This window comes from Giraffa tippelskirchi, chromosome 7 (genome assembly GCF_054371585.1).
Source record: "Giraffa tippelskirchi isolate mGirTip1 chromosome 7, T2T-mGirTip1v1.2.pri, whole genome shotgun sequence".
Classification (NCBI taxonomy): Eukaryota; Metazoa; Chordata; class Mammalia; order Artiodactyla; family Giraffidae; genus Giraffa; species Giraffa tippelskirchi.
The window spans coordinates 37202327-37490684 of NC_137281.1; the positions used below are offsets into that span (position 1 = coordinate 37202327).

At 44.3% G+C, this 288358-nt stretch overlaps 4 protein-coding genes, 1 long non-coding RNA gene and 2 other non-coding genes across 8 annotated transcripts; 1 reads left to right on the plus strand and 6 right to left on the minus strand.

Moving 5' to 3' along the window:
• Window positions 1–1940: 1940 nt before the first annotated feature.
• Window positions 1941–39588, minus strand: SLC6A2 (solute carrier family 6 member 2). Its single transcript, XM_081514211.1, has 14 exons — window positions 39273–39588; window positions 28230–28361; window positions 26992–27229; window positions 19659–19797; window positions 14823–14957; window positions 13201–13304; window positions 11852–11976; window positions 10457–10569; window positions 9081–9209; window positions 6702–6801; window positions 5390–5490; window positions 4767–4934; window positions 2894–2965; window positions 1941–1964 (listed from the first exon to the last, which is right to left on the minus strand). The coding sequence occupies exons 1-14, from the start codon at window positions 39538–39540 to the stop codon at window positions 1941–1943; spliced, it is 1848 nt and encodes a 615-aa protein (XP_081370337.1). The 5' UTR covers window positions 39541–39588.
• Window positions 39589–57305: 17717 nt separating this feature from the next.
• Window positions 57306–78906, minus strand: LOC145514981 (uncharacterized). The gene is made up of 5 exons (XR_014060614.1): window positions 78826–78906; window positions 78257–78462; window positions 77679–77791; window positions 59198–60184; window positions 57306–57755 (listed from the first exon to the last, which is right to left on the minus strand). It is a non-coding gene; the product is annotated as an uncharacterized LOC145514981 (long non-coding RNA).
• Window positions 58520–58592, minus strand: TRNAF-GAA (transfer RNA phenylalanine (anticodon GAA)). Its single transcript has one exon. It is a non-coding gene; the product is annotated as a tRNA-Phe (tRNA).
• Window positions 78907–79759: 853 nt separating the features above from the next.
• LPCAT2 (lysophosphatidylcholine acyltransferase 2) lies at window positions 79760–146997 on the minus strand. Its single transcript, XM_081514212.1, has 14 exons — window positions 146721–146997; window positions 140895–141034; window positions 139228–139445; window positions 137628–137740; window positions 135497–135557; window positions 134572–134630; window positions 133051–133085; window positions 130345–130399; window positions 119890–119972; window positions 116204–116329; window positions 113828–113981; window positions 92503–92601; window positions 85310–85445; window positions 79760–81637 (listed from the first exon to the last, which is right to left on the minus strand). The coding sequence occupies exons 1-14, from the start codon at window positions 146889–146891 to the stop codon at window positions 81453–81455; spliced, it is 1635 nt and encodes a 544-aa protein (XP_081370338.1). The 5' UTR covers window positions 146892–146997; the 3' UTR covers window positions 79760–81452.
• On the minus strand, window positions 99578–100318 carry CAPNS2 (calpain small subunit 2). The gene has a single exon (XM_081505847.1). The coding sequence runs from the start codon at window positions 100316–100318 to the stop codon at window positions 99578–99580; it is 741 nt and encodes a 246-aa protein (XP_081361973.1).
• TRNAV-GAC (transfer RNA valine (anticodon GAC)) lies at window positions 117928–117999 on the plus strand. The gene has a single exon. It is a non-coding gene; the product is annotated as a tRNA-Val (tRNA).
• A 6465-nt stretch (window positions 146998–153462) lies between the features above and the next one.
• On the minus strand, window positions 153463–180581 carry MMP2 (matrix metallopeptidase 2). Of its 2 annotated transcripts, none has more exons than XR_014060615.1 (13): window positions 180240–180581; window positions 177097–177323; window positions 175971–176119; window positions 174773–174901; window positions 174380–174553; window positions 171624–171797; window positions 170569–170742; window positions 168105–168260; window positions 166728–166863; window positions 162576–162716; window positions 160946–161105; window positions 156150–156259; window positions 153463–154375 (listed from the first exon to the last, which is right to left on the minus strand). XR_014060615.1 is itself a non-coding variant. In XM_081514213.1 (13 exons), exons 1-13 carry the CDS (start codon window positions 180393–180395, stop codon window positions 154272–154274), a joined length of 1986 nt encoding a protein of 661 aa, XP_081370339.1. In that variant the 5' UTR covers window positions 180396–180581; the 3' UTR covers window positions 153463–154271. The 2 variants fall into 2 exon arrangements, 1 of the variants encoding a protein (XP_081370339.1); XM_081514213.1 differs by having other exon boundaries at window positions 162580–162716.
• Between the last annotated feature and the right edge of the window lie 107777 nt (window positions 180582–288358).

Consider the following 288358-nt stretch of genomic DNA (forward strand, 5'->3'; position numbering starts at 1 on the left):
ATCCCTTAGTAGCTGAGGAAGCTTGAGCAAGAATGACAGAAATGTTGAACCTTGGTTTTCTTACTTGGGAAATGGGGACAGAGAAGCCAGCCCTACAGAATCTGCTGGGCAGATGGGAGGCAACGTGAATGAAAGTGCTTTATATAAAAAAAAAAGGGTCATACCTAGGGAGGAATTACCCTTCAGAGGCAGATTCAGAGCCACAGGTGGGACCAGATAACCATCAGGCACGGGTCACCCTGCTCTCATTCCCACACCTGTTTATTCCACTCTGTTGGGTGCTTCCAGGCTGTACCTTTTTCAGGGTCTAAGACACCTGCTACTTGGGTTGTCTCAGATTTTTAACTGGACTTTTTTATATGAAAATATCCAAAGTCTCCTGAGTTTCCCACTTTAAAGAATGACATAAGGAGCCTGACTCAACAGAGCTCTGACTCTGAGAGAAAACCATTCCCCTGGCCCCAGCCAGCCCCCAGGTAACCATCTCCCACAGACTCCGCAATTAGTAGGTCAGGCTCAGTGACTGCCGCCCTCTCCCCCTCCCCGCCCCACTTTCCCTAAAGCACCTTTGGGGTATGTGTCACTCTGTACTCCCAGTGAAAATGACGTGGCCTCGTCTTTTCCCCCAAGATTCTGCAACAGGGCCTCTCACAGTCAGAACAAGAACCCACAGGTCTAGATTTCCAAAACAAATTCCAAATAGATGCCACTGACTAACCAAGCTATACATCATCTCTTTGAATGAGCCAAAACTAACCAGCAAGCACCACCAGAGGGCAGTACTCATGAGTGTGTATCAGAAATCAACCCAGAAATTCTTTGCAACAACCAACTTGCTCCATCAGCTCAGAATATGATGAGTGACCTCAACTTGAGTGACCGGGGCGCTATGTCCTGGGTTCCATGCTGCCCTCATGAAGAGAGACAAAGGGAGTTTTCAGGGCCCACTCCCCATCACTCAAGAACCCCTGGTCCACACTGGGTGGGATTCCCACAGAAAGGCTTTGAAGGTATCTGTGAACAACACAGAAACAGATTTCTGTCAGATGGCCTTTGGACACTGACCTGGCTCTGTGAGGACAGCAGAGGATCCTGTAGTGGAGACACGAAGCTGGCCTTGCTGGCTTCCTATCCCGAGTCCCCGAGGAAGGTCCCAGGAGCCACAGGTAGCTCTCTGGGCCTCATGTCCCTAACAGAGCAAGACCTGCGTGTGGCCTCTATAGACTCATCTGGTTCCTATGCAGAAGCCACTTACTATGACACCCACAGCTCTGGGCCCTCTGAGCAACAGAAGCCAGAAGAATGTTCCAGAACACCCACAAATCAAACCCAGGTCAACCGCAGTGAAAACCATGAAGATTTATGCTCATGATTCCCCCAGAGCTTCTATCCACAGACTTCATAACAGCGACAAATATCCCCAAAGCTCCCTGATCAAGGTCCAGCACTGACCAGGACAAACGAGAGAGGTAAGATCTATGTGCCATTCCCTTGCCCCGCAAACTCAGCCTGGCTGCTTATTCGCGTTTTGGTTTTTACGGTGTCTGACCAAAAAAGCAACATCTTCTGTCTGATTTGGTGGACTGAAGATTTCTTCTGTGGCCCAAAGTACCAGCCAGCACAGTAGGGAGTTCTGCCTGAGACACAGACCTCAGCCCCAGCTGGCTTCCACAACCGGGGGAGACTTCCTCGAAACTAAAGAGGTTCAATAGAAGTCATTTTTTCCTGTTCCCTCCTCTCCTCTTCTCCCACAAGGCTTAGCAATCCAAAAGCCCACAGCCCTCAGGCCAGGTGAACAGAAGGTGAAAGAAAACCAGGTCACTAAATCAGTGGTAACTTGGAAAAGAGGAAGAGGGGGTCGGAGAGGAATCCCAAGACAGTGTCCGGGGTGGCCTTTGACCTGAACGTTGGCGCTGCAGGGTTCCTCGTCGGGGCCAGGTTCAGATGGCCAGCCAGTGTTGCAACTGCAGAGAGAGACAGCAAGGCCAGGTTCAGGGCGGGCAGGGACCGAGGGACGAGGGCTGCTGAGAAAGACAGTAGGATACACAGAGGGGGCAGAAAACACAGCTGCTTCCTTCAAAGACTTGGAGAACACCTAGGAGGATTCCCTAATTGTCACATGGGGACTTCCCTGGTGGTCTGTCCAGTGTTAAGAATCCACCTGCCAAAGCAGGGGACATGGGTTTAATCCCTAGTCTGGGAAGATTCCACATGCTGCGGGACAACTATGCCCATGCGCCACGACTACCGAGATCTATAGCCCACATGCTGGAACTGAAGCCCGTGCTCTGCAACAAGAAAAGCCACCGCAATGAGAAACCCGAGTGCCCCAACCAGAGAGCAGCCCCCACTCGCCGCAACTAGAGAAAGCCCGCACAGCAATGAAGACTGAGCACAGCCAAAAATAAATAAAATAAAACAGAAAAAATTAAATTATAACTTTCACCGAGACCCAGAAAGGAGGCTTTGCAAAGTCACACAGTCAGTCTGAAGCAGGGGAGTCACAGGGAAACTCCCCAACCCCCACCCCCACATTTTGAAGGGGAAAAGAGTAGGACTTAGATCACCAAGTTACTGATGTACTTACAGTGCTTCCTTCAAGATAAGCAAGCCTCAACCTAATCTGGGGATACTCCACAGTCACAATTCAAAGAGGGAGAACAGAGCTGAGGAAATTGGGGCATCTGGTACCTCAGGACCAAGGAGCAGACGAGCAGGTGGAAGCTGGTAGTGGCCCCTTTTCCTCCGTTCTTAATATCACAGCCCCAGGGGCTATAGCCCACAGTGTTCTGGGTTTTCTGGCGTGCATGGTGTGTGGTCCTGCCTTAGCACAGCAGGGAGCAGTGGGCCCCCACCCCGCAGCCCCCGCCAGAATGGTCCAAGCTGCACCTACTTGGAACTGCCTGATGTCCCTCTGGGCCACCAGGTGATGCTCGCTCTCTGGAGTTATGCCATAGGCCAGTCTCTGTGAGGATGGAGAAGTGGAGGAGGCCTCAGCTTGGCCCAGGGACACCCTTCCAGCAGCCAGGAGCACACCCCACATCAGGACCACCTGCTGCTTGTCCCTGCAGGCCCACATGGACAGCAGGAGAGGTTTGTACAAGACACTCTCCACCCTGGTTTATGGAGCTGGTCAGTTTGCTTTGAGATATGCATTCGGTGAGTGCTTACTGAGCCAATGACTGCTGTCACACACTGGCCTCAGCCCTGGGGGTCCAGGGCTGAAGGACACCCACACACTCTGCTTTCAGGGAGCTTACAGCTCATGGAAGGGGCTGACACTGAACACACACACAGACAATTTTACAACCACAACCAGAGGCAGTGCTGCAGACAAGCTCAGAGCACAGTGAGAAAACAGGGACAGAACCTCAGTCCTGCCTGGGGACCGGGGCCACCTTCTTAGGAGGCTAGACACAGGGTGGACTCAGGGAATGTGTCTGGAATCAATGTCTGATCACTAGGTGGGGGGACCTCAAAGCGTAAAGAATAAAAACTCAAAGTAGGTCCTGGTTCCACGTCTGGGATGAACTGACTGAACACGGTCCTCCCAGTGGCCCAGAAATTCCCGGACTGTAGGATTTCATGAACAGAAGACATGTCACAAAGGGGTGGGGGTGTTCCTGTACGGCTCACTCTTTTAATGTCCTCCTGTATGTATCTGTCCTTTCAAGAGAACGTGAGCCCAGGGGAGTGTGTCTAGTGCTGAGAATACGGTCTGCCCTGTACAGATTCTCAGTAAGTATGAGTAAAGACAGTGGATAAAGAAGGAATGAAATCAGAGGGACACAAGGAAAAGATTATCAGCATTATTTATAAAGAAAGGGCACTTAACCGAAGAATAGGGTGGACATAATTTCAGTTAAAAGTCTCTGGTTCCCAAATACTGATCCTAAATATATGTATCTGTAATGCACACAGCTCAAAGAAGAAATGTACTTTGGAAATCTCTGGTTAAGCTGATCAGGTATCAGGTTTAGGAAAAAGGCAGGTAAAATCCAAAATACAAGGTCATGGTGAGTATAGATGGGGAGAGTGGGGGACATCTGGGGTCATGACAAATCTTAGGACATGGGACACAGGAGTGGGCACAGTTCATGCAGACTAATTCCTCCTTAGGGGACTGGAGGGCTGAGCTCATCATGATGACAATGGTAGGAACAGAGTGGGAGCACACTACATATGACAGACGACATAGTAGCAGGTATCATGTGGTGGCGATTGACAGTGTGCCAGGCGCTGGGCTAAGCATTCCCTTTCACCTCTCAAGGTCCACATGATTATCCCAGGTTACAAAAGTGGAGCCTGAGGCTTGGGGGTAAATAATATGGTCAACACAGTGGGTCTGTCTGACTCTAGAGTCTGTGTCCTGTGTGTCTCTCTTTTTTAAAAATTTATTGAAGTACAGTTGATTTACAATGCTATGCAAGTTTCTGCTATACAGCAAAGTGACTCAGCTATGTGTGTGTGTGTGTGTGTGTGTGTGTGTGTATATATTCTTTTCTCATATTCTTTTTTTTGTTGTGTGTTTTTTTTTTTTAATTTTTACAATGTTGTGTTGGTTTCCACCATACAACCGTGTGAATCAACCACAATCACACATACATCTCCTCCCTTTCCTCCCTGTCTCTCTCACCCCAGCAGGAATGACTTGGGATGCCCCTTCTCCTGCTGTCCTCACTCTCCCCTGCTGTCCCCCACTCCCCTGCTGTCCCCCACCCTGCCCAGCTGTCCCCTACTCTGCCCTGGGCTGGTCCAGAGCTCACCTCTCGAATGGAGCCCCGGGTGCTGAAGAACTTGTAGACGACGTAGGCGGGCACCAGAACCATGGAGGAGCCCGCGACGCCCCATCCGACCCAGTTGGCCCAGAGTGGGAAGATGTAGTCATCATAAGTAAGTGGCTTGAAATTGATGATACTCACAACCACCACAAACTGGGGGGAAAGGATACAAGGATGAGAGAGAAGAGAGACAAGGAGAGAGAGGGGAGGAGGTGGGAGGGAGGGAGAGATGTAGAGAGGGACCAGAGAGAAGTGAGGACCAGTGCATGAGATGGATGCAGGGGATGGAGACAATAAGGATGGAGGGAAAGAGAGAGAAAGGATTCAAGGAAGGATGGATAACCAAAAGCAGACAAAGAAACAGGAGCAATACAAATAGAAGAAGACTAGAAAGGTGACCCTGGAGCTGCACTGAGGGGCGGCACACACAGCCTCAGCCCCAGACCTGGCTCCAGGCTGGACACCCTGCTCACATGGAAGCCTCTTTGGAATCAACAGGGCAGGCGGAGCCTCCTGAGCAGGTCCCTGCATCCCAACCTCCTCCCCTTAGAAGCAAAGATTCCCACCTCCACCCTCACCCCAGGATGCTCCCACCACACACTACACACCAGGAGGAAGGCAGGGCTGACAAACTTCCAGCAGAGTCTCCAGTATAGGCCGGGCTTGAACCCCATCATCTGTTGGATGTCATTGCTGAACCTGTCCACACCTGCGCACATATAGGACAGGCCTGTCACTGTGGCCCCTACAGAGCCCGGGGCTACCCACTCCCCTCTGCTGCCTCCCTGGAGGGTCTGCCCCCAGGTGGAGAGCAGAAAGCTGGGGCAAGCAGGGGTACCCTGGCTCATAGCAGACCTGGGGATGGGCACTTGGCTGGTTCAGAACAGGTGAGAACACACTCAAGGGTAGCGTCCCCTTGTATGAGTAACCCCAACTGACTTTTCAGAAGGAAAACCAGGACTTGGGGAGGGGACTTGTCCCTGTTACACAGCCAGGGTGGCCTGACCCCAAAGCCCAGCTCTTTCCTCTTGCTTCCTGAATCTTAAAACAATGATGACTGTGGATACAGAGGCTCCCCCAACTTTAATCTGGTAGAAGAGACCAGACTCTTTCTGATGAGCAGAAAAGAGTGAGAACAGGATAAACACATTAATTGTGACACACTGGGGGCTTCCCCTGCGGCACTAGAGGTAAAGAACCCGCCTGCCAGTGCAGGAGACATAAGAGACGCGGGTTCAATCCTTCGTTCAGAAAGATCCCCTGGAGGAAGGCATGACAACCCACTTCAGTATTCTTGCCTGGAGAATCCCACAGACAAAGGAGCCTAGTGGGCTAAAGTCTGTAGGATTGCAACGAGTCGGACACAACTGAAGCGACTTAGCAGGCATGCACGGGGAAAAAGCGAATGACAACACATTTCATTTTCTACCAAGTTCTCCCCGTTCAGCTCCAGAATAAGGTTGCCAGAGAAAATGCAGGACACTCAGTTGCATTTGATTTTCAGAGACAACAATTTAAATTTTAGTTTAAGTAATTTCATGCAGCATTTGGGACATATGCTAAAAAAAATTACCCATTATCTGAAATTCAAGTTTAACAAGGCGTCTTATATCCTGGATTGACCAAATCTGGCAGCCCTACTCTAGAATGAATGGCATGGCTCAGGGAGCAGCAGCTTCCTCCGAATTCCTCTCTTAACAGCTGACACTGATGCCTCTGGGGCCTTTGCCGCCTCTTGTTAAAGGGTGTTCATGCAAAGATGAGTTGAGAGCTAGGACCAATATAAACCACTTACACAACTCTGGGATCAGCCAGTGACAGCCCTGGCGATGGAAAGCCCCTTTGCCTGTCCAGGTGAAAAGTCTCCGGAAGCCCAGGGGGCTGAGGCTTTTCCACACACACTCAGGGCCCAGCACCTACCATAAAACCAGGAGACGCCAATGGCTTCCATGAGCACAGCAAAAAGAATGGAGGTCCCCGCCGCAAACGTGTCCAGCAGAGTCAGCACATATATTCCACCCTGGGGCGTGGACAGAGAGAGCCTGAGGCCCATGGCTAGAAATGGCGATCAACTGTTACATCCATCAAATTGAGCTCTCCCCTGTCTGACTCACTCAGAACCCACCCCTACCCCATACTCAAGTAATGAGGTTTAGGGTGATACTGTCCTGCTGCTACGTATTCTAACAAAGATCTTCTGGGGTCACTGGGTCTGAGGGTGGGGACTTCAGCCAGTAAAAAGCAAGCTGGGGGACCTCTCTGGTGCTCCCAGTGCAGGGGGCCTGGGTTCGAACCCTGGTCAGGGAACTGAATCCTGCATGACACAGCGAAAAGATCTCACATGCCTCAGAAGATCGAAGATCCTACGTGCCACAACGAAGACGCGGTACAGCCAAATAAGTAAATAAATCAGTATTAAGAAAAAAAGCAAGATGGATTTTATCAATGAAAAAGTGTTGCCTGCCATGTAAGTAACATGGCCATGTAAGCCATGATGGCTGATGCTGCAGCCATCAAGCCATCACCTTATAGCTGCCCTGAAGGTGAGCCCTGAGGGAATTCAGGATACAAACAGGATGCCTGCCAAACAGCAACCAACTGCTGCAGTCACCCCGTGGGGCACTCGGCATGAGGAAGTGTGGATACCGGCCCCAGATAGCAGAGGCGTATATTGAAGGAATGATTTCAATGAGCCCAGACTCTTGCATCTTCCTATACACAGAAAAGCACTAAACTCCTTAACTTGAGATGTCTGGTTTTCTTTAACAGCAATCTTTTGATATTCTGACTTCCTTGTTCTTTGTTGCAAGAACTCATATATTCTTGAAGCAGGAGATAGATGGGCTCCAGGTTTGACATTTACAACTGGCCCCCTGTTCACACTTACTGGGGTGATAAAAAGACAGGCTCCAGGCCAGACACTCACTACCAGCCCTGTGTTTACATTTCCTGAAGCAAGAGACTAATGGGCTCTGGGCTACATGTTTAGGACCAAAGGCCTGCCTACATTTTGAGATCCGCACTTCGATATGACAGTAGGAATACGGTGGTTAACTGGACATTGAGTACTTCACTGGCATGAACAGAGAGGGGCTAAACCCTGTTAAGAGATCAAGAGGTCGTAAGTTTTCCATCCTTGGGCCAGGGAGACACTACACATGTGCAAAAGGCTTCTTGGGATAAAAAATGCACGGAATGCCAGACCATAATAATGCCAGACCCCCTCCATATGCCTCTGTGATGAAGTCCATCTTGACTGAGAAATGTGTGCACATCCAGGGAAGGGTCCTGAGGTAAATTAGCCATGTGTGTGTGTGTGGGGGGGGTGGTCAAAGCAAGATGACTGGCCAAGAAGATAAAGACCTGGAAGACTTCCCCTTTAACAACGATTTAAACTTTCCAAAGGTGCGACTCTAGCAACTCTGAGTTCATGCATGCATCTTTCCACATCCACTCTGCTTTTCTAATACATACTTTACTTTCCTCTGTACCTTCTGTCTCCTTGTCTGATTTTTCCTTACAAGGCAGACAAGGACTAGGGACAGAGATTCTAGGCACCGGCACCTATGGTCTAATGGTTAGGATTCCTTGTTTCCACCCAGGCAACCAGGGCTTGTTTCTAGTCAGGGAACTAAGGTCTTGTTTCCAGCCACTGCTTATTGCAAGCTACTGCTTACTGCTGCATGCATCCGAAATCATCCTGGCTCCTCCCTGACCTCGTCAGAACAGCCCCTCAGAGCTATCTGAGATGCTGTGCCAGGCTTAGGGCTTCCTTGGTGTTCAGATGGTAAAGAATCTGTCTGCAGTGCAGGAGACCCTGGTTCGATCCCTGGGTTGTGAAGATACCCTGGAGAAAGGAATGGCTACCTGCTCCAGTATTTCTGCCTGGAGAATTCCAAGGAAAAGAGGAGCCTGGCGGGCAACAGTCCATGGGGTCACAAAGAGTCAGACACAACTGAGCAACTAACACTTTCAGGCTAAGTCCTCAGTTTGATTCACCAAATAAAACCTAATTCTCAACTTTCAGGTTGTGCACTTTTTTTCAGCTGACAGTTTAAAATGGCCCTTTGCTGCCCCCCACCCCCAAATCAATAAGCAGGCTTGCCTGGATCTCCTCAGGCTTAGAGGGGACAGGCGACAATGGGATATAATCCTAGAGGACTGGACCACAGAGTTCAGGATACCAGGTACTGCCATGGTCCCCCTAGTCCTACCCTCTGCTTCAAGTCTGGGAATATCTGGCTGGATTGAAATGCGGCCTCACAAGCCCCATGTGACCCAGAGCCAAGCCCCCCTCACCTTGGTTATGCAAAACAGAGCCAGAAGGAAGGTTCCAAAGGAGACAGCAAACGTGAAGAGTTTCCGGTGTCGCTTCAGAACCTGGAAGTCATCAGCCAGGCCCGTGATGACTGCCTCCATGCCTCCCATCTGGAGGGGACCGGGCAGGGTGGGATGCAGAGTGAATGAAAATTGTGGCCCGCCATGTCAGCAAACAAAGGATGCTCCAGCCATCAGCTCCCAACCAAAGGTACACCCTGAGGGGACTCAGGATGGGAAAAAACAGGATACTGGCCCTAGATGGCTAAGGTACATATTAAAGAAATGATTTCAGTGAGCCCAGACTCTTGCATCTTTCCCTTAAAGAAAAGCACTAAATTTGTTAACTTGAGATGTTTGGTTTTCTTCAGCTAACACTGACCACCTGGTTTTTGTTGCAAAACTCCTTTATTTCCCAGCTCCTACCTTACCTCTTCAGAGCAGCCTCAGAGCAATCTGATAGGCTGCCTCCCAGGCTTGAAGTCCTTAGAAGATTCGCCAAATAGACTATAATTATCAACTTTAAGGCTGTGTAAATTTTTTAAGTCCCTGGTCTCAGGTCCCCGGCTCCCTCGGACCTCCCAGCAGCCCTGGACTCACGCACCCCAACAGATTTCTAGAGAAATCGGCAGGTTCGGCTTTCTCCCTATCCTCTCACCCCACTTCTGCCCTGTTGTCAATCAAGCTCAGAACTCAGAAACCATGTGAGAGGGGACCAAGAGTTAATTCTTATCTCCCCTTTATCAACAGGGACTTGACTCCTGTTCACTCACTCAGCCTGAATGGATGCTGATGAAATACCATGGGAAGAATGGTTGGTGAGAGAACAGGAGTTACAAAACTCTGAATTCAGTTTCCCCATCTGTAAAAGGAGAGTACTAGGCTGGTTTATCCCAGGTCCCTTCTAATATAAATTTCCACAATGCCAAGGGGGTTTCTTCTGGTTCCTGGCAGGTGGCTCAGTGATAAAAAGAAAACCCGCCTGCAAAGGCTGGAGATGCAGGAGATGCAAGAAATGCCAGTTCGACCCCTGGGTCGGGAAGATCCCATGGAGGAGGGCACAGCAATCCACTCCAGTATTCTTGCCTGGAGAATTCCGTGGACAGAGGAACCTGGCAGGCTACAGTCCATGGAGTTGCAAAGAGTTGGACACAAGTGAGCACACATGTCATCAGCATTGCCTTTCTGAGTACTGATTTCTTTGTTTGCATTTAAATAGGGCCTTCTGGAAATAACTACTAATCAGGGGTTTGTATGGGGGAAAACTTGAGACTTAGTAGTGTGTGCGTGTTTTGGGAGGGAGGGTCAGAGTCTAGTGGTGTCTTTGGGCGGATGGTATCCTGAACAAGGTCACTTACCGAGCTGTCAATTCCCAGAGCCAGGAGCATGATGAAGAACACGATGGCCCAGAATGTGGATCCCGAGAGGGTAGAAATGGCTTCTGGGTAGAGGATGAAGACTAGGCCAGCTCCTGGAAGAAACATCAAGGACCTCATCAATGGCTGGGGCTGTGGGTCTGAGCTGCAGATGACAGGGGAGCATTTTGAGACCCAATAAGCCCCAGTCCAGCCCCATCATATTTGGTCAGTCATGTGTGGATAGAGCAAACCAAGGTTCTAAAGATGATGGACAGGGACTTCTCTGGCAGTCCAGTGGTTAAGACGCTGCACTTCCAATGAAAGGGTTGTGGGTTCGATACCTAGTTGGGGAACTAAGAACCCATATGCCATGTGGTGAGGCCAAGAAAGTAAATAAATAAATATGACTGATGAAGCCAGCTCCAAAATAAGGCTGGAAAGAAGGTGGCGTCATCTTAACAAAGCTCTTGAATCATGCATAGGTGAGAAGCTGAGAGGTGCTTGGGAGCCATGGAAAATTTGTTGAAGAAGGAGGCTGGTGACTTGATTTCCCAGGAGTTTGATATCAGTTTCATATCACCAGTATGCCAAGGGTTCGATCCCTGGGTTAGAAAGATCCTCTGGAGAAGGAAATAGCAATCCACTCCAGTATTCTTGCCTGGAGAATTCCATCGACAAAGGAGCCTGGTGGGCTACAGTCCATGGGGTCCCAAAGAGTCAGACACGACTGAGTGGCTAAGCAGGTACACGTGTGTCAAGGAGGTTGACCTTAAACAGCCAAGCCAGAGAGCAGTACCTCTCCTGGACAGCTACAGGCAATGGGTCTCAAACCCCACCTCCTACACCTCGTGAGGGATCCTCTTACTCTCAAAACTTTGTGAGTTTTCATAGTTCATCAGAGGCAACCCCTCCCCAAGTCTCAGCCTCTCTGTGGCCGTAAGAATATGAGAAGGAAAAGAAAAAGAATATGAGAAGCAGTGGGGAAGCATAAGCTCTATTGTAGGACTGGTCAGGGCTCAAATGCTGGCACCATGACTCACTAGCTGGGTGACCTGGAACAACTTTAATAGACTGAATTTCAGCTTTATAATCTTTAAGGTGGGTCTATTAAGACTTGCCTGGAAGCACTGCCAGAACTAAACCAAGATATGTCAAGTGCTTAGCCCAGGGGCTGGTACAGAGTGGGTGCTCCAAAAACCTATCTGGCCTGGCCTGATTCAGAAGATTCTGCCTGGAATTTCTACTGACGGCCTCAAAGAAAGTCCTTCCAGCAGCAGCAGGCAAAGCCTCATGTCCAGCTCCCCTCGGTCCTGCAGCCACAGGAGAACTGCACAGCTGAGGAAGAGGTCAGTTTCTCAGCCCCTTCCTTCTCAGTGGGCAGGACTACCCACCCACCTTCAGTGGCAACATCCTCAATGTTGACCTTGTGTTCATGGGCCATGTAACCAAGGATGGAGAAGATGGCAAACCCGGAGATGAAGCTGGTGACACAGTTGATGGTGCTGGTCAACAGGGCATCCCTGGGGAAAAGCAGTACTGTTAGTTCAAGTTGTCTGACTCTCCACAACCCTGCTCATGGACCATCTATGGAATCCACGGCTTCAAATGCCATCCCCCTCTTCAGTTGGCCTGATGCCACAAAGACCCCAGTGCCCCATCATCCCTGGGTCAGAGCCTGTAGATGTAGGAAATAGGTCAACAACTGCTGGATAAAACACTTTGGTACCAGCAACTGATATCAAACTCTTGTTGGGAGACTGAATCACCAGTCTCCTTCTTCAACAAACTTTCCATGGCTCCCCAGTGCCTCTCAACTTCTCACCCAGGCATTTAAGAGCTTTGCTAAGATGACCTCACTTTCTTCCCAGCCTTCTTTCATGGGACTCTCTAACACACACTCTCTGAGCAAGCCAGTCAACTTGCTGGTTCACAAACATATCACCTCTCCCAGCTCTGCTCATGCTGTTTGTGATCTACCCACTCCATGTCTGCCTATCCCAACCCTAACTCTCTGCCAAGGCTCGCCTCAAATGCACCCTCTATGCTCTCATTGATCCTCTATCAGAGGGCTGATTGCCCCATTTCCTTAGCCTCCCCATAGCCTGTCCCACTGGCATGCATTCATCCTGCTTGGTCTTGTACCAGGGATTCTGTCTTAAGCCTTTGACAGAGAGTGAGGAAGCAGCCCCATCTGTGCCCCTGTCTGAAGCACTGGGCCTGCAGGAGGCAGCATTAAATGCTTACAGAGCCAGCTGATCTAAGCACCGTCTAATGACTCTCCTACCCTGAGTAGACGTCTTATTCTTCCATGTGGTCTTAAGTTCTGACCCTGCCAGGGCCCTCACCCCTCAAGCAACCAGCCTGGATGTTCCGCCCTTGTCTGCCACCCCCCGCCCCAGGCATCAGATGGACAGACAGGCAGTGCTGGCTGCTCTGAAAGCCACACAGCGTCCCTCTGTCACAGCTATGCACTCCCATGACTTCCCAGGGTTAGTGGCCTCAACTATCCAGTTCCTCAGCTTGCACTGTTTAAGAAGTGTCCTGAAGCGACATATGTTCACCAGGATCCCCATAGGCCATGTCAGAGTTCATAGAACATCCAGGATGATCTTTACTCTGCTTCATCTCACAGGGAAAGAAACCCAAGAAGAAAATCTGACTTGTTCCAGACCAGAACCCTCTCTCCCACCCCTGTGAGGGTCCCCAGGATTTAGAGCTTTCTGGAATCCCAGGAAGGATCTTACCTGTAGCAGTTATTGTCAAATTTGTTGTAACTAGCAAATGCAATCAAGACTCCAAATCCAGCCCCCAAGGAAAAGAATATCTGTGTTGCAGCATCAATCCATACCTGAAATGGGCAGATAAAGGCATCACTCTCTGCTCCCAGAGAATTGGACTACCTCACTGCTTCAGATGGGCTGAGAAGCCCCAGGGATGCTCTTAGACCCAGGAGATGAGATCTAGCCAGAGATGGGCAGTCACACAACTCCTGCTCCCCAACAGCCTGTACAAAATCCCTGTGGAGAGAGGCTGGGGTCTCTCTGGCATCATCCAGCCTTGGGTGGTCATGTGTAAGCTCACCCTGGAGGAACTCACTGGCTCAATTTGATATTTTGATTTTCAAAGAAAGTTAAAAACTGAAAGTTAATAAACTAAATGTTCCAGGCTAGAAAGTGGATGTGGCAAGGGCAAAGGGTTAAGACTATCTCAGGTATTATGGAGAGAACAGCTTCAGGAAGGAGTTACGATTCCTAGTAGCTTCTACCAACCCACAGAGAATGAGGAGTCCTTGGTGATCAATGGGGCTTACTTCCCTCATCTGATGGATGACGAAATTGCATGGCTGGAAGCCTGGAGATCTGAGATTCTCCAATTGCTCAGCCTCATGTTCTAGCCCTGGTCAATTTCCTCATCTGTACAATGGGGATAATTTTACCTAGCTCACCAGGACTAAGCCACCATCAGAGCTATGAGACTTCTGTCATCTCCCCACTTTGTAAGCAGAGGGTGTAACAAGAGAAGCCATCTGATGGAGGAAGACAGAGCCGCTCCTTCAGATGGTACTCAGGCTATTTCTACTGTTGGAAAGATTTAAGATAGGTAAACAGTGCAGAACAGATAGAACTCTGACTTGCTTCACAATTTACAAGGCTGATTTGTTTCTTATGCTGTTATTTTTCTGGCAATTACTAAGGAAGCAGGTTTTTCTCTTGGTTATTGGGTTATAACACTGAAGTATGCCTGGACAATGGAAGCTGTGTCCCTCCTAAACCTCTGTTGGTCCTCCCTGCCAGGATATTGTGGGTTCAAAAAGAGTATGGGGACATCTTTGGGAATTCTGAGGGGAACACGTTGAGGTGCTGTCACTGAGGTGTACATGAGGCAGGAGGTTGGAAATCATCTCAGCTGTGATCTGAAGATGCTCAAGGCCCTATGAACCTCCAAGGTGTCTCTGCTCCTGGCCTCACCCCACTGTTTTGGACTCCGCTCAAAATTCACCCCACCTGCATGACAATCTCTGGGCAGGACAGACGGTACCAGAGGCCAGGGTTGGAGACCAGAGTAGAAATAGGTCTGGGGTGTTGGAGTGGGTTAGGGGGCCATGACACTGGGCAGGGATAAGAACCCAGGACAAGATAGTGCTGTCTTTGAAAAGAGGGGGTCTGCAAAAGCTACTTATAGAACCACAGATCCCAGATCCTCAGAGCTGGACAGGCTCACGGATACTGTTGGGTGCAGATGAAACTGGTCTTTGGTCAGATGGAGATGCTGCCACTCAGAGTGGGGAGGATCCATCCCAGGCCACATAGAGCACTGAGAACCCTCCTCACCCTGGCCCAAGGGTGAGTGGTCGTTGGGCACTGACCGTGGCCTCTTTTAGGCGGTAGAAGTCGATGTGCAGGTAGGCGTTGATGCCGTTGGAGGCGCCGGGCAGCGTGATGCCATGGACCAGGAGCACGAACAGCACGAGGTAAGGCAGCGTGGCCGTGATCCACACAACCTGGCAGTGGACAAGCTCGCCGTGAGAGCCTGGCTCTGCTGCCCGCGTGGTGCAGGGCTGGGGTGAGGGAGGTGGTCACACCCTCCCCCCACCTCCTTCCCACAGTGCACATGCTAAAGGCTCCATCACTAGGTCAGACCCGGGGCACTCCAGGACAGAGTGGACAGACCAAGGCTGCACCTAGCAAGAAAGTCAGCACACCGGAGGTGCTGCCACCAAGGAAGCTAAGGGCAGTGAGAATGAAGACTAGGTTCTCGTAGGGGCCAAGACCTCCTCTTCTACAAGCTGCCTGTACTGACCCCCAGGTAGAACTAGGCACCCCCACCTTTATGTCCTCCATTGTCCCTCCTCTCTCTCTGTCTTGTTTACCTTCATTCAAGCATATCCTCCTAAGCTCACTGCCCAAGGAGGAATGTGGTTGGGCAGAAAGTCCCATCCATAGCTGTTCTTTCTTTTGGGCAAATACAATTTAGGGAAAATACAAACTGCCCTGTCCAGAAACCTGTAAGGGAAGAGGCTGTCCCCAGACTAAGAAGAGACACTTGCCCATCTTGCCCAAGATGAAGAAACAGAGAAGTGGGGAGAGGAGAAGTTTGTGTGGCTTCCTCTTTGTTCCTTCTCACCCCTGACTATACATGAGAATACTCTGGGGGGAAGTATAGATTAAAAATGTCAAAGTTCAGACTCCATTGGTCTGGGATAGATCCTGCACTCCATGCTTTAAAAGCTCCCCCTGGCACTTGCCTGGTGGTTCAGCGGCTAAGACTCCATGCTCCCAGTGCAGCATGAGTTCGATCCCTGGTTGGGAAACTAGATCTCACATGCTGCCGTAACTAAGAGTACAAAGCTGCAACTAAGGATCTTGCATGCTGCAATTAAGACTTGGCATAGCCAAATAAATAAATATATATTAAAAAAAAATTTTTTTTTTTTTTTTTAAAAAGCTCTCCCAGGTTTCAGGGAACAAAGACAGATGAGGAACATTTATGAAGCAATTTTCATCTGCTAGCACAGCACCGAGGACCTCTCATCCCATCCTCCCAACTGCCCTGGAGGCTGGCAGGACCATTAATGGGCCTCACTTTGCAGGTGAGGACACTGAAGCTTAGGGGGCATCATTCATTCTGAGGTCAACCAGTAGGGAATGATGGTGTCTGGACTTCAACACAGGTCATCTGACCACAAAGCTGTGTTCTTAACCCTTCATGCTACTGTATGTTTGAACCCCAGGTTCAAGCCTTTTCTGTCCAGACTCCTATGAAACCCTGCCCATCTCTTGGCCTCAGCTTCCCCATTTGTACAAGCACCTGGAGTAGACGGTTTTGGAGAACCTTCTAGGTCAGCATTTAGATGTTCGGTACAGGCTTGTAGTTGCTAAGGTTGGTTCAGCCAAGGACTACGAGTTGGAGGAGGCAGACAGGACTCCAGGGCAGCAAATAGCACTGTGTTTGACACGCTTACCTGACACCCTGGGGGCTAACTGACTCCTGACTCAAACTTCCAACCTCCACCCTGCGGTGGTCAGTGGGCCAGGGTCACAGAGTGTGTGGTCTGCGGTAACCCCGTTCCCTGAATCAGACTGTACCCGCCCCTCGCCATCCCAGGTGCCAGCTGTGAAGTCATGCAACTTGCCAAACAGAGCCTTCACCAGCCAAAACAGAAAGTGTGAACATTTGCAATTCATCCCAGGCCAGCTCTGTGGCTGGGGCAGCCTGCTAAGAGAAGGTCCGTGTCCTGTTCTAGATGTAGTCTGGGAAGAAATAAGCAACACTTGTGGTTTTCTCATGAGCCAAAGTATAAAAACAAAGAGCACACCAGTGTCCTGTGTGAAGCTCCTTATTCTAGAAAGCCCCTCCCCATGGACTGCAGGACCCCTTGCCTGCTCAGCTGCCAGAACACTGGAGGACTTAAGCAAAATGTGGGTGGGGACTTTGGGTGACTTATCTTCATCTGAGGTGGGGCTTCCTAGGGCAACACCTCTGCCCTACCAGGCCCCTCACTACACTCCTCAGGGGAGGGGATGAGTCCTCCTCTGAATGTGCCTTTGTACAAAGGAATGGAGCATGCTCAGCTCCACTCCTTTTCTCTTTAGCATTGGTCCCCTCATAAATAACTCCTGCCTGCTTCAGCCAAGTGCTAAACCAGATGGGGCAGGCTGTACCCCTTCAGAGAAGGCAATAGGAAACTTAATTTGGGGGTGCAAAATTAGAAGTGCATGGTGGCCCCTCACTCAGGCTGGCAGCAGCAGTAAAGCTCATACACCTCCTGCAGCTCTGTTGTCTGCAGAGGCCAGAAGAGCCCTGCTCCCGACCCCCAGGAGAGGCACAAAGAGGCTGGATGAGGCTAGCCTGGGGCTTCTGTGGCTTCGCTTGCAGTTCCTTCTATTGGCAACGCCTTCCTTCTGCTCCATCTCCACCTGCCCTTGTCCTTTGAGTTCTATCCCAGATGCCACCTTCTACATGGTCTTTGCAGACCCTCTCAGTTTGATGAACTTCCTTCTGCCACTATTGCAGCTTTTTGGACCATAAGAACCATGGTACGAAAAACCTTATATATTAAGACACATGGATTGCTATAACTGAATCACAAATTCCACAAGACAGCTCTTACTTTACTACAGGCAATGTACACTGTTATTATCTAGACAATTTCACTTTGAAAAACTGTGGTGACCCCCTAAATTGATTTAATGACAGTTGAAAAACCCAAAGTTTGTATCTCAAAGTGCAATCTGACTACCTGTTGAAAAATTATCTTCAAGGTAAAGAAAGTTAAGTTTTTAAAAAAGCAAGATCTGTAACAATATGTATAGTTTGTGACTATTAGTGTGTTTTGAAATGGGGACACACATGTGTCCCTGGATGGGGATGCAAGAACGAATGTGATTGACCTACACCTGTCTGTAATACTACAATCAATTGAATCTGTCTTATTTACTCTTGCATCACTAGTACTAGCACCAAGCTTGGCACATAGTAGGTATCCATAAATGCTTAAAAAGTTGAAGTGAATTCAAAAGAACACTTAGTGAGGTTCCCCAAACTCATTTACCCACCTACCCTTCTTCCTACCTTCCCTTCTTCCCTCATTAGTTCTTCAATAAATATTTACTGAAGACCTACTATGTGTCAGGCATTGGGATGGTTGTGGTCCAATCCTGGTTCTGCTCTATCTTAGAAATCCTCCAAGCCCTGGTCTTCATTTGGGTTCTTCCTTGGAGCAGATACCATGTCTCCAGCATTCTAGGAGGAAGTTCCACGTCAAGCTCTTCTTGACAAACTTCATTCCCATTCGCTGCTGGTACCTTGCCGCCATCTTTGCTATCTGTGACTTAACCAAGACTCTAGGAGAACCAGAGAGATCCCTGATGCACCCCACTTTCCAAAATCAGTTGCCTAATGAAGCTTCTCATAAATTCAGGCTGCCTGATTGTGATAGGTTGTTGCCTTGTAACTCCCAATGAACACACACTCTGTGTGTCCACATTGACTCTGGGCTTTACCACAAGACTTATTTTGGCCCCTGGGACAATAGCAAGCATTACGTAAAGAGAGACTGGAAGAGCTGCTTGCACATTAGGGTTTGTTTCCTTGGAACATGCTCTTGGAACTCAGCCACTATGCTGTGAGAAGCCTAAGCCACACAGCAAAACTATGTGGAAACAACCCAAGGTGCTCTGGTTGACAGCTCTAGTTGAGCTCCTAACCAGTACCAACTGCCCTCAATGAGTATGTGCCATCTTAAAGGTTCCAGCCCAGTCATGCCCCCAGACATGTAGCCCAAGCAATATCATATGGAGAAAAAGAACCGTCTTGTTGAGCCCAGTCAACTCAAGGAACTATGACAGACAATAAAATGATTGTTATTTTTACATCATGAAATCTTGAGCTCTTTTATTACACAGCAATAACTAACCAAAACACTGGATAGAATATTTCCCAGCTACAGCCTCTGTAATACAGTCAAGCTCTACATAGACCCATGGGATCCAAATGGAGTTGTTGTTCTCATGATGTTTCTCAGGCTCAGAATCAATGTGGGCGATGTCCTGATTATACTCCACCCTGAGGGGCTGGCTATGGGGAGCAGTGTCACCTAAGTCAGAACACCAACTCTGGCAAGCTGTCCTAGGTCATCTGACTCTGTACTCCTCTCCCCAGGAAACCTAAACTCTTGTGAGCACTCAGCACTGTGTCAGAGGATGCCCCAGGATTCATCCAGATATCTTCTAGAGCATTCTCTTTTACTCAAAAATTCAGGGGTGAGAATGATCAATTTTATAGTGAAGGAAATGGTTATATTCGAACCATTCTAGAGAAGGCTGAAACGCTGGCATGCAATTTTAGTTCCCCAGAATTTAAGATTTATCAAATACATGTCAATAGGTTGCTTTGGGCTTTGGGTGTCCTCATTCCCTGGTCTCTGCTATTAGGGAAGCTTTGGTGGGAAAGTGTGAAGAAACCTGATCCACTCGCACCCCCTCACCCTACTGTTGGGGAGCCTGGGGCTTAGGAAAGGGAAGGGATTCATCCGAGGTCTCCAGCAAGCTGGTGGCAGAGCTGGAGTGAAAACTCAGACTTTGTTCTTCTAGCATCACCTCTTCTTTTCACCAACTACCTGAATTATAGGTAGGAAAAAACATTTTTTTTTTTTTTTTTTTTGAGGCCAACCTCCCAACTAAAAGAGAAACAAAGACATTACCTTTCCTGATGTCTTCACTCCTTTCCAGAGGCTAAAAAACAGGACGATGACAACGACGATCAGACAGAGCAAAAGCTGCCACTGGGGCAGGCCAATGTCATGAATCCCACTGCTCTCATGCAGATGCAGGACCCCACGCCTGCCGGGGAAGATGGTATCATCAGGGAGGATGCCCTAGGCCTTGACCACGGGCCAGTCCCTGAAAGTGCACATTGATGGAGATGGGCCCGGGCTGCCTTAGTCCCTGCCCTGCATCACCTGGACCTGCTCTATGCAGTCACAGCCTGTGCCTGGCACTGCCCTGCTCTAGCCAGCAACTTTTCTCGGAAGACGCCCCCACCCAAGGCTGTTTTGTAAACAGTAACAGAAGTTTTCAACATAATAAATATCTCTGCTTGCCAGGTCCTGGAGAGATGGTGGTGAATAAACAGAGGAAAGGTCTCTGTCCTCACAGCGCTCACAGGCTAAAGCAGGGGATATTGGAACATCTGGCAATGTCTGGATATATCTTTGATTGTCACAACTAGGCCAGAAGGCATATAGAGCAGCGGTCTCCAGCCTTTTTGGCACAAGGGAGCAGTTTCATGGAAGACAGTTTTTCCATGAGTTCAAGTGCATCATATTTATTTCGCACTTTATTTCTATTATTATGTCAGCTCTACCTCATATCATCAGGCATTAGATCTCAGAGGTTGGGGACCACTGATCTAGAGGTCAGAGAATGCACAGGACAACAACCCTACAATGCACAGGACAACATAAACATCCAACACGGCACAAAACAGCCTCCAAAATTCCCCTGTTGCTGAGCTTAAGAATCCCTGGCCTGGAGACTAAGAAGTAAACACTTCTCCTATTTTATTCAAACTAAACGTATGTATACCCTCTGCCTTAGCAATTCTACTCCTGGGTATCTGTCCAATAGAAACATATACACATGTTCATCAAAAGACATGGTATAGAATGTTCACAGCGGCAGTGTCCATAACAACCCCAAATTGCAAAATACTCAAATATCTATCAACACTAGACTAGATAAATTATGACATATTCATAAAGTAGAATATTATACAGCAACTAGCTCTGTATGGATGAATCTCACACATATAATTTCACAAGAAAGAAGTCAAAACCGAAAGAGGACTGCTGGGGGCTGGTGACAAGGCTGTGGACGAGGAGGCGATGGCTCCAGCCACACAGAACTCCTGGGTGACAAAAGCTGGTGCAAACATTCCCCGTCTGGAGCTTTTTTCCCCTCTACGGTAAAAGGGCTCTCACGAGGTTTACATTGCAGAATATGAGACAGTGCTAGAACTCAGGAAATGCTCAACACCGATGATCATTGGAACTATCAATCTGATTGAGTCCCACCCTTCAAAGAACAGCAGGCATCAGCAAAGAAGCTGAGGAAGGCCCAGAAAATTCAGCCAAGGGAGTCAGCAGGTCAGTCTCCACAGAGGGGGTGTCTGGTACTTTCTCTGTGGGCCCATGGGAGAGCAGGTGAGTTGAGCCAGGGTGCCTGGGTTATGGTAGGAGTGAGACGGGGAAGGTGAGATATTGACAGGCATACAGAGAAGTCTGCAGTGAGTGAATGAGCAGAGCTGTGTGGCTGATCAAGGGTCACCGAGACCTGTGTTCCCATCCCCAGGACAGCCTTCATCCTGACCGCCCCGGGGCAGGATGTCATGGCCGTAAGCTACTCATCCTGCATCAGCTTCCCCAGCAATGGGTCTCCATGTCTGGTCCCTCCTAATCTTATCTCTTGATCTGCTACCAACACCCCATCCTCATGGCCCAATGTCAAGTCAGATCCATATTCCCTTCCTCCAGGACTGCTGTAAAAACCTCCCCATTCCCCATCATCCCAGTCTCTCCAGTCAGCCCCCTTAAATCCACAGGCTGTGCTCCTGTAGAACCATCTGATCTGTCTCAAGTTGTGTTCTAACCTTGTCACTCTCCTGCCCCCCAATCCTCAGAAGCTCTTTATCATCTAAAACAATGGTTCTCACTGGATGCAAATTTGCCCTTGCCTTCCGCAGACACTTGGCAACATCAGGGGACATTTTTGGTTGTCATAACTGGAGGGCAGGGTGAGTGTTACTGGTATTTAGTGGGCAGAGGCCAGGTATAGGCTAGACATCAAAAATGCACAGGAAAGCCATCCCTCTGCAACATGGAATTATCCAGCCCCAGATGTCAAAAGCATCAAGGTTGTGAAATCCTGGTCAAGAGGATAAAAAAAAACAAAAGCCTTTCAGAATCTGAGGCCTTTCAGAACTGTCCTGTGCCAAGTGCATCCCCCTGCCTTGCCACATCCTGCTTTTGGCTCATGGCCCAATGTCAAGCCAGACCCATATTCCCTTCCTCCAGGACTGCTGTAAAAACCTCCCCATTCCCCATCATCCCAGTCTCTCCAGTCAGCCCCCTTAAATCCACAGGCTGTGCTCCAGACACTTGTCATTCCCCAGTTATGTGAAGCTCTCATTGCTCTGGGCCTTGGAACTATCTGTTCCTTTCTGCCTAGAACACACCTCCTGGCCTAATGTGTCTGCCTGGCAAACTTCTCTCCCTGCTAGTCTCAGCTCTAAAATGATGCCCTAGCTGAGGCCCACTCTCCTGTCCTGAGAAGGAGGGAGAGGAAGAGAGAAAGGGGGGGAAGGAGACAGAGAGGGAGAGAGAAAGGTGGGGGAAAAAGTGAGACAGAGAGAGGAAGGAAGTGAGGGAGGGAGGAAGAGGAAGATGAAGAAGAAGAGAGAAGGAAGAGGAGGAGGAGGAAGTGGAGGAGGAGAATGGGTTGGACGAGGGGAGGGAAGTGAAGAGAGGCTGGGCGTATCTAAAAAGACAGAACTAGAATCAGGTACTGATCCCCTCTGGCTCTTAGTCCTGCTTCTTCCCATTGCTTTACATACAATCAAGTGTTAAATGGTATGAGTAAGCATTTGGCCAATTTGACTGGGAAAAAAAAAAAGGCTCTGAACCAACTGTGCTTGCCCTGAAACATGCTAAAACGACTCCAGCACCCCATCAGATGACTGACATGCCCCCTAACCAGCCCAGTGACCCACATGTGTGTGAGGTCCAATTTAAGGTTTGCAGTGGTTGTCTAGATATTTCATCAGTGCAAAAAGCTTGACTCCAGAGAAAAGTGAATCCAGCCTCCTCCCCACTAGCGGTCCCAAGCGTTGGGGGTTAGGACAAGTAACTTGGGTTTGTTGCAGTGTTCCAGCAGTTTAATGAAAATGAATCATCGTTAAGTATATGATCCAGACTTTCCGAAGTCTGCGGGCCAAATGGGCTCAGATCTCACTTGACGTTTAATCGCGGAGGGTTAGTGCTGGGGTGGAGGGAGAGGTCTTTTCCCCACCAGGAACAGGCAGGGAGTAGAAGTTTTCTATTCCTGGTGCGTGTTCACCAAGGGTGCCCTTTTACAGATAGTTGCAGACCATCAGGGTTTCTTTTTGCCTCGGGCTGTTTGGCTTCAGGCCTGGAGCCTGGGGAGTATTGCAGTTTTGTTCCCTTAAATGATATGTTCAGTTCATCAGCTTAAAACGAGCACAAGACGGTAAGAGAACTGGCCAGCAGGCTCCAAGGAAAGCAAAAAAAAACCCAGCTAACCTCCTCAGGGTTGGCACCGGGTGTCCTACTTGCTGGGTTCCCAAACTGAAAGTGAGTAACTTTTAAAGCAGAAGCATTTAGATAAAAGGGCCACTAAAAACAAATCCCAGAGGCAGCTCATGACTCAGATGAGAAGCACACAAAAGCAGCCTGAAGGTGAGAAAGAGATGCACGAGAAGTGCTCCGATCTACCCACAGACACCTCTGCCCTCCTGGCCCGAATACACCCCACTGGAGACGCTGAAGGGGCAGAGAAGAAGACAGAGGAGAGGCTCATGGATGGAGTGAGAGCCTCCACCCAGGCAGCCTGGATTCAGATCCCTTCCGCCACTTCCCTAAAACCTGAACCACCACATTCTTATCTGTAAAACAGGAGTAATTTCCACCTCCATGAACTGTGAAGACTAAATGGGACGTGGACAGGAGGAGATGCTGATGCCTGGATCACAGTAGATACCAGATTTGGGGTGGAGGTGGGGGCACTTAAAAGGATGGAGGAAGGGAGGGAAGGGGGAGGAGAGGATGGGAAGGGAGCTCTGTAGAGCAAAAAGCTGCTGAAAGTAAGCCTTGGACTCTGCCCTCAACGACATCCCCCAAGAGAATCAGCCCAACGCAAGAGAATATCTTTTTCTACCTTCTCACAGCCAAGCTCGGAGGAAGTTTAAGGCTATAATTAAAGCAACTGGATTCTCAAAACCCAACTCACCTCTCCTTCCTCCAGCAGCAGATCCGCTGGCCATGAAGATGTCAGAGGAGGAATCAAATAATAACCAGGCTAGAGACGAGGCTATCACTTTCCATTTTAATTTATAAGGACAAGGGTTGCCAAAAGCAAAAAGAAAAATCGTGGATTTTCCTCTATCATGAGATGATAAAGGAGAAAGCCCAGAACCAATTACATGTATCAGCAGCACCCTCAGCTCTACCATCCTCTATCATTTCCCAGTCCAAACTGCACTCATAAACTGGGAAGACCTAAAACCTCTGCCCGCAAGCTCTCCAGTGGTTCTGGGATTGTCTGAGGCCACACCCCCTCAGGAGAAGACTAAAGGAGGCCCTAGATTTTCCATGACATGATACTGTAAGCACATCAGGCTGATCCCAGTAAGAATCTCACTCTGTCTGAGATGGGAGAGTGCAGTGGCCAAGACAGGGGCTGTCAACCTTAGCTGAATATTAGAATCGCTGGAGGAACTGTTAATAAAATCCCGCACCACGGTTGCACCTGGACCAATAAAATGAATCTCTGGGCATAGGATCCAGGCATCAGTGTATTTTAAGGCTCTCCAGGTGCTTCCAATGAGCAGCCAGTGTTTAACATAACTGGGCTAAGAGCTTGGACTTTGAAGCCAGACTTCCTAGGTTCAAACTCACTTCAAATGGCACTTCTAAATGCATGGCTGGGACATAATCAAAGCTAGATAAATGTTAGTTTTGATGACGATAATTTGATATCATAATAGCCATTCAAAATGGCTGGAATCCAATATAACACAGAGGTGAAGGCTGCAGGCTCTAGAGTTTCACTGCCTGGGAAGGCAGGGCCTAGGGTGAAGACAGTGAAGATCATGGAACAAAGGGTAAGGAGGAGCTCACTCTCAAGAGTCCAGCAGGTGCCATCTTCCAGGGTCCAAATCTTGGCTCTGCACGGTACTAGCCGTGTGACCATGCGCCAGTGATTTACTGTTGCATCTGCAAAATGAAGCTAATGTTTGCAGCCGAGTCATGTATGGAAGAGTTACAGAAACCTCACTGGGTTGATGTGAGGCTTACATTGATATAATACATACAGAGAAGTTAGCAGAAAGCCTGATGCACGTGGTAAGTGATTAGCTGATGATGTGATGGAGAGGAAGACAAGGATGATGGTATTAACTTAAATAGATGCTCACTAGCGGTTCTTCAGATCCTTTGCAGGCTGTAGAAGGATTTCAAGTTCCATGACACCTGTGGACTCTCTCCTCACCAAGTTTCCAAATCTATATAATTGTGCACTTGGTCCTGAAAGTCCACAGGAAACACAGATGGAGGCAGGTGGATATGCAGGTCCTGAATGCTTAGCAAATTCTCGGCCATGGCTCATGGAGGGTAGTTCCTGGGTCCTGAGAACCCTGACTCCCCTCCCCTGGACTCCAGGAGGCAGCAGACTTCCCAGAGGCTACCTTTAACCACATCAAATCTCCTTGGTCCAACTGCACCGAGATGGCAAAGGTGGGAATGGTCCTAAGGAATCCCATTCTCTGGATAACCCCATTCTCTGGTCTGTGGCTTAGCGAATACACAGGACCAGAGAAGACTGGCCCTGAATTTGTGAACTTGTCTTTTTTCATCCTCTAGACCTGCAGTGTTCAGTTTGGAAACAACTGGCTGTTTAAACGTAAATGAAGAAACTTTCCTGCTTAAGAATCGCCATGCAATGAAGGGGACGTAGGTTCAATCCCTGGTCAGGGAACTCAGGCACCAATTGCCATGGATCAACTAAGCCCACATGCCACAACTACTGAGCCCCAGCGCCACAACTAGAGAATCCACCCACTGCAAAAAAAGATCCTACATGATGCAACTAAGACCTGATACAGCCAAATAAACAAACAAATATTTTAAAATGTAAATGAATGAAAATTAAATAAAATTAAAAATTCAATTTCTCCGTCACACTAGCCATATCTCAACTACTCACTAACCACATGTGGCATGTGGCTACTGCACTGGGCCGTGCAAACACAAGACATTTCTATCATTGTAGGCATTCTCCTGGGCAGCACTGCTCTAGACCAGGAGTCAACAAGCCATACCCCCTGAAACTCGGCTGTGACCCATTGAGCTACAGATGGTTTCTATCTTTTTAAAGGGTAAAATTAAACAAAGAATATGCAAGATAAGTATGTGGCTTGCAAGGCCCAAAATGTAATCTTTTACTGGAAAGTTTTCCAACCACTGCTCTAGACCATGTGTCCCTTGAGAGTGAGGTTTGAGTGGGATTTACCTGTCCTGCCCCACACCTTGTGCCAGGGACTCTCTGCTTATCTGCTAACACTTGTGCAGGGATTGCTAAAATGGGGCTCACCTCCATCCCCTGAGGGATAAAGACAATAGATGCTACATTCTGAAGGGACCACCATGCAAGCTTTCAAAATTAGATGGCTGACAAGTTGACTATCACCAACCTCAAGGACTTGAAAGGATGGAGTAGAGGGTGAGAGGGTTCAAGCAAGCAACAAAATAATGACAGTTATGGGTTAAACCACAGAATAAAATAAACACCAATGAGCTCATACAGACAGAAATGAGTAAATGAATGAATGGATAAATAAGGGAAAAGGGACAACTTCTCCCTTCAATTAATCTAGAGGGAATGATGAGACTAGAAATCACTTTGGACCAACACTATAACAATAATTCTCATTTGTGGGACTTCCCTGGTGGTCCAGCGGCTAAGACTCCGAGCTCCTGCTGCAAAGGGCCCAGGTTCGATTCCTGGTCAGGGAACTAGATCCCACATGCCACAACTAAGAGTTTGCATGCCACAGCTAAATATCCTGTGTACCTAGCCAACGTCAGGCCTGTGGTGGCTGCTGAGCATGCGTTACAAGGACTGACGTGGCCCCTTCCTCTCCAGTAGTTTTCCTTAGTGTTTGGCTCAGGTTCTGCCCAGTACAGGTCTTGATGTGAACAGCACAGGTCTCCATGTGAACAGGACAAGGGGTCAAGGACTTACTCATAAAACTCTGCTGCAGGTGTGAACTTGTACTTGGAGTACTTGGTGTGGTTGCCCAGCACGGAGCTGTTGAGAAGCTTGGGGTCGGTGCAGTTGGGGCTATTCCAGGGGTGGCCGCAGTCGGTCCAGGGCAGGTTTAGGGTGAAGGAAGAGAAGAGGTAGTAGAGGGACCAGGCGATAATGACATTGTAGTAGAAGCCAACGTAGAGGGCGATGAGGATCACAGCGTAGCCAACTCCTGGGTGGGGGCACAGGGAGTCAGGCAGGGGCTTCCCTGGGCCCATTCTCCCTCCCAGAGCCACGTCTCCGGGGAAGCTGGCTCCAACCATTGCACTACGCACCCCTATGCCTGTCTTTTTTCTATAGCAGACCGTCAGAGCCTAAATCCCCCAGGCAGAAGAATGCAGTGAGGGGAGCGGGGTGGGAGATAGTTAGGGAGTTTGGGATCGACATGTACACAGCACTATATTTAAGATGGGTAACCAACAAGGTCCTACTGTACAGCACATAGAACTCTGCTCAATGTTATTGGTAGCCTGGATGACAGGTGAGTTTGGGGGAGAATGGATACATGTATATGTATGGCTGAGCCCCTTCGCTGTCCACCTGAAACTATCACTACATTGTTAACTGGCAATGTTCCAACAGAAAACAAATTGTTTTAAAAAAAATTCCCCAGGCACCCACCATCCCTTTGCCTGAAGGCTCTTTCTTGCCACTGGAGCCCCTTCTGTCCACTCCTCAGGCAGGACAGAAATGCCAGGATTTTACTGCTCCCAGGGAGCAGCCGGGCCAGGTGTTGGAGTACAAGTATCACAGCTCCCTCGCCCCTTGGGTAGAATAACACTGAGACACGATAACATTCTCTCCCAGTGGAATGAAGCCCCTTGCCCAGGGTGGAAAGGTGCATGATTGATTTATCATGTCTGCCATGGGAGCAAGAGGGAGAGTAGCGTTCTGGGTACCTCTAACACTTCCATGAGTATTTTCCAGACAGGAAAACAGACTCCCCCTGGTCACTCAGCTGCACAGCCTGGACTGGAACCCAGATTTCCAGACTTTCTAGGCTAAAGCAATTCCTGACATCTCCAAAGTGCTCCATGTAACTTTGAATGGTGGATGCACTTGACCTCACCAATATTTATAAACTCCACAAGAGAGCTGGTCTACCAAGGATCCCACCTTTGGGGTAGATTCTCCAGGGGCACACAGAAGTCTTTTAAAACAACCTTCTTTACCTTTGAAGAATGGGCAGATCTTCCACACGGTGGCTGCCCCTTCCCGGTTGTACTGGCCCAGAGCCAGCTCCATGTAGAACAGGGGCATCCCAGCGATGATGAGGAATAGGGTATACGGGATCAGGAAGGCACCTGGGGGACACAGAGGCAGAGCATGAGCCCCAGGACCCCTGTCCCCCCTTGGGCCTGCCCCTCAGAGCGTGTGGATCAATGTCAGTCAGAGTTGCAAGGGTCAGCATTCATCTGTCACCTGGCCATTTTTCAAGGGGTGTCTTGTGGTAGGAACACCAGGGCAATTAAACAAATAATCGTAATATAGTGAAAGTTATAGCACCAGTCACAATCATAATCATGAGGTTCTGTGGTCAAATTAGTAAAATCTGGTTCATCAAATCTAAATAGGGGACTTCCCTGGTGGCCCAGTGGCTAAGACTGTGCTCCCGATGCAGGGGACTCGGGTTTGATCCCTGGTCTGGGAATTAAACTGCACATGCAGTAATTAAGACCCAGTGCAGGCAAATAAATAATAAAATTAAAATAAATAAATATTTTTTTAAAAGCTAAATAGGCTTGTTCCTTGCAGAATTCTCCATGCCCTTGATACACAAGCATATGTTGTGACAGGCTATGAGGAAGATCAGCTGCAGTCTTTACCAAACTGATTTCAACACAGAATCCTTTCTTTCATGAATCACCACTCTGGGGAATGCCAATCACCCCAAACTCTTCCTTTTATAGGTAAGGAAATTGAGAGCAGAGAGGGAGAGATATGTAACTGGTGCCCAAAGTTACATATGATTGAGTCAGATCTTTGTTGTTGTTTATTTTTTTATTTATTTGGCTGCACTGCGTCTTAGTTGCAGTATGTGGGATCTAGTTCCCTGACCAGGGATTGAACCCAGGCCACCTGCACTGGGAGCTCGGAGTCTTAGCCACCATTTAAGGTCACCTGGGACTTTCCCAAATATGACCTCACTGGATTGTCCGCAGTCTCATTTTACTTCACAAACATAATCAGAGAGGGTCATTATTTGTGCCCCTGAGCCACCCCCACTCCACACCCTGGGGGCAACTGAAGGCAGAGAAGTCCACTTGGTTTTGTTTGCACTGCTGCTAAGTGACAGAAGCAGGATTCACGTTCATGTCTTCCAACCCATCATGCTTACTCTCTTACTAGCAGCTGAAGGTAAACAAACACTGGAGCAAACAGGCCAGAGGCCCCAGTCTCTGACCAGGAAGATGTCCACCCAGAACACTGCTGAAACCAGAGGGAGCCCTTGGCAAAATGGGCAGCAACAAATCCCTGGGAGAATGCCTGGTGGAATGAGACAAGTCTGAGCTCTAGAGAGAGTTCTCGGTATGTCCGGTAGCCTGAGGTGATCTTAACGGGTTCTGACGCCGTGAGGTGACTCACGGGATATATACCACGTCAGCCTAGGCTGCAAGGGTGATCAAAGCAAAATGCCAGCTTCTTGGCCTGGTGCAGCTGGAGGTGGCCAGGCCAGACCACTCTCCTCCCGCCATTGGCCTTTGGCTGAGATGCCGTAACCTTGGAAACCAAACACTCTCTGACCGCCCACAGTAAGAAGGTGCAGAAACTGGGAAATATTCAACGATGATAATATTAGGAAGATAATATTCCCGGCTGTGATCCAGGCACTGTGCTCCATGCAATGTCTCATTCCATTCTCACAACAACCTTAAAAATATTACTACCTCCAATTTACAGATGTGGAAACTGAGGCTCCAGGCGAGCACAGAATTGTGGCAAAGTTGTGTGCACCCAGGGTTAAACTCACGCAGCTACTCAGACTTTCAGTCTCCACTTTCCTCCCAGGGCTTCTCCTCAGGAAGCCCAGGGCTCTTAGGGACAAAGCATGAAATTCTGGCCCCAGTGCTCTGAGACCCAGTCCTTTTGTAGCAGGAGATGGACCAGTAGGGTGGGCAATAGAGAAGAAACTACTGAAAAATGAAGACCTCCTACGTATCCAGCAGAGCACTGGGCACTGACAGCTGTCATCCTATTTACCCTGCCCAGAAACTGTCTCGGGTAGCAACTGCTATACCCATTTTTCAGAGAAGGAAATTGAGGCTTAGAGAATTTAAGTGACTTATCTAAGTTCACTCAATTGGTCAATGATAGATCTGGGATTTGGACCCTTGTCTGCCTGGTTCCAGAACTCCAGAGTCATTCCCAAAATATTCTGCCAATTTCAGACTATCTCAGCCTAGATGTAGGACATGAGTCTGAATAAAGTCTCAACAGAGGACGTTCTGAAACTGGGACTTTGGGGGCCAGGTGATCCACCTGGTCTATTGGTCATGTTCAACATTTCAGCCCCTGCTTCAGGCTGGATTTCGTCTACTTTATTTTTTTGTGTGGACCATTTTAAAGTCTTTAGATTGAATTTGTTACAGTATTGCTTCTGTTTTAAGTTTTGGTTTTTTGGCTGCAAGGCATGTGGTATCTTAGTTCCTCGAGGATCAGGGATCCCTGATGAGGGGGACTAGGGATTGAACCCGCACCCCTACATTGGAAGGTAAAGTCTTAACCACTGGACGCCAGGGAAGTCCCAAGGCTTAGACTTCTTTGAAATGGCCACATGCCAACCTCTCCCTTCCCCTCTTCATTTCTTACTTTCAATCTCTACCCTTCTCTTTCCCCCCACAGAGAGGGCTAGTCTGGCTTCAGAACACACATCTGTCCACATTGCCGACAGCAATGTTCATGATGCTGACAGAGGTCAGGGTGGTGGTGGTGATGATGACGGAGTTGGTAAAAGTAACAGGTACCATTTATTAAGCCTCCATTATATGCCAAGCCACACATTAAGTTTTTGAATAATTATTCCTTTAAAACCATCCCTGAGAGAGAATTACCACCAATCCCACGTAAAAGATGAGGAAACCAAGGCTTAGAAAGGTCAGTTTGCTTGTCCAAACCAGTAAGTAGGCAGCTTGGCTCCACATAGGGATCTGTCTGCGCCCCTCTTGTGGCCACCTGCCATTGTCCGTGGGAGCCTGGAGCCAGAGAGTAAGGGAAATAGACGTATTAGAGTGCTAACAGGCCTGAAGACTGAAATCAGTGGCCCAAGGAACAAAAGGAAAGAAAAAAGCCAGGAGTCACGCCTCAGATCTTGGCAGCGTGATTTGCTCCTGGCAACTAAAGTTATGCTCTTTTCTATAGCCAGAGGAAAGAAGAGCATTAGCCAATTCACCAGGCATCTCACGTTGGCCAGTTTTCTCAACTCCAAGCCTCTGGGCGGCACTGCCAACAGGTAGGTAAATTGCCCAGTTTGAGATTCATCTCCTCTTGGGCTGGCTGGGAGGCCCAGTGGAGGGACAAGAGGAAAGATGATGGGTCTGCACAAGTCCAGGACTCTTCCAAGTGCATTTGATGTGGGCCAGCCAAAGCTTCAGCTGGCAACAGATAAGAAACACTCAAGAATGATGGAATGGCTGAGTGTGAATGAAAACCAGAAAGCTGTCCAGTGGCCAGTGTCTTATCCTAATAGAAGACATCAACCGGTGAGCTGGTCCAAGCCTCCTTGCTGAAAGATCTGGAGGAAGCCAGGGCAGAGCTGAAGAGTCAGAAAGAGATTTATCAGGGGTGCCTAAAGGTCAGCGGAGGATGCTTCTCCTAGAAACAGCCCTGCAGCAGCTCCTGGGACACTGAGACTGGTTGCACACTTCCTAGAAGGTGCTGCTCTGCAAGGCCCCAAACGTCCCTGCCTCATCTCCCTGTGTGGTGGTGTCAACTGCATCCAGCCTCACACAGGGCTGGAGAGCTGAGAACCTCAGAGGCCACAAGCCCAGAATCCTGGCTTTGGCTGTGCATGTTCTGGGCTGATAGGCACAGAGCTGGAGAAACAGAGGCAGGGTGTACTTCTGAAGGATCTCAGCTCCTGGGGGTCTCCACCATTCACACATACAGATGCACACTTGTACATCTTCACACAAAGACTTCCACACATTAACACACTCACACGAACACAGGAGCAAAAGACTGTCAACTGCAAAAGGGACTCCAACCAGTGGCCTTTGGTAAGAAAAGTATCTGTCTGACACAAACTGCCTGACACTCCATCATTAGAGAGGAACCCTACTGGTCAGAGTGGGGTTCTGGAATCCTCTGTGCAAACACCAGTCCTCAGAAAGAGAAGCCAGTAGTCACTCAGTTTAGAGTGGGGTGTGCTAGAGCAGACCCTGGATGGGTGAGGAGGACCCCAGGACAAGGGGTCCAGCAAGATGTGGGAGGGGACTTAGTAAGACACAGCATGGCCCAGGCCTGGTGGGGAATCAGGAGGAGGTGGAGGGACTGTGATCAGGGAGAGGAGGGTCCCTTGAGACCTTGCTGGATCAGTTTCCCAGTCTGTGAAGGGCAGGATTCCCCAAACTGGCCACGTCCTGATACAGCAAGATGTGAAAACCCACAGAACTGTTCACCTGGTGCCTGAAGCTCAGCTATAGGTTGTCACTGCCTATGGCTTTCACCAGAATTCCCAGAAAACCTTGGTCAGTGCCTAGAGTAGCAGATTTGTCCCCATTTCCCAAATACCCCAAGGGTATAGACAGCAAGGAGAAAGAGAAGGTGAGATTTCAGTAGGAGACATAGCTGCAGCATGCAGCAGGCCTACCCTACTGGCAGGGCCTGGGACAAGTGCGCACGTGGAGATCTACCTTACAATGTCTACATACTAAAGATGACAACTCAGGCTGCAGCTGTTACACATGCCCCTTCATCCTACCTTGACAACTAGACCTTCAGCATGGTTCTATTCATTATAAAGTTCAACTCTGGAACCCTCAGTTCTTGGAGAATTAGTGCTGGAATGTGGAAGCATTGTGGGGGGACCCCACATCCTGATTCTCCCCCACCCCAGCTCCATCCAGAGATGTGTGAGGCCTTTTGCACATTCATGTGGACTCATGTGCCCACAAGTCTAAGCTCTGTCCACAGCCTCTGCAGACAGTGGTCCCTTGGCTTCCCCTTGTCCTGAGTCTGCACACGCCTGTAATCCAGTCCGGGCTGGGGAAGAAGGATCCAGGTAAGGGGACCATGCAGAGATTTCCCTGGCGGTCCAGTGGCTAAGACTCTGCACTTCCAATGCAAGGGCCCTGGGTTCGATCCCTGGCCAGGGAACCAGATCCCACATACCGCAACTAAGCGTTCACATGCTGCAATTAAAGGTCCTGCATGCCTCACGTCTTTACTCTATCCCCTGCCGTTTACTGAGACTAGCCAGCAGCATCCATACACCTCTCTACAGAAGCCCCTGCTGTTCTATGAGGGGATTCTACAAAATGATTCACAAAATGACCAGAACTGACTTTTCTTGGCCCTACAATCTCTCACTAACCCCCCTACTGCCTCATCTTCACTTTGGGTCCTTCCAGCTGACCTCTGGCCTCAGCTCTGAGTGCAGGACAGTCCTAGAGAGGAATGCTCACTCCCCTATAGATTAAACCCCACTTCTCTAAGGAGGTCAGTGGGTGAAATTCAGAGAGCCTGGAGCTGGGCTACCCCTCCCCCTGTGACGATTCTCCCCTGGCTATCAACTTTGCAGGATCTGACTTGATTCTTCCTAATGAAGCTTCTTGAAGATTTTGGTTTCTCATCTCCTCAATTCTGGTCTCTTTCAGAGGAAGCAATTATAGGATGCTTGGGATGGTCTGAACCATATTAGAGAAGAAAATATACCTGCGAAGAACAGAGTGGAACCTCCCCTTCCTGATTTGGGAGCTAATACTACCTCAATAACAGAATATAAAATGACATTAACTTGTAGAATATCTACAATTGACTGTGAACTCCCTAAAGGCAGAGATTGCCTTTTGTTCATCGCTGTATTCCTGGCACAGGATGGGCACTTAGTAAACGGGTTTTTTTTGTTGTTGTTAAATAAATGGATCCCAGCAGTGACTCACACAGAGGCTACAGCTAATACAAGCCCTGGGGCCTTTCTCCACTTGTGCTGTGGCCTCATCCTTACTTAGGCAATTGGGTTTGGGACTGCAGGGCAGGATGTAACATTTATCCTTGTGAAATCCCATCTTGTTTGCAAACGGTCTCTCTAGATCTTTTTGGCCAACTCAGAGCAATGGGCCAATCATGCTGGTAATGTCAGATCATGGTCTCAGCTCCAGCCCCTGATGAACAGCCTCATTCCTGCAAACTTCTTAGCTGGAGGGCCACACCAACTGGCAGCTCATGTGCATCTGAGCTGAATCACCAGCGTCAGGCTTGGGAAATCCAGGATGTAGAAGGCCCCCTGCAGCCAGGCTCAATGTGAGACCACTGAGTTTGCAAACTTCTGCCCTTTGTACCTGCCACCACCTCTTCCTTGGCCTTAAGAACCCCAGATATTTTGACCAAGAGGATTCCCAAAGGTCTGTGGGTACCTGAGAACCTGAGCTCACTTGAGGAAAGAAGGAAAACCTATTTGGGACACAGAACTACATATCTCATGGTACCCCATACAGGAATGTTCATCCCCATTTCTCAGATAGGGAAACAACAACGGGATAAGGTTAGGCCATTAGAAATTCCAGGCCTGGGGCTTCCCTGGTGGTCCAGTGGTTAAGAATCTGCCTGCCAATGTAGGGGACATGGGTTTGATTCCTGGTCTAGGAAGATCCCACATGCTGGGAAACAATTAAGCTTGTGCTCCATAACTCCTGAGCCCTCGCTCTAGAGCAATAACAAAGACCCAGCCCAGCCAAAAACAAGTAAATAAAATAAAAGAAATCCCAAATCCAAGCATGACTCCTTTCCAGTCTTACGGCCCTTCTAACTTCCTCTTAGAGCCAAGTCTGCTCCCTCCAAAATCAGGACCCTGTCCTACTCCTGGATCTAGCCTGGGTCTAGCAGTTCCAGATCCAGGAACCATCAGTAACAACTTCATTTACTGAGCCCCTACTATGTGTCAGACACTGTTGTGAGTCCTTTGCTTGTATTATCTCTAACATCACATCACCCTATGGGAAGATGCAATCAGCCCCCTTTTCTGCACAAGGAAACTGAGGTCCAGAAGTGAGTTGTCCAAGGCCACATTTCCAGGAAATGTCAGGCTCAGGGTCAAGCTCAGGTCTGTCAGAACCTAAAGGACATCTCTTTGACAGCTCAGAGCCATCAGCTGGACACATCTCAAGCTGTCATTTACAAAAGATAATTCACAGTGGTCTCTTTCTTGGCAGGGAGGCAGACACAGGGACCCAATTGATCTGTCCATTCCTCCCTGGAGACCAGCAGGGCCAGGTGCAAGACCACAGGAGGGGAGGATCTTGGAAAGAGCCCTACTGGCATGGCCTCCATGTTCGAGAAGGTTCTGAACAAAGCCTTGGACCTCCTGAGAGGGACTTTCCCGGCCAGCAGCCACCTGTATCCATGCATCTCAGCACTTAGCTTATGGGAAGATGTTCAGACAGGCTGATCTTTCTCAGTTATTCATTCAAAAAAATATTAGCCAGAGGCCTAAACTATTGGTACTTTTATCATTTCAAAACATCCTCCAGTCTGGGCCAGCTGGACTTGGAGGTTACCATGTTAATACTGGCACCAGGAGAGCACACAGCTTGTTAAATAACAGGGTACATGAGACCTGCGTGTGAGTCCCAAACAGTCTAGCTTGGGGACAGCGCTGATCCAGGCCTTAGAGAGGGACGGATCTCCGGGGTCATCCAAGATCACCTTCAGCTTCAGCGGAGCACCTGATCTCAGAGAGGGGGACTTGAGCTTAGAGAGGAGAACTTGAGCTCAGAGAGGGTGACAGAGATGGGATTTGAACTTGGGTCTTTTGACTGCGTCCAGAATCACATTATATCAAGAATCACATGATATCACATGATATCACCTGCCAACCTGCTTGCCCATTTCTGGGGCTGACTTTATAATCACTGGATGAGAACTGACCCACAAGGAGCAGCCAAGAGGTCTCAGCAGAGACAAAGCCCAGAAGAGGCCTGCTGAGCATCCCCTGGAGGAGTGAGGAGTAAGTTAGAACAGGAGCTGCCTCAGACTCTGATATGCAAGGCTGCCCTGCTCCACTGTGCTCCATGGACATTCTAGCCAGAAGTGGAAATTCACTGGTATAACTTCCCCCGGCCCAGAGCCTAGCAGTCAAGGTCTCCATAGCCTGGCCCCAACTTGCCTCTCCACCCTTATCTCTCCTGGCTTGCCCTTCAACCAGTCTGTACTCCTAATCTCAGAGATGATCCCACCTGTATTCTCATACAACTAGAATTCCTCCTCCCTTCCTGAGGCTTGTGTGTGTCCCATCTGTCTGTGCTGCAACCACAGCCCACCTCCTTGGAGTCTTTCCTAAGCAGCCCTTCCCCAGACTCATCCATCTCACACATCATCCTAAAGATGTGAATAAGAAGCAGCAGCTACCTTTACTAAGGCCATACTTCATGCCAGGCCCTCCAGGGGCATTATCACATCGAGTCCTCACAACGGCCCTCTGAGTTGAACATTGTCAGATGAGGAAACCAAAGCTTGGAGAGTCACCCAGTGTTACACAGCTAGAAGCTGGAACCCAGGACTCACAGCCAGGCCTCCTAATCACTAGGTTGCCACCCCCACCGCCACCAGCACAGCTTCCATACTTTGTTAGTTCCTGCTGGTGGGGGTAGGGGGGATTCTGCTGTTCCTGGGTAGGCATTAGGTCTCTGAGGGCTTGGGCCACTTGATTCATTTACTCATTAGTTTGTCAGGCACCTTCTACCACATTCCCTGGATCTAGCCCTTATCTTGGGCATTAGAAATACAGGCATGGGGACTCCCCTGGTGGTCTGGTGGCTGACTGTGCTCCCAATGCAGGGGGCCTGGGTTCGATCCCCAGTTAGGGAACTAGATCCCATAGCTGCAACTAAGATGGGTGCAGCCAAATAAACAAACAAACAAAGCTCAACCATAAGAACTTCCCTGGTGGTCCAGTGGTTAAGACTCCACCTTCCAATGCAGGGGGCCCCAGATTTGATCCCTGGTCAAAGAACTAGATCCCACATGCCACAACTAAGAGTTCGCATGCCGCAACTAAGACCCCATGCAGCCAAATAAATAAAAAGCAATGTGGCTAATATTAACAGAAAAAAAGAAATATAGGCATGAAAAACCACAGTTCCTCCTCTCAATGTGCTCTAGTCTGTTTGGAAGACAGACCCACAAAGAGACAAATGGCCAAACAACCCGGAATGGGTGACGGGCAGGGCTAGCAATTCCAGGAGAGGGAGCGTCTGGTCAATTTCGCCCCCAAATCGGAACGTGTGACAAATGTGCTGTGTCTTGTGCCCTGGGGGCCTGGTACAGATCACCTTGCATACAGCAGGAACTCTCAGTTGGTGGCGATGGCCAAGGGAGCACATGGTGTCATTGAAAACACCAGAATATCCATCTCGCTGACGTGTCCAATTGGCCATGTGGGGTGCTTTTAGTTTCAACAAACACTTAAAAAAGAGAATGACATGGAGCAGCATGACAACGAAGTCCTTAGGTGACCAGAGTGCCCGGCAGGCAGAAGCGGCAGTTAATACATCTAGGTGACCCCTGCGGAGCCTAGCACTGTGTCTCATGCCAAGAGGAACCCAATAAATATTGCTGATTAATGACAGAACCTTCCACTGTCGAGGGTCATGCAGCCTCAGACGGTCATGGAGGACATGCTAGACAATGTGTCCTAGGTTCTCTTAGTCTGTCTTTCATTCTTCATCTCCCTGTCAGCTTACAAAATGACAGAGAATCCGTATTTCCTCCCTCCTTGAGTCTGAAGGACCAGAATGCTTAAACCTAATCAGAAACTCATGAGAAGCTGCAGCAGCCCAATGAGGAAAAGTTCCACCTCTGGATCATCTGTTTCCCATTCCTCACCCAAAACAAGCATCCAGAGTACACACTGAAGCAAAGAGCAGGGGCCCAGACCCTATGGGACAAGGTTATGAGCTTTCCCTCCAGCTCCAAACCCTTACCCTGCCTCCCTCTGACCCCTTGGAGTCCTGAGCCAGAGCCCCTGCCAGGCAGATGGCCCAGTGGATAGAAAAATGTTTCGGCTGTAGTTGGCTCCCCCTTTGCCGACTTCTTCCTCTAGGTCATTTTCCCAGGCTCACTACAGGGTACTCCTGAGCTCATCCCAGCAAGCAGGGGAGGTCTGGGGCCGTTTCAGCAAAAGCTCTCAGGAAGGAGCTAGAGCTAGGCCCCAGTATCCTGCACGCTGGGCCACTTTCCCCAGGACTGGGCTACTTTCCCCAGGACTCTGCTCCCTGAGTGGGCTGAGTTGATAACTAGGCTCTCATCCCAGGCCAGGCAGTATGAGGTCACCTGGCAAGGGAAGGGGAGAGAGCCTGACTGCTGGAGCGACGTTTCCTCCAGGCCCTTCTCCCACTCTTCCCTGCAATGTGGCCAGGACCCCAGGAGGTAGAGGCTTCTTCCTAATCACCCAAGCCTCCTGCCCCAAGGATCAGGCCAGTTCTTGGTAGTGGCTGACACAACCCACCTAGGCTGTGCTCTCTGGTCCCTCCAGCCAAAGGACCATCAACCTGAGCAGTGGAATTCTCTCTGCCACTAGCTTCTCTTTATGTGTCTTTGATCCAAGGGTTTCTGTCCCCAAGAGTGCAGGGCCTCCCAAGTGCCTTCAGGGAACCCAAGTCCTTTACCAAACACAGAGCGCAGAAGTTAGGATTACCCTGTGCGCCTGGTTGTCACATTCTGTGCACTTTCAGCGCCGCGTCAGACCCTTTTCAGAGCTCCACCTCCCTTCCTGCAGACCATCAAAAGGTTCGAGCTCATCACCCAACTTGGTGCTCTGGAGTCTGTCCTTCTACGCATGCGCCCATCACTGTCCAAGTTCATGCCAAGGTCATGCCTCAATTTCCCTCTTCCAAAGGGGATTCCTTTTTCCATGAGCCCTGTTTGGGCTCTTCCTGCGCCCTGGACTTGCCCGTCTGTCTCCTCATCTCCTCCCGTGGGTATCCCCAGCTCCTCTCCTGGCCCCCGTCGCAGACAGGTAGCTTCCCAAGTCAAAACCCCCAGCCCGTCAGGGGGCTCACCGCCTCCATTCTTGTAGCAGAGATAAGGGAAGCGCCACACATTGGCCAGGTCTACGGCGAAGCCGACCACCGACAACAGGAAGTCAATCTTCTTGCCCCAGGTCTCCCGCGGCTGCTCATCGCCGTCGCGGGACGCCAGGAGGCACTGGACGCCGTTGCGCTCTTTCACCACCAAGACTTCTTTGCGCTTCCGCGGGGGCTGCTCCGATCCCGGGCCCGCCCCGCCGTTCTCCGGCTGCACCTGCGGGTTCATCCGCGCCAGAAGCATGGGTGCGGTTGGTGAGAGGGGCGTCAGGAATACTGGGAGCACGCAGAGGCTCTGCTGGGATCAAAGGAAACGATGTGATCATTGGGCCATTCCACCCTGCCTGCGGCCTCCCGGGAGCGCCGGGATACTGTGGTTAGCGCGCGCTGAGCAGACGCAGGGTGCTCAGAGAAGGCGCGCGTCTGTTGGAAAAATTTGGAAGCAGAGGTAGTGGCGAGCCCGACAGGGACGGAACTTATAAGTGGAGACCGCCCCAGCAGCCCTCGGGATCTTTCTTGGGACCCCGAGCGCTTCCCTCATTCGCCCCCTCCCTCTTGCCCTCAAAAGGCGAGGTTTGGACACGCCCAGGCAGAGGTTTCCCGGGGCGGTGACTTGACCTGGTGCAGCTGGCTGCCCCCTACCCTCAGCTCGGGTCTGCGCCACGTCCAACAGCACCAGGAGCCTCCCCGGACACTTATTACCTCTGCCCTTCAAACTCGCTGGCACCCGAGCTCTGCGCATCCCAGCCTGGGCCTCCTTGGCACACCTAGCCCGGTCCCGCGCGCAGGGCGCACTCACGTGTCCGGCAGCAACGGGATCCCTGGTGCCGTGCGCCCTGCCTGCCCACTCGGGACCCGCCTCTCCTCGCCAGGCTGTGGGGCGCAGGCTGGGGCTGGGGTTGGGGCTGGGCTCCGCCGCGTGGCGCTCGGGCGCGGCCGGAGGAGCGCTGAAAGCGCGGAGCGGCCGGCGGGGCGCGGGTCTGCTGGTTCTGACAGTGCTGGGCGGGGGCCGGGCTGGTAATGTAGCCTGCGCCCCAGGTAACGCGCCGATTGCATTAACCCAGCGCCGGGCCCGCTCTGTCTGGAGCCTGTTAGCGCTAATGGAGACTGACAGCGCGGCCGGGGATGGGCAGGGGCGGGGGCGCGGCGCGGGCTCGGCTGACTGCAAGAGCCCCGCTCCTGGCGACTCGCCGGACCCGGGCGCCCACTGCCTTCCCAGCACGCACTGGGACACCAGACTCAGCTCCTGGGGGCAATAGGCTCTGATCTTCGACTATAGGAAGAGAGCGAGACTCTCAGAACTAAGATCTGAGTTTGAGAGGTAACAGGAGAGAACTGGAGAGCGCAGTGGCGGTTCAGTATCAGGTCTGTCATCCGCTGAAGGCCACTTAAACTACCCGGCCAGAGTTTCTCCATCAACAAGATGGGAATGTTCTGTTCAGTGCCTAAGGAGGCACACGGAGGCCTGGTGGGCCATCGGGTGGGTTTTGTTTAGCTTGCTCAGATTGAAGGGTCACAATGGGACACTTACTCCTACATCCGTTTGTTATGGGCAGGCTAGCAAGGCATTTGAGGTTCTGACCCCTATTACATGAGGCTTAGAATTGCTATTCATTCACTTATTTACCCATTCGTGCACCCCTTTGCTCACATATTCCTACATATGCCTGTTAAGTGCCAGACACTGTTCTAGGCTCTTGAGATACATTAGTGGACAACTCTGTCAAAAATCCATGACATGGGACTTCCCTGGCGATCCAGTTGTTAAGACTGCACTGCAGGGGGACTGGTTCGATCCCAGATGGGGAAACTAAGAGGCTTCCCATGCGGCTCAGTGGTAAAGAATCCGCCTGCCAATGCAGGAGACACAGGAGATGTGGGTTCAATCCCTGGGTTGGGAAGATCCCCTGGAGAAGGAAATGAATGGAAACCCACTCCAGTATTCTTGCCTGGGAAATCCCATGGACAGAGGGGCCTGGCAGGCTACAGTCCATAGGACTGTAAACAGTTGGACATGACTGAGGTGACTTAGCATGCAGGAGAGTAGAGCATTTTCATTAAGGCGACCAACATGAGAGATGTCCTCTGTGAAGGATGCAGAGAGAAGAGAAAGGGGAAAAGAGTGGGGAGGTGGATCTGCCCTGGCCTTCTGGAGGCTGATGGTTGGAGGCAGAAGGTCAGGGGAAGGAGGAGGTTTCAGGAGGAAAGCCTGGGACCACACGCACCAGCGATGTTCATCTCCTCTGACCCCTGGACTATTCTGACAAGCCTGTGAGGAAAGTAGGATTGGAACCATCATTCCATTTTGGGGGTCAGGAAACTGCGGCTCACAGGTTGGAAGTGACAGAGTTGAAATGAGAACCCAGGTCTCCTGGCTCTCGGCCCCTGTCTCCTCCACTAGCTTATGCATGGGACACTCAGAATCTCACTAGGAGTCATGCTGCCCTCCTGCCTGCTACCCTGTGTCTCATCCAAGCGATCTTGAGGATCCCACCTTAAAACATGCCTCGAAGCCCCATTCCCACTGCTGAAGCATCCCCACAGAGGGGCCCCAACCTTCGCTTTTCACTGCAGCAGCCTCCTCGTTGGTCACCCCATGTCCAGTATCTTTCCAGCCACATGATATTCACCAGCTGCCAGAGCATTTTCTAAAACTCATCTGATCACCTCACTCTTCTGCCTAAAACTCCTCTGAGAGACAACAACACATCAGTGTGATTTAATTAACCCCCGGATTTGAAGTAATTTTATTTTCTTTTTTATACTTCTCTTTATCTGCCAACTTTTCTACAATGAGCCTTTGATACTTATGCAATCAGAAAAAGGTAACCCATGATTTTTTAAAATCTTCCCGTCTTTCCAAGATAATATCAAAACACCTTCTGCAATATAGACAAGATTTTGCCTGCCTATTTAACCACATCTCTTGCTATTCTAATCTCTCTATATTCATTTAAAATTCCTTTACCATCTCCAAAATGTGCTTTGTTCTTTAGGAACAAGAGAACTCAACTACCAGTGATTCCTTGGATACTTTGTGCCTTTTTACACCTCTGGATTTTAAAAAAGGCTTTCCATCTTCCTCTTGTCTATCTGGAGAACTCCTATTCATCCTTTAAAACCTCAGGTGTCACCTCCACTGTAAAACCTTCCCTGATAAATACCTCCCACAAGAGAGTACATTCCTCCTTTATATTGTTTTGTATATTTATCTAGAACTTTCTCTGCATACTAGGGATAAAGACAATACCTGATATATCCTGTTACATAGCTTACACTCCAGAAATATGTACAAAACAGAACTAGGAGAGATCTCAATCGTTGGTTGGATTTAGTGTCTTTGGCTGGGGCTTTTTTCTCTTGGATTCTACCAGAAACAGAACCTGAAACAAAGAATTGAATTAAAGTAGTTTATTTAGGGGGCTTCCCTGGTAGGTCATATGGTAAAGAATCCACCCGTAATGCAGGAGACCTGGGTTCGATCCCTGGGTTGGGAAGATCCCCTGGAGAAGGGAACAGCTACCCACTCCAGTATTCTGGCCTGGAGAATTCCATGGACAGAGGAGCCTGGCAGGCTACAGTCCATGGGGTCACGAAGAGTTGGACACGACTGAGTGAGGTAATTCTAGAAACAGTGATAGAGGACAGGGGAGGTAAGAAAGAGAAGGAAACCAATAGAGGGGGCCTTAAGAAGCAGTCACAGCTGTGGGCAGCTGGTAGTCAGTCCTGCTGGAAACCTCTGAGCCAGAGGTATCTCAGATCTGTCCCATCCCTGGGCAAGAAAGCTGGAGTATTTCTCCATGAAGACTGCTCCCAGGGTGCTAACTCACCAACATTTACATCCTGCCTGGTGTGTGGGCTAAACAAATTCTTGTTGCCAGAAAAAGGCTCCCGTTAGAGTCCCAGGTTCAGGAAGTAGGAAGCTGGCGGTTGGGTCTATGTTGACAAGAAGAGTAGATTACAAGGGGTGTGGGCAGGCACCGGAGTGTCCCCTACAGAGATGAAGGGAGACACCCCCCCCCAACATGCACATCATTGGAGGGCCTGACAGCAAAACTTGAGGGTTCCACCTTGTGGTTTCATAGACTTCTGGAGACTAGCCTGGGGCTGGGCTGAAGGGGAAAATGTTTCTCTCCATCTCGGGCCCAGACTCCCTGCCTTCAGATCCAAGAGCCATGGGGCCATGTGGCTTCTCTCTGTGCCCTGCCTCCTGCCCCTCCAGGTGGCCTGAGGGCAAGTGGGGGGGCAGACGGCTGGTGCGTTATCAGAGCTAACGTGATCCTTGGGGAGGCGTCACTTCCACTTACCACGACACTTGGTGACACAGGCCATGGGCACAAGGTGATGGCTGATGCTGTTAGCCCAGCTCTGGCCATCTCCCCTCAGACACCAAGACCCCAACACACAAAGGCTGGTCTGTAGGATATTTGGAATCCAAGGGACTCAGTTTTGGAAGTGTCCTGAAGATAGTATCAGAACCTGCACCTCCACTGCACTGATGGGGAAAATGAGGTCAGAGAGGAGAAGTTCCCTGTACATTTCCTCCTTTCCTTCTTTCCTCTCTTTTTTCTTCCTTCCTTCCTTTCTGTTTCTTTCTTTCTGCTTCTTTATTTTGTTTTTCTTTTGATCAGGGGCATTAGACCTATGTCCTGACCACTGACCTGCCCTGGATGATTGTTATAGGTTAAACTGCATCTCCAGACAGCAAAAAAGTGCCCTCAATAAAAGACCCCAGTGACCTGAAGTCAGTCTCCTTCAGGATATCTCCCTCTAGAGCCTCCCAGGTGTCCTCAAGGCTTCCAACCTACTCAGATGGTCAGTCCTTTCACTCTTCTCTATGGAGCTCCTACCCGACCTGGGACCACATCCAGGCACTGGCACTAAAGAGCATCTATCTGTCATTGATGATGGATACATCCATCAACATCGCCTGCCTGGATCCAACTACAGAGCAACATCTCCACGTGGGCAACAAAAGACACCTGGAACCCCTGTGTCAAAGATAGAATTCTTGACCTCCCCTTGTTTACCTGCATACACACCTGCTCTTCCTTGTCTCCGTTATTCCAAGCGATGGCACCTTCTTCCTTGTAGATCCTCAAAGGCCAAAAACCTTAGAGTCCTCTTCCTCATACTCCCACAAGCAATCCTACTGCAAACTCTCTTGGCTATATAAATCGTTCCCATCTCCCCATCTCCACGGTCACCACCCTGCTCCCAACTATGTCATCCCTCACCTGGGTTAGTGCTGTAGGACCTGAATGGCCTCTGTCATTTATCGCTTTACCCCTGAAGCTCTACACAGTCACCAGGAAGACCTTCTAGGAATGAATTCAGATCCTATCCTTCCCTCTCTCCAGTGGCTCCCATCTCATTTGGAATAAAATCTGAAGTCCTTCAGTGGGTGAGATGGATTAACGAGTAAACCATCCTTTTGTGGACTTGGCACTGCAAGCCTGGACAAGCACCTGACCGTCCCCATGGGAGGACAGAGGTGCCGGGGAAGAAGAGAACAGGTGTGCCAGGTGGGGCAGCAGAAAAAGCACAGGGCTGGGTCCTGACTCCTGCTCTACTATATTAGGGCTTTTTGGAGAGGGCAAAGTCCATCAGCAAGATGGGGATGGACAGGAGGAAGAAGAAAGATAGACAAAAGTTATGTCAGGACTGGAACTGGTGAGGGAGAAAGGAATGGAGGTGTTTAAGGCAAAGGGACTCAGTCTCCTGGGAGGAAAGAAGGACATCCCCCGTCTGCATGCTGCTGCTGCTGCTGCTAAGTTGTGTCAGTTGTGTCCGACTCTGTGCGACCCCATAGACGGCAGCCCACCAGGCTCCTCCGTCCATGGGATTTCCCAGGCAAGAGTACTGGAGTGGGTTGCCATTGCTTTCTCCTTCTGCATGAGCCAGCAGATAACATCCTTTGACCCTAAGGTGGTCACGTGAGTTATGATGACAGACAACTCACACCTGGCTCACATCCCTCTCCAAGGCAGAGTGGGGTTGAGGTCAGCTGCTCAGGATGAACCATAATCAGGCTGACACAAGAGTTCTATCCATCCAGGGAATGGACATTAGAGCACGACAGGACCATGAAACCTTCATGCTCAGGTGCACTCTGATAGAAGACCAGACACTCTGATACTCTGATGAATGTAGACTCTTCCAGAAATATGCACACACACACAGCATTTAAAAATCTAGTGTGAAATTTCTCACACATAACAAAAAGTATATAAAACATATGTAAACAGTTTATAGTTTAAATATCAGTAATATGAACATATAAGAACCCACCCTCTGGGGCTCCCCTGGCAGTCCAGTTGTTAAGACTCCACACTTTCATTGTAGGGGTCATGAGTTTGGTTACCGGTCAGGGAACTAAGATCCCACACACTAGAGGATGTGGCCAAAAAGGATAATTAAAAAATTTAAAGATGAATTAAAAAAAAAGAACCTATTCTCTTGGATTAAGAAATAGAACATACCCTACAAACCCTTCTGTGCCCCTCCCCTTACTACTCTCCCCCACTCCAAGGTAACCACTTTCCTTTATTTAGTAAATCATTGTTTCTTTGTTATTCTTCACAGTATTGTCACCTGTGAATCTATTCCTAACAGGACATTCTTTAGTTTTGTCCTTCTTTGAACTTTACATAAAAGGAATCACACTACAGATATTGTTCTGTGACTTCTTTGGCTGAACATCATATTTTTGAGATTCATTCATGATGATAGAGGTAGCTGTAGATCACTCATTTTCATTGTTGTATATATTCATTCTGGGCTTTCTTTGTGGCTCAGATGGTAAAGAATCTGTACAATGCAGGAGACCCGGGTTGGATCCCTGGGTCAGGAACACTTCTGGGGAAGAAAATGGCTACCCATTCCAGTATTCCTGCCTAGAGAATTCCATGGACAGAGAAGCCTGGCAGGCTACTCTCCATGGGGTTGCAAAGAGTAGGACACGACTGAGCGACTAACACTTTCACTTCCTTTTCATGTATTCATTCTATTGTGTGAATTATAACAATCTATGTATTCACTCAACTATTGAAGTGGACTTCAATAGGGACTGTTTCTAGTTTTTTAAATATTTTGAATAATGCTGCCTAGAGTCTTTTGTACAGACAGCTCTGATGCCCATGTGTAGAGTATGTGTTTGTTCAGCTTTATCAAATAAGGTCAACTTTTTTCTAAAGTGGCACCAGCTGAAATTCTGTTGTTTCTTCACTTCCAATTTCTTTACATCCTCACTAACTCTGGGTATTACTTGGCTTTTATTTTTTATCAGTCTTTAAGATGTGATTTTAATGTGCGTTTCCCTGACTTCAAATAACCTGAAGCATCTTTTCACATACGTGTGGGTCATTTGTGTTTTGTTTCCTTCTGTAACATGATGACATGTCATTTGTGCAATTTTGTGTGTGTGGTTTTTTTTTAATTGATTCATATGTGTGTGTGCTAACACATATTGATTCACATGTGTTGCTTCAGTTGTGTCTGACTCTTTGCAACCCTATGGACTGTAGCCTGCCAGGCTCCTCTGTCCATGGGATTCTCTAGGCAAGAATATTGGAGCCGATTGCCATTTCCTTCTCCAGGGGATCTTCCTGACCCAAGGATTGAACCTGGGTCTTTTAGGTCTTCCGCATGGGCAGTCAGGTTCTTTACCACTCACAGTTGTTCTTAATATCTTGTGCACAAATCTTTGTCAATTATGTTGCAAATATCTTGTCTTGGTTGTGTGATAAGTCTTTTTTCTCTATATGGTGATTTTGGTAAACAAGAGGTTATTCATTTTAATGTATTTTATTTTTTTGTTTAATTAATTTATTTGGCTGCATCGGTTCTTAGTTGCGACGCATGGGATCTTCATTGCTGCTTGCGGAATCTCTCTAGCTTCAGTGCATGGGCTTAGTTGTCCTGTGGCATGTGGAAACCTAGTTCCCTGACCAGGGATTGAGCCCACATACCCTGCATTGGAAGGCAATCTTAACCACTGGACCACCAGAGAAGTTCCTATTTTACTGTATTTTAATACAGCAATCTTTTCTTTTGGTTTATGTATTTATTTCAGAAATCTTTCTCTACCCATTATTTTCCTAAACTATATTTTAAAGTTTGATAGTTTTCCCCTTCATATTTTGGAGAAGGAAACAGCAGCCCACTCCAGTATTCTTGCCTGGAGAATCCCATGGACAGAAGACCCTGGTGGGCTACAGTCTATGGGGTTGTGAAGAGTTGGACACGACTGAGTGAGTAAACAACATTAACAACAACCCTTTGTATTTATATCTTTAAACTATGTGAAAGACTAACGCTGAAGCTGAAACTCCAACACGTTGGCCACTTGATGCAAACCGACTCATTTGAAAAGACCCTGATGCTGAGAAAGATTGAAGGCGGGAGGAGAAGGGGACAACAGAAGATGAGGTGGTTGGATGGCATCACTGACTCAATGGACATGAGTTTGAGTACACTCCAGGGGTCAGTGATGAACAGGGAGTCCTAGCATGCTGCAGTCCATGGGGTCGCAAAGAGTCGGACACAACAGAGTGACTGAACTGAACTGATACGGAGTTGATTTCGTATAGGGTATGAGATAGGGATTCCACTTTATTATTTCTCATGTAAATTACTGATAAAATGTCCTGGCCCATTCATTAAGTAGTTATATCTTTTCTGCTCTGATTGGCAGAGAATGGTCACTCACCAACCAAGTCTCCTTGTACAGCTGGGTTTGCTTCTGGCTCTTAATTCTGCTCCATTGGTCTGTTTTCTGTGTCCAAGTAATACCACATTGTCATAATTAACGTTGTTTTCCAAGTACAGACTTTCAGTCATAAGATGACTATGTTCTAGGGCTCAAAATTATGGCATGTTGTTATAGCTAACAACACTATATTGTAAATTTGAAATTTACAGAGAGCAGATTTTATGTATTTTACTGCACACACACAGAAAAGGTGTGAGATGACAGACTTGCTAATTAAGTTAATTATGGTAATCACATTATAATGTATTTGTATATCAAATCACCACATTGTACACTTTAAATATATAAATTTTTTGGTCAATTATATCCCATTAAAGGGCTTCCCTTGTGGTTCAGCTGGTAAAGAATCCACCTGCAATGAGGGAGACCTGGATCGATCCCTGGGTTGGGAAGATCCCCTGGAGAAGGGAACAGCTACCCACTCCAATATTCTGGCCTGGAGAATTCAATGGACTGTGTAGTCCATGGGGTCACAAAGAGTCAGACATGACTGAGCGACTTTCACTTCACTTCATATCCTAATAAAACTGGGAAAAAAGCAAACAGCATTGGTTTATGATAAGTTTTTCTCTCTGATGGGGCATCACCGATTCAATGGACGTGAGTTGGAGAAAACTCCGGGAGATGGTAAAAAACAGGGAAGCCTGGTGTGCTGCAGTCCATGGGGTTGGAAAGAGTTGGACGCAACTGAACAACTGAACAACATCTAATGGGGCAAGATTCTGCAGCTCTTTTTCTTTGGAAGTGTCTTGGCAATGCTCTTCCCCACAAATTTCAGAATCAACTTATTGAGTTCCATGAAAAGTTCCATCAGAATTTCAACCATGATTACATTGAATCTATAGATCAACTTGAGGAAAATTGACTTTTTTTTTTTTTACAGTATTGAGTATTCCTGTTCAAGAAAACATTACTTATCTCTGTGTATTTGTCATTTTTAATATACACAGCATTTTATTTTTATTTTTCTAAATATTTACTTATTTGGCTGCATTAGGTCTTAGTTGCAATGCATGGGCTTACTTGCAGTGGGATCTCAGTTTCCCGACAAGGGATTGAACCCACATCCCTTGTATTGCAAGGCAGATTCTTAACCTCTGAACCACCATGGCAGTCTCTACATGGCATTTTAAATAGAGGTCTAGGGGACTTGCAAACTCTTGCACAGACTCTAACTCGAGACCCCTGACAAGACTGCGTTCTAGTCGCTGTGCTGTTTCCTTTTTCCTCAGGAAACATTTCCCAGTGGTGTCACCAGTGATACATAATACATATGCATACACCTACCTTCCCACCCTCTTCCTACTTGTTTCTCTGGCCTTCTGATACCTATTCCTAGGAAACTTACCAAGTTAAGCTTTTTATGCAATCTGGAGAGACAGAATGGCTAAAAGCATGAACTTGGGAGCCATATTGCATGAATTTTAATCCTGGCTTCTTCCTATCTGTGAAATCTTGGCCAAGTTCTCCTACTTATCTGTGTCTCAGTTTCTTCGTCTGTAAAACAGGTAAGATGATGATGACAGGTAGGACTTAGCTCATAGAATTGTCAAGAGGATTAAATGAATAAATATATGCAAAGCACTTAGAAGAGTGCCTGGGATAGCATGTGTTACTCCTTGCTGTTGTTTCAAAAAGTTTAATGTCTTCACATCCGTGGGAGGCAGGGATCTTCTTTAGAATTTTAAGTTAAGACAACTGACTTCAAATTCCTAGGCTGGGGTGAAGTAGCAAATATGGGTTAGTATAACAATTATGCTTGTGGAATTGGAGTTAAAAAAAAAAATGTTGGGTAGGCTCAAAACCTTGCTTCAGCATTTACCTGCTGGGTGGCTTTGGTTTCTGAGCCTCAATTTCCTCATCTGTAAAGTGGGAATAACACAGCTATTAAATAAAACAATCAATGGCAAAGACTTTGGTAATGCTTTAGGAAGGGACTTATTTAGCAAGGCTCCGTGATGTGTTAATAGTCACGTCCTTGAAGGTCATCTGCTTCTTTCTAGAGTTCTGTGGCCTCTTTGCCACTTTCTCAGCTCACGTTAGTCCAGCAGATTGTTCGAAGAGCAGATTCCTGGGCCTGGCCCCAGAAATTTAGATTCAACAGGTCTGCAGAGGGGACCAGGAACCTGCATGCCGGGTCTGCAGAGGGGACCAGGAATCTGCATGTCTATGGCATGTTTAATTCCTATTTTAAAAATATGCAATTCCAGTATTAGTGATATGTTTCCAAAGCATGGTCCCAGGTTGAGAGTGGCTATAGCAATTCACACTCACTATGTGAGTGCCTTCTTTTGCTAGCACTGGGGCTTCCTTTTACTCTGGCCACACTTGGCAAAAAACATGCAGCCACTTCCTGGCTGAGCCACTTTCTCTTTGGGAGAGATGAACGGGTGCCCTCTAGGGCATGGAAGGAGAAGAGCTGCTTCCTGCTCATTGTCTAAGGTATAGTGATAGAGGTACCAGGAGCAGCCATAGAACCCCCAGAACAGGTGTGGAGGATGGGCAAGGGGATGGAGGTGGGAACTGCACTCTCATCAAGGTGATCTTCATGAGGCTTCAGCACAATGAAACCAAGGGCTGCGGGATCTGCCCCAAGTCTGGGCTGGTCCCACTCTGCTCTTGTGCCTGGGAACCTGAATCTAATAAGTCACTTAGCAAGGGCAGCTCAGGCAGTAGCCACAATCTGTGGACCACACGTAGAAACACCTGCCCACGGCACATCATGTGTGAGGCCTGCCCTCTGCTCCACCTGTCGTTTACTAGCCCTGTTAGCCTGGGCTGACGTGTGCTTCAGTTCTCTATACAATGGGGCTTATCACAGTACTTACCTCATAGGGTAGTTGTAAGGTTTAAATGCATCATGACTGGAAAATCCCATGGATGGAGGAGCCTGATGGGCTGCAGTCCATGGGGTCGCTGAGAGTCAGACATGACTGAGCAACTTCACTTTCACTTTTTACTTTCATGCATTGGAGCAGGAAATGGCAACCCACTCCAGTATTCTTGCCTGGAGAATCCCAGGGACGGGGGAGCCTGGTGGGCTGCCGTCTATGGGGTCGCACAGAGTCGGACACAATTGAAGCGACTTAGCAGCAGCAGCAGCAGACTGAAATTCTTCATGCTGGGCACATACTAAATACCCAATAGACATTTGCAATATATTTGTGAGTCTTTCCATTCATTGAGCGTTTATTGGTTCTAGGTGCACTATGCTAAGAGGACTTCCCAGGTGGCTCAGTGGTAAAGAATCCACCTGCCAGGTTTGATCTCTGGGTGGGGAAGATTCCCTGAAGAAGGGAATGCCAACCCATTCCAGTATTCTTGCTTGGGAAATCTTCTGGACAGAGGAGCCTGGCAGGCTATAGTCCATAAAGTTGCAAAAGAGTCAGACACAACTCAGCAACTAAACAACAGCCATGCTAAGTTTTATTTCATATAATACTCATTGTTATTATCTCCATTTTACAGATTAAAGAATTAATGGTATTAACTATACTTTAATACTTTTTTTAAACTTTTCAAAAAAAAATAATAGAAAAAGTGGTTAAATGCCTTGCCCAGGATCACATGGATAGGATGGGACAAAGGGTGGGATTTGAAACCCAAAACTAGGCTGACTCCAGGGTACATGCTATTAACCACTGTTCTATCCTGGTGGCACAGGGTCTCCCTTTTTGGCCTCCACTTTCTTCATCCACCTCACCTTCTCTCCTGCCCCACTCAAGCCCCCTATTCTAAGCAGGTCTCCTCTCCCTTTTTGTTTGGAAAACTGAAGGCTGAGGCTGATGCAGTTCTGAACCCAGCATTGTCTGTCTGCAGCCACCATCTTCTCTTGCCCCTTCTTCTCAGAGTTGGAGTCCTTCCCTCTCAAGGCTCACCACCTCCTCCTACCCCAATCCCTTATGTCCACCCTACCTGCCACCTCTGAGACCTGCTGCAACTCCATTCTGTTTCTCTTCTATTTTTCTTCTCTCTCATTCCCGCTGTCCCACCCAGGTCTCCTCCATCCAATGGCATCCTCTCTCAGTGCTGTATCATGCTCCTTTCCCTTCCTCCCAGGGAGCTCCCTTGAAGAAGACCCTCCACCCACACATGCCTCCCCCTAACTCCCAAGGTCATTTGGGTAGTGGCAGAACAAGACTTCAGATCCTGACCTCTGACATGTGGTCCAGGGCTCTTCCACATGCCACATCCTTTCCATGGAGCATTTATCAGATTAGGTAGTCTGGGCACACCCTGAAGGGATGAAGCAAGGGACAGGGAAGCTGAGATGAGGAGTGTGGGGAGACATTGAGGTCCTGATGGAGGGAGGTCCAGGCCAGGCAGGATTCTGGATGGTGACAGAGTCTAAGAGAGGTCATCATTAGGCCTTCCCTGCTTATTCCAGAGGATACAGAAACGCACATACTAACTCCCCACTGCACTGCTTTCCTTGTGGTGAGACCAGGTAGCCGGTTCACACCGGCCAGGGACAGATGAGGGCTCTTGAACTGATGTCAGTCCAGATACTCCTGTCCCCACCAAAATAAAATGGGTATTTCTGCTTGTGTGTATGCTGGGAAGTTCGAGGAGAGGCGGTGGTGAAGGGACTTGTAGCCTTCAGGAACTAGGGGGGCAGAGCTGCTGGCCTCACAGGGGGACATGTGGTCAGAAAGGAGAGGCAGCAGTTATACTCTCTGTGACCCAAGAGCAGGACTGAAGCCCATACACACACCTTGCAGGGAGTCAGCCCCCAGCTCACTGGAGCACAGGAGAGGGCTCAGAGGGCTGTATCAGGGGTGGGAGAAGACACCCTCCCAGGTGTGACGGCCTGGTTCCCAGAGACATCCAGGCTGAGACCCGATGTGAGGACAAACCTCACAGTGGGGACTGTTTGCCTGACAGTTTCCCAGGTGCGCACGGGGCTGGGGAAGGGGACCTCGGGAGGAAGGGGACTCTTCCTCAAGGCTTTCCCTATTCTGCTAATCATTTTACTGATAATAATCCCTCCTATTTTTCCTCCCTGTTCCATAGCCCACTCCTAACAAGACCTCACCCTACTCCCCAAACTATTTAGAAGCCAGGATGGCCAGAGCTTAGCAAGAACCTCACTACTCCTTTCTGAAGTGGGTCATGAGATGCTGATGGTTTAGGGCCACACAGGTCCTGCTTTAAATAACATTGACTCACATAGGAAGCGTGACCCCCTTCCTACTATAAGAGGGAAGAACAAACCTGACTCCATATTGGATCTGTTTTTTCTACTTTAACTTTTGTGTTCCATTGCTTTTGCTTCTGTTTAAGAATGTTGCCTATACCCTGAAATATACAGCACAGCCCATTTTCAAGGCTCTGACCTTGAAGGATATAACAGTTTTTCATTCATATAGAGATAAAACAGCGCAGAACACAGAGAACGACATTTGCCTCATTGGAGGTTTATAGGAATGTTGTGACCGGACTTATGTGGACAATGGCAAAAACAAAGGATTCTGACACCAAGAAGTTTACAACAACCAACTATGGCTCCTCCCTCACCTTGCCTTTAAAAATGCTTTGTCAAAACCCTTCAAGGAGTTCTGGGTTTTTTAGGGGAATGAGCCACCTGCTCACCTTGCATGGCACTGCAGTAAGCCTTTCTCTGATCCAAATGCCAACAACACTGGGTCTTTTTAACCCTGACTGTTGAAGGGGCACTTCTCTCTTCTTTGCTGATCCCCGTTTCAACAGAGGGAAATCGGGCTTGGAGTCAGACCCTTTTAGCCTCCCTCCTCCAGAGGCCCCCTTCCCCAGCCTCATGAGCGCCTGGTAAAATGTCAGACAAAAGTCCCCGCCATGTGGTTTGTCCTCACACCAGAGCTCTAGGGCACCAGGGCTCAGCCTGGACCCCTCTGGGAACCAGGCCATCACACCTGGGAGGGTGTCTTCTCCCACCCCTGATACAGCCCTCTAAGCCCTCACCTGTGCTCTGGTGAGCTGGGGGCTGACTCCCTGTAGTACAACTGAATAACAGCATTTGGTCTCCTTGCATATTTGTATATGGCATGTGGTAGTGGTTTTCTAGGACTTCCTGATACCTCAGTTGGTAAAGAATCTGCCTGCAGTGCGGGAGACCTGGATTCAATCCCTGGGTTGGGAGGATCCCCTGGAGAAGGGGAAGGCTACCCACTCTAGTGTTCTGGCCTCGAGAATTCCATGGACTGTATAGTCCATGGGGTTGCAAAGAGTCGGACACGACTGAGCCACTTTCACTTTCTTTCTCTCAATGGTTTTCTATTTCTGATGCTACATAAAGCTTTCCTCACCATTTATGACTTTAACTTAATGATTTTAGACTTATGACATATCTCAGACTTATACAAAACTATAGACAATCCTATAACAAACAGCTAGCTGACTTAAGTAAGAAAAACATTAGATACATGGTCGAAGTCCCTGTGTCTCTCTCCGCAGTTGTATCCCTCTCCCTCCCACCTCCGCTGGCCTGCCACCATCCTTATATAATGTTGATTATTCCCAAGCAGGTATCTATGCTTTTACTAGGTGAATGATAGGTAAGTAGATAGGGAGACAGATGGATGGCTAAAGATAGATATAGGAATATACAACTAAAATGGGCTTTCCAGGTGGCGCTAGTGGTAACGAACCTGCCTGCCAATGCAGGAGATGGAAGAGATGCGGGTTCAATCCCTGGGTGGGGAATATCTGGAGAAGGGTATGGCAACCCACTCCAGTATGCTTGCCTGGAGATGGACAGATGGAGTCTGGCAGGTTACAGTCCATGGGATCACAAAAAGTTGGACATGCCTTGGTGACTGAGCATGCACTCATGCATACCTGTATAATCACCACCCAAGCCATTTAAAAAAATGATTGGCACCCCATAATTCCCCCTATGTTCCCCCCTCAATCAACATCTCCCCCCGCCCCAAAGGGAACCATGACCTTACCCTCTAATGGCATGGATTGGTCTTGCCTGTCTAAACAACAGAAAGGATCGTTTTGCACGTTTAAAGTTTATACAAAAGGCATCATTCTGCAGGAATCTTTCTGCAAATGTTCTTGAGCTTTTTCCATGTTGATACTCGAGCTTCCTTTTTAAAACAAATGCATTTAATTTAGAAGAGTGAGTTGACTTAAAGGAAAACATCAAGGGCACACTGTGACAAGTTGAATGTGGACAGCCAGAGAAACAATGGCTCTAACTCCCCTGCTTTCCCCTTTAACAGATGTGAAAATGAGGCCTGACAGAGTAAGAGCCGTACCCCCAGGTCACTTTGCAAGTTCGGAGCACAACTGGGATGAGAGCCACAGCCCCAAATGTCGGAGGCCAGAGATCTTTTCTACTGTGTCATGCTGGCAAGAACTTCTCCCTTCATCCCAGCCCATGGCAACAGATACCAACACTATTTCCTAGCCAGGAATAGATAGTTCTTCACCTTTAACAGCAGAAAGTGAACTGATTTTGTGAGTTGATTGTTGGAGAATTAAGCCTGGGATTGAGGTGGTGTGGTGTTGGAGGGGAACAAGACAGCTGTCCAGTCTTCAAAGTTATGACAAGCCTTTCACTTGGCAGCCCACCTCGGTGACCTATATTTTAATACGTGCTATTAGATTATTGCTAATGAGACATCTTAGGGATAAAAGAATTATGCTCGCTGGCTGGGCTGTGGTAGAAGTACAATTGAATTAAGGGCTGAAATCGTTTAGGACTCTGCTAGACAACCTGTCCCCCAGGCTGGGCCTGAATGGAGATATTAAGCTTTGAAAATTACACAGGAAAAATAAGTATAATTGATCTAAGGTAACTTCACTCGTCTAAATTAAATAATGTGATTGTTACAGGCAGAAAGGATTGGGATGAGGAGACGGACAGAAAAGGCTCGCTATCTGCAAACAAAGTTATAAGGAAAAGCCGTAGGGAACTGACTTTCCCTGATGAGCTGAGCACCCTCCTGATGGCTCCGAGAGTCCACTTGGGCATCAACAGGAGACAGACCTCATCTGAGCATCACAGACTCTAGTGTGGCAGGGACTCCAGACCAGTCTTTACCATCTCCTACCTAATACCTGGGAGCTTCCTTGGTGGCTCAACGGTAAAGAATCTGCCTGCCAGTGCAGGAGATGCATTCAATCCCTGGGTGGGGAAGATCCCCTGGAGAAGGAAATGGCAATCCACGCCAGTATACTTGCCTGGGAACTCCCATGGACAGAAGAGCCTGGAGTGCTGCGGTCCACGGGGTCACAAAGAGTTGCACACCACTCGGTGACTAAACAATAACGCAATACCCGAGCACTTTTTGCTCTCCTTGGCCCCCAGAGTGAGAAGCTCATGCCCCCTCCAGCCCCCTAGGCAGGCTGTCCAATGTCTGCATTCTGTTAGAAGAGATTTCTCTGCCTGTGGTCAGCCAGTTGCTTTTGTGGAGTCTGTGTCGACCCACATGAGTCCTGCTCTCTGGAACACCAAGGATTGGTGTTCCCAGAACAAGGTCCCACCCCTCCTGAGTCACCTTCACCATACCGCATTGGGTATGCAGTGCCTACCTGAGGTCAGATCTCGAGCGATATACTTCATCTGCATAATTTCAGAAGACCCCGCCCTGTCTCCAAGGAGCTCGTGGGTTGAAGGAGGGAAACTGTATTCCTTGCTCTGACCTAAATATTGCATTCCCCCAACTCTTTCATTGACTCTAGGTTATTTGGGGGCAAGGCTGATCCTGAAATTGTTTACACCATGGCAGATGCTACTATTACAAGCCTGCCAGGCAAGGCAGGTGCTGCCCACCTGTAAGGATGGAGACTTCTCACCTCCTCCATCCACTCCATCCATCCATCACGCCCCCTGGTAGCTCCCTTTACCTCCTCAGCTCCTGTCCCACCCCTGGGCTACACAGAGTTGGCTGCCTGGAAGGTGAGACTGAAGGTTCTCCACCCCCAGTCTGCCCCCCAATATTGCTGTTTCTAATGCATTAAGGCCCATAGTTCATCCTTTTGTTTTAGCTACTACTTCCTTTAAGTTAAAACCCAACTAGCGTATGGAGATACAAGAGGCTTCCTCCCTTTATCCCTTCTCGTTTTCTTCTTCCTTTCTCCTTCCCTCCCTTCCTCTTTCCTCCCTTCCCACAGTATTTCCTGAGCAACTATTACATATCAGGAGAAGTTCTATGAGCCAGGACTGTCATAGTAAAGAAAACAGATGAAGTGTCTCTTAAACTCAAGCAGGGGGAAGGCTAGAAACAAATAAACAAGCAAATAAATCAGCTATCAACAGATATTGTCAAAGCCTTGCAGACAACACTGGAGCACTGGGTTAACTCAGAAAGTCTGGAGAGGGCCCTTTAGTTGGGTGCTCGTGGAAACCCTCTCCAAATGAGAGACCAAAAGGTGAGAGGGACCCAGGATGGCAGGGATCAGGGAGGGGTGACTCAGGTAGAGAAAGCACCTTGTGGGGAGGATTGGAGCAATAAGGCAGGCAGTGCCTCCCAGGGGTGTGGCCAAGGGCCAAGGGAAGGAGGGGAGGTGGGAGATGGCCTGATTTTCCGCTGCCTCTTGGCCACCCAGAGGAGGATGGCATTTACTCAATGTGGTGAGAAAGTCCCTGAGGGCTTTATAGGGTGAGCAGCACAATCAAAGTTGTATTGAAAAGGTCTGTCTGGTCCTTTGTGCAGAGTGGCAGGTAGAGGCCTGGTCAGGAGGTTCCAGAGTCACTGGAAGAGAAGAGAGGACAGTGAGGAAAGGGAATTGGGGCGTTCCTCCCAGGCAGGAGGAGGACGACAGCAGGGGTAGTTGTAACAATGAGTCTAAATTACACCCCAAAAGAACAGTCTGGGGTCACTTTCTGATCTTGAAAAAAATGTAAAGAAATACTGAAAGAGTAAACAGACCTGCTGTCTCTAGTTCCTTACAAAACTGCCTAATCTGCCCAGTCCTCCTGGCAATCCATCTAGGGGTTTCTCTCTGCCTTCAGAGTGGGACAAACAGGTTGCTTGTCCTTGAAACACCCAGAGCAGCAACTGGCTGCTCTCTGGATGGGTCTGTGGACAGGGCAGAACACAGAGCCGGGTTGTTTGTAAGTACATCCCCAAACTTCACCCTGTCAACAAACAGGTGACTTTTAGTGTGTGGAACAGGAGAAATCTCTTCTTCAAAATCCAGTTATTGAGTTGGAGAGGTTCCCATATTAATCTCAAAGATGACCTTTTTTTTTTTTTTTTTAACATGGACACAGGAATCAATGGTCTTGTCTTTTTTTTTTGAAAAGAAAGTGAAAGTCACTCAGTTGTGTCCGACTCTTTGTGACCCCATGGACTATACAGTCCACGGAATTCCCCAGGACAGAATATTGGAGTCGGTAGCCATTCCCTTTTCCAGGGGATCTTCCCACCCCAGGGATTGAACCCAGGTCTCCTGCATTACAGAAGGATTCTTTACCAGCTGAGCCACCAGTGAAGCCCAAAGGGTCAGAAACAGTTGCCAGAACCTGGGATTGAACCAGGGACCTTTAGATCTTCAGACTAACACTCTTCCAACTGAGCTATTTTGGCCATTTGGCTGCTCTGGGTCTTAGTTGCAGCACGTGGGATCTCTTAGTTGCAGAATCTAGTTGGGAATTTTTAGTTGTGGGCTCTAATTCCCCAACCAGAGATCAAACCCGGGCCCCCTGCATTGGGAGTATAGAGTCTTTGCCACTGGACTGTCAGGGAAGTCCCCCGAAGATTATGTTTTTTAAAAGATGATTTTTTTTTAAGTAGAAGCATAAGCTCTAACTTAAGCAATATAAGCTTCTTTTCTATTAATTTAGGAGAGAAAAGGAATTGGCTGTTGTACACTTTAACCTTCCCCGTTGCACCTCGCGTAGGATCCACTCTTTGGGCCTCAGCTTTCCCTTCTGTACAATGGGCACAGTGATTCCCAACGTTTACTTCTGTTCTGACATTCTGTGTCCTCACTAAGGGACAGTGGGGACAGAATGATGAAATGGACTGATCAGCACCATAACTGGGGGTGAAGGAGATTGCTTTGAGCAAATGGTGAGCCTCCAATCTAACTGCATCCTGAGGTGGGGGTTGCAGCTGCTACTGACCAGAAAGGAATTCAGTGAGAGGGAAGGGCCAGCGGCAGGACAGTCTGGCTGTTGTGAATGACTCACCTATCAGTGTGTAATTAAATTTTCCTGGGTCACCTTCCACTCGTCACAGTTCCTGGGCTGAGAGTTCAAAGTCCCGTTTCCAGAGTGGAAAGAGAATTCTGAAGTTTCTGCTTATCTTCTAAAACAAAATCCCAAACAAACAAAAACAAGATCCCAAATAAAGCAGGTTAATTGAACATCACAAACTGTGACTAATAAGTTAAGTCACAGAATTTCAAGGACGGAAAGGACTCCAGAGTTTGTCCACAGCTGTGCTTCTCTCCACCATATTATCTCCAAATGTTGGCCACTGAACGTGTGCTTGGATGCCTCCCATGACGGAGTGCTCACTTCTTCCAAAGGCAAGCGACTCCACCTTTAGACCTCTCCGCTGGCCCTGGGTTTAATGCTTGGGTCCTCACCGAAGAAGCTCCTTCCCCCTCCTTCTGTAACAACCCTGCAGGTGTTTAAGGACAGGTATAACCACTCCCTCTCCACCCCTATCACCACCTTGGGTTTTCTCTTCTCTGAGAAGCATCCAGCCCCAAAACCTTTAAGTGGGTCTTAAGAGGCTGATTCCAAATCACAGCTCTTAGAATTGCCTCTGGAACTGAGTAGCTGCCAGGGACACCGACGATAATTGCTTAAGAGGCCACAGGGACACATTTCTTCCCCTCCCAGTCCTTGACTTTCTCAGGTTTCCTTGATCCGGTTTGTAACGATCTCATCCTGGTGAAATGCAAACATTTGTACTGTTTCACTGCCTCTGAGAGACCTGCCCGGTCTCCACACTGGAGAAGGCCATAACCCTTTGTGCTCACTTGGAAAGGTACCCAAGGGCTCCTGTGGTGCTGGATAGATAGATGTACAGATGGATAGTGGAAGGAGCTACCTCTGGAACAGGGCGTCACCAACCAGCGTATTATGGGCCCAGCTCAAGGTCCCAGTGTTTCACTTGGCCCACCCAGTGCTTACAGATCAGGAAATTTCTCGTAAACATCTAGGTCTCTGCACAGAAAACAAACATCATTACCAAAGGGGAAGTGATGGGGGAGGGATAAATTGGGAGTATAGGCTTAACAGATGCACATTGCCATATATAAAATACATAAACAACAAGAATTTACTTTATAGCGCAGGAACTACAGGGCTTTCCTACTGGCTCAGACAGTAAAGAATCTATCTGCAATACAGGAGACCTGGGTTCAGTCCCTGGATCAGGGAGATCTCCTGTAGAAGGAATGGCAACCCACTCCAGTATTCTTGTCTGGAGAATTCCATGGACAGAGGAACCTGGCGGGGTACAGTCCATGGGGTCACAAAGAGTCAGACACGAACTGAGTGACTTTCACACTCACAGGAACTATATTCAATATTTTGTCAAAAACTATAATGGAAAGAATAGAAATATATATATATATATATTCTGATAACTGAATTATTTTGCTGTAAACCTGAAACTAACACAATATTGCAAATCAACTATACTTCAATTTTAAAAAATCTAAGTCTCTGGCTTCCCATAAAGCATGGCGAATTCTGTCTGGTCACCCTGAGTTTTGAGAGGGCAGGACCTCTCCTGTTCACCCCAGATCCCTTATTTTTTTCTCTCTCTTTTAAAACTCTCTTTTATATTTGTCTGCATTGGGTCTTAGTTGCAGCATGCAGGATCTTTCATTGTGGCACGTAGACTCTCTAGTTGTGGTGCTCAGGCTTCAGTAGTTGTGGCATGTGGGCTTAGCTGCTCCTCAGCATGTAGGATCTTAGCTGCCCAACCAGGGATCAAACCTGCATCCCTTGCATTGCAAGGTGGATTCTTAACCACTGGACCACCAGGGAAGACCTGACCCCTCATTTCTTGACAGCCATACTCACTTCCCTTTCTGTCCAGTCTCAGTCATTTTGAGAATTTGCAACCCTGGCCCTTGGCATTTCCACTTGGTCACCAGCATTGCCACCATGATGTGGCGCTGCCTGGGGAAGAGTTATCGCTTTGCCTCTACAAGGGGCTTCCCATGTGTATCCACCTCCCTGGTCATCACTGGCCTTTTGTCTGCATCCCTTCCTACATGAGTGTTGCCAGGTGTTTCCTGACCAGGTCAGGTGCCTTTGGTCCATCCTCCTGGTCTGGCATGTGAACCTGAGCAGATGTTCTGCTGAATAGGCAGGAGGGATGGGGAAGGAACCGTGGGTTATCAGGGTAATCTAAGCATGAATTAACCAGTTGCCCTGAGAAAATGTGGTCACATGCTTCCCTAGTGGAGGCCTGGGAATCTGCAGGGCTGCTGTGAATCTTGTTCAGCACCATCTTTGGAAACAATTTGCTGTTGTTCTTTAGTCGCTAAGTTGTGTCTGACTCTTCCGCGACCCCATGGACTGTAGCCCACTAAGCTCCTCTGTCTGTGGGATTTCCCAAGCAAGAATACTAGAGAAGGTTGCTATTTCCTTCTCTAGGGGATCTTCCTGATCCAGGGATCAAACCACGTCTCCTGCACTGGCAGGCAGATTCTTTACCACTGAGCCACCAGGGAAGCCCTTGGAAACAATACATTTACCAAAAATGACTGTATGAACTTCCTAGAGCTGCTGTGACAATGTATCACAAGCTGGTGGCTTTGAACAAGCTCTGGAGGCTGGAAGTCTCAAATTGAGGTGTCTTCAGGTACTTCTCCCCATGAAAGCTCCAGGAAAGAATCCTTTTGTGCCTCACAGTTTCCAGTGTTTGAAGGCAATCCTTGGAGTTCCTTGGCTTGGACCTGTGTGGCCCCAGTCTCTGCCTCCACTATCATGTGGTTGTCTTCTCTTTGTGTCTGTATTGGACTAGGGCCCACCCTAACAAACTCATCTTAAATGAATTACATCTACAAAGACCCTCATTCCAAATAACTGCAGATTCTGAGTACTTAGGGTTAGGACTTTAACATGTCTTCTATGCAGGGGGGATACAACTCAACCCACAACACCTACCAAGATCTCTTCCACTTCTAGCCATTGCTGTTTTCCAAGCTGATGACTGAATGATGTCCTCAAAGACAAAGGTAATTGAAATGTTGCCATGAATGACTCAAGACTAACGGTGCTCAACAGCCTACATTGGTCCACCCAGAGGTCCATTAAGGGGAGGTGTGGATGCCAGATGCAGGGTTTCCTCATCTCACTTAATCTGTATGATGCTGTTTTGGCCAGGACACCTGAGCATGCGTGGTGCTAGGTAATGCACCAGCCTATCTGGGAAGTCTGTGGTTTGGTTCCAAAGCTCAGGACCCTGAGATTGTCATGTACTTTCTCCTCCCTGCATGTGTGCATGCTAAGTTGCTTCAGTCATGTGCAACTCTTTGCAACCCTATGAACTGTAGCCCACAAGGCTCCTTTGTCCATGGGATTCCCCAGGCAAGAATACTGGAGTAGGTTGCCCTGCCCTCCTCCAGGAGATCTTCCCGACCCAGGGATCGAACTCATGTCTCTTATGTCTCCTGCAGTGACAGGTGGGTTCTTTACCACTAGTGCCACCTGGGAAGCCCTTTAACATTCTGAGTTGTTTCAGATGGAGCCTGAAAGCTTTCTGGTGGCTTCTCCTGATTGGAATAGGATTAAGGACCCTAGACCTCTGGTGGTATCTGAATTGAAGGTTGGTCTTCTTTATGTGATACAGCCTCGAACCAAATCCATTCAGCTCAGATGACATCATATGATATTTGGATTTTTTCTCTGGTACACCAGTTATAAAAAGAATTAAAATTTGACTCCTATTGGAATGGATTTATTAGTGGATGTTGGGGATAAACAGGAAGCCATTGCTTAGCTTTCCTTTATGATTCAAGGGGAAAATAATAATTGGTTTGATGAAAGCTCTAGAAAGTGAGCTTGATTTTTTTTTTCCTAGTTTGGAGTTCTGGGGTTCATGTCACTAAAGTATCCCTTTTAACAAGATTGAAAAGCATGCTTGTTCTGAGGAAAGGAATTCATACTCAACAGAAGGACATAGTAACACTCAATAGACCTCCACTTTCCCACCCCTACCCCCATCCAAACTACATTAATAGCTGTCCCCCACCCCATCCCCCATCCAAACTGCATTAATAGCTGTGTTTGACCCCACCTGGGATGAATCAGAGAGCGTCCCTTCATTCTACTTCTCTTCAGCTGCTGTTTGGAGGGAGAATGAGCACCCATCTCTCCCATTCTCCCTGGTTCTACCTCTGCCTTTCTCCATGCATCAGCACAGTGGGTGTCCCAGGGCAGGAGGACAACATAGGCAAGATCTCCACTAAGCTCTGAGATCCTTGCGGGGAAAATACCAGATTATATCCACCTGAGTCTCCAGCTTTCCCAAAGCTCAGACCGTAATGTCAGCTCTCAAGGAAATACTTTGTATTTGCATAGGATGTTACACTTTGCAAGGTTTTCTCTTGCTCTCTCTCACCTGCCCTCTCAAAATACAAACCCCCAACTGCTTACTCTTTCTGTCTCCCCTCGCCTCTTTCTCTCTCTCATACACATACAGAGTCTGGTCTGAACTGATTCACAAAATCTCAGTGACTTTATGCAAGTGAAGCAAAAGCCTCTTTTTACAAATAAGGAAACTGAGTCCCAGAGAAGGTAAGAGATATGACAATATGTCAGAAGAAGGGAAGCCCCTCATAGCTCAGTTGGTAAAGAATCCTCCTGCAATGTGGGAGACTCGGGTTCGATTCCTGGGTTGGGAAGATCCCCTGAAGAAGGAAATGGGAACCCACTCCAGTATTCTTGCCTGGAGAATACCATGGGTAGAAGAGCCTGGCAGGCTATAGTCCATGGTATTGCAAGAGTCGGACATGACTTAGCAACTAAACCACCACCATTATAAGTGAGCTCATGGCAGAAAACGAAATTATTCTCCAAAATATCCTCTAGGGGCCAGACAGCTGTAGAACAAGACCCGTGATCTGGTTCCTTCACTTCTGAGCCATTTATGGTTTATGTTTGAATGTTCCCACAACTGTTCTGCATTTGCCAAACTAGCTAGTAATGCCTATGGCACAGGCATTGCAGGGTGATGATGGGAAAGGGGGTAGTTTTGGCAGATTTAAAGGCAGCTCACTAGCTGGTTGAGTTTCTGTTTACACACAGTTTAAACAAAGAGTGAAACTGTCACTGGGGAAAGTGACAGTGCATCTCTTTGGAGATTTCTATGCTTTGTTTCTTCATCAAGAAACTCTGAAGTTGAGAGTATTCAGTTACTTATTCGTCCAGAAATAACATGGCAGAGTTGAGGAAGTCACGCAAGGCCTCTAAATGTGGCAGAATTTGGACGAAGAGGAAATATGATGTGTGAAGATAACATTGACACAGTATGAGAGGGTTGGGGGATTATTGAACAAATGTTGGGTTTTATTGCAGGTTGAATCTATTGTCTGAGGAAACGCTTGTGCTCAAATAAATTTCCTGCATCAGAAATCCATTTTAGCCTCCTAAACATTCCCCTGTTCATTTTGTTTGACAAATCATTTGTTTGCCTCCAGAGTGTGAATCTAAAAGGAAAGTAACCCTGAATAGGATGAAAAGTGATTTCAGCAGTCCCTGCCAATGCTTTTCATAAGGCCTGTGTTTACCTTTCAAAGGAAATTGCTTTTCCCCAACAACGGTGCTGCACACAGAGATTTGGCTTCAATTCTCTCAACTTAGGGGCTTCCCTAGAGGCTCAGAGGTAAAGAATCTGCCTGCCAGTGTAGGAGACACAAGAGATGCGAGTTCAATCCCTGGACTGGGAAGATCCCCTGGAGGAGGACATGGCAACTCACTCTGGTATTCTTGCCTGGAGAATACTATGGACAGAGGAGCCTGGCAGGTTATAGTCCATAGGGTTGCAAAGAGTTGTGTCCGACTGAAGCAACTTAGCATGCATGCATCTCAACTTAATTTGGAGCACCTTCTAGTTTAAAACATTGACAAGCAGGTAACTGAATCTAAGAAACTAAGAAAAATTTGCAAATTTATATTATGAATGTTTTCCATTGAAGAAAACTGTGTGTGTGTGTGTGTGTGCAAAATAAATTTAGAGGGATACTTCAGGCTTTTCTACTATAGAGAAGTTGAATTCCAATTTAGCAATGCTAATTCAAACAACCACTTTGGAAAGAATTTAATCCTTCCTCCAACTCCAGCTCCCCAAATTATCACTCACTTGAACTTTCTCCATCAGACACATTTGCTTCATCTTTCTATCAATTCAGCAAAATGCATCCAGCAACCTGTGAAGCTACCTACTGGGAAAATCAGTCTGGGCTAAAACTTACTAATGTTAAGAGTATGAGAGTATATCATTAAGATTATATGGACATCAACAGGATAACATAGGAATATTAAGAACAAATTTATTGCAACAAATTCAACAACTTAAGTAAAATATATAAATTTCTTGCAAAACACGACTTATATTGACTTCAACAGATGCTAGTGAGAATGCAGGGCCATCAAGGTTTTTATTCATTGCTAAGGGGAATGTAAATTGGTACAGCTATTTTGGGAAAACGTTTCACAGTTTTATGCTTCTAGTGTCAAATTTCAAAACTCTTTGCCTCTCCATAGACCACAAAGATTTTCTCACACATTTTTCTCTGAAAGTTTTATAGTTTTGCATTTTACATTAAATCTGTGATCGTTTTGAATTAGTCTTTGTAGGGGGTGTGAGGTTTAAATTGAATTTCATGTGATAACATGCAAGTAAATTAATTACCTGTCAGAATAAAACTCAAAACTCTGTTTAGGATGTTAGCCAAGTCTAGACATTTGGTAAGGCGGCATCTATAATGTACAGGATAAACTGTACACATTTGTGTACATAAAATTATTTGCATAAAGACATGTAAAGAAGAAGGAAAATATGACCCATTGCTTGGAGAAGAATCAGCCAATGTAAATAGACTCAGGAATGACACAGATGATGAAATAGGAAACAATGACTGTAAAACTACTACTACTATTATAAATATATTCCAGACGATTCAGAAATCTGTGAACATAATGAGGGAACAAACAAGGATTTATCATTAGCCAAGTGGGCTTCCCTGGTGGCTCAGTGGTAAAGAATCCACCTGACAAACAGGAGGTGCGGATTTGATCCCTGGGTTGGGAAGATCTCCTGGAGAAGGCAACTCACTCCAGTATTCTTGCCTGGGAAATCCCGTGGACAGAGAAGACTAGTGGGCCACAGTCTGCGCTTGGTCACTCAACTGTGTCTGACTCTTTGCGACTCCATGGACTGTAGCCCACCAGGCTCCTCTGTCCATGGGGATTCTCCAGGCAAGAATACTGAAGTGACTCCACCAGAAAATTACTAGAGCTAATCAATGAACGTAAAGTTGCAGGATATAAAATTAACACACAGAAATCCCTTGCATTCCTATATACTAACAACGAGAAAACAGAAAGAGAAATGAAGGAAACAATTCCATTCACCATTGCAACAAAAAGAATAAAATACTTAGGAATATATCTACCTAAAGAAACAAAAGACCTGTATATAGAAAACTATAAAACACCGGTGAAAGAAATCAAAGAGGACATAAAAAGATGGAGAAATATACCGTGTTCATGGATCGGAAGACTCAATATAGTGAAAATGAGTATACTACCCAAAGCAATCTATAGATTCAATGCAATCCCTATCAAGCTACCAACGGTATTTTTCAGAAAACTAGAACAAATAATTTCACAATTTGTATGGAAATACAAAAAACCTTGAATAGCCAAAGCAATCTTGAGAAAGAAGAATGGAACTGGAGGAATCAACCTGCCTGACTTCAGGCTCTACTACAAAGCCACAGTCATCAAGACAGTATGGGGAGGCGGTCCTAAGATGGCGGAGGAATAGGATGGGGAGATGACTTTCTCTCCCACAAATTCACCAAAAGAACATTTTGACGCTGAGCAAATTCCACAGAACAACTTGTGAATTCTGGCAGAGGACATCAGACACACAGAAAGACAGGAGGTAGGACAAAATATAAAAGATAAAAAGAGAGACAAAAGAGGTAGGGATGGAGACCCATCCCGGAAGTTCAGTTTAGTTCAGTTCAGTCACTCAGTCGTGTCCGACTCTCTGCGATCCCATGAATTGCAGCACGCCAGGCCTCCCTGTCCATCACCAACTCCTGGAGTCTATCCAAACCCATGTTCATCGAGTCGGTGATGCCATCCAACCATCTCATCCTCTGTCGTCCCCTTCTCTTCCCGCCCCCAATCCTACCCAGCATCAGGGTCTTTTCCAATGAGTCAACCCTTCGCATGAGGTGCCCAAAGTATTGGAGTTTCAGCTCCAACATCAGACCTTCCAATGAACACCCAGGATTGATCTCTTTTAGGATGGATTGATTGGATCTCCTTGCAGTCCAAGGGACTCTCAAGAGTCTTCTCCAACACCACAGTTCAAAAGCATCAATTCTGCGGTGCTCAGCCTTCTTCACCGTCCAACTTTCACATCCATACATGACCACTGGAAAAACCATAGCCTTGACTAGACGGACCTTTGTTGGCAAAGTAATGTCTCTGCTTTTAAATATGCTATCTAGGTTGGCCATAACCTTCCTTTCAAGGAGTAAGCGTCTTTTAATTTCATGGCTGCAGTCACCATCAGCAGTGATTCTGGAGCCCAAAAAAGTAAAGTCTGACACTGTTTCCACTGTTTCCCCATCCATTTCCCATGGAGTGATGGGACCAGATGCCATGATCTTAGTTTTCTGAATGTTGAGCTTTAAGCCAACTTTTTCACTCTCCTCCTTCACCTTCATCAAGAGGCTCTTCAGTTCTTCACTCTCTGCCATAAGGGTGGTGTCATCCGCATATCTGAGGTTATTGATATTTCTCCCGGCAATCTTGATTCCAGCTTATGTTTCTTCCAGTCCAGCATTTCTCATGATGTACTCTGCATATAAGTTAAATAAGCAGGGTGACAATATACAGCCTTGACGCACTCCTTTTCCTATTTGGAACCAGTCTGTTGTTCCATGTCCAGTTCTAACTGTTGCTTCCTGACCTGCATACAGGTTTCTCAAGAGACAGGTCAGATGGTCTGGTATTCCCATCTCTTTCAGAATTTTCCACAGTTTATTGTGATCCACACAGTCAAAGGCTTTGGCATAGTCAATAAAGCAGAAATAGATGTTTTTCTGGAACTCTCTTGCTTTTTCAATGATCCAGTGGATATTGGCAATTTGATCTCTGGTTCCTCTGCCTTTTCTAAAACCAGCTTGAACATCTGGAAGTTCACGGTTCACGTATTGCTGAAGCCTGGCTTGGAGAATTTTGAGCATTACTTTACTAGCATGTGAGATGAGTGCAATTGTGCGGTAGTTTGAGCATTCTTTGGCATTGCCTTTCTTTGGGATTGGAACGAAGACTGACCTTTTGCAGTCCTGTGGCCACTTCTGAGTTTTCCAGATTTGCTGGCATATTGAGTGCAGCACTTTCACAGCATCACCTTTGAGGATTTGAAATAGCTCAACTGGAATTCCATCACCTCCACTAGCTTTGTCTGTAGTGATGCTTTCTAAGGCCCACTTGACTTCACATTCCAGGATGTCTGGCTCTAGGTGAGTGATCACACCATCGTGATTATCTGGGTCGTGAAGATCTTTTTTGTACAGTTCTTCTGTGTATTCTTGCCACCTCTTCTTAATATCTTCTGCTTCTGTTAGGTCCATACCATTTCTGTCCTTTATCGAGCCCATCTTTGCATGAAATGTTCCTTTGGTATCTCTAATTTTCTTGAAGAGATCTCTAGTCTTTCCCAATCTGTTGTTTTCCTCTATTTCTTTGCACTGATCGTTGAGGAAGGCTTTCTTATCTCTCCTTGCTATCCTTTGGAACTCTGCATTGAGATGGGAATATCTTTCCTTTTCTCCTTTGCTTTTTGCTTCTCTTCTCTTCCCAGCTATCTGTAAGGCCTCCTCAGACAGCCATTTTGCTTTTTTGCATTTCTTTTCCGTGGGGATTTTCTTGATCCCTGTCTCCTGTACAATGTCACGAACCTCTGTCCATAGTTCATCAGGCACTCTGTCTATCAGCTCTAGTCCCTTAAATCTATTTGTCACTACCACTGTATACTCATAAGGGATTTGATCTAGGTCATACCTGAATGGTCTAGTGGTTTTCCCTACTTTCTTCAATTTGAGTCTGAATTTGGCAATAAGCAGAAAGGGAGTCTTAAAAAAGAGAGAAGTTTCCAAACACCAGGAAACACTCTCCCCGGTGGGTCTGTGGTGAGCCTTGGAATCGCAAAGGGCAAAATAACCAGGAGGAAAAATAAATAAATAATTAAAACCCGCGGTTTATGTACCTAACAGCAATCCCCAGCGGGCAAGCAGCACAGACGTGCGCATCGCCAACTAGCAAGCGGGGACTGGGCAGGGAGGGGAAGGCTGCATTGCTTTGAGTTAGGACTGAGCCTGAATGCCCTGCGGGCAATATGAGGGAACTATATTGGGACAGCAACCTAGACCATGAGATAGCTTTCCCGTGAAAAGCCTTAACCTAAGACACTGCCAGGCCTGCTCACAGAACAAAGGACTGAGCAGAGTAAACCGGCCGCGGACCAGCCCATCCCCAGCAGGAGACAGGCAGGGGAAAGGCAGGGAGACAGCCAGAGCCGAAAAGGCAGAATCGGGGCCCCAGAGAGGCATTCTATACCAAACTGCAAACAGACCTCGCTGCTAACCAGGACTGCTTGGGACTCTGGAGGGTCGACACCCGCCGAGAGGGTCGCAGCCAGAGATCAGCTCCCCAGGGGAGAGAACGGCACACCTGGGAAACTGTGCCCGTTGTACACCCGGAAAACCGAGCGGCTGGGATGGGGGAAGGCAAAAAGAAGCAGCCCCCGACCGCACTAGCCAAAAACCTGGTCACCAGAGCTGCTCGGACCTGGGAAGGGCACAAAACCCAGGCTCAACCAAGTCTGTGCCTTTGTGAAGTACCCAGGAACCAGAACCTGAGCGGCTTAGACCTGGGAAGTACAGGCAACCCCAGGGGCTGCTTCATACAGTTCCCAGCAGTGCAACCTAGAGCCTGAGCAGTGTAGACTGGGAAAGCACACACGCCGTGAGCGGGGCAAACCCAGTGTGGACAAAACATTGTGAGCACATGCCAGAGAGATTTGTTTGCAGTGTTCCTCCCTCCCTACAGCACAACTGAACACGTGAGACTAAAAAAAAGAAGTGACCACAACCGCCCCCCTTGTGTCAGGGCAGAAATTAGACACTGAAGAGACCAGCAAACAGAAGAAGCTAAAAGAAACAGAAGGAATTGCTTTGGAAGTGACAGATGCAACAGATTAAAACCCTGTAATTAGCACCGACTACATAGGAAGGGGCCTAGAGACCTTGAGAAGTACAAGCTTGACCAAGGAACTATGTGAAAATGAACTGACCCCACACTGTCCATAACAGCTCCAGAGAAAGTCTGAGATATATTTTTATTAGTATCATTTTTTTAATTTTTAAAACTTTTTATTATTATTTTTTTGTTAATTTTTTAAATTTTTATATTATTTTTAAGTCCCCTATTACTCCTTCAATTTTCATTTTTATAACCTACTATTACCTTGCAAAAAAAAAAGACCCTATTTTTATTTATTTTTTTTCTTTAAGACATTATTTTTAAAGTAAACTTCATATATATATATATTTTATAATTTTTGTGACTTTGGTGGGGTTTTTTCTTGTTTTTTCTTTTCTATCTCCTTTTTTAATATGGTATTTTTGAGAACCTAGCCTCTACTCTAGAATTTTAATCTTTGCTTTTTAGTATTTGTTATCAACTTTGTATCTTCAAGAACCCAATCTTCAGCACCCATTTTTACTTGGGAACGAGATCACTGGCTTGATTGCTCTCTCCCCCTTTTAACTCTCCGTTTTCTCCATCAGGTCACCTCCATCTCCCCACTCTCCCTTTTCTTCTCTACCCAACTCTGTGAATCTCTTTGTGTGTTCCAGGCTGTGGAGAACACTTAGAGAACTGATTACTGGCTGGATCTGTCTCTCCCCTTTTGATTCCCCCTTTTCTCCTCCTGGCCACCTCTGTCTCCCTCCTCCCTCTTCTCTTCCCTGTGTAACTCCATGAACATCTCTGAGAGATCCAGACGGTGGAGAGCACATAGGGAAGTGATTACTGGCTAGCTTGCTCTCTCCCCTTTTGATTCCCCTCTTCTCTTCCTGGCCACCTCTATCTCCCTCCTCCCTCTTCTCGTCTCCATGTAACTCTGTGAACCTCTCCAGGTGTTCCTCACTGTGGAGAAACCTTTCATCATTAACCTAGACGTTTTATCATCTGTGCTGTATAGATGGAGAAGTCTTGAGGCTACTGTAAGAATAAGACTGAAAACCAGAGACAGGAGACTTAAGTCCAAATCTTGAGAACACCAGAGAACTCCTGAATCCAGCAAGCGTTAAACGATAGGAGCTCATCAAACGCCTCCATTCCTACACTGAAACCAAGCACCACCCAAGGGCCAACAAGTCCCAGAGTAAGATATACCACGCAAATTCTCCAGCAACACAAGAACATAGCCCTGAGCTTCAACATACAGGCTGCTCAAAGTCACACCAAACCCACTGACATCTCAAAACTCATTTCTGGACACTTCATTGCACTCCAGAGAGAAGAAATCAAGTTCTACCCACCAGAACACCGACACAAGCTTCCCCAACCAGGAAACCTTGACAAGCCACCCGTCTAACCCCACCCACAGTGAGGAACCTCCACAATAAAGAGGAACCACAAACTGCCAGAAAACAGAAAGGCCACCCCAAACACAATGATATAAGCAAGATGAAAAGGCAGAGAAATACCCAGCAGGTAAAGGAACAGGATAAATGCACTCCAAATCAAACAAAAGAGGAAGAGATAGGGAATCTACCTGATAAAGAATTCCGAATAATGATAGTGAAAATGACCCAAAATCTGGAAAACAAATTGGAGTTACAGATAAATAACCTGGAGACAAGGATCGAGAAGATGCAAGAAAGTTTTAACAAGGACTTAGAAGAAATAAAAAAGAGTCATTATATAATTTATAATGCAATGAATGAGATCAAAAACACTCTGGAGGGAACCAACAGTAGAATAATGGAGGCAGAAGATAGGATAAGTGAGATAGAAGATAGAATGATAGAAATAAATGAAACAGAGAGGAAAACAGAAGAAAGAATTAAAAGAAATGAGGACAACCTCAGAGACCTCTGGGACAATGTTAAACACACCAACATATGAATCATAGGAGTCCCAGAAGAAGAAGACAAAAATAAAGACCATGAGAAAATACTCGAGGAGATAATAGTTGAAAACTTCCCCAAAGTGGGGAAGGAAATAATCACCCACGTCCAAGAAACCCAGAGAGTCCCAAACAAGATAAACCCAAGAAGAAATACCCCGACACATAATCAAATTAGCAAAGATCAAACACAAAGAACAAATATTAAAAGCAGCAAGGGAAAAACAACAAATAACACACAAGGGGATTCCCATAAGGATAACAGCTGATCTTTCAACAGAAACTCTTCAGGCCAGAAGGGAATGGCAGGACATACTTAAAGTGATGAAAGAAAATAATCGACAGCCCAGATTACTGTATCCTGCAAGAATCTCATTCAAATATGAAGGAGAAATCAAAAGCTTTACAGACAAGCAAAAGCTCAGAGAATTCAGCACCACCAAACCAGCTCTCCAACAAATGCTAAAGGATCTTCTCTAGACAGGAAACACAGAAAGGGTGTATAATCTCGAACCCAAAACAATAAGGTAAATGGCAACGGGCTCATACTTATCAATAATTACCTTAAATGTAAATGGGTTGAATGCCCCAACCAAAAGACAAAGACTGGCTGAATGGATACAAAAACAAGACCCCTATGTATGTTGCCTACAAGACACCCACCTCGAAACAAGGGACACATACAGACTGAAAGTGAAGGGCTGGAAAAAGATATTTCATGCAAATAGAGACCAAAAGAAAGCAGGAGTAGCAATACTCATATCAGATAAAATAGACTTTAAAACAAAGGCGGTGAAAAGAGACAAAGATGGACACTACATAATGATCAAAGGATCAATACAAGAAGAAGCTATAACAATTATAAATATATATGCACCCAACATAGGAGCACCACAATATGTAAGGCAAATGCTAACAAGTATGAAAGGGGAAATTAACAATGACACAATAATAGTGGGAGACTTTAATACCCCACTCACACCTATGGACAGATCAACTAAACAGAAAATTAACAAGGAAATACAAACTTTAAATGATACAATAGACCAGTTCGACCAAATTGATATCTATAGGTCATTTCACCCCCAAACAATGAATTTCACCTTTTTTGCAAGCGCACACGGAACCTTCTCCAGAATAGATCACATCCTGGGCCATAAATCTAGTCTTGGTAAATTCAAAAAAATTGAAATCATTCCAAGCATCTTTTCTGACCACAATGCAGTAAGATTAGATGTCAATTACAGGAGAAAAACAATTAAAAGCTCCAACATATGGAGGCTAAACAACATACTGCTGAATGACCAACAAATCACAGAAGAAATCAAAAAATGCATAGAAATGAACGAAAATGAAAACACAACAACCCAAAACCTATGGGACACGGTAAAAGCAGTGCTAAGGGGAAGACTCATAGCAATACAGGCTCACCTCAAGAAACAAGAAAAAAGTCAAATAAATAACCTAACTCTACACCTAAAGCAACCAGAAAAGGAAGAAATGAAGAACCCCAGGGTTAGTAGAAGGAAAGAAATCTTAAAAATTAGGGCAGAAATAATGCAAAAGAAACAAAAGAGACCATAGCAAAAATCAACAAAGCCAAAAGCTGGTTCTTTGAGAAGATAAATAAAATTGACAAGCCATTAGCCAGACTCATCAAGAAACAAAGGGAGAAGAATCAAATCAACAAAATTAGAAATGAAAACGGAGAGATCACAACAGACAACACAGAAATACAAAGGATCATAAGAGACTATTATCAGCAACTATATGCAAATAAAATGGACAACTTGGAAGAAATGGATAAATTCTCAGAAAAGTACGACTTCCCAAAGCTGAACCAGGAAGAAATAGAAAATCTCAACAGACCCATCACAAGCACAGAAATTGAAACTGTAATAAGAAATCTTCCAGCAAACAAAAGCCCAGGACCAGATGGCTTCACAGCTGAGTTCTACCAAAAATTTAGAGAAGAGCTAACACCTATCCTACTCAAACTCTTCCAGAAAATTGCACAGGAAGGTAAACTTCCAAACTATGAGGCCACCATCACCCTAATACCAAAACCTGACAAAGATGCTACAAAAAAAGAAAACTACAGGCCAATATCACTGATGAACATAGATGCAAAAATCCTTAACAAAATCCTAGCAAACAGAATCCAACAACATATTAAAAAGATCATACATACCTCAACATAATAAAAGCTATATATGACAAACCCACAGCAAACATTATCCTAAATGGTGAAAAACTGAAAGGATTTCCCCTAAAATCAGGAACAAGACAAGGGTGCCCACTCTCACCACTACTATTCAACATAGTTTTGGAAGTTTTGGCCACAGCAATCAGAGCAGAAAAAGAAATAAAAGGAATCCAGATTGGAAAAGAAGAAGTAAAACTCTCACTGTTTGCAGATGACATGATCCTCTACGTAGAAAACCCTCAAGACTCCACCAGAAAATTACTAGAGCTAATCAATGAATATAGTAAAGTTGCAGGATATAAAATTAACACACAGAAATCCCTTGCATTCCTATACACTAACAACGAGAAAACAGAAAGAGAAATGAAGGAAACAATTCCATTCACCACCACAATGAAAAGAATAAAATACTTAGGAATATATCTACCTAAAGAAACAAAAGACCTATATATAGAAAACTATAAAACACTGGTGAAAGAAATCAAAGAGGACACAAAAAGATGGAGAAATATACCATGTTCATGGATCAGAAGAATCAATGTAGTGAAAATGAGTATACTACCCAAAGCAATCTATAGATTCAATGCAATCCCTATCAAGCTTCCAACAGTATTCTTCAGAGAACTAGAACAAATAATTTCACAATTTGTATGGAAATACAAAAAACCTCAAATAGCCAAAGCAATCTTGAGAAAGAAGAATGGAACTGGAGGAATCAACCTGCCTGACTTCAGGCTCTACTACAAAGCCACAGTCATCAAGACAGTATGGTACTGGCACAAGGACAGAAATATAGATCAATGGAACAAAACGGAAAGCCCAGAGTTAAACCCACACACCTATGGACAACTTATCTTTGACAAAGGCGGCAAGAATATACAATGGAGAAAAGACAATCTCTTTAACAAGTGGTGCTGGGAAAACTGGTCAACCACTTGTAAAAGAATGAAACTAGAACACTTCCTAACACCATACACAAAAATAAACTCAAAATGGATTAAAGATCTAAACGTAAGACCAGAAACTATAAAACTCCTAGAGGAAAACATAGGCAAAACACTCTCTGACATAAACCACAGCAGGATCCTCTATGACCCACCTCCCAGAATGTTGGAAATAAAAGCAAAAATAAACAAATGGGACCTAATTAAAGTTAAAAGCTTTTGCACAACAAAGGAAACTATAAGCAAGGTGAAAAGACAGCCTTCAGAACGGGAGAAAATAATAGCAAACGAAGCAACAGACAAACAATTAATCTCAAAAATATACAAGCAACTCCTGCAGCTCAATTCCAGAAAAATAAATGACCCAATCAAAAAGTGGGCCAAAGAACTAAACAGACACTTCTCCAAAGAAGACATACAGATGGCTAACAAACACATGAAAAGATGCTCAACATCACTCATTATCAGAGAAAGGCAAATCAAAACCACAATGAGGTACCATTTCACACCAGTCAGAATGGCTGCTATCCAAAAGTCTACAAGCAATAAATGCTGGAGAGGGTGTGGAGAAAAGGGAACCCTCTTACACTGTTGGTGGAAATGCAAACTAGTACAGCCACTATGGAGAACAGTGTGGAGATTCCTCAAAAAACTGGAAATAGAACTGCCATATGACCCAGCAATCCCACTGCTGGGCATACACACCGAGGAAACCAGAATTGAAAGAGACACGTGTACCCCAATGTTCATCGCAGCACTGTTTATAATAGCCAGGACATGGAAGCAGCCTAGATGCCCATCAGCAGACGAATGGATAAGGAAGCTGTGGCACATATACACAATGGAATATTACTCAGCCATTAAAAAGAATACATTCGAATCAGTTCTAATGAGGTGGATGAAACTGGAGCCTATTATACAGAGTGAAGTAAGCCAGAAAGAAAAACACCAATACAGAATACTAACACATATATATGGTATTTAGTTAATCGGTAAAGATAACCCTGTATGCGAGACATCAAAAGAGACACAGATAAATAGAACAGTATTATGGACTCTATGGGAGAGGGCGAGGGCGGGATGATATGAGAGAATGACACTGAAGCATGTAAATTATTATATGTGAAACGAATCGCCAGTCCAGGTTCGATGCATGATACAGGGTGCTCCGGGCTGGTGCACCAGGATGGCCTGGAGGGATGGGATGGGGAGGGAGGTGGGAGGGGGGTTCTGGAAGGGGAAAACATGTGCACCCATGGTGGACTCATGTCAATGTATGGCAAAACAAATACAATATTGTAAAGTTAAAAAATAGATAAATAAACTAATTAAAAAAAAAAAAAGAATACTGAAGTGGGTTGCCATGCCCTCCTCAGGCTACAGTCTATGGGGTTGCAAAAGAGTCAGGCACTATGTAGCAACTAAACAACAACAAACTAGCCAAATAGAACCAAACAGGACTTCCCTGGTGGTCCAGTGGTTAAGACTCCACGGTCCCAATGAAGGGGGCATAGGCTTGATCTCTGTCTCAAAACATTTAAAAGAATTGAAAGTTTTATAAAAAGTTATCAGAGGAGGATTTTTTCCGCCATCTAGAACCCAGGCCAGGACAGAAAAAATTTCCTCACAGTCTTTATTTACCAGAAGATGAATTTTTTTAATTCATTCTTTTACTGAGAGTAGCCCTTCAAGATCTTTTTTTTTTTCCCTTCCCCGAGACCTCAGTTCCAAATCCCCACATCATATAAACACCTTTTATCTTCCATAGCCACAAAATACAACCCTCCTGGTTATTAAGATTGCTGAATGCCCCCAGGTCAATGGTAACTCAAGCCTTCACACTGTTCCAGAGTCCAGCTCCCTTTTCATTTTTGACCTCTGAGCATTTCCTTTAGTTTTGTGCATGCTCAGTTACACATTTCAAATATGTTGGTGACATTTTGCTTAACATTCTAGGGGTTTTGAGGCCAGAGGGTTCTCAGATTATCTAGTTTCCATGCTTCTGGAACCTTTAATTTTTTACTTATTTTATGGGTTCAAGTTACATTGGCCTAATCAAAAGTTCCCTCACTTAGAGCCAGGCAGCCTTGGGTTTGAATTTCAACTCACCAGTTATATAACTCTGAGCAAGTGACAAAACTTCTCTGAGACTTATTCTCTACATGAGTTTTAAGTATCATAATCCCAAGTTTTCAAAGTTTGTTGTAAAGATGATCTCTATTCTAAATACAAGGCACAATAAGTGAAAGATACAGTTATCATTATTCATTCTTCAAATACTGAGTGTTCACTATCAGGTATACCCTCCAAGTGCTAGGAATAATAGACAATAAGTACATGAATAATATATAAACATTGTAATATATAAATATATATTTGTTATACATATATATATATAAACAAAACCCCCAGAAGTTTAAGTGCACTAATAAAAAGAGTAAAGGATAAAGCAGGGAGACCAGCAAAGGCAATGCTTCGCAATAGTTAGAATGAAGGTCCTAGATGCTCCACCTCTGGCTTTATCCTCAAGTCCTTCAAACTCTCCTTTATTGAGCATTTACTTTGTTCTGAGAGCAGAGATGTGACTGAAAAGGCCGCTGCAGCAGAGGGACCCATGAGAACTAGAAAATGCACTCTCCACTACTACCCACAAAGGAAAAAGTTTACTGTAGTATCTGGACATTCACCTCGTCTTTGGTTTACAGTAACTGGACTGTTCCTACAGGAAGGCTTCAGGGTATTCAGCTGACCTATCCTGGGCCACAAGAAAGGGTCGGGAGGGTTTCCTTGGCTAGGCTGTGGTTCGCCAATCTTTCTCCTCATCTCAGCCACTGCTTAGAAGGAACCATTCTGAACCACCTCTGCTTCTCTTTAAGAACTAAGTCAAAATTTCCTACAAGGAGGAAAATAAATGGCAGATGCTCAACCTACAAATTTTATAAATCAGGCAGCTTTACTACTTTATATAAATTATTAGAAGCATGACCTTTGGAATCAAGACAAAACTGGGTTTAATTGTAAGCTCTATCATTTAATGAATGACTTAGGGATAGTTCCAAATTTTGTTTAATAAAACTAGGGACAACAATACCTTTGCTTCATTGAGTTTAAATGTGTATTTGCCTGTAAATCACTTAGCATAATGCCTGATACATAGTAAGGACTCCAAATTGGTATTATTACTTACTGTAATAATTAGTAAGTCTATTACTTTCACAAAGGGAAAAATACTCTTAAAAAGATGAAGTCTACTTACCTTTAAAAGATATGAACCTGTAAACTACTACATGAAGTTAGAATTACTCTATGGTATCTAGGATAATAATTCGATTTTTTCCTGTAATAAAATTAGTTTAAAATAAAGTTAACAATTTTAAAATGTTTAGGAAATTTTTCATTTTAGAATTCAGAAAGTATAAATAAGCCCATTATTCTAATAGAGTCGGTGGTGTATCAATTAACTGCCATCAACTAACCACCCTGCATTTGTAACAGTCTGAAAGGGCGAGTTCCTGAGTCTGAGAATCAGATATCCATACTGCCATGCTTCATACAGACAGCACACCATACATCTTCTAAAAGGGGCTCTTTTAAGTCTCCATTAGAGGTAGTAGTACTAGCGATCATATTCAGCCTTGCAAGACTCTAAAAACAGTGGCAGAAGAGAATTAAATATACATAAAGCAAGCAACTTGCTCTGTAAACATTCAGTGAGTCGTTATCCTTCAATAGAACTGTTCTGATTTTATGGTGTATAAGTCTTAGGATCTAGTATTTCTCATTTCAAAGAGTAACTTGGGTCTTTCAAACTATTCTATAAAATCATAGTGCATTTAACTGGTTTAATGAAATTTAATTGCCGAACTTTAAATTCTAAGAGAAGAACCTCTTTGAAGAAAATCTTCGTTTAGATGGCATAAAAACAGAGGCCTAGTTGGTAGTAATACTAACAGTAATGACTTGCGTTATTACATACACTCCATCAGTCAAAAGTCAACTTTAGGAATACTAACTATTGCTGCTTTGGCTAAAATTTGAGACTTTCATTAGAGTAAAATTATGTGTGACATTTCATAAGGCTTAAATGCAAACAAAATTGATTGATCACATTCACAAATATACAAACTTACATTCAAACCATGATATTAAAAGAGTATATTACATTTGAGACAAAAATGGCAAAACCAGAATTTTTAATTGCCAAGAATTTTATGTAGCAAGTTTGTTCAGTAACATAATAAAAGAAGAATATTACATTGGCAGAAGTGGAATTAAAGAACATAAATATTACTCTAAAACAGTAAAACAATGGGATCACTTTCAAGAGCCTCATAGAAAGCTTGTAATTTAAAATGCTACTTTTTCATGATTAATGGGATTAACATGTGACTTTTCCACGATAAAAATCAGGGTACCTGAGTATTACATATAATTCCACGTGATAAACAATATTATAAAGATGAACTTTCCTAATTACTTAAGCAATTGCTTTCAGCTCATTCCATGCTTTGTCTAAATAGCTTAAGATATGTAAAAAGCAAACAATAATACATATATACTTAAGGATGAAACTTTTTAGTAAGCATGCATGACATCTAATAAAATGGCATTTGAGGGAAATTATTGCTTAAATGAAAGGAAAAAAATACATCATTGCTAAATTCCTGCCTGGGGATTAAATTGTGGTCTTGCATTAATAAAGTAGGTTTTTGGATTCCCTAGCTTTTGGTGATACTTTGGAACCTTCCTATTTTTCCTGTTGATATTTCAGGCAAGCTCTCAGACGTTAAATAATCTGTGTGCAATGCAGGAAACCCAAGTTCAATCCTTGGGTCAGGAATATCCCCTAGAGAAGGGAATGGCAACCCACTCCAGTATTCTTGCCTGGAGAATTCCATGGACAGAGGAGCCTTGTGGGCTACAGTCCATGGGGTCACAAGGGCTGGACACAACTGAGTGACTAACACTTTTCACTTTCATTTTCTCAAATTTGAGAGGACACTTAATAAAATTCCCACTTAGATGGTAAAATGTATTAATTCTAATATTATGTAAACAAAGTAAATCTGATTCATTTACTGGGTAAGCACTACATTCTAAACTACCCAACTCAAATGAAACTAAACTCTGTGGCAAACAATTTATTTTCTCATTATGAAATTAATGTTACCTTCAATAAGGCAATTCCCACATAGCCTTTGGCCACAGTTGTTGTCTTTAAAACAAAGTTCTAAATCTGTAGATCTCACGAAAGGGTATGATTTCCTTAGCAGATGGTTACGGAAATCAACAATAGGGATGCATGCTCAAGAGAATATGAGTTTTTAAGGAGTCTTATCTGATTAATAGAGCTCTCCCTTGCAATCCCCCCACATTCAGTGATCCAAGAAACTGAAATACAAATGGAAAAGATGAATCTGTGAAGTTAAATGTATAAAATTATGTAACATTCCTCAGGCTCTTCATTCTTATTTCCAGAATGGGAAGAAATTAGAGTTAACAGAATATAACTTTATTTCTTTAGAGTAAGGTAGATGAAAAGGTGTTTATACTTAAAAAATTTTCAGTGTTGATTAATGCTCCTCAGTAAACAAGGGAGGTCATTTCATTTATTTGGATATGCAAACTAACCTGGAAAATCCATAAAAATACCTTTATTACCAGTAAGCCAATCGGTATAGCAAAATATTGTATAAAAGAAAAGGAATATTGATAAATACATGTGAATAGAAGCCTTTCAATAAAGAAAAATCTATCATTTTTATAAAAAAGCTATCTATTTTAACATCATCCTTACTCAATCATAAGTAAAATACTATCAATACATGCCTTTGAAATTTCAAATAAAAGCCACCGTGGTTTCCTTATTAGAAATATTTGTTTTCAGTCGTCCTTTTTATCTGAGGTACTTTCTTCATGACTTTCAGGGCTGACTTTATTACTTACAACTGATGGAGTTGCTTGGACTTCTTTTGGTAATGAAAACACATGGCACGTCTGGAGATCTAAGTAGGTTGTAAATATCTTAGCATATTCTGGATGCTTTAGGGCAAAACTTTTAAATTCCTCTAAAAGAGTAGAAAAAACCAAAATTCAATAAATTGAGATGAATCTTCTTTTGGCATGATGCAGATTAACATATGATCTTAATAATATAATGATTGCAAAAGTCTATTATTACTCAACCCTTATAAATTGTACAATCGCTTTGGCAGATAGTTTTTTCCATTATCTAGTCAAGTTGAAGATATGCATACTTGATTCTCAGGTAGATAAGCTAGAGGATTTGTGAATATTGTATTCTGGGAGACATGCATGAGAATGTTCACAGCAATGTTATTCCTAATAGGTGAAAAATGGAAACAAATGTTTCCATTTGTTTGTTAACAGTTGAAATGGAGAAATAAATGTTTGTTAACAGTTGAAATGGAGAAATAAATCCTGGCATATTCAGGGAACATAATGCTGTACAGCAATGAAGATGAATGAATAGCTGTGTTGTAACAATGTGGATAAATCTTAAAACCATAATGTCGAATGAAAAAAGCCAAACACACAAGAACACACGTGGTATGAGGCTACTATGCAAAATTCAAAAACTTAGGCAAAACTAAAATATATTTAAAATTTGTACTTTTGTGGTGAAATGCTAAAGCAAAGCAGGCAGATATTCCTTTTTAAGTCAGGTCAGCAGTTCCCTCTTTTAAGACAGAGGAAGGGGTTGTATTTTTGGAAGGGGCACATGGAGGCTTCTAGAGTTACTGAAAAATTCTATTTCTTGACCTGAGTGGTAGTATACAAGTGTTCATTTATAAACCTTCATTATGCTCCATGTTTTTGTTTTATTGTTATATATAATTTTATTATTTCTCTGTAATAAAAAATGTTTAAAAATTTATTCTCCAGGACTTTATATTGTGCTGTGCTGTGCTTAGTCACTCAGGCGTGTCCAACTCTTTGCTACCCCATGGACTGTAGCCCGCCAGGCTTCTCTGTCCATGGGAATCCTCTAGGCAATAATACTGGAGTGGGTTGCCATGCCCTCCTCCAGGGGATCTTCCCAACCCAGGGATTGAACCCAGGTCTCCTGCATTGCAGGCAGGTTCTTTATCAGCTGAGCCACCAGGGAAGCCCAGGACTTTCTATTACTGACCTTTAAAATGATTTTAACCTTTAAAACTGGTAAAGAAATGAACCATGTTGAAAAACTGAGCCCTGCCTGACTTATGATCAGTAAGAACAAGTAGAGTGTACAATATATAATAATCGTTATCACAAGACCCCTGAGTTGTGGGCCTCCTTTCATCTCAGGTGTTTTGATTTGCGACATAAGGTAGAGTATAGAAATTAACTTACTAAATTAACCATCAGAATTTGAACCTTAAGCCCCTAATAGTTTCTGAAATATGATGCTACCCTCAACTTTGAAATTTCTCTCTCCTTTTCTGTTAGGATAGAGAAAGCTTTATTGAACTTATATAGCAAAGGGAGCCTGGTCTTTGAATAAGTTTGCTATTTGACTCTCTAATAAAAGGCTTTTAACCCAATATCCTATTTCTATCCATTAAAAAAAATCCTCCGATAACCAAGTGTCTACTTCATGGCACATTAGAGTACCTAGCAATTCTTGATGATATAAACAGGTCTTAGTGATGAGGAAGTCACCAGATTGAGCCCAGATCATTCTCTGTAATTACAACATTTTGTATTTTGTATTAATAGACTTTATATTTCCAAATCAGGTAAGCTATTAATTATTCTTTCTTAACACCCAAAATAAAGATTTATCTGCATGATTCTATTTCAATGATGGAGGTAAAATGGACGTTAAGTGATTTCTAAGATACATAGGCAGGAGAGTTGATCTACGGAAATCATGAGCTTTAATTGTGCTCTGGTCAAAAGATGAAGGTCTCTGTCTTCTTTGGGGATGCCAGTGGCATTACAGAGTAACTCATTTCTAGAAGTACTATGAACTGGTGATAAGTAGAATTTGGGCATTAATTTTGCTAAAGGAAAACCAAGAATGAAAACTTAAATGATCATATTTAAATAATGTAAATGGTCACATTCATGATAAATTTTTATACCTATTCTTCCATAAAATCATATGTAAATACCTCAACCATTCCTGCAAAAAAAAAAAAGTGGGCTTGTATAACATTGAGAAGAGGAGATATTCTTTGTATTCTAAAAAGAAAAATGTTGAACTCCAAAAAAAACAAAGTAGATTTCTATAAAAAAAAATTAAAATCAACAGGCAAACATATGACTACCTACAAGTAATTCTCCAGTACTAGCTTCCATTGAAATAATAATTCAAAATAGTTTTTCAAAGTGTAGTAGCTTTGAGACTTCTTTGTGGTCCGGTGGTTAAGACTTCGTCTTCCAGTGCCAGGGGTGTGGTTTGATCCCTGATAGGGGAGCTAAGATCCCCCATGCCTTGAGGCCAAAAAAGTCAAAGCATAAAACAGAAGTAATATTGTAACAAATTAAATAAAGACTTTAAAAATGGTCAACATCAAAAAAAAAAATCTTAAAAAGAATACTAAAAAAAAAAAAATTGGTAGCTTGGAGTAATACAGTCTTAATTATGTAATGAAAATGGCCAGAGAATTAGTACACATGAAGTTTATGACTTTTAAGTTTTACATCAGTACATACTTCCCATTTTATCCTTTCTTTTTTTTTAAAATGAACTTAATAGAGTAAGTGCCCTAGGTACTTAATTATCTAAAATAGAAGAAAAGATAGCCAAATGACAGCAATTAAAAACAGAGAGTAAGCATAGTATGTAGTCTAAAGCCCCCATCCAATAAAGTTATCAGGATGAAACTCTTTGAGCACCAGAAGGAAAAAGGCATTCAAGAGGAATCCTCCTCCAGCCCACCAGAGACGACTGGAGAAGATAAGCCACGTCTATGACCACATCAAAGCTCCGCCAAGTTGTGTTTCCCAAGAACATTATGAAATACATGGAAACTGGTGAACCATCCCTTCATCCCTTACAGGACTTATTTTTAAACTTTTGTTTTTATTTAGTTTTATTTGTTTTTATTTTTTGGCCACATCATGTGGTATGAGGGATCTCAGGTCCCCAGTTCAGGGATCAAACCTTGGAAGTGCCGAGTCTTAACTACTGGACTGCCAGGGGAGTCCCAGGGGCACTTATTCTAATGCATGGACTTGAGCCATCAGGAGACAGGCTGGTGGACAGACCTGTCACCTGGCCTCAAGGTCTTCCTCCATGATAGTCCCTCCCTCACAGGGGTGCCATCAACATGATATGAGATAATGAATGTGAAAGCTCACCTAAGCTACTAACAGGAAACATTAATAGATGGTTTAGTTACTGTTATTACTGTTGGTCCCTCAGCCTGTATCCCTCTACTGTGGCTACAACTCTGACATTTTCTGGTGAATGATCTTAGGTAAGTCACTTAGATTCTTTGCATCTTGGTAACATAAGAATAATGAAGAGTATTAATCAAATAGGCCTGCTGTAAAGAATAAATGAATTAATATATATAAAATGTTTGAAGAGTGCTTAGCATATGGTAATTTCCCAATAATTGGCTTCTACCATTACACCACTACCACTATTATTGCTATCATCATCATTGTTACTATTATTTCTAACATTAACATGTTAGAGGAAGGAAATAACACTTGTATGAGGGTCAGTCATAGTCTGGATGCCCTCCTCATACACTGAATCAGCAGCCAAACTGCCTACTCACCATAGGAAACAGAATCCCCTTGGGCTATTTCCTTGAAGAGACCAGAAACATCAAGGTCAGGCACTCCAAGGGAAGCCTGCATGATGGTGGAGAACTCTTCCTCTGTTATGAAGCCATCCTCATCAACATCAAACAGCTGAAGGAAAAAGAAAATAAAGCTTAAGAACGAGCTCCTCCAGAGCAATGGCAGTATGGAATAATCTTGGAAAATAAATTCTTTAGTAATTCAGACATTCACTGTGCCAGGGGCTCGGGATATACGTCCATATGTATGATATCTGATGCCTTCACAATACTTATAGTTTAGTGGTAGAAAGAGATAAAATTAAAATGGGGCTACAACCATAGTAAGCACAGAAGCACATGGGGGTCCTCTGTAGAACAAGATGAATCCTACCTGGAGAGATCAGGGAAGGCTTTATGACATTTGAGTTGGGTCTTAAAACATGAAGAAAACATACAAGGAATATACAAGGACTATACAAGGAATATGCAAGGAATATATAAATATTGGTAGGTGATTGCTTAGGGCTCAAGTCAGGAGAGAGAAAGACAACCAAGAATCAGATCATAGTGTATCATCTAACCCTGCAGGATGATGATGGGAAGGACTGTGGAGTGATCGACTGTGACCTGGGGGAGCTCTCTAAGGAAGAGGGTGGACGATGGATTGGAGGCAGAAGGTTGAAAAGACTTCTGTTGTTGTTCAATCGCTAAGTCATGTCCAACTCTTTGCAACACCATGGACTGCAGCACACCAGGCTTGCCTGTCCTTCAGTATCTCCTGACGTTTGCTCAAACTAATATCCATTGAGTCTAAGAGACAAGAAAAACAGTGAAGAGTCTGGGGTGGAGAAGCATGAAGGGCAGGAAGAGAGAATTTATAAGGAAACAAAGGTGGGATTTGCATTTCAGTTAGAGGTCTGCAGTGATAGAAAACAAGGAGCCAGTGATGGCAAAGGTGTTCTGACTTAAGCAAGGGGTGAAAGCATTATTTTACCCAGAGTGGGGGAACAGGTACCCAATGAGATCAAAGGTTAGACCTGGAGAGGTAAATCTGAATCACAAGTGTCAGTTAAAAGTAAAGTCTAGCACATCAGCACAGGAGAATGATGAGCCTTGAGATATGAATTCAGGCAGGAACTGAAACTATAAGAGTGTTTGAGTTTCTCTGTGGAAAATGCACAAAGTAAGGCAGAGTCCTGGAAACTGTAAGAGTTGAGGTGTGTGCAGGGAAGAGGAACCAGCAAAAATAACAACAATAACGAAAGCAGTCAGAGAGATGGAGAAGCAGAAAGAAAGAGCATGCATCTTGGAAGCTAGGGGAGGTTTTTAGAAAAGAGGAAGAAACTCTGAGTGTGGTAATGGTCAACACAGTAAAATGCCATAGAAAGGCCAAGCAAGGAGCAAAGAGGTTTGCTGGATTTGGCAATTAGGAGATCCTCATGACAGATGGTAATGGGAATCAAGGAATGAATAGATGTGAGGTATGGAGGCACAGGCTCTTCTTTTAAGAAATTATAGAGGGCTACCCTGGTGGTCCAGTGGTTAAGAATCTATCTTGCAATGCCTGGGATACCAGTGGGTAACATAACTCACTTTTACCTATTTGCTCAAACCAGAACACCTCGGCCACCACTGACTCCTTCTTTTCCAGCACTATAGACCTCTAACTGATATGCAAGTTCTGTTTTTGCTTCCTTATAAATTCTCATTTCCTGCCCTTCCTGCTTCTCCACCCCAGACTCTTGTTTTTCCTGTTTGATCCCTGGTCTGGGAAGATCCCACATGCCACAACTACTGAAGCCTGCTTACACTAGAGTCTGTGCTGCACAAGAGAAGCCACCACAATGAGAAGCCCACATGCTGCAACTAGAGAGTAGCTCCTCTTCTCTGCAACTAGAGAAAAGCCTGCTCAGTGACAAAGACCCAGCACAGCTAGAAATAATTAATTTAAAAAGAAGTTATGGAATAAAGGGCAGGAGAGAAATGGGGTAACAACCATGCACAAAAGGAGGCTGCCTACAGGAAGGGAGAGACTGAATATGTTTATAGGCAGAGGGGAAAGGGTGGGATACACTGAAAGTCAAGTTGCAAATGAGGGACAGTTGATATGTCATATTCAAAATCTTCTCCAGGGTATTCACATTTTTTAAATGATATCAACACTGACTCTTTGCAGGCACTGATCCAACATGTTCAAATCCCTTTACACACACATTTAACTCTGATAACAGTCTACCCTAATGAGTGTTATGTAAGGGAAGGGTTGTTATTAGTCATATCTCACAGATAAGAAAGCTGAGGAACATAGAAGCCAGAGAACTTTCCCAAGGTCACAGAGCTTGTCAGTGGTCAAGCTGGTACCCAAAGGCAGGCAGATATCTACAGCTCCTGCTGTTAAGGTATCCACTTCTGACCAAACACACAATCAAACACAGGCATAGGGTAAGGTGTGATAATCGTGAAAAGAACAACAAGCAAATATTGAATAGTGCTTTAATCATCCACTAGGGTGGGAGGAGAAAAACAGAATTTGAAGTTGTGATTTGCTGCCCCCTGATGAGAAGGCATAGACTCCTAGTCCATTTTCTACACTCAGCCCCTGAATGGAGGATAAGACAGCTGGAAAGTACAACGTGCATTAGCATTTGTGGAACATTTCATGCAAAGATGAGCTCGATAAAGGACAGAAATGGTACGGACCTAATAGAAGCAGAAGATATTAAGAAGAGGTGGCAAGAATACACAGAAGAACTGTACAAAAAAGATCGTCATGACCCAGATGATCATGATGGTGTGATCACTCACCTAGAGCCAGACATCCTGGAATGTAAAGTCAAGTGGGCCTTCGAAAGCATCACTATGAACAAAGCTAGTAGAGGTGATGGAATTCCAGTTGAGCTATTTCAAATCCTCAAAGATGATGCTGTGAAAGTGCCGCACTCAATATGCCAGCAAATTTGGAAAACTCAGCAGTGGCCACAGGACTGGAAAACGTCAGTTTTCATTCCAATCCCAAAGAAAGGCAATGCCAAAGAATGCTCAAACTACCGCACAATTGCATTCATCTCACACGCTAGTAAAGTAATGCTCAAAATTCTCCAAGCCAGGCTTCAGCAATACGTGAACCATGAAATTCCAGATGTTCAAGCTGGTTTTAGAAAAGGCAGAGGAGCCAGAGATCAAATTGCCAACATCCGCTGGATCATCGAAAAAGCAAGAGAGTTCCAGAAAAACATCTATTTCTGCTTTATTGACTATGCCAAAGCCTTTGACTGTGTGGATCACAATAAACTGTGGAAAATTCTGAAAGAGATGGGAATACCAGACCATCTGACCTGTCTCTTGAGAAACCTTCACATGAGGTCAGGAAGCAACAGTTCAGGAAGCAACAGTTAGAACTGAACATGGAACAACAGACTGGTTCCAAATAGGAAAAGGAGTATGTCAAGGCTGTATATTGTCACCCTGCTTATTTAACTTGTATGCAGAGTACATCATGAGAAACGCTGAGCTGGATGAAGCACAAGCTGAAATCAAGATTGCTGGGAGAAATACAATAACCTCAGATATGCAGATGACACCACCCTCATGGCAGAAAGTGAAGAAGAACTAAAGAGCCTCTTGATGAAGGTGAAAGAGGAGAGTGAAAAAGTTGGCTTAAAGCTCAACATTCAGAAAACTAAGATCATGGCATCCGGTCCCATCACTTCATGGGAAATAGATGGGGGAACAGTGTCAGACTTTATTTTTTGGGGCTCCAAAATCACTGCAGATGGTGACTGCAGCCATGAAATTAAAAGACGCTTACTCCTTGGGAGGAAAGTTATGACCAACCTAGATAGCATATTTAAAAGCAGAGACATTACTTTGCCAACAAAGGTCCATCTAGTCAAGGCTATGGTTTTTCCAGTGGTCATGTATGGATGTGAGAGTTGGACGGTGAAGAAAGCTGAGTGCCGAAGAATTGATGCTTTTGAACTGAGGTGTTGGAGAAGACTCTTGAGAGTCCCTTGGAGTGCAAGGAGATCCAACCAGTCCATCCTAAAGGAGATCAGTCCTGGGTGTTCATTGGAAGGACTGATGTTGAAGCTGAAACTCCAATACTTTGGCCACCTCATGTGAAGAGTTGACTCATTGGAAAAGACCCTAATGCTGGGAAGGATTGGGGGCAGGAGGAGCAGGGGACGACAGAGGATGAGATGGCTCGATGGCATCACTGACTCGATGGACATGGGTTTGGGCAGACTCCAGGAGTTGGTGATGGACAGGGAGGCCTGGCGTGCTGCGATTCATGGGGTCGCAAAGAGTCGGACACGACTGAGCGACTGAACTGAATTGAGTTGAACTTTCACAAACGGTAGCCCCAGGGCTCTTTATGGGCCTTGGACTTCAGACATGAACAGCCAGGTTGTCACACACCCCATTCTCATAAATTCTAAGTTTTGTGTTAAAGTCTTCCATTCCTAAACAATTCTCACCAACTCATCAAATCGTCTAAATTCCTGCCACATTTGGTGCTTTGATGGCTCTCTCTTCTGTAGAAGTTCCCTTCACATGTCCATCCTGGGACTTTTACTTCCTTCACAGTCATTGTGACAAAGGACATTTTGCCACAACGACCCCATAATACCCCCCCATTTCTCTCAATTCCTCACGTTTCGAATAGTCTCTTTGCTACACAGTTCCCAGATCTCAGGTAAATCCCACCCTCTGGGTTTTGGTAGAAGGTTTAACACCTCAGTTTCCTTGGAGAATGGGGAAGTGCTATCTCCCCAGTGCACAGAATGCTGCAGGACTCTGTATTCATTCAGCCAGTCTGTGTCTTTTGGTTGGAACGTTTAACCCATTTACATTTAAAGTAATTATTGATACATATGTTCCTATTGGTATTTTCCTAATTGTTTTGTTTTTGTTTTTGTAGGTCTTTTCCTTCTCTTGTGTTTCCTTCCTATAGAAGTCCCTATAGCATTTGTTTGTAAAGCTTATTTGGTGGTGCTGAATCCTCTTAACTTTTGCTTGCCTGTAAAGCTTTTGACCTCTCTATCAATTTTTAAATGAGACCCTTGCTGGGTAGAGTAAACTTGGCTCTGAATCAAAACATCCTGTCTTTCCTAGCAAGCCCGTGGTTCAAGACCACCAGGACCCTGCCTGGAATCTGAATGATGAACAGAGTTTGGAGTTTGTCTCTCTGACAGCAGTGCCCAAGGGAGATGTAGAGCAGTTCCCGCAGCTGGGACCTCTGGAGCTCCCTGCTTCAGGGTCTTTCCAGGAGCCTGCTTGTTGTCCTCACAACTGATTCCTCAGCCAGTCTACTGCTAATGACTGAAGAATGCTGACTAATATTCTACCTCTAAAGGTCACCATGGTGATGAAATATGATCAAAGATGGGCAGTTAACTGTGAAGCGTTACTCAAATAAAAGGATGAGAATGGATCCTGTATATGTAAAATGATACTACTAAATGAAAAACATAGAAGCATGCCAAAATCATTTTCAAAAACATCAAACACCCTTGAGAAGGTTAAAAAAATAACCAAAGTAAAGCATGACACTTGCCTTACTGAAAAAAAATAGCTAATTATAGTTTTAGGTTCTCCTTTCCTTTTCCTACCTCTCCCCCCAAAAACCAAGGTCTAGGCTAGAGAAAAATCTCAGGACTTCTTTAAAAACAATAATTACTATGATTAAGGGCCAAATTTTCTATCAGGTCTTTCATTGGTAAGCCCAAAGTGACCACTTGCCCAGCTGAACTTATAATCACACAGACAATCCCAGAACAGGAACAGAAATAACTGGATCGGAATAAGTTAGCTATGTGCATAATTTTAGGTTTTACGATGAATAAGTCTGTAAAAGCCAAAAGTTTTCAACTTGGAAAGCATTCTGGCCCTTTCCTTGTGACCATCTGCTAAGCATCAGCCTCTTAGGTTCTTTATAGACCCAGCAGTTAACTCAGTTGAAAACAATCTGAAATAAAAAGCCAAATTGGGGGCTCTCTGTCAATGACAAAACACATGGAAATTCCTGAGGCTATCCAGGATGGTCTCTAAGACATGAGAAAGGACTCTGGGAGGAAGAGAGTCTTTCTGGATGATAGAGGGGAAGACACTTGTTGAGGACACAGTGGGATATTCTTCTCTGAGAAAATCAGGAAGAAATAAGAGTAGGAAACATACATCGGGAAGGTTCAGGCATAATGGTGGATGAAGCAGAGACTCAAGGGGCTGAAGGATAAAAGAGTCCACATACATGACTTAAAAGGCACATAGTGAGATCAAGCTTTAATTTCACTTGAGAACAGAGCATGTATGATGAGAATATGGAGGGGAATGTCCCATCCAAATACAAGTTAGATGAAGCACCTTTCATCTCTAAAGAATTGAAACACACTTTGGGAATGTATTCTTCCCCTCTTTTTGCACATATAAGTGATAAATGAAATCTGAGTTCTCATCATTTAAACCTCCATTAAGTTCTGCTGGGGATGGGGGACATGGATTTGATTCATTGCCCCCTAACCCCCCATCATGCTATGACAATATATATGATACAACAGGAAAACATACAGGGTGGAAATCTGAGACATCGTCGTAGAGATGAAAGGTGCTTCATCTAGCTTGTATTTGAATGGGATGTTCCTTTCCAAATTCTAATCATACATGCTCTGTTCTCAAGAAAAATCAAAACTTCATCTCACTATGTGTCTTCTGAGTCATGTATGTGGACTCTTATCACTTGATGCCACCACAACAAAATAAACTTCATCAGGAAAAGATTGCTGAAAACATCTCTGACATATAGAGTGAGAAAATAAGGATGGATCAAAACTTTCTGCATGGCAAATTAGAATGACAAGAGACAGGTCGTGTTTATTTATAAACCTCACTTTGAGGCTCCCAAATGGGGAGGCTGAAAAGAAATAATCTTTAAGCTAATTTATTAAATCACTTGCTCTTCAATCTTGATGCTGTTAACTGGGCTGCTTCCAAAGACTTTTTTTGCTTAAACGGATGCTTGTGTTTTCTTTATTCTCAGTAGCGATTGTCTTAATCACATTATTCTCGTGTTCATGTCACAGTAAATCTATAAACACTTGTAATGGATGCACTGATTTTCAAATAATACACTTAGAGTCAACACTTGTTTATGAGACAGACCAAGATGCTTTCAGTGGGGCTGACAGTACCTTAAATGCCACCTGGATGATCTCCTCTGTGTTGGCGGGGTTGCACAAGACAGCCAGCCCAATTACATACTCTCGGAAGTCGATACTGCCATCGTGGTTCTGTGAAAGGATGGAAGAAATCAATTAGCAGGGCCATTGGTTGAGTGACTATTAATCACAAGGCGAAATTCAGGCATGCCATGCAACTCAGCATCATCATGCACTGAGTCTATTTGGAAAAAAGCTCGCACTGAGATAGAACAGCTAGTGAACAGCCCAATTCAGAAGGAAGAAAAATAGATTTGTGTTCAGTGATAAATAAAAACATTTTATCACTGAGGCTCATTAAGAGTGAATCCATGGATATCAGCATGGGGTTTTGAGCTCAGCCTTGATAGGAGTCTCTCTGGGAAGCAGGATGGAAGATTCATTCCTAGGTGAGACCAAAGCCTTCATCCCACCATTGATGGTGGGCATGCCGTGGTGGTCAACACTCAGTGGGTCACAAAGAGACCCTCTACAGGTAGGAAACAGAAGGGAAAGGAAAAGGGCAAATTGAGGCAATAATCACAGCTACGTTCTTTCTTATTTCTAGGCTTGCTGCTGCTGCTGCTGCTAAGTCGCTTCAGTCGTGTCTGACTCTGTGCGACCCCATAGACGGCAGCCCACCAGGCTCCACCATCCCTGGGATTCTCCAGGCAAGAACACTGGAGTGGGTTGCCATTTCCTTCTCCAATGCATGAAAGTGAAAAGTGAAAGTGAAGTCGCTCAGTCGTGTCCGACTCTTAGCGACCCCCTGGACTGCAGCCCACCAGGCCCCTCCGTCCATGGGATTTTCCAGGCAAGAGTACTGGAGTGGGGTGCCATTGCCTTCAGGCTTAATCCGCAATAAAGCAGGAGCAAGTAAGCAAACATGAACAACGGCAAGGGCCCCTTAGAGATAGCAGGCCCTGGAAGATCCTGCACTTCTAAGCCTCTGGAAACTAAAACTAATTCATATGATGTTAATATCTATACACTTCAGCAGGAATTTCATGATGGCAATACAAAAGGATGGGTTGATAATTCTAATCCATGCTGACTGAATGCAAAGTTTTTCCTGAACATGAACTACTCACCTAGATAGGAACACTGAGCTGATGAAATGTGGAGAAAGGAGAGAGCTTAAGGAACAGAGGGGAAAAGAAGAGAGAGGCAAGGAAGAGAGGGAGGGAAGACAGAAGGAAGAGATAAAAGAAGCAAAACTAACAAGAAGGAAAGGGGAAGAGGAGAAAGGAAAAGTGAGACGGAGAGTGGAAGAGAAAGATGGAGGAGGAGAGAGAGGAGTAGGAGGGAGAAAGAAACAGAATAACAAGCACAATAATTATGATCCCAGGTGTGAGATCATTTTGGCAGCAAAATCTTCAAGTGATGAGTTTCCAGATAAGCTATGAACTAGTAATAACAAAGTTAGTGTGCTACTTGATAAGTAAGCAGACATTTGGTACTGATAAGACCATAGTCTTTAACTGTGACTAAGGGTCTACATTTCAACTATTAGGAGTTCCCCTAGGACAAGGGCTGCCTTCCTTCTATGCAGTGTGTTCTCACTTCCTAGCACACACAGGTAGGTGATAAAAACCATGCTACCTTTTTCTCATCCACTCTTACCTACCTACTACTTCTGGTTCACCTTAACACATTCAGGCAGTGTTCTTCACTAGGGTTTCACAGATGAGCTTGAAAGGGAAAGCCTTGAAGCCTCTGAAAGGGTGTGCCCTTTCTATACGTACATTATTTTACGGAAAAATTTTTGTAGCTTCTATGAGTTTTGGTTTTGGCTGTGTCATGGTGGCATGCAGGATCCAGTTCCCTGACCAAGGATTGAACTCATGCCCCCTGCAGTGGAAGCATGGCGTTTTACCCACTGGACCACCAGGGAAGTCCCCCGTCAGCTTCTCAAAGCAACCAAGTCTGTCACCATATTACCTTTATTTTGCTGCAGGGTAGGAACGAAAAAAAGTAATCTACCTTCACTAACCAGCCCACTGGATAAGATAGAAACAGAGGTTTCAAGAGTTCCCTAAAGTAATAGGATTTTTTCCTGAGATTAAAAACTCAGACCTGACTTCCATTTTTGTCTGATTTATTGTTGCTGTTGTTGTTGTTTAGTTGCTAAGTCAGGTCTGACTCTTTTATGACCCCATGAACTGTAGCCTGCCAGGCTCCTCTGCCCATGGGATTTGCCAGGCAAGAATAGTGGAGTGGGATCTCCAGTATTTCCTTCTCTGGGGATCTTTCCGACCCAGGGACTGAACCCATGACTCCTGTATTGGCGGGAGGGTTCTTTACCACTGATACACCTAGGAAGCCCTTTTGTCTGATTACCAGCCTCTAAAAGAGCTACTTTTTTTCCTTTAATCAACTTCATTGAAGTATCATTTACAGTCAATAAAAAGCATCAATTTTCAGGGTACAGTTTGAGGTTCTTTGAACAAATGTAGACACCAGGGTAACCACTACCACAACTGACAGCGACATTTTCATCACCCCAGAAGTTTCAGAGATGGTAGACTTTTAAGGGACATATATTTTCCTTCTTGTGACTCTATTTAATTTTCTTATGTACTATGGAGGGTTGTTGTTCATTAAGCCTTAGAGGTTGAACAGCTTATTGAACTGTGGATATATGCCTAATAAAGGTAAATTTCTTGTGCAATTGGTTTTTCTCCACTAAGAAACAAAGAAGTGTTAAATACAAGTTCTGAAGAATAGATATAAGAATCATCTATGACTATATTCAATATCCTGTGATTAAACCATAATAGAGAAAGATATGAAAAAGAATATATATATATGTATTACTGAATCACTTTGCTATACAGTCGAAATTAACACAACATCGTAAGCCAACTTAATATTTTGATTAAATAAATTTTTAAAAAGAGAATATCTATGGACACTGAAGATACAGCCATAGGTAGTATGGCTACTACCTATGGAAATACTCCTTTGAATTTATTGTGAGGCATCCAATTTTTATTTACACTACTATATCTAATGTTGTAATACAGGTAAAGCATTATAACTTATTTTTCAATGGAACATGAGAAATGTAAAGAACTCTTAATATTACTGCTATTAATATTAATTAGTAATAGTAATATTACTAATTAGTAATAGTAATATTAATATTACTGCTATTCACAAATAAAGGTAATATTCGGGACCCCTGATTTTAATTAACAATTTCATATGAGTGGCTTTGACCAAAAAAAGAATATTAAAGCAGACTCTTGATAATCAATCACATGAGAAATTATATGTGAGTTTTTATCCTAATAATGTGAAGGAAAAAAAGTATTATGGAAATTATTCTGAGATATTTTATTACTGGACTAATAAAATAATACATTTTAAAGTTTCCAAATTCAGAATAACAAAATTTTGAACTGGGGGCGGATCTTGGAAATCATCCAGTCAACTTCTTCATTTTTACTAATAAAAAATTAAGACATAAGTTTTACTTGAGGTAACAACACTCTACTCACTATTGCCATAACGACAATTAACATTTAGGTAATCTGACTCTCATTCAAATTAAAGCAGGTAAATGATAAAATATATTCAAAAACAGATGATTAAAAAGTATAAGTAAAATACACTCCTTTAAATTTTCAAGTTCAAATTAATCCCATGGTAAAAAAAAAAGATTCCTCAAATCTGTGGTGTTTTTTCCTTTAAAAATCAATTGAACTTCTCAGGAAGAGTACTATTATTCAAATTCAGTAAACTCTCACTTATACAGGAGAGTCCGGGAAGAGGTACTGTTTCCCTCAGTATTCTTATTAAGAGCATATTTCTATCCACCTACATAATTATATTATCAGTTGCTAGGAATTAAATTGCTTTAATCCACTTAGCATTAAAAACAGACATTTAAAAAAAGTAATTCTGAAAGCACTACAGGATCAATAGGTGTATTTAATATCAGTGTCCTGCAGGTGCTTGAGAAAATACTTTTTAAGGCCCTACTGTGGGTGAGTTGTGTAGTATTACTGATGAAATTTCTGACTGAAGTTGATATATAAATCAACTTTTAAAAACACATGCACTATTACTCAAAAAATATTTTTAAAGTGAACTTTGAGATGATATACAAACTTTGAATGCTTTTGGGCATTTGCTGTTTTTAGGTACAGAACACACAGTTCTTTTTCCTGCTGTTACAGGTTATTGAATTCAGTGGATTGTATCAAGATTAATGTGTATTCCAAAATCATATGAGATACTTTGAAATTTAAAAGTGTAGATGTATAATGTCACATTTAAACAAAATCATTATTATTTCTACTTACTACATTGGTTGCATTGTTCTTAAAAATTTTTAAATGATAGAGTTATATGAATCAAAGTCCTTCATCTTAGGCTATCAGTAGTCTTCCATGTAGGAAAGGCAAAATTTTAAAAAATTATTAGGTAAACTCTCCCTGTTATATTGAAAATGTGCCTTTAAAGCATCAACTGAAAAAAAAAAAAAAACAACATTGAATGGAAACTAAGAAATCCAATCACTTCTTAAGCTGTTGGTTTGACACAATGCCAAAGGTTGGGTTATTTGGAAAAATCCAGACTTTGGACTAAATTTTCTGGGGTCAACTCTAGTGCCTGGGGTTATCTATACAAGTTTTATACAAATTCATATGAGAATAAAAGAGAAACTTAAGTAATTTCAGAATGTTTTGCCCTGGCATGCAGGAAGAGAATCATAAAAGTAGTAATCCTTTAACGTGAAGAGGAAGAGAAATACTCAGTACCACTCCTAGTGTGAGATAATTGTCTTAACTTTCATAAAACATTTAGAATGAAGTGAGGGGAGAAAAGTGGGCCTACATTTTCTTTTCCCCAACCATCACGTGGAAAGATTAAATTATAAACTTAATATTCTTAGACCTTAAAAGGCACCTTGGCAGCTTTCCCTTTTCCTGGCTACGTTACTACATCCATGCCTAACATATTAGTGGCTTTATTCTAAAATAGGGATCCTGATATTAATGTGTGGTTGCTGGCAGCAGCCTCATTCTTATATAACCACACCTGGTTTAAGTAGCTCCGCAGACCAAGCTTAAATTACAACTCTCTTGAGCAAAGTGGACGTGATCTCTGTGCTTGGCTCAACTCAGAATCACACATATGTGGTATTTAACAAATATTATATGATGGTGATGATGGTGTACACAGAGGCCAAATGCCAACCTCTCTCAATTTCACTGGGGATTTCTAACAGGCAGCTGAGTGTGTTAATAGGCCAATTACACCATTTTAAGAGTTACAACTTCCCTCTAAATGAGTCAGAAAGGAAGGATTTATCTTCGAATTTAGGATGATCTTCCAAAGCAGACTAGGAGAGAGGGAATGAATTAAAAACCAGTGAAGCAGGAGGGGTAGAAACCAATTATATAGCAGGCAGATGAACAGAGCACTTGCAAATGGGCCCTCTCTAGCTGAGTCTACTGGCCAGGGGATTCCAGATTCTGGTTTGCCCCACTATCAACACTTGAATCAAAATGAAGAAAGCCAGGGACTTCCCTGGTGGTCCAGATGTTAAGGCTCCATGATCCCAATGCAGGGTGCTCAGGTTCAATCCCTGCTCAGAGAACTAGACACCACATGCTGCAGCTAAAGATCGTGCATGCTGCAATGAAGATCCCGTGTGCCACAACTACGACCCAGCGCAGCCACATAAATATTGAAAAAAGAAAAAGCCAAACCAATGGGCATTCACAAGGAAGGCACAACTACCTCTGCTTTTTGGGTGGCAGTTTCTCCTTACTCCTGTCTTCATTCTTTTGGACACTGGCAACATTGACTCCTGCGGGGCCTCAGTTTTCAGCTGAGGCTGATATGAAAAAAACAGTAAAACAGCCTAATCTTAAAGCACTGTCAGACAACCTTGGTTGTTCATCAGAATCATTTAAAGCTGGGGAGCTTTAAAAATACTCATCTTTGAGCCCAACCTCTAAAGATTTTTCTTTAACTCGTGTGGAGTGGGACTCAGCTATCACTATTCCTGAAGAGCTCTCCCAGTGATTCTAAGTTGCAGTCAGGGCTGAGAAACACTGCAATAAAGACTCAGCAACATTTATATATATATATATATATAAATATATAATGATTTATATATGTGTACATTTATGTACACATATGATTTGTGTACATTTTCTTGTTTTTTCTTTGTTTATTTTTTTCCCTGTCTGTGGTTTTCAAACAAATGAAAGACTATTCCTTGCTAGGAGGCAGGGCAAGACATGACAAGAGCTGGTTAACATCAGCTGGGCATGCCTGATTTTGTGTGTGAAGTACATGTAAGAGGGATCATTTTGATTCATTAAGGCAATCAGTGACATTTCAACTACAAGTACACCCTTTCATTCCCCAACACTCTCGTCCTCTATAAATATATCAAAACAAAACTTTTACATGTTTATTTTACTGAAGAAATAAGACTAAAGAATTCTAGATTTTAGATAGCTGCTCTACCATTAAAAAAATACTACCTTTATATAAAACTCCCTAATTTCATATTTCTGAGCCTGTTTCTGTGCAATTAAATATGTTTCCAGGAAAGCATATTTTTAATGTAATGGGAAGACCAGATGTGAATTAAGAGAAAAACAGATTTTGAATTTCCCACCTCCTCACCTTTTTGAAGGAAAAATGTACATCTATTGAGAGCTTTCTTGATTTATCCCAGGATTTTTTTCCAAATCTCATTCTTAACAATAACAACAACAAATTCCCTGCTCTTTGGAATTAATTCACCAAACAAGCAACGACCTCTTAAAATGTACTCCATGAGAGCCTGCCATCACATATATAGGTCCATATAAATTCTGAATCTCAAAAAGCCAACATACAAACCACTCAGAACATTTTTCATGAAAAATCTGTTTTAATTAAGCAATAAAGGGCAATGCAAGTTCAGAAATAGGTCCAGTTGTGAAAGAACTCAGCAGGAAATGACAGCTCCAGATGGGGTATCTGCAACCATGCAGAGAGAATGGCTAGGCTTCTAGCAGTCCTATCCTCCAGGGAGGGTCCTGACTTAACGCCCACTTCAGGAATACATGGTCAGCTGCAGCCACTCTTGGATAGAAACCTGAATCAGGCCATCTGCGTCTCTATCCAGGGATTTGAAGGCACGGAACATGGCATCCAGGCGAACCAGGCAGGTGATGAAGTTGTTAAAATCCATACTTCCATCCTCCTCGGCGTATCGGCGGACAATCATTTGGTAAAGTTGCTCATTTAGCTGGAAGCCCGCTGCCTGCAGAGACCCCCGAAGCTGAGAACTTCCCAGAAACCCAGACTGGTCCCTGTCATACTGCTTGTAAACACACTGCCATTTCTTGATGTTGTTCCAGAGATACTTAAATTCTTCAAAGCCCAGCTTCCCAGTCATGTCACTGTCCATGACAGATACAATGCTCCGGCAGGTGTCAAGACTAAAGCCGTCAGACTTCAGATCCTTGTGCTTAGAAAGGACTTTGTTGAGAATATTCATTAGGTCAGTGGCACCCACCTCCATGTCTGGTCCAGCCAGCTGAGCAAACTGTTGCCGAAAACGCCTAACTTCCTCACTTTCATTGGCCTCCACGATGGTGAAATGTTGCTGAGTGGGTGGTGGTTCTGGAGTATACTGAGCAGCCGCAGCTTCACTGATAAAATTCACAATTCCTCCAACTATCCCTCCAATATTCCCTCCTTCTCTTCTCTGACCACCTCCTCCAAGAAGGCCTCCAAGGGCTTGTCCAAGACCTTGATTTGCTCCTTCCAATAAAGCCTTTGCAAGAAACATGCTTTTGGTTTACCCAGCAAGGGCAAAAGCTGCTGAAATCTTGGAGGTGGTATGAGAGATGAAATGGGGTCTAAGTAGCTTACATGTGGAAGAACTGGCTTTTCTGTACCTGCCTGCACTGTACCACACCCTGGGGTGTGATGCTTCACCTCCTACTGAAGTTGCCTGAATTCCACTAGGTCCTAGCACCTGCCATTTTTCAAAGGGCCTCAATAAAATATTCCTAAGTTACAGTATATCTGACAAATTAGAAGAAATCATATTTTAAGTATAATATATAAAACTATAGATTTTTATATGCTGTTAATTATTCTTAGTTCTCTTTCTCAGCAGATGACATGGATTTTCCTAGCTGCTGCTGCTGCTGCTAAGTCGCTTCAATCGTGTCTGACTCTGTGCGATCCCATAGACGGCAGCCCATCAGGCTCTCCCGTCCCTGGGATTCTCCAGGCAAGAACACTGGAGTGGGTTACCATTTCCTTCTCCAATGCATGAAAGTGAAAAGTGAAAGTAAAGTCGTTCAGTCATGTCCGACTCTTAGCGACCCTATGGAGGAGCCTACCCATGGGATTTTCCAGGCAGGAGTACTGGAGTGGGTTGCCATTGCCTTCTCCAAAAGAAAGTAAAGAAAGTAAATGACCTATGGATATCAAGAGTTTCTTCTCTAGGTAATATTTATTGTTAGGGTACAACTGAATAATTCTTGGGCATTAGAAAAATATTTATCTAATTCTCTTCCTTCAACAGATTTGCAATATCTAATGTTCTTAAGAAAAACTTGGAAGGGAGATTTTTAAAATGCGGGGTCCCTAGATTCCATGCTTTAAGATTCTGATTCTGTGCAAATTTGGTGTCGCATTCACGATCTACATTTCTGAAATCTTTTGGAAGTGTAACATTCACATAGAAAACTGTAAAAATCACAAATGTATAGTTCAAAGAACTTCACAGACTGTAAATAACCCATGTTATAATACCCAAATCAAAAAAATAGAACATAAGAGCAGGACCTCTGAAGCTTCTTTGTGTCTCTTTCTAGGTACTCTCCTCTTCCAAGGGTAACCATTATTCTGACCTCTAACACCACAGATTCAAATTCGTACTTGAAATAAATGGAATCATACAGCATATACTTTTTTTGTAACTTGTTTTTAAATTTTAAAAAACTGTGGTAAAATACACATAACACAAAATTTACCATCTTAACAATTTTTAAGTACACAGTTCAGAGGCATTAAGTACATTCACATTGTTGTGCGACCATCATCACCATCCAACTCCAGAAATTTTTTTCATCTTGCAAAATAAACTCTGTCCCCATTAAATATTTCCTTCTCCCCCTAGGCCCTGGCAAGCACCATTCTACTTCATGTTTGTATGAATTTGACTATTTTAGGTATCTCATATAAGTGGAACCATACAGTATCTGTTCTTCTGTGTCTGGCTAATTTCACTTAGCATAATGTCTTCAAGGTTCATCCATGTTGTAGCATGTGTCAGAATTTATTTCCATTTTAAAACTAAATAATATTCTATTGTATGGATATAACACTTTGTTTATTCATTCTTCCACTGATGGATGCTTGGGCTGCTTCCACCTTTGGGCTTTTGTGAATAATGCTGCTATGAACATAGCTGTACAAATATTTCTACAAGTCTTCACTTTCAAATCTTTTGGATATATACCCACAAGCAGAATTGCTGGAGCAAATGGTAAATCTGTTTTTAATTTTTTGAAGGACCACCATACTATTTTCCACAGTGGCTACACTATTTTACATTCCCACCAACAATGTACAAGGGTTCCAATTTTTCCTCAGACTTTTTTTTTTTATCATAGCCTTTCTGATGGATATGAGATGATATCTTACTGTAGTTTTAATTTTCATTTCCCTAATGATTAGTGATGTTGAGTATCTTTTCACATACCTGTTGGTCACTTGTATGCCTTCTTTGGAGAAAAGTCTATTAAAGTCCTTTGCCTATTCTTTGATAGGGTTGTTTGCTTTCTTGTTGCTATTTTATAGTTCTTTGTTCATTCTGGATATTAACTCCTTATCAGTTATATGATTTGCAAATATCTTCTTCCATTCCATGAGCTGTCTTTCTGCTCTGTTGATAGTGTCCTTCAATGCATAGACATTTTAAACTTTTATGTAGTCCAATTTACCTAATTTTTCTTTTATTGCTCACATTTTTGGTGTCATATCCAAAAAATCAACAAGGAATCCAATGTCACAAAGCTTTTCCTCTATGTTTTTGTCTAAGGCAAAACATAATAGTTTTAGCCCTTATGTTTAGGTCTTTGATCCATTTTGAGTTAATTTTTATACATGACATAGGGTAAGAGTCCACTTCATTCCTTTGCATGTGGTTATCTCAGCACCATTTGTTGAAAAGATTATTCTTTCCCCATTGAATGGGCTTGGCGCCCTTGTTGAAAATCATTTGTATGCACACATACGAGTTTATTTCTGGGCTTTCTATGCTATTCCATTGGCTTATATATCTGTGTTTATGCCAGTACCACACTATTTGGATTACTATAGCTTTGTAGTAAGTTCTGAAATCAGGAACTTATTCATGTCTTCTTTAGTTTCTTTCAACAACACTTTGTAGTTTTCAATGTAGAAGCCTTCCACCTTCTTGGTTAAATTTATTCCTAAATATTTTATTCCTTTTAATGCTTTCTTCCTTTCCTTTTCAAATTGTGTATTATTAGTTTACAGAAACACAACTAAGTTTTGTGAGTTGATTTGTATCCTGCAACTTTGCTGAATTAGTTTATTGGTTCTAACGGTTACATGTGTGTGTTGTCTGCAGGGTTTTTTACATATAAGATCATGTATTTTGTGAGCAGAGATAATTCTACTTCTTCCTTTCCAACTCACATTCCTTTCTTTTCTTGCCCAACTGTTTTGGCTATGACTTCCAGTACTATTTGGTATAGATGCAACAAAAAGCAGGCACCTTTTCATGCTCCTAATCTTAGAGAAACCATTTTTAGGCTCTTACCATTGAGTCTGATGTTGGCTGTGGGCTTTTCATACATGATTTTTATTATGTTGAGTTACTTTACTTTTATTCCTAGTTTGCCAAGTGTTTTTATCTGAATGAGACTGAATTTTGTCAAATGCTTTTTCTGTAGCAATTGAGATAACCATGTTTTTCCCTTCATTTTCTGTTAATGTAGTTTATTACATTGACTGATTTTTCCATGTTGAACCACCCTTGCATTCAAGGAATAAATCCCACTTAGTCATGATGTAAAAATCCTCGTAATGTGCTGTTGAATTCTGTTTGCTAATATTTTGTTCAGGATTTTTGCATCAGTATTCATATGGACATTGGTCTTTAGCTTTCTTTTCATGTACTATTGACTCTTGAACAAAATGGGTTTAACTACGTGGGTTCATTTCTACTAGTATTTTTTTCAATATGTATATACTACAATACTACACCATCTGAGGGTGGTTGAAACTGTGGATGTAGAACCATGGATATGTAGGGCTGATTTTAAAGTTATATGCAGATTTTTGACTGCACAAGAGGTTGGTTCCCCTAACCTCTGCATTGTTCAAGGGTCAAAACTAGTATCTTTTTCTGACCTTGGTATCAGGATAATGTTGGCCTCATAGAATGAGTTAGGAAGTATTCCTTCCTCCTCAATTTTTGGAAAGAGTTTGAGGAGGACTGATACTTAATTATTCTTTAAACATTTGGAGGGATCCACAAGTGAAGCCATCTGGTCCTGGGATTTTCTTTGTTGGGAGGTTTTGTAAAAATTATTCATTCAACCTTCTTACTAGTTATAGGTCTGTTCAGATTTTTTATTTCTTTATGATTCAGTCTTGGTAGGTTGTACATTTCTAGGAATTTGTCCACTGCATCTAGGTTATCCAATTTGTTGACATAGTTGCTCACAGTACTCTTTCCTAATACTTTTTGTTTCTGTGAAGTTGGTAGTATTGTCCTCTCTTTTCTGATTTTGTGTGCCTGGTTTTTTGCTCAAAATTACATTTGTGAGATTTGATTTTAAGTTTTTAATACACATATTCAAAAGTCAGTCTATGACAGGTAGTCCCAGACAATACCTTGAGAAACCTCAGCCTTGATACTAGGTAGAGTCAGGGTATTAGTCCTCCAGAAGTCTCTGGAAAGTCTATCAGTAAACTCAGGGGAAAGTAGACAGGGCGTAACTAAATCATTATATCTCTCAGAATTTTGGACCTTAATTTCAATCTGCAAAATGATAATAATAGTATCTCCCTGTCTGCTTTATCATGATTCAATTTCATTTATTATGCTTCAGGACTTAAACTCAATATTTAAAAAAGAAAGATGAATGCATCAGGGTCACTGTGCTCAAAGTTAAGAAGACCCTCAGAAAACTAGGTGTTGTAATTATAATCTGAAGTCTATTTCACATCTATACCATTAATACTAAACTATTACATTTGTATATAATATTTGCATATAATATTCTTTGGTACCTAGGTTTCATATACTTCCTCTGAAAGACACAAAACATTCAAGATAAGGAAAGGAAAACTCAAGAGATGTTAAGCTACTTTGAAAAGGTCATACAGCTAATATATTATCTAAACAGTGGATTATCAAACCACTATGAGTCCCCAAAAGGGGAGCAATAAGTTCTGTTGAGGCAAAGGATAGGAGAATATTTACCTATAGAAAAGATAATGTGTAGGCCTAACTATAGGCTAAGTCAGAGTTTTCCAAATAGACAAGGGATATATATGAAGGGGTGGTATTGTGAAAAGATAGAGGAACTAAAGGATATGCGGAATTCAATAGATGGTGAATAGTTCAACATGATGCGAGTTTATTGCTGGAAATGATGGGAGATAAAGGCTCAATAGGATAGAACGAAATTGGAGAGGACTTTGAACAGCCATCTGACAGAGTCTATCTCACAGACTACTGTGGAAACTCCTAAGCCTCGAATATGAAGTCAAATAGTACTCCGTTATATGAATATATCACATTTTGTTTACTCAATCACCTATTAGTGGATATTTAGGTTTCCTACTTTGGAACTATTATGCATAGTGTTGCTAACAGCATTCATGTGTCACTGTTAACTTTTTAAGTTCAACAACTTAATAACTTTTTAAGTACAAATAGGAGATTAAATGAAAAATTACTTCATAAACTGTACAATTCTTGAATTAAATAATGATTATTCTATCTATGACTAGGGAGAGAACAGTAGCTGGGAAACCCTGCTCTGTGTAGGACATGGGGGCAAGGTCTCCTTCTGCCACACCTAGTGTTTTGTATAAAACTCTGCCAACTAGTTTTATGGCACAGGACTCCAATAACTGGTCTCAAGGGCACCACGAAATAGTCTCTGTAAATACCAAAGGCGAAATGTCTTCCTTTACCACATTGAGGAAGCACCACAAAAGGACTTCTTCCCTTTAGGGGATTACAAGGGGCCATCTGGCCTCAGACAGATTTAAATCCATTCATATAAGCTTCTCTCTGAGGAAATTACATGGGCTTTGTTTTTATAATATTGCAAAATTAACTTGACAGCATCCATTGCCATATAAAATGTGCCTCCTTATGTCCATCTGAAGTGTTTTTTGCTGAAGTTTAAATCCAATTCTTCTCATTTATTTTCTCTGAAGATGGAGAGCATTTGGCTAACAGTTTCTCATAAGCCATCATGGAATAAAAGACTGTTATTAGATTAACAAGCCTTTTCTTCTCTGGACTATTTAATCCCCTACGGCTATTTATTAGACCATTAATAAGAACTTTGGTTGCTGTCTGGGCGAACTCTACTGTCCAGATCGGGAGAGAAAGAGTAGGGGAAGAGGCAACATTCAATGGAAAATTTAACCTCAGTTTGAGGGGGGAAGAGTTATTGAACTTATTGAACCTAAAAAGTCAACAGCGATACTTGAATGCTATTAGCAACACTATTCATGATAGTTCCAAAGTAGCAACAACCTAAATATCCACTAACAGGTGAATGAATAAACAGAAATGTGATATATTTATATAATAGAGAACTATTTGGCAATAAAAAGGGATGAAATTACTGATACATGCAACGACACATATGGACCTCAAAAACTGCCAACACGAGACTGTGTATCGTAGGATTCCATTCATTGAAATGTCCAGAAGAGGCAAATCTATAGAGACAGAAAATCTCTAGTCTTGATTCTATGCTTAAAATAGCTGTATGTAAAATATGCCTCAAGAAAGTTATTTTTAAGAAGTCCAGAGACAGTGTGTAGTAAAAAGAATACTGAACTAGGACTTCTGGTCTCAGTCCTGTGACTAACTAGCTGTGTAGTCTTGAGCATGCAACTTCCTCTCTTGAGCTGGAAGCTTTCCACAAAATGAGGAAGATGGACAATCTCACACTAACCATCCTTTCAGCTCTAGAATTCTGAGTCTAGATCTTCATGTGCTATGAAGTAGCAGCTTCATTCTGGCATTCTGTTTCCTTCTCATGCCTGAGTATTTGTGTACAATATATGAATTTAATTTCATCTTGTTCTTGGGTCTGATTCTACAACTTTTAAAGACATCCTTACTTACTCTTATTTCTGCTTTGACGTACTGCCTGGTTTTCAAAAGTATTTCGACAACCTATCAAGTATGTTGCTCCTCCAGACAGAATTCCAAGGTGGGGGGACTGCAGTGGGTAAAACACAGAAGGACACATGGCTCCCACTTTCAGTGAAGCCTCTCTGTCAAGTGGGGCTTTCACCTCACTGCAACATGATCTGAACCAGACCTTCCTAAATTATTGATGAGAATGTCTTGTTGCATGAAATCAAAAGCCTTTCTAGAGTCTGTATAGATAATATATATTTCTCCTTTATCATGGACTGTCACTCTGTATAGGAGGAAATTAAATTGGTCTGACACAATTTGCTCTTTACAAAGCCCTATTCTTTACCTCCTTACACTCTTGGAGGAGGCCAGCAATTGCTCACTTGCTCCAATAAAAAAGTTAAGCTTTAATCAATGCCCTCTCCTTCCTGTTTCCTCTAACTGTCTCCTCAGTAGATTCGCATTGCGAAGCCAAAAAGAAAGCATATAATTCTCATGCTTGAAAGAATACTTCTATAAAATAGATAACTAACGAGAACCTACTGTATAGCACAGGGAACTCTGCTGGGTGCTCTCTGGTGACTTAAGTGGGAAGGAAATCCATAAAAGAGGGGATATATGTACAGTGATTCACTTTGCTGTACAGCAGAAACTAACACAACATTGTAAAGCAACTGTGTGTGTATATGTGTATGTTCAGTTGTATTCAATTCTTTATGACCCCATGGACTGTAGCCCGCCAGGTTCTTCTGTCCATGGGGTTTTCTAGGCAAGAATACTGGAGTGGGTTGCCATTTCCTCCCCTCTAAGCAATGATAATCCAATAAAAATTCTTAGTACAAAAAAATAAGGATATCTAGAACATTCAGGGAGGGAAAATATTGGGCTAGTCAAATGTTACAGAAAACTCAAATGAATATTTTGGCCCACCCTATATTATGATGGACTACACAGGGGTACTGAGTTACCCTGAGAACTGAAGAGGGAAATGGTTGGTCATATAGGACTGTCCAACTTTCAGGATGACTTGTACAACTGGATAGAAATGTTCATCTAGTCCACTCAGAAAGTTATATCTTCTTCTGTTAATTATATCATATGAGCTTTAGAGTATATTTCATGTAACAAATTCTATCAAGATGAGTTCTTTTCACATGAGTCACGAAATACTAAAGTATATATCAAACCTGAACTGGAAATTTAAAGGGTAGAAGAACCCTACAGCCCTAGGGGAAGGGTAAATTAGGAGCTTTGGATTAACAGATACATACTACTATATGTAAAACAGATAAACAACAAAGTACTACTATATAGCACAGAGAACTATATTTAGTATCTTATAATGACTTATAATGGAAAAGAACCTGAAAAAGAATAGTAAATAAAGCTGAATCACTTTGCTGTACACCAGAAACTAACACAACATTATAAATCAACTGATACTTCAATTAAAAATTAAAGGATAGAAGACTTCACTCTTTGTTGCAACTATTCATCTTTGGCATTGTATAAGAAAGCAGACATGGACAGTATGTAAATAAATGAGCATGGCTGTGTCCCAGTAAAGCTTTATTTATAAAACAAGCATCAGACTGGATCTCATCCATCAAGTGTAGTTTACTGACTGTTACTTTCTATATTTCCTAAACAGATGAAAATAAAATATGCTGGTAAATTTTAAGGACTGGATTGAAGGACTGCAGTCAGGGCTGATGGTGACCACTGTTCCACATCTGATTTAAAGGGGGTCACTCTGGATCTTTATTCTTGCCGTATCTGTCTACTACTTATTGACATCCTCCCCATTTCTAATTAGTGGTATATCATTCATCTACCAAGATGACAGAAACTAATCATTCAACTATAGCCTGGCACAAGTTCAGTCTTTTTACCAAAACCATTATGCACACAAGAGACAACAGGCTAAGAAAATTTAGATATTTCCATTTTGTAAAAAAATGTGAAAAGTATCATGATTTTTCCCACTTCTGCCTTCTAACCAGTACTTAATTCTTCTGGCTTTACTACGTACTTTGTTTAAATATTAGACAGGAAAGATGTGTGTGTACTTTAGCACTTTGACAATCCAGCATTTTTGACTATTATAAACTTTCTGGAGATCTTTTAAGACTATTTCTCATTGTGTGGAATGAATGTGTTTCTTTACCCCAAGTTCTTCCTGTATGCCCTGTTCTTGACATTAGTTCAAGTGTTAAATCATAAGCCAACAATAACAAGCATCCTTGCTTGCCCTTCCCTGTTAGAGAAGGTAGCGTACTGTATTATACAGATTTCCATGCTGCGAGTTAGGAAAGGGTACTTAAGAGGCTTAAGTGACTGGAAATGAACAGAAAAATCTTTCTAAGTGGGGTGGATTAACTACTTTATTCAGTTGTGCAAGTTTTGCTGAAAGTTTAGGACCAAATGTCCCACAGAGTCAAAAACATTTACTCTCTGGATCTTTGCTCAAAAAGTCTGCTAACCGTTGAAATACAGGTTTGCCACCAGTGAACACAAGAGATGTGGGTTCAATCCCTGGGTTGGGAAGATCCCCTGGAGTAGGAAATGATAACCTGCTCCAGAACTCTTGCCCGGAAAAATTCTAAGGACAGTGGAGCCTGGAGGGCTACAGTCCATGCGGTTGCAAAGAATTGGACATGACTGAGCACACATATACATATATATGGTGATGTGTGTCAGGTGGAGCATTACACTGAATGTATCATGAGATGTAGCCTAGACAAGATGTGACTTGTTCCTAGTAAGAGGTAGATAACATGGTATATTGTCAAACTAGCAACAAAGAGACAGCATGCGTCCTAAAACATTTGAGGACTTTGTCTCATGGGTATATAATATACTGCTGGCAGGGCAGTACAGGTTCAGCTCAAGGAAACAGCACTGAAGAATGAATGAAATAAAGTGATGCTGTGTGGACACTATTATAACTGTAAAAATGACTGTGTTATAATCATTTCTGACTTAGCCAGTATTGTTTCTTAGTCCCATTAAGTGCATTTAAATCCCTTCAAGAGTTCTGGCAAAAAATCTAGTCTTGAAAACTGAATTATGAATATAAAAAATGTTGAGAAGCCACTACTTTAAACTATTGTCTCATCTCTCAACTCTAACTCATCTGAACTTTTGACTAATCCAAATCACTCTCTGATCTAGAGAGTTCAGTGTACATTCAGGAAAATAAAGAAGGTGAGTGAAACCTAAAGAGCAAAAGTGTCTTTTTCCTTTTTTTGTCAAAGAGATGAGACTTCTCCTAAGGAAATTATCCCAAACTTCTGAACCATGCCATGCTTTGGATCATGAATGCCACATTTCTGTTGAACCTTTAAATTATCTACCATCACATATCTGACAATCTAAAAGAATGTGTGAGACTATCAGAAGGAACCGGATAGACGGAATTTTTTTTTTTTTTTCCAGGAACCAGACTGAGATGAAAACCGTTAAGAAGTTTTTTGCAGACTAGCCAGGAATGTATGTGGGAAAAAAGAGTAAGGGAACGTGGAGAGATTCTTAGGTCTCTCTACTTCCCCCAAAATACCAACCACAACTGCACAACACTTGGGGAGAGATTGAGAGAAATAAAGAAAAGAGGGGAAAAGGAGGATAGGTTGGGAAAGGCACATGGGAGGCACCCTCTGCCCTGCAAAAATTTATAGCTACTGAAAGAACAGGAGGAACACCCCACCCTCTCTCTTTCCCACCCTTCTTCCTCCCTCACCCCTCATAAACACTGAGTTTAGCAAGATAAGCTACTCAGACAGAAACAAACTATGACATTACTGAACTTCTTTGTCTTTCCTGTGGAACACACACACACACACACACACACACACACACACACACACACATTCCCCAGCTAAATCTCTCAAAGAGAGCCTGGAAGCGGGGATGTGCACAGGGCGTGGCAATGACTGCATAGTTCAGCTTCTCAAAACAAAGCAACTCTTCGCAGGCTCAGACATGCAGGTATGTTAAAAACAAAAAAGGAAAGAGAGAAAGAGAGAGACAGAAAAGAAAGGAAAGAAGGAAAGGAAGAAGGAAAGAAAGGTCAAATGCATTCCTTGTTAATTTTCCAGATTATTTTTTCTACCTTCCAGGGTGCTGGAGAGCAAATGTGTTTAAAAGACCAACTCATGGTCTATATCTAAAGCCAAGTCTACACACTATACAAAGAAGTGAAGAAAACTCACAGAAATAATTGGTATGTGAGCCGACTGAAGGAGTGCATGCAAAATTATGATCGACTACACTGGCCACAAAGGCTTACCAGTCTCCAAACTGCTTGGAGTCAGTTGTATTCTCTAGCTCAGGGTGAGTCACTCTGGCTTACTAGAGCTTATTGTAATCCTTGGTTTACACTCCCTTCCCTACTCCCAAATCTTCCCGTACATCCCAGTGCTATAGAAACAATGAGGCCACTGTCAGGTATCATTAGTCATCAAAAGACAGAACCGGTGTCAACACAATCCTGTTACTGCTGTTACCACACTTCAACACCTGAAAGGTGGGGCAACCTCTATAGAGATTATGTTTAATCTTGATTAAAAATCTTGATTAAAAATCTTGACGAGCATAACATCTGCTGTGCTCTGAACTTCCTTGGTCCCTGTTTCATGTCACTTCCCATTTCCCCATTTCCTGTCCTTATTTGTGTGTCCCTGCTATATTCCTTCTGTCACCAAGTTAATATTTCTAAAAACTTTAAGATTGCTTTTATTGTTCCCAGAGCCATACTGAAAGACACTATATAAATCTCATAGAAACACAAGTAATGGTACAAGTGAAAAGAGCCTTTCTTTTCCCAATTTGCCCTGTTACATCTAGTAATTTATCTCTCCTTTTCCTTAAATCTTCATTACACTTTTTAGCAGCACCATTGCAGTGATACATGACCTTTTCGTGGACAAGGAGATTATTTGTATGCTACAGCAAGCCCGGAAGAGAGGTTTGCACAATCCATACAGAAGAAGGTTGCTTATCTGCCTCATGTTAAAGAATAGTTCATCTGAGAGATCACAGAGTAAGTCATTAGGAACATTAATGAGCTCTGGGTAAGAAGAAAAAAAAGCTCTGTCCTGGTTTCTGTCATCAAGCTATAATTTCTTGCAAAGTATCTTTTCCCAGTAGTAGACAGAGAACTGGGACTTCTGGTGCCAGCCAGGATGGAATGATCCCAGGGCAGCCTATCTCTCCTTCTCACTACAATCACAGACTCTCATTGAAATTCAAAAAACACTACTTCTGGGATTACCCTGGCAGTCCAGTGATTAAGACTGCACACTTCCAATGCAGGGGGCATGGAAAGTTGGGGAATCTGGTTGGGGAATCTAAAGATCCCACATGCCTTGCAGCCAAAATAATAATAATAATGTAAAAAAAAATTTGAAAAAGACTTCCCTTTCCCCTACAGAAGGAGGGGGGAAAAAAGCAAGCACTATCTCTGGTTAAAATATGGCAGCGGGAGACAGTTGAAAAACAACTAGTTAGGCAGTGCAATCATGGAGGCCTAAGGCAAAAGATGAAATTATTAAATTGTTGAAAGGGAAGAACTCTATACAGAATTCTATATATGTACAGCCAAAATATCATTCAGGAATGAATGCAAAATAAAAAGATCACAACCCCAAGTATTTACCCAATCCTAAGTGTTTACCCAAGTGAAAGGAAAGTCTACTTTCACTCAAAAACCTATATGTGAACACTTTGAATAGTTATATTCATAATCACCCCAAGCTGGAAACCAAATGTTCCTCAATTGGGGAACGGATACACCAAGTGTGGTACATCCACACAATAGAATACCACTCAGCAATAAAAGGAGACAAATTACTGATACAGGCAACAATATGGCTGGATCTCAGATGCATTATGCTGAATGAGAGAAGCCAGACCCAAAAGGATATACTAAATGATTCTATTTGTATGGCATCTGGAAAAGGTAAATCTAAAGGGATGGAGTGACTGCCGGCAGTTAAAAGTGAGGGAAGGGCCTGACTACAAAAGCATACCTATAGGGAATTTTTTCCCCAATTATTGTGTATCTTGAATGTGGTGGTAGTTACATGTCTCTATGCATTTGTTAGAACTCACAAAACTATAATCATAAAGTGAGTTTTACTGTAAGTTTTACATATTAAAAAAACAAATTGAAAGAGAGAGAACTTGAAGTCTTGATGCATTTTTCCTAAGGAAATTTTTGACAATTCAGTTATCTAACTCCATGTACATACATATTCATAAGCAGAAAACTGAATCCCCACTATAAGGACAAACAGGCAAGCTTTAATTAAAACCTTTGTTATAAATAAACTAAAATCTATTTGGTCTTCAGATGTTTTGGGGAAAGTCCAGAAACCTTTAGAATAGAATAGTGCCACCAATGTCATTAATGAATAATTTTGACATAAATTTTAAAATTCTTGCTAATTATATAAACCTTTCCAATTTTATACACAAATATGGTTATATGGTGACAATATTTATTTCTGACCTGGTGTTTAAAAGAAACAGAAACTATAGTTGTTTGGGGGGTGGGATGGGAAGGAGGCTCAAGAAGGAGGGGATATATGTATACGTATAGCTGATTCACCACAAACTAACACAACATTTGTAAAGCAACTATACTTCAGTAATAAAATAAAAATAAAAAATAGACACTCATAACTGTTGCCATACACATATTCACAATTATTATTCTATTACTATTATTATTACTACTATTGCTACTACTACTACTATTAAGGGGGAAAAATCGAAATCACGCAATTCAACTCTGGGCTCAGTCTTGTTCTTTAACAGTGATCTAGCAAGTTTTTCTAAAGCTGGCCATACTGATTTATATTCTGCGGGGACTCGTGAAATAAAAATGTTAAAGATTAAACTTTAACCTACCCTGTCAAAGAGGGCAAAAAGTTGTCTCAAGACATCTGAAACAGGCAACTTCAAATACTCTGCAAATTCTTCAATTCCAATTCTTCCTCCTTTTGAGGAACTTGCAATAGCGGCATACTCATCCAAATGCTTTCGAATCCCATCCCAATCCAATCTAAACAAAGAGTTATGAAGACACGGTATTAGCCCTTCACAATCCACATGGACATTTTGTGAGCGCTATTTTATTCATCTGTCTGATGGGAAAATATTTGAAGTGTTAATATCTGTAAAGGAGAATAGAATGAATATTTTAAAGCACATATTGAACATGATTACAAACTTCTAATTTTTTTAAGAGTATTATCACAACTGTAATTATCCCAAGTATCTGAGAGAAAGAAAAGTAACTGGGAAGATGAGCAAGGTGGTAGGATAATAAACGATTCATGAGAAGAAAACAAGGACTCACACTTTAATCTAAATATTACTTAGTAAGTCAACAACACTTACTGAGTTGTTTTAAAAAAAGATATAATTCTTGCTTTCAAGGTGTTTTCCAGCTGATAATGGACTCACATTTCACAAAATGTTGTGATGGGGGATTCATTAGACTATGCACACTTCCTCCAATGTTAGTTATAAAAAAACTTTAAAACACTGGAAAATATACTGTGGCTTATATCACATCCTGTAGAATTAAACAGGTGACTTAACACATACTTCTACATCTAAGTTCATTGACTATCTAAATTTTTCAAATCTATAGGAATAATATAAAAATATAATATCAAAACATTGTTATGTAGAAGATATAAATAGTATTTCCTACATCAATTATAAATAAATTTTTTAAAATTTTATTTATTTATTTATTTTTGGCTGCACTGGGTCTTTCTTGCTATACTCAGGCTTTCTCTGGTTGTGGTGAGGGCGGATGCTATTCTTCGTTGCAGTGCTTCGGCTTCTCATTGTGGTGGCTTCTCTTGTTGGAGAGCATGGGCTCTAAGGCACATGGGCTTCAGTATTTGTGGCTCATGGGCTCCAGAGCTCAGGCTCAGTAGTTATTGCATGTGGGCTAAGGTGCTCCTTGGCATGTGGGATCTATTCCCGGGCCAGAGATCGAACCCGTGTCTCCTGCACTGGCAGGCAGATTCTTAATCACTAGACCACCAGAGAAGCTCCCAAAATATTTTTTTATTTTTGAACTTTAATACAGTAACTGGTTCTGCAGCTCCCTCCAAGGGAGGATGCCAAGGTCTACTGAAGTAATAAATTCTGCAGATCCCTGATGGGCTGAAAACAATGAACTCTAATCAGAGAGGGATGTGGAAGCTACACCTTCATACCACGAAGTGCAAAGGGAATGTTCTAAACATTTTTAAACTAGATCATAAAATCACAAATGAATATTTTGCCTTAAAAAAAATTATGTGCCCAGAAGGAGAAGGTTGATCTAGGGAAGTATTTAAAATGTAATGATGGTCAGAGTTGCTACTCTACAAGTCAATGCCTATTTCACATGAGAAGTTCTGACCACGTCATGCCAGTACCATATAATTGTGCCATCCTTCTTTTTTTTATATGGACCATTTTTATTTATTTATTTATTTTTTTGCCAGAATTTATTTATTTATTTATTTATTTATTTATTTTTTGGCGTTCTGGCGATTTTTTTTTTTTTTATAAATTTATTTATTTTAGTTGGGGGCTAATTACTTTACAATATTGTAATAGTTTTTGCCATACATTGACATGAATCAGCCATGGGTTTACATGTGTTCCCCTTCCTGGACCCCCCACCCACCTCCCTCCCCATCCCATCCCTCTGGGTCATCCCATTGCCCCGGCCCTGAGCATTTGTCTCATGCATCGAACATGGAATGGTGTTCTGTTTCACATATGATAATATACATGTTTCAATGTATATGGACCATTTTTAAAGTTTTCATTGAATTTTTACAATATTGCTTCTGTTTTATGTTTTGATTTTTTGGCTGTGAGGCATATGGGATCTTCGCACCCCAACCAGGGGTGCACTCCAACCCCTGCATTGGAAGGCGAAGTCTTCACCACTGGACAGCCAGGGAAGTCCCTATGCCATACTTCTCATAAGAAGGAGGCAGGACTGACTAACTACTCTGAGACGTTTCTGAGCAGAGAGGCAGATTTGTGCTGACCCATGTTTACTATCTCTTGTTCTCCCACTACTAACAAACATGTCTGAAGTAGCATTTCTTTAAAAAACAAAACTGTATAAACTAAATGGCTTTCCTAATAAACACCATGTAGGTTCTAGAGCTGGGCATTAATGAACCCAGAGAAAATAAACATACAGGATTTCAGATCTCTTTTAGTCACCTTTAGGAAAGTGTGGTGATTTTAAAATACGCTTACTTCAATTTCCGGCTGATTTTGGTAAATTCCACCAACCCAGCTTCCATAGGCAGTGTCAACTGGCCAGCTGAAATCATCAATCTGCAGTCTTCATAGGTGTGATCTGTTACTGGAATTTTCAGAGCTCTATAAAAAAAGCAAACAAATTCAACTTTTTAAAAAAGGTTATGATGTTTCAGTAAGCTTGAATTGGTTAACAAACAGTACATGGAAAAGTATTTACTACCTTTTGAACCAGTGGCTTTGGCTTGCTATTGCCAAAGACACATATTTCTTTACTTCACAGATGTACTGTGGCCCAAGTCAGTTTCCTTATGTCTGTGTGTTTCTGCCAGCGTGCCATTTTTGTGTTTTGACTACAATGATAATAGTAGTTGACTTCAGTCCATGGAAAGTAATGAGAAAACTTAAGCTCAAGACTCTATGGAGTCTTTTACCAGCTGTGGAACTTTTGGCACTTAACCTAAGCCTCATTGTTCTCATCTGTGCATAGGAATAGTCATTTCCTCCACAGGGTTACCGGAGAAGGCAATGGCACCCCACTCCAGTATTCTTGCCTAGAAAATCCCATGGACGGAGGAGCCTGGTAGGCTGCAGTCCATGGGGTCGCTAAGAGTCGGATACGACTGAGCAACTTCACTTTCACTTTTCCCTTTCATGCACTGGAGAAGGAAATGACAACCCACTCCAGTATTCTTGCCTGGAGAATCCCAGGGACGGCAGAGCCTGGTGGGCTGCCGTCTATGGGGTCGCACAGAGTCGGACACGACTGAAGCGACTTAGCAGCAGCAGCAGCAGCCACAGGGTTACTGTGGGCTTTCCTAGTGGCTCAGTGGTAAAGAATCCGCCTACAACGCAGGAGATGGCTGGAGCCATGGGTTTGATCACTGGGTCAAGAAGATCCCCTGGAGAAGGAAATGGCGACCCGCTCCAGTATTCTTGCCTGGAGAATTCCATGGACAGAGGAGCCTGGCAGGCTATAGTCTATGGAGTCACAAAAAAGTTGGACATGACTTAGCAACTAAACAACACAAAGCAACCACAGGGTTATTTTAAGGACCAACTAAGAATGCCTATGGACATACCATTTAAACAGATAAATGACACCTAGATATTGTAAGTGAATAGTTTATACAAATCACTAGTCATCTGTATTTTCTCATCTTTTAAGTTTGAAGATTGTCTTCTTGCTACCCAGCAATCTTCAAAAAATACTAAACAGAACTGATAATAAGATTGTATTTCTTCCAAACCTAAACACCCTCCATCCTCAAAGAGGCACACAACTCCAACTACCTCCCTCCTGCTCAGAGATCTACTAATAGGGAACCAGACTTGGCAAAAATAACAGTAACAAGAACTTGAAAAGACACTTGAGTGACAAGAAGAACACCTGTGCAGTACATAAATTTCCTGCAGATCCCTCTTGGCTAAAGTTTTATTCACACCTATTCAGTGACAATCATAAAATTATGTCATCAGCTGTTATTTGATTTTGCTGAATTGTGGCTAAGAACATTAAATTTTCAATGAATGCAATACGACTAAACATTTTTTTCCTACCTGCAACTAGGCTGTTTTGATTAATAACTATTTGGTGTAAAAAATATGAAGAATTAAAAAACACTTCAGGAATTATAACAGTGAACAGAACAAAACAGTCAAGAACTTGGGCTTTGGAAACATAAAGTATCGATCTGAATCCCAGTCAAGAGACTCTCATTTCCCTGGTGGCTCAGTGGTAAAGAACCTGCCTGACAATGCAGGAGACCCAGGTTCAATCCCTGGGTGGGGAAGTTCCCCTGGAGAAGGAAATGGAAACCCACTCCAGTATTCTTGCCTGGAAAATCCCACGGACAGAGGAGACTGGCAGGCTACAGTCCACGGGCTATAGTCCATGGGGTTGCAGAAGAGTCGAACATGACTTAGCAACGGAGCATGCATGCCAGAGACTCTCACTACCCGCCATGGTCTTGGACAAAACACTGCGCCCTCAGAGCCTCTGTTCCTCACCTGCCTCAGAGCTGCTGTGAAGATTATGTTAAATGACACAAGTAAATGGTCTAGCACAGCGCTTGGTAAATATTTATTGGTGGTCGACCACCATGGCTTACTTTGACTTGGCTCTTTACCATTTCAAATGTATTCAACAAATACTTTCCTACTTGACTCTCATAATAACCAAAAGCATGAGAAAGGCCAAGCAAGGATTAGAACTCCCACTTTTACACATGAGGAAAGGAGTCTTAGAGGGAACTTGTCCAAGCTTGTGCAACTAATTGAGGTCTTTCTTACTCATTTTTTTTTTTTTGGTCACCCCATGCAGCATATGGGATCTTAGTTCCCCAAACAGGAATTGAACCCACACCACCTGTGCTGGAAGCATGGGGTCCTAACTGGTGGACCACCAGGGAAATCTGCTTCCTTATTCTTTATCCAAGGCCCTTCTACCTCCACGCCTTCAAATCCAGGAAAAGGATGCTTAAACAAATCCTTCCTCTGTTTTTAGGCACACACACAAAAAATGTTTTTAGACATTTCAGGAAGTCAAAATATCTCATATAAATTATGTCATTTCCTCATACTTATCTTCCTTCCTAACTTTTGGACATAAGCTAGTATGAAAACACAAGGGAAGACGGAAGAAAACAATATCAAAGCAAATTTTGTAGCTGCTCAAGAAACTAGGTAAATCAACTACATGTTGGGACATAGAGTAACAAAACTTTTTCAGCCAGAAACTTAGACATTTATTTTTTTGAAAATAAAGTTAGTTTCCTGTGAAATATTAATATATATAATAAACGTACTGATATAATATATATAATCTTGTTTATAATGCCAAATTCAGCTATGAAGCTAAATTCAGAGTTCTCATTGCATTTTCACTAAGAGAGTAAATAAGGCTGGCTTATTAGCTCCAAACCCACTGCTGGACATGACTGAGGGAGGTGGTGCTGGGGGAGAGTGTACACACCTGGAGGGCTCTGAGACTGCCTGGGTGGTGGGGACAGTATTGGGTTGGCCAAAAAGTTCATTAGGGTTTTTGAGAAAAAACCAACTCAGTATAACACACTCTTTCATTATAGGAGGAGAGGTAATTTATATAATCAGAAGAGCAATCAGTTAAAACTCCTTTACGTGCAGGAAAACACTTGGCTTATGTTCTGCAGTTTCTAAATCCTAAATTTATAGCCATCCCCTTAGTGAGGGTGACTTTCCCCCTTTTTAGGCATCTAGTGCATTCCCTTGCAGACTTTTTCCTTTTTAGTGCTGTAATCATTTATGCCTTTGAAACACCTGGCCTCAGCAGCTACTTGGAGGCTGGGAGGATAGAAGGTGGATCACGGCACGAACTGCTCAGACCACCTTTTGTCTGATGGTGACAGGCCAGGTTGGGGGAATCCATCCTTTGGAAGTCACTGGCTGGTTTCTTCTGGGTCATGTACCCTTCCTGCTCCCATTCTGGCAGAGGCACGTTTCCAATAGTTTGGGGTTACATCTGGGAAAATATTTATAGATTGTCTTACTGACTACATTCTTGGGCACATTCTTTTTCCTTACCAAAATGAGTTGAGGAATGAGGCTCTCATGAAGAAAAAAACAAAAACTTCAAACAATAGTAAATGTCATTTACCAATAATTTAAAAACTATTTACTGATTACAATCACATATAGATACTTACTCTGCCATTAAATTCCGGATTCTACCGGCAAAAAGGACAGGATCACCTCTTTCTTCATCCCTTGGTACTTGAACAGGCATAAACTGAAAGGCAAATAAACCTTTCCATTACAATTGTGAGGCCTAAGACTTTAAATGCTAAATAAATTAATTTATAAGCTGTCATTATATGAAATCCCCTGCCTTTCTAGCACACAGGTAAAGAACACTGTACTTGGACTCAGGAGATGTGAATTCAGGCTCTGGGTCTTTCTGTATGTTAACTATTATGACCTTTAAGTTTTCTGAACTGTCTCCTCAACTCTAAAAAGAGGGCTATGATCACCCACATCCCTGGTTGTGGTGAGGATGAAATGAGTCAATGTCTGGAATTCTGGAAGCCATAAAGCTGAAACTGCTCAGATCTTACTCTCAAAGCTGCCTTTTCTCCCACCCAGCCTTTGTGTTTGAAAATGTTATTAGGAGTAGCACTTTGTTTTTTGCAGTTTATCTTCTCTATCCATTCCTATATCAGTCATACTTTATCACTTGATCAAACTTTATGTTTTATCATTTCTTCTGCTTGTTTTTTAACCCTATGTGGGCTTTCTATATTTTGTCTAACATCATGTTTTCCTTTATCATTTTAAATTTTACTTTTTTTCTCCATGTGATATTCTGTGATACCTCATTGATACTGTCCTTGTTTTTGGTTATAGTTTTCTAATATTAATAAGGTTTTGGTACTGTATTTAAGTCATTTTACTTTTTTTGAGCACCTACTATGTACCAGGTAAGAAGAACAGGACCCTAACTCCTGCTGTAAAGAAGATACATATTTTAATAGGGTAGACTGATACAACACACACTAACTATCATTACCCCTAATGATAGGGCTTAAAAGCTTAATTAACTTACTTAAAGTTATATAGGTCACATGACTGGGATTCAGCCCAAGGCCTGTCTGTCATATTTTACAACTCTCCTGGAGTATGAGCATGAGAGACAGGAAATGATTAATTTGGTCAAGGGGCTGGGAAAAGCAATCAAAGAGGTTTTACAGAAAAGCTAACACTTGATCTTGACTTTTTGAGGATAAACATGATCTTGTCAATAGCTACTGTTTATCAATTATGAACCAGGCACCATGCTAGGTGTTTAATATATATCATTTTATTTCACTAATCCTTTCAAGTCTAGTCATAAGGAATTGGGGTTCACAAAGATTAAATGAATTGCTCAAGATTTCATGGCTCGTTTCCATTTAAAAAATACTGCTTAGGCACCTGGTATCTTTCAGGTGCTGCACTAAGCCTTGAGAACATGACACGAAAGTTCTGCACTCAAGGAGGTCTTCACGTAGTGGGAGAGAAATGTATGATACAGTGAGCTAAGTCCACCAATAAGAGTTACCATCCTTCAAGCACCTACTGTGTGCTTGGTAGTTTATACAAGGTGTTTTTTTTTTTTTAAATTAACTTGTATTGGAGTGTAGTTGCTTTATAATTGTGTTAGTTTCTACTGTACAGCAAAGCAAATCAGTTATAGGTATACAAATATCCCCTTTTTTTTGGATTTCCTTCCCATTGAGGTCACCACTGAGCACTGAGTAGAGTTCCCCGTGCTATACAGTAGGTTCTCACCTATTTTAAACATGGTATCAATAGTGTATATATCTCAATCCCAGTCTCCTAATTCATCCCATCCTATTTCCGTTCCCCCCAACCCATACGTTTGTTCTCTGTGTCTGTGTCTCTATTTCTGTTTTGCAAGTAAGATCATCTATACCATTTTTCTAGATTCCACATATATGCAATAATATATGATGTTTGTTTTTCTCTTTCTGACTTATTTCACTCTGTATGACAGTCTCTAGGTCCATCCACATCTCTACAAATGACTCAGTTTCGTTCCTTTATATGGCTGAGTAATATTCCATTGTATATATGTACCACATCTTCTTTATCCATTCCTATATAAAGGGTTTTATGTGATGAACTCTTTCAACAATTTCATGAGGCAAATTCTACCCATTTCCCTTTGATAGGTAAAGAATGTGGCTCTGAGAGGTTAAACAATACAGCTAAGGCCACACACAAATGACCAGGTCACAGCTTGAAAGAAAAGTAAAGATTTGTATAAATAACACCACTTTCAGACTCACATAGATCTGTTTTCAAGCCTGTTAATCATATTTAAGAAGCCTACGGGCAATGGTGACTCAGAGATGAAGTTTAAACATGTGAGTCAAATGAACAGGTCCAAGTGTTTGAGCAGTAACTTTGGTGGCAGGGAGTGGATAACCAAAGGGGAAGAGGCTCAGAGCAGGGAGGAGCCCTGGAGACAACTACAATCAACCTGTGAGTGATGGTAATAACATGAGCAGAGGGAGGGAGGATGTAGAGGCCAGAATGGACCCAAGGGACATTTTTAGGATAAAATGGACAGAAATCATAGGATAATGTCATTTTACTTCTCACATTTTTTTTTTTTTTTAACATCCTCTCCAAGAGGACAATGTCACAGTGCGGAGAGAGCATGGGCCTGGGCTGATGCCTTGGCTCTGCTGTGCGAGATCCTGGAAAAGTCATTTGGCCTTTATGGGCCTCAATTACCTCTACTGCCAAAGGAAAAATTTGACTAGATTCCGTCCTTTTCAACTGGACTTCTAAGTCTAGCTTTTCACTTAGTACCCAGTCGTTCTTTAAGCTGGAAAAATAAACTAAGCCACCAGAGGTCCCCACATCACTTACATATCCAGAGCAACAAACAGTCTGCAAATAAATATTTCCAAAAGTTCCCTCCATCCTGTTCAAGTAAAATCTCTTACAGTTGCTTAGGATGAAATCCAAGGGAGAAAACTATGTTAAAAGAGATGTTCACAGAAAAACTAACAAAATAATATGATCAATTAAGGTTTTAAATTGTCAAATAACTATTCATTTTTAAAAAGCCAAATGATCATTTATAATCCACTTGATTGGTGGGTCATAAAAGAACATATTGAAAACCCTAAAAAAATAAATTGCTGTTACACTGCTAACCGAACACAATACGATGAACTATGAGTTAGGTTGCTTTTAGCGCAGGGAGTATTTTCCACAAAAAAAAATTCCACTGAGAGTTCAAAATAATTAACAGTCTGGATTTGACACTCATAGGTCTTGGAGGCCCCCAACCCTTCTGAGAAGCCATTCAGTGGAAATTCTAATAAGTCACTTCTCCTTGGAGAAGACTTTGTCCTCTATATCACATTTCCAATTTGTACAAAGTCATTCAAGGTTCACTGCATTAACATATCTTTTATTTGGAAGGAAGATCAGCCAGAGAGAGGGTAACATGATGGCCATTATCTATTACTGAACCCTAATACACACCTAAATACCCCAGTGGCCCCAGGACCACAAGTTTTCTACCACAAAGTTTCTACCTCTATCTTCTCTTGCTATCCTCAGTATCCACACTGATGGCCTATCTTGATTTCACAGCCCCTTCACCTGGTCGTAGATACTCTTCTCAACTCTGCCTTGGCCATTCTGATCTCCTTCTCTGACAAGGTTTTCCATGAGACTTTCTCATTATCTATCAGTGTTTACTCCTCTCTTAACCTAGTCATGCAAACTCTGAGAACCTGATGGTCTCTCTCAGCACCTATTCATCCCTCTCTATCCACCCCCTCCTGGCAACATCTGTCTGCCTGTCTACACTAGACTTTGGGAGTCAGACACTTCTATATGACCTTTCTGTCACCTAAATCTGCCACTTCTGCCACATGCAGGGTGCTAATCACATGCTCAGTCACCTCTCCTGATCCTGCCTTCCCACTTCAGTTAGAGAGTGATGCTAACTGAGAGATGCTCAGCAAAGGTACAAAACCTCATTGGCTGAGGCTACTACAAATTCATGTTCAAGTCCTTGGAGCTGCTTGAAAAATTATGTAATTTCTCCAGGTGACCACGCTGGCTCCAAATGTAAAAGTACTTTTTTGGGAATTCCCTGGCAGTCCAATGGTTAGGACGCCACACTTCCACTGCAGGGGACATGGGTTTGATGCCTAGTCAGGGAACTAAGATCCCACATGCTGCAATGAGACAAAAAAAAATTTTTACTTGTTTCTTCTATTGAAGATCTTTTATCCTTCTAGTTTGTGCAGGTGGGCCAAAATATGTGATCTTAACACCGAGTCTATTTTTTTTTTATTGTCAATGTGATGGGCGAGGATAAAGTTACTTAAATCGAACCTCACTGCTGCTTGGAAGTCCTCTTATATCCCTCTTTGACCTGCTGCCATCCTATTTTCCTGTTTCAAACATGGTCCTTGTGTCTCAAGTTGCAATTCCACTTTCATTTCAATGATACTTCATTTTCAACTTTAGAAAGAAGACAGTGAAGGAGTTCAGGACATGCCACACTAAATATGCCTCTTAGATATATTGATTATTTTAAGCTGAAGATACTTAAAAACATCAATGGAGGGAGAGACTTTCTCTGAACTCCCCTTATCTGCCTATGACAGATCTTCCAAAAAGAACTCAATTGTCCTAAGTCTCCTCCTAGGGAGTTTCATCATACAGGCAAGACTGACTCTCATTAGAGGGGAGGAGACCAGAAATCAACATCACACTCAGACAAACTTTATCACACACCATCACATCTCCTATCTCTTCTAAGAGCCTACTGTTCTTTCTTAAAAATCATTTCTTCTCCCCTAAGTGGCCTATGGCCTCCCTCCCCTGCTTTTACTATTAATAAGTTATATAATAAGTTATTAATAAGTTATATAAGCTCTCAAATCTCACTTTTTTGGGTATTCACTTTTTATTCCCTGTGATGCCCTTGTAATTTTTCATACCATATGAAAAATTAATAAATCTGTATATATCTTTTCTGCTGTTAATCAGCCTGTTGTCAGTTTATTTCATACACCCAGAAATTGAACCTGGATGGGTAGAGAGAAATCTCTCCTCGCCAACAGCATCCCATGTGAACTTCAATTCACTTTTCCATTGTACCTGAGATAGGCTCCACAGCTCCCTTCCCCTCCTCACTGCAATCTTCCCTCCTCCCTCACCCTATTTACTCTGTACCATTCTGACCCAGATGAGGAGGAGGTCAGAGTCTAACTGGACTGCTTCCCACACTAGCATCCTTTGTTTGTACTTTTGGTCCCAAAAGTACCTCCTCGGGGGCTTTAGACTCCACACAAGATTAAGCCCCAATTCCCCCACACACTGTTTAAGGCTCTCTGTTATCTAGAGCCAGTCTTTTGCATGAATACTCTGAACCAGTAAAGCTGGTTTATTCGTTGTTTAGTGACCACATCCAGCACATTCCTTTCTATTAAATAAATGATGACGAGAGGAAGATTGATTAGTAATGATACTACAATCAATCTTTTCCTCCCCTAAGTAACAGAAAAGGATTTTAACAGGTGAATCTTAAGAAATGTGCAGTTCTTTGAAATAGTGTCATTTACAGAGACGTAGATAGACCTAGAGCTTGTCATACAGAGTGAAGTAAGTCAGAAGAGAAAAACAAACATCATATAATATCACTTACATTTGAGATCTAGAAAAATGGTACAGATGAACTTATTTGCAAAGTTTGCAAAGCAGAAATAGAATCATAACCATTGGACCACCAGGAAGTCCCTTGTGAGAGTCTTGAGCCATGGTGCGCATATACTTAGTGCCTGGTGGGCCTCTGGGATACATTTTCCAGTTACATCCCAACAGTGAGGAATTAACATATTCAAAAGTCATAAAGTAGCTAGGAGTCCCCTGGGTGAAAGGTAGACCCATAAACTTCAAATTACAATTAAAATAAGAATTTGGGCTTCCCAGGTACACAGTGGTAAAGAATCCATCTGCCAGTCAAGGAGAGGCAGGTTTGATCCCTGAGTTGGAAGACTCCCTGGAGAAGGAAATGGCAACTCACTCCAGTATTCTTGCCTGGGAAATCCCATGGACAGTGGAGCCTGGTGGGCTACAGTCCATGGGGTCACAGAAGAGTTGGACATGACTGAGCGACTAAACAACAACAAAAACAAGAATACCCAAATTGAGCTCCACAAATTTCCATCTTCAATTCTTACACCTCAAATCCCTACCTATTCAGCTGTTTTCAACTGGTTGAAAGCTATTTTGAGTGTGAAGTTATTGAACAAAGGATACATGGTTGGCTTTGCAGAAAATATTATCTGAATGGTCTAAGAAGGATGCAAATACTGTAATTGAAAAGAAAGAAAGCAAGCCACGACACAGAAAGGAAATGTGGTAACAATGGTCAGGGCAAAACATGAGGAATTTGCATACCTCTGTTGTAACAGAATTTGACCACTGACATGTGTGCTAGACAAAAGAAAATGCACAGTTCTGTTTGCATTTCCACATCTACTGCCAGATCTTAGCTAAAGAGGGGTAACTTAAGAGGAAGGAACAATATATATACATATATATACATGTGTGTATATATATATATATATATATATATATATATATATATATAAAAACGAGCTTCCCAGGTGGCTCAGTGGTAAAGAATCTGCCTGCAATGCAGGAGACCTGGGTTCGATACCTGGGTCGGGAAGATCCCCTGGAAAAGGAAATGGCAACTCACTCTAGTATTCTTGCCTGGAAAATCTCATAGACAGAGGAGTCTGGCAGGCTATGATCCATGGGCTCGCAAAGAGTCAGACATGACTGAGTGACTTCTCACACACATATGTAGAAACAGTATCTCTGAATTTGCAGAGAAGATAGTATAGCTGTGTTATGTTTGGGTTTTCTTTTTCTCTTTAGATAAAGAAAACAGGGCTAGCTATCTGAGCAGCTATTTAAGAAGGAAGAACTGTGCTCAGAGTACTTAGAAGTAATAAGATATTTCTTTCCAACAAGGTTTCCCAAAATGCTATTCTATGGAACACTGGTTCTAGGAGGTTTCCAGAGAGAAAAGGGGTTCAATGGTCAAACATTTCAAAGGCACTGAGAAGTCTCAGGAAAAGAAATCTGATTCACTTTGCTTCTCCTTGTACTTTCTAAACTTATTAAGATACAGATTAATAAATTTGTATATATCTTTTCTGCTGTTAATCTGCCTGTTGTCAGTTCATTTCATAGACTCAGGAATTGATGGAGAAGGAAATGGCAACTCACTCCAGTGTAATTGCCTAGAGAATCCCAGGGAAGTGGGAGCCTGGTGGGCTGCCGTCTATGGGGTTGCACAGAGTCGGACACAACTGAAGCTACTTAGCAGCAGCAGCGGGAATTGAACCTGTTTCTCTAGAAACATCTAAGTATATTCCAAGATCTAGTGTTTTCCAGTCACACGGAGCGATACTGAGCTGGTTATAAAAGTGGAGAAGTGTGACACGTAATTAATAAACAAGCATTTTCATGGCAGGCAAGCAACCTGCAAGTCTCAAGAAAAATTTCACTGTAGTCAAACTCATCCTGACATAATTTGCACTCCTACAACATTGGCACTATTGACATCTAAATGGCTGAATAACCAAGCTATCCAACAACGTAAAATAGGATTCTTATAATTTAAATTCCACAGTGCTGTCACTTAGAGCACTGGCCCCCACTCAGGACTCTGAATTACATACACAGAGTTAAGGTTTTCATTACAAAAGCTGTGCATGCAATTGGAAAATCTAGGCAAAAATCTGGAGAACCACTATTCTGATCCTCTCTCTTCAGAGGCTACCTAAGGGTATCACCAATGCCAACAAGATTCTGAACTCAAAGGCCCATTATTCCATGTCATCCCTAGAAACTAAGCAGAGTTCTTGGAATCAATCTTCAAAGCCTTAAAAATCTGGTCAGAATTTTCAGAACATTCTAACTACTCCTCCACTCCCCACCTGCCACTGTAACTGAACGTGAAAAAGTGTCCTGTGAACGATGATTCGAGCTGCCTTTATACTCTTCAGCCATAATGGCTCATATAACACAATTTCTTCAGGTTTTCCATGTGCAGACTGATTCTAAAAATGAGAGTTTCTGACTCTGTGTCTCTCTCACAATCTCAGATTTCACAGAACATAATTCTTCAAGAAGCTGGGGGTTTCCACCAGCTACTATAGCTCCTTTGGTCAGGATGTGAAGGCTTATCATGAAACTCGGCAGAGGTCAGCATTCAGTTCAGTTCAGTCGCTCAGTTGTGTCTGACTCTTTGTGACCCCATGGATCGCAGCACGCCAGGCCTCCCTGTCCATCACCAACTCCCAGAGTCCACCCAAACTCAGGTCCATTGAGTCGGTGATGCCATCCAACCATTTCATCCTCTGTCGTCCCCTTCTTCTCCTGCCCTCAATCTTTCCCAGTATGAGGGTCTTTTCAAATGAGTCAGCTCTTCACATCAGGTGGCCAAAGTATTGTAGTTTCAGCTTCAACATCAGTCCTTCCAATGAACACTCAGGACTGATCTCCCTTAGAATGGACTGGTTGGATCTCCCTGCAGTCCAAGGGACTCTCAAGAGTCTTCTCCAACACCACAGTTCAAAAGCATAAATTCTTTGGTGCTCAGCTTTCCTCACAGTCCAACTCTCACAGCCATACATGACTGTTGGAAAAACCATAGCCTTGACTAGATGGATGTTTGTTGACAAAGTGATGTCTCTGCTTTTTAATATGCTGTCTAGGTTGGTTATAACTTTCCTTCCAAGGAGTAAGCATCTTTTAATTTCATGGCTGCAGTCACCATCTGCAGTGATTTTGGAGCCCCCCAAAATAAAGTCTGCCACTGTTTCCCCATCTATTTGCCATGAAGTGATGGGACCGGATGCCATGATCTTAGTTTTCTGAATGTTGAGCTTTAAGCCAACTTTTTCACTCTCCTCTTTCACCTTCATCAAGAGGCTCTTTAGTTCTTCTTCACTTTCTGCCATAAGGGTGGTATCATCTGCATATCTGAGGTTATTGATATTTCTTCCAGCAATCTTGATTCCAGCTTGTGTTTCCTCCAGCCCAGCGTTTCTCATGATGTACTCTGCATATAAGTTAAATAAGCAGAGTGACAATGTACAGCCTTGACATACTCCTTTCTCTATTTGGAACCAGTCTGTTGTTCCATGTCCAGTTCTTTTTTTTTTTTTTTTTTCCATGTCCAGTTCTAACTGTTGCTTCCTGACCTGCATACAAATTTCTCAAGAGGCAGGTCAGGTGGTCTGGTATTCCCATCTCTTTAAGAATTTTCCACAGTTTATTGTGATCCACACAGTCAAAGGCTTTGGCATAGTCAATAAAGCAGAAATAGATGCTTTTCTGGAGTTCTCTTGCTTTTTCTATGATCCAGCGGATGTTGGCAATTTGATCTCTGGTTCCTCTGCCTTTTCTAAAACCAGGTTGAACATCTGGAAGTTCACGGTTCATGTATTGCTGAAGCCTGGCTTGGAGAATTTTGAGCATTACTTTGCTAGCGTGTGAGATGAGTGCAGTTGTGCAGTAGTTTCAGCATTCTTTGGGATTGCCTTTCTTTGGGATTGGAATGAAAACTGACCTTTTCCAGTCCTGTGGCCATTGCTGAGTTTTGCAAATTTTCTGGCATATTGAGTACAGCACTTTCACAGCATCATCTTTTAGGATTTGAAATAGCTCAACTGGAATTCCATCACCTCCACTAGCTTTATTCATAGTGATGCTTCGTAACGCCCACTTGACTTCTCATTCCAGGATATCTGGCTCTAAATGAGTGATCACACCGTCATGATTATCTGGATCGTGAAGATCTTTTTTGTATAGTTCTTCTGTGTATTCTTGCCACCTCTTAATATCTTCTGTTTCTGTTAGGTCCATACCATTTCTGTCCTTTATTGAGCCCATCTTTGCATGAAATGTTCCCTTGGTAGCTCTAATTTTCTTGAAGAAATCTCTAGTCTTTCCATTCTATTATTTTCCTCTATTTCTTTGCACTGATTACTGAGGAAGGCTTTCTTATCTCTCCTTGCTATTCTTTGGAACTCTGCATTCAAATGGGTATATCTTTCCTTTTCTCCTTCGCTTTTCACTTCTCTTCTTTTCACAGCTATTTGTAAGGCCTCCTCAGACAGCCATTTTGCTTTTTTGCATTTCTTTTTCTTGAAGATGGTCTTGATCCCTGTCTCTTGTATAATGTCACGAACCTCTGTCCACAGTTCATCAGGCACTCTGTCTATCAGATCTAGTCCCTTAAATCTATTTGTCAGCATTAAAAGGAATAAAAAGATAGGAGTGAGTGATGCAAATATGGCCAACCAGGGTGGTGACATGTTGGAAATTCCCAGAAGCTAGGAAGTTGTGCTTCCTAACGCAAGTTTAAGGGCTAGCTCTGCCAGCTTGGGTTTAGATACACAATTTGCAAAAGAACAGGGCTTATTTTCAAGGTGGCAAACTTAACTTCTAATCTTTCTACATCTGATCTCTCCAGACTGAAAATTCACTATGATAAGAAAGGCCAAACCACAAGTTGCAAGGCTACATTTTGAACCACTTACCTCAACTTCCACCCTTGTGAAGGGCTGGCACCAAGTAAGCACACAAAGTTGAATGCTGAGGAGAAAAGAGAGAAGGCCATTTTTATATGGTAACACAAGTACTATCTAATATTGCTCAACAATCCTTTCTTGACAAACAAGCAACCCTTGTCACTCTTTGTGTGTATTCTGCATTTATAAATGCCACTCTGCTGCTATACCACTTTTTGGGCTTAGAGAACTATTCTTTTTAAAATATTTTTAATGTTTTATTATACATTCTTTTTAATATTCTTTTCCATTATGGTTTATCATGTGCTCAGTTGCTCTGTCATGTCTGACTGTTTGCAACCCCACGGATTGTAGCCCAACAGGCTCCTCTGTCTTGGGATTTCCCAAAAATACTGGAGTGGATTGCCATTTCCTTCTCCAGGGGATATTCCTGACCCAAGGATTGAACCTGTGTCTTACATCTCCTACATTGGCAGGCAAATTCTTTACTACTGTGCCACCTGGGAAGCCCCCATGGTTTATCGTAGGATATTTTTTTAATTGGAGGACAGAGAACTACTCTTGATATTCAAAAGTTAAATTGCGAAACACAATACCAAATAATGTATTTGTGGGTCAGAGCCACAGCTCAGCAGAATGAACCCCAAATTTGAAGTCTCCTTGACAACTAAGACTCCTAGGCCTAGAGAAAACTACTCACAGTCACATTTTAAGATATAGTAATTTGTCTATAGAAAAACTCCTGAGTAGAATATTATGTTACTACATTTTTTTTAATAGTGAAAAAAAAAATGTGGGCCCATAAAAATAAAACCACATTGTCTCTCATTAAGTAAACTGTTCTTTAATGATTAAAAGAGAGCTTTGGAATTCAATGATTTGAATATTGATTTGAAAATTCTGAACACTATTTTTAAAAAAATGAAACCACGCACAACATCTCTTTGAATTCGACTTGTCCACACTACAGACAAACCAAACAGCATTTCTTATGGAATTCTCAAGGACAATTGGGGAAACTGACTTAGACATAATAGACACAGTGCTAAATATAATATGATGGAGATGAGAAGATAAGGTAAAAACGGGAGGTTACCACACATGAGTGTGATGTTGTGACCTAAGATAAAAAAGTTGTTTCTTTAGAAGATCTTGTGTTTGTTTACAAATCCTAAGATATCTTTAACTCTGAAAATATTTTTTTCCTCTCTTTCTTAGTTGTATTCTCTCTCTTATTTTTCCTCCTGTCACATACTTCTCAGATTAGAAGCCTAGATTAAATACTCAACCACTCTATTTACCCCCAATCTCCTATTTGACCTTCATTTCCACTAGTCCCGCTGCAAAACCAAAAAAAGTCACAATGAACCCAAAGTCACTATCTCTAAGAGGACTTAACTTGTAAAGGCCCTGAGGATGACATACCTCAGGAAATATAAATATGTTACCCCTCAATTTTCAGGTATTTTTTTTCTAAAATGTCCTCATACTATTTGTTTCTGAAAACCAGGAATTTGAAATTAGTAATGACAGGAAAGGTATTCTAGCCAAGGGAATAAATAGATATCCTTTACAGTTTATGTGCCCTATTTTTAGTGTTATTTACTTAACTTTAACTACCAAGGACTGAAACATAACAGGAATATAAATGTCTCACAAGTATCAGTATTTATTAACACATGTAATCAGCCCATCTATTCTGATTTAAATGTATTATTTCAAAGCAATTTACACACACAGAAAAATGGAGAACATAAGTTTGTAGTGAAAAAAATCTAATTTTCATAAGTTATTTGGATTGTCTACAATGTATTTGAAGGCAAAGTATGATTTCTTTTAAATATTTCCAAGCGATGGTCACCTATCCATCAATAATTTGAGCTCTGTGTGTAACAATATCAAAAGGCATTACTGCATAAGCTCTGGAAAAGCCCTCAAACCCAAAATGTAAACAGGTTGTCTTTTTTTATTTTGGGGAAGGCTTATCATTTTATTTTTCTCTTCTGCAGCCCAAAGCCAGCCAGGTTCCTTGAGGTGAACACTGAGGGATGTCAATGTTGTCTGCGCAGGTAAAAGGACCAAAGGAGGCACCTTAATAGGGAGGGGAACTAAACAAAAGAACTTCTTGAGAGAAAGTAAGATTCTATGTATTCTGCTCTTTTTAAAAGATCTATTTCACTTCAGCTTGCTTAACAGTGAAACTGTATTCCTCTCTTCTCTTAACTGTTTACAGAAACTGCTGATTTCCCAGCCTCTCAAAACCCAAGAGTGGAAGTAAAAACTTGCTTAGCTATTTCCTCAACTCAAATCAGACACATCACAACTATTTCAGGCCATATGACTAAACTGCTCTGGACTGTTCAAACTAATGAAGTGAAAAAAAGATGGAGACACCAGATAACGTTAAATTTGCAATGAGAATGAAACTACAAAATTTAAGCTAAAGAGGATGCAAGTGAGATCACTGGAATGTTTCTTAAGAATTGGTAAACACTTGAGACGCATTAGAACTGACAACTAGAATTCTGCACATGGGAGACACTGGGGTTTAATGGGCAAGATAGTTATGCTCTCTACAGAAACATCAGTTATTTAAGGCTCTGATGAGAAATCTTTACTTCCATTAAAAAAAGGCTTAAAAAAACAGAACAAATTCTTTCTCTTTCTTCACTTAAATAAAATTTATATAAATGAATAATAATGTAAGCAACTTACAATGTATATCCTTGCCACGTCCAAGTCACAGTATCCTAGAATAACAATAGTATTTAAACTATTACAGAAAAAATATCAAATAAAACCAAAAATTTTATTTTGATATTGGTCTTCATATACTTCCTTTTTGAATTAAAAACAATATGTTGAAAAATAAAACAAGCACTAAACAATAGTGAAGTGATCTATCAATTCTTGGATTATATACCTACATGGCAAAGATCTGTCTGTCATCCATATGTAACCACGTATCTTTTTATGGAATTAAGTTGCTCTGAATTAAAAAAAAAAAAACTATTGTGTATGCTTAACTATTGTCCTAATATAAACATATCTGGATAATTAATTGGCTTACAAAAACCAGAATACGTCAGTTCTCAAAAAGAAGTTTATATGGGAGAAGAGACTATAGTAGTGAAATAGTACAGAGTGAAAGAATTTGGATAAACGACAAATGCAAATCCACAGGCAGAAGTATACTGAGTAAAAATTTGATAAATTTTAATTTTTTAACTAAATGTGTGCAAAGCTGAGAAATCAACCACTGATAGGAAGTTGATCAAGAACTCAATCTTAAATAACATAGATCACGAATAATTACATCCTGCCTTTTTATGTAAATTCTGTAGTAAAGAAAGTTCCTCTCAGAAACAAAACATTCCTCTCCCTGCCAAAAAATGACTTTCTTTAGGAAAATGATGACACAACCAATATCCAGAAGACAACAATGCATCTTGCTGGAGCAAAGACTATTTCCTGAGCCCACATGGACTTTCTGTAGAATGTGAAGTTCTTTGCAGCTATTTTCTTATTTAAGCTACTTGCCAAGTGTCACAGCTACTAAGTACTGAGTGTCATTGAACACCAAGCCTCTTCCAAATTTATCCTGCTACTTCAATCCTTCTCCACCAGTAATAACCATTGAATCAGGAGAAGTTTTTCCTTTCAAGCTTAATGAAAAATCACAACTTTGTGAGAGCTTTTTCAAATCCAATCTAAGAGACCCTGGAGCTGAGACTTACTCATACCATCACAGGGACAATAGGGCCGAAGCTAAAGAGATATCTTCCTGTAGCTTAGTAATAGAAAAAGCAGTATCAAAAATTGGTATCAACCAATTTGTGCCTACCTCGCAAGTGTTTTTTAAGAAAGTATCTTTTTTTTTAAGGTTGTAAACCAGGCTTCAGACTTTTAAAAAGAAAGTTTTATTGAATTTGTTACAATATTACTTCTGTAATTTATGTTCTGGTTTTTTGGCCATGAGGCATGTGGGATCTTAGCTCCTCAACCAGGGATCCAACCTTCACCCCAACACCAGAAGGTGAAGTCCTAACCCCTGGACCACCAGGGAACTCCCCAGTCTCACAAATTTTTAAAAACTAAGTGTGGCAAGGAGAATGAGACTGCCCATCTGTCCCCACCATTTATCTATTCATCAATTTATTCAGACAAAAGGAGTCCTAGAGAATTTGTGCTGTTCGGAATGGTAAGATTCTTCTCATAGTAAAATATGATGCTTACCAGCTTGTTTGGGTATCTGAGGAGAATTGGCTGCACTGGAACTCCTGGAATGAAGGCTCCTATAACCACATAGTGAAATTTTATAACATGCTCTTTATATGAATACAAGTTTTACAGTGAATTAAAAAATTAATAATAAATGATGTAAATATACTAAATGTTTTAAGAGTACACATAAACTATTGGCTGAATGTTGGTAAATTCCTAATATTAGCCAAAATGAAAGCTTTTAAAATTTAGAAATATGTAAGCAAAATATTAAATGTTATGCCTAAGTCACTTAAAATATTATTTTTATCTCAATTTGTTTTCATTTTCCAAATACCTATTATTCAACAAGATTTTTTTTTTTAAGAGGAAAAGAGAAAATAAGGAGAAGAAAATCTAGATGAAACTAAGTGCTGAACCACTAACTACCACACTTGCTAGAGTGAGTTCTGACTTTGGTCCTGAGCATTCTAACAGCCAGTACAAAAACATTTAAAAATGTTAGTAATTACTGTGAAATGACATATGAAATTATAAATTGCTATAAAATTCACAACCCCATAATATTTTAAAAAGGCATGAACCTCAGAAGGAATTGAAAGCATTATAATGATAATTGAAATACATTTTCTAACTCGATGACACGGACCCCAAGTGTCTATGGGAGTTGTTCTTGGAGGAAAAGAAAAATCTGCTAGTGGTTTCTGCTCAAACACACACACACACATACACACACAACATTCCAAAGAAGAAGGCATTATGATACCAAAAGAGAAAGTAAAAGAGTGAGTTGTGGATTCACATGATTAAAAACATTTTATCAGAAAATAAGAAATGCTCCAAGCAAGCTGATGAGTTATTTTGTATATTTATTATTAGATCATTTGAGAAATCATTCATATTATTTTGTCACAATACATAATTTAATTGATCTCACCTGGTTTAAAAGTAATCAAACAGGACCGATTAGTACAAGTACCTTCTGGGAAAACTAGTATCTTGGGAGAAAAGAAATAGGTTTAATATTTCAGTCTAAGTAACAGATTACCTCTTTACTTGCTTTCTTATGACTTCACAGTTGCCATTTTTTATAAAGCAAAAATAAAATAAAAGGCTAGCACTTGAATCCAGTGAAACCTAGAATCAGATTGTTCAGTTTTGCTCTAAAAGAAGTATAGTCTGATCATTAAGATAACCTGAAAATGAATTTAAGTTTTGAAGAGAGAATATACACGGTAAATGTTTCTTAGTGATGATATCAATGATCTGAAAAGGTTTCAAAGAAGCTGTAGACCCTGAATCCTGGTCAAAGTTGCATTCATTTTACGCAATATTAAATTCTTTCTTCTACTGGTATACACCTTTAACTAAATCATTTGCTACTTGTTTCAATTTTCCCATTAAATGATATTCCCTCTTACAACACACAGTTTCAGGTTGTACTGAGAAAAAAGGAGGAAATACCAACAATATGCTTTATGCTTACTTGAATTTGTTGACATACGGAATACACTTTAATATTCTTTTCTGAGGAGGTGTTTTTAGCTTTTAATATGTTATGATTTCCACACAAAAACTATGCACTACAGTTCCCCACTAACTGAATAAAACAGCAGGTTAACTTTTCTGAAGCTTTTGGAATTTAGCAATGAGTAAACTGCTAAGCACATAAACAAAATCCCTGTACTTACAGCATTTAGTAATGGGTATTTTATAATAATTAAAGTAATTAGTAAGCTAAACTGCCATAATAATAAGTTATTTGTAAAATAAAAATTGTGAATAGGTGTGATTCCATTCTCCAACTTAAAAAAAAACAAAACAGGTTTCCTATTCCAATTGCATACAATAGCAAATATAATTCATGCAGTGGATATTCTATAGCTATACCATGAAGAATAAATTAATATAGAGTAAATCATGAACTCTCAAGAACTAGAATGGGCATTAAACATCATATAGCATCTCTAACACTTGAATTCTTTTTACAATATCCCCCTCAAGTGGTTGCCTAGCCAATGCCTGAACATTGCAGTAAGAGGTTCCAAATCAGACCATTCTAATTCTGGACAGGAAGTTCCTTGAAATGAGCAAAGCGAACTAAAGTCTTGTTAACTTTCACCCACCAGTCCTAGATAAATTCCTTGGAGCCAAAGAGCAAAATCAAACCCTTATTCCAAATGTCATTTCTTCCCAGTCACTCTTTAAATCATTCCTCACATGCCTTGGTTTCTAAAACCTCCTGGTTGATCATATGCCTCTTGGTACTTTAATATCTAAACACTACCACGAGTACCCAGATCACCTCAGGACCATAAGTTCTGCTAGAGATCACTTGTTTTCACCTGGACAAAGGCAGAGGGGTACTTATCAGAATCACCCATGAGGCTCTATTTATGCAATAAATGTTGCTCCTTCCACACCTTCAAAAAGCATTCCAGGGACTTCCTTGGTGGCCCGGTAGTTAATAATCTGTCTTCCAATGCAGGGGAGGTGGGTTCAATCCCTGGGCAGGGAACTATGATCCCACATGCTGCAGGGTAACTAAGACCAGACACAGCCAAAAATAAACAAACTTAAAAAAAAAAAAAAAAGCATTCCAGGGGAAGGAGGAGATGGGATGGTAAAATGTAGAAAAGTTCTACAGGTGATTCTGATATGCCCCCTGAACTGAAAAGCACTATCTAAATATACTTCAGATAATCTTAAGATATTAATCACTTTCAAAATATACCCACCCACCATATTTTTGAGTATAACTGAGCTTTAGTATCTCATCTTTAAAATGATAAATAAATTCAGAGGTAGAGAATTACTTTTTATGACATAAAGTAAAAACCAGTTCAAAGAGTCTGTAGAATAAAAAAGAATGATACATTTAATTCTAGGAGTATCTCATGCAGAAGAGGACTTCTTAATCCTTACTCATTTATTCTGCTTTTATTATGCTAAAGACAACTAGCATAAGGTGTCCCCTGATATTGTTATCTGTGGATCCAAACGAATATATACAAGTGTACAAAAAATAAACTCTCAATATATTTAAATAAATATCTACTGTGTTTTACCTGGGGCCATTCCCCTCCTGATGTGGCCCGCCTTATTATTTCATTTATTGTGTTTTTTCGAGAATCTGGATCTACACGGGACACCAACACTGGCTGCAAGGCCCGCAATATTCCTTTAAAACAGATGAAAAGTCATAAGTCATTTTTTGGGCTACAGCTACTATAGAAATGATACCACATCATAAAACAAATTGCATGGAAAATTAAAAAGATAGCAAATCAAGGAGAATAACTTAAAAAACCCTCTAACTCAAATTTGTTAGAACTTATTAATAGATTCTGGCTTCGAAAGGACAGGTGGCTATTTATACCTAAAAATATTTCATTGATTTGACAGAAGTTAGCAACAGGAATATGGGAAAAAAACAAATGCAATTTTCTCCCTAAAAGACTTCTTTCTCAATTTACATTAAACATTTGCAATATGCCATAAGATTGTCTTGTTTTATTTTGGGAATATTCCTGCAATAATATTGCAGCCATAGTACATGTGGGTAGGGAGCAATTGCTATTTATCTTAACAAAAATTTTCAGTGCAATCGTCTTTTTAAGTAGGTAGCTTCCTGGCACAATAAACCTCACTTCACCAAAAATCTATTGCTAAACAACTTTGGGGGAAGATGTCATGTTACACAAAACAAGGTGGTTATCTTTAAAAAAAAAAAGAAAGAGAGTGTGTGTGTCTTTCTTAGCTGAATGACAAAGCTGTAAGAACTACTATCATTTTCTCTAGAGTACCAAGACAGCATTAGGCAATTTTCAAGCCTACCCTCTCACCACCTGATGCTTGGCAATAGCCTTGGGACAACTGGAAGCAGTTACTTAGAGACTAATCCCCCAGGGAGAGAGCAAAGCATCTGGTGGGAAAAAACATTTCACTTGTTTCATTATTTTTATGGCAGAAAGCATTTATTGTTCTACATCATAATTTTCAAAGAGTTACACATTTGTCCCTCATGGAGATTTGGGGGCAATAATGAAGAAAACAGAGTTAGGAGAAAAGAATTTTATCAGCCTAATACCCTGAAGAGAAATTGACTGAAATACTATGTAACTGGTGCTTTTTACAAATTCTTCAATTAAATTCTCTCTCAAAAAAATTTACCATATTTTGTATTGAAAAACTGTTCTTTTTGGCTTATATTTAGGAGCAGGAAGAGGTGATGGTGCAGCGGCAGAGGTAAGGTTTAAAAAGAATGATAGGGGACTTCCCTGGTGATCTGGTGGTTAAGACTGTGTGCATTCCCTGCAGGGGCTGCCAGTCTGATCCCTGGTAGGGGAACTAAGATCCCACTTGCTGCACAGCACGGCCAAAAAGTAAATGAAATAAATAAATAAATATTTAAAAGAGTTATATCTGAAAGGTTTAAAAATTTAAAAAAATAAAAAGAATGATGAGGTATAGGTAGGGAGGTCTTTAATCTTTTTTCATAAATTCATTCTTTTGATACAGTACCTCATTAAAAGCAATGAAATATGTTTGAAGTGGTTTATTATTTTTAAGTCTTTAAAAAACGAATCAGTAAACTATACAGGATTTTCTAAATTTAAAGCATGAACATGAAAATATTTTATCTCTGCTGTCTTACAGAGTACTTACTGCCAATCAGAGGCACCTGCACATTCTCATTTCGAGATACTATAGAAGGTAATCCAGCTGCAACACAGGCAATTCCATCAAAGAATGTTGAGTGAGGAGCAACGACAAAAATTGGTGCTTCCAACGGAGTAGCAATCTTTCCTTTCACAGTAACTACAAACCCCATTGAGAAGAACATGGCATGGCCTAGAAACTTCAAGGCTGGCTGAGTAATTTTCCTTTGGAAATAAATATAAAAATGGACATAATTAGCTTTGCCAACTGCAGCTAACAGCAGGGTTTTACTCTAAAGCACAAAGCAAAAACCAAAACATGTCAGCTCTTCATTTTAAAATATCAGCTAGAAAAAACCACTAACACTTCAGTGGAGCTCTTTCTGTCAGGCACTGTTCTAAGTACTTTATGCATATTACTTTCTTTAATCCCTAGCCCAATTTTATGAAATAGAGAGCATTTATCATTATTCCCACTTTACAGATGAGAAAACTGAGGCCCAGAGAAGTAATTTTACCAAGGCCACATGGCTAAGTGGCTCCATTATTCTGTGACTATGAAGTAATAAGAATGAATTTTCAACATGTACCCCCACTGAGAAATTCAAATCAGTCTTGTCCTTCATATGAGTCACCTTAGATATCTATATTTGTATAACAAAGATGCTACTACCTCCAAAAACACTTTTAGAACTAGCATGCTGAAACAGTCCTCAGAGTTATTTTAAAAATAAAATTTTAAAAGTAAGCCTTATTACTTACATTATTATTATAGCCCTTAAAAATCATGAAGAATCTTAAGAAGTAAATTTATTATCTCACTTCCCTGGAACAAAGATGCACTTAATTCTGGTTACTGATTTGTTTACTATTTAAAAAGAATCTGTCATTAAAAATTAGTTAAATCAAATTGTGCCAGGAATCCTGTTGGACACATAAGACAAGTAAGATCCAGTCTCTGTCTTTGATAAACTCAACTGAGTAGAAAAACAAAAACACAGTCCTAGAAGTGCAAACACATGATGGACATCTCAGTATGTGAATAAGCATATAGCTTTTCATGAAAAAAATGTGCTCCCGTAAGACAACTAACAGGAGCTTTAAAAAATGAGCTTTCTATTGAATTCTCTCAACATTCACATAATAATACTGTGAGGAGCTATTAACTAACTCCCAAGGAAGTTTCTCTAGCTTTTATTTCATGGTGAGGAGAAGCGAGACACAGAAAGCCCAAGTACTTTTCAGGAGGGCACAGGGAAAGGATTGCTCTCTCCTTGCTCTGTAGTTTAAGGGCTGAGATCTTTATTTATTTAAAGATAAAGAGCTCACCCCGTCACAGAACTTCCAGACCTCCTGTTTTTGATTTATAGTGAGGTAGGCTCTAACAAGGTCCAATCCCTGGGTTGGAAAGATCCCCTGGAGGAGGGCATGGCAACCCCCTCCAATATTCTTGCCTGGAGAATCCCCACGGACAGAGGAGCCTGGAGGGCTACAGTCCATGGGGCTGTGAAGGGTCGGACACGACTGAGCGACTAAGCACAACACAGCACAGCCTCCAACGACTGCATTCCAAAATATCCTGTATTCAGAGCCACGACTGTTGACCACTGCCTAAACTTCGATAAATTCTTCTAATCTTGATTCGCCTAATATTTAGACGTAGTTACTTCTTACCTCTTCCAACCAGCTATTGGGTGGGTCAGCTTTTCAGGAGAGCATGCTGTTGAAATTGCAGCCAGCGGCCATGCCAGTAATAAAATTAATGCAACCAATAGGGCACGAATTGGAAGCAGGATAATTCCAAGGAAGAAAATCTGAAAGTCAAAGTTGATTTAAAAAAAAAATAGATGACATTATTTTAATGCTGTAGTTATCAAACAGATACATGTAAAAGGAAAATCTTACGCTATTCAAGCTTTCACTCAAAGATGAATTGAGCATTACCCTGCACCAGGCAACAATCCAAGCACAAAGAAAAAAAGACATTTATCTGACCTCACAAAGTCTACTATGTAGCAAAAGAAATAGGGGAGAAAACCAGTGAATGTGATTAGGGATTGCTGGGGAAACAAAGAGAAGGTATGTTGGGTTAGTGGTAGTGCAGGATTAGTCGTTGTGGCACATGGGCTTAGTCGCCCCGCAGCACATGGAATCTTCCCAGACCAGGAATTGAATGCCCTGTCACCAGCATTGCAAGGTGGATTCTTAACCACTGGAAGTCCAGTTGTATCATTTTAAAATGTCACAGGTAGTGTATGAGAATTCCAGTCACTGTATATCCTTGCTGACATTTGGTGTTTGAAATCACTTTAAAAAATCAATTTTATGAAGGCATAATTTACATAAAATACAATGCACCTATTTTAAATATGAGCTTTTCAAATGTATAGCCCTATGCAGACATCACCATAATCAAGATACATATCATTTCCATCACTCAAAAAAGTTCCCTTGTGTTTCTTTGCAGTCAATATATCCTTAGTGTATGGCAACCACTGACAGTCTTTCATTATGGTTTTTGCCTGTTGCATATTTTCATATAAATGAAACCACATGGTATGTACTCTTTTATGTCTAGCTTCTTTCACTTCATATTTTTGAGATTCAACCATGTTGTCATATGTATCAGTAATATAGTCGTTTTCATTGCAGAGTAATATTCCATTGTATGAATATACTGCAATTAATTTACCCATTAATCTGTTCAGGGACATTTAGCCTATTATAAGTTCTTAGCTATTATGAGTAAACATCAATTTTTGAGTCTCATACATGTTCATTCATGGGGGCTGCTGCTGCTGCTGCTAAATTGCTTCAGTTGTGTCCAACTCTGTTCAACCCCATAGATGGCAGCCCACCAGGCTCCCCTAGCCCTGGATTCTCCAGGCAAGAACACTGGAGTGGGTTGCCATTTCCTCCTCCGATGTGTGAAAGTGAAGTCACTCAGTCACGTCTGACCCTTCCTCAACCCCAGGGACTGTAGCCTACCAGGCTCCTCCGTCTATGGGATTTTCCAGGCAAGAGGACTGCAGTGGGGCGCCATTTCCTTCTCCAATTCATGGAGGGGGAGGGTGGTGGTGAAATTGTCAGGCCAGTATGTGCTTAAAGAACATGCCAAATTGTTTTCCAAAGTGGTTGTGTCATTTTATACCTCCACCAGTGAAGCATGAAAGTTCCTGTTGCTTCACATCCTCATCAATTTTCAGTGTTGTCAGTCTCTGTAGCCATCCTGGTGGGTGTAAAATGATATCTCATTGTGGTTTCCTTAATGAACAATGATGCTGAGCAAATATTTTCATGTGTTTATTGGTCATCCCTTTAACCTATCTGTTCAAGTCTTTAGTCCATTTTCATTGGGTTGTTAGTCCTTTTCCGATCAAAATTTAGGAGGTCTTCATATATTCTGTTTACAAGCCCCTTTTTTTAATAAATGTATTGAAAATATTTTATCCTATTCCATGGTTTGCTTTTTCATTTTCTTATTGGTATCTTTCAATGAAAAGTGTTTTAATTCTGAAGAAGACTAATTTATCAATTTAGTTCTCTTCTGCATCCTTTCTAAGAAATCTTTACCTATCTCAAGATCATGAAGATATTTTATATCTTCTTCTTCTTCTAGATGATATATGGATTTTGCCTTTATATTCAAGTCTATGATCCATCTTAAATTACTTTCTATGTAGTGTACAGTAGGGATCAAGTTTCATTTTTATCCACAGATTTATCTAGTAAATACCAGCTCCCCCGCCCCTCCTTTGTTTGGCTGCGAGGCCTGTGGGATCTTAGTTTCTGGACCAGGTATCAAAGCTGTGTCCCTTGCAGGGAAGTGCACAGTCTTAACCAGTGGACAGCCAGTGAAGTGCCACCCCCAGAACCAATTTTGAAAAGACTCCACATTCCCCAATAAATTTTTTGTCCACTTTGTCAAAAAATCAATTGAACATACATGTAGGCTCTCTATTCTGTTCTGTTGATCTATTCATCTGTACGTTTGTCAATTCCCTACTCTTAATTGCTGTAGTCTTGTAGTAAGTCTTGAAATCTGGTAGTGTATGTCCTCCAACTTTTTCTTTTTCAAACTTTTTTTGGGGTAATCTAGGTCCTTAGTATTTCCACATAAACTTCAGAATTAATCTGTAAGTTTCTACACAAAAAGCCTGTTGGAATTTTTGTTGAGCTTTCAATGAACCTATAGATCAATTTGGGAGGAATTACCATCTTAATAATGTTGATTCTTCCAACTTACAAACATGGTATACCTCTTTATTTTATGTAAATCTTCATTAATTTCTTACAATAGTGTTTTGTTGTTTTCACTGTAGTGGTCTTGAATCTGCCTGCAATACAGGAGACCCTGGTTCAATTCCTGGGCTGGGAAGATCTGCTGGAGAAGAGATAGGCTACACACTTCAGTATTCTTGGGCTTCCCTGATGGCTCAGCTGGTAAAGAATCTGCCAGCAATGTGGGAGTCCTGGGTTTGATCCCTGGGTTGGGAAGATCCTCTGGAGAAGGGAACAGCTACCCACTCCAGTATTCTGGCCTGGAGAATTCCACGGACTGTATAGTCCATGGGGTCTCAAAGAGTTGGACATGACTGAACGACTTTCACTTATTGCTATTATGAGATTATTTAATTTCATTTTTCAGTTGCTGCTGGTATACAGAAAAAGTTGATTTAAAATTTTAATCTTTAAACATTATTAAGATGACAAAACCAATTTTGAATAACTGTCAGATTAAGAGGATTATCCATCATATTTTCTTTTGGTAGTAAGTCATTTCTGTAGGAAGGCCTTCTTTTGATTGTGATTATTTTCCTCTCTTTCTTCATAGCACTTACTAAGACACGGAATTATATATATTTCTATACTTGCTTGTTTAACTTTTTCAGTGAAATACAGGCTTAAGATAGGCAGAGTCCTTATTTCTCTTGTTCATTATATCTCTATCTCCAGAGAGTAACATTGTGCCTGGCATATGGTAGGCATCCAACAAATATTTTTGGTATGGTAGATGACCCAGAGTTACAATCAACACTCGTTTTAATTTCATATTTTATTGAGGAAAGAAAAGCTAGGCTAATTTTTTCCATGCCACTAATGTAACAGACCCTTAAACAGTCAAAGAGAGAGGAGGCGCAGTAAAGCTAAGCCCTATGAGATGCAAAAGTGACAACAGTCCTTAAACAAGATATTGATCATCATTTAAGATTAAATTTAGCCTGAATTCATCATATTGAGTCATCCTGAAATGCAAGTATATCAATCTTTTAAACGGGATAATACAGACAACATTGTTTTTCAATCGTGTCTATTTAAATTTTCCTTTACCCAGACTGTTCAAGCCATTGAAACTACTTTGGAATCTCTGTCTACATGCATTTTAACTTATTAAAAAATATTGAGACTATATTCATTTCTATCCAATCCAAGTGGTAAGTTTTAAGTACAGCATACAATTTGTAGATAACAAATAACATTGATAACTATCAAGATCAGCAAACAATACCAGTTCTTTCACATATTATCTCACTTAATTTTAACCCTCCTTTGATGTATTATTATTCCAATTTAATAGATAAGGAAAGTGAAGTTCAGAGAGGTCAAGTGACTTGGCCAGTTATACAACTTATAAATGACAGTGCCTGAGCAGGTTTTCTAAGACTAGTGATCGTTCCATTATATCACAGTTCTTATAGAGTTACTTGGAAGTGCTCTCTAAATGGTTGCAGGCATTCTATTTAAAAAAAAGAAAAAAACAAAAACTCAAAAACTTAGTAATCCAGGTACAATGTACATACTTACAAACATGCCACTTTAAGCCTCTCTCCAATAGATGAAGCCAAAGAGATGGACATACTTTCATTTAAGTATAACTGATTTGATGAACTCAGGCCAAAAGGAATTCTGAATGAGAGTCAATGAATTTATTAAGTGTTTCTGAGTGACTTTCACTTTCAGAAATTTTAAGATATCGTGGGAATATCAATCCATTTTAAGACACGAAGATCAAGTTTTTAAACATTTAGTTTCTTTACAAAGAGGTATTGCTACATTCATTATCTTCCTCTTCCTTTCTCATACCTTCAGACACCCATCAACCATTACTGTAACCACCACCCCACACTGCTTAGCCCAGCACTTAACCTGTCTCTGCCAAAGAGGACAATGGTCTCAGTGCAGATAAGCATGCTGTGCAAAAATTACACTATTTCAAATCCAAAGTAAATAAATATGTAAGATGGACAGGAAACATTAAAACTATTTTTTTTTCCCACGCAGAACACATAAGACAAATGTAGCTTGCATAGTCTATCTTGTTCTCTGATCACTAACTTCACCAAAGAGGAAGTCCAAAGAGTGTAACTGCTAATGGTAAAAGCAGTGCCTTACAAGAAAAAGGAAAGGACAGGAACTTCCTTTTTGTATAGAGTCCTTTTTTAACAACGAGAGAAAGTCTCTCGTCTTTGAATCTATGAGAAGTGTTTGGGTGAACACTGATTCAGGACCAAAAACTCTTGAATACCTTAAGCGGACCCATATTATGCCTTTTCTTAGGTTGTGATTTCCCACCCTTGATGCAACGGCTCAGCCCAAACATCCCACCTTTCTTCTGGTTCTAATTCCAGACCTGGGTTCTCTGCCCTCTCCCTCATCCCCAAAGGACTCCTTTCCTTCCCCCAGACAAAACAACAACAAAAACCTCCCCAAACCCACTCTCCTGCAGTACGATGAGCTCCCACTACACTTCTACCCACTCAGGTTGAAGTTCTTCTCCCAGAGCCCTTCCCTCTTCTCACCACGGAATGTTTCCTCTGCCACAGGCCTGCTCAGCCTCCTTCTGTTTAGCACCTTCTCCCAAGACCCACATGCTCTTTGCATCTTTTCTTCTTACACACACACCCAGACCTCCAAGCATCCTCCAAGGGTTCTAAATTCTCAGCGCAGCATCTCTGCCCCCTGCAGAATCCTGGCCCCTTCAGAAGTCCTCCCCTCTCAGATCTACATCCCTTTCTTCCTCCAGCCTGGCTTCCCAGACTCACTCCCCTCAGTTACTTCCCCTTTACACCCACACTGCCCTTTAAAAACAGCCTCCCCTGAAGGACCCATGACCCCCCATCAAACTGCCTCCTCCCTCAGATCCACACCCCAGCCCTGCATCGGTCTCCTCTGTCAGGCGTCCCTCGCCTGGACTGTCTCCCCTGTCAGGCGTCCCTCGCCTGGACTCTCTCCCCTGTCAGACGTCCCTCGCCTGGACTGCCTCCTCCCTCAGACCCACTCCCCTCACTTGGACCTGCCTCCGCTGTCAAACTCCTGTCCCTCACCTGAATCTGCTTTGCCTGTCAGTCTCTAGTCACTGCCCTGAATTTTCCTCAGACTCACATCCGTCACCTGGGTTTGCCTCCCCTGTCAGACGTCCCTCACCCGGATCTGCCCTCCTCTCTCTAACTCATGCCCCTCACTTGAATCTACTTCTCCTGTCAGACCCCCGCCTCGCACCTGGATGCGCCTCGCCACGCCCAGCCGCGTCTGCTGCACGAAGGGATTGGGCACAGGTGGCGGGAAGAAGGACGCCTGGCGGGGCACCATGGGCGGCCGCAGCCCCGCGTTCCCGACGCCAGCTCCCGGCACAGTGGACGCCACGGCCGCCGCGTCAGCGCACCGGTTCATGGCCGACCCTGGCGTCTGACTAGAGCGAAGCGACCCACGAAGAGCGCGCGAGTGGGCACCGCCGCCAAGACTCAGTGGGAACCGCTTAGGAGTCCAAGGCTTCTGCGCAGGCGCCAAAGTTACCTAGCCGCCCTCCGCTCTCGCCCCGCCCCTCTGGCTCCGAACACGCCCAGATTCTGGCCCCACCCCCCCACCTCAAGCACAGCCCCACCCTTTTAGGTGTCTGGCCCTTCCTTTTGGGATTAATAGCTCCGGCCCCTTGGAGGTGAATGTTCTTTCCTTCAAAGCGACGCACCGGCAAGAGAGACAGTTTAGACTGTTCTGGGCTCCAACATCAGGCCAACCTGGCTTAACTTTCGCTTTTACTGACTCTTTGGCCAAATCATTGTCTCCATGAACCTTTGTTGCCCCATTCGTAATACTGAGATAAACAGAACCTGAATCCAGAGAGCAACTCTTGCGCTGTTCCATTAAGAGGTTTCATTATCCAGGGTGGATCTGATTTCTGGTGGTGCATGTTTTGCTTTTGCTTAAACCAGTTTGAGTGTCATGTTTATCAGTTACAGCTGAAAGAGTCCTGACTAATACAGAAACTGGTGCCAGGAGTGGACTGTCTTCCAGTCAAAATATGGACTGACAACGTGAAGTTAGATTTCCCAAGGAAAATTGAGCTGCAATTACTAGAAAAATACAAAACCACCATTGCCCTCTGAACTGCATGTGGAACCTGGTTTCAAAAAAAGAAAAGTGACTTGGAGACTATCTATTTGTCTCCAAGTGGCGACTTGGAGACTCTTTGTCTCCACTTTACCAGTCTTTAGTCGCATCAGAGTCTGAAAAGAAATAAAAAGCATTATCAGAAGGTCCACCAATGGAGCTTCCACCAGGCTGGCTTCAGGAGAAGGCAGGACATAGGGACAGCTAATCCATGGAAGAAGGGAAGCATTCTGATGTCCCTAAGCAAACACTCATCAGGCAAAAATGAAATCAGGTGGCATGATCAAGGTATGAAAAGTGACTCTTGAGAATTGGAAGTGGTTTATGGCAAGTTTCAAGGAATCAGCTGAAATATGTATCACCTTAGAAACAAACATCCTGCCTGTAGCACTTCACTGTCAGAACCAGAGAGATGGTGTGGTCTCCTGAAAAAAGAGCACAGACTTGGAAATCCCAAAACCCAAAAGCAAGGTTGAGGTCCAGGGTTAACTCACCACAGACCAGTGACAAAAATCACTCCCCTTATTGAGCCTTTGTTTTCATCTATATTACTTCCCTAGTAGCTCAGATGGTTAAGCGTCTGCCTACAATATGGGAGACCTGGGTTCAATCCCTGGGTTGGGAAGATCTCTTGGAGAAGGAAATGGCAACCCACTCCAGTATTCTTGCCTGGAAAATCCCATGGACGGAGGAACCTGGTGGGCTACAGTCCATGGGGTCACAAAGAGTCGGACACGACTGAGCGACTTCACTTCACTTTCATCTATATAATGGAGACAACAGAGTTCAGGAGTCCCTAAATTCTGCCTCCTGAGAATTCTGTATACAGGTCAAGTAGCAACAGTTAGAACTGGACAAGGAACAACAGACTGTTTCCAAACCAGAAAAGGAGTACATCAAGGCTGTATATTGTCACCCTGCTTATTCAACTTATATGCAGAGTACATCATGCGAAATGCCAGGCTGGATGAAGCACAAGCTGGAATCAAGATTGCCGGGAGAAATATCAATAACCTCAGATACACAGATGACACCACCCTTATGGCAGAAAGCAAAGAAGAACTGAAAAGCCTCCTGATGAGAGTGAAAAAGTTGGTTTAAAACTCAACATTCAGAAAACTGAGATCATGGCATCCGGTCCCATCACTTCATGGCAAATAGATGGGGAAACAATGGAAACAGTGACAGACTATTTCTTGGACTCCAAAATCACTGCAGATGGTGACTGCAGCCCTGAAATTAAAAGACGCTTGCTCCTTGGAAGAAAAGCTATGACCAACCTAGACAGCAAATTAAAAAGCAGATATTACTTTACCAACAAAGGTCTGTCTAGTCAAAGCTATTTGGTTTTTCCAGTAGTCATGTATCGATGTGAGAGTTGGACTATAAAGAAAGCTGAGCGCTGAAGAATTGATGCTTTTGAACTGTGGTGTTGGAAAAGACTCTTGAGAGTCCCTTGGACTGCCGACTCGATGGACATGAGTGTGAGTAGGCTCTGGGAGTTGGTGATGGACAGGGAAGCCTGGAGTGCTACAGTCCATGCGGTCGCAAAGAGTCAGACATGACTGAGTGACTGAACTGATCTGAAACTAAAAATGAAATGAAGGGGAAAAAAGCATACCTATTGCCAAAAATCTGCTCCAGATTAGCTCCCCTGTATTAGAATTGTCTCCATAGGAGCTTTATATTTATTTTTAAATTTTATTGGACTATAGTTGATTAAGATGAGTGCCAAAGAATTGATGCTTTTGAACTATGGTGTTGGAGGAAACTCTTGAGAGTCCCTTGGACTGCAAGGAGATCCAACCAGTCAATCTTAAAGGAAATCAACCCTCAATATTCATTGGAAGGACTGATGCTGAAGCTGAAGTTCCAATACTTTGGCCACCTGATGCAAAGAACTGACTCATTGGAAAAGACCCTGATGCTGGGAAAGATTGAAGGCAGGAGGAGAATGGTACGACAGAGGAAGAGATGGTTCAATTGTATCACCAACTCAATGGACATGAGTTTGAGCAAGCTCCGGGAGTTGGTGATGGACAGGGAAGCCTTGCATGCTGCAGTCCATGGGATCACATAGAGTCAGACTGAGTGACTGAACTGAATTGATTTACAATGTTGTGTTTGTTTCAGGTACACAGCAAAATGATTCAGTTATACATATACATATATTTATTCTTTTTCAGGTTCTTTTCTCATACAGGTTATCACAGAATATTGAGCAGACTTCCCTGTGCTATATAGTAGATCCTTGTTGGTTTTCTATCTTATATATAGAAGTATGTATATGTTAATCCCAAGCTCCTGATTTCTCTCTCCCCACATTTCCCCTTTGGTAACTGTAAGTTTGTGTTCAATATCTGTAAGTCTGCATATGAATCTTTTTAGATCTCACAAAATTATTTTAAGATAATAAACCAAGTGATGATTAAAACAGGGAATTATTCCCTGGTGGTCCAGTGGCTGGGACTCTGAGCTCTCAATGTCGAAGGCCCAGGTTCAGTCCCTGGTTGGGGAACTAGGGTCCCACAGTCCACGCACCACAGAATAAACAAACAAAACAAACAGAAAAAAACAAGTGATGACTAAAACAGGAAAAGAAAGAACTGTCATGCTGTAAGGACATGCATTATCTTGGTATCTGTAGGTGAATTTCTTTAATATATTATTATGAAGAATCGAAAAACACAGCAAAACAATTTCACAGTTTTCCTATCAAGAGGTAGAGTCTTTCCCCATCCCTAGAATCTGGACTGACTTCAAAACTTGTTCTGACCAGTAAAATGTGGCAGAAGTGATACCATGTGAGTTTTAGAGCCTGGGCCACAAGGGGCCTTATAATTTCTGCTCTCAAACTCTTGCCACTACTTAGGGAAGCTCAGGCCAACCTGCTGAATGACAAGAGCTCATAGCGAGGGAGAGGGCCAGTGAGCAGCCAACACCAAGAAAGTGAGAGAGGAGCTTCTCCGGTGGCTCAGTGGTAAAGAATCCACCTGCTGATGCAGGCGACACAGCTTCAATCCCTGGTCCCAGAGGATCACACATGCCATGGAACAACGGAGCCCATGTGCTACAACTAATGAGCCTGTGACCTACAGCCTGGGAAGCACAACTACTGAGCCTGCAAATCACAATTACTGAGCCTATGTACTGCAACAACTGAAGCCTGCATGCCCTAGAACCCGAGCACCACAACTAGAGCGTAGGCCCCCCTCACAACTAGAGAAAAGCCCATGCAGCAACCAAGACCCAGAACAGCCAAAAATAAAATAAATTAAAACTATTTTAAAAAGAAAGAAAGAAAGTGAGGGAGGCCTCCTTGAACCCTGGGCTTCCTTTGTGGCTCAGCTGGTAAACAATCCACCTGCAATGCAGGAGACCTGGGTTTGATCCCTGGGCTGGCAAGATCCCCTGGAGAAGGGAAAGGCTACCCACTCCAGTTTCTGGCCTAGAGAATTCCATGGACTGTATAGTCCATGGGGTTGCAAAGAGTCGGACACAACTGAGCAACTTTCACTTTTTCACTATCCCGAAGAAGTTCAAGGGCCTAGCTGGACCTTTCGCTGGTAGGGGTTAGGGGAAGATATTCCCAGGACCTGAGACCAGTTCATCAAGCCCTGAGTGGCTGAGAGGTAGATGGAGTTGGTGAATGACATGTTTATCAATCAACTGCTCAGAGTAGGCTGAAGGCATGATGAGACTCTGACTCTGGGCCCTGGGACGGCTGCTCCTTCCACGGTATTCACTGTAGAAATCTCAGAATCTTCCTACCCTACCAGATGGACGTAGCCTTTAGCTACTCGTGTGACTTCTCTGAGCCTGCAAACTCATCTCAGAATGGGAAGATTCATTCCTACCCTGAATGGATTGTGGCAATAAGTAAAATAATGCCTGTGTAGTGTTCATAGAAATGCATGCAAGAAATGGCATCTTTCAGGTATTATACGTGGAGCAGCTGGATTTTCTCAATATAAAAAAGAATCTTAATAACAATGTATTGCAGCCATGATATAAACTGTCCCTAGGGCTTCCCTGGTGGCTCTCCGGTAAAGAATCTGCTTGCATGCAGATTCTCCTGCAATGCAGGAGACCCAGGTTTGATCCCTGGGTCGAGAAGATCCCTTGGAGAAGAGAATGGCAACCCATTCCAGTATTCTTGCCTGGAAAATCCCATGGTCAGAGGAGCCTGGCAGGATAGAGTCCATGCGGTTGCAAAGAGCATCTAACAGTATAAGCTGTCCCAGTCTTGGGGTCTTCAGGTAGAGGCTGGCAGACCTGTGTGGCCCTTCAGCACAGAAGGAAGTCTCTCCAGAGTCCTTAAGGACCTGAGTAATTGGACAGGCCACAGGAGAAAAGAGGACTCCACTGAGGTCACCTCCAGAGACCTGTCCATTCCTCATCCCCTCCCCACCAGCCCCACCATGAGAGGAAGTAATAGACTGTTGGAACCAGGAAAGGTCTCTGAAATAACCCCAGGCCTTATGTTCTGTTAGCAGCTCTAGGGGAGGCCTCCCTGATAGCTCAACTGGTAAAGAATTTGCCTGCAATGCAGGAGACCCTGGTTCTATTGCTAGGTGGGGAAATTCTCCTGGAGAAGGGATGGGTTACTCACTCCAGTATTCTTGGGCTTCCCTGGTGGCTCAGACGATAAGGAACCCACCTGCAAAGCAGGAGACCTGGGTTTGATCCCTGGGTTGGGAAGATCCCCTAGAGGAAGGCATGGCAATCTACTCCAGAATTCTTGCCTGGAGAATCCCATGAACAGAGGAGCCTGGCAGGCTACAGTCCATAGGATTGTGAAGAGTTGGACATGACTGAATGACTAAGCACAGCACAGCTCAACAGCTCTAGAATTTCCATATAGGAGGGGATTAAGGATGGGCAGTGTGCTGGAAAGGAAGGGTAAGGAGCTTACCCATCAATAGAAGATGTGTTTAGAATGCACACACATTTCTCCCCTGCTATGTCACTTCAGTCGTGTCCGACTCTGTGCGACCCCACAGACGGCAGCCCACCAGGCACCCCACCAGGCACCCCTGTCCCCGGGATTCTCCAGGCAAGAACACTGGAGTGGGTTGCCATTTCCTTCTCCAATGCATGAAAGGGAAAAGTGAAAGTGAAGTCGCTCAGTCGTGTCCGACCCTTAGCGAACCCATGGACTGCAGCCTACCAGGCTCTTCTTTCCATAGGATTTTCCAGGCAAGAGTACCGGAGTGGGTTGCCATTTCCTTCTCCACATTTCTCCCCTAGCTGTGCCTATTAGAGAGTTTGGCGGGGGGGGAGGTGGAGGGTAATGCTGCTGATGGAGATACTTGGTTTCCGACTAAAGCTTCTTCTCTAGGTCGTCTTTGGCCTTGACTCAGGATGTTATACAGTATCTATGATACCCTCGGAAAATCACTTTTCTCCAAGCTTTAGTTTCCTTATCAATCAAAGTTGACTGATAATAGCCTCCCTTTTTTAGGTTGCTGTAATCTAAATGAAGTGATGCATGCGAAGGGTCTGGCACCTAGTAAGCATTGTATTAATGGAAGGGGTGTTAAATTCACTACTATTAGTATTAGAATTTATGTTATTGTCAAGGCAGAAACTGAGACTCAAGAAGAAAGGAAACCTTAAACAAGACCCTGCAATTAAATAACAGAAACACTTCTGCGGCTCTTTCCATGGGACCGAGGGACTCCAGCTCACCCACCCGGAGTCTCTTGCTGATTACTTTGGCAGCTGTGACCTTTCCAGCAGATGTCACCTATGCCCTGCAGGGAGCAGAGATTTAGACTTTCTAAGTTTCCTCTTTGAGCTGGGGCTGGGGCTGGCCCTCTCTAGGCTCTGCTAAAACAGCCAGCAAAACACAGCCACTCAATTAGTGTCTTTATTCGTACTCATTGATTTTTCCCACGGGGAAACTGTTGAAGGGACAGGAGGGGAGGGCTGGGTGGGGGGAGCCATGGCTTGGTTTTCCTCCATCCAGTGAAGGAAGTGACAGAGGAGGGACATAACTAAAGAGAGTGACCAAGGAGACCCATCACTACGTGGACTGAGATGCATTGTGCAGTGACTTCAGACAACCTGAGTCCTTCTGTCAGGAAATGCAATGTCAAAGTGGAAAAGAAAAAAAAAAGATCCAAAGAAAAGAACAAAGTGCATACAAAGCAAACTGCTAATGTAGGGACAGTTCTAAGGCAGCCAGCAGGGAGAAGGCCAGATGTCTGGGGTGGTCACCCGACCATGCCCTTCTCCCACTGCCCCATGCCAGGCCAGGCTGTCGGGCCACCAGTGCCCTCTCGACATAGTCTCTGTTGGCTCCAAGGGTGCTGTAAAGTCGCAGAAGGTTGTGGAAGGAGGAGAGCCTGAAGCGTGGCAGCACCAAGGCAGCCCAAGGCATGGCTGCATTGAGAATCTCAAGGCATCTCTTCGGGGGTGGCTCTGGAGGGCCGGTGAGATATGGAGGGGGAGGGACACCCAGGAGGGGTACAATCAGCACCTTTACTTGAGCACAGGGCAGAGCCACTCTAGGGTTTCTTAAATTACCAGGTGGGGGTGAGAATGCTGATTAATTACAGAACTGAGGGCTGCCACGCCCACCCGGGTCCTTCCCTGGTGCTCAGGGCCCGGTGTGCAGCAGGTGATGGAGGGGCAGGCCCTGTGGGAGGCGGAGCCAGCTCAGCAGCCCAGCCAATCGGATTTGATGCTTCCGAACTTCACGCTCTTCAGACTTTGGTTCTCCAACTTCAGGTAATAGGCGTCCTTGAAGAAGTAGCTGTGACCTGGAATGAGAAAGGGAAGAGCCTGTGACCAGCCCATTCTCAGACATTATAGCACAGAGAAGGTTCCTGAGAACTTTACAAGTCTGCCTGTCATAGGGAAGATGTTTTTAGTTTTTAAGGGTGTTTTTTTTTTTTGATGTGGACCATTGCTAAAAGTCTTTCTTGAACTTGTTACAAAACTGCTTCTGTTTTAGGTTTTGGTTTTTTGGCCAGGAGACATGTAGGATCTTAGCTCCCCGACCAGGGATTGAACTTGTACCCCCTGCATTGGAAGGCGAAGTTTTAACCACTGGACTCCCAGGGAGGTCCCTAGGAAGAAACTTTTAAATCACAGAAGATCCCTCTGAGGCTGGAGGAAGGAATTAAGCTCTCTGAGTCCCTGTTTCTTCATCTTTGAGATGTGGATAAAGATACCACCTCTTAGGGGTTATGGTGCTGATAAAATGAGATGATATATGCTATTATTAATATAAATAATAGTACTGTGCTGAGCACAAGCACCAAGCTGGGCACTTTGCATTCCTAGAGGTGGCAAACCAAGAGACTCTATCCCTATCAGATGGCCCACATATGGGTTTTATTTAGTCCACACAAGTTTTCTGTTTTGTTTTGAATAATCTGGAAATTTCATATGAAAATATGGATTTCTCATTTCTTTTTAAAAGAGACAGAATATCTAATAACACTACTCCCCTTTTCTCTCTTTTTTTCGGAGGCTGAACCAGGTGGCATGTGGGATCTTAGTTCCCCACCCAGGGATCGAACCTGCATCCCCCTGCAGTGGAAGCGTGGATTCTTAACTACTGGATTGCCGTCCCTGCTCCTCTTTTCTTGCAGGGCAGAGATCATCAGAAACAGAGAAGCAGCTGTCCCCAGGAAACAAGCCATGTACTCTCTGATGCTCCACAGACCACATCACTCCCTGCTGTCTGCCTTGCCTGCTTCACTCATTAATGCACCAGCTTGGCCCCTCAGGGTTTTGGAATTTCTTACTCCTGACACATATGATCTCATTTTCTTCCTTTCAAACCCCTGGCATACAGGAGGTGCTCAACAGATGTTTCTTTCTGAAGATAATCCTTAACCTGACACCTGGCTGTACCCTGCTTTTTCTTGGACATGTGAGAGGTTTAGTCAGGGCCATGTGCTTAACATGTGATAGGAGCTCAAAAAGCATCTTTGTGAAATTTCATTGAAATCTCCTCTAAAAAGCCAAACTGGACTCATTTCCAGGGCCCTAGAGACCTCCCAGAAGCCTCCTCAGGAATCTGGTTTCCAAACTCCAAATTCTAGCCCTTGCTGGTTTGGTTGTTTTATGCAGCAAAGGAATAGGGACAAATGGGCTATCTTTGCCACCTCAGCATCAGGGCCTGACAAAGTTGGTCCTGTCTCAAATGGAGCCATCCTTCTGCTAACGGGAGGCAGTCACAAGGCCTCCTGTGGAACCCAAAAGGGCCTGGATCAAACCCCAGAATGAATCCAGGGCACCAAGCCCAGGTTTCTCGCCCCCGGCAGGCCTCCCCTCCTCCCTGCTCTCTGGCTCCAAGCTCCGCAGCTGTGAGGGGCCTTTCTGGGTCTTACTGCCTGGAGCCGGCTGAGTGAGCAGAGGTCAGGGGTCTGGATGCCTTCCCAGTGCTGGGCTGAAGGGGCTGGTTTGTTTTCCTGGGGCGCCGCCTGCCTCCCCACACAATGAGGGAGTGTGTGCTTGCGAGGAGTGGGGCCCTGGCTGGGGGCAGGGAGTCCTAGAAAGCGGCCAGAGGCCTGGGCAGCTCACCCCCGCCCTGCAGGTCCACCACAGCATCCAGGTTATCAGGGATGGCGTTCCAGGCATCGGCGATGAGCTTGGGGAAGCCGGGATCCATTTTCTTCTTCACCTCATTGTATCTGCAAGGAAAATGGCCATGGTGAAACAGTGGGCCTCCCTCAAGGCCAGCCCTTCCCCAGCGTGACCGGAGGGTCCAGTTGATGGCTCCTGGGTGAGCCTGGGAGGCCAGCTCTAACCCTTCAGGGAGGCCCCTGACTGGAGCTGAGGGGCAGGGAGTCAAACCTGGGTAAATCCTAATTCCATTAGGTGACTTGGGACAGTCCCGTAAAAACAATCTTATAATTACTGCTAACGTTTAAACAGTGTGTTACTCACCTCCCATATACTTTCTCAGTCAATCCTTATGGCAATCCTATGACAGTTACTACCATAATACTCATTTTATATACCAGAGGCTTAAAAAGGGGACCCAGTTTCTAAGTGGGAGTCCAACTCAGGCCTATCTGGCTACAGGGTGGCAAATTGTTTTCTGAGCCTCAGTTTTATCATCTGTTAGATGGGCTATATTTAATGTATTGATATTTAATTATCATATATATGAAATGGAATAACACATGCAAAATGCCTATCACAGTATCTGAGAAATGTTAGTTCCCTTAGAAACTCTGATCTCTGCTGCAGTACAAAGAGCACTGGACTGGGAGCCCAGAGACAAGGTCTTGCCCATCACTGATAGGCTTGAAAAAATGCTGCTGCTTCATCTGTCAAGTGAGTTGACAATCCACATCTTGGGCAATGATCTCGGCTGGGACATGAGGTTACAGTACAAGGTGGTGCATCAGCCCAAGCCCTGTGAGTCACAGAGCAACTTCCTGTCATCTCAGTCCCAACAGCAGCTCCCAGGGCAAGTCGTTATCTGGGGCTCTGCCTTTAATTTGTGTAAATACCTGGAGTATTAGTTGGCATATTCTTTTCCTGGCTAGCAACATCTGTCTTTTTCACTTTAATTTTGGGAGAACTTTTAAAAGGCTGGGGTCATTTTGATTCCACTGCTTCTCCACTTATACTCCATCTATTTATTATTCTGCAAATATTTAATGGCCTCCCACTACGTAGCTGTGGATATTGTAATAAACAAGATAAAGTCTTGCCCTCATGGTGCTAATTTTCTAGTTAGATCTGTGTTTGAATCCCATTCTGGTGACAGCCCAGTACCAGCCTCATAGCTGACTCTTTTCTTCCCCACAGCCAGCTTGACTACCTCCAATCCCAGATGCCAAAAACAGCTTCCCCTATGAGCCCCCTTCTACAGGAATCTTCCCCCTCTGCCCATCACCCTCAGAATGGCCAGAAATGCCTTCCTTAATCCCATCTCTGTCATGAACCTAACATGCTTCCTTGTGACCTGAGGTACCAAAACCAAGTTTCCCAGCTTGGGAAAATGCCAGCATCCCATCCACATCCCCTCTAGCTACATTCTCTGGAGTGACAATGGCTCGGAGCTGTGTGCCCTTGAACTTGCCCTCATTTCTTTCTCACTCTACCCACATAAGGCAGGGAGGGCAAGAATCAACTGAGGCTCAGAGAAGGGAACCAATTTGCTTCTAAGTTCTTTTCCTCCAGGAAGAATACAGCATGGAGGTATCGGAAGATGCTGGCTCTGAACAGGACCACGTGTCTTCACTCTCTGTCCCGAGAGCTTCCTCCTACATGTTTCCTGCTCGCTGGGACACTTTTTGAAAGGTTTCTCTGTGACCCTCTGACCTTCTCCTCTCTGGCTGTAGAACTGTAGTGTAGAGTAGGTGTTACAAACACAGACATTTGTGTCCAAGATTTTTCAAAGGTATATCCTTGAGGCCATCTGGAGAACGCAGCTAATAATAGTGGCTACCTTTAGTGAGAAATACAGGTGAAATGCATAGCCCCGGGATGTGGTACAGGGCCCATCATGAGAACCATCACTATTTTATTTGTACATGTTTATATCCCTTCCCTTCATGATATTGTAAGTTCCACCAGGCAGAGAGCAACTATTTCTTATCCTTTTTTTAAAAAAAGTTCTGTGCTATATTCATTTTTTTGCCACGTGGGATTTTAGTTCCCCGACCAGGGATCGAACTCATGCCCCCTGCATTGGGAGCACCGAGTCTTAACCAGTGGGCCACCAGGGAAGTCCCAGAGAGAGCCTATTGCTTGACCACTATCTTCCAGCACCAAGGTAAATGCCTGGCACATAGGAGATACTGAATGCATTTTTCTGGGTTTAGTGAAAGCTTCTAGAAGCAAGGGTTGAGTACTCCCTGGGATTGCTTAAGCTGGAAGCAGCTCCTTGTCTTGTATCATTCTGGAGCAATTTCTCCTTTTCCAGAAAGGAGGCCTGGGCCTCTATAGAGTCTACCAGGACCAGTGTCTCGGGCTCATTAACTACCTCTCCTGGGAAAAAGATTTGTCTCCTTTAGAAACCCCACCCAGAACCTCCAATAGATGTTTCAGTTCTGCTGCTTTTAAGGAAGATTTACAGAGCTTTCCCTGTGGAACAGGCTGTCCATCCCAGATCTAGGCTTTGGCAGGTAGGCTTGCTATTGAAAAGGACGAGAAAGCAGATAACTCTGCCCAAAACCCAGCAAGGTGCCAGCACAGCCTGAGCATCAGTGTGTGTGTGTGTGTGTGTGTGTGTGTGTGTGTGTGTGTGCACGCGCGCATGCACACATATACTCATGATTACACACGGACACATCTGTTCCCATATGTTGACATTCACAGTGTGTGCTGCAGGATGATTATAAATGTCCTTTCAGAGGGAGAAGGTGAGGGTGGGACATTCTGGGAGAATAGCATTGAAACATGTATATTATCATATGTGAAACAGAACACCATTCCATGTTCGATGCATGAGACAAGGGCTCAGGGCCGGGGCAATGGGATGACCCAGAGGGATGGGATGGGGAGGGAGGTGGGAGGGGGGTCCAGGAAGGGGAACACATGTAAACGCATGGCTGATTCATGTCAATGTATGGCAAAAACTATTACAATATTGTAAAGTAATTAGCCCCCAACTAAAATAAATAAATTTATAAAAAATATAAAATAAAATAAAATAAATGAAAAAAAAAATAAAATAAATAAATGTCCTTTCAACACTGTGATTCAAAGACACTAGGGCTCTCTGATTCTATGATTTGGGGATGCAGAGCGACTGTTGTGCCGAGATGCCTTTCCACACAGTACGTGCGTGTGCCCGGGAGTGTCCCGGAGCCTGTGGGCGGAGCACTGTGGTTTCCTGGCTATTTCCTTTCCTGAGGCTTGAGATATCAATCAGCTTAAGTTGCTAAGTATCTTAGCAATATGTCTGGAATTCCACCCTGACATGGCAGCCGGGGACATAAACAGCTTCTGAATGCAGGGCAACTGGGGGCGGGTGGTGGGGAGGAGGGGGGAGGACAGCGGACTCTGGAGGGAAGCAGGATTGTTCCAGGGGTGGCAAAGGTTCAGATGCAGGCACAGGAGGAACGTGAGAATGCTACGAGGCAAAGAGGAAGACCACCCCTTCTCCACTGATCCAATAACCCCGAGGGTACAGTGCCGGGGGCCCAGGGTTAGACGGCAAAAGCAGTTAAAATCCTATAATCTGCGTAATCGGCGGCCAACACACTTGCCTATAAATAACTTAGACAAGTTAGTTCATCTCTTTGGACCTCAGTTTCCTCATCTAGGAAATGGGAAGATTTATAATGAAACTCCTGAGATCCAGGGTGCCTCTCACTAAACTTTCCTGGGTATTGGACTCCCTGGTCCTCAGCCCTGACCGTGGTCTCTTAGAATCAGACCCTTCCCTTTATTTTTAAAATTATTTTTAAAAAAATTTATTTATTTGGCTGCCTCGGGTCTTAGTTGCAGCGTGCAGGATCTTTTTCAGTCTCAGCAGGCTAGATTTTTAGTTGCAGCATGCGAACTCTTAGTCATGGCTGTAGGATCTAGTTCCCTGACCAGAGATTGAATCTGGGGCCCCTGCATTGGGAGCACCGAGTCTTAGCCACTGGACCCACCAGGGAAGTCCCTAGACCCTTCCCTTAGATGAGCTGGGGCAGAGAGCTACATGTTTCCAAACTGGCTTCCTGCCAGCCTGCACCCACAGCCAGGGGGCCTGTGGAAGCTGGGCCAGAGGGTGCTGCTGCTTCCAGTGAGGCCAGATTTGGATGTTGGCTCCTGTGGGTACCCATCTCAGTTTTCATCCTGTGTTTGCCCTCTGCCATCCTGCCTCCACCACTCCCATCTCTTGGGACCCCACTACCTCAGGTACAGTGTAGAAAAGTGGAGAATAGCATGTTCTCTGGGAGCCAGAATTCCAGGGTTCAAATCTCAGCCTGCCACTACTTGGCTATGTGACGTTAAGCCAGGTACTTAAACTCTCTGAACCCATATCCTCACCTGTAAAATGGGAATAATAATAATACCCACCTCATACATAGGATCAGAGTAGCAGCTATTATCTTTATTTTTATTACTCCCTTCTTCAGTGAGTCACCCTAAAACATAAGACTCCAGACCACACAGTCATGAGCCCAATCCAAAGACTTCTGCCGGGAAAGGAGGCCCTAACCAGAACTGTACCAGTAACGTGCCCAAGAATGGTTCGCCCTTTGGTGAATTCTCAGAGGGCCCGAAGCCCTGGCAGATTAGAGACCAGAGAGGGGGCATCCACAGCCCACCAGCCTCTGAACTCAACCCAAGAGGCTCAAAGCCAGTGTCTCCTCTCTGTCGACACAGCCGGCGGAGCTGCCCTCCTTCACACTGCCCTCCCTTACCTCCAGAACTTGTCTCCCGCGAAGATGTACGTCTTCTTGTTCTTGCTCCAGTTAAAGGCAGCATCCACTTTCTGGACATCAGGGGGGAGCCCCAGGCTGGTCAGCGGCTTGGGGTACCCTCGCTCCAGGGTACTCGCTGAATAGACCCAGTATTCGTTCCCTGGGGTGGAAGCAGAGGGTGAGTTGGTGGCAGGTGCTCAAGGCTGTTCCTCCCACCACCAATCTGCCAGCGACCCCACTGTGGCCTTTCTCAATGGCAACACGAATTCTGCTCACTTCTGGATTCAGTGCCCAGAATCGGGGCCTCCATATAAGGCTTCGCAAATTGGTCATGGAAGGTCCCTGGCCAAGGTGAGCGGGAATGATTCCCACCCTGGCTTCACTCATCAAGCCAGAGATTCTAAGTGCCATGATTGCCGTGAAGAGGCACCTTTTTCTAATTTGCACAAAGGTGCCCTGTGAGCTAGCAGCTGCCCTGATCACTCTGGGATTGAGGAGCTGGGGAGTCTGCTGGTGAGCACGCACCCACAGTGCTGTCTGAGCCTTCAGCGTCAAGGAAGCTGTCCCTATGTCCCCATCTCAGCCTTCACCCCCCTAACCACCACAGCCCTTCCTGCGTCCCCTCCTACCAACCTGTTTTTCTGTCTCCCCTCCTGGCTCATGAGCTCCTTGAGAGCAGGGGTTGCAGCCCTGGCACATGGAAGGTGCTCGAATAAAGAGTAAAGGAACAAGGTTTCCCAAATGTTACCCATATGGCTCTGCTGTTGTTGTTCAGTTGCTAAGTCACAGTCAACTCTTTTGCGATCTCATGGACTGTAGCCTGCCAGGCTGATCTGTCCATGGGATTTCCCAGCAAGAATACTGGAGTGGGTTGCCATTTCCTTCTCCAGGGGATCTTCTCAACCCAGGGATTAAACCTGTGTCTCCTGAATTGGCAGGTGGATTCTTTACCACTGAGCCACTTGGGAAGCCCATATGACCCTAACTCAATTTTTACCACTTATAGAGACACCTCACCGGCCTCCCTGGTAGCTCAGTGGTAAAGAACATGCCTGCCAACGCAATGCAGGAGACGCAGATTTGATCCCTGGGTCGGGAAGATCCCCTGGAGAAGGAAATAGCAATCCACTCTTGCTTGGGAAATCCCATAGAGGAGTCTGGCAGGCTACATACAGTCCACGGGGTTGGAAAGAGTCAGACAGAACTTACCAACTAAACAACAAGAGTCTCCTCGTACTACTACTTAACTCAACATTCTGCTTTCAAGGAATTCATTTTGAAGCTTATAGAAATAAGTGTAAACGTTAAAAATAAAAACAAATCAGTGTTTAAAAAATTCTAACTAAAACTATCATTTGCCGAAGGCACTAGCTTTAGGAAGGTATTAAAGGTAGTAGCACTGAAGTGTCACTATCCTCTGGAAAAGGAATCAGAAAGATTGAAAAATAAGTAAAAGGTTACTGAAATGTTCGTTCTGTGAGCCAGTGCTGGTTGATGCTGGATGTCTGAACCAATCTCCCAGATGATGGTTGAAAGAGTGGATATGTAACTGAGAGGGAGAACCCACTGGTGTACAGGAATCGTGGTGCAGCGGCCCCTGGAGCCAAGGGCCAAGAAGCTCCCCTCCCACAGACCTGCAAAGAACACAGCCTTCTCCTCCTGTGGGTCTTCATACACAGCATCGATCTTTTCCGGTAGCTCAGGCCAGAATGTGGCTACCAGCAGGGGCCCTGTGGGCTTGTCACGTGGTGTCACTGTTCGCCAGATGAACCTGGGTGGGGGAAGGGGACACAGGAAACCACACCTTCAGTCCTTCTGTAGCTGTAACCACACATGCCTCCCCAAGCCCACTCAGAAACATCCCAGGATAATTCCTTGGCTGGGCTGGGGAGAGGCAAGATCAAAGGAAGGGTGGAGAAGGACTGGAGAATGAGCAGAGTCCCCTCAGCAAGACGCCAGAGCAGAGAAGCAACCACTTTGCGCCCCTTCCTGCTCCCTCCTCCAGGAAGCCTTCCCTAACTACCTCTCTCTTCATACTGTGCTCTCCCCGCTCTGAGTCTCTCAAAACTGGCAACACCAAGTTCCTGTAACAGTAGTTTGATTGTTTAGTTTTTTTTTTTAAGTGTTTTATCTTTCCTGCCAGATTAGAAGTCAATTGAGGCAGGAGCTGATGGCACACAAAAGCATTTCCCAAATTGAAATGATGGATTCATGCATTTCAGCAGGAGCAATAAAGTGTGTGTGCATGTTCAGTTGCTCAGTCGTATCTGACTCTTTGCAATCCCATGGACTGTAGCCTGCCAGGCACCTCTGTCCATGGAATTTTCCAGGCAAGAATACTGGAGCAGGTTGCCATTTCCTCCTCCAGGAGTAATAAAGAGCCATCATTTATTGAGGGCCTACTAAGCACTTCATGTGGCTTGTAAAATGTCAACCTTACAATATTATAAAATAATATGCACTCTTGGTGGTCTACCCAGCACCTATTATTTATTTCCCTGTAATCCTTCCTCACAAAATACCCATACTTATGGTCCTTCCTTTCCTATAGATGGATCCAGTCCCCATTCTGATGAGTTCAAGCTACCAGTTCTCAAAGCGAGATCTCCAGACCAACACACGGAACTCATTTGAAATGCAAATTATTGGGCTCCACTTAGGACCCATGAATCATACCCTCTGGGCTTGGGGCCCAGTAATCCGTGACTTAAGAAGCTTTCCAGCGGATTCTAATGCATGCCAATGTTTGAGGACCACTGATCTAATCCTATCAGACCTTAGCATTCCCCCTCAACTGTTATCGATTCAGCAGTGGCCGTATGTCCTATGTTGGCACAATAAGATTGAAGACATACACTTGTATTTCACTTCTGGAGATCTCTCTCTCTCTGTCTCTCTTCTGCTGCATGTGGGCAAGTAAGTTTACAGCCACAATTGCCATTGGCAGTCATCGTGTGACCCCAAGGGACCTTAGAACAAAGTCAATGCCAAGGACGGTAGTGGACAAAGAAATCACGGAATCCGTGACCCTCTTTCTGCCCCTGGAAGCAGCCCTAACCCTGGACTTTGTACCACATGGGAATAATTTCTTTCCATTGTTTAAACTGGTTTGAGGTGGGATTCTATTACTTGTGACCAAAACATCCTGATACAGGAAAGTACCACGATCCTTACTTGGCAAATGATGCTCAGAGAGGTGGTGGAGTTGCCAGGATTCAAATCCAGATCTCCAAAGTCTGAGTTGAATTATCCTTCAATACTGCCCTTCTAGTCCCCCACAATGTCCAGCACCAATTTCTGCATATGGTCAGTGTTTAAACACTGGTCAATTAAAGGAGCCCATTAAACACTCATCAACTTCCTTTTGAAAGTGCCGTGAGATGTGTCAGACCAGGAATGGCTCTGACCTGGGCCTGGGCATCCCACCCTCTCCCACCTCTGTACTCAGACCCCCTGCTGCAGTCAAGGCCTCCTTAGGGAGAAGTGCTGCAGATAAGGGTGGTGCTGGAGCGTAGGTGCCCTGGGCTCACCTCTTCCCCATCCCCGAAATGAGGGCTGCAGGACACACTGAGATCTGTTGTTACATGTCCTGGTTTGGGCATTCGTGGACTGATGGACCTGACTTCTCATTGCATCATGGGTCTCATCTTTCTCTGGATTCTTGCCCTCTATCTCCCTACTGGCATCTGCCCCACTCCTCCCACCCCGCCATCCAGCACCTAGCCCAGTGCCTGGAGCAGAGGACCCCCTTCACAAGAATTTTTGGAACATCTTCAGCCTCACCACGCCCTCCTGGGATAAGCCAGTAACTTTCGCATCTCTCCAGTTTTGCTCTTGCAATTCCCTTGTCTCAACCACGCTCCCACCCTGCCAGCCCCATCACGTCCACCTGCATTTGCTTCTCCTCTAATGTTCCCACTTGGGTATCACTTCACCTGTGGAGCCTTCCTGGACTCAGATGTGTCCACAAAGTGTTGTGCTAATATCTCTGCAGTCACATCTCTTTCATTCTGCCATGACGGTCCTCTCTGCCTCTGTTTCCTAAACCAGACGAGTGGCGCTCAAACTTTAATGTGCATCAGAATCATTGGGGATTTTTTTTTTCTTCTCTTTTTGGCTGTGCCTTGCAGCTTGTGGGATCTTAGTTCCCTGACAAGGGGATGAACTCTTGCCCTTGGCAGTGAAAGCACAGAGTCCTAACCACTGTACCACCAGGGAATTCTCATGGGGAAATTTTTTTAAATGCACATGCCTGGGACCCATTCCCAGAGATCCTATTCCTGCCCAAGGGTGGGGGTAGAAACTTTTAACCCTCACACTGTAAGTGGTTTTTGTTGGGGAGATTCACTGACCTTTTTTTGAGAACACTAATCTAGGCATTGGGTTTTCCTGGTGGCTCAGCGGTAAAGAACCCACCTGCCAATGCAGGAGACGTGGGTTCAATCCCTGGGTGGGGCAGATCCCCTGGAGAAGGAAATGGCAACCTACTGTAGTATTCTTGCCTTGGAAATGCCATGGACAGAGGAACCTGGTGAGTTATGGTCCATGGGGTAGCAAAAGAGTCAGACACAACTTAGTAACTAAAACAACAATCCAAGCACTAAGCAGCCCCTCTGCCCACAGCACAAAACACCTCACCCCCAGATCCCAAAGCTTAGCATGGGATTTGGCACAGTAGAAGCCAAGTAATTATTTGCCAATAAGAACAGCTAGTATGATTGAATACACTTTGTCTGTGTTAGGCGTTGTTCTAAGCACTAAGCTCATCTAATCCTTAAAACAGCCCTATGAGATAGGTTGGACTGTTAATCCCATTTTAGAGATGAGTAATTTGAGGTAAAAAGAAGATACACAATCAACTTGCCTATAATCATGCAACAGGTTAGTAGCAGGTCCAGGATTCTAACCTAAGCAATCTGGCTCCAGAACCATTCTCTCAACTATTATGCTCTATGGATGGACAGATGATGAAGGACTTGATGATGCACATGAATACATAACGATGATGGATGGACAGGTAATGGATGGATGGGTGGATATTGGATGATAGATGCATGATGGATAGGTAGAAGAATGGAAGGAAGGATGGATGGATGCTTTAATGTAGTTGTAGATTTGTTGCCTGCCTCTAGGACAGCTGGGTGAATCACAGCCCTGGTGGATTGAGTGGGGGCCTTTATTTATAGCCTGAAGGACACCACCTCTCTGCCCTGTGGTGACTTGTTCCCCATACATAGAACATTTGAGGTCAAGGCCATTCCAGGAGAAGGTCTATGGTACATGGAATCATTGTTCCTAATTCTTCCCTCCATCCCTGTTTTAGAAATCTACATCCATGTGTGATGTCACATGGCTGTGCAATACCACCCCCAAGAGTAGGTGATGGGCTTGGCCATGTGATTCTCTTCACTGAGAATACTTCAGTGAAGTATTCTCAAGTATGCTCAGAGTGGAGGCCTTAAATGTATTTGTGTGGTCTGATCTGGCCTCTTGTTCTCCTGCCATCTGTCACGAGTAGCCACTAACCCCAGGAGAAGGAATGACATGCAGACCATCCCTGCATGCTGCAGACTGAAGCCGAGACACCGAGGAGACCCACAGGCTAGGAGACAGCACAGGAAGTGCCTGTTGTGGCAGCACCAAAATCTGTCGGACATGCAGCAAAAATGGGTCTCACACTGGCCATTCTGTGAAGCCCCCAGTGGGGTCCTTGAGCAAGAGATGGGGGCATGAGCATAATGGAGACAGGGCAGAGGGCAAGGAAGCCAGCTCCTACACTCACCGGTCCTTGAAGAAGAAGATCTCCCCACGGATCTGAGAGATGCCGTCGAAGACGATATCTTGTTTGCAGAGCTCAGGAGTGATGGGGCCCAGGGTTGGGGTGGGGCCGGTGCCAGTATCAATGTCAGGGGAGGCCCCTGGGGGAAGACACCCAACCTCAGGCTCTCCCCAGCCCCAGGGGTTCTCCCCCACAGGCTGAGCCCCGAGACCGGCCCACCCAACCTGCTAACGGTCAGAAGAATAATATTCTGGCCTCGGTGTCAGCCCAGGGAAGCCAGGGGGATGAGGCCTGGATTTGGAAAGGAGACTGAACAGAAACCAGAATCCTGTGGTTCTTCACCTTGTACGAACGTTCTTCCCCAACATTCCCCGAATCAGTCCTCTCTATATCCCTAGGAGGTAGGCATCGGCTTTACTCCCATTTTACAGATGAGGCAACTGAAGCCCAGACAAGTTTTGTATATGACCTGCCCAAGGATTTAAACCCAAAGCCCAGGTTCCTGAGCCCACAAGAGAGTCAGAGTGGTCAGAGGGGAGATTGTGTGGCCAGCACTGGGGGTGTGACAGGCACCTCCTTCACTCCTGAGGGTAACCAGCTACAGTTTAGAGGTGAGGAAACTAAGTCCAGAGAGGTAAAGACCGGCTCCATCCCTTGAAGCTGGTGAGTGGCAGAGGCGATGCTCGAGCCCGGAGCCACTCACTCGACTGCAGTTCTTTCCCAAGTCCTATGCTCCCCACACTTTGTCACTCCAGAACCATTTTCACGATTTCAGCCTTGTATAAGTACCACCAGGACTATTATACGTTGATGTATTTTAAAAAATGGAATCACTTTGTAGACTCTGGTCTCATTGTAAGCATTAATATACATAAATCAATGGTTCCAGGTACTAGCTGTACTGATCCTATTACACGTTAAAATAAAAGAATTGCTTGGAGAACTAGAAGCTTTGCACTTCTGTATCATTAAGGTCATTCCAGGTGCTGGGAATTTCTATCCTGTATTTAGCTATTAATACTTCTCCTGGATTCTAAACCTCACTTGGATGCGTAAACCTCGTTGACCTTGGGGCCAGAAGGTTACCTTTCTCAGACCTCAGCTGACTCACCTAGAAAACAGAGAGTCCATTTCTGCCCCACCTGCCTTGCAGCATGGCTCTGGGGAGCCAAGCGAGGCTCAGATACTGGTGTTATTTGGAAAGGAAAGGGCTGTGCAAGGGACCGCTTGGAGTGATGCTGCAATATCCCCAGACCAGGTTAACACTCTGCCCTTGTCTCCTGCAGTCCCAGACCTAGCTGGTTCCACCCACTGGCACCCCACCCCCAGCAACACGACCTCCCCAAACCCCTGCCCCAGGGACCCCAAGCTGAGGCTTACCATACAGTTCTTGGATGCCCTGGACGTCATCATGGGACAGGCGGAAGTTCTTAGTATAGGTATAAATGGGTGCCATCAAGGCTCCAGGGTCCTGTGAGTGCTCCAGCCCCATTGCATGGCCAAACTCATGGGCTGCCACCAGGAACAGGCTGTACCCTGAGGGCCGTAGGGAGGGGAAGGGGGCAGAGGGACAGGGAGAGAGATAAGAGAGAAAGTCAGACCAGGGGATTTCCCTGGTGGTCCAGTAGTTAAGACTCTGGGCTTCCAACATGGGGGGCAGGGGTTTGATCCCTGATCGGGGAACTAAAATACTACATGTGACTCGTTGCAGCCAAAAAAAAAAGTAGTAGTAGTCAGGCCTGGCTCCGACAATGGTGACATTTGAGGACATTTCCATGGTATGGTTCAGAGCATGGAAGTGGCACATATTGATGTTTTCTTCTTCCGAGAATTCTGGGGTTAACAGACCGTACCTTTTACTTTTAATTAGAGTCAATCCAGGACCCCTCATCCCTTTCCATGTGGACTGCACATGTGCTATAGAGGGGAGCACACAGCATTGGCAAATCCTTTACTTAAAGGCCCATTTGTTTAAAAATCCCATTTCCTGGCTCTTCGTTTTCTCTATAAAGAACAAGGGCAAAACCTGCTCTGCAGAGTCTCCAAAGAGGAAACCCTTGGGCCCACCATTTCTTCCCCAGGGGAAGCAGTAAAAAGATGCTCACTTGGAGTGGTTGCCCAGGCTCAAGCCAGACAGTGGGCAAACCCTATCGTTGCACTCGATTGTGTGTTGAATTGCATCCCTGCAAAGACACGTTCAGGTCCTAACCTCACATACCTGTGGCTGTGACTTTATTTGGAAATATTGTCTTTGCAGATAAATTAAGCTACAAGTTAAAATGAAGCCATACTGCAGGAGAGTGGCCCCTTAATCCAGTGTGACCCACGTCCTTAGAAAATACCTAGAGACGTACACTGCCAAATAACAACAGAGACAGAGATGGGAGTGACACAGTCTCTAGTGAAAACATGGCCCTACCCACACCTTGGTTTTAGACTTCAAGATGACTCCAGAAGTACAAGGGAATAAGTTTCTGTTGTTTTAAGCCATCTGGTTATGGTGGCCCTAGGACACTAATATGGGTTTCCCTGGTGGCTCAGTGGTAAAGAATCCACCTGCCGATTCGGGAGATGCGGATTTGATCCCTGGGTGGGGAAGATCCCCTGGAGAAGGAAATGGCAACCCACTCCAGTATCCTTGCCTGAGATATCCCATGGACAGAGGAGCCTGGCAGGCTACAGTTCATGAGGTCACAAAAGAGTCAGACACAACTTAGCGACTACACAACAGCAAGAGGACACTCATACACTGCCCCCTCCCCCCAACCGAGTATACTGTACGTGCTCTGGAGCCTTAAACCACTCCGGCAGGTGGAGAACCCCACCTTTAGATAGAGGCTGGAGCAGAGCAGGTAAAATCAGAGTAAGTCTTAGCATGGCACTTGGGGGAGGATAAGAAAAACTCCCTTGGCCAGCCTCTGTCAGCTGGCATTCTCCAAGTTCCATCTCAGTGAGAGTAAAAAAGAAGAAAAGTAACTTAAAAAGAGGCTGCCCTAATACTGGGTGGCCCGAGCCCAGCATTCTCACCTGGTCACCTGGGGCCTTGAACCCAGTGACACTGGGCCTTGCAGCCTAGAGTTACTCCCCGGTGCCCCCAAGCATCCTGTTCACTGCAGTGACCACACAGGAAGGTCACAGCCTGTCTCCTGGTCACTCTTTCACTCAAGCCTGTGAGCCTTGGAGGGCAGAGAGCTGTCCCTGGCAGCTGTGTTTTCAGCACCCAGTACTGACAAGGACCCCTCCATTCACAACCTGGCAAAGGATGGAGCCCATGGGGCAGGGAGGGCTGTGAGGGCTTCCCCATTCTGCGTGGAGGGTAGGGAGAGCAAGGATGAGGCACCTATTGTATTCCTCTTTTCTGCCCACCCAGCTCCCTGAAGGCAGCTCTCTGCTGGAGTGGGAATGTCTCGCAGGAGAATCATCTCTCTGGAGCAGGGTTCCCTGCATGCAGCACTGGCATGTTTGGGGGTGTGACAGACCCACCTGGAGGCGTATAGAGGTGGGAGGGGAAAGCAGCATCTGCTGGGGAAAACTGACTCCCACCCAGGAATTGGGAACTGGGATGGATCGTGTCTTATTTTGGAGGCCACCTCTTTGCCTAGAGAAGCGGGGCTAAGCAGGGAAGCGGTCCCCATCAGGAACGGCAGCATCACTGCTGAGTGGGAGGGTCCGCAGTAGAGATACCGGTAGGTGCCATAGGCACCTTCCTATGCCGCGGTAGGTGGGAGTCTAGGGGGCGGTGCCTATGGCTGAGGTGGGTGGGGACTCTGGACGGTTTCCCCGCCCATACATGGGCGGGACCGGACGTGCGGCTTCTCTGCCCTAAAGCCAGGGCTCCTCATACCTTGGTCGGGGCAGAAGCCCCACTTGCGGTCATCATCGTAGTTGGAGGTGGTCGCACACCACAACTTCCCATCACTGCGGCCAGCGCTGGTGCAGCTCTCGTGCTTGTTGCCCAGGAAGGTGAAGGGGAATACACACGGGGCACCTTCCGAGTTCCCGCCCACAGTGGACATGGCTGTGGGATCAGGGACATGGGTCAGCGGAAGGCAGGGGGTCTGAGGCCACCACCAGGAGCAACGACAGGACGTGGACATTAACAAACCAGACTTACTGAGTGCTCGATCAGTCCGGGCCACTGAGTCAGGGGCTTTATACACATCTCACATCCTGGCCCCCCCTTAAACAACCCTGTGTGGTAGGGACCCTAGGTTACCTCCTATTGCATAGATGGGAAGACTGGCGCTCAGAGAGATTAAGTAACTTGCCTAGGTAGTGCTGCTAAGAAGTGGCAGGGCTGGGATGCAAACCCAGGCAGCCAGACTCCAGAGCTTTTTAAATTAGCTTTCCATGGGTGGGGCCATGGGGCGGGCGCCAGAGGGAGCCGGGCAGAGCTGACGGTGCTAACACCCCTTCCAAGACCAGGAGCTCCATCACACATAGTCCAGTGGGAGACTTACCTGTGTCCTCTGCAGAAAGCAGGGAATTGGCAAATATCTGTTGAAGAAAGGGAGGAAGGAAGGAAGGGAGGGAGGAAGGGAGGGAGGGAGGGAAGGAAGGAGTTCTTACCGAAAAACAAAGCTCAAAAGAGAAACAGACTAAGACAAAGAGAGGCAAGGAAGAGAGACTCTGAGATGAGGAAGAGGAAGAGACAAAGACCAGGGAGGCTGGGAGAGTGCAGGTCATTCTGAGGGAGTCCTGGGCGGGCCCGAACTTAGGCATCAGCATCCAATTCAGCTGAACTGGCGGTGGGTGCCCAACGTCTGTCCTGACTTTGGTGTCCGTGCTGGGCCAGCCGCTGAACATCCTGCCTAGCACCCCCTTGTTCTGGGGAAACGGGGTGGGGAGGGCGCTCTCATGGGTGTGCTAGCAGAGGGTGGGGAGAGGCACAACACCCACCAGTCTCTGGGCAGAAGCCGTACTTCTTGTCACGGTCGTAGTCCTCGGTGGTACCACACCAGCGGTAGCCGTCCGTACGGCCCTCCGTGGTGCAGCTGTCGTAAGACGTGCCCTGGAAGCGGAACGGGAACTTGCAGGGCTGTCCGTCGGCGTTGCCGCCCATGGTGAACAGGGCTGGGGTGCAGGAGAGAGGGGGAGGGTGCGAATGTGAGGGAGACCAACCTGAGCATCCACTGGGCACCTGTGTGGATGCAGAGCTGGCTGCCCACCTGCTCACTGACACCAGGGAAGTTGTAGCAATGGTAAAATATTAAAAAAAAAATCTATACCGGTTGGTAAACTGTTGCTTCTCTGAACTTCTGGGGGTAAATATTCCTTCCTTCCTTGCCAGCCCCATCCTTTTCCTTGGACCTGATGGATCACCCCCCTCTGCCCCAGCAATAAAATAGTTAACCCCTGGCACATAGTGGGGGCCTCCAGAGCCCTACCCCAGCCCCAGGGTCACCGTCTATTCTGCCTGGTGGATGCCTGCATCCCTGCAGATTGCTAAATGTATCATCCAAGGTGGGCAGGAGGGCACCGTCTCTCCATTTGACTGAGAGGGAAACTGAGGTTTGAAGAAAGCTGGCTCTAGAACTACTCATGGTCACCTAAATGGATGAGGGTTGTAACTGAGAACTATGAAACACACTGATCTCCATCTCTCCCTTCCTCACTCTGTCATTCACGCTTGCGCACACAGAGAAAACTTCACCTCCTTTCAACCCCAGGCATTTTCCCAGATGCTGTGGTCCCTGCAGGAGGGAGAGGAGAGGGAGGCCGAGAGGGGGAGGTGGTATCTTTGCGAACCTTTTAATACACACCCCAGGCTCCCACTCTGACCGCTCCAAGACATGGGCCATGACTGGAGGGTTCAGGGGAGACAGTGGGATTAAGAGTCTGGGCTTGTCTGTCTTGGGTTCTCCCCCTGCTGCCCCGCACCCTCATCCACCCAAAGCTACAGAATGGTGTGTCTTTGGATTTGCCAACTAGCAAAACCACAAGTGCGTAACAAGGACCATCTGTGAACAACGGTGCCAGAGGTGACCTCACCAGCCCCCGTTAACTCCACCATGGCCAGAATCAAGCCCAGTCCCTGGCCACCCCCACAAGTCTCAGGGCCCCTTACCCTCAATGCTCCCCTCTCCCCAACCCAGTGACTTTCTCCTGGAACGCCAGAAACAAGAGGACTGATGGAGAAGACAAGTTGCCTTGGTGGCCTCGAAATGGGAAAGGCAGAGTGTTAACCTCGATGGAGACCAGTCTCCACTTTTGGCCTCCCATCAGCGGCATTTCTACCACCCAGGAAGCCCCCATCTCCTCCCAAAGGGATGGAGAGAAGCAGACACTGACTCAGCAGTCAGGAGGGGCTGAGTAACCAGAACCTCTGCCCCAAGACCCAAACACGTGCATGTCGTGCGTACTTACATCTGGCTAAGGACCAAGCCAAAATGGTTAATGTCCAGAGCAGAGAAAAACCCTTCCTCAACTTATGAATTACAGCTGTTTCCCTTCTATTATCAAGACATTCTGTTCTAAACACAGGGGTTGACACATGGGAGGTTCATGCCATCCAAATCCCTACTGGGGAATGCAAGATACATCAAGTATTTTTGGTTTTAAATATTTCTGACTTATTAACGGCCAATGCCTTGAACTCTTACTTAATAAAAAGTATTGCATGAGTTTTGGGTACTAAAAGCGTAAACAGGAACACATTTAACTAGCTCTTTGTTTCTTTCCTTCTGTCAACAGGGCTGGTACTTAGGGTTCAGTAGCGATAAAGTCAGAAAGATTCACAAACGTGTAAAATTACAGCTAAGAAGACAGAGGTATCTATAGAGCAAGGACTCTTTATCGACTAGTAAAGAAAGAAGTATTTTAAAAGGTTTTGGACTTTCTCACATTTTCTCCACATCTTCTCAGCTTTCAAACTCCTGAATCATTAAACATGATGATTTGATAAGAGTATAAGGTTATATATGCTGTCCTTTCATGATTTCTGATTATGAAGTATGTCAAGGATAAATTAAAAAGAATTGAGTGTGTATGTCAATTCCCTCACCCTTTAAAAAGTTTTTCCCTCTACATTGTTTCAAAATATCTAAAGCTTATGTCTCAAGCACTGACAAAAACACACACGTAAATACTAGGTCAAATCTAATGCCTTTGCCAAGACCCAGAGATGCAGCCACAAGCAAAGATAGATGGAGACCAAGAAAGGCAGATGGAACAGCCCCCAGACACAGACACACAGAGTCAGCATCAGAAACAGAAGCAATGGCTGAAATCCCTCAGGTTGGTGTCCCCAAGCCAGGTTGGGTACCGGCCTCAGTACCAATCCCATTGATAGGCTCCTGATTCATCCCAAGGCTCTCCTCAACCCTTGAACCTCCAATTCTGCTAGAGGGTAGAAAGTAGTTCTCAAGAGACCCATTGGGCATTTAAATCATTCTAAGTTCATGTATGTTAGAAAAAATAATTAGCACATCAAACTGATGAGTTCGAAAATATTGCTAATGGTGAAACTTAAAAGAGGAATCGATTTAATGAAAGTATTAAGTGAATAATGGAACAGGTGAGAAGGGCACAGTGATGGCTCAAATTGGTATGTGGGGGCTGAAGGAAGTTGAGGGGACACTGGTTGATTGGCAGTGCCAGGCCTGGGGGGTGTGGAGGCTGGGAGGGTCAAGGCCTGAAGCCAGGAGGACACTCACCTTCGTGGGGGCAGAAGCCATACTTGCCGTCCTTGTCAAAGTTGTACGTGGTGGAGCACCAGAGGAAGCCATCGCTGCGGCCCGTGTCTGTACAGCTGGTGTACTCCTTGCCATTGAACAGGAAGGGGAACTTGCAGTATTCCCCGTCAGCATTCCCGTACTTCACACGGACCACTGAGGAGCCACACAGGGTGGAGGGTGAATCTCTCTAGGCCTTTCTTTGGAGGCCAGGACTGTGACTCATCGGGGTGTGTGACCTCCCTCCCCCTCCCATCTGAGCAGATGGAGGGGTCTACAGTTGCCAGAGAAGCCACAGTCTTCGTTGCTAGGTGACAGGGAGGCATGCAGAAAATCGGTGAGGCGGCTCAGGCATGTAGATGGTCATATTCTTACCTTGTCCTTCTCCTAGGGTCCACAGCTCATCGTCGTCGAAGTGGGAATCTCCCCCAACTCCAGGGCCCGGGGCGAAGGCATGAGCCAGGAGCCCATCTTTGCCATCAAAAGGGTACCCATCTCCATGCTCTGAAACACATTGGATCTCAGCTTCTAGCTACCCCACTGGGGGCTGAACCCCAGCCACATCTCATCTATGGTCGGGGCCCTTCAGCCCATCTACCCTCTGTCCCCTTCCCTCACCCTGTTGGGTTATCCAGGACTGAGGACACAGTGAGCCAGTAGTGTTGCTGACTTGACTGTCAGCATCCTGTGGTCTACACTACTCCCTCAAGTCTACACAGCCCTCAGAATCTCTACCACCAACCTTCATCGTCTACACTGCTGCCGATGACACTACACCTCCCCACATACCTACACTGCCACACCGGTCTCCTTGCCACCACCTTCCTTGTCTCCAGGGTCTATACCAACTACCTTCACATCCCCTCTTAGCCATATCACCTCTCTTCAAGTCATATTATTCCCATTGGCCACAATACTAAGCCTCATAACCACTTTGCCACCCAGGGCCGTACCATCTAACCACATACCTGCACTGTCTCCTGTGCTACTTCCCCTTATTACATTCCACTCACAATGTCTACACTGCTTACCCTCGGGTCTACACTACTGTGTTCCCACCCCAACCCACATGGTGCCCTAGACCCCGGCGTCCATTCTGCTTACTCTCAAGTCTACACTGGTCCATTGTATCTGACCCACTTTCATATCTAGAGTTCCTCAGTGTCTACGAGTGTCATCCAACAGAACTTCTTGCCGTGATGGGAATGTTCTTTGTCCAACTTAATAGACTCATGTGACTACTGGGCACTTGAAATTTGTGTGACCAAGAAACTGAATTTTAAATTTTATTAATTGTAACTAATTTAAGAGTAAGGGACCTTGAGGATCCAGGGGCTACCATATTGGACAGTGTGGGAAGACCATTTGCTTTCAGTTTCACACCACCTCAAGGGAGTCAGATCATCCACTTCCCATCAATGTGGCTTTCCAGTGTCTGCTCCAGTCTACACCACTCTAGTGTCTGCATCTTTTGCCCTCCTAGCTAAGCTGGAAAGGAGACCCCCCGTGCCTCTCTAATATCCAGATTGCCCCCGTCTCTACACTGATCCCCCTGCACCCCTCCTCTGCCTACCCCAGCGGCCGAAGTTGATCATGATGTCAGCCTCTCCATCATGGATCCGAGAAAACCGTAGCGGGGTCACATCGCTCCAGACTTGGAAGGCACGAGCGAAGGCATCATCCACTGTCTGGGGGTCCAGATCAGGCGTGTAGCCAATGATCCTGGAGGTGAAAAAAGTGTATGTGAGTGTATGCAGGTGTGCAAAGGCATGTGAATATGCCTAGGCCTACAAGTGTGTATGTATGTGCGCAAGGGTGGGTATATGTGATTGTGTGTGAGTGTGCAACGGTGTGTGTGTGTGCACAGGTGTGTGAATGTGTGCATACATGTGACAGGTATGTCTGCATGAGTGTGTGCATGAGTGTGGATGCACATGCAGGCATGTGTGTACATGTTAAGTAGAGCTTCCTGGGAGAAGAGCCCACCAGAGTGCCTTGAAGTCCTTCGGAGCCTTAGATCAACCCACATGGATAGGAAAGTAAACAGGGCATTCCGGGACCCAGCAGAGGCAGAGATGTCATCCCTGGAGTGCAGCACGGGCCCTACAGAACAGAGCTCTCAGCCCAGTTAACAACCAGTTACCACTCTATACCATAAAACCCAATTATCAATAGCAACCAATCATCAAGTTCTCATTACCCACCCCAATAACCTCATTTAATAATGACAATGACTAGCACTGATTATGGGCTTCTGTGGTGGCTCAGATGGTAAAGAATCTGCCTGCAATGCAAGAGACCCAAGTTTGATCCCTGGTGTGGGAAGATCCTCTAGAGAAGGGAATGGCTACCCCCTCTCAGTATGTGCTGGACACTGTGAAACCCCTTTATACATGCAGTCGACTTCCCAACCAACCCATAAATAAGGTTTTGTTTTAAGTCTGTTTTGTAGAGTGGAAAGCCAAGGGTCAGAGCACTGAAAAGGAAGTAGTTCAACGCCCCACAGCCAGGAAGGGTGAGATTCAAGCCCTGGTCCGTTTGACTCCATTTCTAAGAACTTTGTACGCAAACTCCTTAAGATGCCAAGTCCACCCAAGATCCCTCCTGGGTCCCCGGAGTGGGGAGAAGACAACACCCAACGAGACACAGTGTCCCTTGGACCAGGGCCTGCCCTGCCTCCCACAGCCCTGCCTTGGCACCTGTATGTGATCTTGTTCTTGTCCCACTTGGGCTTTCGGGGGAAGAAGTTGTAGTTGGCCACGTCGGGGTTGCCGCAGCGTGGCTTCCGCATGGTCTCAATGGTGTTCTGGTCCAGTTCACCTGTCTGGGGTAACCCGAAGAACTTCTGCATCTTCTTCAGGGTGTCCTTCAGCACAAATAAGTTACAGCTCTCCTTGGGGCAGCCGTAGAAGGTGTTTAGGTATTGCTGGAAGAAATAAGGACCCCAGCACAAACAGCCATGTTAGGATGGTATCAGTTCAGTTCAGTTCAGTATTGGCCAAAAGAATCAGGGACCCCAGGGCACTGGGGAGAGTCCCAGGTTCCCAAACTGCTAGCTAAGTGACATACACGCTCCCAGATGGCCCCACACTCCTATTAGCTGAGTGACATACAAACTGTAGAGAGCGTGGTTTGGGAGTACATGTTGGGTGCCCACTATATGCCCAGGTACTGATGTCAGCATGTGTTAATTCATTTGATGCTCACTGTAGGGACTTCCCTGGTAACCCAATGGATAAGACTCCTTGCTTCCACTGCAGGGGGCATGGGTTTGATCCCTGGTCCAGGAACTAAGATCCCCCCAACGCTGTGCAGTGTGGCAAAACAAAACAAAACTGCTCATAGCCTCTATCATGTAGACATTATGACTATCTCCATCACACAGAAGAGGAAACTAAAGCACAGAGAGGTTAAGAAACTTGCCCAAGGTCACCAGCTCTCAAATGGCAGAACTGAATTGGGACCCAAGTAACTGGCTTCAGAGCCCAGGCTTAGAACTGTTACCTTTCCACCACCTCTCTTTACCTCCATCATCTCTTTTAATCCACCAAAATGCTGATGACATAGGGATTATTTCCCTCACTTTTCTTATAAGGGCTGTGTGCCCCAGGCTCTTGCAGGAGACAGACCTGGGTTCAAATCCTGAATCTGCCATTTCCCTAAAGAAAACAGCCCTGTCCCTCCGGGACTGTGGAGCTGGCTCAGCCCAAATGGAGGCCAAAACCAACAGTCCCTTGCAGGGGGTCAGAGACCAATCAGTTCATCTATTTATTTGACAAATACTTTTTGACACCTACCAGGTGCCAAGCCCAGTGTTAGGGCCAGGGGTCAAGTGGTGAGCATGACAGATGTTTCTAGTCTCAGTTTCTAGAGTTCAAAGCCCAGTATAGGGAGGCTGACGGATCAAAAATAAATGAAAAATTAAATATGTGATAGGAATGGTGGGGAGAGCCAGGAGACCTTATTAATGGGGCCCTAACCTTGTTTAGGAGGGTAGTTAGGAAAGAGGAAAGAAAGGGTATAATAATAATATTAATAATAAATGATAATAATAACATACAATGACTAACACTTATTGAGTGCTTTCCATGTCCCAGGTACCCTTCAAAGTGTCTAAGATTACCTCTCCTTCATTTTCCTTTATTTGTTTTTTGTGGTCATGCCATGAGGCACACAAGATCTTGGTTCTTCCACCTGGGATCCAACCCGTGCCCACTGCAGTGTAAACATAAAGTCCTAATCACTGGACCACTAGAGAATTTCCTAAGATTATCTCTCCTTTAACTCCAAGACAGGTACCCTTATTACCCTCAGTTTACAGGAGAAGCTTGGAGAGGTCACTTGCCCAAGATTTACTAGGCCAGGTAGTTAGTGCACTCCCCTGATTTCAAGTCAGGTGGTCTAAGTTTGGCTTCTCACAACCCCCACTGCATGCCTTTGGGCAACATGGACCTCCATAGGTTGTAGAAGGTGTGGGGATCCAGGTAGCTTTGTGACTGATGCTCCAAAGCTTCACCTTCACCCCCAACCACAGCCCCATCATTATGCAGACCAGCTCCATTTGTCCACAAAAGGCAGAGACGTGGATGCTGGAAAAGGGGCAGGGGTGGTGTCATAGCTTGAGAAGGAGTTCCCCGGGTGATCAGGTGGCCAAGGCTGTGACCATCCTGTCCTAGACAGTTTGGGGAGAATAAGGGCTTTCTAAGGTGGTTGACTTAGCGACTGAACAACAACAACAACAAAAGGTGGTTGAAGCAATTAACAGGGCAGATGTGCGCTGGAAGGAGCGTGTTGAGGGGTCCAGACCCAGCCCGAGGTGCTTACAGGGGGAGGGGGAGTGCCCTTCCGCTGCCCCCATCCCTGCTGTGCAACCTCTTGGCCAGGATGCCCCTCGCTCCAGGCGCGCGCTCTTGCGCGCGCTCACAAAACATCTGAGCCGCAGCTCGGAACCCGGCCAGGAGGGAGGGCTCCCTGGCTGCTCTCCCACCCGAGCCGGGCTCAGTCCGCCCCCGCCCCACGCGCCGGGGCCCTCGTGCTTCCCCTCCCTCCGCCCTGCTGGCCAGCTCTCCCCCTCCGTCGTCCGACTCCTTTGGAGAAGTTCGAGGAAACTTTCTGAGGTCCAACCCTTGACCCTCGTTGACCATCTTGTTCATTGAGCCACTGAGAAAAGATGCGCTGGTCGTTTCCCATCGGCCCCAAATACTTCCCAAAAGGACCCCCGAGAGGTTGGTCCAAGGGCCCCCCTCCAGATGTGTGCAGAAGGTTCCCGTTCATTGGCCAAAGTTCTGCTGTGCCCGGAGCTCCCACCCTCACGTGTGCAAAGCTTTATCCAAATTGTGTGTCAAAGGCTACCTCTTCCCTAAGTCCCACAGGGGTTTCAAGGATCCTCTACTGTTTGCAAAAGAGACCCCTTCAGGCTTTTTGCCAAAGTCCTCCCAGGACGCTGGCCAACTGGCTTTGTCAGCCAGCCCCCCAGATGTGTCCAAGAGTTGTTTACAAAGCCGCCCCCCTGTTGCTAAATCCCAGATCCTGGACAATGTCCTTGTTATTTGCAAAAGGGGCCCATTCCAGCGGTTTGCCATAGCACCTCGGTTCCCGATCCTGCTGGTGGCGCGCCCCCGCTCTGGGTCCTGAGAGTTGCCAAGCGGTTTATCAAAGGCCTTCTCCTCATACCACAGCTCCACCAGCCCCCCTTCGGCGGTCCAAAGACCACCCCGCGCGGTTTACTGAAGCCCCTCCCCCACGCTGTAAGCCCACCGTGGGGGTGGGGGGAGGGGAGGCCCTTCCTCCCGCTCCAAAGTTTCTCTAAACTTGGTTGGATGAGGCTAGCGTTGCGACTCACCACAGCCAACTCTTTGTCCGTTTTGGGGGCGACATCGCCAGGAAATTTGATGATGGGCGACGGCGCGGCGGCGGCGCGGCCCAACAGGCAGCCCAGGACGCAGAGCGCCCGCAGAGGGGCGGCCAGCGCGCCCCGGGACACTCGCGCCTCGGTCATTGCGCTCCCGGGCCCCGCGCGTCGCCCGGGGGTGGCTGGCTCGGTGCGTGTGGCCGCGTCGCCGCCTGGCTGGCGCCTGCTCCCCCGCGCGTCGCTGCGCTCCGAGGGGCTATTCGACTCGGTCTCCTCGGCTTTGCCCGGCTCAGCAGCGCATGGCCCGGCCCCCAGCCTGCTCCGCCGCCGCCTGCTCTCGCCCCGTCCTGGCAAAGCCTTTTTATGTTTAAAGCTCCAGATGCGTAGCCTCCAGCCACCGCCGGAGGAAGTCTGGATGCAGCGGAAACAAGGGAGGGCGGCCGCCAGATGTGGCCGGCTGGGCCGGGAGGACGCTGGCAGGGCTGCGGCGGGTGGGGGGGTGGCGCTCGGGCCCGCCCCTCTCCGCCCCATTCCCCCTCTTGCCCTCCTCCTCTTCTCTCCTTTCTTTTCCTTTCTCCGCCTCCTCTCCCCTCAGCTAGCTGCTTTGGGCCTCTGTGAGCACCATCACTGCGCGACCTCCCAACCTCTATACTCCCCATGGGGGCGCAAAACCTAAGGACCCCCGCGGAGAAACAGCCGGCGCGACCACTCTAGACTCTCGACGTCCTAAGCCTGGGGAGCAAGACGGCCTGCACTCCCGGGGGGTGGGTCAGAGATGGAGAGGGACGGTCAAAAAGATGATCAGCCGCACCTACAGATCATCAGAGAAAGAGCATTTAGATCATTAGAGATGGAAGAAGAGAGATGAGAGAGATGGAAAGAGGTACAGAGATGGAAACAAAGTGAAGGGTCCCTCCGTCCTCCCCTCCTCCCCTCCTTTCCTTCCTTCTCGTCCCTCCTCTTCCTTCTGTCTTCCCCTCTTTTCCTTCCTTCTGTGAATGTTTAAGCATTTACTTGGCCTCAGACATAATGCTAGGTGCTAGATATCCACTCGGAAACCCAGCAGTCCTGGTCCCTGTCCCTGAGGAACATCCCCTTCCTCTCTCAGGAAGAATTCACTAGGTGCTAAGCTGTGATGGGAATCGCCAGCAGGTGTGGGAATACCTGACCTCAGTCCCTAAACTAGTATGGGTGGTCAGGGAAGGCTTCCTGGAAGAAGTGACTTCTGGGCTGGGATCTGAAGACAGGGAAGTGTTAGGTAGGGGCTGGTGGTGGGAGGGATAGTGCGGAATGGTCTGTGCTGTGCTTAGTCGCTCAGTCGTGTCCGACCCTTTTCTACCCTATGGACTGTAACCTGCCAGGCTCATCTGTCCATGGGGATTCTCCAGGTAAGAAAATTGGAGTGAGTTGCCATGCCCTCCTCCAGGAGATCTTCATGGTCTAAGGAACATCATTTACAAAGGTCCAGAGATGAAGGACAGCAAGTTCCCTCTGTCTGGAAATTGGGGGTGAGGTTGGGGAGGGGGACTGAGGGACAGCAGGGACCAATGTGAGGAGCAACATCATGGGCTGAAAGGGTCAGTGACAATCTGCCTGTGAGGGTGTCGGAAGTCAGGGTGATGAATCTCGTCTTTATTGTAAGATCCAGAAAAGCCTCTGCAGCTTGAGTCTCAGTGGGTTTCAGACAAGTACAGGCTTGTCTGACAGGCATGCCCTGCTGGCCGGTCAGAAGTCAGTCTGTAAGGAATCCCTTGGGAGGGACTTCACCCCACAGGAGGGAGCCTGGCCCATCGTCCTGACCCAGAGAGAAGCCTTGCCTGTTTTGGGGAGGGTGAGTCTGAGGTCAGTGGGGGAGGGGGATTGCCTCTGGGCTTAGCCCCATTTGGCTCTGGTCCACATCCTCTGGATTACCAGAGAGCCAAGTTGGAGAGCAGAGAGCTGGGAGTGAAAATGGAAAAAGTTGTCTCACTAAAGCAGGGTTTACAAACTCGTGGCCTGTGGGCTGAATCCCGCCTGAACAGCATTTTGAAACTTGGGAAGCTTCATGTAAAAATCTGACTTTCTGGTTTTCTTTCAGAAATTCTCCAAAGCTGGCAATAGTGGGTGCCAGTTTCCACATAGGAATGAGAGCTGAAGCCAAACAGCGGCTGCCTTCCTTAGATGAGGGATGGGCTTTGGTTTGCCACAGTCCGTACCATTCTCTATTGCCTCACATGTGACTCAGCCCAGTCTTGCTCATTTACATCACTTGCCCTGTTTGAGGTTTAATGTTTTTCCCCAAAACCTTTGTAAGATGTTGGGTACTTCTGGCACAGGGCAGCTTTGACTACACCTCTTCACAACCTGTGCAGTTTTGGCATTCCAAGGGCCCAGTGTAGGTGCTTGGTACCCATTTATTTTGTGGAAAGTTTTCCTTTCAGTTTCAGGCTTGAAGGATTCATTAACAAAAGAAACCACTTGTCACACACAATAAACAATTTCAATACTTATTAGAGGATTCTTTAACTTAATTTCAATATGCAATCATTAAAAGAAAAGAGAAATAGAAACAATACATATACATCAACAAACTGGGCCAACCAACATCCAGACTTAAACAGTGTGCTGGGAAGTCCTGAGTAACTGCAATCTGGAGTCCCCAATGGGAAAAGGTCACAGGCAGTGTGTCCATTCCACAGGTGAGACATCAAATTGTTTTTTTGGGGGTTCCTGCTTATAATCCCAGGCTGAAAACTGATATCATCATCAGTTTGTGTCCCCAAATGCAGCTCTGGTTTGACTTTCACCTTTTTACAATGCTGTTTGTTTCACCTTGTGAGTCATAGGATTTTGTTAGACTCCAGACGTTTGGCCAGATCCTCAGGGGCTCAAGGATTCCAAGATCTACTCTCTTTCTTATCTAAAGTGCCGCCTGACTTCCTGTGCTTGAAGGAAGGTACAGAATCCAGGCAGTGTCCAGGGAGGTCTGAAACAAGGTCGGAGGCTTGTTCTCCTGCTTCTGAAGCCTGCAAAAGACTTCTTCCATTTTAATTTCCCTAAAAGTCAACCTCGGGATTATTTAGGTTGAAGAGCATAGGAATAAGGCAAAATAATACGAGCCATCTTCTTAATTCTATAAGTCAAGTAACAATTGCAGATATTCAACAGAAATAAAGTGACCAAAGACACAAGTAATGGGTTAAACAATACAGAGAAGAATTTTTGAGCAGTAGAGGATTTGGTAAAGAAAAAGTTTCAACATAAATGAGAAGTATGCTTTCATACATCAACTCTTACTTCCATTATCTTATTGGCAGCAATAGTGGTTACGATAGAACATTCTATCAAGGCACAATTACAGTTATCTATGAAATTTTGTAACTCTTTAGTTCCTTGCAAAATTTTACATAAAGATTCTAAGGAGAATCTAATATTAGGAAAGTAGGGAATAACATCTGAGTCCTTAATAAAAAGTTCTCATAGGAGGAAAATAATAGGTGGTCCCTTTTCAACATAAATGATCAACATGTGTTAGGCTTCTGGAAAAAGGGGTTCCTAACTGATACATAGAAGTAGTTTCTACATCATTGGTTACAATACATATAAACTGAGGGGCTATTTCAAAAACATATTAAAGGATTTAGGGAAGATAGTCCATTCACAATAGTTGATGGAGTCCTCCAATAAGCATGGTTCCTCAAATGTGAGAAGTTGGTCCACATAGCAGTCCCTAGGTAGCTTTGTCACAGTCTTATCAGTAAGTGGGTACAGTTACTAAAGTAACACATGAAGTTGGCACATAATACTTATATTCAAGGCTTGAGCTGTATCTTTAGCAGTGCTGTGTAATCTAGAAAACAGGTAAATTTTGTCCACAGAAAGTCAAAGTTAAGAAAGGACAGACCTTGTTGGCAGGGCAGGAGAAATTATCCTGAGTTCCGGTCTGGCTCATGTTTCTCCAACCTGAAGATTCCCCAATAGCTTCCTTCATATTTTTCTTTTAATTGTAGCCTATCCTTGAAGGTTGAGGCGTGAATGACAATCCTCATTACAGGCTTAGCTGGAGAATAGTCTGTATGTTGCTTTTTCTTCCAGATGGCCAAATTTCTGGTGTGCCCACAGAGTCAAACCTTTTAAGTCACTGGAATCTGGATAGACTTCTACTGCTTGGATTCAGGGTTGTTCCTCTCTAATAGAGTTATACCATCGTCCTATAGAATTTGGAACCCTGTGAGCATCTACATGAAAGACTGAAACGTTAGTAGTTTTAACAAAATTCCAAATGTCAGACCATAATTCTCCCCATAGCTCTTTGGAGTCAGTTACTCTTTACCTATAGGGGAAGTCAGGTGGCTCATCCATTGGCTACCGACCAAGAATCTGTGCATATATGGCATTCAGTTAGATTTTCTTGCTATAATACCTGATAAACAGCATATAACTTGGCAAATTGGCTACTTTTACCTTCCCCAGTAGTTGTCAGTGATTTAATAGTGACCAGATTATATGTCATCACTTTATAATAGTGAGTGGATCCTATATATTTAGCTGATCCATCACTAAACCCCTTAATTAGAGCCTATTGCTTGAGCCCTTTTGTAAGACTTTCAGAAATTCTTTCATATAATGCCATGAGCCCATGTGGCCCAGGTTTGGCTTGGTCCTGAATGTATCATTTCCATTTTATCATGCTGGATTCCTGGGCTTGCCCAATCCTGTGGGTTTTGGGTGAACTTTGTACCCATTGAATGATTGGCACTTGAGGTCTTATTACAGTACTATCTATAGTCAATTGTTTCGTATCAATCAAAGCCCAGTCAGAAGCCAACAACAGTTTTTCAAAGGGAGTGTAATTTGTCATAGCTTTTCTTCCAAGGAGAAAACGTCTTTTAATTTCATGGCTGCAGTCACTGTCTGCAGTGATTTTGGAGCCCAAGAAAAGCAAATCTGTCACTGCTTCCACTTTTCCCCCTTCTGTTCATCATGAATGATGGGACCGTATGCCATGATCTTAGTTTTTTGAATGTTGAGTTTTAAGCCAGCTTTTTCATTCTCCTTTCACCTTCATTAAGACGCCCTTTAGTTCTCTCCCACTTTCTGCCATTACAGTGGTATATCACCTGCATATATAAGATTGTTGGTATTTTTCCTGGCAATCTTGATTCAGCTTGTGATTCATCCAGCCCCACATTTCCCATGATGTACTCCACATAGAAATTAAATAAACAAGGTGGCAATGTACAGCCTTGTCATTCTCCTTTCCAAATTTTGAACCAGTCTGTTGTTCCATGTCTGGTTATAACTGTTGTTTCTTGACCTGCATATAGGTTTCTCAGGAGACAGATAACATGGTCTGGTATTCCCATCTCTCTAAGAATGTTCCACAGTTTGTTGTGAATGGAATATTGTGTTGAGAAATGGAGTATTTCCTGCCATATCAGTAAACTAGAATGTTATAGGCATCAGCAATTGCAGCCCTCCAATGGGAAAGATTGAAGGCGGGAGGAGAAGGGGACGACAGAGAATAAGATGGTTGCATGGCATCACTGACTCAACAGACAAGAGTTTGATTAAACTCTGGGAGCTGGTGATGGACAGGGAAGCCTGGCGTGCTGCAGTCCCTGGGGTAAGAGTCAGACACGACTGAGCGACTGAACTGAACTGAACTGAACTGAATGTGAGCCTATGAGCCCTAAGGGAGCGCAGGAAGAAGAATACCTGCTATCTAAAAACCATCAGGGGCTTCCCTGGTGGCTTAGCTGGTAAATAATCTGCCTGCAGTGCAGGAGACCTGGGTTCGATCTCTGGGTTGGGAAGATCCCCTGGAGAAGGAAATGGCAACCCTCTCCAGTATTCTTGACTGGGAAATCTCAGGGACAGAGGAGCCTGACAGGCTACAGCTCATGGGGTCACAAAGCGTTGGACATGACTGAGTGACGAACAATTTCAGTTTTCAGCAACTATCAGACTACAGCCATTCCCTATGGTGAGCCCTGAGGAAAAGAAGCTCAGGATGGGAAAACACGGGATACTGGCCCCGGATAGCTGAAATGCATATGAAAGGAATAAATTAAGTGAGCCCAGACTCTTGCATCTTCCCATGCATAGAAAAGAGCTAAATTCCTCAAGTTGGGATATCTGATTTTCTTTAATTAACAATAATCTTTTGATGCTCAGACTGCATGCCCTTTGTTGGAAAACTTCTGTATAACCCGGCTCTTCCCCTCACTTCCTGGGAGCAGTTCTCTCAGGGTTACTTGAGACCCTGTCTCTTGGGCTTGAAGTCCTGAAAGTTCCCACCCAATGAAATATAACTCTCATCTTTTAGGTTGTGAGTATTTTTTAAGTCAGTACATGTAACACTTTAAGATAGTAACTAGAATTATGACTGATAACATTTTATCAGGACGTGTCAGAGACTTATGAATTCTATTTAATTTCTAAAACAGCTGTATTAGTAATATTTGCCATACAATATAACCTGTGAAGATTTATTACTTATTTGACAGTATTTCCTATGTACCTTTGACTTCCCTGCTGGTTGTGATGGCAAAAAATCTGCTGCCAAGCAGGATACCCAGGTTCAACCCATGAGTCAGGAAGAGCCCCTGGAGAAGGGAATGGCTACTCACACCAGTATTCTTGACAGGAGAATTCCATGGATAGAGGAACCTGGGGAGCTACAGTCCATGGGGTTGCAAAGAGTCAGACATGACTGAGTGACTAACACTTTGACTTCTTTTCCATGTACTTTTAACATACCAAATGAACCTAATTAGTTTAATATCTTTCTTTGGGTTGCCTCAAGGGCCCTCTGAAGCACCCTCAAAATTAGCTAGAGGTCAAAAGGGTTTCAGTGCTTCCCTGGTAGCTGAGACAGTAAAGAATCTGCCTGAAATGAAGATGCTGATTCGACCCCTGGGTTGGGAAGGTCCCCTGGAGAAGGAAATGGCAACCCACTCCAGTATTCTTGCCTGGAGAATCCATGAATAGAGGAGCCTGGCAGGCTACAGTCCATGGGGTCACCAAGAGTTGGACACGACTGAGTGACTAAGCAGGGAAACAGACAAAAGAGCTTCATTAGAGTTAGATTTTAGTAAGTTCTGTCAAAAATACCAAAGAGTTTAGATTACTCAGTTAGATAAAATCATAGGTCACTATGAAACAATAGTTATTCATTCAGCCAAAGTAACAATAAAAGATTTCAAAGGTAAATATAGAACAGATCACTTAAGAGGAAAAGAAACTTAAAATCTGTTATCAAAGGCAGTTCAACGTCCCAAGAACATGGTACACTTGTACCATGCCTAGAACTCTTTTCTCGGGGTCTGCTTTCCACAAAACTTTCTTACCACTTTCTGTATCCATAACTGTATTTTCTCATTCAAAAACAGACACCTGTAAGTCTCATCTACTTCCTTTTCCCTTAACAAAATGCAATTCCATTCCTCCTACCTTCTTTACTAAAAACACATGTTCTACTTTCCTTAAGCAACCATGAACTGTCCTTTATATTAGCATTCTATAGGTTGGTAAACATAAATACCAGTGCTAATTTCTAAAAAAAATATTTACTTGCTTATAGAGGAGATCTCAGGATGGTACCTAACATATTCATTATGTCAACCACAAATTGGCACTTGCCATGGCGGCTTGCTATCTACCTCTACAAGGATTTCTACCTCTACAAGGATTAAATCAAGTGCCACTGCAGCTGCTGACATTCAACACTCCCTGAAGGAGTTCAAGGTGGAGAGCAGAAATGAGGCACTCTGTGCTCTGGGAAAACTGGTAGGACAGGTCTTAAGTCAGTTAGATATTCTCAGGAGCTAATTTTTATGAGCCCAATTCTTCTATCTCCTCACATCTAGAAAAGCACTAAAATTGTTCATGGTGATGATTGTTTCTCATGAATAGCAGAAGCTTCATGAGACCAGCAGAAACTTTCTACAAAAAATATGTACCTGAATGCTTGTACTCCCCCCTTTACCAAAATCACATATACACTGTCCTTTCCCCCCACCTCTTTGAAACAGTTTCTCAGAGCTCTCCAGGGTCCTGTCTCCCAGGCTGCAGTCTTCATATTGCCCCCAATAAAACTTAACTCAGAAATCTCACCTTGCACATTTTTTTTTCAGGCAACAATTAACAGTCCAAAATATCTTTAGTTTCTCTGTGGGAGGAAGCCAGTGTTTTGTAATTAAGATTTTAGCATCTTATTTTATTTAGAAATGGCCTAATTATTTAATAAACTTCCATCACATTGAGCTACTTTGTAAAGTGGACTCAATATCTGACTCAAATGTAGAATATGTTGTCTCCAGAAACCAAATAGCCTTATATATTTTTAAGTCTCCTTTTTTCCTGGGGAGTTTTAAAATTCCATTTTCTTTTGTTTAGCTTTACGCAAAACCTCTCTAGGGCTTCCCAGTCGGTGCTAGTGGTAAAGAACCCACCTGCCATTGCAGGAGATGTAAGAGACATGGGTTCAATCCCTGGGTAGGGAAGATCCCCTCGAGAATGGCATGGCAACCCACTCCAGTATTTTTGCCTGGAGAATCCCCATGGACAGAGGAGCCTGGTGGGCTGTAGACCATGGGGTGGCAAAGAGTCGGACACGACTGGAGCAACTTAGCACTCTTGCAAAGCCTATATCCTTTAGCCCATTGTATTCCTAAACACTTTACAGTCTAAGCAGATCCTTGAATTTTGGAGGGATTAATCTCCCATCCCAAGCATCGGGGTCCCAGTCTCCTTCTGCTTTAGCTATCGCCAGATGAACTTTCCTCTTGTTCATCTGCTAATATCGAAAGTGCTGCTTTTGCTATTTAACTTATACAACCTTTATAGCAGCTTTTCTGGCTACTGACTGAAAGTGGAGATTTGATCAGCTAAAATGTAATTTTGACATTGTAACATGGAGAGTTGTCCTTGTAAACTGCATAACTCTTTATCCAATTTTAATTTCTCTTCAACCAATTTTAATTTGGCTTTGTGTACCTTATAGGTAGGCAGAGAGGAGGATCCAGCCTCTCCGTACATTTTTGTCCTTTCTCAATTGGCATGAGCCACAAACAGTAAGTTCTAAAGCTTCAGTCTGCTTTAATTTGGGGTCTCCGTTCTCATACAATCCAGTGGATATGCCCCATTCAGTAGCTAACGAGCAGTAAGACAAATCTTCCCATCCAGGAATAAAATCTTCATTAATCTTAACCTCTTTCTTCTTAAAGAGTGGCATTTTGTTTCATGAATCCTGCTCATGTCGCCAATTTATGTTTTGCTAAAAGTTTTTCTTTTGTTTCAGGTTCAAAGGATTTGTTAACAAAAGAAACCACTTATTACACACAATTTCAATATTTAATAGAGGATTCTTTAACTTAATTTCAATATACAATCATTAAAAGGAGAAATAGAAGCAACAGAGAAGCGTAACAGCATATACATCAACAAATTGGGCCGACCAACATCCAAACTTAAATAGCATGCTCGGAAGTCCTGACTAATAGCTATCTGGAGTCCCAAATGGGAAAAGGTCCCAGGCAGTGTGTCCACTCCATGGGTGAGACTTCAAATTGCTGTTTTGGAGGTTCTCACTTTTAATACCAGGCTGAAAACTGATATCATCATCAGTTTGTGCCCCCAAATGCAGCTCTGGTTTGACTCTCACATTGTCACAATGCTGTTTGTTTCACCTTGTGAGTCATCGGATTTCGTTAGACCCCAGAGGTTTAGCCATACTATCAGGGGCTCAAGGATTCCAAGACTCACTCCCTTCCTTATCTAAAGTGCTGCCTGACTTCCTGTGCTTGCGGGCAGGCACAGGATCCCGGGAGTGTTCAGGCTGGTCAGTCAGAAGCAAGGTCAGAGGACTGCTCTCCTGCTTCTGAAGTCTGAACAAGACTTCTTCCATTTTAATTTCCCTAACACCATTTAGAGATGCTGAAAGCTGCAGAGCAGGTGTTCATGGCGACCAGCAGGGCCGTGGTGGTGCCCAGCAGTGATTAAGGCCCAGGGGACTAGGGGAGCATAGGAAATATCTAGTGGTAATGAACTTGCTGGTGAGCACATGCCATACATTCCTGGACCCCTGTGCATCTGTTTAGCTGTCTCTGCCTTGGCGACTTGCTATGATCACCCTGGGAGCTGTGGTAACCCTGAGAGCCCCATGGTGATGTGGCAGAACCACAAAATGAAAGCAACCAGTCTCACCACTGCAGACTTAGTAAGTGGAAAAACAAACTTCGACATAAAAAACCACTGAGATCTGGGGATATGATCGTTACTGCAGCATCTTTTAGCCAATCTTAACATGTATAAATGCTGTCCCCCGCCCCCCGGACTTCCCTGGTGGTCCAGTGACTAAGACTCCACACTCTTAGTGCAGGGGTCCTGGGTTTGATCCCTGTTCAGGGAACTAGATCTTACATGATGCAACTAAGAGGATGCAAGCTGCAATGAAGATTGAAAATCCTGTGTGCGAAGAACAGGCACAGCCAAATAAATAAGCCCTTAAAAAATTGTGTTCCCCCCAAAAGATGTGTTCTACTCCTAACCTCCAGTACTTGAAAATGTACCTTCACTGGGAAAGAGAGTCTTTGTAGAAATCACCAAGTTTAGATGGGGTCATACTGGATTAAGGTGGGCCGTCATCCAATGACTGGTGTTCTTAGCAGACATTTGCACACAGAAACAGACATGTGACCATGGAGGTACAATCTAAAATGACACAGCTGGAAGACCAAGACTCCCAAGGACTGACAGGAGCCCTTAGAAGTTGTGAGAGGCGAGGAAACATTTTTCTCTAGAGCCTTTGCAGAGGGCATGGTTCTGACAACACCCTCATTGTGAACTTCTAGCTTCTAATAGAATAGATAATTCTATTATCTAGAATTATGATAGAATAAATTTCTGATTAAAAAAATAAAATTTTTTAAAAATTTATTTGGCTGTGCCAGATCTGAGCTGCAGCGCGTGGGATCTAGTTCCCTGACCAGGGATTGACCCTGGCCCCCTGCATTGGAGCACAGAGTCTTAGCCACTGGCCACCAGAGAAGTCCCAATTTCTGGCATTTTAAACCACTCAGTTTATGCTACTTTGTTACAGAAGCATTGGGAAATTTATACAGGTCTCAATTAGGTGACAGGCTTCCCTGGTGGCTCAGCAGTAAAGAATCTGCCTACCAATGCAGGAGATGCAGGTTCGATCCCTGAGTCAGGAAGATTCCCTGAAGAAGGAAATGGCAACCCACTTCAGTATTCTTGCCTGGGAAATCTCATGGACAGAGGAGCCTGATGGACAGTTTATGGAGTTGCAAAAAGTCAGACACGACTTAGCAACTAAACAACAATGATTAGGTAACACCAGGATATGGCATCGATTTCTGCCATTCGTTCATTTATGCATTCATTCAGGAAAACTTTAATGAACACTGTTTCAGGTGCTGGAGTATGCCAGCATTGAGATGAAGTCTGTATCACTGAAGGGGGAAAACAAGGATGTGAGATATTTAACGTAAGAAGACCGGACCCGGGGGGAGATAGTGGCCATATGTTGTTTATTCTTTCCCAAGACCCTGTCCTCCTGCTTTTGGTAGCTGCCTCTCCCCTTCATTTTCCTTTGGGGAACTTCCTCTCCCCAGTTCTTGGTCTATGAGGTTCAGTGGATGTGACCTGGTTCCTGGTTCCTGACTCCATGTGACCCAGGCCTGGCTAAAAAGTGAATTAAGTATTACTGGTTAGATGATGATTTAGAGGGAGGCTTATGAGTTCATTGGAGCCCATGAAAATTAATTCTGGGACTTTCATTGGAGGTACTTGGGATGCAGCTACACTTTGGGCTATAAACGGTGTGATGCAAAAGTGAGATGCCCTTAGGGACCAAGGCTTCCTAAGGCTGCAGCTACACCAAAGAGAACAGACACAGCGATGCTGAGCGCCTGGTGGCATCCGCAGAACTCCTGGACCCAGCCCTGCTGGAAGCCTGAGTATCCTGAGCTTTTGCATTTGTGAATCAATATATTCTACCCCACTGCCCCCAACTCCTAAATTTGCATGTGGTTTGTTATTTTGCTGAAGCCTGTTTGGGTTGAGTTTCTGTCACTTGCAACCTGAGATTCCTGACTGATAGTGAAAGACTTAGCTGAGAAGTCAGATCCTCCACCCGAGGTCACAGACCTCCCTCATTTTGTCTCTGCCTCTGGTGCCAGAGACATCTGAGAAGCAGACGTGGAGAAATACGAGTGTGCCAACACACTCAATCCTAGAGGAGCATAGTGGCCGCTCCCTGGGGCCAGGGAAACCCTTGGGACCCCAACCACAGGCCAGGTCTACGGATTCCAGGCCACGTCCTCTCCACACAGTCAGGAGCCCAGGAGGGACCAGTTGGCACTCTCGGAGGAGGATAATTCAAGGAGAGCTTAGTGAGGAAGGCATTAAATACAAACCGTGTGGGTGGAGTGTGGGGAGAGGGGCAGTGGGCCAGAAGCAAGATTGGGACCGATCGGGCCCAGGTTGACAGAATGGTGCAGTTAGGGGAGAGCAGGTGCCTTCAACGAAAGGACAGTCCCCCCACCCCATCCCCTAAAAAAAAAAAAAAAAAAAAACCCCACACAAAACCTCCGGGGGAGGGATCCTGGAATAAACACCCTCCTTCGTCCTCCTTCTTCCTAATCTTCTTTGCTGGGCTCCGCAGGCGCGGGGGGAGCCGGGCGGGAGATGGAGCGCCACCTGGAGGAGAAAACGGGAAGCTGACCCGCCCGCCCGCCATCTCCCCCTGCCCCGCTTTATCTGCAGCCACGCTGGCTTTCTCTCCGTTCCTGAAAGATTGGCAACCCCCTGGTGGCGCCGGTAGATCTTCTTTCAGGAAAGAACACGCTGTTCAGTGGCAAAGAGTGCAGGGAGCTGACCGCCTACAGCAGCAGGAATCGGCCTCAGCTTTTGAGCCTACGCCGTGCTCATTCGGTCAAGCCTCAGAGGGTCCCCACGCACACAGGGTACCTGGGCTTCCGAGCTTCCGGCTGGGGCCACCTGACCTTTTCGGAGGAGCTGTCGTGGAAGCTGAGACTCTCTGGCCCATCCTGCTTCCCCACTCTTTTTCGTTCTCTGGCCTTATCTTCCCAAACTCCCTGGACTCCCCATCCCAGAACGTATTCCCCAGAGGACCCAGCTGAAACATGTCTATCCTCTGGGCCTGAGCGAATCTCATCCAGTTAGATCGCAGCTCAAATGTTGCCTCCCCCGGGAAGCCTTCCTTGACTGACCATCCCTGGAAAGGATCCACCTCCCTGTGTTATTTCCTTCGTGGCAGCTACAGCTGTCTTGAAACCATCTTGTTAATTTTCATTTCTTGTTTGATTCTTGACTCCTGCAAGAATATCAGAATGTCAGCTGTGGCCCCAGTACTCAAACAGCAGAACAGCATTTGCATATAGGAGTTACTCGATTCATATTTGTCAAATAAATGGTCGAATAAATTAATGACTCTCCCTAGATGTGGGGGGATGGCAGGGTAGGCTCAGTAAGCAAAGGTGGGAATGGTGCAGTGGTCCCTGGAGCATAAGGAAAGGCCAGAATAAGCACCCAGGGGCTCTGACCTGGGTTAACTAGGAGTCATTTTGGATAACTCAAAGCTCTGGGGCTTCTCTTGTGCTGTAAAGTCACAGGTGCCATCCTAGGTCTTCCCTTCTATGCCACGTGGAGGTCAAGTAGGAACAGATGGCTTTTGGAGACGCTCAGGGCAGAGTTGTTCATTTGGAACCAACAGTAGGAGAAACTCAGAGTAGACTTCAGGTAGGACTTACCAAGAGTGACTCAAAGGAATGAGGCCTTAAAGGGTCCATAGGTTAGGCTGAGACAGTGGCTTCTCTAAGGGACCTCAGGGAGACAGAGGACAGGTGAAACTCTCTTTTGCCTCACCTGGACTAGTTGGGTGGACACAAAAACCTTCAGACAGCAAAATGACCCTGACTAGGCTGCCTGGAAAATCCCATGGATGGAGGAGCCTGGTAGGCTACAGTCCATGAGGTCACGAAGAGTCGGACACGACTGAGCGACTTCACTTTCACTTTTCCCTTTCATGCACTGGAGAAGGAAATAGCAACCCACTCCAGTATTCTTGCCTGGAGAATCCCAGGGACAGTAGAGCCTGGTGGGCTGCTGTCTATGGGGTCGCACGGAATCGGACACGACTGAAGCGACTTAGCAGTAGCAGGCTAGGAAGGACAAGTGGGCTATTGGCTTCCATCCTTGCCACCCCATCTTGCCCACTGGCCCTCCATTTCCTCTCCATCATACCCATATGGGATCTCTGAGCCCCTGGGTCACTGCCTGTCCTGAGGTTGTGCCCCCGCCCACTCCCTCCTCCCCACACCGCCACGTTTGTTTTTGTCCAGATGTGTGGCTACTGGCTGTGATCATCAGGATAGAATGTGGTACCGGCACAGCCCTTGTTTGTGCCTGCTCCATCCCCTTTCTCCATTCTTGTTAATGGCACACTGGGTTCTCCTTGGGAAACCACACCTTTCTCCCACATGGCCCAGGCCTGGCCAGTGGGAGCATCCAGCCCTTAGGATACAGGGGCCACTTGCTGGCTTCTATCCAAGGGGTAAAACTGGTCTCACAGTGGAGGCGGGAGCAGAAGATGCACGAAGGAACACTGTTTGAGACTCTGGATCCAGCTTTACCTGAAACCATCGCGCCTGGGCTTTCTGCTTGAGGAACACTTTTAGACTTCATCTGATTTGGGTAGCAGTTCCATCACTGTACCTAAAAGTGTGCAGGTGAATCCACCTGGTTCCTGGAGAAGGCTCATAACTGAGGTGCTTCTGCCGCCACAGGGATGTTCGGTGGATGAGACTGTGACAGTGTCAGGTTTTCTGTTTGCATGTCAGCAAGCTGGGCAGAGAACCCTGCCTTCCTCAGTTCCTGGGGGTCAGATCTTCCTGTGCAGGCACCACGCTGTGGAAGAGACGGGGGAATTCATATCCTGCCTGTGGGCTCCAGGGCATCCGTGAGGAAGGTCCTGCATTCCCGCCACTGCTTGAATGGCTCTGAGAAGCACGGGTTATGGTGGGAAGGTAGATGGAAACCAGGTAGTGAGCTCCCTGTCATTGGATGTGTTCAGACAGGCTGCCCGCCACCCCCCATCCCCCCGTCAGAGAGGTTGCAGAGAGGACTCTTGAGTGATGACCTCTGCTATGAACACAATGTTTATGCATTTGAGCTGTCCATTCATTTGTCATCAGCCACCTTTCCAAGTTGGCTGTCCTATAGGGTGGAAGGGCACACTGGTCTGGGAAAGGGGAGGCCCAGATTGAAGCACATAGTCTGAGGTTATGGGGCTTACACGGGCATGCTGGGCCCCCCAGATGAGAGGCAGGTGTAATCAAGGGGAAAAAAAGAGAAAAGAAGTAAGAGGCTGTTAACTAAAGATGAACCAGAGTGTCAGATCTGGATGGATCCTAGAGAGGGTCTGATTACACCTCTCAGTTTAATGGAAGTCACTGCTGGAAAGGAGCCTCAGGCACTGGGCCGGGTCTTCTATGGACGTTGAATTCTCATGGTGCTCCTCTGACACAGGTCGTGTGCTTAGCGTCTTTGATTTATAGTTGAGGAAATGAGGCAGAGAGAGATGGACATTGCTAAGGTCATTGCACGTAGTATCAGCACTGGGATACCCATTGGGGCTCCCTGACACCAGAGCCCTTGCACTCAACCAGCATGCTACACAGACATCTTGGAGAGATGGGGAAACTGAGGCACACCGGAAGGTTTGCTGGGGTCACACAAGGGAAGGAAAATGAGCCACCTGCAGGGGTTCAATATGATCCAAGGACTGAGGCAAGCACCTTCTCAGAGGTCACTGTGCTTAGTCCTCTCACTGAACTCGTGACCAGGCTACAAATATGACGGGAAAGGGGCTCCTCCAGTGGCTCAGCAGTAAAGAATCCACTTGTAATGCAGGAACTACAGGAAACGCAGGTTTGATCCCTCCAATCTGAAAAATCCCCTGGAGGAGGGCATGGTAACCCACTCCAGTATTCTTGCCTGGAGAATCCCATGGACAGAGGAACCTGGCGGGCTACAGTCTATCAGGTTGCAAAGAATTGGACATGACTGAAACTTACAGATAGCTGGGAAGAGAAGCGAAAAGCAAAGGAGAAAAGGAAAGATATTCCCATCTGAACGCAGAGTTCCAAAGAATAGCAAGGAGAGATAAGAAAGCCTTCCTCAGCGATCAGTGCAAAGAAATAGAGGAAAACAACAGATTGGGAAAGACTAGAGATCTCTTCAAGAAAATTAGAGATACCAAAGGAACATTTCATGCAAAGATGGGCTCGATAAAGGACAGAAATGGTATGGACCTAATAGAAGCAGAAGATATTAAGAAGAGGTGGCAAGAATACACAGAAGAACTGTACAAAAAAGATCTTCACGACCCAGATAATCACGATGGTGTGATCACTCACCTAGAGCCAGACATCCTGGAATGTGAAGTCAAGTGGGCCTTAGAAAGCATCACTACAAACAAAGCTAGTGGAGGTGATGGAATTCCAGTTGAGCTATTTCAAATCCTCAAAGGTGATGCTGTGAAAGTGCTGCACTCAATATGCCAGCAAATCTGGAAAACTCAGAAGTGGCCACAGGACTGCAAAAGGTCAGTCTTTGTTCCAATCCCAAAGAAAGGCAATGCCAAAGAATGCTCAAACTACTGCACAGTTGCACTCATCTCACATGCTAGTCAAGTAATGCTCAAAATTCTCCAAGCCAGGCTTCAGCAATACGTGAACCGTGAACTTCCAGATGTTCAAGCTGGTTTCAGAAAAGGCAGAGGAACCAGAGATCAAATTGCCAATATCCGCTGGATCATTGAAAAAGCAAGAGAGTTCCAGAAAAACATCTATTTCTGCTTTATTGACTATGCCAAAGCCTTTGACTGTATGGATCACAATAAACTGTGGAAAATTCTGAAAGAGATGGGAATACCAGACCATCTGACCTGTCTCTTGAGAAACCTGTATGCAGGTCAGGAAGCAACAGTTAGAACTGGACATGAAACAACAGACTAGTTCCAAATAGGAAAAGGAGTCCATCAAGGCTGTATATTGTCACCCTGCTTATTTAACTTATATGCAGAGTACATCATGAGAAATGCTGGGCTGGAAGAAACACAAGCTCGAATCAAGATTGCTGGGAGAAATATCAATAACCTCAGATATGCGGATGACACCACCCTTATGGCAGAGAGTGAAGAAGAACTAAAGAGCCTCTTAATGAAGGTGAAGGAGGAGAGTGAAAAAGTTGGCTTAAAGCTCAACGTTCAGAAAACTAAGATCATGGCATCTGGACCCATCACTCCATGGGAAATAGATGGGGAAACAGTGGAAACAGTGTCAGACTTTATTTTTTGGGGCTCCAGAATCACTGCTGATGGTGACTGCAGCCATGAAATTAAAAGACGCTTACTCCTTGGAAGGAAGGTTATGGCCAACCTAGATAGCATATTTAAAAGCAGAGACGTTACTTTGCCAACAAAGGTCCGTCTAGTCAAGGCTATGGATTTACCAGTGGTCATGTATGGATGTGAGAGTTGGACGGTGAAGAAAGCTGAGCGCCGCAGAATTGATGCTTTTGAACTGTGGTGTTGGAGAAGACTCTTGAGAGTCCCTTGGACTGCAAGGAGATCCAATCAATCCATCCTAAAAGAGATCAATCCTGGGTGTTCATTGGAAGGTCTGATGTTGAAGCTGAAACTCCAATACTTTGGGCACCTCATGCGAAGGGTTGACTCATTGGAAAAGACCCTAATGCTGGATAGGATTGGGGACGGGAGGAGAAGGGGACGACAGAGGATGAGATGGTTGGATGGCATCACCGACTCAATGGACATGGGTTTGGGTAGACTCCGGGAGTTGGTGATGGACAGAGAGGCCTGGCGTGCTGCAATTCATGGGGTCGCAAAGGGTCGGACACGACTGAGCGACTGAACTGAACTGAAGCAACTTAGCATGCATGCAGGTGTGCAGGCATAAGTGAGTCCAGAGAAGGTAAGTAACTTGACCAAGGACACACAGCATGGAAGGGTAAGGCTGGAACCTGAGTCTATTATTCTTTCTCCTGCAGCAGCTGCTCCTCCCTCAGCTCAGCAGTCCAACCAACCCCACAGTCTTCCACTCATCCCAGCACCTCTGTGGCCATACCTCCCCCTGCCCTCTGCTACCCTCAGCTCACTGGTTTCGCCCTTGCTCAGGGGTCTTTTCCAAATGCCCTCACTCCATGACTCCACTTGCAGAGCTCGCCCCCAGGGAGCCCTCCTTGACTCAGAGTCCTTGTCCTGTAACCACAGTCCAGTGCTGACTATGACTTACTGACTCTGTGACTCTAGATGTCTTCACCTCAGGGAGGCACATTCTCTTTATTTGCCCAGTATTCATAATAGTCATCTCTCAGGACTGGGTTGAGGGTATGTTAGTGTTTATGAAACACTCAACAGGGTGTGTGGGATGCATGAAGTAGGTACTTAATAATTGAGCACTTTCTATAATAATTGTGTTCCCTGCAGAGCTCATCAAGTAGGCCTGTGTGTGTGTATCTGTTCAAGTGATTAAAAGTCTTTGTTGAGCACCTACTGAATGCAAGTCCTTTATACTGTGACAAGTGCCAAGACCACTGGCAGATGGAGTTTTCTGATGGAACAAGGGATTGGGAAGCCCATCACTCTGAAATAGAAATAGGTCTCCCCTGGCCTCAGACCTCCTTCTTGAGGCTAAAACCCACCTCAGCAGGGAAGCATATCTGTACCCCTCAGGCCACTGTGTTGTAAAGGCCAGGTTACACTGTACTCAACCCCACAGCTCGGAGGAGCGGCTCCTTCTGCAGACAGGCTGCGCCATCTGGTGGCTACTCTTGGTGGAGCAGCCCCAGTCGCGGAGCCCGCTGAGTCAGACCATTATCTGGGCTTGTGGCTCTATCTAGTGGCTTTAATGTACAATCACACTCAGCTTCAACCTCAGAATCACCTGCGTGAATGTGTGCTAAGTGGCTTCAGTTGTGTCCGACTCTCTACGATCTGACCTTATAGACTGTAATCCGCCAGGCTCCACTGTCCATGGAATTCTCTCGGCAAGAATACAGAATGGGTTGCCATGCCCTCCTCCAGAGGATCTTCCCCACCCAGGGACTGAAACCGCGTCTCACTATGTCTCCTGCATTGGCGGGCAGATTCTTTACCACTAGTCCTGGGAAGAACCAGAATCACCTGAGGAAGTTCGTTAAACGTTCTAGGACCCCATTGTAGAACTAATGAACCAGATTTTGGGGGTGGAGTGCATGCTAAGAACCTGCATTTTAGGCACAATTCCTAGTGATTCTAAACTCTAGGATTTGAGAAACAGAACTGCAAAGGAACTTCTACTGATATATCTGTACCTGCTCCCACGTGTTCAGGAATAAAATCATCAACCCACTCCACATCTGAGAATCTCATTTTTGTGTTTAAAGGGGGAGAAAACCGAGGTCCAGAAAGTAGCAGTCGCTTATCCACGACTACCCAGTGAGCCAGCAGACAACTTCCCTCCCAGCTCTAGGGCCCAGGGGTGAGCAGGAAGAAAGCACAGGATTTGTCGCCTGCACTTTGCATGAAGGGCTCTGCACAGGTGAGCTGGAGCACTGTAGCTGGATCTCCTGGCTTCTGGTCCTGGGAGCTGCAGTGTGTTTGTCTGTCTGTCTGATCATTACTATAACTGTTTTGCTTGTCTGTTCTTCATGCTGGTTGCCATAAGGATGGGATTGGACGCTGATCTGTCAATCAATAATAAGGACACAGAAGGTCTAGAATAGTAACAACTTGCATTATGATATCGTTAGTCTCTGTCCTAAGCACTTTCTATGCATGAGTTCATCTGATCCTACAAACAAGCTCCTGGGAATATATTATTATGGTTATTCCTTTCCTCAGGGGGAGATCCCCTTAGAAAGAGGATACCTAGCAAAGTTAGCAAGCATTGCCTTGGGCAATCTGCTCTGGGCTCATGTTTTTAGCCAGTGGCCACCCGGTGCCCCGCAGCAGGTAAGGTTTGGCTTCTGCATCCTTGATGACATCACCGTCTTCTCTCTGATCATCTTTGGCCAAGCCAGCTTCTCTGTTTGGATCTCTTTGTCTCTACTTGTTTGTTTCCCTGGTAAATGTTTATTAAAGCCCCTGCGCTGGACACTGGATATACAGCAGTAACTAACTACAGTCATTGCTCTCATGGTGCGTACCTTCCAGTGGAGGGAGATAGACAATAGAAAGTAGATAAATCAATAAACTAATAATCAAGGTCATGTCTGGTGGTTGGAAGACATGTGAAGCCGGATCAAGATGATCTGATGGGGAAACCTGAGAATGGGTGGTCAGGGAGGGGCTTTTCAGAGATGCTGATGTAAGGTCTGAGTCCTGAAGAAGGTAAAGGAACCAGACATGTGCAGACCCAGGGGTAGAGTGTTCCAGGCAGAGAGGATGGCAGGTGCAAAGGCCCTGTGGTGGGAGCAGGCTGATTGTATTTGAAGAACAAAAGGGCCACTGTGACTGGAGCAGAGTGAGGGAAGGACATGCAGGACATTTGTGGGTTTGATCCTCAAGCATCTGCCCTCCTTCCTTGGGGGGCACTTCTCTCCTTCCACAAAGACAGTGCTGCTGGGGAACTTCTCTTTTGCTGAGTGCCTTCCCTCTTCAGAAGGCGTGTGGGTCCTTGGTGCCTTTACGGGCCAGGACCTTCCTCTGGGTACCCTGCCAGGGTGGGCTTGTGATCTGGGTTTAGCCAATGGGACCTCCAGAAAATCATGAACAAAATATGTATAAACAGAACACCGGGAGCCCAAGCATGCCAGGTCTGGGGCCCCATGGACCTGGTGTTCCCAACCTGGCACCTGCCCTAGATGTCTAACTTTTGCCTCTATGCCTGTGTTATCATTCCAATTAATGCCCATTTATTTAAGTTGGGCTTCCCTGGTGGTTCAGAGAGCCTAAAGAATCTGCCCACAATGTGAGAGACCTGGGTTTGATCCCTGGGTTGGGAAGATCCCCTGGAGAAGGGAATGGCTACCCACACCAGTATTCTTGCCTGGAGGATTCCATGGACAGAGGAGCCTGGCAGGTTCCTTGGGGTCGCAATGAGTCGGACACAACTGAGCAACTAACACTTTCACTTTAAGTTAGTCAGAATTGATTTCTGTTGCTTGCACCCAGTAACCTTAGTGATGCAATGTAGGAATAAAGGAAGATAAAGTTGGGGCCAGATCGCACTGTTCAGCCAGGCTAAGGAATTGGATAGTGTTCTAATGATACGGGAACCCTGTGGATTCTTCTGGCACTGCCCTCTCGAGATCTCTTGATTATGTGTAGGTGCCTTCTTACCTGCAAGGATGACCTTTCATCTGCCTGTCCCTTTTCCAGAATATCTCCCTTCCCCACCCAAGCCAGGCCTCTACCCCCTCTATAATTAGCAAGCAACTGTCCCCAGGCAAGGAACAGAAGGCCACTGGCTTTGAGCTTGAGTTGATCTGTTCCCTATAAGGTCCCTCCACGGCTCAGATAAATGCCTCTAAGACTTTATCCTGGCCACTCGCCAGTGGAAAAAAAATAAGTCAAGTGAGGAGGAAGGAGAAATGGACAATCAGAATACCCTACATATTGTAGGACGCAGGGAGGAGGCTCGGGCAGGGGCCGGGGTGCCTGAGGCTTAGTTGAGGCCTCAGAGTGCCTCCTGCCCTTGAATTCCAAAGCATCAGGAACCAATCACTGTATCAAACAGCCAGCTGGTGACCCCAATCCTCCTGCCCCAGCTGTAAGCTCTTGGCTATTGTTTTTCTAAGAATTCCGTCAATCCCCTTTCCTGAAAGTACCACCTCATCCTTCCCCCTCAGGTCAGTGAAACCTTCAAAGAGGAAAATCCACAGCTCAGCTTTCGACTGCTGCCCCCAGCTGTAAAGCCCAGAGACCTGCAAACTCCCATCGCCGGCTGGGGTCCCAGCCGTGATGCCCAAACCAGGCTCCAAGTCTGGAACTTTCTCCATGTCCCGCCCGCACTCTCATCAAACTCAGGTGGTCATTGGCCCTCCCCACTCAGTGACCAGCCCTGAGGGGTTGGCGGGGAGGCTCCTACCCACTCCTTCACCCGATGGAGGCCCACCGTCACAGAATTGGAGAGGGACTAACTGCAGAACGGCAGGCCACTAGGGGGGATCTCGGGAAGACGGGAAAAGGACAGGGTGTTTCCCAAGTGCACCCGTGTGCAGTGCCTGATCTCCTGAGGGCATATTTCTAGCCAAGCACATCACCCCCAGCTGTGCAGAGTAGGGCTAAGGGAGGCTGGTCTCCTTTCTGAGCCTCTGTTGTTATTTAGTCGCTCAGCCGTGACTGACTCTTTTCAACCTCATGGACTATAGCCCACTGGGCTCCTCTGTTTGTGGGATTTCCCAGGCAAGAATAGAAGAGTAGGTTGCTATTTCCTATACCAGGGGATCTTCCTGGCTCAGGGATCGAACCTGCGTCTCCTGCGTTGGCAGGCGGGTTCTTTACTACTGAGGCATCAGGGAGGTTCATAGCTGAGTATTAAAGCCTCTTCCCAGTGCCTATCCAAACCTACTTCCTGCCCCTAACTCCACTCCCCTCCTCTCATTTACACCCTAAGCCCTCATCACACAAGTGTTTGCAAACACAGGACACTTAATTTGTGCACCTCAGAACCTGTTTCCTCTAGAGGCTGTTCCTTCTGCCGGGAATGCTTTTCCTCTGCCCGGAGCAACGTATCTTGTCTTCCAGGGTCTGACTCAATGTCATGGGTGTCGTTGATCCTTTTAGGCCTCTCCAAAGCCCCCCGCCCCATCCCGACCCACAGGATTAATTCCTCTTCCCTTCCTGTGTCCTGGAGAATGCTATAAACACAGCCCGCCCACCTCTGCTTACTGCCACTGGGCCACGCCCACTGCCCTCCCCTCTTTCTCTCCAGTGAGCCTGTGAGTCCCACATGGGAGAGAAATGGAGACCCTGGGTTGATCACAGAGGCTTGGGGGCCAGACAGACCTCTGGTCAAGTCCTGGCTCTATTGCTCAGGAGCTCAGTTACTTGGGTATCAGTTACTTGGTGATCTCTCCAAGCCTGAGTTTCCCTATCAGTAAGATAAATTTATAGTGTTGCAACCTCAGGGGGGTTTTCTGAGTCTTTATTGAGATAACACACAGAAGATACTCAGTATGGTATCTGGAATATAGTAGACACCCCAAAAATGTTTGTTGCGGAAACACATGTGGTCCAGTCCTGAGTTCTTTGAAGACCTTGTACCTCCCACCCCACCATTCCCACCAACATCCATGAGACCGTCTCCATTTCTTCCCTGACAACATTATTTCTGTTCTTTGAACTCCATCAACTTCTCAATCACTTTGCAAGAATGGGAATTATGGAGGCAGAATATGCCCACCAAGTCCTGGAAATTATTGCCATTCAGGGATCAGAAGACGAAGATTAGTTGCCTCTGTCTCACAAACAAATTAACCGGAGTGGCAGCTTTTGGTGCCAAATACGATTCTTGTCGAAAGGATTAGACGTAGCAAATCCGGCTAGAATATACTGTGATCGTGTGTGCGTGCATGGGTTTTTTTTAAAAGCAAAGCTGCAATAATCGTACATTTACAACTAATAAATTGGGTCCTTTAATTCCTCTGCAATAAGCCTTTGAAATATAATCTGTCATTTCAGACTTACAGAACATGACTTTTCATAATTATAATTCTCCAGCACACATGACTACTTATAATTAAATTCACTTTTAAGAAATCCAAGGCTTTTTTGTGTGTGTGGATTATCTGTTTGTACGATGTCATAATGGTAAAATGAATGTGTAATCTGTTGAATAAATTTGATTAGTTCTGATATAAAAAACACACTCTGCTATCGATCAAAAGCTGGAAAGATAAGATGATGAACAAAATATACACTATTTCTCAGCAACAGGCTCAAACAAAGGCAGAACAAACCCAAGCATGTCTTCCCATTCCTGTGTCCCTTTAGGGCTGCATAACCCCATAAAAGAAGAATGTTTGAAACAGAGTTGAAAAAACACAAATGTTAAATTATGGCCAGATTATCTGCTGAAGATCCATAAATTCTGAAAGGCAGTTGAATAAAAGCCCCAGGCTGGATTCAGAAAACAGACCTGAAAGGGCCCCAAATCAGCGAGTACGTGCAAGAGACAGACAGACCCACAACCTCAGACACAAAGGAAAAGATCAGCAGATAAAGAAAATGGGAAACTTGAACTCAGAGAAACAGACACAGAGTGAGCAGGCATTCATGGTCTAAAGGTTCCATCTTAAGCTTTTAATAAAGAAGAACCTAGAAGCTATGTTGTAGTTTTGCAGCTCTCGACATAAACAGGTTAAGGTTTCATTCTTCAGCTGAAGGCTGAGGTTGGATGCACCTTTGGAAGGGTTTATTTCCTCCTTGTGCTTCTGGAGGAGTAAAGGCTGCCTCGGGGACAGGAGTTTCAGTAAGCACAGGACAGTTTTCCCCATCAATGAAAGCGTCCTCCCAGCTTGATTCCTCTTCCTGAGGCCCGGGAGATCCTGCCAAGTGACAGTTTTCCCTGAGAGATGCTACTTGAACGAGAGCCAATATTCAGTATGCACCTGGCTGCCTTTGAGAGGAGGGGCTCCTTGGGAGAAGAGCCCACTGAGAATGCCTTGAGGTCCCAGGGAGTCTCAGACCGGCCCATGTCTTCAGCCCTGTCCCAGGAGGCTCCTCTCTGCTTCCAGGCAGGCGTGTATGGAGGCAGCTCTTGTCCATGGTCCAGGAGGATCACAGGCAGGAAGTCGCGGCATATTCAGGCAGGAGAGCCTATTCAGACCGGCCCACCAAACTGAGGTGATGTCAGGACCAAGGTTAGTGTTGACCTTGGGCCGGAAATGAAATTAAGAACCAGACCAGAAGTGGTCACAGGTGACAACTTCAAGTCTCAAAGAAGATACTCCAGCTTGTGCTGTGGGAAAGGAGAGGCCTGAAGAAGGGATGGCATGAGCCCAAAGTCACATGGAACTTAAGAGCCAAGATAGGTCTAAAGACCTTGACTTTTGATCTTTGGTCCATGCTTAAAACACACACACGCAAACAATATTATTTAAAAACTATATCTGGCTGCCTCCCTCTCTTAGGTCAAGGTAAGACCAGAATAGGGCTGGAGATGAGATTGGACTTGAGATTAGACTCGTTTCTATTTCTATCACATGTTCTTGTGCCTGGAGGCATTAACGACTATTCAGTGGATGGGTGGATGGATGCACATGGATGGATATGTGAATAGATAAATGAATAAATGGATGGATGGGGGAATAAATGGGTAGATGGATAGATGAATAGAAAAACGGATGGATGGATAGATGGGCAGATGGATGGATGGATGGATGGATATTGAAATTGAAGAAGGGACAAAACTGAGGCCTCATAATAGCCTCCCAGGACTGAAAGCCAAAGTTCATCCATGCATATGTTTTATTTTGATGATAGAAGTAACCCACACAAGGGCTTTAAATATTTAAAATTTAAAATATTTAAATATTAACTAACCAATATAAAATCAGGAGGTTTCAAATTTTAAAAGTATAGATATCTAGATTTGAAAAAACTCAGAAGACATAGTGACATCCAGCTTGAATTCCACATGTAAACAATTTTGAAGCTGAGTAGCAGCTGCCCTATTTGTGTATGTGGGCTCAGTTGCTTCAGTTCAGTCTGACTCTTCGCAACCCTATGGACTGCAGTCCACAGGCTCCTCTGGCCATGGGATTCTCCAGGCAGGCATACTGGAGTGGGTTGCCATGCCCTCCTCCAGGGGATCTTCCTGACCTGGGGATCCAACTCAGGTCTGCTTGCATCTCCTGCATTGCAGGCAGATTCTTGACCCACTGAGCCACCTGGAAAGCCCTCCCGTATCTGAGGGGAGGGTAATTTTGAGTTGACCGCAATCTCCACCACTCCCTACTACCCTGCACCTCCCCCACACCCTCAGTTATGTCCCTTGTCTGGCCCCATAGGTATCTGCATTTTCAACTCCCGAGTTAAAAGCATCCCTGGGTCACCCCTGTCTCCCTTGGTTCACCCATGCTGCCCGGGTCAGTCTGAGGCTGACTTTCTCATCTTCCTTCCCCTCGCTCTTCCACCCCACCCCTCACTCTCTAGTTCTGGGCTCTGTAGCCAGGTGATGCTCACCCCTGCCTTCTAACTCCCCTGCCTGCTAACTCGGGCAGCTCAAGAGACAGGGAAGCCTCAAATAGGCACCTGTGGCCTACCTCCCTCCAGTCTCCCAAGGTGGTGGTACAGGGTCTGGACAAGAGTTCCCCTGTAGCAGAGAAGAAGGATTGGCCGAGTGGACAAGCCGGCAAGGCTCGAGGGAAGGGAAGAGCCAACCATCGGGAAGTGAAAAGGGAATGATTTCTGAAAATGTCCCCCATGCACTTTTGTACTTCATTGACATTTTAATTAAGACTGGAGCACCCTTTGGGGAGCTCTGCTCTGAAGTTGAAATCACTTTAACATGCTGCCCTGGTATAAAGTTGATGATGAATGGAGGCCTGGGGTTCTCATATGTTTCATGGTGCTTAGCGATTCCTTTTCACAATGCATTATGATGTTAAGACGGTTTATGAGTTTCTATTGGCTAAGTGCGGCCATATCAAATTATAATTTTGCTCAGTGGATTTTGCTGTAAGAAGATTAAAGGGCACCCAGGCCTTCCCCAGTGGAAAGGAGGTCCTTGGTTCACCTTAAGCTCAAGGCAGGCCCCAGGAATTAAAATTGTTGCTGTAAAGGGTGAGACGGATTCTGGTGTGTGTGTGTGTATGTGTGGCGGGGTGGATAGTGGTGTGATAGTAACTGTAGAATCACAGCGTTAACATCATGTTTCTGAAGCTGTCCTCACATGAGTACCTCCTCAACCCACATGTTATAAATTTTTGTTTACAAAACTCACTGTAAAAAAACAATTTTATATCTTTATTTTTGGCCATGCTGAGCCTTCGTTGCTGCTCGGGCTTTTCTTGAGCTGTTGAGAGTGGGGGCTACTCTCTAGTTACAGTGTGCAGGCTTCCCATTGTGGTGGCTTTTCTGGTTGTGGAGCATGGATTCTAAAGTGTGGGCTTCACGAGTTGTGGCTCCCGGGCTCTAGAGCACAGGCTCTGGAGTTGTGCATGGACATAGTTGCTCTGTGGCACGTGGGATCTTCCTGGACCAGGGATCGAACCCATGTCTCCTGCACTGGCAGGTGGATTCTTTACCACTGAACCACCGGGGAAGCCCCATAACTCTGCGCTTTTATTCTCATTTTGGTATTCAAGTTTTCTTCTTTCAGTGACTGAAGCTTGAGCACAATCAGAGAGGTTCATGATAGGAAGTATTTGGACCAAGCCATTCATAGCATCAGTGTGATGTGTCTCTCTGATGGGTGGATGTTTACAGCCCTTGTTCGGTACCAACATCATTTTGTCTCTGTCTCCTAAATTTTGTGCAAAATGACTCTTGTAAGCATAGTGAGTGATATTATCAGTCTGAGATAGTTATCTAACCTCCAAACAATGAAATAAATGAAGAAAGCTGAAATAGAAGTTTGAAAATTTCAAACCGAGGTTTGAAAATTTCAAATAAGTGAGGAAAAGATGGTTTCTTTAATAAATGTCGTAGGAATAACTGGTTCCTGCTGGCTTGGTGGTAAAGAATCCGCCTGCTAAGCAGGAGACCTGGGTTCAATCCCTGGGTCTGGAAGACCCTCTGGAGGAGGAAATTGCAACCCATGCCAGTATTCTTGCCTGGAAAATCCCATGGACAGAGGAGCCAGGTGGGCTGTAGTCCCAGGGTTTGCAGAGACAGGTAGGACTTAGCGACTGAACAGCAGCAGCAGCATCTGGAAAAAGTGTAAAGTGGATCCTACCTCACAAATTACACCAAAATAAATTCCAAATCAATCAATATTTTGTACATTCAATAAAACCAAGAAGAACTGGGAGAAAATATGGGGAAACTAAAATAATCTCAGAATGAGTAGGTGTTTTTAAAATATGACTGAAACACCAGAATCCATAAAAGAAAATATTGATCAATTTCCTACAAAGAAAAAAATTTTTAACGCTGCATAACAATGACAATAGCAACAACAAAAACATTAAAAAGCAATTTATTTTAAAAATTTTTGGCTGTGCTGTGTGGCATGTGGGATTTTCGTTCCCAACCAGGGATTAAACCTGAGCCCCCTGCTTTAGAAGCACAGAGTCTTAACCACTGGACCGCCAGAAAAGTCCCCTAAAAAGCAATTTAAACATGGAAAACTGTAATTTGTATTAGGCAAAGTTGGATTTACTGAATATATAAAGAATCTCTATAAATCAATATGAAAAAATCAAACAACTGAACAGATAAATGTTATAAGATTATGAACAGGTAAGAAAAACAAGATCCTCTTTTTCATTGATTAGATGGGCAAATATGACACTTTGATAATATATTGTTTTGGGGGGATTCTGGAGAAATGAGTGGTTTCACTGATGTATGATTTATCTTCTCTGGATGGACTCATGAGAAACTAAAGTCATTGTTCCTAAGGGGAAAAACGGGTGGCTACATGATGAATGTGAGAGAGACTATTTTATTTTATTTTTTGGCCTCACCATGTGGCGTGAGGGACCTCGGTCCCCCATCCAGGGATCAAACCTGCGACCCCTGCATTGGAAGCAAGGAGTCCTAACCACTGGACCACCAGGGAAGTCTTGAGAGAGAGTCTTTTAATACTTAGATTTTTTTTTCCAGTGTATGCATGTATTACCTACTATTATAGATCATGATGCTATACATTTGCATGTATGTGCTGTACTGTTGCTCGGTCGTGTCTGACTCTTTGCAACCCCATGGACTGTAACCCACCAGGCTTCTATGTATATGCGATTCTCCAGGCAAGAATACTGGAGTGGATTGCCATTCTCTTCTCCAGAAGATTCCCAACCCCAGATCAAACCCTGGTCTCCTGCATACATCTACATGCTGCTGCTGCTGCTGCTAAGTCGCGTCAGTCGTGTCCGACTCTGTGCGACCCCATAGATGGCAGCCCACCAGGCTCTGCCGTCCCTGGGATTCTCCAGGCAAGAACACTGGAGTGGGTTTCCACTTCCTTCTCCAATGCATGAAAGTGAAAAGCAAAAGTGAAGTCGCTCAGTCATGTCTGACTCTTCACGACCCCATGGACTGCAGCCCACCAGGCTCCTCCGTCCATGGGATTTTCCAGGCAAGAGTACTGGAGTGGGGTGCCATTGCCTTCTGCATGCACATACTGCTAGCTAATTTTCCATGAATGGTTGCTAATATAGATTTTAACTCAAGAATAAGCATTTTGGAACCAATGGTACTTTAACAAGCAGTGTTCTCTCTTCTCCCTCCTCCTCTGCCCTCCAAACCCTTCACAATCTCAGGTCAAGAGGACTGACACATAGTACGTGCCTGAGTGCTTAGTCGCTCAGTTGTATCCAACTCTTTTCAACCCCATGGACTGTAGCTCACTAGGCTTCTCTGTCCGTGGGATTTTCTAGGCAAGAATACTGGAGTGGGTTGCCATTTCCTCCTCCAGGGGATCTTTCCAACCCAGGGATTGAACCCAGGTCTCTTGTGCCTTCTGCATTGGCAGGCTGGTTCTTTACCACTAGCGCCACCTAGGAAGGAACTTGGTAAATGGGAAATGAATGAATGAAGATGACTTCTCTGAAGATGGAGTGAAATGAACCACTTCCTTCCTACTTCAAGAATAGGACCTGAATACTCATTCTCCCCCGTTTCCAAAAGAGGAAAACTGGGTAGAATCAAATGACAGGCCACCTGGGTCAAAGGATGGCAGGAGGAAGTCGTCAGGTCCAGCTGTACCACTGTGGACAAGTTACTTAAACTCTTTGAGTCTCTGTTTCCTGGTCAGTAAAATGGACATGATAATAACAACCTCCTAGGTGATCAGTAAGTGTAAACTGAACTGAACAGAGTTTTTATTAGCAAAGGTTAAGAGAAACTCCTGATCACAGTTGAGATAAATAATGGTGGGGGACAGGAAAAATGGCCAATGTGATGGCTCTGGAGTGGGAGATGATAAAAAAGATAGTAGAAAGATTGGAGGAAGATAGGAAGCAGCTTATTTGATACATGGCTTAAAAATTTGTGGCCCAGGGACCTTTTGATTCTTTGATGTGTAGTTGACTCAAGAGGCTGCTCTGGTGGTCCAGATACTAAGAAGTGAAACTGGGACAGAATCTGAGTCTCAGTGCGGTTAAGAGGCTGCACTCCCAGTGTAGGGGTCACAGGTTGGATCCTTGGCCAGGGAACTAAGACTCTGCATACTGCCAGATGTGGCCAAAAGGATAAAAAATAAAGTTGGCTCAAGACAGGGGTTATGTGTGACCTACGAGTGTTTGTAACTTTGTCGTCTGTTAGATCCATCTGTTTATTTCTATCTCTATATCTCTGTATTTCTTTCATTTTTTTTTGTATTTCTTTTTTTAAAAAAATTATTTACTTATTAATTTTCGGCTGTGCTGGGTCTTTGTTGCTGCATGGCCTTTTCTCTAGTTGCAGCCAGTGGGGGTTACTCTTTAGTTGTGGTGCATGGGCTTCTTATTGCGGTGCCTTCTCTTCTTTCAGAGCATGGGCTCTAGGGTGCTCAGACTTCAGTAGTTTCGGCTCCCGGGCTCTAGAGCACAGGCTCAGTAGTGTGGTGCATGGGCTTAGTTGCTCTGTGGCATGTGGGATCTTCCCTGATCAGAGATTGAATGTGGGTCTCTTGCATTAGCAGGCAGGTTCTTTACCACTGAGCCACCAAGGAAGTCCTAGATCTCTGTATTTATGACAGAATGAGTATGTGTGGATGTGCTGCGTGAATATACATGTGTGTTCCGTAGAAAAACATCTGAACTGGACTCAGATTCTATCCCAATTCTGCTAAATAAATGTTTCTTTGGGTGGAAGGGTCTGTTTTTTTCATTTGTAAATGGAGATAATTTTCCCTCCTGATTTTATTCCTTGAGTTTTTTTTCTTTTTCATTGAAGTATAGTTGATTTACAAAACTGTGTTAGTTTCAGGTATACAGCAAAGTGATTCAGATATATGTATATATACACATATACAGGGCTTCTTTGGTAGCTTAACTGGTAAAGAATCTGCCTGCAAAGCAGGAGACCCTGGTTTGATTCCTGGGTTGGGAAGATCCCCTGGAGAAGGGATAGGCTATTCACGCCAGTATTTTTGGGCTTCCCTGGTGGCTCAGACGGTGAAGAATCCACTTGCGATGCAGGATATCTGGGTTCAATCCCTGGGTTGGGAAGATCCCCTGGAGGAGGGCATAGCAACACACTCCAATATTCTTGCCTGGAGAATCCCCATGGACAGAGGAGCCTGGCAGGGCACAGTCCATGGGGTCACAAAGTGTCAGACACAACTGAGCGACTAAGCATACAACATATACATATATTTCTTTTCCGTTCTTTCCCATTATAGTTTATTATAACATATTGAATATAGCTCCCCATGCTATATGGTAAGTTCTTGTTATTTATTTTTTTTAAGAATGAGGTGATGGAGGGAAAAGTGGAAAGAGTTACACACATGACTAATTATTAGGGTTTTAATGCCTTTGGCTGAATTCAGGCTTTGGTTTCCATTCAAAATGCCAACTCCTTGGTCTTTTTGCTGTGATATTAATATTCCTTCTGTGCTTCATCCTTTGCGCCTCAGGGTAAATGAATTGATTTGGCCAAGGAGAGTGTGGGTGAGAATAAGTAATAGGAGAAATAAGAATAACAACAGCAACAGCAATATCTGCTTCCCACGTGGCTCAGATAGTAAAGAATCCACCTACCAATGCTCCTGCAGGAGACACAGGAGACACGACTTCAATCCTGTGATATTTGTCAAGGAGGACGTCAAGGCTGTATATTGTCACCTTGCTTATTTAACTTATATGCAGAGTACATCATGCAAAATGCCAGACTGGATGAAGCACAAGCTGGAATGAAGATTGCCAGGAGAAATATCAATAACCTCAGATATGCAGATGACACCACCCTTATGGCAGAAAGTGAAGAGGAACTGAACAACCTCTTGATGAAAGTGAAAGAGGATAGTGAAAAAGCTGGCTTAAAACTCAACTTTCAAAAAACTAAGATCATGGCATCTGGTCCCATCACTTCATGGAAAAAAGATGGGGAAACAATGGAAACAGTGACAGACTTTATTTTCTTGGGCTCCAAAATCACAGCAGATGGTGACTGTAGCCATGAAATTAAAAGATGCTTGCTCCTTGGAAGAAAAGCTATGACAAACCTAGACAGCATATTAAAAAGCAGACATTACTTTGCCAACAAAGGTCCGTATAGTCAAAGCTATGGTTTTTCCAGTAATAACGTATGGATGTGAGAGTTGGACCATAAAGAAGGCTGAGCGTCGAAGAATTGATGTTTTTGAACTGTGGTGTTGGAGAAGACTCTTGAGAGTCCCTTGGACAACAAGGAGATCAAACCAGTTAATCCTAAAGGAAATCAGTCTTGAATATTCATTGGAAGGACTGATGCTGAAGCTGAAACTCCAATACTTTGGTTACCTGATGCGAAGAGCTGACTCCTTGGAAAAGACCCTAATGCTGGGAAAGATTGAGGGCAAGAGGAGAAGGGAATGACAGAGGATGAGATGGTTGGATGGAATTACCGACTCAATGGACACGAGTTTGAGCAAGCTTCGGGAGATGGTGAAGGACAGGGAAGCCTGTTGTGCTGCAGTCCATGTGGACGCAAAGAGTCAGACATGACTGAGTGACTGAACAACATCAACAATATCCTGTGTTAACTCTGTGCTGGTCTCAGTAGCGACTTGTCATGAGCTGTGAGAGGTACAAGAGAAGAAAAGATAAATTGTGGGTCCTTCAGAACAAACATGGGCTTCCCTGGTGGCTCAGACTCTAAATAATCTGCCTATAATGCAGGAGACATAGGTTTGATTCCTGGGTTGGGAAGATGTCCTGGAGAAGAGAACAGTTACCCACTCCAGTATTCTTGCCTGGGAAATCCCATGGACGGAGGAGCCTGGCAGGCTACAGTCTATGGGATCAAAAAGAGTTGGATCTGACTGAGTGACTAACACTTTCATTTTCGGTGACCTCTACTTAAAACCAGGAAAGTCAAAAGTGTTAGTTGCTCAGTTGTGTTTGACACTTTGTGACCTCATGGGCTGTAGCCCGCCAGGCTCCTCTGTCCATGGGATTCTCCAGGCACAAATACTGGAGTGGGTTGCCATTCCCTTCTCCAAAGGATCTTCCCCACTGAGGGATTGAACCCAGGTCTCCTGCATTGCAATGGGATTCTTTACTGTCTGAGCCACCAGGGAACCCCAGGAAGCTTTCACATAAAACTCCGTATTTCCAACGTGTTTGAAGAGGTGAAAAGAGGAAATTTACTGGCAGTCTAGGATTAGGACTCTGTGCTTTCAGTGTGGAGGGCCCAGGTTTGATCCGTGGTTGGGGGAACTATGATCCTGGAAGCCTTGCAGTGTGGCAAAAAAAAAAAAAATTAAAGAAGAGGTGGAAGGGCCAGCCTTTCCCCACAATGCCACTGGCATGCACCCCTGGGGTGACTCTGAGCTGTCCTCCCCCTTTGAAAGGGGCCTGCCCTCTGCCTTCTGGCCGGGTCCTCACCTCACTGCTGTAGGAGCCACAGCCCGAGATCAGCCAAGGATACAGAAGATTCAGACAATCCTCTTTCAATAGAGCGGTGGTGGGGCCCTTGGCAGCCCACGGTGTCCTAAGGTCACTCCTGGGAACCTCTGTCTCCCTCAGGCACACTGCTTGTCACCCCCGTGGAGCTGTAGAATACTAACAGCGGCTGCTACTTGTGGACCATCTCCCCTACCCTCCAGCGTCAGCTCACATCACTGTCTCGATAGCCCTGGGCGAGGGTCACACTGTCCACTTAGAGATGAAAAGACAGAGGGATCAACACACTCTGTGCCTCACCCAACACCACGCCCTTAGGAAGTGCCGAGGCCAGACCTGAGAACGTCCCTTGACCATCGTCTACGCGTCAGTCCGCAGAGGTGACTGGGGCAGGGGACCCCCCGACCTGGTCCAGGTTTGAAAGAAGGGAGATGGGAGGAGAACTAAGGGAGTCAGAGACAGGAAAGCACCGAATGAGAATCAATGAAGGATGGGAGGAGCTTTCCGATTGTTTGGTTCAATGCTCTTGTGTTCTCCATGGAGGAAATGGGGGAGGTGGCGGCTTCAATGACACCCAGTAGGTTTGGAACAGAGGACCGGGTCATCCTAGTCATAGTAGGGGCCTGAGTCTGGAACCTACTACCTCCACTCTGGACTTTGCCATTTAATAGCCCCCTCCCTGATAGCTCAGTTGGTAAAGAATCCGCCTGCAATGCAGGAGACCCTGGTTCAATTCCTGGGTCAGGAAAATTCACTGGAAAAGGGATAGGCTACCCACTCCAGTATTCTTGGGCTTCCCTTTTGGCTCAGCTGGTAAAGAATCCACGTGCAATGCGGGAGACCTGGGTTCAATCCCTGGGTTGGGAAGATCCCCTGGAGAAGGGAAAGGCTACCCACTTCAGTATTCTGGCCTGGAGAATTCCATGGACTGTATAGCCAATAGGGTTGCAGAAAGTCGGAGACAACTGAACGACTTTCACTTTCACTTTCCGTCTGCAGCATCTTTAAACTTGCTTGACTAGAAGGAGGGGAATGTCCATCTGTCTGTCCATCCATCCATGCCTGGGTCTTTGTTCTTTGGCCCCTCTCCTCCAGAGCCCGGGGGGTGATCTTTCCACATGACAGGTTCCCTCTTTGGACTTTGAGAAGTAAAAACCCAGCCGCCACTGCTGTGCACCCATACTTGAGCCTGGAGGAATGTTAAAATTCAGCTGGAGAGGTGCCTAGTGCAACAGAAGCCTAGATTTAAAAAAAAAAAAAAAAAAAAGGATTTCAGGCAAGAGGAAAAAATAAAGAAACAAGACTTAAAATGTCCTGTGAAATGGAGAGCATCGGGCCCCCCGGCGCAAACGTCTGCGGGAGATGGCTCCTTTAGAAAGCGGTGAGTTTTGTGTGAGCACAGATGCATTTTGTTTTCCTAGGAGGAATCAATGATTAAATTATCAGAAACCAAGCTCAAAACCAGGCTGCCTGCATCTTCCCCCAGCTGTCCCTAGTGTCTCCTGCTTATGAGGTGCCGGCTTTATCTCGGAAGCTTTAGTTTAAATGCCCAACATATCTTATTAATGAAAGTAATAAGCTGTTGTTTATATATGTCATAATAGGGAATATGACTATTTAATATAAATCTGACATTTAAATTCCGCTTAGTTCTGAGATGTGGACGATATCAAGGCATAACTCTTTACCCTGGAGTAAAAACTCCCTGGGTCTGCATTTTCCAGCATTGAAGTTTTCAAAGTAATCAGGTTCCTTTTCTTTTTTTTTTTTCCAGAGGAACCAAATTGTGAAGACATCTGTTCTGTTATTAATTTCACATAAATCTTAAGCTCCTCAAGGCCAGAAATGAAGCTTCATTCACGTCGAATTAATGAAACATGATTGTAAGTCCCTTGCATGGAAATGCTGTCACACAATTCTGAGCTGCTTAGCGCACTGAGTAATCTCAGAAACTGCCAGGGGACAGCCACGTGAAATCCGCCCTCCCCTCCCGCCGCCACCCAAAAACAATATCTGAAAATATCACAACACTAACTATATCCTGGAAGATTAATAGCAGATGAAAATTTCTGGGAAATGAATCAGCCTTTCTCGGTAAAGGATACAAATATCCTGGGCAAAAGCAGATTGCACTGTGTAAGAGCTCTTTGGATACAGTTTAATAACTGTGCCTGGAGAGGCCCTAAGGTATGCCTGAAAGGAGGAGGGGTGTCCTGAGATGCCTTGCAGTGAGGTCTTTGGAGAGCTTGTTAGAGACATGGTTCAAATCTAGGTGGCATAGGTTTGAGATGGGAAACCTGGACATGATATATGTGTGGGTATGAGACTGCATGTGTTTATGTGTGTGTATATATGAGTGTGAATGAGTGGATGAACATATGTATGTGTGTGTGGATGCAATGAAGTTTGTGCAGGTGTGTATGAAAATGTGTGCACTGTTTGTTTTTGTGAGTGTGCATGAAAGTATTGTGTGGGTGTCTGTGTATATGAATGTGGGTGAGTTTGGGTGTCAGAGTGTGTATAATTTTGTGCGTGCATGGGTCCACACGTTTGGTGTAAGGGTGAGGGTATGCGTATACAGAACATGTCTGTATGAGTTGGCATGTGTGTTGTATGCGTGAGCATAAATGGTGCACGTGAGTGCCTGGAGAGAGCATGTATGTGTGTAGGTGTGTGAGTTTGCACAAGTGTGTACATAGGAAACCTCTCTGGATGGATATGAATCCATCGGTTAGGAGACCCATCTCAGTAGCTCTGCACCATCTTGCACCCGCCTGAGTTCTTCTTGAAAGGAACTTGCTTCAGGGTTTTGCATGTGTGGGGCATGATTTTTTGTGAAATAACTGAGATTTGCCAGCAGAAAGATTGTCTGGAGGGAGATAGGGAAGGGGGAGCCTGAGATTTCTTAATCAAACTCCTTCCAAGAGTTATTTTTGGTCTTCCGTCGAGCTGGGACCCAAAAAAAGAATCTGCATATGATATTTACATCTCAAATCTTCAGAGCCTCATTAGCTTTGATATTTATTTATTTATTTATTTGCAAAAAAGGAATTTAAATCAAACAGAGAGGCTCCAAAGCAAAAACCTTTGAATGCAGGGCAAAATTAATTAAAACAGGCAGCCGATGGGTAGAGTGGAATACAATAGAACTCGGAGAAAAGAAAATGAAAACTAATTAGACTCAGATGGGAAAAAAATCCTTCCTTGTTTTAGTGGTCATCTATTGGTAATGAACTGATATTGGAAGTAAAAGTCAGAATTTGAAACCCTGTTTTTCTAGAAGTTTCCCTAAGGCTCTGATCTTCCAAACTAAGCCAATCAAATGACTGGAGGTCATGTTTATTATGTTTTGGAGCTAACAGTCTAGTCTGTATCAGCAACCGTCCCCCAAATAGCAAGTAGGTGGAATAAAGAGATAACCAAATGCAAGGGATGTTGAACTCCCAAGAGTTAGCGTTAACCCAAGTAGTGGAACCAATTTGTGTATATGAGCAGATACAGTCCCAGCTACATTTTTGCCTCTGGATAGTTTGAGGCGTTGTTTCACCATTCAGGCTTTGTAGATCTGTGAAAAACATTTCCATCTACCCAGTGGAAAAACCCCTTGACCAACAGTATAAGAAAGACTTTTAGCTTTGTTTAGCATAAGACTGAATCAAGGGGTCCCGCTTTCTTGTCGGGAGTTCTTTTGAATGAAATGATCAGTTAGTCTTTATGCATTTTGTCCTTCTGTATTATGCAACAGCACAAGCCTACAACTGTCACAGGGGGACAATTCCATGCATAGCCAGCCTGTCACAAAGTTTTAAAGTTGGCTACATGTGTCTTTGGCAAGTCCTAGGTCCCCTTTCATGCACTGGAGAAGGAAATGGCAACCCACTCCAGTATTCTTGCCTGGAGAATCGTAGGGACGGCGGAGCCTGGTGAACTGCGGTTTATGGGGTCGCACAGAGTCGGACATGACTGAAGCGACTTAGCAGTAGCAGTAGGTCCCCTTTCAGCTTCCTTTAGAATCTCCTTTCTACACCCGCCTCCCTCTTCAAATCCAGTGCTTAAGTCTCTCTGGATGACCCTGGGTCGTTTCCAGTTAAAGAGAGTGGGCTTTGAGGAACACCGTGATAAGCCATAGTTCAATTTTAAAAAATGGTGAAAATGCTAATGGGGAAATTCTAGGCTTTGTGGTAACTGGATGAAAGGGATATTTTTGAACTAAAAAAATCTTTCCAATGATTCCTCAAAACAATTCTCCTCCAATGCATAGAGATGGCCTTGTTCAGATAAGTCAGTAAATAAAACCAGATCTCAGTTTTCCTCTGTGTAAAGTGGAAGGAATTGAATTGGAACTTAAAGAGTGATCTTTAAGATTTCTTAAAACCAGTATAATTAGTGACTCTAGCACACACACACATGTGTATACATACATATAAATATAAGTACATATATTACACATACATATAAATATATACACACGAGAGAATACCTTTTCTGTGTATAAAGAAAATCAAGGCTCTCCCTTATAAGTAGTATATGGATTCATTCATTCATTCTCTCATTCATTCATGCACGTCTGTCACCCATGGCTGAGGTCTTATTTCCCATAGTTCTTCTATATCATTTCATTTAATCCTTGCAGCAACCTTTTGAGCTGGATATCCCATGGACAGAGGAGCCTGGTGGGGCTGCAAAGAGTCAGACACCACTGAGTGACTGAGAACACACACATGCACATTCCTCACAGGAGTAATAGTTAATCTATTTAACTATCAGTACACTACAGCATACTGTTCATGGGGTTCTCAAGGAAAGAATACTGAAGTGGTTTGCTACTCCCTTCTCCAGTGCACTTTTTGTCAGAACTCTCCACCATGACTTGTCCATCTTGGGTGGCCCTACACAGCATGGTTCATAGTTTCACTGAGTTAGACAAGGCTGTGATCCAAGTGATCAGTTTGGTCAGTTTTCTGTAATTGTGGTTTCCATTCTGTCTGCAGGAAATCAATGCTGAATCTTCACTGGAAGGACTGATGCTGAAACTGAAGCTCCAATACTTTGGTCAACTGATGTGAAGAACTGACTCCTTAGAAAAGACCCTGATGCTGGAAAAGATTGAAGGCAGGAGGAGAAGGGAACAGCAGAGGATGAGATGGATGGATGGCATCACTGAGTCAATGGACATGAGTTTGAGCAAGCTCAGGGAGTTGGTGATGGACAGGGAAGCCTGTTGTGCTGCAGTCCATGGAGTTGCAAAGAGTCAGACATGACTGAGTGACTGAACTCAACTGACTGACACTACAATATGGGCCAATCAGAAAGGACACCAAGCGAAGCCCTTGTCTGTGCCAGCTACTCATTGCAAGATGAGAAAAGGTGAAGGTCTGGGGGAGGTGCAGGAAGCCAGGATGGCTGGCAAGATGGAGAGGGGGCTTGTGTTAGTTACTCAGTCATGTCCAACTCTTCGAGACCCCATGGACCATAGCCCACCAGGCTCCTCTGTCCATGGAATTCTCCAGACAAGAATAATGGAGTGGGAAGTCATTCCTAGGGAGGAATTGCCTGTAATGCAGGAGACCCAGTTTCGATCTCTGGGTCGGGAAGATCCCCTGGAGAAGGGAATGGCTACTCACTCCAGTATTCTTGCCTGGAGAACCCCCATGGACAGAGGAGCCTGGCAGACTGCAGTCAGTGGGGTCACAAGGAGTTGGACATGACTGAGCGACTAAGCACACACATGCCACTAGGGAAGCCCTATTTATCACCTGGCCTGGGGAGGGTTTCATTTTTAAATGAGCAGGACAAGCTGGACTACAAACCATATCTGGATATGGCCGAACATCATCCATGATATTCAACCTCCAAATTCTGCTGAGGACAACAATGAAGCTCTGGGAGGTCAAGTAACCTTCTCAAGGACAACCCACTAGGCAGTGACAGACCTGAGCTGGAAGCCACTTTAAGTCTTTAAGACCCCAAAGTTCCACACCCTTAACCACCGTGCTTACTGCTAAGATGTCTGTAAGCTGAATTCAGTTAAGTCCCAGGCTGGCCCAGAGTTTCTTTCCCAAGATCCCAAGGAGACATTGCAGGATCCAGTTTGAGTTAAGGTAGAGCTGCCAGATTTAGCAAATAAAAAATACAGGATGCTCAGTTAAATTTGACTTTCAGATAAACAACCATAATATTTTTGCATATTTTAGCATATTGCACAGCACAGAGTTATAATAAAAGATTATTCATCATTGATCTGAAATTCAAATTTAACTGGACATCTTGTATTTTATCTGGCAAATCTAAGTGGTGGGTGAGGGAATATGCCAAGACATTTCAATTCAGAAAGATTTTCTTTTCTAGGCACTCCCTTCTCGGAGGCTGCTAGGTCTCAGTGCAGTAGGAATCCTTCTAACCTCACCCCTTGTACCTTCTTGATTCTGAAGTCAAAACGCTAGGCCACAGGGTCATCTAAGCTATAACTCTGCCTCTTCTGGTCCTCTCTCCACACAAAAAGGCAGAACCCACGGCACAGTGGCTTGGCTTTGAAGCCTGGGAACACAGTCCACCAGGCGTGTCCTCCTCTCTGAAGCACATGGAAACTATTCCCTTCCAGAAGGTCTTCATGGTTAGTCTGCTGCGAGTCTCGGTGTTTCAGCTGCAGTTATAATTTCTGTAGCACCCACCCCCCCCATGCCCCAACTCAGATGGTATTTATTAGAATACATTGCTTTTGAAAAGAAAACTGCATCTGAATTAAAGGTTGGCGATCCAAAGCCTGTTTACAGATGAGAGAAATTAAACAACTACCATGAACAGGGCCGTGAGTCTCCTGTTGGTTAAAACCCATCTGCGTGCTGAGGCTCTCCCACGTTTCAGGCCATCCCCGCATCTTCATCAGATGCTGTGTGTATGACAAATAGAAATAAACCACAAGGCTAAAGAGGGCAGGTTTCAGAGCAAAAATGGGCTTGTCTTCTATTTTAATCATTCCCCTTCATAGGCTGCAGCCCAAACACAGCGCCTGGGGTGGGGGTGGGGTGGGGTGGGGTGTGGTTATTGAAGGTTGTTTGTGCTGGGTCTTCCTTGCTGCATGAGCTTTCTCTAGTTGCAGCGAGCAGGGCTACACTCTAGTTGCAGTGCATGGGCTTCTCATTGTGGTGGCATCTCAGGCTCCATGGGTGCGTGGGTTTCAGTTGTTGCAGCACGTGGGCTCAGTAGTTGTAATTCAGGAGCTCAGTTGCTCTGCAGCATGTGGAATCTTCCCAGACCAGGGATCAAACCTGTGTCTCCTGCATTGGCAGGCAGATTCTTTACGAGTGAACCACCTGGGAAGCCCAGGGAAGGTTGTTTGATGTCCAGAAATTGGCCCCACTGTGCCCCCCAATGGATTGGAAACTGACCCACTGGTGTGGATAGTGGTTTCTGAGATTAGGTGGAGGCTGGAAGAATCTGGCCTTTGTCTCACTTCTGAACCAAGATGGACTTAAGCTGGTGGAGAATAAAAACACCCCTTCTCTGGGGGGCTTCTTAACGTGAGTTCCATGGAGCAGAAGCTGCCTGATGGATTCCTGGGGGAGAATTCAGGGAGTCTGAAACTTAGATGGGAAAAATGTATATATCCATGCCCTCCTTCAGGGGATCTTCCCGGCCCAGGGATCGAACCCAAGTCTCCTGCATTGCAGGCAGATTCTTTACCATCTGAGCCATCAGGGAAGCCCGTATACACACACACACACACACACACACACACATTTATTTTTTTCTAACTTCTAATCGAAAGTTAGCATTTCCTCCAATTCTGAATGTAGGTAACAAATCATGACTGTATTGGCACTGCATGTAGCTTCTGTCATCAACAGAAATCACAGATATTTAATATCATATTATAGTTGCTCCAGGATATCTTAAAATGGACTCATTACTATCTTGAAATTATAATAACTGTTAGATCCACTTCTATATCTTGTTATTTGAAGGTTAATAAAACCACATGAATTCTTATATCTTTAAACTTATTTGAATAGCTGTCCTTTAATATGATTTTTTCTTTGTAATCCTATTTTAAAATTTTATGCCTTTAAACACATTATCTGTAAGAAACCTCGAAGACTTCGCATTAAGTGAAATAAGCCAGTCACAAAAGGACAAACCCTGTATGATTCTACCTATCTAAGATACCCAGAGGAGTTGACTTCATAGAGACAGAAAGTAGAATGCTGGTTGCCAGGTGCTGGAGGGAGGGGGAACGGAGCGCTAGCGTTTGATGGGTACAGAGCTTCAGTTTGGGTAGATGGAAAAAAGGTCTGGAGATGGCTGGTGGAGATGGTAGCACAATATTGTGAATATACTTAATGAGACTGAACTGTATACTTAACCCTGGATAGAGTAACACAGAAACATACATTAGCATATATAAAACAGCCAGCTAGTGGGAATTTGTTGTGTGATGCAGGGAGCTCAAACCCCGTGCTCTGTGACAACCTAGAGGGGTGAGATGGGGTGGGAGGTGGGAACGAGGTACAAAAGGGAGGGCATGAATGTATACCTATGGCTGATTCATACTGATGTATGGTGGAAACCAATACAATACTGTAAAGCAATTATCCTTCAGTTAAAAATGAATAAATTAAAAAGCTGGATAGAATGGTGAATTTTATGTGATGTAATTTATCACAATTTTTAAAAAGCCATGGAAACAATACAGATATTTTCAAATCACATACAAAAAAAAAGACACTGCTCTGTAAAAGGGTTCATGGTACTTACTAGGCTAAGATACCCTGATTTGAGGGGAACTGCCCTTTCTCATCCCTGTGTATCTTCCCCAGTCTGCTTTACTTGGAGGAACCTTCCTCCCTCTTTAGGGCTCAATTCAAAGGCCGCTGGCCTTGCGGCTGCTCTACTGTCCCCAGGGCTCACCTGGGGATAAATTCTTCTGTTCCTCTAAACATCCTTCTAGCATCCCAGGTGGACCCTGCTGCCTACCAAGAGCCTGAGGCTTTGCTCTCTGCTTAAGCTAGGGTTTTTTGGCAAGTGTCAGAGAAGTGTTCAAGCCGTGTTAGTACCAAACTGAGACTTCCTCCTTGGTGCAATGAGGAAACTTGCTTTCTGTGTCAATATCACTTCATGCTTTGTCCACATACATCTTGAGGTAACTCCCCACATTTTGTGATTTACATCATCTTAATGAATCTACAGATCCTAGGAGGTTTGTACTATCAGGAATAGCATTTTACAGATGAGGAGCCAAGACTCAGAAAGGTGAACTGGTTTAACTCCAGAGGATTTTTTTGTTTGTTTGTTTGCATTGATCATTGTTCTGTAGTGGTGTTCCCTAGGAGAAGCCCAGGGCTTCATTAGATGAAGATCACTTCTCATCAGAGAATCTGATTTTGAAACAAACAGAGAAAAATGATGGACGAAACAAGGAAGGGTTGCCAGATCCTCAGAGTGGGAAGGATCACCTAGTTTGTCTTCCCTGTTTTAAATGAGGACACACGGGGCGGGCATGGGGAAGAGCTGAGCCCGTGCTGCCTGAGCCCTAGAGCCCTGGCACCAGCTCAAGTGCTGGTCCAGGTTCTATCCTCACCCATGTTCTATGAACTATGGTTACTTCTTCAATCTGAGTCCTGGTGATGGAGGGAATGGGAGAGAGGGTCTGGATCTGGGCCATGTCCTGATTCTCAGAATCCGTGTCTTACCTCTTGGGTTGATGCCTAAACCACAGTCACCATCACTGTGTGAACCGGTTGATGTAGATTTTCTCAATGATTCCACACTTGCATCACTCGTGGCTCCCTTTATGGTGCTGGTGGTTTAGTCATTAAGTCGTGTCTGACTCTTGCGACTCCCTGGACTGCAGCCCGCCAGGCTCCTCTGTCCACGGGATTTTTCAGGCAAGAATACTGGAGTGAGTTGCCATTTCCTTCTCCAGGGGATCTTTCTAACCCACAGATAGAACCCACGTCTCATGAATTGCAGACTGTCTACTGCATCGCAGGTGGATTCTTTACCGCTGAGCCTCTGGGGAAGCCCAGCTCCCTTTAAAACTTTGGCCATATTTGAATGTCATTGAATCTTATCTACCTAGTGCTTTTTCCCTCTCTTTAATGGATCTGTTTTTATTAAAACTTAAATCCATTTACTTACAAAGCAAAATTTATACCACCAGTGTAAATAGAAAACCAATAATCATATAAATTACTCTGATCAAAAACATTTCTTAAATTCTACTCCGGTATTGCTGCCTAAAATAGATTTAGCGCCTGAAGTCCTCTCTGTCTCTGTTAAAGCACAAAGAAAACACAGGTCAGGTGTTAAAGGCACACTCGCATCAAATGGAGATTTTCTTGATATTATTAGGAGGGTTGAAAGGGAGTTTATAAGGACATAATGTACTAATTATGCAAATCATGATATTTACTGTCTTATCTGAGCATCACCTAAAATCATTTTGGGCATCATCTGGGGGCTCTGTACATCTCCAAATACTCAGTTCCTCCTCAAGGCGACCCTAAGCTACTAGTTAGTACTAGCAGTAGTTAGTCAGCTAGTATGAGTTAGTACTACTAGTGGTTAACACTAGTATGAGTTAGTACTACTAGTACTTAGTACTAGAACTAGTTAGTACTACCCCATTTGATGGAGACTGGCTGATTGGCTGACCTGAGCTGGCACAACCAGCAGGGGCACCTCTGCTCTCTTTGATTCTTCAGCTAGGGCTCCTCTCCCCCCGACTGCCTGACCACAGTGGTGTTTTGTTCCGAGGCTACATCCCCCCAGGAAAAGAGCATTTTGCAACGCCCTGTGGCTCCTCAGGAGCTGCCAAGGCCAGGTGTCCATCCAAGCACAACCTGCACTGTATGGGGGCCTGTGGAGAGACAGAGTGCTGGCTGGCAGGCCTCTGTACTCAAGCCAGCAACGTGCATAGGCCTCCTCAGACTTAGTGCATGAGGATGACACTGATGCTGGGAAGGACGAAAGGACAGCAGGGGAGCAAGATGAAGGCAAGGGACAGAGAGGAGGAGAGGCGCTTCAGGGTCTTCATCTGGAGAATCAGGCTGAGAAAACCTGCTTCAAGTCTGCCCTCTGTGGCTGTGAGTCTGTTTCGTATATAAGTTTCTTTGCGTCATATTTTAGATGCCATGTATAGGTGATATCATACGGTGTTTGTCTTTCTCTGTCTGAGTTACTTCACTTAGTGTGATCATTTCTAGGTCCATTCATGTTGCTGCAAATGGCATTATTTCATTCTTTTTTAATGGCTGAGTAGTATTCCATTGTATATATGTACCATATCTTCTCTATCTGTAATGGAAAAGAGTACGGAAAAGAATATATATGTATAACTGAGTCACTTTGCTGTACAGCACAAATTAACACAGCATTGTAAATCAAGTATACTTCAATAAAATAAATTTAAAAAACCCTATTTCATAGGATGGGTGATTGTGGGGAGGATTTGAGCACACAGTAGGTGCTTCACTCTCCCTCTTCCCTCCCTCCCTCCCACTCCCCTCCTCTTCTCTCTTCTCTGCTGTCCTATCTCTTTTGTGTGTGTGTGTGTGTGTGTTTGTGTACTTAGTCGCTCAGTCACGTCCGACTCTTTGCAGCTCCATGAACTGCAGCCCTCCAGGCTCCTCTGTCCATGGGATTCTCCAGACAAGAATACTGGAGTGGGTTGCCATGCTCTCCTCCAGGGGATCTTCCCAACCCAGGGATCAAACCCAGGTCTCCCGCATCGCAGGCGGATTCTTTACCGTCTGAGCCACCAAGGAAAACCAAGAACACTGGAGTAGGTAGTCTATCCTTTCTCCAGGGGAATTTTCCCAACCCAGGAATCAACCTGGGGTCTCCTGCATTGCAGGCGAATTCTTTACCAGCTGAGCTACCAGGGAGGCCCCCATCTCTCATGGGTACACACAAACACGCACGGATATTGTTTTAAGTGAAAATAGTTTGGAGCCAAGGTCTGCACTGACAAGAATAAATGTGACATGTGGGACAAGAAAGACACTGGCAGATAGAGCCCCTTGAGTTTCAGAACAGTCTTATCAGAAGGTGGAATAAGGGGTCCCAAAGAGGTACCCTCCAAAGTGAACCAAGAAGTCCCTCACAGCCAACAGCCTGTATTGTCACAATTGGAACCTCATGCTTTTGAGTTTGGCTCCAGCCTCTCTCCTGTGGGTTCCCTGGAGAAATGCTAGAGCGGACACATAAAGCAGAAATGGATATGTCAGGTGCCTTCTTTCAAAAGAGACCCTGGGAAAGAGGGGGCTATTAATGGAAGGAAAGGGCAAAGCCAGGATCCACCCCAAGGGGGTGTCTCTTCCTCACTCTGCACTGCGGGGTCCTGGGGCTTCGCACAAGCCGAGGAGGGGTGGGGCTGTGGACGCCCAAGGATTGAAAAAGGGCACAGGGCACCATTTTCAGGGTGCAGGGTGCGTGCTTGCCGGTCAGTTTCCTCCATTCCGATTTCTTATCTTCTGCGGGCGGAAAGGCGAGGCTGATGTGAAGGAGCGATTACACCCAGACCAGGCCTGCTTCTCATCGCTGGCAAACCACTTCCTCGGGCTCCCTTGAGCTCCGCACATCTGGTAGCTTGGTGGGCTTTTTCTCAGGACCAGGGAAAACACAAACACAGCGGCGCGGGTGTGCACGCTATGTAAATAGAGCCGAGGTGTGCCGAGAAGGGGCAGCGGGGGCGCCGGGGATCAGAGGTTCTCAGTTGCTCTGTGTGCTTTAGTAAGCCTGTCTCCTCCACCGGGGCCTCCGTTTCCTGGACTGTGAACTTGGGGAGGCAAGAGGAGGCAAGCCGATGTCTCAGAATTCTTGTGCTTAAAATTAAAACAACAAATGATATGGACGCTGCTCTCAAATAAAAATACAGATACACAGGAAGGCAGAGAGAAATACCGGTGACTTTTACTGCTGGTACTGTAACCCCATCACTCTGCTGCTGCTAAGTCGCTTCAGTCGTGTCAGACTCTGTGCGACCCCATAGATGGAAGCCCATCAGGCTCCCCCGTCCCTGGGATTCTCCAGGCAAGAACACTGGAGTGGGTTGCCATTTCCTTCTCCAATGCATGAAAGTGAAAAGTTAAAGTGAAGTCGCTCAGTCGTGCCTGACTCCTAGCGACCCCATGGACTGCAGCCTACCAGGCTCCTCCGTCCATGGGATTTTCCAGGCAAGAGTACTGGAGTGAGGTGCCATTGCCTTCTCCACCCCATCACTCTAGGGCCAAATAAATACCTAGACAATAAGAAAAATCCAACTCCACCATGGAATTTTAATTATCAGCCAAAGAGAGGGAGTCATACTGACTTAAGGGCTGTGTTACCGATCTATCTATCTATCTTCCCAGGTTCAATCCCTGGGTCTCCTGACCTGCGGGCAGATTCTTTACCCTCTGAACCACAAGGGAAGCCCCAATCTATCTATTATCTATTTATCTATTTATTTTGGCCTCATGGCATGTAAGGTCTTAGTTCCTGGACTAGGGATTCAACCTGCATTGCAAGCTCAGAGCCTTAACCCCTCAGAGTCTTAACCCCAGACTGCCAGGGAAGTCCCAAGGGCTGTATTTCTTTCTTTCTTTCTTTCTTTTGCTTAGAAATAATGAGCTTAACCTGAACCCAGACATCAGAGTTCAGGCACAGGAGGCCTTCTTTCTTTTGCACTATATGGTATTTTTAAAAAATGGAGCAAATTTTTTTTTTTTGAGCAAACATTTTAATAATAAGATTTCCCATGAAAATCCCAATAACTGACCTCTCTAGAAAAGTCAACAGATCTGGGACCATCAGCTGGAATCAGGCCTGCCTGTCAAGGCCATAGTCTGCTCATCCTCATCCCTGCTAGGTGATACTATTTTCTCTTGTCATCTGCCAGGCCACGACGTTGGAGTTAGTGACTTTGTTGTTAGTGACTTTGTTTTCTAAGTGGAGTGTCTGAATCCTGGAGGTAGAAAGGGAGACACTCCTGTTGGAAGTGTTATCTTCTTGCCTGGTGGCTGATACGGGTGCAGCCCAGAGGATGTTCTGCTCTAATCTGTTGGGCTCACCTGCCTCAGGTAACCCAGAACAGGCCTAGAGCAGTCCCCTCCCCCATGTTGGCTGTGAACAGCGCCTGGGGACACATGGCTGTCCGAGCCTTTAGGGAGCATGGTGGCCCCGCCCCTCAGAAGCAAGTATCACCCTGCCTGCGCAGGGCTGGGCTCCATGTGCGTCCCAGAAACGTCCCAACCTCCCATGTGATCTGGGTTTCCTGCTCAACCTTGCGGCACCTACTGCCAACTCGTGGCTTTCATGTCTTCTGCCCCCGGGCCTTTTTCCAACATGTGAAATGCTTTCTCTTTTTTTCTGTGGGTGGGTCTTCACGCTTGCTGAAAGGTTTTGGAGGATTGAGGCTTTAGCAAAAAAAAAAAAAGTGACTTCCTGGGTTGAGGGTTTTGCAAAAATGAATTTTCCCTCCTTGCCTTTCAAGATCCCTCCTGCCTTGTCTGTCTTAACTCTCCAGGTCTGTCCCCGGCTTGCCGTGCCTCAGTGGGGGCTGGAGGGCGATGATGGGGGTTGAGAGTCAGAGAAGGCATCCAGAGGAGGGACTCCTTGGCCATGGCTGTGAGTCTACTGCTAAACACGGCAGGAGAGTCACTAAAGAGAAGAGCCTGCATCAGAGTTTCCAGGTAGGAAAGCGCCAGGCACATTCTGTGGAATGTTTGGTGGGCAGGAACGGAAGGCACCTGTGGGCATCTATTTTAGGGGATTTTGGACTGAGGGATGGTGAGGGAGGAAAAGAAGCAAGGCTTCGAGTGCCAAGGGCTGTGGATGCCATGCCATGCTATAACCGATGAAGGTTTAAAGCCACAGAGCGATGCAGTCAGATCTGAGTTTTGGAAATGTCAATGGACTGACTGGAAGAGAGACAAGAAAAGAAGAAAGAAAACAAGTGCCCACACAGGAGACAGTGGTTGAAATAGATGATGGTGGTGCCCTGATGGCAGGCTTTAGGTGAGGACATGCACTTGATTGGAAGGACAGGTCTCTGGATCATGCATGGAGGAGAAGGAAGAGGGATGAAGTGGAGGTGATCCCAACGTGCTTCACCTGAGTTCCTGGACATCATGACTCCAGTAAGGGGAGCAGCTCAATGGAAAACACAGTGAGTCTGGTTCAACACTTAAATAAGTAATTTGTATATAAAACAAAAGATGCATTTTTGGATTTGTGGTACCAATCTGCACATTCTCCAAATTATTTATGGGTGTGCATGTGTGATTTTTGAACTCATGAAACATTCATGCTGTGGTGGCATACACAGCACTTTGGTATCAAGGAAAAGTCCTTTCCTTTCCATCCTTGCTGCCGGGAGCATCACTTCAGCCTTCTAAGCCTGGCTGAAATGTCATCTCTTCCAGGCAGAACTCCTCCCAGGTTCTGATTTCATAGCCGTCCCCATCCCATGGATCTAGAGTTCACTGTCCCTGTCTCTCTCCCAGTGATAAGCATATTGATTTAATCTTTAAATCTTCCATCTGGCACAGTGTTAAATATATAGAAATTGTCACTAAAAGTTGAAGAAGGAATCCGTGATATTTTTATATCCTTCTTACAGCTTTAGATTCAAGGCACAAAGAAATGCAGCCATCGGTCCCAGACCAGACAGATATCTTAGACCAGATCCTCAGGGACTTTTCTTCAGCTTTGACCTTTCCCTCCTGACTCACATTCATGTCTTATACTCAAACACGTATCTGCCCCATGCAGTTATTTAGAAGTTAGAGCCCATGTGGAAATTGGGAATTTTCACACTAGGTTTGAATTTTTTGTTTCTTTGGATAAGTCAGAAGAGCTGGAGACATTGAACATGATCCTTTTCTGATTTTCCACACTCCCCACCATTCCCCAAGTTTCCCTGAACACTAGGGAGGGAAGACAATTGATATGTAGTATTGTGCGTGTATTGTTGTTGTTTTCCTGCATAGGGGAACACTATTATATAGTCATGGCTTTAACAGATGTGCATGTAAAATGAAACTGGAGTGGGCCTTGTGTTTGGAGAGGATGATTGAGGTCATATTTTTTGGTGGAAGTAATGGCTGTTCCTATGTGCTATATTTAATATGCAAATGATCCTGTTTCCCTCACTTTCACCATAACTCCTATGCCCAAGGATCCAGGCATCAAGGCCGCTCCCACAGAGGCAGTTGGACATAGTGGTTAGGAGCACGGCTTTCTGGGTGACCTTGGGCAACTTCCTCAGAGTCTCTCTGCCTCTGTTTTCTCATCTGCAGAATGGGGTGATGATAATAATCATACTTCCTGGAGGTGGTTGTGAGGATTGAATGAGGCAAAAAGTGTAAAGAGCTCAGAAGAGGGGACTTTCCTGGTGGTCCAGTGGTTGGAACTTTGCCTTCTAATGCAGGGGTTGCAGGTTCGATCCCCGGTTAGGGAGCTAAGATCCTACATGCCTCCCGACCAAAAAATAAAACAGAAGCAATATTGTATCAAATTCAATAAAGGCTTTAAAAAAAATTGTCCACATCAAAAAAATCTTTAAAAAAAGCTCAGAAGAGCCCCTGATACCTAGCAACTCCACAGAGGAAAGAAGAGATTTTTGTCACTATGGTGCATGGCAATATATTGGTATTCATTTCCTAGTTAATTGACTTGGTAAACATCTATTGGTAGATGATCTTGAAAAGTGGCGGACTATAAATTTTAAAGGTTTCTTGATCTAGGTCTGTAACACAGTGGTTCTCAATCATGATGTACACGGACTCATCTGGAGAACTCTGGAATAGTGCTGATTCTGGGGGTCCCCACCCAAGACCGAACAGCAGATGCCTAGGAGCAGAATCCATGGCCCCCAAAGTAATGATGAACCATGTCAAGTTGTGGTCTGGATGGGGCGCTGTCCTCAAGTCAGAGCCAGGTTGACCTTGACAGTGGGTACTTCCTTAAATTTTGCACCCTGGCGCCTCATTTGCTTCAATTAATCCCTGCTTTGCCTCAGACCTCTAGAACAGAAACTCCATGAGGGCAATGTTTTTGTTTATTTTTTTGGTCTATTTTTTCCCTTGTTCTATCCCCAGTAACTGCAAAAGCAGTGAATACATAGTATGCCCTCAGTAAAAATTTATCAAGAGAACAGATGAATGAATGATTCAGCAGCCTAAAGTTGAGGCTACGGCTGCCCCTTTGCTGGAGACAGCTGCATTTGCTCTCTACAAGCCAGAGGGGTGCAGCTCAGATGGTCAGTGTTCTAGAGGGAACTTTGGAGGTCAGTTGGGACACTTTTTCCCAAGTCAGAGGCATTTGGTTTCATCATCAAGGTGTCTGCCTTTCCTGCATCCCTCTTGAGCTCTTATTTCTTTACATCAATTCATGTTTATTTATCTATATTTTTCTGACAAAGAAACCTTAAAAAATTAGTTCTGTAAAGGAAAAATTACTTATACTTGCCATAAACAGGTAACTGTAAACATAATGAAAAAAGAAAGAATCACGTTATTAACTTTAGCTGAAAACTATTGCCTGTGGAGGCATGGGAACCTGAATCATCCTCTTACTATGATAGCGGGAGGTCTAAGAACATAAGAGAGGTGTTAAAGACATACTAGTTTTGGACTGGAAACTTTCGATTGGAGGGAATCAGAAAGCTTGAAAGAGAGGTCAAAAGTGATATGTTTTCCCCTCTGTGCATTGGCATGATTTAATGCCATATTCATATTTATCCTCTGATCCCATCCATATGGTACCCAAGCTTCATTGTATCCATCCCACTGGGGAAATCCTCAGCTAGTCCAGCCTTCTCATTTTACAACACTTCAGCTCAAAGAGGAGAAGGTTTCACCCAATGTTTCATTCATTTTTTCATCCATGTGTTCATTTGACTTTTGTCTGCAAGTCACCTCTAATATGCCTGGCACCATGACCCAGGCAGGCCAAGTCTCAGTCACCATGGAGCTACCATCCCAGGGGGAGAGGGGACTGTATCCCAGATCCCCTGATTCCTTGTCTAGTGCTCCTCTCCTGCCCCTTCTCATTCACCTGAAGGTGTTTTCATAATTTCCATCCATACCCTGCTTTCACAGATGACTTGGGCCCTTAGTGTTGCCTTAAACATCTTTTCATTTTAATAAAGCAGCTAGGGCTTTCCTGGAGGCCCAGTGATTAAGAATTTGCCTTTCGAAGCAGAGGACACAAGTTCGATCCCTCATCTGGAAGGATCCCACATGCTGCAGAGAAACTAAGCCCATGTGCCACAACTACAGAGGCTGTGCTCTGGAGCCCAGGAGCTGCAACTACTGAAGCCTGCTTACCCTTGAGCCCATGCTCCGCAACGAGAAGCCACGGCAATGAGAAGCCTGCATACTGCAACTAGGGAGTAACCCTCACTCACTGCGACTGGAGAAAACCTGTGTGCAGCAATGAAGACCAAGCACAGCCAAGAAAATTAAACTAAAAAACAAAGGCAGATACATTTTCCCTCCATCTAAGGCTCTTCATCCCTGCAACACACATTTGGAGAACGCTGCTAATTTCGGCGTCTGGCTTCCAGACCCAGACGTCAAAACAACTACCTTTCATCTCAGGTTTGTAACACAGAAAACCTTCAATATTAGGAACAGATAGCCTCGAAGGTGGGTTCATATCTCTCAGCAAGATTGCTGTAACGTAACTCTCCCGCGCCCGATCAAGGCTTTCTCTCTGCCTCGTAGGTATTTTAATACAAATGTTCCTTTCATTTGACTGATTGAAGGTCTCCAACCTGCAATAAATGAAACATCTGATCCCCTTGAATCCAAATCACTTTTTCTTTGATTTTCTTTTACTTCTATTTCTTCGTCCTTTGTTCTACAGCTCGAATCAAATTTCCTTTTAGAAATTGAAAGAATGTGTGTGGGGTTTTCCTGCCTTTAAAAAAATAAAAAAAAAACCCAGGCTCTAGTGAAACTGCTGGCTCATGGACTAGAATATTAAGATCGAATTCAATGGCTGCCTGTCTCCAACAATGTGAACTGCGGGTTGTTATCCCCTCTACACCCCGCTCCCGCCCCAGTTTGGGGCAACAGTCATCTGCATTAGCCTCTGTGTGGAAGTTACCAAAGCTGACTTCCTGAGTAACCCCTAGGCTTGGGAGAAAATATGACCGAAGATTTTTTTTGCCTGCTCAAAGAGCTTAGTTATCCATGCACAAAGGCTTACGTATTGGCATTTGGCTATGGAGGTGAGCATGTAATTGCATTTATAGTGACTTTTCCCATCCGTAGTAATGGGCTCCCAGTTTCAGGCCAAGCAGGCTCGTACTTAGGTATATTAGCACCTGGAGACCTACACCTTCCAACTTTGCTGGCAACGTGGACAACACTGACAAGTACAAGTTCAGGCAGCTGCCGAATCCAGGTTACTCTGGTATCATTTTCAAGGAACAGTTAGGCTCAGTCTGACTCTACTTTCACAAAAGGCCCACGTGGCCATTTTAGGACGAATGTATGAGGGTATTATCTGAAAGGCTTCAGGCTTTAAAATCAAACAGCCCTAGGCTGGACGTCTGGCTACATCACAGTGTAACATGTGGTCCTCAGACAAGTCAACTAACTTCTCTGAGCCTTTAGTTCCACCATCTATAAAATAATGACAATAGATATTATGATTGCGATATTACAATTTTTAAAAAGTTGTGTCATAAGGATTCAGCTAAGAAAAGAGATCTTACTTCATTCTCCTCTCTCTGGAAAGAAAAGGCCATTGTGATTTCTTGTTTGGATGTATTTTTTCCATGTTTCCTAAATAATTTTGGTGGTCAATGTGGTGAATTAAGGCAGGAAGTTGTCTCAATGAGAAAAGACCTTTGATCTTCAGTTGGTACCTTGGAATGGCCCAGAGTTACTAGTGTTGCAAAATAAACCCAAGGTGATTTAGATTGAAGTTACCTACCCATCTCATTGTAATAAAAAGTTTGAGAGAATGAGAAAGAGGGAGAAAGAGAGGTTGACTGGTGCTTCCCTAAATGCCAACATGACAGGCACATGTTCCAAGTTGAACCACAGATACCTGAGTTGGAGATGAAGGGGTATTTATAGACCTGGAGTCCTGGCTGGTGCAATTGACTATGCAAGCTATGGCAGCATCCTGGCCCTAGGCTTTCAGTAACCCCAGCTCAGGTGAATGGAGGAGGCTTTGGTGTCCCCATCTGGAAGGCTCTAGGTCAGGCTGATTCCCCTGTTGATGCATTTCCAGGAGCTCAGCCCAGGGCTGTGTTGGGAGAGTGTGTGTAAGCTCTTTAACGCATCCTGTTGCTAGTTTTAAAGGGTCTCGCCATCCTTAAAGCTCTCTCAACCACCCTCCTCTCTCTCTCCCTTCTTCGCCTCCTTTCTTTGTTTTTCATCTCTGGCTGTGTTTCAAGCATGATTGGAAACCTGCTGGTGTGAGTTTGCATGGAGGAGGTGAAGGCGTCTCCTATCCTTCTGCTTGGTGCTCACAGGAAGGCAAACATCAAAAGGCCCTGCGCCTGCTCCCCACGTGGCCCCGATCTTCCTGTATAATGTGGAGAGGAAATCGGGGCCTTCGTGCTTCCCTTGCTCAGATCGTATCAATTCAGTTTTCCCCTTCACCTCATTTGTAGTTGGAGTGGTCCTTGCAAGCAGGGCTGCTGCGGGTGAGGTGGAAGGTCAGGATGGAGAGAGGAAATGGGCTGGATGCTGAGGCTGGTAAAGACTCCTGGAGATTTTGGAACTGAGGGTGGAATGGAGGGAAAGCTGAGGGTAAACCTCTGGCCCAGGGATGGAGAGAGGCTGCGGTGTTAATCCCAAGTGTCCCCAGTCTCCCTGGAACTCGGATATTTTGTGTTCTGAATCCATAAAAGAAGGAGCTGGGACCAGATGAATGATAACCACTACTCTTCAGCTATGACTTTGTAATTCTGCACCTGGTTCTGTCCCTTAAAATGTAACCTTGGCCACCTCACTTAATCTCCAGGCCTCTTTTTTTTCACTTGTAATTTTTTTAAAATTTATTTTTAATTGGAGGATAATTACTTTACAAAATTGTGTTCGTTTCTGCCGTACTACAAAGTGAATTAGCCATAAGTATACATATGTCCCCCTCTCTTGGAAGAAAAGCTCCTTGGAAGAAAAGCTCCTTGGAAGAAAAGCTCTGACCAACCTAGACAGCATATTAAAAAGCAGAGACATTACGTTTCCAACAAAGGTCTATCTAGTTAAAACTATGGTTTTCCCAGTAGTCATGTATGGATGTGAGAGTTGGACTATAAAGAAAGCTGAGCACCAAAGAATTGATGCTTCTGAACTGTGGTGTTGGAGAAGACTCTTGAGAGTCCCTTGGACTGCAAGGAGATCAAACCAGTCCATCCTAAAGGAGATCAGTCCTGAATATTCATTGGAAGGACTGATGCTGAAGCTGAAACTTTGGCCACCTGATATGAAGAACTGACTCATTGGAAAAGACTCTGATGCTTGGAAAGATTGAAGGCAGGAGGAGAAGGGGATGACAGAGGATGAGATGGTTGGATGGCATCACTGACTCAATGGACATGAGTTTGAACAAGCCCCGAGAGTTGGTGATGGACAGGGACGCCTGGCATGCTACAGTCCATAGGGTCACAAAGAGTCGGACACGACTGAGTGACTGAAATGAACTGTCCCCTCTCTCTTGAACCTCACTCCCATCCCCCATCCCACCCCTCTAGGTTGTCACAGAGCACCAGATTTAGCTCCCTGTGCTATACAGCAGCTTTCCACTAGCTACCTGTTTTACATATGGTAATGTATATGTTTCAATGCTATTCTCTCAATTCATCCCACCTTTTTAAAATATACTTATTTATTTGGCCATGTCGGATCTTAGTTTCCTTGCAGTGTGTGAACTCTCTAGTTGTGACATGCAGACTTAGTTGCTCCACAGCATGTGGGATCTTAGTTCCCCAACCAGGGATGGAATCTGCATTCTCTGTGTTGCAAGGCGGATTCTTAACCACTGAACCATCAGAGAAGGCCCTCTAGGGACCCTTTAAATCATCTCTATGCTGAAGTCTTTGAGGTGACTGAACAAGATAATATCCATGCCGGTGCTTAGCTGGCGCTTGGAGTAAAACGGGAGCCCAATGTATTAAATATGCATCTCTTCTCTATGACTCCTTTGTCCACATGGGGAGCGCCCAGGGAATTCTTAATTTGGTATATTTGTTCTCTTAACATTTTAAGATTTGTGGGCCATGTATGGTTTCTGTTGCACATTCTCTCCCGCCCCACCCCCTCACCAACTCTTTAAAAATGTAAAAACCTGTCCTAGCTCACAGGCTGTACAAAAACATGTAGCAAACTGGAGCTGGCCTGTGAGCCATACTTTGCCAACCTTTGCCCTAGAGATTGATAAGTCTCAAATGCCAGCTTAGTCACTTACTAGCTGTGTGACACTGGACAAGTGATCTAGCCTCTCTGATCATCATTTTCTCTATCTCTCAAAAAGGGCTTGTAACTACTCTTCTCACAATAGTACTGTAAGAAAGATGTGAACAGATAACAGCACTTAGCAGAATATCTGGTATACAGTTAGCACTTAATAGTGGTTTATTATTACTATTAATTTGCAACTGGGAATTTAGAGCCTGCTTGGATGAGAGCTTGGTTGGGCATAGAAGTTCTTTTTTTTTCCACAGGGTCAAAGGAGAAAGGGTCTTTGAGGACAAAGCCCAGGGCATCTCTGGGCCCAAGATGCATGAATGAATTCCTTCCTTCCTTCACTCACTCACCCACAAACCTTTATGAGGGTCTACAACATGCCAGATGCTATAATAAGAACTGGGGACATGGCAGAGTACAAAAGAGACAACATTACTGCCCACAAGAAGTTCATATTCTAGTGGAGGGAGAGAGATGATATACATGCAATGAGAGAAGGCCTCAAGGGGAAGGTATTCTATGAACAGAGACCTGAATGAAAGGATGGAAGGAGTCAGTCACATGAATGTTGGGGGAAAGAGAATTCCAGTCACAAGGAGCAGGGTGTGCAAAGGCCCTGAGGCTGGAATATAGTTTTCCTGTAACAGAAACACAGTGGGAGTCAGAACACCAGGAACAGGTGATGAGGCCAGAGTTAAGTGTCCTAGAGGGAGATGGTGAAACAGATATCTGAGGAGGAGGCTGGGGAAGAGTTGCAGACCATGTAGGCCTTGTAGTCTTCATGTCCAAGGATGCTGGGGAGAAAGCCAGAATAATCTTTGCTTACTCCCTCTGCGGTTACTTCTTTCATCCAATTCATATCCACGCAGCTCCCACTCGGCCAGTTATTCTCCCCTCTGTGTTATCACACACCGCCCTCTGTGCTCTCAAGGAACTCAGAACCAAGTGGGGAGCCATTCATTCAGTAAATACTCCAATATAAGACCACTTCCCTGAAGGATGATGGGAGTAAGAGGCTCTAAGGGAGACTGAGCTAGCCTGGCAATCAGGGAAGACTGCCTGAGGAAGGCAGAGTGGAGAGGAGAGCTGGGCATTTGGGAGGTGGCAGCTTGGTTCCTTCTAGGAGCTCAGAAAGGCCAATGAGGCTGGAGGTTGGAGAGTGAGGGGGAGAATGGCAGGCATGTGCACCAATCCATCAGGTTTGGGATTTGTGCCCCCAGATAAAGCGTTACCAGGGTGCTAGCAGAAGGTGAAAGCCTTGGCAGTCCCCACTACTGGGATCTGCCAGAACAGGCACCCTGAAGGTAAGGAACATGGCTTAGTTCCCTCCTCAGCACTTGGTTCCTGACCTGGTCAACAGCAGGTGCAGGGTTAGTGTGATGTTGAGGGTCCCTCCCAGCCAGTCTTCCCTGAGAGGGTCAGGATAGAACTCAACAACATAGAGACTTGGCCAACGTGGAGGGCCATCCAATTTCAGTTTGGAAGTGATGAGAATAAGGCTTAACGCATCTGGGGGGCGGTGGTGGTTCTTTAATGAGCAATGAAAATGTAGCCATGACTTTACCCATCAATTTTTCAAGATCACTTTTTTGTGGGGGTGGGGATTATACCACACAGCATGTGGGATCTTAGTTCCTTGACATGGTATTGAACCCCTGACCCCTGCAGTGGAAGTTTAGAGTCTTAATGGCTGGACCACTAGGGAATTTCTTCTCAAGGTGAGTTCTGACTGCCTTAGCTCCCCGCCTCCTTCCACACCTTGCCTCCAGCCTTTCTCCCTAATGATCCCTCCATCCCCTCGAAGAGCCTGTTTCCACAGTTCACTTGGGAAGGACCCTCCAAGCTCTTTCCCACCTGAAGTCTCTGCATGTCCTGTCCCTTGTGTTGTGGGTGCCTGCCCCCTCCACCCCACTCCACCTTGATGATTCCATCTTGTCCTTCAGCACCACTCACCACCTGCTCAGATAACCTTCCCAGAGCCCCCGGCCTGAGCTATTCATCCCCACAGCATCCTGTGCTTGTCCTGTGTGTCCGGTCCTGAATCCCTTATTCTTGTCCTTTTCCTCTCCCTCTTAGTGGTTTGTGGTCCCCTTTTCCTGGAACTGGGCCAGCACAGAGATGTGTTCAGTGACCAGCTACTGAATGAATGGATGAATGGATGGGTTTATGTCGTCTTAGGGCTGGATGAGCCACCAACAACCTCATTCTTCCAAGAGTGCTTCAGAAAGAAGAGATTTTGCTTGACACTCCCTAGGCATATCTGCATTTTATGAGATGAAATAAAGCTTGGGCTAAAGGAATGCACCTCTTGTAATGGAGAAAATATTTTAAAAATATTAAATGCCTGTGGTTTTCATCCAACTCCTCTATAAATAATGTTGTCCACAGCCATTTCCCCCGTGGCTGCTCCAATGAAGGGTGAATGTCACCTTGGGAATGACTATGCTATGAAGGAGGAAATGCCCAGGCTGGACAAGAAGAGGAAGTAGAAAGCCCCTTCTTGACAGGTGAGAGGTGAGAGGAAATTGAAGGGCACGGTTGTGTAGGGGATGTGAGCGTAGGGCCACCGGGGTTCTGACTGCCCTTCTTAGGGAGGAAATGCTGGGACCACAGCCTCTACATATGCAACAGCTCGAATGTCGGTCCAAGTGGGATAGATCACTGGGAGACTTTGGTTCTGGGAGCAAAGCGGACACCAGCGTGCCAGCAAGTACTCGGAAGACACAGAGTAAGACGTCTCCTCTCTTCCAAAGTCACAAACACGGAGACTAGACAGGACTATTTTAACTCAGTGGAGATGCTTCAAACTGAGGAAACAAAGTGGCCTTTAAGTAGCAAGTTTATTCATTCCTGAACCCACCATTATATCCCCAGTGGCAAGAAGCTTGGGGAAATGAGAAGATCAATTATACAAAATAAAGCTGCTATATTTTCTGTATACATCTAAGTAGTAGTATGTCTGAAATTGTGATCCCCCTGCTTCCCCACCTTGTAATGGTAAAGCCTTGCTATTGTGTAGCCGCTAAGTTGTGTTTGCCTCTTTTGTGACCCCATGGACTACAGCCCACTAGACTCCTCTGTCTATGGAATTTTCCAGGCAAGAATACTGGAATGAGTTGCTATTTCCTCCTCCAGGGCATCTTCCTGACCTAGGGATTGAACCTGGATCTCCTGCATTGTAGGTAGATCCTTTACCCATGCACCCATGGGAAGAGCCAATCTACCCATGTGAAGATTGGCTGGCCTTAATATTACACATAAAAATATGTTTGCCTGTTGGCACCATTCTAGCCACCCAACAATTCTAAGCCTGCTTTCTTCTGATTTTCCATGATGTCTTTTGCCTCCTCATCTTCTTCAATTTCTTTTGCAGTGAAGATGCAGCACAGATTCTAACAGCAAATATAAAGTGGGAATCATGGAGCTGAGCTGGACACTTTCCTAGTCTCCCAGCTCAGCTTCTCAAGACCCAGACACTTATCTGAGACGCTGATGCACAGGAGACACCAATGGCCATGGGTGTGTGTGTCTGCATCCCTCCACCCTTCCTTATGTCCAGGATGGGCTGTCTCAACCTCACCTGTCCATGTACAGATGCTGGGGCCTTGGCTCCATTCAACCAGTTCCCTCTTGGGTTCTGTACACTTAGGCTCTCTAAATGAGTACCCTGACTCCATCATTCTCTTACATTCTCTTGCCCACAGATCCCACTGCTAAATTAATACCTGGTCTTTCAGTTCCTGGCTTATCCTCTGGTTGACTTCAATTACTCTCTGCTCCTACTAGAAGTTAAATATTCTTGTCATAACTTGACCCCTTTGAAAATGCCTGATGGTCATGTCATAAAACAATGGCAAGGCAGTTAAATTGAATCCTTTCTTAAAAAGTGCATCCTCACATCTGATGCAGAATAATAATGCCTCACACTCACAAGGGAATGTCTCATCTTCAAAGCACTCTGCTACCATTAAAGGCCACATTTGCTGAAGACAGATTCCCTTTCTTTTGTGTCACATTGTATCATCTCAGATTGAATTTACAGAGGACAAGGAACAGGGGATCCCCTAAAGTGCTTCATTGTGCTTGAAAACAGTCTGAAAAATAAGCCCTGAGAGACCTCAAGATAATTGTCCTTTCCATCCCAAATCCTCCCAAATGTGTCCCAGTCATGTCTTCTTCTTATATCCTTTTTTGGGGGGGCAAGATGGGTCATGTTATGCTGCAGTAACAAACAATCCCTTGATTGCAAAGGCTTGAGATGTTGGAGGCTTCTTTGGTGGTCCAGTGGTTAGGTCTCTGGGCTTCCACTGAAGCAGGCGAGATTCCTGGCCAGGGGAATAACATCTTGCATGCCCCGTGGCATGGTCAAAAAAGAAAAAAAAATATCAGAAGTTGATTTCTGACTCATGCTACATATCCAGTGGATCATCTGGTGTTTGCTCCATTTCTCCTTTGCACAAGAGACTGGAGATATATGTGTGGCCAGCATTTGAAACGTTGATAAATGTCATTCAAAGGCAAAGAGCAAGTGTGGGCAATCACACATTAACTGGCTCTTTAAAGCTTCCACCTGAATTGGCACGTGTCACCTCTGGTCACAGTTCATTGGCAAGCAAGTCATATGGCCACATCGGTCATAAGTCCGAGTCCTATCACAGCCTCCTAAATCTTTCTCTTGAACCGAATCACTTACCTTCTCCATTTCTTCTGTCACCACTAGCCTCTCCCCTTGCCTAGACATCTGCTGGAGCCCCGATCTGATTTCCCTGAATTTACTCTTGTATCTTTCTCCCCGATCTGCTGTCCGTACTCCAATCTGAGTGAATTTGTCAGTAGGCAAATTTTATTTCATTGCCCTTACCTCAAGTTAAACCCTTTCATTGGCTTTCCATGGCTCTTAAAACACAACCCCTCTCCTCTCAAGGACTTCCCTGATGGTCCAGTGGTTAAGACTCCCCAACTTCCACTGCAGGGGGCATGGATTTGATACCTCGTGGAGGAACTAAGATCTCACAGGCCACACACAAAAAAGGACACCTACATTTAAAAAAACAAAACAAAACCCAAAACACAGAGCCCCCTCCCAGTCCCCACCAACCTCATCTCAAGTGACACTGTTTACTCCCCTTCTAAGGTCTTGGATCACAGGATCTTTGCCTTTGCCATTCTCTCCATTAGGAGAGATCCATCCCCCTTCCTCCAGGTAATACCTTATCATCCCTCATCTCCTAGTCAGCCATGCCTTCTCCAGAAGTCTCTTTGTTGACCCTTGGTGAGTCTGCTATGAGTCTCTCTTATACAATGCTCCCTGCAGCCAGAACTGTATTTGTATGTACGACTGAACTCTAAGATCCTTGAGGGCTTGGGCCTTGTTTTTTGATTTTTTAAAAAAAATATTTATTTATTTAGCTTATTTGGCTGTGCCAGGTCTTATTGCAGTAGGTGGGATCTTTAATTGCAGCATTCGAACTCTTATTTGCTGCATGTGGGATCTAGTTTCCCGACCAGGGACAGAACCCAAGCCCCCTGCATTGGGAGCATGGAGTCTTAGCCACTGGACCACCGGGGAAGTCCTCTTATTTTATTTTAGTTCAGCTATATATTCCCACAGCCTAATAGCATAGTGCTTTGTACTCCAGTAATATTGATTGATTGAATGCATGAATTTTTCTCCATTTGTTCTCTCATTTCTGTTTGCCCAAATATCCAGTTCAGGTCAAAGACAAATTCTTTGGTGTACCTTTCTTGTGATGTTTATGTTATGCTTCCTTAGTCTACAATCATTGTGAATTTGTCTTTCTTTCTCCCCTGGGGCCTAGGGCCTTCAGAGCCTTGATGGTCATAGACACTTAGCATACGGTAGTTAAATTGATCTGAAGTGGCTAAACTCACCCTTTCTGGTTTTGATGCAGAAGGAAGTCTGCATGGCATTCCTGTCATACCTTGTGGGGTCTGGCTCTGCCCATCTCCCTGACGTCATCCTCACCTCCTCCTCTTCACCCCATTCATCCCTCTCTAAAGGATGCTTGAGCTCCAGGGCTTTGCAAAATTGTCTCCCTCAGTTAACTCAGGTAATGACTCAAATCTCTCCAAAAAAGCCTTTCCAATCAAAAATGGCATACCCTTTTTCTATTTTTAGATCATTCTCTGCTTTCTTTCTTTTTTTAAAATTATTTTATTTTTGACTGTGCTGGCTTTTTTCTAGTTGCAGAAGAGCAGGGCAGCTCTTCATTGTGGTGTTCGGTCTTCTCATTGTGGTGGCTTCTCTTGTGGAGCACGGGCTCTAGGGTGCCCAAGCTGCTGTAGCTGTGGCTCCTGGGCTCTAGACCACAGGCTCCATGGTTGTGACGCATGCGCTTAGTTGCTCCTTGGCCTGTAGAATCTTCCTGTAGAGATTGAACCGTGTCTTCTGTATCGGCAGGCAGATTCTTTGCCACTGAGCCACCAGGGAAGCCTCCATTCTCTACTTTCTAAATTGTTTATTGTAGATTTTATAAGGGCATGTTATATATTTATTTTCTGACCCTTTATTGGGATGTATAGTCCATGAGGATAGGAACCACTGCTTATTATAGCATCTTGGGGCTCAGTGAACACCTGTGAATGAATGAGAGGTTAATAATTATATCAATTAACTGGCTAGTTTTGTCTTTGGGGGAAATAATTAAGAGAATTAACTTGATCGCTTGATATTTTGGTTATAGTGTAACAGGATATTTTTCCAGTTGTTCCAGTAAGAATATTCAGGATTGTTTTCCAAATTTCAACCTATTTCTCTTTCCACTTTTGTCTTTCTTTCTGACTCTGACTTTCATTTTCTCAACCAGTATAAGTCATATACATATAGACACATACCTCTCCTCAGAACAACTTTATTAGATCATTAGTTGAGGTGATGGAAAGTTGACGCTCTTTAATTTTGTTCTTCATGTGTTGTAGATTTCAAAGCAATTAAGTTCATCCCCCCAAAAAACAAAGTATGAATTTTGCAGTTTTCTGGGAATTATTGGAACCAGGTCTTCAACATGAGATATGAGTCTATAAATATTTTCAATCCTCTAAGCAGTAATTACATTTTGGTGCTGATTCACACCTAAGTGTTTTCATATTTCCACCACATGCATGCTGGAATGTACATATTTTTCTTTTTTCTTTTTTCAGAAAAGCGTATAAAATACAAATCTTTCTACTTCAAAGTGGCAGCAGAGGAGTTAGGGTTCTAAATATTCTCTGATTTGGAATGGTGTTCCACTAGCATGAAACCAACATTTCATCAAAGTGGTTTGCTTCAATCAGGGTTGTACTGGTGAGATATGAATTATAAATCACATCTTCTGTTTTACATGGGAAACGGGAGCTCTGAGGTGGATCGTGCTTGAACAGATGGACTCGAGGTGGTTTCATGTCTTCTGCTACTTATGTTTTGCTTCTAATGTCATTTTCAAAGATTTCATCACTAACTTCAGAGGCGCCCAGGCAAGGAACTTTCAACAACTAAATATGGGTTTTGGCAAAGGTTCCAGCTGCCAGACAAGGCAGGGTGGCCTGGCATGCCTGGGCAACACAGACCAGAGGCACGGACACAGGGAAGGGGGAACAGAAGGGCACAGAGAAAGGCCATCCCCCCACTGGGCTCTCAGCTCCCCTCAGACAGGGAGCTTCAGGGAAGGACTGTAGAACGGGCTTTGAGGTCCAAGTTTACCTGTATCCTGTTGATTACACTGGGTTCTTGTTTTCCAGCTATTCAGTATGCAGAATTAGGAATAGGAAGAGTTTGGACTGGATTGGGGCCGATATGCTGTGATTCTGCTGTCTAAAGTGTTAAATGTTAAAATACTATTTGTTAAAAAGCCCCCTCTTGACTTCCTTGGTAGTCCAGTGATAAAGAATTCGCCTGCCAATGCAGAGTTCAACCCCTGGTCTGGGAAGATCCCTCATACCAGGGGGACACTAAGCCCGTGTGCCACAACTACTGAAGCCTGTGCTCCTTGAGCCTGTGCTCCGAATCAAGAAAAGCCACTCAATGTCCATCTAGTCGGTGATGCCATCCAACTATCTCATCCTCTGTTGCCCCCTTCTCCTTCTGCCTTCAATCTTTCCCAGCATCAGTCTCTTTTCCAATGAGTCAGCTCTTCACAACAGGTGGCCAAAGTATTGGAGCTTCAGCTTCAGCATCAGTCTTTCCAATGAATATTCAGGGTTGATTTCCTTTAGGATTGACTGGTTTGATCTCTTTGCTGTTCAAGGGACTCTCTAGAGTCTTCTCCAGCACCACATTTTGAAAGCATCAATTCTTCAGCGCCCAGCCTTCTTTATGGTCCAACTCTCACATCCTTACGTGTGCTAAGTCACTTCAGTCGTGTCTGACTCTTTGCAACATGGACTGTAGCCCACCAGGCTCCTCTGTCCATGGGATTCTTCAGGCAAGAATACTGGAATGGGTTGTCATGACTTCTCCAGGGGATCTTCCTGACCTAGAGATCTAACTGGCATCTCTTACGTCTCCTGCATGGGCAGGTTGGTTCTTTACCACTATCACTACCTGGGAAGCTCACATCCTTGCATGACTACAGGAAAAACCGTATCTTTGACTATATGGACCTTTGTTGGCAAAATGATATCTCTGCTCTTTAATATGCTGTCTAGGTTTGTCATAACTTTGCTTCCAAGGAGCAGGTGTATTTTAATTTCATAGCTGCAGTCACCATCCACAGTGATTTTGGAGCCCCAAAAGATAAAATCTGTCACTGCTTCTACTTTTTCTCCTTCTATTTGCCATGAAGTGATAAGATCGGAGGCCATGATCTTAGTTTTTTTGAATATTGAATTTTAAGCCAGGCTTTTCACTATATTAACACTTTTATGTGGAATCTGAAAAACTTGGTACAGATGATCTTGTTTACAAAGCAGAAATAGAGACACAGATGTAGAGAACAAATATAAGGGGGCAAGGGGATAAGGGATGAATTGGGAGATTGGGATTAACATATACACATTATTGACACTATGTATAAAGTAGATAACTGATGAGAACCTACTGTGTAGCAGCACAGGGAACTCAGTGCTCTGTGGTGACCTAAATGGGAAGGAAATCCAAAAAAGAAGGGATATATATGTATATGTTATTAATTATTAATTCATTATAATTAATATATAATTATTTTATATATAATTAAATATATATAATTATATATTAATATATGTCCATTAATATATATATATATATATATATATATATATAGCTGGTTCACTTTGCTGTACAGTAGAAACTAACACAACTTTGTAAAGCAATTATACTCCAATAAAAATTAAAAAAAAAAGAGTGAGTACTTGATTTACTACATTCCTTTCCCACTCCTGCAGAAATGCAGAAGCTTCTGTCCAGCCTTGTTCTCTGTGAAATTAGGAGGAGTAGAGCCCCCTGCTGACCAGTGAAGTCAACTCCCTGTTTTAACCATTCTGAGATGCTTGTTTTTGCAGCATTGGTCCAACCCTCCTGACTGATATTCATCCTTTATTCACTTTTCTAGCTCCTGGACCCAGGATAATACCTGACATATTATGGGCCCTCAATAATTATTTGCCAGATTAATAAATGAATGAAGACAGAGTCCTGACCGTCCAAAGGGAGCAGTTGTCATGTAGATTGACTGAGTAGGAAGGAGGTGAGAGTGGGGATGGAGATGATGCTAAGGATGAGTTGGCTGTAGAAGTAGATTGTCTCATTCCCAAACTGGAATGCTGGTACCTGTCCAATCCTGTCTCCTTGATAGGCTTAAAGTTTAAAGTACAGCTCTTTGGATACTGACTTTAGCAGTGCCTTGGTAGTTAAAATTTAAAAAGGCAGAAAAAAGAATTAACACTTGTCTGCTGAGATAAAATAAGACAGAGGAATCAGCAGGTGGTGAGTAATCTACTTTCCTCCCCCGTTCCTTTTTTCTCATGGCTTAACTGATTAATTAGTTTAAAAATTGAATCCATTTACAAAATTATATTAGTTTCAGGTGTACAGCTTAGTGATTCAGTATTTTTACAGATTCTACTCCATTAAAATGTATTACATGATAATGGCCATGATTCCCTGTGCTGTACAGTATAGCCTTGTAATTTGTCTATTTTATACATAGTAGTTTGCATTTTTCAATCCCATACTCTTGCCTTGCCCCTCCCCCTTCCCTCTTTCCACTGGTAAGCACTAGTTTGCTTTTTTTTAATCTGTGAGTCTCTTTCTGTTTTGCATATACATTTGTTTGTTTTATTTTTTAGATTCTACGTACAAGTGATATAATACTGTATTTGTCTTTTTCTGTCTGCCTTATTTCACTAAGCATGATATTCTTTAGGTTTACCCATCTTAGGGCTTCATTTATTTATTTGTTATAATTTTTATTTAGTTACTTTTGGCTGCCTTGGGTCTCTGTCGCTGTGTGCAGGCTCTCTCTAGCTGTGGTGTGTGGGGGTCACTCTCTGGTCATGGCGCTCAGGCTTCTCCTTGCGGTGGCTTCTCTTGTTGCGAGCAGGGGCTCTAGGTACACGGCTTTAGTCGTTGCGGCTCCTGGACTCGAGAGCACCGGTTGAGTAGTTGTGGCGCTCGGGCTTAGCTGCTCTGAGGCATATGGGATCTTCCCAGACTAGGGATAGAACCAGTGTCCCCTGCATTGTCAGGCAGACTCATAACCACTGGACCATCAGGGAAGCCCTCAGGGCTTAATTTAGATGGTGCCCATTGCCCTTATCTATTCGCTGGTTTCTCCTACCATTCAGATATGGGTGTCAGCTCCTGGGTTAGGTAACAGACAGATACAGTGTGATCTATTCTCTTAGAAACTCACAGTTGCACATAGGGAGGAAGACCCAAGGTAACTGCTGTCACCCTCAAGCCCAAGATGCATTGGGGGACCCCACCCAGCACCTACTGGAGGTAGCTACACCTTTTGCTCTAAAATCCTTGGAACTTTGATTCCTTACTTTCCCCAAGTCCTTTAAATTGCTGCTCCATCCTTGACCAGCACAGCAGCTTTTTTTGGAGGGAGGGAAGGTGAGTCGTATTCTTATTTGCAAGATGGGGAAGCAGAGGCATTGAGGGAGTAAGACATGCAGTCAAGGTCAGTGTCAGAGCTGAGGTGGGGACTTTGAGGTCAGGATTTCTAGAGTCCAAGGACACCAACCCCTCATTGCTATGCAAAGAAACCAGTCTGAGTGATAAGAGCAGACTCTGCATGATTTTAATACCTCTAGACCATGACATTTTTGCCCCTTGTCTTATGTTCCTGGATATGTTCCAGTGTCTCCTGGTTTATAGTCTATGTGAACTTGAATAGAATTTGTATCCTACTGTTGTGTGAAAATGGTATAACTCTTAATTATGTTGAATTGGTTCATGGTGCTTTTCAGGTCTACTATATCCTACTTTTCTATATATTCATTCCATTAATTTTTGAGGGTCTGATATTGAAACTTTGACAAAAAATCATAATTTATCTACTGAAGAATAATTGTAATATATAGTGGAACTATATGCAAATTTGTTCTGTATTTTCCAAGCCTCTTATAACTGTGTTTTCATACTTCCATAATTAAAAAAAGAAAAGAAAGAAAGAAACCAGCCTGGCACAGACCAATGGCTTCCTCCAGGTCACACGGTGAATCAGTATCAAAATTAAGACTGTATCTGATTCTCTGTGTCTGCAAGATTCCAGGGTGTGTCTTGCTAAGCCACACAGCCTTTTAAAAAACCAGGTTCATGTTGATTGGTTTTGCTTCAGATCAAAACCAATTAGATACAAGAGTCAGAAACATTAGGCAGACGACTGCCTTCTCAAGACACCTCAAGACCCTGCTCACCCTGACATGTGTGGATGAAACAGACCTGATTCTGGCCCGCATGCTGAGCAGACGTCCTAACAGCCTGGCATGCCGGTTGCACAGAATCAATGTTGTCAGTGTTTGTGCAAGCGTCTCTTAACGCCAGAAGCCAAGGAGGCAGGTGGATAAATTTGCAGTGGCGGGGGGAAGGAAAACAAGCCTACCAGGTATCTGTTACTCAGAGAGAGATGAAAGAGAAATCAGCAGGCCTTTTTCAAAGCTGAAAAACAGCCTGCATCACGCGGATGGCCAGCCAGCTGGGCGACAGGAAGTTCTTCCACTGTGGTTGACCAACTGGACCAGGGAAACTTCTCTGGGCTGTTTGTGTTAATAGGTTGTTAATGATTGATGCAAGGGCCTTTTATGTCACCTAATGAAAGGCAGAAACAAGGGGCCTGACTTTAGAGTTGATGACTAGACCAGCACTTGTTCTGTGCAAAGGCAGAATTTTGAAACATTTATGTTGGCTGAGCTTGAACTGGGCTACACAACAGCTCGTTGGAGGAATGAAACGATCTTGTCTGGTGTTCGCCTTCCTTTGTTCTTTCACTCAGACATTAAAAATACAGCAGGCTAAAAGGAGAAAATAAATTTCAAAGATCCTGCTAGATGTCAGGCGCAAAGAGGAGGCGAGATGTGGGGTGAGTTTGCTAAACAGATAAAGCAAGTGAGTAGGGGTGTGGAGTAGATTCTTTGGATACAGAGACTTAACTCTGTCCTGGCTCCTTTTAGCCCCCTTGGGGTATTTCTTAAGCATGGATCCAGTGGGCTTGCCTGATGGCTCAGCAGTCAAGAATCCATCTGCAATTCAGGAGATGTGGGTTCAAACTCTGGGTCAGGAAGATCCCCTGGAGAAGGAAATGGCAATCTATTCTATTCTTGCCTGGGAAATCACATGGACAGAGAAGCCTGGTGGACCCGACCTAGAGAAATCGGGTTGCAAAAAGTCGGACGTGACTTAGCAACTTAACAACAACAGCAACAAGTGCACCTGCCACCCTATTTCCTGGGTTAGGTTTTTTTACAGAGCACTCTAGTGTGCTCTAGTGAAATAGCTATTTTCTGTGTTCTTGGCTCTGAGGATGGTGTGGCTTGGATACTCAAAAACAATAAACTTACTTATTGATGTATAGTATAAATACAGAAAAGTTTTCTGGAAATCACAGATGTGCACCCTTCTGTATATACGTGTTCACTCGTTGAATACACCCATGTAACCTCCACTTGCATCAATAAACAAAACATTAGTTTGGACGCATTGTCTCCAGTGAACCAAAATGATTTTTTTGGAACTCTCTTCCCATTGCAGATCAGATTTTCATATATTTGATAAATAACTAGGGTGATCATATAATTTATCTTCCCAACTGGGAAAACTTTGGGAGCAAAAATGTACCATGGGCATAAACTGGAATTGTCCTGGCTATTGTAAATAGGGCTGCAATGAACATTGGGGTACATGTGTCTTTTGAGGAAGGAGGCTCAAGAGTGAGGGGATAGCTGTATAATTAAGGCTGATTCACCTTGTTGGATGGCAGAGACCAAGACGACATTATAAGGCAATTTTCTTCCAACTGAAACACAAACAACAATAAAATGGAATTGTCCCAGGAAGTGGGAAATGTCTGTTCACCATATCAATCACAATGGTTCACGTTTATGGAGCACTGTGTTCTCGAGTCTCCACTTGGTACTGCAGTGCTCTAGCCTCTTTCCGCCCTTCTTTTCCTGCTCTGTGATCCAGGAATCGGACTCTTGTGTGCTGCATCCCTGTGTTTCATTGCTCTTTGGCTTCAGCCAATGGTAAGGCCAGCAGGAAATCGTAAGTTGGGAGGAGAGAGAAGGAGTACTTTTCCCCTCCCTTTACTGGCGCTGCATCTCGGGCCATGGCTTCCCCCTTCCATGGTTACAGCTCCTGCCGGGGGGGCCCTCGTCCAAGCCCCAGATGCTCTGGCCTCCAGTAGCACATTTTCCTCCCCTTGTCTTTCAGCACTAAGAGATGGAACAGTTTTTCTCTACTGCTCGTCTTTAGGTGCCTCAGTATCCAACCCTGGTCCCCACACCTGCCCACAGCTTTGTGAGTAATTCCTTCATCGCAGCTTTCTTGTTGGAACCCTCCCAAGTGAATTCTGTTTCTTACCAGGATTCTGACTTACACTACTGCTTGCTATGAGCTGCCACTTTACCCACATCAGTTTAGGATGCCTTTACAATAGTCCAGAAAGTAGTGACCATTGTTGTCCCCATTTCGTAGATCAGGAAACTGAGAACAGAGATTTAAAATCATTTACCAAGACATACAGGTAGAAAGCTGTGGAACTGAGTCTTACAGGAGTGACTGGAATCTAGCGATAGTGGTATGGGTCTTGCTCAGAATGGCCTTCAAATTGATGACTTTGAGGCCTCTGATCACATCCTGTAATGTCCAGGCAGCTCCCAGCAGTTCAGTGCAAAGCTCAAAATTCAGAGAAGAGACTCAGATAAGAAAAAGACTCAGACTGGCTTTCATTAGACAGATAAAGCATCGACTATCTACATTCTTGTCTTTTTGAACTATTGCTTTAATATTGTAAAGCAGTAAGGTCACCTGAACTGCAGCATGGGCACCTCCTGGGAATCTGTTAAAAATGCAAAATTCCAGGCCCCACCCCAGACCTACTGGATTGGATAATCTGTAGTGGGGCCCAGCAACCTATATTTTAAGAAAATCTCCCCACCCCGCTGGGGATTCTGATACTCTGGCCTTTGAGGTCCTTAGCTTCCTGCCTGAAGCTTGGCATTGTCTGGCTATCAGAGTTCCTTGAAATTTCCCAGATTCTTTCTTTGTCTGATGGGATTGAGAATAAATGAGAAGATGACATGAAAACCCCAGAACCCCTGTCTTCCTGCTTCCCCTGTGGACTCCATCTCTATTTGTGCAGCTGTCGAAATCATTGAAGCAGTTGTTCATGAATATTTCAGGGCCTCTGACAAATCCCAAGTCTGATTAACAGAACACAGAGGGAGGAACCCCAGAAATGGCTGTTTTTACAGGCCGTTGCAATAGAGCTAGTTATTTATTCACTGAATCCTTGCGGGGCCCCCAAATCTGGAAGGAGGAGTCCTTGGTCAACACAGGGCCCATGTCTGATGAGGGGTAGAGGTTATGGCTGACCTTCTCTGAGAAGTTTCTAGAGAAACAGTGATGGCAACATTCTCAACACTGTGATTTAAGTGGGGCTACATTACTCGGTGATAAGTAACAGAAACTGAATTAAAGGAGAAACAAAAGAAGTCTATTAGAAGATATATCAGTTAGGGTTCAGTCTAAGAAACAGAACCAGTAGAAGATATAATTAAGAGGTTTATTGCAAGGAACCGGCTAACTAGGCAAGTCCTAAATCCGTATGATAGGCTATCAGGAAGGCAGGCTGGAACTCTCAGGCATGGGCTGGAGATGTGGTCCATAGGCAGAATTTCTTCTCTGCTAGAAAGCCTCTATCCTGTTCTTCAAGCCATTTGTCTGATTGAATTAGTTGTGCCCAGATTATCTAGAATAATTTCCCTTTGGAAAGTCAACTGATTAGGGACCTCAATCACATCTACAGAATTCTTGCATTGTAGCACTGACATTAGTATTTGATTAAGTAACTGGAGACTATAGCCTAGCCACATGGACACATAAAACTGACCATCAGAGAAAAGCATGGAGTTGTTCTAAGAATAAAGGAAAAGCCACACTAAAAGAATCAAGGACTCTTCTAAAATTCAGGTAGCATGGAGTGCTTCTTCAGGGAACCATACTAAGGAAAACTGTTCCAAACAGTTTTGACCTCATATGATTTCTCTCCCAGTCATGATTCTTGGATTAATGTGATATCTTCAATTCAGTTTCCCCATTCACTCCATACATTTGCTCTCTCTCACAGGGAGAACACTGGGTACCAACAATATTGATGTATTGACTCATCTGCCCTTTCCTACAATATACACAAAATTGTTTGGATTTACCACACAGATACTCCTATGGATAAAAGATGCTTTATATAAAGTTCAAGATTTCTTTATACTTTTTTTCTTCTTAGACTACATCCCACTATATGTTAACCATTGGGATATTATGTTCAGAAGTTGCTACAAGTACTTTTGTGTGGGCGTGTGGTTATATTATCATTGTGATAGATAGTTTAGTTAATTCACTTCTGTTTGATTTCAGTGTTAGGGTTTACTTTCCAGACACTTTCAAATTTAACTCTGTTCTTTTAAGATAGTCACAAGGTTCAAACGTCAGAACCTTATTTAAAAGGGTGTATTCACTAAATTCTCCTTCCCATCCCCTCTCTTTTGCCCTTTTCCAGCCCATCATGATAGGAAACCATTTTCATTCATTTCTGGTTTATCTTTCCTCAGTTTCTTTTTACAAGAATACAATATATATATAAATACTATGTTCAAATTTAATATTTTATAATATATATTTTAATATAATATTTTACATATATATAACATATAATTTAACATATAATATTTTAATATGTAATACATATTCAAATACACTATTTTTTAATATATATTACAAAAATACTCTCTATATATTTCCCATTTACTCATGTTTCTTACACAAAAGCTAGCATATTATATACATTAAATTTTTTTTAAATGTGGTAAAAAATACATACCCAAAACTTACCATCTTAGCTGTCTTAAGTGTATAGTTCAGTACTTTAAATTATATTCACATTGATGTGCAATGAAACTTTAGAGCTTTTTCATCTTACCAAACTAAAACTCTATACCCATTCATTTCCCTCTCCTTTCAGCCCTTGGTAACCACCATATTAATCATTTCTATAAAACAGACTAGCAGTCCTATTGAGCCAAAGGAGGGGAGACCAGTGAAGGTGATTGGCTTTCAGCATCTCAGTTGTCACAGCAACAGGCAGAGAGGAAATATCATTATGGTGCAGATGAAGAAACAGAGGCTTTGGGCTCTAGTAGGGGAATCAGACCCAAAAGAAGGAAATAAATGAAAAAAAGTGGCTAGTGGTCATAAAAGCCATGAGAAGAGATAAAATGGACTGAGAGGGGAATTGGGGGAGAATCTAAGGAGGTGCCTGTTCAAAAGAAAGAGAAAGAGCTGGCAAAGAGGAGAATGGAATGGGAGGGGATCATATGGGGTGGTGGGAACAGCATGTTCAAAGGCCCTGAGGCAGGAACATGTGGGCTATGCTGGAGAAAACCCAGCGAGAGAGTTTGGGTTTTACTCTAAGCAGCTCCTTCTGTTCATCTCCCGTTTCTCATGCATATGCATGTGTGATGTTAGCTCCAGTTCAGCTGTTTTGTTCTTCGGAGTAGAATGTGGAACCATTTCTTAATTGCTCTATATTTAGCTTTGTTTAAAAATCTATAATTTAAAAACCACCAAGGGCTGGGCTGGTAATTCAGCTTCCATGGTCCATTTACTCGTTGGCCTTTGCTTCTGAGCCAGCCCACCAAGGTGACAGCGTGTGCCAATCACGATGGAAGTATTTGTTAGCAGAACATCTGCTCCCTGAGAGCTGGTCCGGATCTAGTTGCCAAACCCCAGAACTAATCTCAGGACCCCTTAGTTTAGTTTCCTGCAAAGGGGGGCTGGAGAGGGACAGCAGAACAGCTGGGACCTGGTGGAAGGGGTGGGAAACAGCATCACATGTCCAGGATCAATTCATGTCTGGGTTGTGCTATTTATTCTTTATTTTTTTGGCCTTGCCAGTGACATGTGGAATCTTAATTCCCTGTTGTTGTTTAATTGCTCAGTCGTGTCCGACTCTTTGTGACCCCATGGATTGTAGCCTGCCAGGCTCCTCTCTCCATAGGATTATCCAAGCAAGAATACTGGAGGGGGTAGCTGTTCCCTTCTTCAGGAGATCTCCCAGATCCAGATGTCGAACCCAGGTCTCCTGCATTGCAAGCGGATTCTTTCACTGTCTGAGCCACCAAGGAAGCCCCATAGTTTTATTGTCTACATTTATATAATGGCGAGTAAATAAGAGCCTACTTTAGTGTGACTGAAGTTCTGAGCTACACAAAAAAGATGTTAGCATTGAACGAGTGATAAATAATGTATTAAAAAGCAATTATTTCTTTTTTCCTTCTAATGGCTGGTAGCTTGCATATTTCCCCTTGAATGTATCTATTTCCTACACGATAGCTCTCAAAAAATAATAATAAAGCTGGCCTTTCTAAATAAGAATATTGATTATGGAGGATGCTTTGTCAGGTTCGCAGGGGCTGCAAAGTGTGTAGAAAGGTTATGCTGGTCAACACTGTACAAGGTGGGTGGTTATCTATTCACATAAGACTGTCCCAGAACAATCCAGAAAGAGAAGCCTCAAAGACACACTTGAAAGGTGACACTAAGAGTGGAGTGCATCAGCCAACTTGCAAGGGACACCATCACCCTGTTTCCCTAATTACAGGCCTGTTGCAAGTCTGAAGAGAGAGCTCTCTGTATAAAACACTTGAATGCAAATCAACACTGGGGCCTGCAACACCCCCTTCTCTTCCCCTGCTCTGCCTGATGGAGATGCTTCTGTACTTCAGCAGAACCTGGAGGCGGGAATGACATTTCACATCACTAACGAACCCGCAGCCGGGCTTCTTGGACTCTCATCTCCTCTGCCCGCATTGCCCCAGTCCCTGTCCAGCCAGCTTGGGGACAATGGAGTAGTCGCTGCTGTGCTGAGTGACAGGCTTTTGGCCTCCAATCAGCCAAGCAATGATTTGAAACAGAAAGAGGCAGTCTTGAGATTTGAATCCAGGACTTGCTACCTCCAACGCCCATGTTCTTTCCACTAAGAAAATCCCATAGACTTCCAATTGTTTAGGAAAAATAAGATATGCCAGTAGCCTGGTATTCAAAGTCTCAGTTTCCCTGACCCTTCTTATGTCGGCCAGCATCTCAAATCTGGCATGGACAGTCTCTGCACTTTTCATTTCTGGAATGCTCTTTGAACTACCTTGCAAATACTCTTTATCTGGAATCCTTGCTCTTCATCTCTCCTCTCTTATGCTGCTCATGGCTTAACACAGGCTCTCGGAAGCCTGCTGTCTCTTCTCCATTGTGAAGTATACAACCTGGTCCTATGCTTGACCTTCTGCTTATCTGAATTACTTCATCCCCATACATCACAGAGCACATTTATAGCAATATCCCATTCTCCCTATAGTTCTTGATCAACTCTTGGCCTAGAAGAAGTGGGTTGGTTCTAGCCCCAGTTTCATTATTTGTAAACTCCATGATTTTCATTGGAAGGACTGATGCTGAAGCTGAAGTTCCAATACTTTGACCACCTGATGTGAAGAGCCAACTTACTGGAAAAGACCTTGGTGCTGGGAAAGATTGAGGGCAGGAGGAGGAGGGGACAACAAAGCATGGGATGGTTGGATGGCATCACTGACTCAATGAACGTGAGTGTGAGCAAACTCAGGGAGATGGTGAAGGACAGGGAAGCCTGGTGCGCTGTAGTCCATGGGGTCGCAAAGAGTTGGATGCAACTGAGTGACTAAACAATAAAACTCGGTGATGTTTGGCAAGTGATAATTACTTTTCAGCCTCACTTTTCTTATTTTGATGGAGTTAACAATCCATGGTCTATTAACAGAGTTCTTAGAGGTGGGGACAGAGACAATAAGATAAGAAATTGGAAACCACATTTTAAACTTGTCAAGTAAGTGTATTGTTATAAATATTACATGTTTTGCATTTTCCTCCATCACATTTCACCCAGCAAATGTTCCTGTGAAAAGGAGGTCAGAGAAAGTATTTTCCCAATTTTTATAGATGGGAAAACAGGAACCTATGAAGGCTGAAGGACTGATTTAAAGGGGAAGCAGAAATAGAAACAGATCCCTGAGAGGGTCTTTAACTTCCTGACTTCTGGCCTTTTTGTTAGATCACAGGTTTCTTTAAGAGCCCTCCTGTTCTTATTCTCAGAGAAATAACACTTTTAATAACTCAAATTTGGAAAGCTTTTAGTGAGTGTGTACTTTGCATCAGAAAGACATTCAAAGGTTTGGACTGGCTTAGGGAGCCTTCGTTAGTCAGTTTCAGCCGGAGAAACTGAGCTGCAGGAAGAAGTTAGAGAGGAGCCAGGAATGGTCAGTGGTCTCCTGCACCACTTACCAGCCAGGTGACATTGGGCATGTTGGTCACCTGCTTTTTATCTCGGTTTCCTCATCTGTTAAAGAGTATCTCTGAAATCTTACTTATAAACTGCTCAGAGCAATGGCTCAATTACTACTATCATTCATTTGCACAAGTATTTGGTAAATGCCTACAGGTACTAGACATTGTTTTAGGCACCGGGCATATGGCGGTCATCAGAACAAAGTCCCTTCCTTCACGGGGCTTTCTGGTCACAATGGCAGGCAAAAAAAGAAAAAAAAAAATCAATGAATACAAAGATTTTTAAGTCATTAGTTAGCTTCTCTTACTGTCATTTTTTATAGATTATTACATTTTTCATTTGATTTTATTGGCAGAGAATGTGAACATTTACTGGGTCATTGACTCTAGACTTGTAAAGACTTATCCTGATTTTATATCAGTGTTTCATTGCTGATTACTCACTGGAAAATAGCCACCCAAGAGACAATTCTACTGTAGCCTGGAACTATTATAAAACCAGTTTAGGTCTGTGATACTAAATGGTATAAACTCAGGGTGTGCTTAAATTAGGGCTTACTAACTAGAGTCCCTTGGACTGCAAGGAGATCCAATCAATCCATCCTAAAGGAGATCAATCCTGGGTGTTCATTGGAAGGACTGATGTTGAAGCTGAGACTCCAATACTTTGGCCACCTCATGTGAAGAGTTGACTCATTGGAAAAGACCCTAATGCTGGGTAGGATTGGGGGCAGGAGGAGAAGGGGACGGCGGAGGATGAGATGGCATCACTGACTCGACGGACATGGGTTTGGGTAAACTCCGGGAGTTGGTGATGGACAGGGAGGCCTGGTGTGCTGCAATTCATGGGGTCGCAAACAATCGGACATGACTGAGCGATTGAACTGAACTGAACTTAAATTACTGCTGAGGTCAGGTAAGTCATATACAAAGGGGCAGCTAGTGGGAATTGAGACCGAGAGACTGCTGCCGTGAGGAGAAGTGGACACAATGCAGCTGGATCTTCTGATTTTGAGATGGGGCAATTCAGAAATTTTTCTGTGAACTTTCCTTATTTTTATTTAGTGGCAACACATTCACCTTTAAAATGAAACCCTTGAGTTGGGCCAAGTGTGAATTAAACAAAATCCTGGAGGTCAAGTTCAGACTGAGAACTACCAGTTTGCAAAGATCTTTGATTTACATCATTGTGTATGATTTTCAACTTTGTCCTAAACCACCTGGCCTTTTGAAGACACTGCAATTTCCTTCCTTTTGTCAGCCTCTTTCCCCAGGGTTATCTGTGGCAGCTGTCCCTATAAATAGATTTTCTGTGCCAGACCATTGCACCGCCCCGGAGAGGCTGGTGAGCTTCGGTAGTGGAATCCGCTCCATGGCAGCCTGGTTTTTAGCAGGTCTTAGAATCCATCTGTGGAGAAGGCAATGGCACCCCACTCCAGTACTCTTGCCTGGAAAATCCCATGGATGGAGGAGCCTGGTAGGCCACAGTCCATGGGGTCGCTGAGTCGGACACGACTGAGCGACTTCACTTTCACTTTTCCCTTTCATGCACTGGAGAAGGAAATGGCAACCCACTCCAGTATTCTTGCCTGGAGAATCCCAGGGACGTCGGAGCCCGGTGGCTGCCGTCTATGGGGTCGCACAGAGTCGGACACGACTGAAGCGACTTAGCAGCAGCAGCAGCAGCAGCAGCAGAGTCCATCTGAGACTTCCCAGGTGGCACTGCTGCTGCTGCTAAGTCGCTTCAGTCGTGTCTGACTCTGTGCGACCCCATAGACGGCAGCCCACCAGGCTCCCCAGTCCCTGGGATTCTCCAGGCAAGAAGACTGGAGTGGGTTGCCATTTCCTTCTCCAATGCATAAAAGTGAAAAGTGAAAGTGAAGTTGCCCAGTCGTGTCCGACTCTTAGCGACCCCAAGGACTGCAGCCTCCCAGGTGGCACTAGTGGTAAAGAACTCGCCTGCCAATGCAGAAGACATAAGAGCAGCAGGTTCGATCCCTGGGTCGGGAAGATACTCCAGAGGAGGGCTTGGCAACTCACTCCAGTATTCTTGTCTGGAGAATCCCATGGACAGAGGAGCCTGGTAGGCTACACTCTATGGGGTTGCAAAGAGTTGGACACAACTGAGGTGACTTAGCACAGCACAGAATCCATCTGAGTGTGGGGGAAAGAACCCAGTCCTACTTTCCTAACTTTAATAATCACTGACTCTTTGTACTTTCCATCTTTCTGGTGATGTTTGTTTTCTTTGCTTATTAATATTTCCCACAGAAGAATGCTTAGATCCAAGAGGGAGCAAGCATGGGGCATGTGTACAGACACATTCATGGTCCTTCTGGCCTAATGCAGATGAAACCAAACCCCTGGGGCCTCTTCTGCTTACCCCAGACATCCAGGAGACTTTAGCTCTTTGTTTTCCAAAGATTACAGGATTACAGTTACTGGTCACCCAGTCACAGAATACAATCAGCCGCATGGCTGAGCTGGGCTTAATTCTGTGCCAATGGTGAGTGACTGGCAGAGAATTTGGGGACAGGCCTCTATAGGAGTGTAAGTGAGTCTTTATTCCTGCGGTCTCAGAGCTTGGGAAGGCAACTTTGAATCATAACAAGCTTTTCAAGGCTTTGGACTCTGGCCTTGGCTAAATGGAATTTGGAGGTGATGAGTTTTAATTTTGACTCGTGTTTCGAAGCAGCCATTTCAGCAAACCCACAAAACACACTCAACTTCTGTGAGAGTGGTTCTGAAAGTTTGAGTGTGCATCAGAATCACCTGGAGGGCTTGGAAACACGGGTTTCTGGCCCCTCTTTCAGCTTTTTATTCAAAAGGTCTAGGATAGAACCCAAGAAACCTGCATTTCTGGCAAATGTTGAGGTGATGCTAAGGGTGTTGGTGCAGGGATCACACTTGGAGAACCAGGACCCTAAGGAATTGGCAAACAGGTGTCTAAACAATCAGGAAATTCTTCTCTCTCAAAGTTCTGCTGGTCTCACTGTTTAGAGGCTGCCAGTCCTAGTGGAAATCGAGTCGAGAAATCTGGGTTCCAGCTCTGACACTGTGTTATTAGTTCTGTAGCCTTGGGCAAGACATTTACCTTCTTTGAATCTGTTTTCCCCCCTGGAAACTGAAAATATTAATTCCAGCCATGCTTTCTTCACAGGGGCATGGGGAGATGCCAATGACCTTGGGGGTGCATATGCTCAAGACCCTTCATGCAGGTGTGAGGAACTCTTACTGACAGTGTGGGACCTTCGGGATTATTAGTTTTACAGTCTGTCCTTGCTTTTCACTCTGGGGAGTCCTCAGTTGTAAGACTATTTTAGAGTGAAGGACCTTCCGAATTTAAAATGTTATTTTCATGAAGAATGAATCCTTTCTGAGAGAAAACACTGTAACTTCTTTCCTCTTCAAGAACACCTTCCAACCTGAGAAATGGGTCCTCTTAGTGGAATGGGCGAAACCCTCAAAATAACGGCAATTTATGGATGTTCTAAACAGATAGTGTTCCTGTTCATGTTGGGGATTCATTTTAAAGATTAGGAAGTAAGTGTTAGTCGCTCAGTTGTCTCTGACTCTTTGCGACCCCATGGACTGTAGCCGCCAGGCTCCTCTGTCCATGGGATTTCCCGGACAAGAATACTGGAATGGGTTGCCATTTCCTTCTCCAGGGGATCTTCCAAACCCAGGGATTGAATCTGGGTCTCCTGTATTGCAGGCAGATTCTTTACCATCTACGCCATCAGGGAAGCCCCAAAGCCATGTCTGAAGAGAATGGGAGATGGGATATGCAGAAACCAATGCAATATTGTAAAGCAATTATCCTCCCATTTAAAAAAGAAGAAAAAGAAAAAAAAAAGATTGCTAACTTGAAAAATAATTCAGAATCAAGGAAGAGCTTAAACAGGCCAAGATAATACAACCTGGGGCTGAGAGATAAGATGAACATCCCACTTTCCCCACTCCTTAGCACGAAATCCCAGTATCTTCCAAAGAAAGACTAGAGAGAGCTTGTGATGCCGTTTTAAGCTTTGATCCAGTTTGTTCCTTAACTGGCCAATAGAGTGTGCCTATGGGCTATCCAAAAGAAATCTAGAGCCAAATGGATTATAAGTTTAATGCCACCTCTCAGCTCTCTGCTGTGAAGTGGGCAATATCATTAAAGCCAAGAGGAAGAATGTGAGATGACCCCTGCTCTGTGTCCCCATGCCACCACCAGTCCTACATCCATGTTAGCTGCTCCTTGAAGCTGCTCCCTGAAGGATTGGTGGGGTAGGGACTTCCCTGGTGGTCCAGCAGTTAGGACTTCCAATGCGGTGGGTGCAGATTTGATCCCTGGTTGGAGAGCTAAGATTCCACATGCCTTGTGGCCAAAAAAACAAAACATAAAGCAAAAGCAATATTGTGACAAATTCAGTAAGTCACCTGAGTTCTAGTAAAGGAATTACAGAACTAAAAGTCGAAGTTGGAAGGGCTTTAAGATCATCCAAATTCCCAGGTGGCACTAGTGATAAGGAACTCACCTGTCAGTGCAGGAGACATGAGAGACGAGGGTTTGATCCCTGGATTGGGAAGATCCCTTGGAGGAGGGCATGGCAACCCACTTCAGTATTCTTGCCTGGAAAATCCCATGGATAAAGGAGCCTGGTGGGCTACAGTCCATGGGGTCGACAGAGTTGAACACGACAGAAGCAACTAAGCACAGCACGCACACAGCCTATCTACCCATTCAGTGAGTACCCATCAGGAGACAGAATTCCCCTCTGCTGCTGGAATACCTTCTATGACAGAGAACTCACTGCTTTCAGGGCCAGCTCATTACTTTCTCCCATAGCTGGGAGCATTAGAAAATCAGTGTTTTCTTTCTGTATTCCTGTGGCTTCCTATTTTTATCCTTGGGGACATGAGATTAAATCCCAGTCTTTCCTTTAATTGCCGTTCCTGTGGATATTTGAGGTCATCTGTCATGTTTTCTATAAATTTTTTTTTTTGCCTACAACAAGCATCTCTTTATGCCTCCTGTGATTCAGTGTCCAGGCTTCTTACCACCCAAACACTCTGCCCACATTTACCTGAATCCCTTTTGAATGTATGATGCCTCAAACTGAATGCAGTCTTCCTGTGTCTAATTTGTTCTCAAGACTTAGTATCTATTAATTCATCCTAAGATCATATAGCATGGAAGAGGGCATGGCACCCCACTCCAGTATTCTTGCCTGGAGAATTCCATGGACAGAGGAGCCTGGCAAAAACAGTCCATGGGGTCGCGCAGAGTGAGACATAACTGAAGTGACTTTGCACGCACACATGCAAGATCATATTGATTGCATTCAGAATAAACCATTCAGTGTTCCTTTGGTTGTAAATGATGAAAATTAAATTCTAACTAGCTTAAGTAAAAGTGGGAATTTAATAGAGATGAATAGGTCCAGGGGCTCAAGCAACAGTTGTCTGAGTTAAGTATCTCTGTAAGTATTTTCTCAGCTTTGCAATTGCTGGCTCCATGGCTAGGAAAGATAAATGCCTGCTGTGCTCTCTTAGTCTGTTTGGGCTGTTATAACAAAATGCCACAGGCCAGGCAGTTCATAAACAACTTCTCACTGTTCTGAAGGCTTTAAGTCCTTCATCAGAGTGCCAGCATGCTTGGGTGAGGGGATCTCTTCCAGGTCACAGACTTCCCATTGTGTCCTCATATGGTGGAAGGGGCTAGGGATCTCTCAGGAGTCTCTTTATAGAATGTTAATCCCATTCATCAGGGCTCCACCATCATGGCTTAAACATCTCCCAAAGGCCTCACCTCCTAATACCACCATCTGTCAGGGTTTGGTTTCCAACAAGGAATTTTGGGAGAACGCATTCAGACCACAGCATAGACCAGGTTTAAATGTTCAAAGTTCCCAGTACATGGGAATAAAAGAGAGTGGGCCTCTGTGTTAGTCTGCAAGAGCTGCCATCGCGAAGTCCCACAAACGGAGTGGTTTAAACAACAGAAATTGTCTCCCAGTTCTGAAGACTAGAAGTCTGAGATCAAAATGTCGCCAGGGTTGTTTTTCTTCTCAGAGCTATGAGAAGAATCTGCTCCATGTCTCTCCCCTAGCTTCTGCTGGTTTGCTGGAAGCATTTGGTGCTCTCTGGCTTTGTAAAAGCATCACCCCAACCTCTTCATCTTTACATGGCCCTCCCCTATGTGTAAGCCTGTGTCTGAATTTCCTCTTTTCATAAAGATGCTCATCACAGTGTATTAGGAGTCCCACTGACTCCAGTAAGACTTCACTGTAACTAATCACATCTGCAATGATCCTATGGCCCAATAACATCAGATTGTCAGGTATTTAAAGTTAGGACTTCACCATACATATTTTGGGGAGGAAACACAGCTCAAACCATAACAGCTTCTTTCACAATAATACTGCCAAGAACACCCAAGGCTGCATTTCATGGGTTCTAGTGAAGCAAACACCCATCCCTGAACTGATTAATCCCAGTAATTCTGGGACAGAGACACGTCTTCTCCTGGAACCCCTGGTGAAGTCAACATAACCCAAACCACAGGGACTGGGAGTAGGGGAGGAGAGGGTCTCGAGGTAAATGAAGGTGCCCATAGAAGAGGCAGTAATGGATGTTGCACTCACAAAACCTAGACATTTACTACACAAGGGAAACTGAGCAAATCAGAACCCCGGGTCCAGCACTTGGGCAACAGCTGAGGCTATAGAAATAGGCCACTCCAAGAATGCACTTGACTCCCTTTAAAAACAAATGGTGTGTGTGTTGTCATGAATCAAGCCGGAAAGTTGGGCTGCCAAACATTGCAGTTCTTATGAGGCCTCACGGAAGCTGCTTCAGCTCTTGGTAGTTTTGTGTTTTGCATTCATTTCTTTTCATATCGGAAGATTAAAACAATAGCTTCTGGTTATCATCCCACATATTATTGATTAAAATCCTTGCCCGAAGACCTTCCATCTCACTTTTCAGCATGGCATGATTTACTTTTCTTTTTACTCCCTGTAACAAATGATTAATGCTGATCTCCTGAGTCCCGGTGAGATGAAGCTGGGTGTCAGGTACGATTTGTCAGCTTGGAAGTATAGATTATTTTATGTTTCTCGAACTTTGTGGCCAAGGGAACACAGCTCTTGATGGTTAAATCCATCCACACTTTCCCCCTGGGCTATGAAATGCCAGAAACATTAAATAGCCCACTTAATACATAACCTCATTCTGTATGCTTGACTATTTTGTTTTTAATTTTTCTTCTCTTTCCCGGCTGCTCACATGAAATGGGATCAAAGAAAAAAATTATCCTCACTGGATTTTGTTAAAATATTAATAGGTTAGGGTTGACTGGCTAAATTGAATATCTTTGCTGATCTCACTTGCATGTTTAACTTGTGCTTAGGAAAATATGTTTCCTAGGTGATAACCTTTTATGTACCAGCCTGACTTCATTGAAATGCATAGAGATAAAAATATGTCACGCTCAGCGGCTGTGCTATTCTTGTGTGGCACTGTGATTATTCAGATGGTAATTGACCCCCACCTGTAGACAGCTCCGATTCTGTAGTCAATCATTTCATTTGATGTTAAAATATGTGAAAGTACAATTATATAATTTACATTACAAATCATGCTGAATGCCAGGGGTCTCTGAACCGCTGACAAACGCAAAGAAATCAGGGTTGGGGGAGAGGCCTCTGGTCAATAAATGAAGTGAATTACACCAGGCGAAGGGTTCACTTTTCTTATTTGTGTCCATAACAAGAGCTTTTGTGCATGTGTCATTGAAAGAGTAGCCATGGCCTTCTCTCTGAAACCATAAATGGCAACATTTCAGATGCCTTTCTAAGGATGTCTCCCCTTTCTCTGGCAAAGAATCACTCCTCCCATTAGTTAGAGAAGTGAGGGCTTGTCCAGGCCAAAAGGGAAAGCAGAGAATCTAATAAAGGGAAGAGGGCGTCAGGTCTGGGAGGTTGCAGTGCTTACTTGATGCCAAACCCAACACAGGTGTGAGTGGTAGACGTAAATTACACTTGCTCATTTCCAAACTTCAGATCTCGACCATCAAACTTGAAGCATATTAATATTAATTATTGAGTCAAAGTTATTATTTATCTAATATTCAATATGTTCTTTGGCATTGGGATAAATGTTTTAGATACATTATCTAGATAACACTTCCAACCTCATCATATGATTTGGGTCTGCAATCAGTCTCCTTTTCAGATGAAGAGTGGGCACAGAGGGGTTACCGGGCTTGCCCAGGGCCACTTAGATAGAAAGTAAAAAGCGAGTGGTGGCGGAGCCTGGGCTGGTGACCACCCTCCTCTTCTGGATCGGGCATCAAATGTTTATGGTGGCCATATAGGACAGGAAAGGGGCATAGGACACAGTTTCTGCCTCAGTGGAGCTTTTGGGAAAGAAGGCAGGTTGGGGTGGGAGTGGGCATCCTTGGTAAGTGTGGTCCAGGTAGAGAACTCACCAGTGAGAAGGTTCCGATGGAGATGGACTAGGCACTGATGTGCGGGGCAGGGCAGTCACCAGTCCTGCTTCCACTCTCGTAGATCGGGGAGGCCGCATGATTACGTCTTCTGTGGATGCGTAATATTTCCTGCATTGGAGCCATCCAAAGGCACACTCTTGCTCTTCCTTCTACCACGTTCCAAAGCAGCTGGGCTGAGGGGTCCCCAGGGACTCTGGCTTCCAGAGTGGGTGCATACTGGTCCGTTGCACAGGAGTGAAAAAGCTTCACTGCCCACAGAGTGATTTTGGGCACCAAGAGCTGGGTTGGTTTCTGATGTGGACACCTGATCCTTGAAATGTGCTGGGAATCCTGCCCTATTGGCTACAAACAGCAGGTCTCCTGCCAGTGCCTCTCACAGGGGTGGGAGCCAGCCACATCCCCCAGCAGCCCTCGGGAAGAACACATCCCGGACGGCATCACCTGGAGCAGATGCCGGTCATCAGACATCAATTGCTTCCATGATGCTTATATTCCACCCTCCCATCCCTTAGTCACTTAGCATAATCGTTGAGAGCCTAGCCTGGAGAAAGATGCCTGGGTTCCAATCCTGGCTCTGTCATCTGCTGGCTGGGAGCCCTGCATAAGTTAACCTCTATGTGCCTCCGTTTCCCTATCTATAAGTGAAGTGAAAAATAGTACCCGCCTTATAGAGTTGTTCTGAGTTAAAATGCCAAGCACTTAGAACAATGCCTGATACACAGTAAGAGAATACGTGCGTGCATGCTAAGTCGCTTCAGTCGTGTCTGACTCTTTGCAACCCCATGGACTGTAGCCCGCCAGGCTTCTCTGTCCATGGCAAGAATACTGGAGTGGGTTGCCATGCCCGCCTCCAGGGAATCTTCCTGACCCAGGGATTGAACCCAAGTCTCCTGCATCTCCTGCATTGGCAGAAGTATTCTTTATCACTAGTGCCACCTGGGAACTCCAAATGTTAAAATTTCTTTTGTTCTTAAATAAAGATTATCTTTTTTGCCCGACTGTATATGTGAGCTAAATATATTTCTAATAAATTTAAAACATACACATAACTACAAAATATTATTTAAAATCTGTTTATGGACTCCCAGTGGTCTGGTCAATGTACTTTGTGAATCCCCAAAGATTCAAGTTCAAAACCCTGGGCCTGGCATTCTAAGTCCCACCCAGAATTGTCCCCCGCTCACCTTTGTATCACTGTCTTCCCCAACAACTCACTATACACCTTGTGCTCTGTCGCTTTTTATACTTAAACAGCACCAAGTTATTTCATTATTTTATCAAGAGGCAATATAGTTTAATGGTTAAGCACTCAACTCTGGTGTAGATGACGGGTCTGAATTCCAGCTCTGGGCCATCTTTACTGAGTAATGTCCATTACTCATCCTGTGCCCCAGCTTGTACATCTGTAAAATGGGAATATAAATAGACTCTACCTACTTAGAGAGATTCGGAGAATTAAATGAGTTAATTCAAGAAAACACTTAGTACAGGGTGCGGCTAAAGTGACTGCGCATGGAATGTGAGCTAAGCTAGTTGTTGGTATTTTGGTCCCATTTTAATGTTACATAGGGGCCCTTAAGCTTGCATGATGAATGGCCCGAAGAATGAAGCCTGGACTTCTTTACCCAGGTTCTGGGGCAAGTATCTGAGGAGTTTGAGGCCCTTTCTCCTCAACTGAAAACTGCTCAGCTAGGGGTGGGGGGAGCTGACCTGGGAATGAGCCGGCCATTCCTCCATTCAATCAGAAACCCCAGCAACAGAAATCACCCACTTGGTGAACGAGCCAGACATCCTGGCCAGGGAAAATTTCCCAGGCACTTTCTGGTGGTTCATTTTGAAAGTGAATTGAGACATTATTTTTAATTAAAGTGGCAATTCGCCCTCATGAGTTTTCCATCCCTTGACGCTCAAATGGTGGCCTCTGTTTTGTCCCCTCCTTGCCTTCTCTTCCTCCTTTTAATTTTAAGCCCATCAGAAGGCCAGTTTACTAAATTGGTTTTAATGGAAATTTAGCCAACACGAATAATAATGAAATGTAAAATTATTCCTTAGCTGATGAACAGCCAGTGGCTTTGGGGTTAATCATTTGCTTCTGGTGTCAGCTTATTTATATTGAAATAGAATTGTAACAGGATTCCAAGCTAAAACTGTTTCATCTTCTTGATCATCACTTACCTTAGGGTTTATTCTTTATCATTTGTCATTGTTTAGTAATCACTCTCACTTTGGACCTACTTGTGAATTAATTAATTACCTAGTTAAACTTTTTTTCTTTAAAAGAAATTGTGTCTTATTTTACCTTAGCAATATGTTTTTATTCCAAAGCTCTCCATACACATGGAAACATCTTCTTCATTGATTTTTACATCAACTGATCATCTTGACCAGCCAGGAATCAGCGAGTTCTCCGTTTATCAGCCATGTCTGACCCCCTGTGTCCTCCAGACAGAGCTCGAAGGGGCAGGCAGCAGAGACACCGTCCATTTCTAGAAATTAATTTTCCTTCTCTAGGACTCAGTGATCCCATTTAAAAAGGTGAGGTTTGATCACTAGATCAATGCTTTTTAAACCTGTGGAGGTTATTCTGAAGTTACTGCTGTGGGATATTGATGCCCTGGGGATCAGGTACTCACTTGGAAGAGAACTGTTCATTCAAGAAGTTCTCTCTTTTAAAGATAGATTTTTCTAAGTGAGTTTTTATTTGGAAAAACTAAAAGAGAGGGAGTTGAGGATTACACTGTCTAAATAAAAAAAAAGTTTAGACTAGGGATCGGGTTTAGGGTCCCCAAATTTGGCTACATCAAAATCACTCAAGCTCTTGAAGTACAACCAAAGCACAGGCAATAAAAGAAAAAAATAGAAAAACTGGACTATCAAGCTTAAATATTTCTATGCATCAAGACACCATCAACAGAGTGAAGCAGAAGCCTATGGAATAGGACTGCAGATAATATAGCTGATAAAGGATTTTTTATTTGAGTAAAATTGCTTTACAATGTAGTGTTAGTTTCTGCTGTACAATGAAGCAAATGAGTCATATGTAAAGATATATCTCCCTCTTGGACCTCCCTCCCACCCACCCCCTATCCCACCCATCTAGGTCATCATAGAGCATTGGCTGAGCTTCCTGTGCCTTATAACAGGTTCCCACTAGCTATCTACTTTACACATTGTAGTGTGTGTGTGTGTGTGTGTGTGTGTGTGTATGCTACTCTACCAATTTGTCCCACCCTCTTCTCCCCCCCGTGTAGCCACATGTCCATTCTCTACCTGATAAAGGATTAATATCCAGAATATACAAAGAACTCTCACAACTCAACAACAAAAAATGAACATTGATTCAAAAATGGACAAAAAAACTTGAATAGATATTTCTCCAAAGCAGATATACAACTGGTTAAAGCAGCACATGGAAAGATGCTCACCATCCCTAATTGCTGGGGAAATATAAATCTAAACTATAGTGAGATGCCACTTCACACCTACCTACCTAGCTCTAAGGATGACTATGAAGATTAAATGACACAACACATGGGAAGTATTTGGCACAGTGATACTTCAATAAATTATTACTATATCAGTTAGCTCTCCAGACACATATTGAGCACCTGCTGTGTGCCAAGTAAGATATGAGGTGCTTTATGAAATATGAACCATGATATAACAATGACTTTGCAAGAGGGTTGAGAAAAAAGTTAAATGATACTAAAAACTTAAAATGTTTAAGTTGGTTTCTGATGACAGGTATTTGTATCAGGCTGTCCTTCATTTTTTCTCATTTAGAAAAGGCAGAATATTAAAAACAAAGCAAACAAAACAACCTTAGTTTTCAATCTTTAAGGCTGTCTTGTTTCTAAAATGCCTGGATGTGAAGTTAGCACCTGCCATTCTGGATGAGGCCAGCTCCCATTACACCATCTGGAATTCACTAGAAGGTCAAATCAAGGTACTTTACCCAGGCCCTTCCTGCAAAGCAGAATTAGGTTAGACCATCCCAGCAGAAGTCTGGACCAGCCCAGCAAAGCTGCCAAGTGTTATGAGCTGTAATGCCACAACCTGAAGGCGCCTTTGGTGTCTGGTTCACACATTGCGTCCTCTAGCTGGGCACTCTGAGACCCAGAACGAGGAAGGGCCACTGCATCACTCAGGCCTTAGGGCATGGAAGAGGGTGCGCATGGGACATTCAAACTGTCTGTTGGTCCGTCTTGTACTGTCTGCTAGTGAGCATTTATTTCCCTGTGGGGCCTCTGTCTCCCCCATCACTTGACCTTCCACCCAAGCCTTGTTACAGCTTACTTTTCCTTAGCCCTGTTCCTTTTAACTGTTAAAAATGATTAAAGAAGACTATGTGGGTGATACAAACTTGAATACTCCATGAAGCCAACATTTTCTGTCCCCAAGGGTCCAGAGAACTGCAGAATGGGGTGGGAGGCACGGAGCTTTCATTGGGTAAAGAATAAGGAACAATGAAGAGACAGAAAATGGACAAGGAACAAGTAAGTAAGTATAGGGCCCAGAGCTGGCGTCTGGGGACTGGCTGATTGGACAGCCTGCGTTTCAGGAGAGTCATTTACAGGAACACGGAAGTTGTCTGAGTTTCAGTTTGCTGACCTTGCACCCTGGGCAGGAGAAGCTCCACATTGAGTCTAGGAAGTTATTTCAACACAACCCTTGCTCTTTCAGCATCACAGTGAAGGGTGAACTGTTTGCAGCACCGTGGTAGACCGGTTGGAAGAATTTCTCAGGCTGGGGACCTGTGATTTCTCAAGTGGACCCAAGTAGGGAGCCTCTGCCTTCTCCCACAATGCACTGCTTCAAACATGGCGGTCCCTGAGTCTGTCAACGCCTGTGGAACTGGACGGTCCAAAGATGCTCAAGTGAGTTAACCAAACTTACCAGGTTCAGGATTCCCCGCTGTCCAAAAAAGGTTCATGAAACCTTTCATAAGCTGAAATAGTGTCAAGTGAAGAAACAATACTCCGTGACACATCTTGCAAACAGATGCATAAAATCAATCGAGATAAAGCACAGATACTCACAGACGTAGTTCAAAGCCATGGTGGCCTGATGCTGTGATGCTGAGAGTACTGCCTGAGAAAGACCCTGGTGGAACCACTCTCACTGCTCCAGGTGCTTCCATACTGGCTTCTGCAAAACAAACACTGAACGTTATTTTCCCATTTTTGTCTTTTTTTCCTAAAGGCAAAAACTCTCTTTGGATTTCTTTCAGTTAGTGAAGCAGGTACTAACGCAGGTCTTTCCTAAAAGTGAAGAGGTTTTAAGTGAACTTTCAAATAGTGGAGGATACCTGTACTCAGGACCCCTGAGTCTGCTTTCATAAAGGGTGGAACCCCTGAGCCCTTCCTTTGGGAATTCCAATTCAGTGGATTCCAAATGGAAACTGGGAATCTGAATGTTTAACAGCATCCAGGTGATGTTAGGATCTATCCAGTTAAGTCATTATTTCCTGCCTTTCCTTCCTCCATGGAGCTTGCAGATAAGAAAATTGAGTCTCAGAGATAAGAAATAATATTTTCAAGTGTGGAAAAAAGAGTTCTAGAGGCTACTTACCTTTTTAAAAATAATTTATCTTTGTCCTCAAAAGCCTGGAGGAGGAAGACCCTAAAAGGATAACCGTTCCTTTGTTGTTCACAACCTTGACCGTGGAGCAGCTCTTTCTCGTCTCACCTTCAGGATAATCATTGTCATCTTCCTTTGGCAATGACTTCAGAGTCACCCCACCCGTGAGTCCTCTATAGAAACATCCCCGTGTCAGTTCACAGAGAGGAGTCACAATGTGCCCTGGAACATCTCTCTCCTAAAATTATAAAAGAAAAACATCAGCCTCTAAATATATCAACCACGATGAGCCTTCTATTTTTGATCCATTGTTGTACAGCTTGAGATCCCCAGCTATTAGCGTGCTAAGCTTGGCCGAAATTAGACCAGAGATATTAAAAGCAATTAATGTTCTTTCCTTTCATTTTATTTATTTATTTTTCAGTTTCACAAGGCAATTACTTAAGAGGCTTTCAGGAGAAATCCTGAGCATCATTTTCAATCAGCAGAATGAAAACGTCGCCTTTTGTGATTTGGCAAATAAACGACAGGGAGAAATGACGCCCTTCTATGTCGCTGTGTACTATTCATTAAAGGCTAATTGCTGTGGTCTCTAAATGAAATACGGCAAACTGTTCCACCTCTGTGCCAGTTTGTTTAAAATCTGCAAAAGCTTTATTATTAACACTGTTTAATTATGAGAATGTCAGCCTTAGAGAATTCCAAACCCACACTTTCCCTTCATCATTAGTAACAGGCCAAAAATGAAACACTTTCAACAATGAAGGGTTCATATTTCAAGCTTATACAGTAGCTGCTAAAAGGCTATACTCAGAAAATCAATTTTATTAAAGTCCTTCCAGCACTAAAGGGACTTGCATGCAACTAAGCAATTTTAAAAACATGTCCAGGAGTCGCGACTTTTTGATTCATGTTTTTAGTGGGGTGGTTTTGGACTGTTTTCAATATTGTCTCCTAACAGTGGGGTCAGAAGTGATTTGGGGAAGGGCTGAGCAAGGCAAAGGGAACATGATCTCACAATTTCTCCTTGCCTCTATTTCCATCAGACACGGGGATCTACGGACCAGGCAATTCAGAGAGAGGGGTGACAACCTGCAAGATTGGGAATGGGAGAGGAAGGGCAGCAGGGAAGGAGACAATGCTTTGCTCTTTTACTTTTTTTTTAGTTCATTATTATTATTATTGTTCATTTTAAACTCAGGGAAATAAGATTATCTACGGATCTAACTCACAGATGTACCAGCTTAGGCCCTGAAGTCTGCATGAGCACTCCGCAGTTTTCTGACTTTCACTAACCCTCCCTGTACCATGCTTTGCTCAAACTCCTCATTTGGCAATTCAATGGCCATCTTTCTACAATCATCTACACTATTTACTTCTATCATGGAACTTCTCTCTTGGTGATTTCTGTGTCTTATCTCTTCAAAAAGGTCTTAAGTGTTTTGAAAGAAGAGACCAAGATCCCATCTCTTGGAACTCTTTCCCGAACTCTTGCTTTCCTCTTTAATGCCTTCCTCTCCAGCTGTCTATGTCTCTTCTCCCCAGTCTTTTGGCCAACTCTTTGCTGTGGTGTGGCAGTGTCACCAGCATCTAGAGCAGTGCTTGGCACGTGGCAGGAATCAACATCCGTGGGCTGGAGCCGTTGGTGTATTAATAATCAAGGGCTGCATCTCTGTGATTCCTAGATAGTGCTTTTGTTTGGGGGGAGGTACACAATGATTTCTTTCAGTATTACCATTTTAACATTTTAATATCATCGAGTATTTCAGTATTATTGTCTGGGGACTAATTGGCCAGGTAACGTGGGAACAAATGTACAGGCCCCCAAATAGGACAACCTGAGTCTGAATCCTGGTGATGTCTATTCTAAGCCGTGGCATCTTCCCCAAGTGGACTCCAGACCACTTTAAGGCAAGAACTGGGCCCTTCTGCTTCCCAGTTTCTCTGCCATTAGAAAAACGGCAAAGAACCTGGGCTTTATTATCACACAGAGCTCCATTACAATAGGGATTTTGTTCTGTTCTTCTATGACCTTGGGCTTATTATCTAACTCTTGATTTCCTTAGGTATAAAATGTACACAGGAATGTCTAGTTCCCAGGATTGTTCTAAGGGTTAAATGAGATGATGCTTGTGCAGCATTAGTGATGGATTTGGTACATTATAAGCCTGATAAATGGGAGGACTTTGATGACAAAAAACAAGCACCATGGCTATTGTTTGTTTGGTTGTGCGGGGAAAGTTTTCAGTGTGAAAGCGTATTGGAGAAGCCAGGATATTTGAGCTTATTCCCAAGTCTTTGTGGCTGTAGGCAAGGCCGTCCACATCTCAGTTTTATCATTTTTGAAATGGGTACAGTCGTGTTTGCCCTGTTTGCATCCCAGTGTTGTTCTGTGTCTAAAATGAAAGACTAGGTCTCAAAGCAATGGCACTATACACAATTACTCAGCTTCTATCTAAAATAAGTATTTCTTCAGGGTTTAATCCTGGCCCAGTACCTACCACTGTGATGAGGACAGGTATCATGTAAACTCTCTCTTCCAGGATAAGGTAAGGGTGTTAGTTGCTCAGTCACGTTCGACTATTTGCAACCCCATGAACTGTAGCCCACCAGGCTCCTCTGTCCATGGAATTCTCCAGGCAAGTATACTGGAGCAGGTAGCCATTCCCTTCTCCAGGGGATCTTCTCCATCCAGGGACTGAATCCAGGTCTCCTGCATTGCAGGCAGATTCTTTACTTTCTGAATCACCAGGGAAGGCTGAGGTAGGGGTTACCATTTATTGAGCTCTTGCTATAGAGCTGGCACTCTTCCCAATACTTTGCAGATTAACTCATTTTATCCTCACAACAAACCACTAGGACAGTGTTAGTTCCTTCTTCTTTTATAGCTGAGGATACTGAAGCTCAGAGAGGAGAGGTGATTTGCCCAAAGTCACACAGCTTTGGGCACAGTGGCACACAGTGGCAGAGATGAGAGTCAAATCCAAGCCGTCCAGCTCTTTTCTACAAGCTATCTGTTCTTAGATGGGTTGCTTCCTTTCTCTGGGTCTTTGGTTTCCCTTTCTCCAGATGAGTGAATAATTTTGGCCTGATGTTCCTTGGATCCTTGGAGGACTCAGGGTCAGAGGGAAGGAGTGGAAAAGGGAGTTTTAGCAGTAAGAGTGGGGGGAGGCCATGAGCAGCAAGACTCTATTTTAATTAAAATAGAAGGCTTCCCTGGTGGTCCAGTGGCTAAGAATCCCCCTGCCAAAGCAGGGGTCAAGAGTTCAGTCTCTGGTCCAGGAAGATCCCACATGCCCCAGGGCAACTAAGCCAGAGAGCTGCAAGTACTGAGCTCCCAGGTCAAGGCTACTGAAGGCCGAGCACTGCAACTAGAGAGTAGCGCCACTCACTGCAACTAGAGAAAGCCTGAGTGTAGTGACAAAGACCCAGCACAGCCATGAACAAAGAAAAACAGAAAAATATTTTTCAAATTATTAATATGTTCATACACAGCTCCCTTCCTTGTGTGGGTATTTACAACAATCCTCTCCAGTTGAAGGTCAGATAAAAAGCTCCTTATCATCTAGTCTAATTCTTGTATTATTTTAGTTCTACATTTATGTCTTTAATTGAACTGGAATTCATTTGAGCAGGGAGAGTGAGGTGAGGCTTTAACCTTGTATTTTCTAAACAGTTGATCGATTTCCCTGGCACAATTTCATTAAATCATTATTAATTTCCTAACTTATTGGAAATACCTCTTTTATCATACAAATAAATATGTACATTTGAGTTTGTTTCCAAACTTTCTCTTAATCTACCGACGTCTGTCTACTCATGTTCCAAGGCCACAATGGCTGTTGCTGGTTGATTAAAATAAATCCATACACAATGACTGCACATTAATAATATTTAAAAACCAAGAACTTTGGATGTGAGGTCAAAGACGACACAGACCCATTACCATTAGGACTTTACAGCTGGGCAGACTTCCATCAGACTAGTGCAGTGGTTTATCAAGACTCTGATTGGAAACACTGTTGGCCAATTAGTCATTTGATATATTGTCTGCATGGTTGGTGGGAAGTCTTGGCCACGATCATTGAGCATTTGTAAAAAGTTGAGGGCAAACTTCTTGGTCAGGTGAAGTACAGAGAATACGGTGAACTTTCCATGTTTCCTACAGCTTGCAGAGGCATTTAGAGGTGATTTTCCATATTCACTCAATGTCAGCTACAATGTCAGCTACACATTTGGGCAGAGGAAGCCACTTCAGTATGTGGAGACACCCACTCCGTGCAGGGGAAATGTCCAGGGAGAAGCTGTCTGGCTCTCTGGCTCACGTCAGTGCTCTGTTCATCCACCCCACATCAGGTATGTGTTGGGAAGCACTGGGATCACCTTTAGAGTGAGAAGTAATGCTGTGTGAAGGGTCATCATTTACTTTTTTACCTTTTAAAAAATATTTATTTATTCAGTTTATTTATTTTGGTTGTGCTGGGTCTTAGTTGTGGCACGTGGGATCATGCATCTTATTTACAATATGTGAACTGTGCTAGTGGTCAAGAATCTCCCTGCCAATGCAAGAGACATAAGAGACATGGGTTGGATACCTGGGTTGGGAAGATCCCTTGGAGGAAGGCATGGCCACCCACTCCAGTGTTCTTGCCTGAAGAATCCCATGGATAGAGGAGCCAGGTGGGCTACAGTCCATGGGGTCACAAAGAATTGGTCACAACTAAGTGACAGCAGGCAGACATGTATGAACTTTTAATTGCTGTGTGTGGGCTCTAGTTCCCTCAGCTGGTATCGAACCAGGGTTCCCTGCATTGGGAATGGAGAGTCTTAGGCACTGGACCACCAGGGAAGTCCAACCATTTACTTTTAAATAACTTTGGTTGAGTCTCTAATCTCTCTGACTCTTCATTTCTTGTTTTGTAAAGTGGAGATAATGGTTCCTGCCATCTTATATAGCTGTGAAGATCAAATAAGATGATACATATGAAAACATGATACTCTTGTAGTCTTTAAGGAACTAAACATTGATAGCTATGACTACTACACTTGGATCATGACTTTAATAGATGAATTATTTAAGACCAGCTATTTTTCTTTCATGGTTGATTTGGAAAAAAGTCAGATTGCTCAATAGTCTCTAAAAATTTAAGTGAGGGTTACAGAATCCTTTAAACTCCAACAATGAGGAATGTGTCCAGCAAAAGCCATTTGTTGGAGAGCCATACAGTTAGTTTAATTTCTGTTATAAGATTTTTTCCTTACTGAAACAAAAAAGAGCAATAGAGAAACTTTATAGAAATGCCCATCTTATTTTTTTGTTTTGTTTTTGAATATTTGGGACTCTTGGTAAATTCTCAAATGCAAGCATACAGAAATGCAATGACTGACAAGGAGCTGGTTTGTTGCACTGGATGGAAATCCATGGAGGCATTGGGTGCCTTTTCATCACTCCAAGATCTGAGGTTATGGAATGTCATGAACTAATTATTTCTTCTCATTATCTTCTACTTCTTCCGTTCTCTTTTGAACCCAGTTCCATCAGGCTCCTCTCCACTGAGAAAGCTCTTCTTTCATGTTGCTAAATCTCATGGTCAAGTCTCATGCTTCATCTTATTCAACTGATCAACCGTGTTGGACGTAGTTGATCACTCTGTCCTTCAGGAAAATCAAATCCTTACAATGGCCATAAATAATCTCCTTCCCCAATTTCATTTCCCATTTCCCCCCTCACTTATCCTGCTCTAGCCAGATTTGCCTTTTTGTTGTTCATGTCTCAGGACTTTGGCACTTTCTGTTCCCACTGCCTGGACTGTTCTTCCATCAGATGGCTGCGTGATCTATATCCTTTCTTCCTTCTGGTCTCTGCTCAGATGTCATCCAATCAGTGAGGTCATCTCTGCTCACCACTTACATAATAATAAATCCACCTCGCTTGCCTTTGCCATCTTCTCTGTCTTGTTTTATTTTTTCTTTCTTGAGCTTATCATTACCTATTTGTGCAGGCACATAGTTGATGCTTATGAATACTGTTGAATGAATGAATGAACGAATGAATGAGGGCTGGGATACAGAAATTCTTATGAAAGTAGTCTCTGTCCAGTGGGCTTCTTCCTTCTGGGATGGAGGGATATCTACTGGCCCTCAGTCCTTGGAGCTCCACATAGGAGGGGTTTGCTGTGTCCCCCAAGTCTCCTAGCAGCAGGGAAGGAGGATAAAGCTTTGCCCAAACTTCTGAGGTCCAGATCTGGGTGATGGGCCAGGCTGGGTGGGAAGGATTCAGGGTGTTGTGGGCACGGCAGGCATTTGGAGTCTTGAAAATGAGACAGAGCTGCTTCACAAGGGAGACCAAAAGCTAAGTCGGCTCCCACCATAATCTGCCGCGTTTGCTGTCCTAGGTTTCAGAGGATTTGTCTGGACTGATTTCCTCCAGGGAAACAGTAATGTGTGTCAGCAATTACTCTTTCAAGTCGAAACACTATCTTTATCACAGGGCACTCAGGCGCTTGCTCCGAGGGCTGGAGGACAGGGAGAGGGGAGATAAGGGAGCCAAATGGCTTCAGGAGGACTCCTTAGTCCTGCGGCAGGGATGAGGGTGGGGGTGGGCACCTTCCCCACCCCAGCCGCCTGGAGGGACACCCAGACAGGGCAGCTTGCTTGAGACTTCAGAACACCCCAGAGCTGGAGCTCAGGCAAAGAGAGCCAAGCCACACAGGGCTGGTTTTACGCTTTTAGTTCTGAGATAGCGATCGTGGGGGAAAATTCTCTGCGTTTGTGGAATCATAAATTTTTTAAAGTCTCTTGGCTCCACTTTTAAATTTAGTGCCTGAATAAAATGTTGGCTCAAGCTCCATATTCGATTATTAAAAGTCATACTCAGGCCTGCGACACAAGTATTTACACATCTTCCTGCTCATCTGAAGACCCACATATCAAAATATGGCTCCCATCAGAGTGTGGTTTCCTGGGAAGAGAGGCTCTGGAGAACTGAGTGCCACATTTGTTAAATGAGGGAGTTGGACTAGAAAGCCCTTAAAACTCTTTTTGTTCTAACATTTGCAAGTATCCTCGGCTATGCTTTCACCAAATTCGTTGTTTTTCCCCTTGATTTTTAAAGAACAACATGAATGCATATGTTTTTGTGTGCGTGTGTGCATGTGTGTGTGTGTGTGTGTGTGTGTGTGTAAATTAATCAAAGAAAGTTCTAGAAGGATACAGACTAAGTTGCTAACAGCAATTATATCTAGAGAGGGAACCAGGACGGGAAGGGATAGAAATCAAAGGAGACTTTATAGATAACGTTTCATTTTTTTCAAGGAATATGTCTTCACATATTCAATTATTTGCTATAGATAGTCCAGAAGCCATGGAAAAGTATAAAATTGAAAATAAAAATTTATCATATCTCTCAGACCCCAGAGATAACACTGTTGATATTTTGGCATTTTTGCTTTAGGAAAAGTTTCCTAATTACTAGATCCACTCATACCAGGTGTTCCCATCAGGGTCACAAGGATATAGCTTTTAAAGACAGGCCTTTGCTTTAGTTTCATTGCCAAAAGGATGATGCATCTTTTCCTCTAAATAAAAATCAATAATAAAATACCCTGAGGAGTGAGATATGGAAAATGTCCATTTTGGCCCATTTGAAAAACATCTGTACATTTTATTTTTGGTGGATTATGGATCATAAGGGTCCCAGGCATGGTACATATTTACCCAAATGAGGGAGAGGGGAAAAGTCACTAACAGAAGAAAGAGAGATGAAAGATGCTGAGATAAGGGGAAAGTCTCTCATTTCTTTTTTAAAGGTAGTTTACTAAAAAATCACTTCCTCCCAATGGTTGTATTAGACCTACAGAAAGGTCATAAAAACACCTATAGTTCAGGTATGGCTGACACGGCAAAATAAATAGATTCCATTAAAAAGAAGGAGCCTATAAACAGCTAATCTGTATTTTGGAAAATTTTTTTGCCTGACCTTTTAAAATGGAGTTGAAAAATAGCAACAAAGTATGCATGTGCACACGTGCACAGATGTGCACACACACTTTAAAAACATCAAAATGGAAAAACAAACACGAGTAACTGGGAAAAGATTTTTAAAATATTAACTGATTCTCAGAATAATGCCTCAAATATGAATGTGAATATGCAGAATAATGATAATCTATAATAATAAAAAATAGCAAAAGCCCAAAAGACACAATAAGGCCACATGTGTTAAGACACATTCCACCACTTGGCAGAATAAACAATTACAGCTTCCATTTTAGAAAAACGGGTTGAGGGGAGGAGAGAGAACAGCAGTGGATCAAGAATCCCATATTTAGTAGGAACTGACCAAGACTTAGCCATTGGGGCCTTCTGACACCCAAGTAAGGCAAACCCTGGGACAGTGCCCAGATATCTTCTCTGCCCCACAATCTGCCCAGCCTTCAACTCTGGGTTCCTGGGAGCTAAGTTCCTTTTGGGGGAGCCCCCTGAAGCGTGTGTGTGTTGGGTAACAGAAATAGGTAAGGATTTGGGGTTGGGTGGAGAAGGCAATTTTTCTGTTTCCTTGCTTTGTGCATTGAATCTGTCATTTTAATCATGTCCATACCAACTGTACCCTCATAACCGTGATTTTCCTGCTAGAAAGCTGGGTCGCAAAAGAGGAAAATCTGATTCAAACACCAACCTCTGCATCCAGAAAACAGATTCATCGTGGCTCAGGGTTAGTGGGAACATCAAGGGTCTATAGTTCAACTTGCACACGATCCTTGCATCTCTCCCATGACATCCTGTTAGACACTCTCCTCTTATACATCCCCAGGGGAAGGGAAATCCCTGCCTCCTCACATCTGAGAATCAGTAACTTCTCTTCATATTGAGTTAAAACCCAGCTCTAAAAGTCCTTCATCCAATGGTCTATGCTGCGGGGTGTCCATGACAACAGGCTGTCGCATCTTCTTGGAGTTCTCCTCTGCGTTCTTCAACTCTTCCTCAAATGTGTTCCCAGGTCCCTGTCCTAGGAGCTCATTAGGCTACCAATGTCCCCCACCCCATCCACCCACACACTAAACTCATCTGGGTTTGGGTTCATGGGTATCTACGATTAAGTTGTTCAAGGCAGAGATCCAGTTGATGGACTGGTATTACTGACGAGTCCTTCCACAGTCAGTGATAGAAACCCAACTCAAAAGGGCTTATGTTGGGGGACTTGCCGGTGGTCTACCGGTTGAGAATCTGACTGCGAATGCAGAGCACATGGGTTCAATCCCTGATCTGGGAAGATCCCACATGAGGCAGGATAACTAAGCCCAAGCCCTGCAACCACAGAGGTGCCACAACTACTGAACACTCACATTCTAGAGCTCATGCTCTGCAACTAGAGAAATTCTGCACACTGCAACGAAGACCCAGTGCAGCCAAAAAAAAAAAAAAAAGAAGGGGTTTATGTTAACTAGGGAGTTGATTGGCGCACACCACTGAAAATAACAGGTGTGGCTTCATCTGTGGGCTCTCTAATCGTCGTCTGTCCCCTCGACTTCTCTCTATGGGTTCCCAGGGTGGCAAGCTGGCTGCCAGCAGCCCCAGCCTTTCAGAGTTCTGAGCCCTGAAGCTTTGGCCCTGAGTTCTGGGCTTGGCTCTCATCGGCCTGAATTGAATCGTGTGTCCAACCCTACACAGAAAGCTGAGACCACAAGTATGGCGCTGCTCAGATTGACTAACTGTGAGACAAATCCATGGCACTGGCATTGGAGTCAACTTCTCTTCAAATACATGAACTGAGAAAGGGATTTGCCAGAGAGAAATGGGAGTCCTGTCACTAGAAGGAGGGAGAGTACAGCTAGGGGCGTCAGTTTCCATCATATCAACTAAAGACAGGATGTGTCTCCTGGTCAGAGGTCACTGATGGGGACGATGAAGAGATCCTCGAAGAGTTAAGGAAGAGCCATGGTGGGTTAACCAAGCAGGTCAGGTCAGTGCTTTGTAAGCACAGATGCAGTCAGCTTCCCCCCTGGGCTTTTGATAAAAGCTTTTCCTCACAAAGTCCTTAGCTTTAGCACCATCTTTCACAGCTTTCAGGTTGTTGCCACATTGTTCAGAAGAAAAGTTGATTTTCACACTTAAATTAGGTTGTTTAAAAAAAGCCAGTAGCTACCCTTACCCGCCCTGCCCCGCCCCCCCCCCCCCACACTTTGTTCAAAGACAATATCCCTTATCTGGAACTCACGGGAAATTTTGTGTGCTAATTGTATATCCCAGGGCATAGAGAAGGAGGTGTTCAAGTGGAGATATCTCTCCAGGCCCTAAAGAGGGTCTTTACTGGAAGGAGGATGGGTGCTGGGACTGCAAGGGGTGCTAGAGAGAGCTCCAGTGGTCATCAAAGTGGACCCCTCCTGGAGCGACTCTCAACCCACATGGGTGACAGATTGGGGAACAGGAATGAACAGGAATGAGATTGTTTAGTCACCAATGACTGCATAGCAGATTCAGATAAACATCACACCAAACTCATGTTCTTCCAACATTTTGGTTACTATACTAAAAGGCTACAAGCAAAACACGGGAGAAATATTTCAGTTAATAATGTGCCAAAACATTAGCATCCCAATTACACAACATCCTCTTACAAATTGGTTCGACCAAGATGTAGTAGTTCTACTAAGACAGATGCCCAAGTAGAAAAATAATTAATAGACTTAACCAGGCAGTTCCTGGGCTTCCCCGGTGGCTCAGCTGTAAAGAATCCGCCTGCAATGCAAGAGCCCCAGGAGACATAGGTTTGATCCCTGGGTCAGGAAGACACCCCTGGCAGAGGGCATGGCAACCTGCTTCAGCATTCTTGGCTGGAGAATCCCATGGACAGAGGGCCCTTGCAGGCTACAGTCCATAGGGTTGCAAAGGGTCGGATACAACTGAGTGACTGAGCGAGGCAGTTCCTAAATGAATCAGTACAGAGGAAAATTCAACCTTCATAACTTTCTAGCAATTGAGGAATTGAAAACAACAACGTGCAATATTTTGGGCCTATCTAAAAGGTAAAGGTATTTAAAGAGATGCCACCCAGGGTTGGTGGAGATGCGGACATAAACTCCTGCACCTTTACTTAGTAGCATGTCAAGTGATCCAACTTTTTTGGAGGGCACTTTGGAAATTTCTATCAAAGCTTGAAAAATATGCATGCCCTGTGACCCAGCAAGTCAACTTTTAGGGATTCTCCTGGAGAAATGATCATAAATATTTATAAAAATTTATGTATAAGAATAATTACTGAAGGCTTATTTGCAATAGCACAAAGTTGATGAAACTGAATTTCCAATAATTGGAGGTTGGTTAAAAGAGCAATGAAAACAATATTTTTGGAAGAATTTGATGACATTGGAAATGTTTATTATATATCTGAAATTAATGAGTAAAGTATGACATAGTGTGGGCTTCCCTGGTGGCTCAGTTGTAAAGAAACTGCCTGTAATGCAGGCGATGCAGGAGATCAATTCCTGGGTCCAAAAGATCCCCTGAAGGATGGCATGGCAACCCACCCCGGTGTTCTTGCCTGGAAAATCCCATGAATGGAGGAGTTTGGTGGGCTACAGTCCATGGGGTCACAAAGAGTCAGACAGGACTGAAATGATTGAGCATGCACTCACGCACATGAAAGAGTGTATACATTGTATATACTATGTGTAACATATATATGCACTTCTGAGTCATATATATTATGTAGGTTTGGAAGGAAGACTGGAAGGATAATCCCCAGAATGTTCATTATGGTTATCTCTAGCTTTGGGATAATGGGTGATTTTTCTGGTGTGTATATTTCTATATTTTCTATCATTAAAAAAAAATATTGACAATGGCTACTCTAGTATTTATTGAGGACTTAATTACATGCCATGCATTGTGATAAACTTTTTATAGATAAACTTATCACGCAACTATCTTGTAAGATAGGTACTATAATTATACCCACTTTACAGATGAGGAAACTAAAGCGGTGTGCCCACCCAAAACCCATGTTCCTCTTCTGATCTTTGCCCTGGAAACCCCAGAGTCTGGGTTCCCTGCTAAAAGGGCACCGTCATAGGTGGGCCTACAAAGCAGGCCCAGGGAGGAAAGGGAGAGAAGTTTCTGCCTCCTGTTCAGGTCTTCCTTTGTTAGTTAATACTCACTCATATATGTGTGTTCTGAACTGATTTCCCCTGCCCTTCTTTATCCTAAAAGGAGGAAGTGGGGTACACTGGAAGGAGCACTATGTAGAATTCTAGTCCTGGTTTGCCTGTGTGACCTTGGGCAAGTCACTGCCCCTCTCTGGGCCTCAGAGTTTCCAGCTGGGATTAGACTTGTTGCTCTGATGCTGTATGACTCGACTCACTAAAGAGGATCTCTAAATAACTCAGGGGAATTATTGAGAGCTGGAGTCAAGGAGTCTTCTTTCTTCAGGCCCCAAATCAGAATATCTAGGCCCCAAGTTCTTGGAGCTGTCCAAGGCACAGGTGAGTCATCCGAGGCACAGATGAAGAAATCCATTTGTTCATTTGTTCATGCCTGTAATGAGTTCCTATGTACTGCTGCTGCTGCTGCTAAGTCGCTTCAGTCGTGTCTGACTCTGTGCGACCCTATGGACAGCAGCCCACCAGACTCCTCTGTCCACAGGATTCTCCAGGCAAGAGCACTGGAGTGGGTTGCCATTTCCTTCTCCATCCTATGTACTACATTCACATATACATTCTTTTTGTTTTGTTTTCACCTGCATATATTTTTTTTAATTATGTATTTATTTTAATTGGAGGATAATTACTTTACAATATTGTGATGGTTTTGCCATACATCAACATGAATCAACCACAGGCATACATGTGTCCCTTTCCTCTTGAACCCCACTTCCGCCTCTCTCCTCACCCAATCCCTCCAGATTGTCACAGAGCACTGACTTTGGGTACCCTGCATCATACATCAGACTCCCACTGGCTATCTGTTTTACATATGGTAATGTGTATGTTTCAATGCTATTATTCTTATTCAATACTCACTCTACTTGGGCCTCTATTTGGGTGGATATTGAATGACTCATGACAGATTTTTTTTTAATCTATAACTTTTCCAATATAATTTTTTTAAGTTTATTTGTTGTTTTTTCATTTTTACTCAGTTCAAGAAGTTTTCTGGTTTTATTTATTTATTTATTTATTGCCTCACAGCATCTTAGTTCCCTGACCAGGGACTGAACTGTCATTCCCTGCAGTGGGAACAGGAGTTTTAACCACTGCACCTTTAGGAAAGTCCCATGACTGACCTATTGATTTCTGGAGAGAAATACATTTTTTTATAGCTTCATCGACTATGGGATGAGAGAAATCAAAACAAGGTATTGTAGGAGTTCTCTTTGAACCCTCCTGGAGAGTTTAGTTTCAGCATCAGCTCTTATTTTATTTGCCATCATCTACCAACTCGCTGAGCATAAGTGAGGTCTGCAGGTAGCACCCAGAATAAGTGGGCTTTCACAGTCTGTGTCCTCACCTAAATCCTGACCCATTTTCAGTTCCGTGTACCTTGATGAGGTGGCTGCTGTGGGTAGGTATTGCCTATAAGCGCTGGATCAGAGGTGAGAAACCTGGAAAGAAGGGCTCCTGTGAATATGCACAGTTCTGTGCAAGTGAAGTGTCATGTCAGTTTCATGGTTTCAGTGACCCCAATTCAAATCCTCACCTGGGGTCCACAGATCCCATGTGACGAAGCCCTGCCCACTTCTCCAATCTCACCCCTGACTCCACCCTCTACAGTCCTCAGGTCCAGTGCCCTGGCCTCCTTTGGCCTGCAGAAATACACCCTGGGAACTTTGCCATTTCTGTCCCTTCTGCATTGAATGCTCTTCCCCTGGATTTTTGGATGCCTAGCTTCTTCTGGAGTTGGCATTCAGGTGTCCCCCAAAAGGCAAGGGCCTGGTTTGTTTACAGAGAATCTCCAGCACCTAAAATAGAGATTGGCACATTTATATCCATAAATATTTGGTACATGAATAATTCTTCCAGTAGCCATCCCTGAGGTCTGCCTGGAGGAGGGAGCATGTGAGCTGGGCCCCAGATACCAAGCAGCTCACTGGGCCTCCCTTCCTCTGGCCTGTTTCACATTTTTTCCTTCCATACACACGCTCTTTCCCAGGATGACCTCATCTATGCGTGTGCTCGATTTCAGCTACTATCTTTGCTCAGGCCTCTCACCGCGACGCCGGTTCACCGTCCCTCCCTTCCCCTCTCTTTGTCTGTTCTCAGCTGTCCTATTTCTGGCGCTTAATTACAGTCCTGCTATGCAGACAATGACGATGCCATCATTCTCAAAAGATGATTGTGTCTGCTCGCTCTTTTGTCCCCAAGCAGAAAGACGGCAAGACTGTCCGGGTCATAAAAATGAGTGCAGTGTTAGTTAGAAATCATTTCAAAAAGCACTTGTGCGACGCTGTCTGTCACCACTGTGCTCATGAGGCTCGCTCAAAAGGCACAGAGAGCTTCTGAGCGGCTCTGTGCAGGATGTCTTATTAAAGTAATTACAATTTTTAGACCAGAACTCTTTTTTTCTTTCAGAAGTTTGAAAAACAGGTTTGGTTTTGTTTTCGTTGTTTGTTTGTTTGCTTGTTTGTTTTTGGTTTAAAGGACAGGAACTAGCTTTCTTCCAGCAGGAGTAAATTTAGTTACTAAATAGTTTGGGTGGGAAACATGCTCTTGGGTTCAAGTCCAATTTAGGTCTTGGCACACAGAGCTGTTCCCTGCACTGGACACAACAGGCAAGGGGCCAGAGCCTCAACGTTTTCAAGGACCTTCGAAAATCCTTGTGACCTGGCGGGGCAGGGGGTGGAATCAGTGGCTGCCAAAGGAAAACAGAATCCTATCTGCTGAAAATGAATAAATAATGTTATACACAAAACTAGAAACTTCTTTCCCGTTTTGTATAGCAAAAAAAAAAAAAAAAAGTTACATCTAGGGTGGGATTTGACTGTGTATTTGATATAACACAGGAAGGAGCAAAGCAAAATAGACAGGTCCAGTCTGTGGAAACTTCTCAAAGCCTTGCTGCTAAATAGGATCACCATTCTCTGTCTCTCCACCTCCCCAGTAGACAGTTGAATGCTCGGGGGAGAAAGCTTTTGTTTTTACTCCTTTATCATAAATCGGTGAGCTTCAGTGGCAAGAGGAAGGTTTAAGAATTAAAACGATGAAAACTTCTGAAATCTTTCCAATAGGACGGTAATTGTGGTAATAATCCCCTTTGTTATAGAAGCTACTGTATTATGCATGACCTTGACTTCTATTATGTACTGTTGCCTTTAACTCAGAATCTATAACTCAGGGGACTATTAATTATCTCTCACCATAAGTGTCAGTCCGAATGGGGGACTTTCTGGAGAAGTAAATGCCACATCAGTATGAAGTGGAGCCCCTCGGTTGCTTGACGGTTGTTATCGGTGATTAGGGCTCAGCAGCCCATGGTCAGAGCCAGGAGATTATTCCTGCCTAGCTTCCCTTGCCACCTCAAACTTTTCTCATCACTGTGCCCTCTATCTGTGATTTACCCCAGCTTGAAAAACAAAATAAGTTTACATACACGGTTTAAACACTCCTACTTTTTCATCAACCACATCCCTGGGGTGTGCTCTGCTGCTAAAAGTTGTATAAAAATAAAACACTGTTTTCAAATATTTCCTTCCTTGGGGTATTTTTTCTCTGCCAATTTATGGTTTGTCCCGTGGAATTTTGTATTCTCATCCTCCACCATTTATGATCCTTGGGATAGAGAACGCGAATGAAGCTTTATATCTAGTTCAATAAATGTTGGCTCTGCTATGTTGGGGGAGACACAAAGAAGAGAGTTTTTAAAATGAGCTAGAAATCAAGCAAAAAGAGGGCATTTCCTTTGCCATCTTTTTCTTAAAAGGGCGAGCCCGAGCCAATCTTCTGAGTACTCGGCATCCGTTGGAAATTTTATCCTTCGATTTCAATCTTTGGTTACAGCCAAGGAACTATTCCGAGAAGTTCTCAGCAGTCTTGACTAACCCCAGAGCAAAATTTCCATTTTCCCCCCGCTAATGCCCTAATTGAATTTAGGGGGTCGGTTATGTCTTGCATAGGCATCTCCCCCACATCAATGGCATACATTCAAAAAGAGTCTTATGGAGTGGATCAGATAAATATGGGCTGCAAATGTGCTGATTTACCCCAGCTTGTAAAACAAAACAATTTACGTATACAATTTAAACATTCTTTCTAGTTTTTCATAAACCACATCCCTTGGGTGTATAATTGAGATTTCCTTGCCACCCAGAAGATAGCAAGATAGTCCGCTGGGCTTTGTTCCTCTTCTGCAGGAGGGCGGCTGGAGCTGTGAGTTGCTTCTCAGAAAGGAGCTGCCGGCAGCTGCAGATTGGAGGTTGTCAGATGCTGGACGCAGCCGGCGACGCTAGGGAGCAGACTGACACAAGGATTGTGGGTGTGCTGCAGACGCCCCGTCTGAAGAGGCAGAGCCGCTGCAAAGAAAAGCGTTGTCTGTTTCCTTCTTTATTTTGGTTCTGTCTGTTGCCACAGAGTGGGAGAGAAAGAGAAGGAGGGCATGTTTCATGCTCAGAGGCTCCTGCCAGCTTGAGCCAAACTGATCAGAGTCCTCACATAAAATTCAAGCTGGGGAGGAGAAAGAGGAGCAGGCGTAGGGGATATTTTTGTCACCTGGATCTCTCATGGTTGAGTCCTAGAGGATGGGGTGTAGGTCTTCCCACAGGTAAGGCTGTGGCCTGTCCTAAGACCTGAAATATACATCTATGACCAAGGGATGTGGGCACCTTTCTCCTAACTGATGTCAGAATAACCTTAGCAAGCTGGCTCATTCCAATCGCCCGTCAGGAGAGGAATGAATGAGTGAAAAAAAAAAAAAATCACAAGTCAGAATATCAAAAGAGATGACTTAGGGTGCCAAGTGGGAAAAGCCAGAGGTAGAATTTCACAAGCACATCTAGTGATACTATGCTGACTTATGGAGCCCTATCTATTTAGTAAGAAGAGTATAGAACTAAGGACAAGAAGGAAACAAACAACATTCAACCCAGGCTGCAGAGAGAGAGAAGGGAAAGAAGAGAGGTTGAGACAGAGAGGGGGACAAAAAACTTTTCTGTGCATTGATTTATTTGTATTAAAATAATCTGATGTAAATATGACACTAGCATTTTTTTTTCTTTCTGGATTGTGAAAGCCTGTTTGTGTTTATTATTCTCAGTGCTTTTTCTGTTTTTAAAGTAATTTTTTTAAAGGAAAAAAAATCAGAAATACGAGCGTGTAGACCCCAGACAGAAGTCCACTTTCAATAGCTCAGGCCTTAGTTCCCTAAGACACTAAGTCAGACTAGAGCTCAAAAGTTGTAGAAGTCGGTCGGCTTTATAATTTTAAATTGCACCGTTTGGGTGTGATTGAGTCACTTTTCTCCCCCCCACCCCCGCCCATCTCCTTTTAGTCAAATTAAACTTATTGATTAGAACCCATTAGTATGTAATGGATTGTTAATTTGACTCTTTTTACAAATCATATTTATCTGCACCAATAAAATATTTGGATTTAATATTCATCTGTCACATTTATGGTGATGTTGATTGAGGGCCAGGCAATTTGAAGTGAAAGCAGGCAACTTGTCCTTTACTCACACAAGGGAAAATGCACAATTAGCTCCATGAAGTCTCCCAGAGGTGGAAAGCTTAAATATAAAGAAAATTTGAGAAAAGGAGAGTGAGCCCCCCCACCCCCGACTCCTGTCTTTTTGCTGTAAGCTCAAAACTCCATATCGTGTTTGCATACTTCTCAGCAATAGAGCAGAACTGGGATACCCCAGTGCGATATTCAATTTATTTATAATGATGTTG

What these genes read in the sequence shown, in the direction of transcription:
- SLC6A2 (XM_081514211.1), bottom strand. Translation starts at nt 39,540, where the DNA reads ATGCTTCTGGCGCGGATGAACCCGCAGGTGCAGCCGGAGAACGGCGGG. An exon ending in TCAGCCCTGCCTTCCTCCTG is followed by an intron (nt 4,935 to 5,389) that starts GTGTGTAGTGTG and finishes CTTTCCCCCCAG; the next exon opens with TTTGTGGTGGTTGTGAGTAT. An exon ending in GGGACATCAGGCAGTTCCAA is followed by an intron (nt 1,965 to 2,893) that starts GTAGGTGCAGCT and finishes CTCTCTCTGCAG; the next exon opens with TTGCAACACTGGCTGGCCAT.
- CAPNS2 (XM_081505847.1), bottom strand. Translation starts at nt 100,318, where the DNA reads ATGTTTCTTGCAAAGGCTTTATTGGAAGGAGCAAATCAAGGTCTTGGA.
- LPCAT2 (XM_081514212.1), bottom strand. Translation starts at nt 146,891, where the DNA reads ATGAACCGGTGCGCTGACGCGGCGGCCGTGGCGTCCACTGTGCCGGGA. An exon ending in TTTGATTACTTTTAAACCAG is followed by an intron (nt 134,631 to 135,496) that starts GTGAGATCAATT and finishes ATGTGGTTATAG; the next exon opens with GAGCCTTCATTCCAGGAGTT. An exon ending in TCACAAGGGTGGAAGTTGAG is followed by an intron (nt 119,973 to 130,344) that starts GTAAGTGGTTCA and finishes TTTGCCTTTCAG; the next exon opens with TTTATGCCTGTTCAAGTACC.
- MMP2 (XM_081514213.1), bottom strand. Translation starts at nt 180,395, where the DNA reads ATGACCGAGGCGCGAGTGTCCCGGGGCGCGCTGGCCGCCCCTCTGCGG. An exon ending in GAAGGCTGTGTTCTTTGCAG is followed by an intron (nt 161,106 to 162,579) that starts GTCTGTGGGAGG and finishes CTTCCACCCCAG; the next exon opens with GGAACGAATACTGGGTCTAT. An exon ending in GGTGGACCTGCAGGGCGGGG is followed by an intron (nt 154,376 to 156,149) that starts GTGAGCTGCCCA and finishes TTCTCATTCCAG; the next exon opens with GTCACAGCTACTTCTTCAAG.